This window comes from Balaenoptera ricei, chromosome 2 (assembly GCF_028023285.1).
Source record: "Balaenoptera ricei isolate mBalRic1 chromosome 2, mBalRic1.hap2, whole genome shotgun sequence".
Classification (NCBI taxonomy): domain Eukaryota; kingdom Metazoa; phylum Chordata; class Mammalia; order Artiodactyla; family Balaenopteridae; genus Balaenoptera; species Balaenoptera ricei.
This window is the reverse complement of record NC_082640.1, coordinates 162,885,631-163,145,501: the sequence shown is the minus strand read 5'-3', so window position 1 is coordinate 163,145,501 and position 259,871 is coordinate 162,885,631. Positions and strand designations below refer to the sequence as shown.

Sequence of the window (259,871 nt, the reverse complement as noted above, 5' to 3'; positions counted from 1 at the left end):
AATAGGCGTGCAAAGAAGTAACAGGATAGTTGCATGATGTAATAAACTCTGTGAAGGAAGGAAGCAGGGGGGTGTGGTAAAGAGTAACTGGACAGAGGCCATTGATTGCGTCTTTGGAGAGAGTAGTCACACAAGGCCTCTTTGAGGAAGCTGCACCCAAATGGATGAGCACATCAGCCATGGGGAAGGTGAGGAAGCATGTTCCAAGCAGGAGGAACAGCAAGCCCAGGGGTAGGAAAGAGCTTGGTATGTTTGAGGAACAGGAAGGAACCCAGTGTGACTGAGCAGAGAGAATGGTGTGGGAGGAAGGAGGAGAAGCAGGCAGGGGCCTTTGGAGGTCTCATCAGTTTGGATTTTAGTCCAAGTGCACTAGGAGGCCATTGAAGGGATTTAAATTGAGAGGGGACATGACCAGCAAAGCTAAATAGAAAATGCACTGAACAACCAAAGCCATTAAGGAAAGCAACTAACTCATTCCAGTTACATTTCTGGGACAGCAAGGCCTGGGTTTGCTACATTGAGTGTTTAGAATGCTGTCCAAGAGAGGTTTTCATTCAGGGTGCTGTGTGGCTTATCCCAGAGGTGGACCATCTGGGAGAAAGCATCACACAGCCAACCAGAGGAAAAGCAAGAGAAACCAAAGTACAAAGTTCTTCCTTAAGGCAACAAGGAAAAAGCACAGCAGAGGAAGTAATAAGGGAACTGTGTTCTAGGCAGGGGGAGAAGGCTTAGGGCCTGTGGTAAAGGAAGCAGGAAAGCTGCACTGGCTCCCAGCAGCATCCCAAAGGGGAGCAATGCCCCACAGGAGTCCATCCGCAGAAGCAGCAGCAGAAGGAAGCATGGGCTAGAGGCCCGAAGCTGGTGTTAGCACCTGCCCAGGACAGAATGTTCCAGCAGCACAAAGGAAGTCAACTCAGACCCAGGGCCAGAAGGTCAGGATCCAGCTACCCCAGAGGGCAGTTTAGCATTTGCCAGAGGATCGGCAGCCCAATCCATATGCCAATCCAGGTACATCTGTGTAGTAGAGTGGAAGGGCAGAAACCTGCTTGGCCTGCCCCATGAGGTGGTCAGACGGGCCTGGACTTGATGGAAGCCTAAAGGGATTTTTTTTTAGTATCTGGGAGGAAGTAAATCAAGATGAGTAATCTGGAATTAATTTCCAACCTGGGGGCTGGAGAGATATGGAGAACAGGGATTTCTTATCTGCCTCTGACTGACTGAGAAATCCCACAAAAGGCACCTCACCCTGGCCCTTCAGTCTTCTTTTGTTTTCCAAATTTATTGAAATCTAATTGACATACCCTTCAATTTTCTTATCTGTCATAAGGGAAAAGAAAAATTCCTTGTGAAAAATAGCTGCTATATCTCAGTAAGGGTAAAAAAACCATATAAATTCTTAACCAGAATTGCAAATCTATTTATTGGAGTATATATATATATATATATTTTATATATATTTATTTATATTTATATATTCTAATAAATATTATATATACATATATATGCTATCATTTATCAAGCACTCATTGCCAGATGCTAGTCTAAGTGCTTTAAGTATGTACGTTTTCTCATATAATCCTCATGATATATGAGATACATATCACTATTATCCCCATTTTATAATTGAACAAACTGAGGCACAGAGAGTTAAGCAACTTGTCCAAGGTCATGCCGAAGGGCAGAGCTGGGCTTCCAACCCATGAGTCTAACTCCAGAGCCCACACTCTGGAATGGGCAGCCCACTATGATCACAGATGTATTTAGAGAGGGAATCATTTGAGGCAAATGTCTGGGACCAAAGTAAAACACACCCTGAGGTCTTTGAGCAGTTTTAACAGGAAATAGGCAAGCTGGCTCAGCAGTAATCCTTTATTACCAACGATTAATTGACCACAGTTCTCAAATTAAGAGGCATGATGGACTGGGAGCTGGGGAGCTGGGTTCCAGTCCTGCCTATGCTACTAATTAGCAGCTGACCTTGGACCTGTCATTTTACATCCCTGGGATTCAGGATCCTCTATTGTAAAGTAAAGGAATTCTATGGGCAGAACTCTAAGGACTCTTCCATCGTTCACATCCCAGGATTCTTTTTTTTTTTTTTTAAGTTTAATTTATTTATTTGTTTATTTATTTATTTATGGCTGTGTTGGGTCTTGGTTTCTGTGCGAGGGCTTTCTCTAGTTGGGGCCAGTGGGGGCCACTCTTCATCGCGGTGTGCAGGCCTCTCACTATCGCGGCCTCTCTTGTTGGCGGAGCACAGGCTCCAGACGCGCAGGCTCAGTAATTGTGGCTCATGGGCCTAGTCGCTCCACGGCATGTGGGATCTTCCCAGACCAGGGCTCGAACCCGTGTCCCCTGCATTGACAGTCAGATTCTCAACCACTGCACCACCAGGGAAGCCCCTCCACGATTCTTTGAGTCTGTAAGCACTGTCCTACCCCTAGAGACTGACACGGAGGGCAGGCTTGAGCAAGCCCCTGTGCTGAATATGCTCTGTATCCTCCCCGAGGTCCTCTCTCCACCCTTCTCTGCCCTGCTCCATGCCCAGGAGGCTGACCAGTACAGGCTGCATCCCTGAGACTCCCCTGCCCTCTGTCTTCTAGTTGAGCTTGGCCAGTGGTAAGTGTGAGTAGGAGGCAGGGAGGCCAAAGAAGAGAGAGACCCCGATGTCTGCACACACACACACACACACACACACACACACACACCCCTTCCACATGTGCTCCCAGCCTTCCTGTCTGTGTCCTGGCAGTGGCTGGGTTCCTCTCCTGCCACAGCTCCTGTTGGAGACCTCTGCCCTAGCCCCAGCTCCCACTGGGCTACAGGAGCACCACTCCCACACCACACCCCTTTAGACTTAGGGATGACAATGACTTCCTGCTCTGCTGGTGCCCAGCTGCTTCCCGTTAACTTCCCACACCTCCTCTAAGCAGGCCATCCGTTCAGTTCTCTGGATTTAAACCCTTGAATGTGCCATCTGTTTCCCATAGGACCCTGACTGCTGCAGCCCCTGGGAGTGGGGTGGCTTTCTTCCTTGTCATTGCCACCATCTCCCCATGTGTCATAAATCAACGTAGGAATCCCAGACCTCCTTTCAGAGTCCTACAGGTATCCCCACCAAGTCAGAGGGCCTAGAAATTGGCACTTTCAGGGTGAGGGGGCAGGATTCCCCAATTCTCCTATGGTGGTGGGAGCATCAGTACCAATGTTCTATTAGCCAAAGTCTATAAAAAACTCTTGGGCTCTTTTGAGAGAGGTGACATGGAGTCAGACAGACCTGCGTTGGAATCCGGGCTCAGACTCACTGGGTTTGAACCCTGGCTCAGCTACTAACAGGCTGTGAGACCTTCCTGTGCCTTAGAATCCTCATCTGTAAATTGAGGAAAATAACATTTGCCTCTCAGCCTTGCTGCAAGGATTGAATATGATAATCTGTGCAAAGGTTTTGTACAATGCCTGGCACATTCTAAATAGATGCTCAGTAAATGTTAATTCCCTTTCTCTATTAGGCAACTAGGAGGAAGAGAGGCGAAGCCATGAAAACAATTAGATGGGTTAAAGTGGCTTCTCGAGAAATACCATACCAACTCCTTCAGTTCTCCAGTCGGGTAGCCAGGGGCTGATATGGCAATGGACCAAGGCAGGGGAAGGAAAAAAAAAAAGAACAACTCCTCGGAAACCAGGCTTTTGTCAAAAAAAAAAAAAACCCAACTGCAGCAAGCAATTAGGGAACAATAGCTAAATACTTTCTATAATTAGAGAAAGCATCGGCAAGTGATCAGAGTGCCTTTGTCTGCACTGACCCTCTTCACCCAAAGAATATCTTGGCTCACATGATATGGAGACTGGGGATCTTTGTGGTTTTTTTAGTTTACTTGAGAAATTTAATCTCACACCACCCTTCTGTTGCCAAAAAAGGAGGACAGCAGAGCCAGCGAGGACCCTCTCATCAGAAAGAAAGGCAATTGGAAATGTGACTCATGTCTAGGACTAATTCAATCCTGAAAGAGGAGACGATATTACAACTTTGCCTGGGAGTTCCTGACACCCTGGCCCTACCCTGCTCATGGGGCAGGTGGGTGGGTTGGAATTTCTGTAGGAAGAGGAGACAGATGGGTTTTGACATCCGCCTAGCCTGCTCCTTTTGCTAAAATCTGGGGGGCAGCAAATCCTTACTTTTTTATTTTTAATATTTATTTATTTATTTATTTGGCTGTGCCGGGTCTTAGTTGTGGCATGCAAGATCTTTTAGTTGTGGCATGCAGGATCTTGTTCCCTGACCAGGGATCGAACCTGGGCCCCCTGCATTGGAAACTTGGAGTCTTAACCACTGGACTACCAGGGAAGTCCCGGAGTGCACAGTTCTTTTTTTTTATTTATTTAATTTATTTATTTATTTTTGGTTATGTTGGGTCTTCGTTGCTGCGCACGGGCTTTCTCTAGTTGCGGCGAGCGGGGGCTACTCTTCGTTGCGGTGTGGGGGCTTCTCATTGCGGTGGCTTCTCTTGCTGCAGAGCACGGGCTCTAGGCATGTGGGCTTCAGTAGCTGTGGCATACAGGCTCAGTAGTTGTGGCGCACGGGCTTAGTTGCTCCGCAGCATGTGGGATCTTTCCAGACCAGGGCTCAAACCCGTGTCCCCAGCATTGGCAGGTGGATTCTTAACCGCCGCGCTACCAGGGAAGTCCAAATCCTTACTTTTTTAACAATGGATATTCCAGACAAAAGCAAGGGAGAGGATATTTCCACAAACATTCGTGCTAGAGAACTGATCTCTTGGTCTTGACAGAAGGACCAAGCTGGCTTCCTCACCCAGAATCTCTGTGCCTTCCCAGGCACTGCTATTCTCCCAAGCCCCCAGGTTCTAACCCAAGTCATCCTTTTTCCTTCATTCTTCTCAACCCCTCATCACGAACTCAGCCTCTTGACACTTCCTTCTATAACCCTTCCCATCTTTCTCTTCCTCCCCATTCCTATCACCACAAGCATTGTCAAGCTCCCCACACATCCCATGACTAGACTTCCACAGACTTCCGTCCAGTACCCCTTCCTCCAGACTCCTCCCCCTCAAAGACTTTCCAAGAAACACCACCTAAGGCACTGCATTCACAATGCCATTCTGTATAACCAGACTTTCTAAACTATGGTACAAGTGGCCCTGGTGGTAGATAATTTTAGGTGGTGTGGTACACACAGTTAGTGTTCTGCCCAGGTCCCCTTGAGCAGGCCAGTATGCCCATCACTCAGCTGCTGTGAATGTTGGCTACTAACAGCTCACAGCTGCCTCAATCTCCAGAAAATTGATGGGCTGAAGGGAGCTGCCTCACCGTGAAATGTCTGGAAGGTTACATCCTCATACATTCCTACATCATGTTTTCAAGAAAATATCCTGTTTCTTGAATGATGGGGTGCGACAAACCGTTTCTTTGGCAGAAAACCAGGTCAGTCTAGGAAAATCTAGGACACCTGCAATTCCAGTCTGTGAGAGGCCATGGAGACCTAGTTGTCTCCCACTCCCTGCCTCGAAGGAACAGTTATTGGGGGGTCTACCATGACCCAGGTACCGAGCCACTATTAAACACCACACCTTGTTTTGAGAATACTGATGTAAATAAGATGATGTCCCTGCCCCACTGAGAAGTCCATAGTTCAGTAGTAGACACAGATTTTTTTTAAATTTTACAGTCAGTTTTAAAAGTGCCAGGGGGAGGGGCGAGCTCCTCTGCTCCAGCTACAATGGAGCACAGTGAAGTTCAGGATTCAGCAGCTGAGTTCCAGGGTGGACTCTTTCGCTTACTTGCTGAGAGACCCCAGGCAAGTCACTGATGGTATCTGCTGGCAAAAAAGAGCAATTAAAATGCCCTTTAGAAGCCCAGAAGGATATACACCAACTTCATGGAAATTGGATTATAGAATTGCAGGTGGTTTTTATTTTCTTCTATTTGCTTTTCTACATTTAAAATTTTCCACAGAGAATAAAATCTTTCTGAAATCAGAAAAAGAGAAACACTAAATTTTTTTTAATGTGGTTCTCAGAAATAAGCTCCAGGGTGCAATCTTTTGAGGTATATACCCTCCTCCCCATACTTTATCTGCCTGTCTATCTATCTGGAAGTATTCCTCAAAGGGTAGTTTTTATGACTCATTCCAGATCGGGGGATGGAAATGTGTAAGATGATCCTGGAATATTTTGTCATACCAGAAGGCATAGAAGTTATCAGACTACTGGGGTTGGGTCAAAAGGATTCAGAAGTCAACATGAAGAGCCTCCCACTTGCTAAAGGTGGGACAATTTGATTATCAATTGGCTAAAATCATCAATGGATTGAAGCACATCAAATATGTTTAACTCCATAAAGTTTACAACGATACCCCCCCACCAAAAAGTCACCTCTGAAGAATACTAGGAAACCACTTAATTATTTTAAAAGCTGGTCAATAAAGAGAAAGAACTGAGCATCCATTCTCTCTTCCCTTTGTGATCTGTTCCAAAGGGTAGTCAAATAGTTGATGAAGGGAAAATTCTCTTTTACAGAATATTTCAACTAATAAATGGAAAAGGAATGATTGAACATCACCAATTTGCAATTACTAATGACTTATGGTGTAGCAATGATCATAAATGGCTGCTAACATCACAGGAAACACAAGCAGACTTTGGATCTTCCTAATAGAAGTAAACACTACTGGGGCTTCCCTGGTGGCGCAGTGGTTGAGAATCTGCCTGCCAATGCAGGGGACATGGGTTCGAGCCCTGGTCTGGGAAGATCCCACATGCCGCGGAGCGACTAGGCCCGTGAGCCACAGTTACTGAGCCTGCGTGTCTGGAGCCTGTGCTCCGCAACAAGAGAGGCTGCGATAGTGAGAGGCCCGCGCACCGCGATGAAGAGTGGCCCCAGCTTGCCACAACTAGAGAAAGCCCTCGCACAGAAACGAAGACCCAACACAGCCATAAATAAATAAATAAACAAATACTTTAAAAAAAAAAAAAAGAAGTAAACACTACTATCTGTGAAGTTGCTTTATCTCTCCCCCCACCGAACCGCAAAAATAAAGCAAAACAAAACCCTGAATCCAACCAGGCCTTTATATCTAATTAAAAATTTACAGGAAACAGAGGAGGAACAACATCACAAAGATAGAAAGTAGCGGTTATAGGAAACTCTACAAGGCAAATGACCTAGTTTCTTCAACAAAATATTGCATAAAAAATAAATAAATAAAAGAGATGGAGGGGGAACCTATAAGTAAAAGAGAAATGATGTTACTGAACTCAGGTTCAGCTGCTCACCACTAGAAAATCAGTACTGGAGAGTGCTGGTAGAAACGGAAAACGTTGCTTTTAGTCAGAAAGCTGGCAATCTGGGGAGAAGGCAGACTCGTGTCCCAAAACTAACTCTGAAGATTCTGCTTGCCCATGAAAGTTTTTAAAGGGAAAAGGGGAAGTAATCTCAGTTAATCATTGAGTTAGGGGATCAGACGTAGCCATCTCCCACTGTGTGCAGGCTTGTCGACTCCTTGCGACCTTTCTTTAGATGCTACCTCGTTCACACAGTTTATTCGCGAGATTACTGACGGGGAAGCTGGGGAAGAGATCTGGTCATCTGTTAATTACTTATTCTTCATTTCTACTTCTTTGATCTATGGAAAGGACTAACAGGTTAGGGAAGGTATTTTGTGATCAAAAGATTGGAAAGGTGTGCTTGGGCCGGAGATGAGTAGAGCCTGATGGTGCCTGGTTTAAGGTTCGTTACAATATAGCTTTGCTAAAGTGACAAAACAAAAGGGGCCTCCTGCAAAGAGCTCTTTCCTGCCAAAAGCTGCTTGTAAATCCCCACTTGTCAGAACATCATTCCATTTCTATGGGATTATGGGTGAAGGTCTGTCTTCTTTTACTTCTTCATGCTAACATAGGGCGCCCTATTCTCAGAGTGGAAGATGTTGACATGGGTCTGTAGCCTCTCTTGGCTGACAATTTTAGTTGCCTGCTTACATATATGGGCAGAACAAGCTATAATTATTCTGATGCCCACAAAGATATAGATTATTATGAGCAACAGTGTTAATCCCATTCTCTTAAGGCCAGTTCTTGGAATTGTGCTAGCCATAGATTCAGTACTGCTCAAGATGGAGCAGCTTAAGTCATGGCTGCAGTCTTCATCCCTCTGGTGGCAGTTATAGTATCTATAAAACAACTCAGATGCTGAAAGATTCTGTGACTCTGTTGTCCCGATCATTAACTGCTTGAGCCTGCTCTTTTGTGACACAGGGAGGCCTGGGAGACTTCAGTTTTTCTACAAACAAGAGGCAGGGGACATGGAGGGGCCTTTGTACTTGGAGGGGCCCTGCAGGATTCTGCTCAGTTCCATGAGATATATCAACCAATCACAAGGGATAAAACTTACTTGGATCTCAATTCAGGTAAGCAAAACTGTGTGTGTGTGTGTGTGTGTGTGTGTGTGTGTGTAAAGCAAAACCAAGAACACATTAAAAAAACATGTAAAGCCTAATTTTAAGGCAATCAGGGAAATGCAAACGCTGGATATTAGATGATATCAAGGAATTATTTTTTTTAATTTAGGCATGACAATGGTACTGTGGTTGTGGTTTTTAAACAGGAGTCTATCTTTTAGAGAAACATAATGAAAGTTTTACAAATGAAATATAATGTTTGAGATCTGCATCAAAATAATCCGGGAGAGGGAATAGGAGAGGGTATGATAGGCAAGATAGGCCCTGTGTTGAAAATTGTTAAAGTCGGTGGTGTATTCATCAGTTTCATTTTTCTGTGCTCTCTATTTTTGAATATCTTTGAAATTTTCATCAATAATATATTCTGGAAGTTCACAGCTGAAACTTGAAACTTTCAGAAAAGTAAAAGAAGAAAACTTATATTAACCATAATCTCACCCTGCAGAGATAATCACTACTATCATTTTACAGTATATTCTTCTTGACTTTTAAATAATATATAAAATAGAAATCCTGCTGTGAATATTGTTTTGTAATCTGCTTCTTTCACTTAAGATAACATTTTTTCTTTCCATTAAAAACTCTAAAACATTATTCTTAATAGCTGCAATAGTGTTTTAGTTCCTAACATTTATTTAATGAAAGCTCTATTTTTATTGCTAAAAATTATTCTGCTATAAACATCCTTGAAAATCTTTCTTTGGGGGCACCGCTTATTTTTAAAAAGTAGAATTAGTGTTTAAAAGACAACAAACATTTTCAGGTATTTAATACATACTACCAAACTACTCTCTAGGAAGGTTATCCACTTAATGTCCTACCAATAGTGAGGTAGAATTCCCCTTTGCCCCAAATCTTACTCTTCTGGAAGAATTTAATTTTCCCTATTTAATAAAAAACTCTAAGTCAAAAGAGCAATTGATAAGTGTTTTGGAGCCAGACCTTTGAATCCTATTAACTGTGTGACATTGGGAGAGTTACTTAACATCTGTGGTCCTGGGAAAAGAACAGCACTGGGAGGTCATAACCATTGAATAATGTCATAAATGTAATGGTATATTATCTGTAAATTTCCTAGCCACCATGCCTGGCTTGGCAGAAGTTAGCTATAACTATCATCATTATCATTATTATTGTTATTACATACTACCTTCCTATAGAATAAAATTCATATTTTTGTAACAGCTGTTTTCCTTTTCATGAAGAGGCCTTTTTACTTGTTCCTGCATTCAAGTCTGTATTTAAGATAGCTTATTGGTAAGTTAGGATGCCTTTGGTTGCATCCAAAAAAAAGCCCAAGTTAAGCCAATAGAGCTGCAGCACCCAGAGGTACGAAGGATTCAGAAAACGTGGTCTGACTGTCCTCAATGATTCCCTTGGTTCTGCCCATCTCTGACTGTTGTTTTCAACCCCGTACTGATGTCGCTAGAATAAGGCAGCTGTCAAATAAAAGAGACACAACTATATCTACATGCTTCTTTGTTCCCTTCCAGCTGGAAAAAGAAAAAACCCCTGCCCCCTACACTCCAGTTAGATCTTGAGATGTATACTGATTGAGAAAACTGTTTTTGTTTTATTTAGTTTTCAGTTTGTGTGTGTGTGTGTGTGTGGAACTTGATAAGCAGATTCTCAAGGTAAAGGGCCAAGATGTAACGCACTATTGAATAAGGAGAACAAGCTGAGAGGACTTGCTGAAACAGGAACAGAATAAGGAGCCCCCAAGCAGACCTACACATATGGTTACTTGCTACCTGACAGAGGTGGCCTGCAGAGCAGTGAGAAAAGAACAGATTTTTTAATAAATGGTGCTGATAAAATTGAGTATCCATGTAGAAAAAAATTGAAATTGCACTTGTATCTCACCTCATACACAATAGTCAATTCCAGGTGGAATTGACCTAAGTGTAAAAGGGAAAACTATAAAGCTTTTTTTACAAGATAGTACAGGAAAGCATATTGAAGACCTTGAGACAGGGAAGAATTTCTTAAACAAGACACGAAAAGCACTACCATTATAGAAAAGATTCATAAATTTGCTTACTTAAGAATTAAAATTTTCTATTCATCAAAAGATACCATTGTTAGAGCAAAAAGACAAGCAGAGTAATAGAAAATACTTGCAATACTACAAAACAGACTTACAGACATAGAGCACAGACTTATTGTTGCCAAGGAGGTGGCGGGGGTGAGGGGATTGAGAGTTTGGGGTCAGCAGGTGCAAACTATTATATAGAGAATGGACAAACAGCAAGGTCCTACTGTATACCACTGGGAACTAGATTCAGTATCCTGTTATAAACCATAATGGAACAGAATATGAAAAAGAATGTAAATATATGTATAACTGAATCACTTTGCTGTACAGCAAAAATTAACACAACATTGTAAATCAACTATACTTCAATAAAATAAATTTTTAAAAAATACTTGCAATAGACAAAGCACTAGTTTCCAAACCACGTGACGAATTCTCACAAATCGACGAGAAAAAAACTTATCAACCAGTAAGAAATGGACAAGAAACTTGAACAGGATCTTCATAAAAGAGTAAATCAAAGACACTCCCCTCATCAGTAAGCATGGAAATGCAAATTAAAATCAATGCCATCGTTACATACCAGATGTAAAATTTTACATGATGAGTATATCAAGTGTTGGAGGTGGGAATGTAAACTGAATCACAAACTTTGGAAAAGAGTTTGGCATTATCTGGAAATAGGAAGATCCACATACCCTGTGACTCAGCAATCTACTCCTAAGTGTGTACCCTAGAGAAACTGATGGGCAAATACCCAAAGTTGCACTATTCATTAATTACACCAAATTGGAAACAGCTCAAATGTTCATCAACAGGAGAGCAAAGTCTTGGACAAGCTTGCCATTACCCTCTCTAATAAAAATTAATTAATTAATAATAGCTAATCTTTTTATGAGGTATGGTTGAATAATAGCTAATCTTATTGGGCACTTACCATGTGCTAAATACTGTTCTAGGGTTTTAATATATAAACAATCATGAAAAATACTAATACAGAATTTACTATGTGCCAGGTACTGTTCTAAATAGGCTTCATATATTTAATTATTTTATCTTCACACTTAACCTATGAAGGAGTCCCTGTAAGCAGCTTTTGGCAGGAAAAAGCTCTTTGCAGGAAAGAGCTCTCTGCAGGAGGCACCCTTTTGTCTTGTCACTAACCTTAAGTCAGGCACCCCCATGCTCCACTCATCTCTGGCGCTAGCACACCTTTCAAATCTTCTAATCATGCAATACCTTGCCTAACTTGTCAGTTCTTTCCGTAGATCGAGGAAGTAGAAATGAAGAATAAGTAATTAACAGATGACCAGATCTCTTCCCCAGCTTCCCCGCGAATACACTGTGTGAACGAGGTAGCATCTAAAGAAAGATTGCCGGGAGTCGACAAGTCTGCACACAAGCCTGCACACAGTGGGAGATGGCTATGAGTCCAATCCCCTATCTCAGTGATTAACTGAGATTACGTCCCCTTTTCCCTTTAAAAACTTTCATAGCCAAGCAGAATCTTCAGAGGTGTTTTTGTTGGACACTGAGTCCACCATTTCTGCAGATTGCTGGCATTCTGATTAAAAGCACCTTTCCTTTCTACCAACATTTGTCTCTCTCTCTCGAGTATTAATTCTTCCAGCGGCGAGCAGCTGGACCTGATTCAGTAACAATGCAATTATTATCCTCATTTTTCAAATGAGGAAATTGAGGCCAGGAAGTTAACTAACTTGCTCAAGATCACACAACCGTTAGTGGTAAAGTTGGAAGTCTGCCTTCATGGAGCATAAGTAGAAAAGGGTCTAAAGCAGAACCTTAAGAAAAGCCAGCAGATAAGGAGTTAATGCGTAAAGAGAGGCTAAGGAATCTTTTTACAAGATAAGGGGAGAGAAACAAAAGTCCCTTGTGGCTTCTATTTATCTCAGAGGGAGTGTGAGGAAACTTGGAGCAGAGATTTTTTTTTAGTATCAGCTTTACTGAGATATAATTCCACATACCATAAAATTCACCTTCTCAAAGTGTACAATTCAGGGACTTCCCTGGGGGTCCAGTGGTAAAGAATCTGCCTTCCAATGCAGGGGACGCAGGTTCAATCCCTGGTCAGGCAACTAAGATCCCACATGGCATGGGGCAACTAAGCCCGCGTGCCACAAACTACAGAGCCGAGGCACTCTGGACCCCACGTGCCACAACAACAGAGAAGCCCTCGCCACAACGAAGAACCCACGTGCCGCAACAATAAAACAACATCCCGCATGCCACAACTAAGACCTGATGCAGCCAAAAAATAAAAATAAAAGAAATCTGCTAGCAAAATAAAGTAAGACTAATATAGGATTTAAAAAGAAGTGTACAATTCAGTGGGCTTTAACAGAGTTGTACAACCATCACCACTATCTAATGTTAGGACTTTTTTAAGACTCCAAAAAGAAACCTGTACCCAGTAGCAGTCACTTCTCCTTCCCAGTCTCCCCTTCCTGTCCTCCCACCCTGGCCCTAAGCCCCTGGCAACCGCTAATCTACATTCTATATGGATAGGCCTATTCTGGACATTTCATATACGTAGAATCATATAATATCTAGTCTTTTGTGGCTGGCTTCTTTCATTTAGCATAATGTTTTCAAGATTCATGTATGATGTATCACCTAGGTGTACTTCATTCCTTCTTATTGCCGAAGAATATTCTATTGTATGAATATATGTAACACATTTTGTTTACCCACTCATCAGTTGATGGACATTTGGGTTGTTTCCACATTTTAGCTATTATGAATAATGCTGCTATGAACACTGTGTACAAGTTTCAATGTGAACATGTATTTTCATTTCTCTTGGGTATACACCTAGGAGTGGAATTTCTGGGTCATATGGTAACTCTATGTTTAACATTTTGAGGAACTGCCGGACTGTATTCCAAAGCGACTGCATCACTTTACATTCCCACCAACAACGTATGAGAGTTTCAGTTTCTCTACATCCTCTCTGGTACTTGTTGTCTGCCTTTTTTGATTATAGCCATCCTCGTGGGTGTGGAGTGGTATCTTACTGTGGTTTGGAGCAAATTTATCTTTTTTTTTTTTTGACCACACTGCACGGCTCACAGGGTCTCAGTTCTCAGTTCACTGACCAGGGACTGAACCCAGGCCAAGGTGGTGAAAGCCCCGAATCCTAACCACTAGGCCACCAGGGAACTCCCTGGAGCAAATTTCTTGACTCTAGGTTGAACTTCACCTTGAATATTCTCTTCCATCCTCAGCTTTCACCCAGCCTTTGCCAAGTCTCTCAGACCCCTCGTAAGAAAGGGCTCCCGATGCCCTCAAAAAATAAAAATAAAAAAATTCTCAGTCTACCCACTATGAAGAACATTATTTTTCCTATGGGCTGAGCCTGAGCCTGACCCTGACCCTGTCCATTCAGACAGGTTTCCATTCTCATGTTGAAAGGAGCTAGATTCCTTCTCTCTCCGCTTTTCTAGATTCTCCCAGAAATACTCTCACCTCACCTCTGGAGGCTTCTCTTTACTGCCCTGGGAGGAGTTTAACTTGCTTTTGTCAGGAACAGCATTTAGGGTGGTTATTTTGTAAGGGAATATAAATTCTACCTGCCACACAAACTCTGACTTCTATTATTTAAACACTAAAATATTCTCAGCCCCTCATCTGAAGAAATAGCCCTATATTATTGTTGGTGTATAACTGGGTGATGGGTATAAAGACTTCTTCTATTAGGAGCCTCTGTTGATGGGATTTTGACAGGTGGTCCCCAAGGGTATATGTGTGTCTGGTGAGTCAAGGAGAACCTCGGGATATGCATGCAGCTAGTATATGGAGCCAGGAAGTCTCAGCCATCAGCTGGGTTCAGTCATCTTTTCTCTCCCAGTGATGAGAGAGCCAGAGACTCCACTTGCCCCTGGGATGGGGTCTGGGTAGAAAGTTAAAGGCAGGTGAATAGATCAAAGAACAGACAGGCTGTTGCTGCTACCTCTGAGCCCTTTCCCATGCTGTTCCGTCTGCTCAAACAGCTCCCCGACTCCACCCCCCACCCAAACCTCTGACACTGTCCTTCTGGGTCTCACCTACTAATGGCACGTGATCTTGGAAGCATCCTCTGAAGCCCCAGGCTCTGCCAAGTGCCTTTCTTTTGTACTTCCAAAGCATCTGGGGCTTACCTCCAGACCACACTGTGATGAGGTTACCTCTTTATACCAGGGGTTGCAAACTCAAATGCCTACAGAGGCCAGAAAGATGAGAAAAATAAGTGAAGCAGGTCAGACATGTTAATAATCCTGGCTTTTAAACGAAAACAAAAATTTCATCTGTTTTTCTTAAATCACACAGTTCCCTTGATCTACCTTTTGTTTTCTGTCAAGAGCATCATAGGTACATGAAGCATGTCACTTCCTTTACTAAAGAAAACAGTGCAGGGACTTCCCTGGTGGTCCAGTGGTTAAGACTCCATGCTCCAACTGCAGGGGGAACGGGTTCAATCACTGGTCGGGGAACTAAGATCCTGCATGCACATGGCGCGGCCAAAAAAAAAGAAAACAGTGCACAACTGCAACTGTGAATGGCCACTGACCCCCTCAGATACAATAGGGAGTGGTGGGGACTGTGGCCCACATTCCCACATTGGCAAACTGTCTCCTAGATGATTGCTGCCATGTGAGAATATAGGCCCAGTATTGCCATCTCTACCAGCTTTCCAAAGCTGGAAATACAGATTTTTATTAAAATCTCCCAATTTTTAAATGTCTGCAACTAATTCAGAAGTTTTGAAGCATGTGTGGACCGACAGAACACTTCTGAAGGCCAGATTCAGCCCACAAGCCCCAGATCTATGAACCCCCTGGTCTTTAGGACTCAGACTGTGCAGTATTTAACTCCAAGTCCCCCCAGATTAGCACAGGGTCTGGTACAGAGAAAGCACTTGATACGTTTTTGAAGGAAAACACCTGATATTCATTTAGTACTCACTGGACCAAGCACTTATGCACTTTATTATCTCATAGCATCCTCAAAGCTTTATGAGGTAGGTAGACTTGCTAAAGGTTATAGAACTAGGAAGCAAGGGAGGCAGGACTCAAACTCAGGTCTGTCTGACTCCAAATTTTTAGATAGGTACCCTCTTCCACTTGGGAGCCAGTATGGAATAGTGGTTAAGACCATATTTGGGGGGTATAAGTCACTTTGCAGATTTGTCACTTTCCATTTGTCATCTTGGGCAACTTACATAACATCTCTAAGCCTCCATTTCCCAATTTGTAAAATGGGGATAAATAAGAGTTAACTACTCATAGGGCTGTTGTAAGAGTTAAATGAAATAAATAGATGCAGAGGAGCTCATCAACACACAATAACTATTCTTATTGCTCCCGTATTTTCCCCCTTAGGGTTACTAAATCATAGCCATCCACGCCCATATCAGCTCCTTAGTACACAAACAGGCAAATTTTAGTGGGATATCTTGTTACAAGACAAGAGAAAAGACAAGGAAGTGATGTAGGGAGTCACTTCAGGTATCAGATGGCTGCCTTCTGAGCCAGCAGCACACTTGATAGGAATGAAAACGATCAAAATAAATGACAGTGCTCAGGGCAAGGGGCAAATTGTTCTCCTGCCAGGCTGTTCAATAGCAAAAGGAATAGTTATCTTGGGTCTAAAGCTTCATCCCCACTGGAGCCTTGTGTTTCAAATCCCCTTGAGGTTAGAGCCAACTTTCAAAAAGAATAATTAAATCTGGAAAGAAATGGGGTCAGCAGGTCTCGCAGTGCTTTCAATCAGGAAGTCTCAGAGCTGGAGGAGGGAAGTAGCTGCCAGCAAAGCTGCTTTCCTCCATATCAACCCAAAGAACTGCTCATTCCCAGGAAGAAGACATAGGAGCCCATCTCACCACATACAAGTTGACCTTAACTTTGTCATCTACAGTCAAAAAATTGATTCTATTCATAAATTGATGCATCTCAGAACACTTTTGACTCGCTTAATAAAAAAATTACAGTTACATTTAGTAATCATATAAAAACAGAGACTGTATTCATGATAACAAAGAAATGAAATACCTAAGAATCGATATCCTGAGAGATGTGTACAATCTATGTAAAGAAAACTTCAGTATGTTACTGGAAGAGATGAAAGATGATGTTAATACATCAAAGTCTAAACAGTGTTCCTGAGATATAAAATTGTAAGGATATCAGCTCTCAAAGTTAATTTATGGTCAACTCAATGACAATCAATATTCCTACAGACTTTTTAAAAAGAACTCAACAAAATAATTCTAAATTTCATTTGGAAAAAAAATGAATGGAGGGATAGCATACTTTTATTCACTTATTTATTCATTTTATTAATTTTGCATTTTGACTTTGCTTTTACAGCTTTATTGAGATATATTTCACATTTCATAAAATTCACCTTTTCAAAGTGTACAATCAGTGGTTTTTAGTATATTCATAGAGTTGTGTCAACATCAGCACTCTATAATTTTTCCTTTTTTTTTCTTTTTTTTTTTTGGCCTGGGCCCTTGGCAGTGAAAGCACAGAGTCCTAACCACTAGACCACCAGGGAATTCCCTATAATTTTTCAATATTCCAAAAAAAAAAAACCCCACTTTATGACACTGACATTTTGAAGACACCAGGCCAGTTGTCCTGTAAAATGTCTCATATTCTGGATTTTTCTGATTGCTTCCTCATGCTATTTAACCAATACCTCTATCTCCTGAATTTCTTGTGAGGTCAAAGTTAGGTCTAGCTTGATCAGGTAATTTAGGAACATCCTGTCAGAAGCACCTAATATCAAATTGTCCCTCGATCCAGATTTCTCCACTATAAAGGTACATTTTTTCTTTTGCAGTTAATAAGTAATCTGTGAGTCTAGCCTTTTAAACTGTGCTTCAGTACAAATCAGTACTTTGATTTAAAAAAATTTTTTTAAGATTGTGAAGGCATATGAAAGGCTTCTAAAAAGGTAGGACAGTGCTACTTTTCACCAGGGAATGAATATAAATAAATAAAGCAGCAATAACTAAAGCATAATGGCATCAGAGCATAAAATGCTGGCATTGCAATAAATAAAAACATGCATCATACAGGAGAATAGAATGTTAGTTGGAAGGTACCCTAGAAATAAAATTGAGTTTAACTGCCTCACTTTACAAATGCAAAACCTGAAGCTCAAGAAGCTTAAAAAACGTTAAGACCAATTAAATTAAGTCCAGAAAATAATAATAATTTTTTGAGTACTTACTCTATCCTGGATATTATTCCAGTACTTTATGTGATTAAATTAATTAATGAGTTCATTTAATTATCCCAACAGCTTTATGAGATTAGATTATAATTACTTTCCCCATTTTTTTGGCCAGCAAGAAATTTAGACAGAAGTTAAGTGACTTGCCCTAATTCCCTAGTAAATTAGGGAGCTGGGATGGGAACCCAGGAAAGCTGACTCCAGAATCTGTGTGTTTAAGAGCTCCACGCTTCTACCTCACAAGTTATGTCACTGTGGCTATGGGGCCACAGCTAGTTAGGAATCAGATTAGGCCCTCTGAGGATGAATTCCTCCCTCTATCTGGAATCCCAAGAGTGGAGTCAGTTGACTGTTCCTCGTAATCTGGAGCATCGCCAATTCTAGCCTACACTGGGCAGTCTATTATGAGCAGGCAGCTGCTACTTACCTGTGATAATAAGGGAAGAATGCTACAAGCACGATCCAGCACAGCTGAACACAAGCCCCCTCCCCACAAAACTGAATAAAGTACTTGGCCTTGGGGTATAATATCATGTTACTTTTTCAGTAGATTTGCCTTCTTAATTATGTTTTGCTAAGATTGCTATTAAGGTCAGTTGCTATTCTCTATACACCCCACGGACGGCAAGGGACCACAAATGGTAGAAATGCTTCGCATGGATATACCTCTGTGAAAAATGAGACTGGATTGTAAAAGCTCCTCTCCACCCCTTTCTTTCAATCCTACATCCCAGATCTTGATCTATATCTTACTGATTTCCCATGTTAATTATTTTAACCTTTTCCTCAGCGGGCTCCTTTGTCTCTCATCGCCATAGAAAACCATTCTGCCTTAAGAATTGTCTTCCTTGCCAGTTTCTTTGACCCAGGCCCTCTGTTTATGTCCTCCTTCAGCTCCAAGTCACCTGCTGAATTAAATCTAAGCTTCTTGATCTTGGCTTTGGGACCTTCTCTAATTTGCCCCTCTTTTATTCTCTTTTTAGAAATAATACATTCCTGGAGCAGAGGTTAAAGCAGATCACTGTCAGCCAAAATATTAACAGAAATAACTAATATATTTACACAGTACTTTAGATTTGAGTAAAACATATTCACCTACATTACCTCAATTAAGTCTCACAATCACTCTATGATATATACGTAAAGCAGGTAACAAGATCAGCATTTTAAGTTTGATAAAATTGGGGGCCAAAGAAGTTAAGTGTCTTGACCATGATAACACAGCTTACCAGTGAAGCTATAGCTTGAATTTATATCTTCAGACTCACAGATCATGCTTGGTACATTATACAGTACAATCAATAATCCTGCATTTACCAAAATATTTTTTTGTCTTTTGGCTTATATCCTGTGGCAGGCAGAATTCTAAGATCTCTCCCATGATCCTCTCCCCACAACCAGCTCTGTGTACATGCCCTGGGGCTGTGAATATGATGAGATATCAGTCCCCTGATTGTGTTATGTTTATATGGCAAAGTTGATTTTAAAATAAGGAGATTATCTGGGGGAGCCTAACCTAATCTATGGGTCCTATAAAAGCAAAAAGACTTTTCTCTGGCTGATAGCAGAGGAGAAAGTCAGAGAGATGTGCTCCAGCCGGCCTGGAAGAAAGCAAACAGCCATGATGTGAACTAACCACAGGGGTCATGTGGGAAGGACCTGAGAGTGGCGTGTAGGAGGTGAGGGTGATCCTTACCAATAGCACACAACAAAACAGGGACCTCAGTCCTACAACTGCAACAACTAGAATGAGCTTGGAAATGGATTTTTCACCAGAGCCTCAGCCTGAAGATAATTCAGTCCAGTCAACATCTGATTTCAGCTTTATGATACCCTCAGCAGAGAACCCATTCATGCTGTGCCAGCCTTCTGACCTACAGAAATGTGAGTTCATCAGTGGGTGTTGTTTCAAGCCACTAAGTTTGTGATAATTTGTTATACAGCAATAGAAAACAAATACATCTAATATTCCCTTACTCTTCTTAAAAAAAAAAACAAAAAAACACGTTTTCTGAAACCACTTGTATGGGCCTAGGAACCCAAGATGTGCTCTGAATCACAGCAAGTGTAGAGTAAACGTTTCTGATGCAGAATGAGGCGAAGTAGGCCCTTCTAACAGTATGGTAGTAAGAACTGGACCAGGCATTTTTTAAATTTTATTTTTTTAATTGTCATACAGTAAAACTGACTTTTTGGGTGTACAGTTCTATAAATTTTAGCACATGTATAGCTGCATGTAACCACCATCACAGTTAGGAAACAGAACAATTCCATCACCGCCCAAAATTGCCCTGTAGAGGGTCACATCTTTCCCCTACCCCTCATCCCTGGCAACCACTGATCCATTCTCTGTCACTATAGTTTTATCTTTTTAAGAATGTCATAAATAAAATCACATAACATGTAATCTTTTGAGACTGGCTTATTTCACTCATCATGATGCCTTTGAGATTCATTTAAGTTGTTGTATGTATCAGTAGTCCCTGAAATGGCATATTTTTAAACCTCTTTATGTCGAAGTTTAAAAACTAGAGAAAAGTGCCAACAATCAAAGGATGTTGACACTAGAAGGGATGTTTGATATTACCTGGGCCTATGCTGTTCTTTTACAAATGAGGAATCTGAAATAGAGTGAGGGTTGAGGACTTGCCCAAAATTGTATGGGCACAAGTGAATGGTGAGAGAGGTTCAATCTCCCTTGCAGTCCCATAACCCATCAAAATCTATAAAGTGTGGTAAATGTTAAGACTGGGGGAAGTTCGACAGAGAAATTAAAACCTTTACAGACATGCAAAAGCTAAGAGAATTCAGCACCACCAAACCACCTTTACAACAAATGCTAAAGGAACTTCCCTAGGCAGGAAACACAAGAGAAGGAAAAGAACTACAATAACAACCCCAAAACAATTAAGAAAATGGTAACAGGAACATACATATCGATAACTACCTTAAATGTAAATGGATTAAATGCTCCAACTAAAAGACATAGACTGGCAGAATGAACACAAAGACAAGACCCACATATATGCTGTCTACAAGAGACCCACTTCAGACCTAGGGACACATACAGACTGAAAGTGAGGGGATGGAAAAAGATATTCCATGCAAATGGAAATCAAAAGAAAGCTGGAGTAGCAATTCTCATATCAGACAAAATAGACTTTAAAATAAAGACTATTACAAGAGACAAAGAAGGGCACTACATAATGATCAACGGATCAATCCAAGAAGAAGATATAACAATTGTAAATATTTATGCACCCAACATAAGAGCACCTCAACACATAAAGCAAATGCTAACAGCCATAAAAGGGAAAATTGACAGTAACACAATTATAGTAGGGGACTTTAACACCCAACTTTCACCTATGGACAGATCATCCAAAATGAAAATAAATAAGGAAACACAAGCTTTACATGATACATTAAACAAGATGGACTTAATTGATATTTATAGGACATTCCATCCAAAAACAACAGAATACACTTTCTTCTCAAGTGCTCATGGAACATTCTCCAGGATAGATCATATCTTGGGTCACAAATCAAGCCTTGGTAAATTTAAGAAAATTGAAATCTTATCAAGTATCTTTTCCGACCACAACGCTATGAAAATAGATATCAATTACAGGAAAAAATCTGTAAAAACTACAAACACATGGAGGCTAAACAACACACTACTTAATAACCAAGAGATCACTGAAGAAATCAAAGAGGAAATCAAAAACTACTTAGAAACAAATGACAGTGAAAACACGATGACCCAAAACCTATGGGATGCAGCAAAAGCAGTTCTAAGAGGGAAGTTTATAGCAATACAATCCTACCTCAAGAAACAAGAAACTTCTCAAATAAACAACCTAACCTTACACCTAAAGGAATTAGAGAAAGAAGAACAAAAAAAACCCCAAAGTTAGCAGAAAGAAAGAAATCATAAAGATCAGATCAGAAATAAATGAAAAAGAAATGAGGGAAACAATAGCAAAGATCAATAAAACTAAAAGCTGGTTCTCTGAGAAGATAAACAAAATTGATAAACCATTAGCCAGACTCATCAAGAAAAAAAGGGAGAAGACCCAAATCAACAGAATTAGAAATGAAAAAGGAGAAGTAACAACTGACCCTGCAGAAATACAAAGGATCATGAGAGATTACTACAAGCAACTCTATGCCAATAAAATGGACAACCTGCAAGAAATGGACAACTTCTTAGAAAAGCACAACCTTCCGAGACTGAACCAGGAAGAAATAGAAAATATAAGCAGACCAATCACAAGCACTGAAATTGAGACTGTGATTAAAAATCTTCCAATAAACAAAAGCCCACGACCAGATGGCTTCACAGGCAAATTCTATCAAACATTTAGAGAAGAGCTAACACCTATCCTTCTCAAACTTTTCCAAAATATAGCAGAGGGAGGAATGCTCCCAAACTCATTCTACGAGGCCACCATCACCCTGATACCAAAACCAGACAAAGATGTCACAAGAAAAGAAAACTACAGGCCAATATCATTGATGACCATAGATGCAGAAGTCCTCAAACAAAATACTAGCAAACAGAATCCCACAGCACATTAAAAGGATCATACACCATGATCAAGTGGGATTTATCCCAGGAATGCAAGGATTCTTCAATATACGCAAATCAATCAATGTGACAAACCATATTAACAGATTGAAGGAGAAAAACCATATGATCATCTCAACAGATGCAGAAAAAGCTTTCAACAAAATTCAACACCGATTTATGATAAAAACCCTCCAGAAAGTAGGCATAGAGGGAACTTACCTTAACATAATAAAGGCTATATATGACAAACCCACAGCCAACATCGTTCTCAATGGTGAAAAACTGAAACCATTTCCATTAAGATCAGAACAAGACAAGGTTGTCCATTCTCACCACTATTATTCAACATAGTTTTGGAAGTTTTAGCCACAGCAATCACAGAAGAAAAAGAAGTAAAAGGAATCCAAATCAGAAAAGAAGAAATAAAGCTGTCACTCTTTGCAGATGACATGATACTATACATAGAGAATCCTAAAGGTGCTACCAGAAAACTACTAGAGCTAATCAACGAATTTGGTAAAGTAGCAGGATACAAAATTAATGCACAGAAATCTCTTTCATTCCCATACACTAATGATGAAAAATCTGAAAGAGAAATTAAGGAAACACTCCCATTTACCACTGCAACAAAAAGAATAAAATACCTAGGAATAAACCTACCTGAGGAGACAAAAGACCTATATGCAGAAAACTATAAGACACTGATGAAAGAAATTAAAGACGATACAAACAGATGGAGAGATATACCATGTTCTTGGATTGGAAGAATCAACATTGTGAAAACGACTATACTACCCAAAGCAATCTACAGATTCAATGCAATCCCTATCAAACTACCAATGGCATTTTCCACAGAACTATAACAAAATATTTCACAATTTGTATGGAAACACAAAAGACCCCGAATAGCCAAAGCAATCTTGAGAATGAAAAATGGAGCTGTAGGAATCAGGCTCCCTGACTTCAGACTATACTACAAAGCTACAGTAATCAAGACAGTACGGTACTGGCACAAAAACAGAAATATAGATCAATGGAACAGGATAGAAAGCCCAGAGGTAAACCCACGCACATATGGTCACCTTATTTTTGATAAAGGAGGCAAGAATATACAATGGAGAAAAGACAGCCTCTTCAATAAGTGGTGCCGGGAAAACTGGACAGCTACATGTAAAAGAATGAAATTAGAACACTCCCTAACACCATACACAAAAATAAACTCAAAATGGATTAAAGACCTAAATGTAAGGCCAGACACTATAAAACTCTTAGAGGAAAACATAGGCAGAACACTCTATGACATAAATCACAGCAAGATCCTTTTTGACCCACCTCCTAGAGAATTGGAAATAAAAACAAAAATAAACAAATGGGACCTAATGAAACTTAAAAGCTTTTGCACAGCAAAGAAAACCATAAACAAGACAAAAAGACAACCCTCAGAATGGGAGAAAGTATTTGCAAATGAAGCAACTGACAAAGGATTAATCTCCTAAATATACAAGCATCTCATGCAGCTCCATATCAAAAAAACAAACAATGCAATCGAAAAATGGGCAGAAGACCTAAATTGACATTTCTCCAAAGAAGATATACAGATTGCCAACAAACACATGAAAGAATGCTCAACATCACTAATCATTAGAGAAATGCAAATCAAAACTACAATGAGGTATCACCTCACACCAGTCAGAATGACCATCATCAAAAAATCTACAAACAATAAATGCTAGAGAGGGTGTGGAGAAAAGAGAACCCTCTTGCACTGTTGGTGAGTATGTAAATTGATACAGCCACTATGGAAAACAGCATGGAGGTTCCTTAAAAAACTAAAAATAGAACTACCATATGACCCAGCAATCCCACTACTGGGCATATACCCCGAGAAAACCATAATTCAAAACAAGTCATGTACCACAGTGTTCATTGCAGCTCTATTTACAATAGCCAGGACATGGAAGCAACCTAAGTGCCCATCGAGAGATGAGTGGATAAAGAAGATGTGGCATCAAAAAATCTAGAAACAATAAATGCTGGAGAGGGTGTGGAGGAAAGGGAACTCTCTTGCACTGTTGGTGGGAATGTAAATTGATACAGCCACTATGGAGAACAGTATGGAGGTTCCTTAAAAAACTACAAATAGAACTACCATACGATCCAGCAATCCCACTACTGGGCATATACCCTGAGAAAACCATAGTTCAAAAAGAGTCATGTACCAAAATGTTCATTGCAGCTCTATTTACAATAGCCAGGACATGGAAGCAACCTAAATGTCCATCGACAGATGAATGGATAAAGAAGATGTGGCACATATATACAATGGAATATTACTCAGCCATAAAAAGAAATGAAATGGAGGTATTTGTAATGAGGTGGATGGAGTTAGAGTCTGTCATACAGAGTGAAGTAAGTCAGAAAGAGAAAAACAAATACAGTATGCTAACACATATATACGGAATCTAAGGGGAAAAAAAAGCCATGAAGAACCTAGTGGCAAGACGGGAATAAAGACACAGACCTACTAGAGAATGGACTTGAGGATATGGGGAGGGGGTGGGGTGAGATGTGACAGGGTGAGAGAGTGTCATGGACATATATACACTACCAAATGTAAAATAGATAGCTAGTGGGAAGCAGCCGCATAGCACAGGGAGATCAGCTCGGTGCTTTGTGACCACCTAGAGGGGTGGGATGGGGAGCGTGGGAGGGAGGGAGATGCAAGAGGGAAGAGATATGGGAACATATTGTATATGTATAACTGATTAACTTTGTTATAAAGCAGAAGCTAACACACCATTGTAAGGCAATTATACTTCAATAAAGATGTTAAAAAAAAAAAAAAGAATCATCAAATGAGATACTGTAAAAACAGCAAAACACTTTTTAAATTGTAAAATATATAAATAAAATCATTATTACATTTGTTATTTTCAAAAAAAAAAAGAAGATGTGGCACATATATACAATGGAATATTACTCAGCCATAGAAAGAAACGAAACTGAGTTATTTGTAGTGAGGTGGATGGACCTAGAGTCTGTCATACAGAGTGAAGTAAGTCAGAAAGAGAAAAACAAATACCGTATGCTAACACATATGTATGGAATCGAAAAAAAAAAATGGTTCCGAAGAACCTAGGGGCAGGACAGGAATAAAGACGCAGATGTAGAGAATGGACTTGAGGACACGGGGAGGGGGAAGGGTTAGCTGGGACGAAGTGAGAGAGTGGCATGGACTTATAAATACCACCAAATGTAAAATAGATAGCTAGTGGGAAGCAGCCGCATAGCACAGGGAGATCAGCTCGGTGCTTTGTGACCACCTCGAGGGGTGGGATAGAGAGGGTGGGAGGGAGATGCAAGAGGGAGGAGATAGGGGTATATATGTATATGTATAGCTGATTCACTTTGTTATAAAGCAGAAACTAAAACACACTATTATAAAGCAATTATACTCCAATAAAGATGTTTAAAAAAAAAAAAGACTGGGGGAAGAACAAGTATTATGGGAGCACAGAAAATAACCTTTTTGTTGTAAATGACAACAAACTCAAACTAGTTTAAAGCAACAAAATAATTTATTGGCTCACTTGGTTAAAAAAATTGAAGGTGATGTGGTCTTTAGGCACTGCTGGATCCAGGAACTCCCATGATGTTGTTCAGAGGTCTCAACCTCTATCAATCTCTTACTCTCCTCTTTACTCTCTGGTCTCTCCTTTTTGCATGGTGGCTTCATTCTTCCCTGTCACAGGCTCTTGCTTTATGCCAGGAAAGATAGATACTGGTAAATCACACCTACAACCTTATAGCTTCTGATCCAAAAGAAAGACATATGCTTTCTCTCCTAATTCCATTGATCAAACCTCTAGCAATTCTCTCTCAGTCTCCTTACTGGTTCCTCCCATCTCCCCAACTTCTAAACTCCAGAAGTCTGTCCTTGGACTACTTCTCTTCTGTACCCGCACTCCCTCCATTGGTAATCTCATCTGGTATCATGAATGTAAGTACTATCTGTCTCCAAAGGTCTCCAACCTAGATCATTTCCCCCATACTTCAAGCTTGTATACAAACTCCCTGCTTGACACATTTACTTGGCTGTCTAACAAGGCATTTCAAATGTAACATGTTCAAAACCAAATTCCTGATCTTCCTCCCCCCCCAAAACATGACCCTCTTGCAGTTTTCCCATCTCAGTAAATGGCAACTCTATCCTGGTTGGAGTCATCCTTGATTACTCTCTTTCATACCTCACATCAATTCCATCATCAAAATTTGTTGCTTATACCTTCAAAATAGATCCAGATTCCAACTTCTTACCATATCCACTACTGACTCCCTGCCTAAGCCATCAGCATCTCTCCCCAAAGTATCTCAAAAGCTATGCATTGGTCTCCCCATTTCCTTCCTTGCTTCTTGGAATCCATTTTTAACATAGTAGTCATAATGATCGTCTTAAAAACATACGTCAGATCAAGTTTTTTCTCTGCTCAGAATCTCCGATGTAATCTCTATATACTGCAAAGGAGTGATCTCCCAGATATATTAACAAGCGGAAAAAAGCAAAGTGAAGAAAAGTGTGTATAGTATCTGCTACTTGTCTAAGAAAGAAAAAGAAGTATAAAAAATATATATGGGGACTTCCCTGGTGGTGCAGTGGTTAAGAATCCGCCTGCCAGTTCATGGGACATGGGTTCAAGCCCTGGTCTGGGAAGATCCCACATGCGTGGAGCAACTAAGCCCATGCCCAACTACTGAGCCTGCGCTCTAAAGCCCGCGAGCCACAACTATGGAGCCCGCGTGCCACAACTACTGAAGACTGTGGACCGGGAGCCTGTGCTCTGCAACAAAAGAAGCCACTGCAATGAGAAGCGCTCACCACAACGAAGAGTGGCCAACTTTCGCCGCAACTAGAGAAACCTGCACGCAGCAACAAAGACCCAACGCAGCCAAAAAATAAATTAATTAATTAAATAAATAAATTTATAAAAAAAATATATATACTTATTTGTGTATACTTTTAAATGGAAGGATAAACTATAAAAAATATTTTTAAACGTTATCTACAGGGTGAGGAAAGGAAAAAGAAGGAAGAGACTGGGAAATAATCTAGACTTCTCTAAATGTACTACCTGCTTGGTAAATTTTGGATTTGAAACCATATAACTGTTTCACAAAAGTATTTTTCTTTTATAAAGCAGCTCCCAAAAATCCAAAGCAAAATGAAATATTCAGACCTAACTGGGTATCAAGTTAGTGGCATAATCACACACAGAGGAATTATTCCAAGTCACTTTAAAGCAATGCAACTTGACTGTACGTGCCTAGAGAGATATATTCTGAGGACAAAAAAGACTTGAAAAAAAAATTCAGAAACTATTATCATTAGGCATATGTTTAGTAATCATATTAGAAATGTTATTCTGAAACCATTATATATATAGGAGGATAAAGCAAATGAGTAATTATGTTAACACCATTAGGTACTGAGATTTTCAGGAGATACACATATAAAATCAAAGTAAAATCTGTATAATCCTAAACTTGGATTGGAATATTAGTATAAATGCATGATGCATTTTCTCAAAAAATATGAGTATATGTGAATTTTTTAGCTCTGTCCACTGAAAAGGCTTACAAACAATAATTGCCCAGTAACGATGAGCATTTGTAGCATCCAGATTGTTTTCTTTAAATATCACTTTCCAATTAAAGAAAACCTTTTTGGAAAAAGGACTGATTCAAGGTCTGGGGCAGAAAAAGTACTAAATTAGCCTTGAACATCTTGTCACACCAGAAATCAAGTGATCTTGGATGCGGGGTGCTTCTGCTGCTGTTCAAACTAGTGTGTGTGGTTTGGAAAAATTCAAAGAACTGTACACTGAGTGCATGCACCTTTCTGTATGTGTGCTATACTGCTATTAAAAGTTCGTTTCTACATCATGGAAGATTTCAAACGTATACAAGAGTAGAGAGAATAATATAATAAATATCCATTTCCCCATTATCTAGCCTCAACAGTGATCAAAACTCATAGCTATTCTTGTTTCATCTATGGTATATTCCCCCCACCTCCCTCTCCCCAATATCTTGAAGCAGATTTCATTTATCCTATCACTTCATCAAAGACTATGTTTAATCCATAATCTATGTAAAAGACAATCTATCTAAAACACCTACGCGTATAAAAACATACATACATAATACACATAAGGAGTGTTCTAAAGGTAACCTACTAAGGATCACACAATACCTCCCCCCCCGGAGAGTGTTTTGGAGGTGGAATGTGGAGAAAGAAGACAGCGTGTAAAAATTTTTGAGTGTGAATGTTTTCACAGCGTCCAATAATTCTCCATTCGCCAGTCTCACGATTTCCCACTCTTTTATTTAACGTTGCCGCCCCCGGAAGGCTTTCGTATTTGGGACCCCACAAGGAAAATGAGATTAAGTGTAGAATAAAATAAAGAGACTTAAAAGGCATCTCAACTTCGTTAGTATTTTGCCTAGAGAACGCTCTATCGTGTCACAGTGGAAGAGTGATGCATTTGCTTTTTCTTAACTGAAGCGCGTATCCCATGATAACTCCGGTTAGAAGAGAACCGAATTGTAGTATTGTTCAACGAACTACAAATCCCAGAAGGCCATTCGGCTGGGGGCGCTTGCGCACCGCTTGCTCCTTCCTTTCCCCAACTCTCTGCCGGGAAAGACCCGCCCCGCGGTGCTGTCGCTCGCGCTGGAAGAAGCGGAAGAAGATGGCGCTCACCAGGTGGGTTGTTGATTTGGGTGCTCGATACGGAAGGGTCTGGGAGTACCCACCTTTTTCATTTCTCTTCCCACACTCTCCGGGCAGTAACCCGGCCCGGGCCACAGAGCGACACAGGCCGAGGCCACGGCTAGGCCCTCTCGCCGGCCGCCGGGGCGACTAGGCCTCGCCGAAGCTGGGGTCTTTCCTGAGCGGCTTCCCGGGTTGAGTTCGCCTCCTCACTAGGACCGAAAGCCGCGGCGTGGCGAATAGTTCTCTGCCTTAAGATGCCGAGGAGTCGCATGTGTTTTCGCTTAAGCATCTTGGGGGTGTGGAGAGAGCTCCCTCGGGTCCGCGGCTCGGGTGGGCGCGATGGGGGTGTGGAGGGCAGTGGCTTATTTGTCTTGGCAGAGTGAAGTGGGTGGGAGGCGATCGCTTGGCTTACGGCCGTTCGCCTGCCGAAGTCTCTCTCCTGTCTCTGTCCCGAAACAAGGATTTCTGGGGAAAAAAAAAGGGGGGGGGGCGCGGCACTGAACGGAGATTTAAAATCAGCCATAGTAGTGGTCGCTGTCTACTAATTCGCGCCGCTGCTCTGCACTTTAACTTTGGGCCTTAGGATTTCTTCCTGTAGATGGAACCACTTCGGATTTTTGCTGTCCCGGTTGCCTTGGCAACCGCAAGTAAAGTGGTCCCCGCCTTTAAGAGAAAGATGCTTAAGGGGGAGATTCCAAGGAGTTACGTAACTCCTATTAGTTGTCGACCTTGCTGCCCCATCTAAATAGAAGAACTTTCCATGCGAACAAACGCAACAGGAAAAGTTGAGTGTCACAGAGGGTAAAGAAAGTAATCATGTTAGTACATACGCTTGAGTTCCCTAAATACCCTTCATTCTCCTCACATACGTTTTTCCTGGCTGATGACAGTTACGAATCCTAAACATATTTGAATCAGAAAATTCTTTTGGGAATTACTTTTGGATGCCTTGCTCTATCCTAGGGCTTGTGTGTATACAGAAGGAAATCTGACAGTCTTTGGCTGCAGTGAAGATGGGGTACAAGGCATACAGATATGAAACAAAGAACAACACAGAATGCTTACTGTGTAGTACTAACCTTAAGTGCAAAAAGAATTAGGTGGAATGAGCTAAATGAAATGGAGCGTTTTCTTTAGGAAATGTTGCAGGCAGCAAACATTTGATTGAGTGCTCTCCAGATGGGAGAAGTGTGACAAAGACTAGTCGAGTTATGAGGAAAGGCTTTGTGGAAAAGATGGAATTTGAAAAGGACACAAAGGAAAAATATCAGAGATATTGTGGGTATTGTGTGCTTAAAACTGCAGTGGCAGGGACTTCCCTGGTGGTCCACTGGTTAACACACAGCACTTCCAGTGCAGGGGACGCGGGTTCAATCCCTGGTTGGGGGAACTGCGTGGCGTGGCCAAAAAATTATTATTATTTTTCCTTAAAATTGCAGGGGCAGAGTGCAGTCTTTAAATAGCTTGACTTACATAGCTTTCTGATTTTGTTGCGTTTTAGCTGATTTGGTTTCTGGAGATGGTCTCAAGTTTCCAGGTGAACTGTTCTCTCTGAAATCTACCAGGGATTCTTAACAGCAGGGACTGGACATGCTGATGTGTTACAGTCCTGGTGTTACTAACTAAAGATTTCAAGTCATACTGATTTAACTTTCTAAACTCGTGTATTTAAGGTTCTGTATCTAATAATATCACTTGCATTTAATACACTTTCTTTAGTAAAGGGGAAAGGATAGACTAAGATGTCTCCACAGTGGCACTATTGACTTTTTGGACTGGATAATTCATTCTTGTATGGGACTGTCCTGCGCATATTAACATGTTTAGCAGCATCTTTGGCCTCTACCCACTAGATGCCAGTGGAACCTCCAAACCCCTTTCTCCCCCCTACCTCCCAAGTTCTAACAATCAAGATGTCTCCAGACATTGTCAGATGTCTATGTTGTAGATATTTTGCTCCCAGTTGAGAAACACTGAGGTAGACTTTTTGCTGGCTTCTGCAGCCCACCCCCACCATTCCTCATGGGAATATCATCCTTTACAGGGAGCAACAAAATTAAGACCCCTTGGAAGGCTAGGGTGTGTTCTCATCATAATCCAGGCCAGATTTCCTGTTTACTGGTTTGTCCAAACTCTGCCTTTTGATCATTTTACTGACTGGTTCTTCCAACAGAAGGTAAAGACAAGAGAAATGAAACATAAGTAAATATTTTGGCTTCTTTGTTACTGTCTTTGTATCCCTCCTGTGTATTGGGTATACATGGTTTACTGAAAACAACTGTGGTATAAGCCCAAAACGTTTGACTCCATTCATCCAGTTAGTAAATCGCATGTGTTGAAAGTCTACCATGTGTCAGGCTAGGGTTGGTTTTACAGTATTGAATCAGTCAGGCAAACTTCTTATCCTCACAGAACTTACATTCTAGGGAAGACAGACTGCAGGAGTAAACAAATCAGTAATGCAAGTTCAGGTAGTAAGTACTAAGAATAAAATACAAATAAAGGGATAGAGAGTGACTCAAAGTGTGGGGTGGAATGCTGTTTTGGACAAGGTCGTCATGTAACAGCTGTTGGGAGATGTAATTGAGCAGGGACATGAATACTAAGAAGCAAGCACTAAAAAATCTGGGGAAGAGTTTTCTTAATAAGTAAATAAGAATACTTTATGGCAGTGGGAAAGCAAATGTAAAGATCCTGAGATGGCTTGTTTAAAGGAACAAGTGACATAAAAATGAGTGCAAAGGGAAGAGTGAATATATTTCTCTTGCCAACATTGAAGTAGGCCCTGCTGTGAGCTAGCTAGACAATGCGTGGAGAGTTAGGAATAAAAGAAACAGAAGGCGTGATTCCTGCCCTCAAGTTGCCTACAGTCTAATGAGAGAAAGAAAGGTAAATAAATACATGATAGCAATAAATAAGGTAGATGTTGTAATAATGATACATAGAGGGTCTTGTGAGAGCATGGGTGGTTAGTTTGGGCAACTAACCCAAACTGGGGGAATTGGAGAACAGCTCCAAATAATCAAATATTTATGGAACACATATTGAATGGTATTTAGACACTGTGCCAAGTGGTTCATGGGTACTGTCATTTAATACTTACTACAGCTCTGTGAGATAGGTAATCTTTTGGTCTGTCATTACAAATGAGAAAACTGAGGTTCAGAGAGGTAAACAACTAATCCAGGTTAGTGAGTGGCATGGGTAGGATTTGAACTCAGTTCTTAGCCATCACATTACCTGACCCGCCAGACTGGATTAGAGCCCTCTGACATACGCTGTCATAACACTCTGTACTTTTTCTTACCACTTAGTAAGTGGATTCCTATGGATTTGTGTGATTTTGATTGTCTCTCTCCCCTGCAAGACTCAGCTGTCTTTTTCTGTTCATCATCTCATTGCCTACCTAACACAGTGCCTGCACCCCAGCAACCACTAAATATTTTTGAATAAATAAGCTCTACTGCTTATTCACATATTCTTACTAGTCAAGAATCACAAAGGAACCTTAACTTTTCCATTAAATATATTATTCATATACTGGAATCCTTTTGTGGTACTTTGGGATATCTGTATAATAACATTTATCATACTTAAAAGTTAAGAATGGTTTAGTAGAAAGGCTGCTTTGATTAAAGAGTACCAAATTACATCTTTAGAATTTCTGCTTTGAATCTTTGAACTCTTAAATTTTAAATTGCATTCTAAACTATATACCTTGGGAAAACACACTTAAATATGCAACTCGTGTTTTCTTATTTTATCCACCTCTTTGTTACATTCAGTGCTAATATTTATTTTTTTGTATTGATGCTAAAATAGTTAAAAGTAGGAAGCATAAGAGTAAAATAGTTGAAAATAAGGAGTAAAGGAATAGTAAAGACACTAAGAAAACCATATACTAGAGAGTTGACCCCTTGGTAATTGAGAAAATTTACTTGCTTATTATAAGAAAAGAAAGGTGGAAGCATAAAAACTCAATGGTGTATTATGTGAAATATCTGTTAATTTTTTATTCTGGGCACCAGTTGCCTGCATCCTGGTCAGGTGTTTTTACTGTATGTCTCTTAGTACTTATTGCTTTCCAGGCATAATAAAATGACTGATAATCCTGCCATAAATCATTGGAAAGTTTGCTCTTTTGCTCAAAGGAAAAAGTATTACAGGAAAATAGTGTCTGATGGCCAAATTGCAATAATCAAATATAAGAGTTTTTAAAATTCTGACTTTTATTATCTTTGCTTATAGCTTTTTACCTGCACCTACTCAGCTATCTCAGGACCAGCTTGAGGCTGAAGAAAAAGCAAGATCGCAGAGATCACGACAGACCTCACTGGTCTCCTCCCGAAGAGAACCTCCCCCATACGGGTACCGGAAAGGCTGGATACCTCGGTTATTAGAGGTAAATAATTGTGCTGAAAATTATTATAGCACCTTTGTAAAATAAATTTAAACCCTAGAACTTCTGCATATGAATGTCAGTATGATAGAAATTCTGGTTGTGAGCTCTCAAGACATGTACTTCCCTCAGAAGATTGAGCTTTTTCTTCTTGCTTATTCTCACTGCTTTATGATCACTGGAGAAATGTACAATTTATGTCTATTCTTATGTCAAACTGTTACTCATGTACAGAAGAAACTAACAAACCCTTTATGTTTGGGGGGGATTATAGTATATGGAAAATAATGGGAAAGTAAGAGGAAAAAGATGAAAGAATGGTTTCATGTTCAGGTGCCTTTCCCTCCCTCTCCCCTTCATGCACAATGCCACATCACCCTGAAGAAACAACTTTCCTCCAGGGAAAACTCCAGCAGCATTTCCTTTTCTGATTTCTTTCCTGTTGGTATAGTGGATAGAACACTGACAAGGAGTTTTTTTTAATTAATTGTTTTGCATTATAGCTGTGTTCCTTACTCTTTGTGTGACCCTGGACAGATCCTAAGCTCTCTTCATCTGTTTTCTTATCTTCAACTTGAGAATGTTAATATATTCTAACATACAGATTAGATGAATTTGCGGGAAGGTATAAGAGACAGAATTTGTTGGTTGATTCGGAGGCAGTGAGGGAGAAGGAGGAATCTGAAATGATCTTTTTATATATCTAGCTTGTTCCCAAAGAACAAACTTTTTTGGCAGCACCTATTCTCCTAATTACTCAGGATCTTGTGCATCAGTTCAATGCATATTCCTTTCCCTAATTCCAGGGCATACTGCCCATGCTTGATCACCTTTTTTTTAATCTAGGGAGAAACGCAAACATTTGAGACTTTCCTCCTTTTCAAAGCCGCTTCCTGTTCTCCATCTCCCTGTATTCATTCTGACTCCTGCAAATTTTCCTCCTCCAATTCCCAAGGGATATACCTGCCCTAATAAAAACCTCTGTGCCTATTCATGTTTGTACCCAGTTATTTTCATTTTATCACTTTGTCATGTTCTGTCTTTATATGGTTATAATTTTACTTTACAAATGGGAAGGGCCCAGTGTCCTTAGCTTTTTTTCATATGCCTCCAAGTGGTGATCATAGTGAACTAAGTATTCAGTGGATTGAAATATGTTGCTTAGCACCTATAAAAAGGCAACTGTATTCTCAGCCTCTCTCATGTTTGTCATTACCCCTGCCCTACCAAACTCTTCGTACAGCCTAGAAGAGGAACACTCAACTAAAGAGATCATGTCTTCTCCTAACATATTCCCTGGTGATTTTTTTGTTTCTTTGGTTGATTTTTGTTCAGCTGTCCTCTGGTCCTTATTAATTCTAGTGTGTGAAAGCCAGTCTTACCACACTTATGATGGGATTTTTGTTGTTGTTGCTTTTGTTTTCACTGATAATGTAATTTGTGAGAAGCAGAGCAAAATAAAAGATATTAAGGAAGCTGTGATGCCGTCTTATCTGTGGCAAAAAGACAGAACTTGTCATTATCTAACAGAAGGCTTGAGTTGTTTCTTTTTAGGGATTACAGATGCTCTACTTTTGGCCTCTCGATAGATTAGGGTGGGATGGCAGGCATCATTTTACCTACAGTAGAAATCTCATCTTTACTTGCATTTCAGCATCAGGACATTCAGGTACTGTTAGCTTTTAAAATCTTACTTGACTATCAAAAGTGTCATATATCCTGGTGGAGCAGAACAGTTTATTTGAAAATCAAACCAAAATGGCCAGCTAATAGAAATACTGTGAATGCTTCTTGAGGAGAGTGAAAGTTCTGTGGAAGAAAGCATTTTGTCCTAGTTTTTAAAGTAAAAGCTATGATTTTTCTGGCAAGCTTTATGACCATGTAATGCCACATCTACAGTCCTGAAGTGCTTATTATAGTTGAAGAACTCTAGTAAATCTGAGCCCATGTCAGATTGATGGCCTGGGTACAGGTAGGACCTTTCTTGGGAATACCTTAACTATTTTCTGCCTAATTTACAAGAAAATGTCTCCTTTAGCTTTATTGTTTGTTTTAAAAAATGTCAAACCTTTCTTTAGCAAGTAAGCATGTTGTACCTAGAAAATCATATATCCAGGATCTAATGGAATATTTCTTGAAGGAGGAGATCATATAAAAGTGGCTATTTTCATAATTTTTTTTCCATCAAACCCCCTCTAAATGATTAATATTAATATATTTTTTCTCTCATTTCTTAGTGAAATGATTTGCCTTTTTTTGAGCCAGGGTATTTTAGTTTAGTAAAAAATTTAAAGACTTTTGGAGTCAAAAGATCTGGGTTCAGGTCCTCGTAGCTATATCCATGAGACCTTGGAAAAATCACTTTTAACTTTTCTAAACTTGAATTTTTTCCATATGAAAATATGAGGTGTTGAAGAACTATAAGAATTAAATGAGAATATATGTGTGGATTATATTTTGTAAATTATAATAAGGTACTAAGCAAGTATTATTAAATTTAACAAAACTATTTAAATTATATTTAATATTCATATGTTAATTTGATGATATACATTTTTGTAATATTAAACTTCATTGACAGACTTAGCTTGTTCTACTTTAGAGGTCTTAATTCTCTCTTCTAAGTAATTGTATAATCTTCGTTAGAAATGTGGTAAACTCATTTCTGGGTCCTTCCTACTTATTTGCTTCTCATGGAACACTGAATAAATAGTATGTTGTTAAAATCTGAAGAAGAAATATAATTCTTTACTTTTTTTTTTTTGGCTGTACCGCTCAGCTTGCGGGATCTCAGTTCCCCGACCAGGGATTGAACCTGGGCCACAGTGGTGAAAGCCCGGAATCCTAACCACTAGGCCACCAGGGAACTCCCTAATACTTTACATTTTTGCTCTAACTATAGCATGACCTGTCCTTCACTAAGAAAATTATGTATGAAAAATCTTTTCCTTATGCTAAACATTTTGTTTAATTTCTTCCTGTCATGTACATAAAATCCACATCCTTGCCATGGTCTAGAAACCCTTTCGTGATCTGGTGTTTGTCCACCCTTGCAGACTTATCACCTATATGTCTGCTCCTCTGCCCTCAATAAGCTACAGCCCCAATGGACACTTGCTGTATAATCTGCCTAGAAAATGCTTCCTTCAGATCTTCCCATGACTGATTTCTCATCATTCAGGCTTTAGCTCATGTTACCTCTTCACAAAGGTTATCCCAACCACACTATCAAAAATAGCCCCTCTTGGGACTTCCCTGGTGGCGCAGTGGTTAAGAATCCGCCTGCCAATGCAGGGGACACGGGTTCGAGCCCTGGTCCAGGAAGATCCCACACGCCGCAGAGCAACTAAGCCTGTGCGCCACAACTACTGAGCCTGCATTCTAGAGCCCGCGAGCCACAACTACTGAAGCCCGCGCACCTAGAGCCTGTGCTCAGCAGCAAGAGAAGCCACCACAATGAGAAGCCCGCGCACCGCAAGGAAGAGTAGCCCCTGTTCACTGCAACTAGAGAAAGCCCGCGCGCAGCAACAAAGACCCAGTGCAGCCAAAAACAAATTAATAAATAAATTCATTTAAAAAATAATAATAATAAAGAAAATAGCCCCTCTTTCCAGTCCCTTTATTGCTTTCAAGGCATTTATCACAAGCCAAAAATTACGCTTTTTATATCTTTGCCCACTAAAATGTACACTCCACAAGGTCAGAGACCTCTGTTTTGTTTACTGCCATTTCTGTAACATCTAGCATAATAAGGGTTCAATGGTTATTTGTTGAATGAGTGAATATATCTTAAATCTCAAACTACTATTAAATATTCTTTTTATTTCTTTTTAATATATAGGATTTTGGAGATGGAGGTGCTTTTCCAGAGATCCACGTGGCCCAGTATCCCCTGGATATGGGACGAAAGAAAAAAATGTCAAATGCACTGGCCATTCAGGTGGATGCTGAAGGAAAAATTAAGTATGATGCAATTGCTCGACAGGGACAGTCAAAAGACAAGGTAACCCTCTCATTGATTTTTTTTCCCCATTGATAAATATTTTGTGAGGAGTTTTTTTAATTGTATGAAAAATGATAAATCTGGCCATTTAGTTTATGTTAAAAGTAACAGTGAAGTATACTTAGGCTAACTGAAGATGACTTCATAACAATATGAACAATATAATATGACTTCATAACAGCAGTGACTTTTTCCTTTAAAATTCCCCAAATTGATGATAGGTTATGTATACTTAAGGGTTTTTATGTATTTGTTTTACATTTTAAAAACAGTTCTTTTTTTTCCCTTCTAGTTTTATTGAGATATAATTGACATACAGCACTGTATATTAAAAACAATTCTTTTATAGTACTAACTTTTTTAAAGGCTAGCAAATTTTTAAAAATCTACAATCCTAGCACCCTAAAAAAATTAGATTTAGTTTTGTCTATAGTCTTCTATTTCTCTTCCATGTACTTAAAGAGTACATAGATACTTAATTATTTTAATGGTTCATTTGAATAGAATTAATCACATAGACTTCTTTCTCCCTTGATTAAGTACAAAACTGGCACTTGCTACTTTTAGGATGGCCCTGCTTACAAAGTAATCCAAAGACAAAAAATGAAGTTTACTTAAAATAATCTCATCACAGAGCAGCCACACTCAGAGCCAAGGAACTGTTTTTAAGACCTAGTTGTTTTTTTTTTAATAAATAAATACTCCAAGTAGAGGTAAAAGGGCTCTTTAGAATTGAAGATATTGGGGAAAGTACTTGAGAACCTTCACTACCTGTCCTTTGCTTCTCTTTCTCCCAAACATTTTCATTTTACCCTGTAAGACAGCACTAATGATAAACCATCCTTTGATCCTCCATCATGGCTGCTAGTTTTGGGGGGAAAAACAATTATGCAGTCATGCAAATTTGTATCTCAGGTTTCAGCAGAGCTGTCTTGATGTTCCTCCAAGCTTAACTCCTACTCCTCTCCATCCCCTCTCAGTTTAACAGGTGATTCCCCATCTGTTTGCAGATAAGACTACTGGAAGAAAATTGTTGGCTTTCTTTATCCTGCACGTGTCTTTTTGTCTTGACTATTCCTTTTGTCTCTATAACAAATCTCTTCTCCTATCTAAACCTAATCTTGTCAAGTGTATTCTAGTGTATCCTGGATCTCGTCCCTTCCCCTTTTCTTTGTAACCTCACCTTTACATGTATTCCCACTTTACATATATACACACACACATATACACTCAAACATACACATCTTTTTTTTACATGAATGAGATTTTAATTCTCATAACTCCTGTAGACGCTTTTTTTTTTACTTAAGATGTTTTGAAGATTTTCATTAAGAAAAATCTATATAGATATTCTAAGCATTAGTGGTTTCCAATATTTTAGTTTTGCACACAGTGCTGTATTCAAGATCCATATATAAACATCTTTTTGCACATGAGTATTTGTGTAAAATAAATTCTTAGTAGTCTATACATTGGGTCAAAGGATATTCACATTTGAAATGTGGCACATAATGCCAGTATGTTCTCTAAAAAGCCTTTGCTTAACAATCATTCCATTCTTTTGTGTTTCCCTCAGACCCTCCATCTGTTAGTCACCATGATTTATCTTATTTCCTTAACATTTCTCTGGTATAGTCCCTTCTCTGCTACTTAGTTCAGACCCTTATTTTTTCTTGCTTAATTTACTGCAGTAGAGTCTGAACCCATCTCCTTGGCATTTGTCTTGCCTGCCTGAAAAAACAGTCATTCACGTTTTTCTGTTTCTCTCCCTCTCTCCCCCACATAAACACACACAAGCATGCACACTTAAAATCTTTCCATAGCCTTCAGGATAAGTACCAGCCAAGCACCTTATGGCACAATGACCCCTTGCCTACCTTTCTAGCCTAGCATCAACTTTCATGACCAGAATACTGAAATCCAAAAATAAAGAGTCCAGTTTTAGCCATTCTATTTATTTTCAATACAAAATAATCACCATAACAGGTGGTGGTTAAAGAAGAAGAAACTTTCAGGCATTCCCTATGAATGTCTACTATGAGGAACTTCTTGCAGCTCCCCTATTATGGCATGTTCTTTCTTACCTTGGGAGCTTCCTCTGGGTACCCTCCTATGCTGGGGAAAGCCATCTCCCTATTCTTTTTTCTGGCTAAATTCTATTGCTTTCAAGTCACAACTCGCTCTTCACTATTCCAGGATACTCTCCCTGATCCTCCCTAACTAGATTGGGTGTCCTTCCTCCCTATTCCCTGTGTTTACTGTAAAGTAGCGGTTGTAATTATCCATTTTGTTGTAGTTATCCTTTTGTTGTGTTATCCATTCACTAATAATGTTCTATGTCATTTGACTAAAAGCTCCTTGAGTACAGAGATTATATCTTTTCATTTTCCTCTTTGGCACCTAACTTAGTGCCTGACAGCTTGACACACAGGCATTCAGAAGTGTTTGTTGGAGGTATTATAGCAATATTTATTGAATAACAGAAAACCACTTTTCCTGAAGCCACTAAGGAAGCATGGTCCACTCCTGCAAAAGGAAAAATAAGTCCCTGTACATGCAGGGCATATACTGGAAATTTACCCTGGGCCATGAAGGCCTTCATTCACCTTTGTCTTGGTGCACCTCTCCTTCTCTGGAATAATAACTATGCTTTATTGGTATGTGCTACCTCTCCTCTCATTTATTAGGAAAAAGCAGCATTTTAGGACAATAATTTGACATTGACAGGATGTGTAATTTTGAATGAAATACAGTTTTAGCCCATTTTACATGTATATTGGTGATTCTTTTGTATTGAAAGTAGAGTAGAAATGTTAAAACTGAACTGTTTATTTTTAGATTTCAGTATTCTGGCCAAATAAGATCTCCAAAGTATTGTTTGTTACACAGTAAAAGCCTTACATGTTTGCCTAGAAATCAGCCACTGGAAATGAACCCTAGACTAGTAGTTTATAGGGGTACCACTCTCAGGTTCATACTAACCCTGACTGTAATGGGGAAGCTGTACATGTGTGGGGTGGGGGTGTATAGGAAATCTCTCTACATCCTGTTAATTTTGCTGTGAACCAAAAACTGCTCTGAAAACTGCTCCTAAGACTGCTTAAAAAAAAATCATAATAAGTAACCACAATGAAGATTAAAAAAAAAAAAAAAAGAATAGGGCACGCAATGAGTTGAGAAGAAAGATACTGAATAGAGTGACTACCTGGAGGATTCTAACATTGTTTATGATGGATGTATTTCCTTGCTGGACTTTATACCCTGGAATATACATTTGAATTCCTTACACAAATTTAATTAATATGTTATTTTAAAAAGTGGATGTATTAATGCATGAAGTTTTAGACTGCATGTAATAATTCAACATTATGCATTGGCATTTGGAGGAGGGGAACACTTCTTGATTGTTTGGGACTGTCTTGAGCATTGCATTATGTTTAACATAACTGGCGCTACCTATTAAATGCCAGTAGTGCCCCCTCCTGCACCCCCGCCATTGTCGTAAACAGAAACATCTCACGTGTTTTCAAAGGCCCTGGGAGGGGAGTTGGAGGCGTTAGCATTGCCCTGTGTTAAAACCACTGATTTTCCTGTTTCAGAAGTAGGAATTGGCTACTAAATGCACAAAATGAGATTTTTAAAAAATTCATTGTCATTCAGAATGCTGATATTCAGGGTCCTTGACATAGGATGAAAATGGCTTATTGGATTATTGAATTTGCGCTACACTGCAGTGGTTTCTGATTTGTATCAGAGGGATCTGGCACTCTTCAGAAACCAGGGACTTCTCACTGAAATATTAATAATGAAAGAGCAAGAATGGAAAATGCTAGCTGTAGGTATAAGAGGTGAACAAGGCAAGGTTCCAAGGGATAATATTCTAGGGCAAGTCTAAGGCCATTGATCTCTCTAAATGTAAAGTAAATACTGTGTACAAGACTTAATAGTAATACAAAACTGGGAAGGAGAAAAAAAAATTTAAGTAAATCTCAATAGAACTAAATCCTTTTTTATTTTTTATTTTTTTACAAATTGTGACTTCAGTCATAAATCTTGAAATAAAAAGCCTGGTGTTTACATTTTTCCTTCTGAAATCGTTAAATAGGAAATGTTACATACATGATATTGCCTAAAAGAATGCCTTCAACCCCTCAACCCCCCCCAAAAAAAACTCCAAACAACCTTAACCCCAAGATAAATTGTATGTTATTACCTTGGTCATATGATTTCACAAACTATGTCTATAAAGACAGTGTTTTCTTTCTACCTCTGAAATGGTAGCTATGCTGACAAGCTTATCCTTTTAGTCAATCCAATCCTTTGCCAGTTTTCAGTAACAAAAAACTTCTGTTTCATAGATGAGTTATTACTTTATCTTGTTCACAAAACTCATTTGTGCTCCTGATACCTTCGAAAGTATATTGTAATTTTTCGGATAATCCTCCCCAGCCCCTTTGCCCCCTGAGATATACTGAGTTTCTTCAGCACATTTGGTTCTCAGGCAATAAAAATTTGGGGTTTTATAGTTAATACCATGGAGGAATCTTGCTCTTCAGACGTCCTTCACTCAGCTTTGTGAAATGCTAGAATCTTATTGATGCTCATTTAAAGGGTTATTAACTTTGGAATACCCAAATAAGAAGCAGCAAATGGCTCTTGTATGCTAAATTAGTATTGAGACTTTATGTTGAGCATATACGACTACCAGGGAGTAGAATCCCTTCCTGTAGCAATTACTGTGTAAAAGTAATTAACTCTTCATAGTCTTGGTATTATTTTCTAGAGATTGTTATATAACTTGTAATTCTTATGATATAGATTTTTTCCATCCTGAAAAGAAGTAAGACTTTTTTTTTTTAATTTATTTTTATTGTTGGTCGTGTTGGGTCTTTGTTGCTGCGCGCGGGCTTTCTCTAGTTGCGGCGAGTAGGGGCTGCCCTTCGTTGCGGTGTGCGGGCTTCTCATTGCCGTGGCTACTCTTGTTGCGGAGCACGGGCTCTAGGCACGCGGACTTCAGTAGTTGCGGCACGTGGGCTCAGTAGTTGTGGCTTGCAGGCTCTAGAGCACAGGCTCAGTAGTTGTGGCGCACGGGCTTAGTTGCTCCACGGCATGTGGGATCTTCCCTGACCAGAGCTCGAACCCATGTCCTCTGCATTGGCAGGCGGATTCTTAACCACTGCGCCACCAGAGAAGCCCAAGAAGTAAGACTTTGGAGGTCAGCTACGAGCTGTGTGATCTTAATGCACTGAGCCTTGCTTTTCTCACTGGAGTGCGCTTTAGGGTCCCTTCCAAAATGAACACTCTGAGAGGATGGTGACACTAGTAGCTCCCATATCAATAGACATGTTTTGTGGTAAATTATCTACATTTCTTACCTGATCCCTTTTCTTATTCCTGAGAAAAACAAGCTGGAGATTTCAGTCTATAGTCATGATACAGTTTTTCCGGGAAATCAACAGCTTATATAGAACATTCTGCAGGCCCAAAATATATGTACCTTTAGCATAGAATAGAGCGTCTCTGAAAGTCATACATTCAATCATTTGTACAAAAACTATTGACTGAATGCCTCCTGTGGACCAGGCATTGTTATAAGCACTGGAGACACTTAAATGAATAAGAGATTCCTCATCAATAATATAGGTATAATCATTGTGCACACCTCATAGGGTTGATGCGAAAGTTAGGTTAGTTTATATATATAAAGCAAAAGAACAGTGGCACAAAATAAGTGCTTAATAAATGTTACCTATTATAATTGTTATTACTTTAATGGGGAAGACAGGTAAAGATTTAAAATAGATAATAATTTCATACTGTGAGCAGTGCTTTGAAGAGAGTATACAGAGTTCTGTGACACTGAATGATTGGGTAGGGAGGGGTTGCCCCTTTAGTGAGGGTAGTCATAGGAGGCCTCACCCTTGCATACCTGACCTTTGAACCAAGACTCAGGTTGAGAACCCAATTGAAGAACCAGGAGCAATACTCTGTAAAGGCTCAGAATTGGGGGAAAGCAGGTTGTGTTGAAAAAACAGAAGAGTCCATGTGACTGAAGCATAATGAATGAGGGAGCAAGAGGTACAGGGGAAGACTGAAGCTGTAGGCAAAGCCAGGTCAGGTCGTATAGGCCATTAAGTTTATTTTGCTCTGTTGTTTGGAGTGAGAAATTAGCAATAGCATGCATTTCCTTTAAGCTATTTTAAGGAATGTCATGGTAGAATGCAATTATTGATATAAGACTTTGACTTACAGTAGTAAACATTTTCTTCTGCAGAAAATTTCTGAAGATCTCAAGTGCCCAGGAATTTTGTTTTCTTTCATATTTATAAGTTGTCCTTTATCTGTATGTGTGTCAAAGAATTCCCAACTCAAGCAGCAAAATCTAGAATGCTGCTTATTTGTTAAATTTCCAGTACTTCTGTTTTTCTATAAAATCTGCCATGTAAGTTATTATGGAAGTATTCGAAAGGATAGATGGACATGAAAGTCAGTAATATTCTATTTGGCAGAGGCCTACCCATCAGATAACAGTCCTAAATTTGGATAATGAGTGTAAAATAAGGTGTGTGTATAGAATTTTTTTTTTTCAGGGAAGAAAGTGTTCTGGGTTTTTTTGACCATGGCAAATGTTCATTTTCTTAGTCTATGAATAGAGTTGATGCCATAAAAGACAAACATTATAAGTAGGGCGAGGTCAATGAAATTTTTTAGGCCTCCTGAATTTGGAAATTATTCAGTAACCTGACTTACATTCCAATGAGCTTGTAATCCAAGATAATGGTGCTATAGGCGGTTTATATCATCATTAATTTCAAATCCTAGTGAGCCTTAAAAATAGGGATCACTGATGCATAAGATTTTGTTGGCACAATTTATTTGGATACTGACTTGATTAGAAGATCTCAAATAATTTAAATGCTTGAGGTCAGAGGAAAATTATTAACTTTTATAGCCAGGGCAGCAATTTGTGTATATATATATTTAAACTTCCTTGGTTTTAAAATCTAAAAGACAAAATCTGTGTCCTAAATTTATAAATGTGCTGAGAGGACATTTTGACTTCTGAAATGACTTAATGAGGTTGCTTCTCTTCATTCCTTGCTTTTCTTAAGCCTGCTTGTGTTTGAACATTTTAGGTCATTTATAGCAAGTACACTGACCTGGTTCCCAAAGAAGTCATGAATGCAGATGACCCAGACCTGCAAAGACCTGATGAAGACGCCATTAAAGAGGTAACTGGGAATCGATATGTATAATTATTTTACATGACTTTTTACATCTTTATTAACTTTCGAACCACTCAATGTGTTGTTTCTTATCTCAGATAACAGAAAAGACAAGGGTAGCCTTAGAAAAATCCGTATCGCAGAAGGTTGCTGCGGCCATGCCAGTCCGAGCAGCTGATAAACTGGCTCCTGCTCAGTATATCCGGTATGAATCATGCCTGGAGGTTTTAGTTTCATGTTGGAAGTGATTGGATTTGGGGGTCCTGGTATTCTTTCACTATCTTTAGTCACAATTGTAAATGCAGTTTTTTGAATAATGACTTGAAGCCTATTGACTCTTTGTGCATTCAGTTGAAAGCAGAATTTTTTAAGCTATCCACTTTTAAGATATTAGCTATTATGCTATTTTAAAAACATATTTTTTGTTTTTAGAAATTAACAATTACATAGAGTATATGATGCAAACCACAGTGATTATAGTTTTCAATTTTTATATAATATATATGTATATAATATATAACATTAGTATATAGGAAATATTATATAGTATAATACTATTATAATTATTTAATATAATAATAGTATACTATAAATATTAATAATATATTAATATCATTTATATAATAATAGCCATCCTTATAATACTTCCAAATTTTGAGGGATTTCACTCAACTAAATCTTTATGTGGAAAGATGATTCATATATAGATGTTAACGGAAAATTTAGAGCTGGTAGGACCGCTGCCATTATTCTTTCTGTTTTACAGCCTATGCTTAGTCAAAAACTACTAACTATAAGTTGCTTGCTGAGGATATTTTGAGGCATTTTTTCCTCAAATGCAGACTTACGAAATAGGTGCTATTTTCTAGACCTCTTATCTGTGAAATTGAACACTGTGGCTTCCATGGTTCAAAATGGACTGTGATGGATTATTTGCAAATTAATACAACTGTAGTTTACATTGTGCTTATAACTCAGAATTGCTGTTAGTTCTCTTATCTCCGTTGCTATCTGCTCTGCCTAAATATTGTTGCAATTTTCGATTAATACTTTGTGAGAGAAGTTGACAATGTAGTCCAGTTTAGGATTGTAATAGAAGAAAAATACCTATTGAAAACTTGAACTGGATATACCTTTAGTTTCATCTACATTCTTTAGATACACACCATCTCAACAAGGAGTGGCTTTCAACTCTGGAGCTAAACAGAGAGTTATTCGAATGGTGGAAATGCAGAAAGATCCAATGGAGCCTCCAAGGTTCAAGTAAGTAGGTGGTTTCATGAGAAGGAACCACTATTCTTAAAAAAAAGATATCAAAGGAGGAAAATGTCTATCAACATGTGAATGGATAAACAGATTGTGAGACATCTATACGTGGAATACTGTTGAGCAATAAAAAGGAATAAACTTTAATACGTGCAGTAAAGTGACATGGGTGAATCTCAAAATAATTATGCTGAGTGAAAGAAGTGAGACAAAAACAAGTACATACTGTATGATTCTTTTTATATAAAACTCTAGAAAACGCAAACTAGTCTACGATGACAGGAAGTAGATCAGTGGTTGCCTGCCGGGAAGGAGGGAGTATGGATAGGCGATGAGAGGAAAAAGAGGGATAGGCAAAGGGGCATGCAGAAACTTTTGGAGGTGATGGGTATCTTCACTATTTTGATTGTGATGATGGTTTCATAGGTATTTACTTGTGTCAGAAGTTAATCAGATTGTACACTTCATGTATTGTTAATTGTAAATTAGTTGTACCTCAATAAAGCTGTTTCTTAAGAAGGCAAAAATATATTGCTCGATGAAATGATGTTAATAGTGTGGAGGTGAAGTGGGTAATGATGATGAGAGAGTTGGCTGTGTTTTAATAATTGTTGAAGCTGAGTGGTTGTGGTGAGAAAAACAACTTTTGAGGAAAACAACTTTTTTTTTCCTGAGTTGCTGCCTAGGCATTTTACAGTATGATAACCCTGCTCACACCTAGAGACTGGACATTTAGATTAGGACTTGTGTTTAGGATGCCGGTCATAAGTTCCCCCTTTGCCTTTCCCAGGGAACCTTTTAAAATATAGTTGGCCCTTTGTATCTGCAGGTTCTGCACCCGTGATTCCAACCAACCACAGATCAAAAATATTCGGGAGGGTTTTCCCTGGTGGTCAAGTGGTTAGGACTCCGTGCTTCCACTGCAGGGGGCATGGGTTCAGTCCCTGGTCGGGGAGCTAAGATCCCACATGCCGCGTGGCATGGCCAAAAGAATAATTTTTTTAAAAAAATTCAGGAAAAAAAATTCCAGAAAGTTCTCAAAAGCAAAACTTAATTTGCCACACCTACCAGAACTATTTATATAACATTTACATTGTATTAGGTATTATAGGTAATCTAGAAATGATTTAAAGTCTATGGGAGGATGTGTATAGGTTATATGCAAATACTATGCCACTTTAATAAAGGACTTGAGCATTCACGGCTTTTGGTATCCTCAGGCGTCCAGGAACCAGTCCTCCTCAGATACCAAAGGGTGACTATAACCACTTAGAGTTAAGCCCCAGGAAAAGTTAGTATCCTCTGTCCCAACTACCTTGTAAGTAATAGGTATTGCTACCCTGCTCTCTATCTCCTGCTCACATGTGGCCTAGGACAGAAGATTATCCTTCCTCCAGTTCTTTCCCCGCTCCTCACGCCTCACTTCTGGGATCTGAAAGTAATAATAAATCTTGTGACTCTACTTCCTCAGGTGGGTGTATTAAAACTGCACCTTTAATTGAAACAACCCAATGAGTTTCACTTCCCCAAAGTGGGAGCTTGGATGCTGAGAGAGCTATCTGCGGACCCTGGGTGGGTGTCTTGTGCCCCTCATTCAGCAGGTCATAATCTGCACATTCTTAATTGAATACACCAGCTCTAGCTTCTCAACACATTGCTATATAATAGGTGGACGTTTGTTATACACTCTGTTTTTGTATCTGTTTGAAGCTTTACATAATAAAAAATGAGGAGGGGAGACGACTATTAACTAAAAAGGAAAAATCTGTATCACTCTGTGATTGTGCTTTGGTTTATCCTTCAGGATTAATAAGAAAATTCCCCGGGGACCACCTTCTCCTCCTGCACCTGTCATGCATTCTCCTAGCCGAAAGGTAATCTTTGCTCTAGTTTAAAATCTCTTTTTGTACTCATGATTACTAATTTTATAAATAACCTCACATAGAATAAAGTCTAGATGCCTATGTAGTTACATTTCACCACACTTACTGTTTCTTTAATTTGTTTTCCAAGATCAAATAGGGACCCACTCAAGATTATAACATGCAGTTCCAGAGTGCCTATGAGAATGTATGTAAAATGTTAGCTATTAGTTTTATTATTATTAACCTAACCCCTGCATTTAACGGAATGAAAAGGGTCTGGTATTTGACAAGAAGAATGTTATCATAGTTATAGGAAGTAAGTACCTGGGATCATTAGGTCTGTGCTTGATAGTCCAAGTGGCTTTTTTTAGATATATTTTATTACCCAACTAAAAGAACAAGTTCTCATCTGAAAGAAGTCACATCAGTTTAAATATGTAAAAATACTAACCAGCATATATAACTGTCAAAAATAATTTATAGATTATTTTCCATTTTTTATATTAAAGTTATTACTAGAACCCATGATATGGGAACATAGTATATAGTGCCACCAAACAAATGGAATTAGGACCTTTGACTAAATCCATCCATATGTAGTGTATACTGAGCTGTCTTTGAAGAGAAAGATTGCACTTAGGTTTTTAGCTAGACTATAAATCTAAAAATGTCTCTTCTTCCTCTCTTTTCTCGATTCAGATGACCGTGAAGGAACAACAAGAGTGGAAGATTCCTCCCTGTATTTCAAACTGGAAAAATGCAAAGGTAATTAACTTGTCATAAAATCAGTCTCTTAGTTTTAGAACCTCCTGGAAAACACCCAGGAAGGACCTTCAGCCTGGGTACCTTTAGTTGAAACCTCAGCATCTCATTTAGCTCAAGATTTTCAAGAAGGAACACTCAACTTATGTGACTTTTCTCTTTTTATTTTAATGTAATAGAAATGTTAGTATGCCAGGCACATGAATACCATGTGGATTCTCCTAGTAAGTTGTAGTTACCGGAAGCATATAGACAAGGAATGGGTAGAATAAAGTAACATATCAATGAAAGATGGTATTCTTTAGAAAACTCAACTTTATATCTAAAATTCTTCCTGAAAGGATTTAAACCAATTTAAATAATCACATGACAAAACAGAGTAAATGTTTGGATATATTCAGTGCTTTAATTTTTAAATTATTTGTTTCTGTTTATAACAATGCAAGTATAAACTATTTAAATCCTAGATATCTCTACTAATCACCAAAGCTTCCAGGAGTCATGAAGAATCTGTAAAATAATGCGGAATAAATTTCCTAATCACTGTTTCCTCTCTTCTCCCAAATAATATTTCATGATTCTGATGTTAATGGGTGAAGAAGGCCACTTTAACCCATGGTTTAAATATAAATTATTCCTTAAAGGAAGTTAGGGAATTCCCTGGTGGTCCAGTGGATAAGACTCTGTGCTTTCACTGCCAAGGGCCCGCGTTCAATCCCTGGTTGGGGAAGTAAGATCCCACAAGCTGTGCAGCGTGTCCGAAAAAAAAAAAGAAGAAGTTATACACTCATCCTGAAACAAAAAGATTGTTGGGTGGTCTGGTTTGGATTCATTAATATGTATGTAACTATGAGGTATCTTGAGCTGACTCTGTAACACTTCCTTATATTAGGAATAAAGACCATGGACTAGAGGTCAGTATTTGGGAGTCTAGTCAGAAATCTGGAAGAATAAAGCTAAGCCTGAAAGTTACATGAATGTTCAAACGTATTCCTTGAGTTGTTGAAATAGGATGCAAAATTTCAAAACACAGAATCTTAGTTGTCTAGCAAATTTTATCTTTTTTCCATTTACTAAAACTTGCAGGGTTCCGAGAATCTGACAAGTCATGAGAACAGTACAGCAGATTAAGCTACCTATAGACACTGTGATTTTAGTGATTTGTTCTACCTTTGTATGACTGTTACATTTACTTGATGAACAACTATTAACTATTTGATAGTGATTTCCTTTTATTATAACCCACAATCTTAACATGAGAATCTGTTTTCCCAGAGCTTGCACTCTGAAATCATACTGCCCAAGTTTAAATCCTAGTTTGTCTGTTTATTAACTGTATGACCTTGGTGACATTACCTCAGTATCCTTAATTTGTGAAATGGAAATAATAATGTTACCAGTCTTACAGAATTGTTGTGAAGGTTAAATGAGGCCATGGATATAAAGCGCTTAAACAATCCTCCACAGAAAGCACTCATTGTTAGCTGCTGCTGTTGTTGCTTAATTGTGAAGAAAGATGTAAGGAAAAAACTTTAAATGGTTGTCAGAACGGACATATATAAACCTAGTTTTAAAGACTCTGTAGTAGCTCTTTTGTGACCAGTGTTTTCTATCTGCCTTCACGCTAGGGTTATACAATTCCATTAGATAAACGTCTGGCAGCTGATGGAAGAGGACTGCAGACAGTTCACATCAATGAAAATTTTGCAAAACTGGCCGAAGCCCTCTACATTGCTGATCGGAAGGTTGGTCTGTTATAATTAAGTTGTTTAATGCTCTTGATAATTTGTAAATCCGTTCTCAGTTACCTAAGATACTGTTATTTTAGCTACATTGCTGAGTACCTGAAGAGGCTGTCACCTGTGGATGTGTTCCAGAGATGACAGGTGCTGGTTGCAGCTCTGTACCTGGTCTCAGCGTTCGTAGACTCGTACACCTTCCTCACCACTGGTGATTCAGCTTCCTCACAAAATTCCAGAATAATGGTTCACTAGGCTGATCTCATTTTGGGAAGATTGCCAGCTGCTCTTTTTAGGTTTCATCATTTTTCTCTCTTTTAAATGTAGGTGTCTCTCAAAAGGTCAGTATCAGGGAAGGGCAAATAAACATTCCAATGTGTTGAATGCTATAGAAAATGACATTCATAATATTGGCCGTCTATTAATATCATGGTATTAATATGTGTCTTTGAACTTTACATACATCATGACATGTGTATAGAACATAGAAGAGTATACCTTCTGTATCACAGTGAGCACCCTTATGGAAATTATCTCTTGCACATCTACACTAAAGCTTTATCTTTTTTTTTTGAATTTTATTTTATTTATCTTTTTATACAGCAGGTTCTTATTAGTCATCCATTTTATCCACATCAGTGTATACATGTCAATCGCAATCTCCTAATTTATCACACCTTACCCCCCCGCCACTTTCCCCCCTTGGTGTCCATACATTTGTTCTCTGCATCTGTGTCTCAACTTCTGCCCTGCAAACCGGTTCATCTGTACCATTTTTCTAGGTTCCACATATATGCGTTAATATACGATATTTGGTTTTCTCTTTCTGACTTAACTTCACTCTGTATGACAGTCTCTACATCCATCCATATCTCTACAAATGACCCAATTTCATTACTTTTTATAGCTGAGTAATATTCCATTGTATATATGTACCACATCTTCTTTATCCATTCGTCTGTCGATGGGCATTTAGGTTGCTTCCATGACCTGGCTATTGTAAATAGTGCTGCAGTGAACACTGAGGTGCACGTGTCGTTTTGAATGATGGTTTTCTCTGGGTATATGCCCAGTAGTGGGATTGCTGGATCATATGGTAATTCTATTTTTAGTTTTTTAAGGAACCTCCATGCTGTTCTCCATAGTGGCTGTATCAATTTACATTCCCACCAACAGTCCACACCCTCTCCAGCATTTGTTGTTTGTAGATTTTCTGATGCCCATTCTAACTGGTGTGAGGTGATACCTCATTGTAGTTTTGATTTGCATTTCTCTAATAATTAGTGATGTTGAGAAGCTTTTCATGTGCTTCTCGGCCATCTGTATGTCTTCTTTGGAGAAATGTCTATTTAGGTCTTCTGCCCATTTTTGGATTGGGTTTTTTTTTTTTAATATTGAGCTGCGTGAGCTGTTTATATATTTTAGAGATTAATCCTTTGTCCGTTGATTCGTTTGCAAATATTTTCTCCTATTCTGAGGGTTGTCTTTTCATCTTGTTCATGGTTTCCTTTGCTGTGCAAAAGCGCTGAAGTTTCATTAGGTCCCATTTGTTTATTTTTGTTTTTATTTCCATAACTCTAGGAGGTGGATCAAAAAAGATCTTGCTGTGATTTATGTCAAAGTGTGTTCTTCCTATGTTTTCCTCTAAGAGTTTTATAGTGTCCGGTCTTACATTTAGGTCTCTAATCCATTTTGAGTTTATTTTTGTGTATGGTGTTAGGGAGTGTTCTAATTTCATTCTTTTACATGTAGCTGTCCAGTTTTCCCAGCACCACTTATTGAAGAGACTGTCTTTTCTCCATTGTGTATCCTTGCCTCCTTTGTCAAAACTTTCTGTCTTGTTCCATTGATCTATGTTTCTGTTTTTGTGCCAGTACCATATTGTCTTGATTACTGTAGCTTCGTAGTATAGCCTGAAGTCAGGGAGTCTGATTCCTCCAGCTCCGTTTTTTTCCCTCAAGACTGCTTTGGCTATTCGGGGTCTTTTGTGTCTCCATACAAATTTTATGATTTTTTGTTCTAGTTCTGTAAAAAATGCCATTGGTAATTTGATAGGGATTGCATTGAATCTGTAGATTGCTTTGGGTAGTATAGTCATTTTCACAGTATTGATTCTTCCAATCCAAGAACATGGTATATCTCCATCTGTTGGTATCATCTTTAATTTCTTTCATCAGTGTCTTATAGTGTTCTGCATACAGGTCTTTTGTCTCCCTAGGTAGGTTTATTCCTAGGTATTTTATTCTTTTTGTTGCAGTGGTAAATGGGAGTGTTTCCTTAATTTCTCTTTCAGATTTTTCATCATTAGTGTATAGGAATGCAAGAGAGTTCTGTGCATTGATTTTGTATCCTGCAACTTTACCAAGTTCATTGATTAGCTCTAGTAGTTTTCTGGTGGCATCTTTAGGATTCTCTATGTATAGTATCATGTCATCTGCAAACAGTGACAGTTTTACTTTACTTCTTCTTTTCCAATTTGTATTCCTTTTATTTCTTTTTCTTCTCTGATTGCCGTGGCTAGGACTTCCAAAACTAGGTTGAATAATTGTGAGAGTGGACATTCTTGTCTTCTTCCTGATCTTAGAGGAAATGCTTTCAGTTTTTCACCATTGAGAATGATGTTTGCTGTGGGTTTGTCCTATATGGCCTTTATTATGTTGAGGCAGGTTCCCTCTATGCCCACTTTCTGGAGAGTTTTTATCATAAATGGGTGCTGAATTTTGTCAAAAGCTTTTTCTGCATCTATTGAGATGATCATATGGTTTTTATTCTTCAGTTTGTTAATATAGTGTATCACATTGATTGATTTGCGTATGTTGAAGAATCTTTGCATCCCTGTGATAAATCCCACTTGATCATGGTGTATGATCCTTTTAATGTGTTGTTGGATTCTGTTTGCTAGTATTTTGTTGAGGAGTTTTGCATCTATATTCATCAGTGATTTGGTCTCTAATTTTCTTGTTTTGTAGTATCTTTGTCTGGTTTTGGTATCAGGGTAATAGTGACCTCATAGAATGAGTTTGGGAGTGTTCCTTCCTCCGCCATTTTTTGGAAGAGTTTCAGAAAGATGGGTGTTAGCTCTTCTCTAAATGTTTGATAGAATTCACCTGTGAAGCCATCTGATCGTGGACTTTTGTTTGTTGGAAGATTTTTAATCACAATCTCAATTTCAGTGCTTGTGATTGGTCTGTTCATATTTTCTGTTTCTTCCTGGTTCAGTCTTGGAAGGTTATACCTTTCTAAGAATTTGTCCATTTCTTCCAGGTTGTCCATTTTATTGGCATAGAGTTGCTTGTAGTAGTCTCTTAGGATGCTTTGTATTTCTGCGGTGTCTGTTGTAACTTCTTCTTTTTCATTTCTAATTTTATTGATTTGAGTCCTCTCCCTCTTTTTCTTGATGAGTCTGGCTAATGGTTTATCTATTTTGTTTATCTTCTCAAAGAACCAGCTTTTAGTTTTATTGATCTTTGCTGTTGTTTTCTTTGTTTCTATTTCATTTATGTGCGCTCTGATCGTTATGATTTCTTTCCTTCTGCTAACTTTGGGTTTTGTTTGTTCTTCTTTCTCTAGGTCCTTTAGGTGTAAGGTTAGATTGTTTATTTGAGATCTTTCTTGTTTCTTGAGGTAGGCTTGTATAGCTATAAACTTCCCTCTTAGAACTGCTTTTGCCGCATCCCATAGGTTTTGGATCGTCTTGTGTTCATTGTCATTTGTTTCTAGGTATTTTTTGATTTCCTCTTTGATTTCTTCAGTGATCCCTTGGTTATTTAGTAACATATTGTTTAACCTCCATGTGTTTGTGTTTTTTAGGTTTTTTTCCATGTAATTCATTTCTAATCTCATAGTGTTGTGGTCAGAAAAGATGCTTGATATGATTTCAATTTTCTTAAATTTACTGAGGCTGGATTTGTGACCCAAGATGTGATCTATCATGGAGAATGTTCCGTGCGCACTTGAGAAGAAAGTGTAATCTGCTGTTTTTGGATGGAATGTCCTATAAATATCAATTAAATCTGTCTGGTCTATTGTGTCATTTAAAGCTTGTGTTTCCTTATTCATTTTCTGTCTGGATGATCTGTCCACTGGTGTGAGGTGTTAAAATCCCTCACTGTTACTGTGTTACCGTCGATTTCCTCTTTTATAGCTGTTAGCATTTGCCTTATGTATTGAGGGGCTCCTATGTTGGGTGCATATATATTTATAATTGTTATATCTTCTTCTTGGATTGATCCCTTGATCATTATGTAGTGTCCTTCCTTGTCTCTTGTAACATTCTTTATTTTAAAGTCTATTTTATCAGATATGAGTATTGCTACTCCAGCTTTCTTTTGATTTCCATTTGCATGGAATATCTTTTTCCATCCCCTCACTTTCAGTCTGTATGTGTCCCTAGGTGTGAAGTGGGTCTCTTGTAGACAGCATATATATGGGTCTTGTTTCTGTATCCATTCAGCAAGCCTCTGTCTTTTGGTTGGAGTGTTTAATCCATTCCTGTTTAAGGTAATTATCGATATGTATGTTCCTATGACCATTTTCTTAATTGTTTGGGTTTGTTTTTGTAGGTCCTTTTCTCCTCTTGTTTTTCCCACTTAGAGAAGTTCCTTTAGCATTTGTTGTAGAGCTGGTTTGGTGGTGCTTAATTCTCTTAGATTTTGCTTGTCTGTAAAGCTTTTGGTTTCTCTGTTGAATCTGAATGAGATCCTTGCTGGGTAGAGTAATCTTGGTTGTAGGTTCTTCCCTTTCATCACTTTAAGTATGATCATGCCACTCCCTTCTGGCTTGTGGAGTTTCTGCTGAGAAATCAGCTGTTAACCTTATGGGAGTTCCCTTGTATGTTATTTGTTGTTTTTCCCTTGCTGCTTTCAATAATTTTTCTTTGTGTTTATTTATTTTTTATTTATGGCTGTGTTGGGTCTTCGTTTCTGTGTGAGGGCTTTCTCCAGTTGCGGCAAGTGGGGGCCACTCTTCATCGCGGTGCACGGGCCTCTCACCATCGCGGCCTCTCCTGTTGCGGAGCACAGGCTCCAGACGTGCAGGCTCAGGAACTGTGGCTCACGGGCCCAGTCGCTCCGCGGCATGTGGGATCTTCCCAGACCAGGGCTCGAACCCATGTCCCCTGCATTGGCAGGCAGATTCTCAACCACTGCGCCACCAGGGAAGCCCCTGTCTTTAATTTTTGCCAATTTGATTAATATGTGTCTCGGCGTGTTTCTCCTTGGGTTTATCCTTTATGGGACTCTCTGCGCTTCCTGGACTTGGGTGGCTATTTCCTTTCCCATGTTAGGGAAGTTTTTGACTATAATCTCTTCACATATTTTCTAGGGTCCTTTCTCTCTCTCTTCTCATTCTGGAACCCCTATAATACGAATGTTGTTGCGTTTAACGTTTTCCCAGAGGTCTCTTAGGCCGTCTTCATTTCTTTTCATTCTTTTTTCTTTATGCTGTTCCGCAGCAGTGAATTCCACCATTCTGTCTTCCAGGTCACTTATCCGTTCTTCTGCCTCAGTTATTCTGCTATTGATTCCTTCTAGTGTAGTTTTCATTTCAGTTATTGTATTGTTCATCTCTGTTTGTTTGTTCTTTAATTCTTCTAGGTCTTTGTTAAACATTTCTTGCATCTTCTCGATCTTTGCCTCCATTCTTTTTCCGAGGTCCTGGATCATCTTCACTATCATTATTCTGAATTCTTTTTCTGGAAGGTTGCCTATCTCCACTTCCTTTAGTTGTTTCTCTAGGGTTTTATCTTGTTCCTTCATCTGGTACATAGCCCTCTGTCTTTTCATCTTGTCTGTCTTTCTGTGAATGTGGTTTTTGTTCCACAGGCTGCAGAATTGTAATTCTTCTTGCTTCTGCTTTCTGCTCTCTAAGGCTTTATCTTGATTTGGTCTGATTGATTTTGAGAATATAACCAGTTCCTGTTATTGATATTGAAAATTGCTTTACTGGAATCTTGTTTAATTTTATTTTTTAGATTGTTTCTGAGAAAACACTAGTGAAATACTGACTTACAAGATTGATTGGGGTCACTATAGTTTCAACCACTAAAACATTTCTCTGAGTGAAAAAGCTAAATTTGCAATGTCGTCTAGGCAAGTTATCTTTTTATAGACAAGAATCTTTGTTTTAATCAGCAATAACAAATTTGAATTCTTTATAACTGTTCTTTCAAGCCAGAGTTTAGTCAGAGAGTTACATGACAGCTGTAATTCTTTATCCCCGTTAGTGTCTTATTTAACATCTGACTTTACTAACAGGCTCGTGAAGCTGTGGAAATGCGTGCTCAAGTAGAGAGAAAGATGGCTCAAAAAGAAAAGGAGAAACATGAAGAGAAACTTAGAGAAATGGCCCAGAAAGCCAGGGAGAGAAGAGCTGGGATCAAAACCCATGTGGAAAAAGGTATGACATACTCATTACTAAACTGAATTTGCATTGTGAGTAATATCTATCTCATTTTAGAAAATCTCTATTGTTTTTTATTGCATACAGAAGCAGTACATACATATAAAGAAAATATAGATATTTCAGAAATAATGTAGAAGTGAAACAGTAATTTCTGCCTTATTAAGCTGAAGCAGTAGAAAATAAAGAATGTGTATTTAAATGTGGGCCTCTAATATGCAAGAGCACCAGAAGTTTTTAAAGTTCTGAGCAGTATACTTTTAAAAATCACATATTACTCAAATGATAGGCTTAATTTTCTCTTATTTTAGTTTTCTTGAAACTTAGAAAGAGAAATCTGATCTCCAACTGAATAATTCATCTCTCCCACATGGTAAACTAATCCAGAGTTTTTCTATCTTGTCGGCCTTTGATCATTAAATCTGCCAGTATTTTCTCTCTGGCTTTTTCTAGTGGTCTACATTGGTATATTAATGCAGTTAGAATGAGAAGACTAATTCTAATTCAAGAAAATTATGAGCGTGGTTTTTCTTTCATTAATAAATCCTAGTGTAATTATTCATTCAGTTCATATTGAGCACCTACTGTGTGCAAGGCTCTCTTCTAGACACAGAGTTTTCTACTAGACAGGTAGGGGTATAGCAGTGAGCATTTTAGTGAATGTAGACAGACCCAAAAAAGTTAGTCATGTAGTATATTAGAAGGTGATAGTAGCTATGGAGAAAAATAAAACAGAGAAGGAGTATAAAAGTGCCAGAAGGAGGGAGCGGTCGGAGTAGGCCTCACTTCTGAGATAGTAACATTAGCATAAACACTTGAAGGAAGTAAGGAAGTGAGCCATGTGGATATCTGAGGGAAGAGCATCCCAGATAGAAGGAACAGCAAGTGCAAAAGCCCTGAGTTGGGAGTATAACTGGTGTGTTCAAGGAAAAGCAGGAGGCCAGTATGGGTGGATTAGACTGAGAAAGCTAAGCAGTAGGAGATGAGGTGTCAGAGTAGTTAGGGCAAAGTGGCCAGATCATGTATGCCTTTTAGTCGTTGTAAGAACATAGCTTTTACTTCAAGTAACAAGGGAAGCAATTTGAAGAGTTTTGAGCAGAGTGACATGATCTTGCATATGTTACAAGGCTGTGGAATGGTCATTTGGAGAAGCAGGGAAACCGTTTGGAAAGCTATTGCAATAATCCAGATGAGAGATAATAATGAGAGGTAGTGAAAACATGGTCAGATACTGGAGGTATTTTGGAAGTAGAGCTGACAAAATTTGCTTATGGATTTGGTAGACGAATGACAGAAAAGGAGTCAAGGATGACTCTAGAACTTTTGATCTAAATATTTGAGAAGGATTGAGTTGCCATTTACTAATATTGAGAAGACTGCAGGGGGAAGAGATTTGGGAGGGAAAGATTAAGAGTTTAGTTGTGGACATGTTAAGTTTAAAATGGAGGTGTCAAGCAGGCAATTGGTTATAGGACTCTAGAGTTCAACTATAGGGAAGTGACTAAGGTTATAAGTAGTAATCCACTTCCTTGAATCATACATAAATGTCTTAATGAGGCAAGATATAAAAACCTACCTGTTGTAACCTAGCCACTGAAGGTAATTCAGAGTAAAAACTTCCCTGTATCTAAGTTCTCTAAACTGATTAAAAAAAAAAAAAAAAAAAAAGAATGGTTCTTGAGAAATTAGTTAAAAATTTTAAAAATATCTTGCCAAATATTAATAAAAGCTAACGCTTATTGAGTGTTTATCATGGCAGGCACAGCTCTGAGCACTTTACGTGTATTACCTTATGTAATCCCTACAGCAACCCTATGCAGTGGTTCTATTATTATCACTGTTTTACAGAGGAGGAGACGAAGGCTCAGAGGGGTTAAGTCATCGGCACAATTTCCCATTGCTAATCTGTTGTAGAAACAGGATTTGAATCCAGTCTGGCTCCAAAGCTCATGCTGTACACTGTATTCCTTCTATATCTACACTATATCCCTTCAGCCTGGAGAGGGCAGAGAAAATGAAGATAGACATAAACACAATAGATACAGATCAGGGTGCAGCCAGCCCCAGTGTACCATGAGCAAAAGGTTCTTTATTCGAAGTCAGTCTTTGAAAATATAAGGATAAACTTTGCATAATTCTTTTTCCTGACATTTTATTATGAAAATTTTAAAACACATAGAAAAGTTGAAAGAATTGTACAATGAACACCCATATCTCCACCACCTAGATTCTACAGTTAACATTTATTTAAAAACAATTAGCATTGCTAAATTTGCTTTATCACATACCTACCCAGCTCTCTCTCCATCTGTCAATCCACCATACTACTTTGATGTGTTTCATAAAGATATCAGTACACTTTATGCCTAAACACTTTAGCTGCATTCATGATTCTGGAATTCACATTCAAAAATTAAACCAATACCGTTGGATTTAAATTAATTGCAAGTAAGGTTAGAAGGGCTGAATGTGAGTACAAAGAAATTCATGGATTTTTCTGTCTAAGGTTAAAGAATATTCTCTTGTTCAAAATATTAATGGGTAATATAGTGATAAAGTAATTTTCAACTGTGTCCACACAGAGGATGGGGAGGCACGTGAGAGGGATGAAATCCGGCATGACAGGCGAAAAGAGAGACAGCACGACCGGAATCTTTCCAGGGCCGCTCCAGATAAGAGGTAGGTACTATTTGAGATAAATACGAATTATGAAGAGTGGCCTCTGTGAACCTTTTAGAGAGGAGGTTTAGTGCACTAAGACCAGTTTGCTTCTCTTTCCTCTTCAGGTTGATAACTTAATAAATCAGCACTTATTTTCTTGTACTTAACTGCTTACTCTGTCTTAGCAGAAGAACTAACTATCCATGGAAGTTATCTTTTCTTCCATTACCATGTAGAGTCAGCTAGAATTGAGAATGATAGGGATATAGAAAAGGGAATTGAGATCATGTTTGTGAATAGAAAGTCGTGGATATGCCTGTTCTGGTCTGTTCCTTTCCTGTTTCAAATGGTGAGACAAATTTATCATGTGCCTATTCCTCTAGACAGGAAATAAGCTTCTGTACCTTTATTGAGATCCTTTCACGTGCAGAGTACTGTACCAAGTACAGTGGGGAAGAAGAGCAGGTTTTGTAAGAAGTGAAAGTCAGCCTCTTTTCATGAGCAGTTTCACTTAAAATTCAGAAAGACAGAGCTGTCATTTGAAATTACTTAGGAAAATTGACAGAGCGCTCTTAATAAGTACAGACTTGTAAAGAACAAAGGAAATACATGTATGGAGACTGGGAATAAAGTAGGGATTAGTGAAGTTTGTGGTTCACCAAAGGCCGAGGACAAATTGCTGAAAAGTTGAAGAAATGCTGTAATACAGAGGTGGAATTCTGAGTAAGGGTTAAATGCAAATGTAAAACATTTTCTTTCCAAATAAGCAGTTTTCCATGCTCTCATCCTCCTCTTAGCTGATACAATCTATTTTTTCAAGTCATATCTTAAACAGATTCCTGCTGGTGGTGTTCTTTGTTGTTTAATGACATATTTCATCTCCCTGAATAAGTGAAGTCATGGAGAAGCAGAAAATCTGAATTTAGAGTTGTGTTTAAATGTACAGTGTAGGAGAGAGGAACAGAGTATCAAAGTGCACAGTTTATAACACTCTTAGTCTGAAATTCCTAAGCTGTAAAAATCAAGATGGCTCTGGATAAATTGAGCCCTTAAAACCAGTAAAGTGACTATGAGAATTGATAACATAGAAAAGCTTTAAACTTGTGATTGTATGAAAATTAGATTGTCTATAGAAATCATTTTAAGACCTGAGCCTCTAGTAAAATAAGTGATGAGGTTACCATGGTATCACTGCGATGTAGACTGCATATATACTGAAACAGCAAGGGAATTAAGTTAATCTGAATGTCAAAAATCATACTGAGTAATCCAGTCATTGACATGTTTACCTCAGAATTCTAATAGGATAAACTTACTAAATGTGGTTAGGTAAAAGAACTGATTCAAGCTTATTGAAAATGATTCGTGTGATACATCTAATTTGCATCTACTCCCCCTAACCCTTTATAATAATAGCAGATATAGACCATAACAGTTTCATATCTTAGCATGCATTACAAGGTGATTGCTTATATTAAAGACTTCCATATCAAGAATGATTCTTTTGAGAAAGGACAGTCTTCAGTAAATGGTATTGGAAAAACTGGACAGCTACAGGCAAAAGAATGAAACTAGACCACTGTCTTACACCATGCACAAAAATTAACTCAAAATGAATTAAGGATTTGAATGTAAGACCTTAAACCATAAAATTCCTAGAAGAACACACTGGTAGTAATAAGCTCTTTGACATTGGTCTTAGCAATGTTTTTTGTGAATCTGACTCCAAAGGCAAAGGAAACAAAAGGAAAAATAAATAAATGGGACTATATTAAACTAAAAACTTCTGCAAGGTGAAGGAAACCATCATCAAAACGAAAAGGCAACCTACTGAATGGGAGAAGATACTTGCAAATCATATATCCAACAAAGGATTAATATCTAGAATATATAAAGAACTCATACAACTCAACAACAAAAAAACAAACCCAATTAAATTGGCAGAGGAGGGCTTCCCTGGTGGCGCAGTGGTTGAGAGTCTGCCTGCCAATGCAGGGGGACACGGGTTCAAGCCCTGTACCGGGAAGATCCCACATGCCGCGGAGCAACTGGGCCCGTGAGCCACACCTACTGAGCCTGTGCGTCTGGAGCCTGTGCTCCGCAACGGGAGAGGCCGCGACAGTGAGAGGCCTGCGCACCGCGATGAAGAGTGGCCCCCGCTTGCCACAACTAGAGAAAGCCCTCGCACAGAAACGAAGACCCAACACAGCCAAAAATAAATAAATAAAATAAATTAAAAAAAAAAAAACTTTAAAAAAAATAAAAATAAAAAAATAAATTGGCAGAGGATCTGGATAGACATTTTTGCAAAGAAGACATGCAGATGGTCAACAGGCACATGAAAAGATAACATCACTAATTATTAGGGAAATGCAAATTAAAACCACACACCTGTTAGAATGGCTCTTAGCATAAAGACAAGAAATAGCAAGCATTGGAGAGGATGTGGAGAAAAGAGAACCGTCATGCACTGTTTGTGGGAATATAAATTGGTGCAGTCAGTATGGAAAACACTATGGAGATTCCTCAAAAAATTAAGAATAGAACTACCATATGATCCAGCTATTCCACTTCTGGGCATTTATCTGAAGAATACAAAAACACGAATTCAAAACAGAATATGCATCCCTGTGTTCACTGCAGCATTATTTACAATAGCCAAGATATGGAAGCAACCTAAGTGCCCAGCAACAGATGAATGGATAAAGATGATCTGGGGCATGTGTGTGTACACTAGAATACAACTCAGGCATAAAAATGAAATCCTGCCATTTGTGACAACATGGATGAACCTTGGTATTATGCCAAGTGAGACAAGTCAGAGAAAGAAAAATACTGTGTGATTTCACTCATGTGAAGTCTACAAAAACAGAACAAAATGACCAAACAAAACAAAATCAAACTCATAGATACAGAAAACAGATTAAGATTGGTGGTTACCAGAGGGGAAGGGGATTGAGGGATTGGTGAAGTGGCTGAAGGTCAGGTGTGTGGTGATGGACAGTATCTAGACTTCTGGTGATGGTCACTCTGTGTAGGCGTCCAGATGCCGAATTATGTCGTAGTCCTGAAACTTATAAAATGTTATACACCAATTTTATCTCAAAGAAAAAAAAAGAGTCTCTTAGCAGTTCTTTTCTGCTATCAGGAATGCTTAACTGTAAAACCCTATCTCTTATAATCATGTATCTGAAATGCTTTAAGAGCTGCCATCCTCGTTATGCATTATCAAGGAATATATATATTCACAAGGTGTGAATGTACATATTTACTCTGCTTCTGATATCGGTTGTATTTAAGTGGAAATTCAACTTGTTTGTGAAGAATTTTCAGTTTGTGGCATGGTATTTCAAAACAGGTCGAAACTGCAGAGAAATGAAAATCGAGATATCAGTGAAGTCATTGCTCTTGGTGTGCCCAATCCTCGGACTTCCAATGACGTTCAGTATGACCAAAGGCTCTTCAACCAATCCAAGGTACAAAGAGTCTAGAAATAGCATATATTAAGTGTTGATATGAATACCAATCCTCAGGGAAAAGGAAATTAACATACTAGTATCCTCCAATTTTAAAGACCACTACGCCAAAGCAGTCAGTTGTTAATGAATACCATATTTAATCTGAGAACCCAAAGGTGGTATGAACAAAAGTTAATGGACTTTGTGACCATTCTTTAATGACCTTTTTATTTGCAGTTCAGATTGTTGAAAATGTGAGCTATAAATGAGCAAGGGTTTTTACTCTTCACAAGAATGTAATCAGATTCAACTTTTAATAAATAATAACATGTACATTTTTAACATCCTCTATTTTTCCACAGGGTATGGACAGTGGTTTTGCAGGTGGAGAAGATGAAATTTACAATGTTTACGATCAAGCCTGGAGAGGTGGTAAAGATATGGCCCAGAATATTTACAGGCCCAGTAAAAATCTGGACAAGGACATGTATGGTGATGACCTAGAAGCCAGAATAAAGACTAACAGGTACCAAGGCAGACAGTTTAGTTTATGTCTGCACCAGTGAAAACAAAGTAGTTCATGGTTGTTTCTCTTTTTCCCTAGATTTGTTCCCGATAAGGAGTTTTCTGGTTCAGACCGTAGACAAAGAGGCCGAGAAGGACCAGTTCAGTTTGAGGAGGATCCTTTTGGTTTGGACAAATTTTTGGAAGAAGCCAAACAGCACGGTGGCTCTAAAAGACCCTCAGATAGCAGCCGCCCCAAGGAACATGAGCATGAAGGCAAGAAGAGGAGAAAGGAGTAGATACTTTCTGCAGAGTGAATGAACTGTTATTCATAACCCTAATGATGCAAGTCATATGGGGGAACACTTTGTAAATGGCCAGGATAAAAACTAAATCTGGGTGTCAGAGCCAGATTTTTATAGGAGAAAGGGGGGGGGGATGGAAAAATTCTACTTTGAATTATTTAGTTTTTTTAGAATGGGTTGTGTTTGTGCTTCTCCCACCTTTTGGCATTTATAGAACATACTACCCCACACATGAAATTAAGGCCACTTCCTTTCGAGTGACATTAGTACTTTGGGGTTAATATTTTGTCTAAGAATGACTGCTTATAAAGTTACCCCAACCACAGTGCGTAGAAAGAAGGATGTTCACATATTGGAACTGTCCTGCCAAATGATGTTTGCCCCTGTTGTGCTCTATTTTAATTTGGAGTGGGGAAAGTAAGCTCTTGCTTGGTGCAGCTATCTGTTTCCAATAAAAACATTTAGACAAAATTTCCAGTTTTGTTTATTTAATAGGCAGTGATGGTCTCAAAAATCTTACTCTTCATCAGATGTTTGGTCCCCTTGCAAAGCTTTGGGTTTTTGAGCTTGAACATGGAGCTGGGGGAAAAAAAAAAGAAAATCACATAAGCACTGTAAGGAAAGGCAATGTCTGCAAAAACATTAAAACTGAAAACTGTTGTTTTATTAGGGAGTCAGCACCAGGAAGTCAAAGTATGTTATTTGTTCCTTGTACTTAAGACTCTCTGAACTTCAATTAAAAATTGTAAATCAGTCTGGCCCAAGGTCACATAGTAAGTAGAAAAGCCAGGATTTCAACCAGGGTCTCCCTGCTGTTTCCACTGTTCTGTGTTGCATATACCTTGCTAACCATTAAAGTGTCTTCTTGTACTTCCCTTTCCAGACCTTTTAGAACTGGGCACTCTCCCACCACCACCATTCTTTAATAAACATTAAGTTACAAATCTTCCAAAGTCCCTGTCATTTCACACTTCTGACCTATTTAACTGATATACAGAAAGCTCATGACATGATATAGAAAAAGATTTACCTTTACTCCATCAATAACATGATTTTCCTGTTGTAGTGCATTGTGAAGTTCTTCTTCTGAAGAAAAGTGAATCCAACCCATACCTCTGTGAAAGCCAGTCTCTTTGTCCTAAAAATTCAAAATTTAGGAAGAGATTAATAATCATGAACTTGAGAAAGTTTCCAGGAGTTCCAAATCAAACTACCAACTTTTTCATCTGCCAAAATGGAGTAAAAGACATTCTAATATCAAAAACCCTGCTTTAATACAAATACTCTCCTATTTACCCAAAGCTTAATCTCTGTTAATCATAACACTCTCTGCTTTTCTACTGCCACTGGAGAAATAAAATATGAGTAAAGAGCTTTCTGTGTCATTCTAGATATAAACCATTAACAGCAATAGTCAAGCAAAATTTTGATCACATAAAGAAGTACTCTTCCTGTTTCTAACTTCTTCACTTCTAGAAACTAGAAAATTAACCCTTAAAACCTAGGTGCATTTCTAGTAATTTCTGAGACTAACCACCCTCATCACAACTACCACCATTAATCATCACATGCTCCTAATGAAAAAGGAAAAAAAAGTTACCTTTATTTACCTAGTTCTAGACTTCTGGATAATTTAAGCAGTTCTGCTACTTCCCTTGTGCAAAAGACAGAGTGCTTATCATTCAACCTATACATCAGATTCTATATGTCTTATACATCAGAGATTCTAGTGTGCTTAGATGTACCCTGCCCAGCCCTCCAGCCCTTCTATGTAAAAAATGCCAAGATGTCTATTCACTCAATGTACATCATCAGTCTTGTTACAAAGTTATGTTGTGCTCTGCCCCCAAAAACACATTCTTGGAAATTGCCCCCATATACCTGGAAGGTAAGTTTATAAGTATTAACCTAGAACACAGGAAAAGTTTCTGCTAATGTCCCAGTGATTCACTCCTTACCTCATGACGATTTCTAAAGCACTCTACTCCACTGGGCCATTTCCATTTGTAAAGGCATTAACATTTTTGTGCTAAAATTTAGATACTATGTATCTAAAATTGGAACCTGGATTTCTAACTTGAGTACAATGAACTTGTTACTAGAAACGAATTTTCTTCCTGTTACACATTACTTAATTTTCCCAAGAATCAAAACCTTCTCATGTTTAAATCTAAAATCTGTTAACTCCAGGTCCTAAATTCTTTTAACAGGGAAATGGCAACCAAGAAAAATGTTACCTTTTGGAGAAACTTTTTATTTTTTAATATTTTTATTTATTTATTTATTTTTTGGCCAGTGGCATGAGGGATCTTGGTTCCCCCACTAGGGATCGAACCCTTGCCCCCTGCAGTAGAAGCACAGAGTCCTAACCACTGGACCGCCAGGGAATTCCCAAGAAACTTTTTTTTAAATGCTTTTCAAAAAATACAAATTTCATACACTTTTAAAACTATTTTTTATGCTTATAGATTTTCATGTCTGTAATACACATGCCTCATTTTTTTAATCAACTATAAATCCCATTGTATCAATGAATTAGTATCTATTTAACCAACCCCACTGACGAACACTTAGGTTCTTTCCAATTACGATATTATTAAACAATGCTGTTTTGAACATTCTTGACCTCACATTTCTGTAAAATAAACTCCTAGAAATGGAACTGCTAGATCAAAGCAAAGGCAAATTCTTATTGTTAATAGATTTTGCCAAATTACCCTTCAGTGAAGGTATCAGTTAACTTCTCAACAATTGCAGTACCAGTTTCCCTACACCTTTACTAGCACTGGATATGCATAATCTGTTAGATCTTTGGAAGCCAAGTAACATTAAACCAAGCGTTAAGAATTTAAGTTGCTTTAAGTTGATACTTTACCACAGCCTTTTCAGTGCCATGAGGAAAAAAGCAGTTTTAGTGAAGCATGTGTAAACTCTCTGTGTACTCACGTCACACACCCCAAAAAACAGTAATCTAGAAAGTCCACAGAAAAATATAGCCCAGGATAAAGTACAACAACAAATCTGTAGATTGATTTCTTTTTTTTTAAGACTTTTTTTTGGAATTAAAGGACTCCATTACATTTTTTTTTAACTTACTTATTTATGCCACACCCCAAAGGCTTGTGGGATCTTAGTTCCCCCACCAGGGATTGAACCCACGCCCTCCACAGTGAGAGCACAGAGTCCTTACCACTGGACCACCAGGGAATTCCCTATAGATTGATTTCTAAACCCTCATGAGGAGGCAATGAAAATGTAACGAATATAAGCACACACAAAAAGCACTCAACTCAATGAGGATGAAGGTTAAAATATTCTCCACCAGTTAGTTTTATGATAAAATTATCCTCTACTCTCTGAAGTCCTTATTACAACACTGTAATAGACAAAAATTCCAAAACAGCCCCAAGATCTCCATGTGTCCCACCATGTTGACCCTGTATAATCTCTCCCCTTGAATGTGGGCAAGGCCTACGACACGCTTCTAACCATAAGAATATAGCAAAAGTGATGGGCTATTGCTCCCTTGATCAGGTTATATAGTAAGGATGATGGGGTGTCACTCCAAAGACTACATTATAAAACTGTCTTACCAGACCAGAGAAACTCCCTTGCTGACTTTGAAGCAAGCTGCCATGTTGGGACTAGACCAGAGAAACTCCCTTGCTGACTTTGAAGCAAGCTGCCACATAGGAGAGAAGCTGGGTAACAAGGAACTGCAGGCAATTCCGAGGAGCTAAGAGCAGCCTCCAGCTGAAAGCCAGCAAGATAGCAGACACCCCAGTCCTACAGCTGAAAGACTAATTCTACCAACAACCTAAGGGAGCTTGGAAATCAATCTTTCCCACTTGAGCCTCTGATGAGACTGCAGCTCCAGCTGACACCTGGATTGCAGCTACGTGAAACTCTGAACAGAGGACCCAGCAAAGCTATGCCTGGACTCCTGATCTGTACAAACTGTGAGATAATGTATGTGTGTTGTTTTGAGCCATTAACTTTGTGATAATTTTATGCAACAATAAAAAACTAACACAAATACCTCAAATACCTAGGATAAGATTTATTTTTTTAAACCACTATCACCCATAATTTAATCAACAAAGACTGAACAGCTTCACTTCATTACAAATTCTATAAATTGATAATGCTTTCACAAAAAAATCAAGAATTACAGGATAACATTATTACTTTTTTTAAAAATACTCACAAAAGGAACAGTGCACTTTCGTACATGGCCAAACTGTGAAAAGTGTTCTCTCAGTTCACCTGTATAAGAAGAGAAAACTATTAAGAGTTGTTAATTTTGTATCCTCCATCCTAGATTGATACAGAAACCAAAAGGGCTCCTAGAGCTCCCAAACTTCTTGTGAACAGGAGTTACTTTGTATTCCCTTGAAGCCTTAAGATCTAGGAAACAGCTATAGTATTGATTATAAAATTGTAATGTACTAGATTTGGGGAGGTGATGGGGTGGGAACATGGACAGATAAATTGCTGAGTTGACTGTAATCTTCATCCCCAGCAAATACTGTCTTCACCACACCAGGTACTGTGCTAATAAACGCATGGATTATAATCCCTGAGAAGATTACACAGAAGACAGAAAAACAATTACAGTACAGCATGTTGTTAGCTATATTAGAGATTTCCAAATAAAATCTCAATTTACTTGCCTTTCATAATTTACAGTTTACATTAGGTTAAATCGTTGTTACTCTTAATAAAATTTGTTGAGTCGACCCTACCTATCCTTCCTGCCTTACTTCCCATTGCATGCCCATAGTTACTTTCTAGTACAACAAATGAAAATCTGTGTATCTGTCCCGTGGATTCCTGTCTTTGCCTGCTGTTCTTTCCCTTTAACATGTCAGTAATCCAATCTCCTTTTGCCTAAATTGTATCTATCCTTCAAGATCCAGGCCAAAAACATTCACAGATTTTATTGGGCTCCTACTGCAAAACAAGACAACATACTAGCCCTGTGAGGCCTCAAAGATGAATAGTAGATTATTTTAAAGATCAAAAACTACATGATCAGCGTGCCCGCCTCCAGGAAGTGCAGGGTGACGACGTAAACTCTGGGGTGAGAGACTAACGTGTGGAAACTCTGCACCCCACACCTGCTGCAGAAGCTGTGCAGGGCCAGGTGGGTGCGGGATCGGTATGTCATGATGCTCTCGGCGCCCAGGAAGAGCGTGAAGCGCAAGACTGGGACGAGGAAGTGTGGGTGCTACTTTTTCCTGCACAGCCTGCAGCTGCAAACCAGAACTCACAGGTTCACAGGAGCCCAGGCTCAAATTTAACCGCGCAGCAGTGGTTCACCCCCAGTGTAGTTCACCAGGCCTGGAGACTCGAAGGTGTCCAACAAACTTGGCCGTATGCATGCAGCTGAGGCCTCACAGCTTCCCCAATGTCTCCAGCGCTCTGGCTGTGCGCCCAGGTGTATCTCGTTGAGGGGGACACGGAGGGCGCCGGCAGCTTCAGGGCTTCCTGCACACCTTTGGAGCCCACCTCCCCCAGAGCTTCTGCTGAATCCTTACCGGATCCCACCTGGCCGCCGCTGGCCTCCTCCCCGCCGCGTGGCTCCCCACCCGGACTTGGGTAAGTGGGTACCGCGTGTCCCTGACCGGATGGCTGCGCAGATTGCAGCAGGGTTCCCGGTTTCCTTTTGGCCCCAAAGCTGAACGTTCCTCACTCTGCCCAAACTGCCTGCAGCCTTCAGGTGTGTGCCCACTGCCCCTGGTTTCCCAGGAGGTTACTGAGCAGCCTCACTGCATCAGCCCGACTTGTGCTGTGAAGAGACCCTTCCCTTGCCCCTGTGAAACAGCCTTTACTGGCCTGCAACTCTGGCTGCTCCTTCTCCTAACTACTGTTTTCTGTTGTCGATGCAAATCAGCAGCCTAACCTTAAAATACTGAAACACTGAAAATACTGAAGACCTTTTAGCTAGCAGGCAGCAGCAGGCAGAATAGTTCAAAATAAGCATTGTTCACCTAGTAGAGTCAAACTGAGGCATACACAGACCTTCAGGGATGTGAGTGTGTAGTGTGTGAGTAGTTGTGCTAAAGTTGGGAGTAGTAAAGGTGATGACCCACAATACTACGTTACAACACACCAGTGGATCCATAGAGAAACTAGATGTTAACCTCAATATAGGACAAAAAGTCACTTATTTAAATTCGTTCTCTAAGAACAGGAAGTAAAAGAAGAAACAATACATTAATTTGTCCATCTCTACCAAGAACAAATTAACAGCTCTGGGAAGCATAGATAGGAAGCTGAACCGTCCTCTGGAGATTGATGTGATCATTGGGCATGGCCAGAGGAGAGACCCCACAAAATGAACATAGATCCTCTTCCCTGAGGTGTAGCAGTTAAACAGTGAGGAGTCTTCAAAAAATTGCTTCCTGAATTAGGTAGTGACATCTACACATACTGGCTGCAAGCAGAGATGCACAAATCCACCCGCAATCTAAATTCAGTCATTCTTAACACTCTGTCATATACACATATCTATATGCATGCATATATATGTAGTTTTTCAAAAACACTTTTAAGTAAGATACACACATCAGTCCCATTACGTCTCTCAATACTTCAGCACTCCTGTCCTAGGAATAAAGACATAATTTATAGCCACAATATCATTATCACACTTACAAGTCAATGATAATTTCCTAATTTCATCTAACTCCCAGTGTAATAGAGAAGAACTTTTGTATTCTATTACAAGTTAATCACTAAAGGGATGTTGCCTATAAAGCTTAAATTATACATAATGGCCCATCTCTGGGAACCCTGCCTCCCTGGTAATGAGTGTTAAGATAAAATACCTTTGTTTAGCTTATAGGAAATGTCCTGACCAGGCCCACCTGTGAATGGCTGTACCAAAGAAGAAATTAACACATCCCCTCCGGAGTCTGGCTGGAACCAGGTCTTTACCCGCTTCCCTTTCAGTATAAAAGAAGCCTGAATTTTAACTCAGGGAAGGTGTTTCTTTGGAACACTAGTCCACCATCTTCTTGGTCTGTTGGCTTTCCGAATAAAGCTGCTATTCTTTGCCCCACCCAACAACTCATCTCTCAATTTACTGGCCTGTCGTGCAGTGAGGAGCACAAGCTTGGACTTGGTAACACCAGTATATATTTTAAATTTCCAAATTGTTTCCTAAATGTGTTTTTAAAATTTACCCCCTCAACACAGGATCTATTAAAAATCACACATTAAATTTGAAAAAAAAAAAACAAAACTACAGGATCGCTTTCTCTTCTGTACTACAGTGCTTGTACTTTCACTGATTTACATTTCATGTTACCTGTTTCACCACCCTAGTTCATCTAAACCTCACTGGTTCAAAAACTGCCTATATTTGTTGTTTGTAAGTCTCCTCACCCCCACCACTATACCATAAGCTTGCCAAGTGTTGAGTCCACTATGTCCACAGTGATTGATAAACAACAGGGCAATATTTGCTGAATGAATAAATAAATGTCCAGTAATCCTTCAACCAGCCACAGGGGCTAAACTTCTGAAGTGCTCTAATAGTTGATCAAACCAGTTGGCAAGATCAGGCTCTCACACAGAACATATTACTGGAGGATAAACAAAATAGTTTTAAACCAGGTATTAAAAGTTCTAGAAAACATTCACTTCCAAAACAAACAAGCTCTAGAAAGTAACCCTTTTCCCAAATTACCTACAACTGTTATGGAAAAACAGCTGCAAGCACCGAGAACAATGCCTACCACATAACAGATACTCCTTAAACATTTGCTGAATGAATGAACTGAGAGAGACTGTAGTCAAAGTCGTATTTTATACACTCTTTGAGGATCTTGAGCAAGTCCATTATGGTCTGGAAACGCATCTGCAAGATGCTTGCAGAAACCCCTCGGCCTTTCCAGTTTCACAGGGCCTAAGCAAGACATTCTGCTGGGTGTGGTCTGAGAAGGTGGGGCACAAACTGATCTATTTCCCATTCTACTACCTACACTCATTCCATTCCTTGTTTAAGGGAGCTGACCTGATACATGAATATCTGCAAAAGTGACCATGGATTTTTAAATTTTTGTAAGCATATGTAAAAACCTTAACTCAAAACTGCAGCTGACAAAAATCAATGTTGGTGAGAGATTTCAGTACTGATTACTCCCAGCCCTGTATCTCCAGCCTAGGCCTCTCCCATGAGCTTCAATTTTTGTAATCATGAAAACAACTATCATTTATGGAGTACTTACTCTGTATTGAGCACAAGTCTAAGCAGTTTACATATAAATTCATTTAATCCAATCAACAATCCTAGGAGGAAGTTATTACTGACTCCATTTTATAGATGATGAAACTGAGGCACGGTAGTGAGCCCTTTTCCCCAGTTACTTCTGTTAGTCAGGTTACACAACTACCAAATGGCCAAGCTGGAATTCTAACCCGAGGAGTACGGTTTCAGAGTGCATTTCTCCATCGATACACACCGTCCTCTGTCCAACTAACGGAGACCTCACAGGTTTTTCAAACTAAACACATTTAAACTTTACTCCTCATCTTCTTTCGATCCGCTTCTCCTACATTCTAATCACGAAATTCACCAACGCTAAAAACCTGAGTCATTCCACCCTTTCCCCCATCCGTACTCTTCCCCCATTCAAGCCATCTGTCGATTTTGTTTGGTTAACATAAGTGAATCTGACTCTTCCTTCTACCACTACCCTAAAATCCTCACCTTTGAGCTAAATCACTGAAACTACTTCTTGCCACTTTGAATCCATCCTCCACCCTGCAGTCAAAATAACTCCTTCTAAATCCTTCGTCTGAAATTTCCAAGTAATTAAACCTTTAAACTCCGAAAGGCCAGAGACCGTGAATACGTGCCCCCAAAGCTCAAGGGGCATCCCTAAACGGCTAATTGCAAACAAAATTTCTTTCTACTCACTGGCTTGCTCAGGAGCATACCCAGCCGCCTTAATCCAACCACCACGCTGATTTAAGTGCTCCGCAGAAAGCAAGGTTTTTCAGGATTGCTTGGACCTAAAACTTCCGCCCCTACTACATCTCCAACTCACTCGAGGCCGCGGTCCACGGAATTTTTCTGACAAACGCAACGGGCCGGCGGATATTCGTACGCAGTGCCATTGCGGCCCTCGCTGCCGAAGCCGTCATCTTCAGAATGAGGGACCTCCAGTGACCTGAGGGCACGACCCCGGAAGAGCCTGCCTGATCCGGAGCACGGAAATCAGCTTCCGGGTCAAAGGAGGCCGGGCGGCGAGATGGGGGAGATGGGGAAGATGGCGGCGGCCGTGGGGCCTGTGGCGACGCTGGCGGCGGAGCCTGGGGAGGACGCCTTTCGGAAGCTTTTCCGCTTCTACCGGCAGAGCCGCCCCGGGACCGTAGACCTGAGAGGGGTCATCGACTTCTCGGTAGCCCACGCAGCCCGCGGCACGGGGCCTGGTGCCCACAAGGTACGGAGAGGGGGGCGGCGCGCGCCTCTCCGTCGCCACGCCTCGCTTTTTGGAGAGGTTTCAGTGTTCTCCTAACCTCTTTTCGCTTCCAGGCTGATGGTTATTGAGCGACCCCCGCCTTCCATGGGTGCACAGTTGAACTGCCCACAAAGTGTCACACTTTGGCGATGGAGGGCTCTGTTGACCGTTTCTCCACGCAGCTATTCCTGGCTGCGGCCTCGGTCAAAAAATGCCTGGGAATTGGTGTTTATTCCTTCCATTAACTATCCATTTGAATTTGCACCTAGATTTGTGTGAAAACCCGTAAACCGTGTTCGCAGACGTTAGGGTAGCGCTCTACAATTTGAAGAAACCAATTACCCGAGTGTTCCCAGAAGCCGTTGTCTATAAAAGGCCCCGTCTTCTCTGGGACTTTTAGAAAGAGGGCATTGAAAGATTCTGAGATAATCCCTCCAGGTTGAAAGTAAAGGGCAACTGAATCCAAGCACTATACATTATTTCTACCTTATTTCTGCATTATTCCTCGTGGAAATTGAAGAAAACACGGGGGGAGGGGGAGGGGACGCAGGGAGAATCACAACTATAACGTATGTTTTCTTTTCAGTCGCTTTAACACTGAAGATAGATCCCTAATTTGCCATTGGTGTTGTCCACAGGTGGCTGGATGAGGCATTCTTTTCAAGCTTAGTGATAGAGCTCAATAAAATTGGAATGCTATAGTGACATCATATTTGTCTAGAACTCAGCTTCTTAGAAACTTCATTTGTTAGCAGAGATGGTCTTAGAGTTGTCAAAATAACATACAGAAAGTCCAGGAATAGTGTACTTGGCTCATGGGAGAACCCCTCAGACTTTCGTTCAACTCCTTTTTCCCATATTTTACTGTAATACTTACATAATTTTAAAATGGAAGCCACCTGAGAAGGGGACATTGTATCTGGCATAGTACCTAAAACAGTAAGTACACAGTAAATGCACTATCTGTTGAGTACATAAAAACATGGGTAGTATTTAATTTCCAGCTCAGAACAGATTGAAAGTAGCAAATTAGAGAAGAAGAAAGTTGCCATTAATAAGACATCAGATGAGAGCGGAGGAGAAAGTGATGGCTAACGGTCTGACAAGGGAGGAAGCAGAAAAACTTTAAAAGGCTGAGAGGTTTGATTCAGCTTAGAATATGATAGATTAGGTCCACAAACTTCTTTCCAGTTTGAGGGTGTTGCTGAATTACAGTGCAGTATTAAGTATGATCGATTTAAGAAATCATTATGAAATGTTTGAAATGAAAACATTCTGTTCTCTGGGTACTTGAAAGAGTTAGGTGGTCAGGACTCTCAGAGTTTCAGATAGTCATTTCATTATAGAGACTGGGTATACAGCAGCCACTTGTTGGTAGTTTGTCTGGAAATCTGCACTCTTGGCAAAGTTAATAGATTAAGAGATCATCATATCTTTTGGGGAGAGAACATTGGAGGTATTCTAAGGCAAGCCAGACCCTGAGTTTATTATTAATACAAGAATAGTTTGTTTTTTTTAAAATATCCTTAGTTACTTTAGTGACTGAATATTGGATTTCTCAACTAGTTTAATGAGCCATCCATAAGATACTCTTAAATGCAAAGAAACCTTCATAGGCCCCTTAAAAGCTTAATTTTTAAGTAATTAACAAGGACAAAAAATTACAAGTTTCATTTTGAAGTTCCATCTAAGAGAGCAAATATTGTACTTTTAGCAAACAGCATTCCCAGTGTTTTATTGAACCATTTTTTCTGAGTGGTTTGAGCACTCACCCTCCCCAGCCTGGTGTTCTTCATAGCTCTGTTTAAATACCATCTGTGTACAAGTTCCTCAGGAGCATTTTTGTTAGCCCTAACTGAAGTAAATAGCATTGTGACTTAAGGTATTCCATATACCAAACACCTTCATAATTCAGAGTCCTATAAGAAATCACAAAGGTGTGGTATCATAGGAAAAGATAGTCTTAAAGGCCAAAGTCAGTCTGCTTCTCATCATTACTTCAGTTTTGTATAGCTCTGTTGTGTTTATTAGTACGTAGCTGAGGAAACTGAGGTTCTAAGAAGTTAAGTGACTTATCTAAGTCTTGCATTAAGTAAGTGATAGAGCTAAGTTTAGGACCCCAAACTTATGACTCCTAACTGCCCCATATCAGAAATGCCTTTAGAGGTTTGAGATTCTCACAGTTAATCTGTAAAATAGCTTTAGCCCACTGACTTCTGTTTCCTTCCTGCCAGGTGGTCAAATCTCACCTAAATGTGTCCTCAGTCAGTGACCATGATGCATACAGAGCTGGACTTCAGCCGGTAAGCAAGTGGAGAGCCTACGGACTCCAAGGTTATCCTGGTGAGTGCACTTGAGCTCAGAAGGCAAAATGAATCATTTGTCTAATTTTGGAGGAGGAGTTAAAATCAAGTAAATAGACAAAGAAGAAAACTAAACACACAAATATTCCACTCCCACACCCCTCCTGAATTCTGCCGTGTCTAAGATTTCCATTTATTTGGCATTCCCAAAGGATAGAACAGGAGTCAGTAATGCCTGCCTTATAGTGCAGAAAGTGACAAACCAGGTACAAATCAAAAATTAGGACACTGACTCTGGGCTCCCTGCTGCAGCTCTGAACATCTACTCTGGCAAAAGAAGCACTTTGAATTGATAGAGTAACTCATAATGTTCACTCAAGTCACAAAATCCCTACATTCGCAAATGGCATAACAACTTAAAAATTGTTGCTTTCATCAAGGCTGAATTTTTGAAAAGAATTAAAGTTAATGAGATCAAAAGTCCTAAAAGACTAAATAATCTAGAATTTTGAATTTTAGTGATATCAGGTAGTTCATTTTACAGATAGAGAAATTAAGACAATGATGAAGGGTGGGTAATGTTATTAACCTTTTTTCTAGGCTCATGGGACCATTGTGTTGATAGATTAATTATCATGAACGATTTAGAAAATTTGCAAATGCCTTATTTGGCCAAACGATTTTATATTTGCATCCTGTTTCTAGAAGACATAAAGTTAACATTGCACTTGTGATTTCAAATATGGATCAAAAGCAAGAAAAATTCCTTTAAAAAAAATTAATTTTCATTGTTCCAAGGGCCAGGTCTGTGTTACAGTTATTAGTACATTATCAGCACTGAAGTATATGTTGATAACATTGGAAGGGGTAACAGCTTTAAAACTTTTATAAAAGGCCTTGTGCACTTTAGTTCTATATTAAAGAACTAAAGACCAGTTTTGTGTCTGAAGTCACAAAGGAAACAGTTGAATGGTGGCTTTTATATATGAAAGCATTGCTCTTCCTGAGTTTGAGTAAATGAGGAGCATACATCACCAGTAGTGTTTTGTGCACCTTTTGTTCTTGAATGCTGCGCTTTACCTTTCAGGCCTTGCTCCTGTTTTCATGGCCATGTTTCTGTTGCTGTGCCTTCTTCCCTTAACAGATTGTTCAGACTACAAAGTTATCAACCCCACTTCGGTTTTCTATAGTCCAGATTGGAGTATACCTCATTTTATTGTGCTTCACAGATACTGTTTTTTGTTTGTTTGTTTTTCTTTTTTACAAACTGAAGGTTTTTGGCAACGCTGCATTAAGCAAGTCTGTCGGTGCCATTTTCCCAACAGCATTTGCTCACTTTGTGTCTCTGTCACATTTTGATAATTCTCGTAATATTTCAAACCCTCCACCGGCAAAAAAGTTACAACTCAGTAAAGGCTCACATGATGGTTAGCATTTTTTAGCATTATTTTATATAATTTAAATAAATAAATTAAATTTTTTAATTAAAGTGTGTTCATTGTTTTTTTAGACATAATGCTATTGCACAGTCAATAGAGTACAGTAGAGCGTAAGTATAAGTTTTATATGCACTGGGAAACAAAAAATTGGTGTGACTTGCAATATTTGCTTTATTGCCGTGGTCTAGAACCAAAGTTGCAGTATCTCTGAGGTATGACTGTACTTGCTATTTGAGGTTTCCTAGGACTTCACACTTAAGCCACATCATTTGAGTTGGTACCTCATTATGTTATGTTTCCTGCCATTGTAAGCTGCATTTAATTTAAGGACAATGTCCAGAACATGTGAAAGGAGTCTCCTCTTACTCTGACTTGATCAGAAGGATTATGTTTACTTCCGGATCCTGCTTATTCTGAAGGAACCTGAGTATACCACAAGCTGTCCTTACAAGAGTGAGCAGGAGGGTGATGGGTCTGAAGACCAGAAGCTGAGCCTGGGGAAGAGTAGACCTGAGTGGGAACATGACAGCATCAAACATTTGAAATTTTGTCGTACACAAAAAGGGGTGGGAAGCAATGCATACTAGTGATTAAGGTCTGACACCAGATTACATGGCTTCATGTCCTGGCTCTATCACTTCCTACTGTATGATCTTGGGCAGGTTTCTTAATCTCTCTTGGCCTCAGTTTCCTCATATGTAAAATGTGTCTAAAGATAGTACCCACTTCATAAGGTTAGGATTAAATGTGGTGTACAGGTAAAGTACTTAGGTCAGTGCCTTGCACATAGTAAATGCTCAGTAAATGTTAGCTACAGAGTTAGAGGCATTTATCAAGAAGAATTGACAACTGATTTGGGGTTGCTGTATATGTCAGGACCTGAGACCAATGCATGAAAAATTAAAAAGAGGCAAATTTTAACTCCATAAAAGGAAGACAGCAGTTGTCTGGAATGGACTGCCTATAAAAGTACTCAGTTTCCTGTCACTGTTCAAACTTGAATTAGATCAGAAGTATTCTTCCTTTGATGTGATATCTTTGTGGGTATTATAATATTCTTATTTTGTGAAATAGTGGTGATAGCAGACAGTAGGTTATTGGAAATTTTTTTCATGTCTTTTTTTTTTTCTTTAAAAATATTGACAGTCTTGTTACTCCTAAATTATTTGGAGAATTTGACTAATACATGACATGCAGAAGTAGCCTCCAACTTATAAGTGAATGTCCATTCCTGTCCTCCAATTTTAGAGGAAAAGAGATTGCTTCTGTTCAAAACCACTCCCTTCACCCTTTAATCCCACCTTCTTTTACCCCTTCCAGCTCTCAAGACCTTGCTGTGTTCCTTTCTTCTCTTCTGTTTTCAACCAGTTCCTTTCTGCTGGCTCTTTGCTCATGTAAGCATGCTTAGGTCTTTCCAAACCCTAAAAACGATAAACTCCCCCCTTATTCTTCTGTGACTACTCCTCAGCCTTTGTTTCCTTTCACAGCCAGACTTCTAAAGGCATTATCTGTATAACCGTCTCTACTGTTCTATCTCCAGGAACTTAGGAGAAAGTTTTTCATCTCTTTATCTCTAATTCTTAAGAAAGTACATATAGTGTACATTCATTGAATGTTTGATGAATGAATCTTTAACCATGCGTAGCATTCCAGTTAAGTATTGTTATTCGTCTTTTACAGAGGAGAAATGGTTAGGTATTTGCATACTGAGCAGATGTCTATACCACCTTTCTTCCCTGTTATAGCAGTCAAAGTTCAAAGGAAGCAGAAATCACACCAATTATTTTAACAGATGATGTAATATAAAAAAATCATTAGCCAGATATTAGAAAACAAGGCAACACTGAGATATCACAAAAGTAGTAACTTCAGGAAGCAGTTTCCACCTCTCTAAATGATACCTGGTGAAATTTGAGGGGTGACTTGTCAGTTTCAGTTCTGAAGTTTGCTTTGGAATAACACAATTGACAATTGTGTAATATTTGTTTCTCTTGAGGGTAACCCAAAAAACTAGAGATAATTGCATAGTGGTAGATGTCTAACATTCATCATCAAAACAGCTTTTTATTAACTTGAAGGAACTCCTCTTCCTCTAAAATTAGAGAAGAGAAGTGAGAATATACGCTTATGTGTGGAAGCCACTGGAAGCATTAGCAAAAGAAGACACGGAATAAATAATAATGTAATGGGTATAAGGATGTCAACAAAAATACACGATCTGATTAACTGATGGAGGATTTCCTCCTCTTCTTTTTTTCTCATCCATCTTTTGTATAGGATTTATTTTTATCCCAAACCCCTTCCTCCCAGGTTACCAGTGGCACTGGGTGAAGCAGTGCCTTAAGTTATATTCTCAGAAACCTAATGTATGTAACCTGGACAAACATATGACTAAAGAAGAGACCCAAGATTTGTGGGAACAGAGCAAAGAGTTTCTAAGGTAAGTCTTACCAGTTACAATAAAGCATTAGTATTCAGCTCACATCACCACAGATCTTTGAAGGAACTACTCTATAATAGTTCAGTGAAAGTAACTAACATATTTATTTTTCCTCATTTCCACTCAAATACAGCACAGTTATATTCTTTCCCCCAGGAACATTTGGACAGACACTTTGACAGTTATATTAAATTGAGGTCCACTTTAAAGATTTGCTTATCATATCTTAGATATCGACTTCATCCTCATTAATCATCAGATGATCCATTTTCATTCGGCTTCAGCCCTTTTTTCTACCTAAAGTGAGTTCCTTTGGAGACTTACGGTATCCTGAAGAAAGTAACACTGAAAGCACTACTCTCCTAGATGAAGTCAGTGTTACTGCCTGTTTTACGGTAGGTCAACTGTTGTTCATGGAAACTAGTCCTTGTACCTTAATGTTGTTTCAGCATTTCATTCATTCTACAGATGTATTTTTAAAATTTATTTATTTTTATTTATTTTACTATTGTTTGTATTTATTTAGTTATTTTTGGTCTTCGTTGGGTGTTCGTTGCTGCGCGTGGGCTTTCTTTAGTTGTCACGAGCAGGGGCTTCTTTTCATTGCGGCGCGTGGGCTTCTCATTGCAGTGGCTTCTTTTGTCGCGGAGCATGGGCTCCAGGCACACAGGCTTCAGTAGTTGTGGCACATGGGCTCAGTGGTTGTGGCTTGTGGGCTCTAGAGCACAGGCTCAGTAGTTGTGGTGCACGGGCTTAGTTGCTCTGTGGCATGTGGGATCTTATCGGACCAGGGCTTGAACCTGTGTCCCTTGCATTGGCAGGCAGATTCTTAACCACCGTGCCACCAGGGAAGCCCCTACAAATATTTTTTGAGGGTCAGTTATGTACCAGGTGTGATGCTAAGCACTGGAGATAAAAAGATAAACAGGACACTGTCCCTGCACTCAGGAGTGCATAGCCTACAGTAGGAACTCAGTATCAAAAGGAATAAAATAATAGAGCTCAGAAACTGCTACGATAGGTGTTTAGGAAAATGCAGTGGGGGCCAGAGGAAGAAATTCTTCCAGGCAAGAAGGAGGTGTCAGGGAAAAATGATTTTTTAATTGGGCCCATTATCCTCTTTTTTTCTCTGTCCATTTGAAATGAGTCTTCAAAAATGATAAGGAGTTTGCCAGTCAGAAAAGCAAGAAGGCTGTTGTCGGTAGAGAAAGCAGCCTGAGCAAAGACAGAGTAACTTGTTCTGTGAGATAGGAGCACAGAATATGTACATTCATGTGTTCATTCAACAGATATCTGTTGAGTTTCTGCTATGTCAGATACAGAAACATATCTTGTGTTATGTGCTTGTGTGTTAGAGATTCAAGACCAAAAAGACACAGTTCCTGCCTTCAAGCAGTTTGTAGGTTAGTCGAGGACAGAGACATGTAAACATAATTAAATACAATTTGGCAGGTACAGGAATAGAGTTTATAAGATGATGAGTATGGTCACTGAAGTGGCTAGATTGAAGATAGATGATGGGAGATGCTTTCTGGAAGTCATGAATAGAATTGGCAAGAGATGACACCGGAAAGGTAGGTTAGGGCCAGATTGTAAAGAGTTCAGTGATGTAAAGTACTAGTTCTAGAGTCAGATTGCCTGGGTTCAAATCCCAGCTCTGCCACTTACTAGCTTTGTTAACTTAAGCAGTTTCTTAACCTTTCTGTACTTCAGAGTAGTCTTTTCCTCATTTAATAGTGTGAGGATTAAACAAGATAATATGTGAGAAATCCTTAGAACAGCCTGTTAAAACCATTATACCAGCTTTGTGTGGTCTGTTTGAACTTAAGTGGCTCTAATGGTATAGTTTTCAGAAACTATGTCATGTTAATTCTAGCGGGGAAATAGACGATTTTCCTAAGTTGAAAGGAAAATGAAAATTAAGTGCACTGGTTTTCCTTTAAAACACTCTTGGTCTGTAGGTTATGTTATAGGCAAGAGCAGTAAGGAAAATCCTATTCTCAAGTATGTCTTCTGTAGAATTGAGAGCAAAGTAAAGGAAGATCATGGCTGAGTGAAATTAGTCAGAGAGCTTAGAGTTTGTTACTAAGCCAGCCTGTGTTTTCAAGTAATTGATTTTTTTGTTTCTGACAAATGACTCTGTAGAAATCCCAGTTGTCATCTTCTAAAATAGCTCAGATGAATCTCTTTAATAAATCATCCTGTAAACAATGGTGAGATACCTTTTTTTGGGTCTAATAAATTAGCAAAAATGAAAAATGCTATGGTCATACCTTCTGTTGTCAAGGGTTGGAAGAAATTGATATGCTCAGACATTGCTGGCAGCACTGAAAATCGATGAGGGACTAGTTCTCCTTCTGTCACTGTATAGAATGTGTGTTTCAATTTCCTTATCTGGGAAACAAAGGGATTGGGCTGGATAAGCCATTCAAAGTGGCTGAATCACGGTCAGAGTCACCTAGACAGTACATGCCAGTTCTCCCACTTTCCCAGAGCATATCAGAAAGGGAGAGGGTCTGTGGTTCAAAAAGATTTCCCTAGAGATTCTGATTATCTACCATAACATTCACATTGAGAACCACTGAACTAGAGGACCTCTAAGAATACTTTCGATTTTAACTTTCTAGGTTTCTGTGGTCAGGGAAGAAGAAACTTCTAAGTAGGAAATGAAGGAATATTTGGAACATATTAGCAAAAATGGTTTGTTCACAATATTAGGACACCTCAATTCTATGTTTTGTTCAAAGTTTATTGTCAGTGAATAGTGTAGCTAGAGATTCTCGCGCAAGAGTACAATAGTTAGGTGTAAGCATCTTTATTGCAGCATTGTTTGTAATGGGGGGAAAATGTGAAACAAGTGTCTGTCAGCAGGAGATCAGATAAATCAAGCATGACAGACCCCAGCAGTAGAATGCAGCCACTACACAGCCATTAAAAAATCCTAACTCCAACCCTCCAGCAAATATAGTAGGGTCTACAGTTGTAATAAACAAAATCATTCCTCAGCATCTCCCATCACAACCACTGTAGTCTAAGCCACCATCATTTACTGCAGTAGCCTCCTAACCAGTCTCCCTGTGTCTGCTCTTGTGCCTCTTCAGTCTGTTTTCTACAGAGTATAGAAATCGTGTCATTTCTTTTATAGTTTCTAATCTGCAATACTGCAGTTCAATTCTAATGCAAACCATCCAGAGTCAGCACAGACATCACAAGTTAAGGGCGTGGTCCTTAACCAAATTACCCTCACTTCAGACACCACCTACAAGTTTGGGAGGGCCCCAGGCTGTACACACTTCTTACCAACTGGTTACAAATTCAGGGGAATTCCCATGACCTCCTCAGGTTCATTAACTCACTAGAACAACTCCTAAAACTCAATATACTTATGATTATAATTTTACTATAAAGGATACAAATCAGGGCCATCCAATGAAGAGATCTGTAGGGTGATGTCTGGGAGGGTCCTGAATACAGAGCTTCCATGTCCTCTTCCCATGGAATCAGGGCATGTAGCCCTCCCAGGAAGCTCTCCCAAGGCCTAGTGTTCACAGTTTTTATTGGGATTTCACTACTTGAACATGACTGATTGACTCATTGGCCGCATGCTTGAACTCAGTCTCTAGCCCTCCACCTATCGAGTAGGTCATGTTAATATCACTTCAAGCCTAAACCCTCTAAGTTGACACTGGTCTTTCTAGCTTAACAAACCCACATCCTGAGTCATCTTTTTAGCATAAACTCAGGTGTGGTCTTAGGGTCCACAATGAATAACAGATACTCCTATCCCTCCCAGAAATTCCAAGGGTTTAAAACCTTGCTGTAAAGAACCAAGGACAAAGGCCAGTCAGATTCTTTGTTTACAGCCCCATCACACTTGGAATAAAATCAGACGTTAAGGCCATGAGGCCTAGATGATCTGGCTCTCCCGCCTCATCTCCTTTTCCTTTTCATTTATTCTCCAGCAGTACTGGCTTCCATTCTATTCCTTAAACGCATCAGGCATGCTCAGATTCTTTTTGTACAAGCTGTTTGTTCTCATGTCATTTTATGAGATGATTCCTTTATTTAGTTAAAAATAGCCCCTGTGGCTTCCCTGGTGGCGCAGTGGTTGAGAATCTGCCTGCCAATGCAGGGGGCACGGGTTCGAGCCCTGGTCTGGGAAGATCCCACATGCCGCGGAGCAACTAGGCCCGTGAGCCACAACTACTGAGCCTGCGCGTCTGAAGCTTGTGCTCCGCAACAAGAGAGGTCGTGATAGTGAGAGGCCCGCGCACCGCAATGAAGAGTGGCCCCCACTTGCCACAACTAGAGAAAGCCCTCGCACAGAAACAAAGACCCAACACAGCGCTAAATAAATAAATAAATAAATAATTTAAAAAAAAATACCCCTGTTTCCCGTCCTCTTTATCCCTTTGCCCTGTGTTTTTATTCTTCAGTGCATGGTAGTTACTAAATAAATATTTGTAGAATTACTTAGTTAATGGATACTTTCTTATGCCTTTTGAATTTTGTGAATGTATTTATTCAAAAATAACTTTTTAAAGAATAAGGCAAGGGATGATATACATTTAAATAAAGCAGCTTAGCTTTATTTATTCCGTAAGTTAGCTTAAGAAGTGCTTTGTATCCATTTTTGTATGTGTGCTTTTTTCCATTGATATTCTCATTGTGGAAGCAGAACTGATTCCTTCCCCTTTTTGTTTCTTTAAGACTTTGTTTATGATGCTGTTATAGCATTTATTGTAGTGAATCCTGTCATCTGCCCCCTTCTCCTTCCTACTACCTGCCCTGCCCCTATCCCTGCGCCCAGACCTTGAAATTCTTGTAGCCTTGGCGCCAACCACAGTTCTTAGTATATATTAGAAGGTGTTTAGTAAATACTAATTTTAAGTAAATTGATATCTTCTCTATTAGCCCAATAAAAGCATAATGCTGAACTTGAGAATCATCAATTAAAAACTGTATAGTACAATACCTTTCCATCTTACTTTCATTAATTTATTAAATAGTGTACATTTGTGCTTTAGGAAATATTTGGTGCTAGCATAGATATAAAACTCATTCCATGTCTTTGAAGAAGGGACTATTAAAGGAGGAATTCAGGTGCTTTCATAAGGTATTTACAGCACTAAAGCTGTATTCTTTAATAGAGGAAGTTTTAAGGTGCGGTATGGGCACAGTAGACGGAGAGACTGAGTCGAGGATAAAGATTTCCCTTAAGTGTTTAAACTGTGTGTGGGAAAGCAAGTTAGAAAAATCTGCTACGCAGAGAGTAGAGTAGGAGAGGAGAGAGCATTTCAGTAGAAAATTGTATGGTCAAAAACACAGCCATGAAAGAAGGAGGGTAGGATACCTTGTAGGACATGCTTAGAGATGAAACTAGAAAGGTTCATGCCAGATTATAAGGGGGTTTGCATGCCATATAGTATAGGCAAAGAATTAATCGATCAAAGAAAGAAATGGAAACATTTTATTCGAGCCAAATTGAGGATTATTACCTGGGAACAGCATGTTAGAAAGCTCCAAGAACTGTTCAGCCATCAGAAGTCGAGGCACAGTTATATAAGTTTTTTGACACAGAGAGTTGTATATTAAGTGATGGATTATTGACAGTTTACACATCCAGATCTAAGCATCGCCTTACAAGATCAAGAAGGAACGTTAATCTTTTAAGGAGTTGTCTTGTTGCTAAGAGAATGTTGCTCTTTATGTGAGCAGGTATTTCTGCCGATGGGGGGAGGTTTGCTCGATGCATAATGCAGATACACAATGCACAGTAAGGGGAAGAGAGGGAGCCAAAGGGCAGAGAAGATTTTTTTATGTTTAAATTTTTCTTGTCTTGGGAGTTCCCTGGCTGTCCGATGGTTGAGACTCCACACTCTCACTGCCAAGAGCCCAGGTTCAGTCCCTGGTCAAGGAACTAAGATCTCACAAGAAGTGCGGCACAGCAAATAAATAAATGAATGAATGAATTTATCTCGTCTTGCCAAAAAACATAAATTTTATTTCACAGTAGGAAAATGTGGACTTTGTCCTTATAAACAGGAGGAATTCTTCAAGATTAGTAATAGATTTTTCACTTTAGAGAGATAATTCTTGTGGCAGTGAGGAAAGTGGATTGAAAATTTAGTCATTGCAAAAAGCACAATTAAGAATTTAGCTTAAGGGACTTCCCTGGCCGTCCAGTGGTTAAGACTGCGCGCTTCCACTGCAGGGGGCGTGGGTTCAGTCCCTGGTTGGGGAACTAAGATCCTGCATGCTGCGCGGTGCAGCCAAAAAAAAAGAATTTAGCTTAATAACCTACGCAAAAGATGATAAAGGCCTGGAAAAGACATTTTGTATAGAGCTTGGGAACCAAGAGATTATGAAAAGTGACATAGAAGTAGTTAAGGATTATGCACAGATTTCTAAGTGACAGGCAGGTTTACACTTAAGTTGTGGGGGTTCCCCCAGGTTTATTGAGATAATTGACATATAACGGTGTGTTAGTCCAGGGTGTACGGCATGATGATTTCATACGTGTGTATATTCCAGATGGTTATCACAATAAATTTCGTTCACGTCAGTCACCTTGCATCATTACAAATTATTTTTCTTGTGATAAGAACTTTTAAGATCTACTCTCTTAGCAACTTTCTCGTATATAATACAGGGTTAACTATAGTCACCATGCTGTACTTTACATCACCAAAACTTACTTCTCCTACAGCGACAAGTTTTTATCTTTTGACCACCTTTACCCATTTCTCACTCACTCACACACACACACCACCCCAGCCTCTGGCAACCACCAGTCTGTTCTATTTCAGATTTTTTAGAGTCCACATAAAAGTATGATCATTTGTCTTTATCTCATTTATTCCATTTAGCATAATGCCATCAAGTTTCATCCAAGTTGTCACAAATGGCAGGATTTCCCTTTTTTATGTGTGAATAATATTCTACTGTGTGTGTCACATTTTCTTTATCCATTCATCTGTCATTGGACACTTAGGTTGTTTCCATGTCTTGGCTGTTGTAAATAATGCTGTAATTATTTATTTATGCAAAACAGTATAGAAGTTTCTCAGAAAATTAAAAATAGAACTACCATATGATCCAGCAATTCCACTTCTCAGTCTATATCCAAAGGAAACATAATCATTATCTCAAAAACATACCTGCACCTCCGTGTTCCTCAGTGGAACATTATATACTAAGATTTAATGGAAATAAGGTTTGGAGGAAGAGGAGAATGAGCAGAGATGATCCTTAGTGTAGTTTGGGGCTTATTGTTTTTGAAATGCCTGTGGAGTATCCACATGGAGATGTTTAGTATGCCTTTGGAAATATGGAACTGAGCTTAGGAGCATAATGAGAGAGAGGGAGAGAAACAGAGATAGATAGATGTGGGAGTTACACATGAAGGCCATAGTGAAGCGAACAGTGGGAATAATGTGTTTTTTTGTTTGTTTATGGAAAACATACAGAGAAAAGAAGGCGATTGGCCCTAGGAAGCATCAGCTCTGGGTGGGAAAAATAGTACTATTACAAGCCAAGGCAGGAAAGTGTTTCCAAAATAAGAGAAGGACCAACCATGTCTGTAGGCCTGGGATTTGACAATTAAGTGGTATAATTGAAACTAAACTAGTTTTGGGGAGTGGTGTAAGCAAAAGTCAGATCTCAGAGGGGGTGGGCAGCAAATATTGAGTCCTTTAGGAACATTTAATTGTGAAGAGAAGAAGCGATGTGGAGCAGAGGGAGGCAGGACATATGGGGTACCCGAGGAAGAGGTCAAGTTGAAAAGATGTTTTCTCAGGTATGTGGAAATGTTGAACATTTTTGCAGATCAAGAGGAAGAAACAAGTACACAGGAAGAGTTGAAAATATGAGAAGAAAGATGATAATGGAGAAGGGCCTCAGAGGCTACATCAGGGAAATGGGAAATAGTATAGGTGGAGAATTGGCCTTAATGAAAAGAAGTAAGACCACTGCTGAAACCAGGAAGGAAGGACAGAGTAAGGATTTCAAAAAGTTTACAGGTGTAGGCGAGGAAAGTTGAAATCATTAACTGGATCACTTGATCAGGCCTCGTATTCTCCTTGTCCTGGAAGGGAGTAAGAGCAGGACTGAGGACTTGGGATAAATGGTGAAAGTTTAGAACAGAAGGTAGAAGATTAGATAAGACTAACATTTGCAAGATAGCAAAAGGGTGTTAAGGTAGAGTCGGATGTCCATTTGCGCTGACTGAGAGATTCAGGTTGAGAAGGGAAACAAAACTGGAAGCACTCAAATACTGAAAAAATGGAGTTCTAGGGACAGGAGATGGAACTTTAGGTTTAATGGAAATGAGAGACTAGGAAAGGAAGAAGGACAGAAAGCTGTAGTCGTGGAGGGAAATATTCAGAGTTATGAAAGACACAATCCCTAAATCTTCAAAAATGATGGAAAAAGCAATACCTGCAATAGGATTTTGAAGGTTTTCTGTCATAAACAACCTTCAGACTTCTGTCCTGAGTGAGTAGTTTTGCTTTCACAATGGTTCACTAATGTCCCTTGAGGCAAGAAAGAAAAGAAAATACCAATGCTTACCCACTGCACAGAGAGTGGACAAGCAGGACAGGAGTTCATTTCCACCCAGTTAGGGTTCAGTTGAAAGCAGTGCTATAGGATGAGATTGCTGAAAGAAATGCCAGCGCTTACATCAAGCTTTTACCCCTGACAGAAAGTGAGCAAAGTGCTGGGTGGGCACATTCACCAGGGGAGAAGGTGCCAGCCCACCCATCCATCATCCTCCAGCTAGTGCCTGGAGGGGCAGCATGTTTCTGTTTGCAGTGAGAACCAATAATTAGGGTCACACCTGCTTGAAAACATTCTTTTGGATAATTGGGTGAAGATTTAAAGTTAGGTTAGGTGCCAACATATTCCCTGCATTCCTTAGGGTGGATAAGTGGCTCCACTGGCACTGAGCCTTCTTGGCTTCTTTTTTGGACAAATCAGGTACAAAAAAAGAACAGCCCACCCATCCTTTCATTAATCCCTCAGTATTTTCTGTTTGAAAAAGATGTGGGAGCATGTGAAACTTGGTTTGGGCCTTACACTATTCACAATGTTCAAGTGAATTTTTTGAAATCTTTGTTACCCAAGAGGCCTGTGGGCACCAGAAAGGTCCCTAAGTGGTACTAAGACAAGAAATGTCTAGCACTGGCCAGTCCTGCTCTCACATCTTGAAGGCAAGTGTTACAACAATTGTTGCTACTTTCCTTCCAGAAATTCTATACAAAGGCAAGAATGGAAGTCAAGTTCTCAGAAGAGGATATGAAATAAGGGATAGAATCTCATACCTATCTGGGTCTAACACATTACGTACATACACACACACACACACACACACACACACATTTTCACCTCAAAATGGCACACTCGGTGATCACAACTGTTCTTTCACTAAGCGTCTTTAAGCTTTTTTTTTCCTTTTTGTTATGAGGACTGGGCTTAATGCTTGTGAAAGTATGGCTCTTCTCTGGCTTCTTTTGCATCCTGGACCTATCCCCCTCTATAATATAAGGCAATACCCAAAGCCTTTTTTATAGTGATACAGTTAAGGTAGAAAAGACATGTTCTTTTGGTTTCCTAAAAAAGAAACTAAATTTTATAGGGTATGTTATAGGCTATATCTTCATGTTTGGTTGTTACTATAATTTTGATAATTTTATTAACACCATAAACCTATGTTAATTATAATAATGTATACTCTGTTCTTAAAGAACATTAGACCCAATCTTTTGATGAAAAGCAGCTTATTGGTGCCATATCAAATGTCTAAAATGCCGTCAAGTTTTCAGAGCTGCCTTGTTATCTTTATTTGTACAGATCAATCTGATTTTGGGTTCTTTGTCAAGAATAAAATGATCTCTTATTGAGCTAGAAAGAGACAGAGTTTTCTTTTTTAATTTTGGCTAGAATAGTGTTTCTCAAAGTGTGGTTCCTGGACCAGCAGCATCAGCATGATCTAAAGAAGCTCAGTGCCCAGATTGTTACTAGGGGATGGCACTTAGGCAGTCTCTGCCTGACAGGTACCAAAATCTAGACTCCCAGAGGGGAGGCAGGTGTTCAGCATAAACTGTATTGTTTATAGAGACAGTGTAGGCACAGTGAGTCCTGGCAGTGGTGTGAACCTCCCCAGAATCCAAGTTCCAGATGCTTGCCAAGGGCCAACCTAATATGCAGTGCTTTCAAAGGATAGCAGTCGGACCTGCTACGCCTCTTTTCTTCACAGCTGTCCTAAATATATCAGTGTTTGATCCATTTTTTTATTTACTTACTGGTCTTGATGTATGTCTGTGTGGCAATTTCCTTAGAATGTAAACTCTTTGAGGACAGATAGCATCTATTCTGTAAACTTTGTCAGACCTCAAGATGAGTGCTACGTACAGTGTGAGCCTGTAATAAATCCTTTGCTTCTGTTCATGCTTTGTGCCTATATTGCCTATTGCATCACTCCTTGTTTAAATGCTGGCCATTCTTCAATGCCATACTCAACTCCCCAACTCTGCCATGAAGCCTTAACTGATTAGACAGTTGACTTTGAGCTCTCCTTTTTCTTAATTCTAGTGGCCTTCCAAGTCTTGTGCTATTCAGTTTAGTGCTAGATTTCATACTACCTTAAATTTTCCCCTCATTTCTTATACTTATCCGTCGTCTCCTGTCAAAATATAAACTCCTTAAAGCAGCCTAATCTTTTCTTTTTTAAAGAGCAGTGGTTCTTAGACCCCAAAAAATGTTTTTTGATTAATGATGTAAATTACATAGAAAAAACAAACTAAATAAAATGATTAGACCTAGCATTCTTGTATTTTTAGATATTTAGAGGTAAACAAACAAGCTTCCTCTTTAGAAGGAGAGTAGTTAGGGAATTCCCTGATGGTCCAGTGGTTAGGACTCTGTGCTTTCACTGACGAGTGCCCTGGGTTCAATCCCTGGTCGGGGAAGTAAGGTCCCGCAAGCCACGCAGCATGGCCAAAAAAAAAAAAAAAAGAAAAAGAGTAGTTAATCCCATAGATTTGATTAGACAAGATATAATTACAGAAAGGATACCTCCATTTTACAGAAACCTCCTGTGGTTTGAATAAGGGAATGTCAGAAACCAAATCAATTACAGTGGCCCTTAATTGTTAGCTGAGCCTCAGTTATCTTAAGTTGTTAATATGGGGTTAAAGAAGTCATGTTAAACCAGTAATTTTTGATTGTATACTGTATTTTGCCAAATGTTTTTTCCCCCAAACTACAATTCTGGGAAGCCACATTATTCTAGACATAGTGATAGCTATAATTAATCACATCCTGCTTCTGGCAAACCAAACTGAACATGTTCTGTTAGCCAAATTTTCAGTTATCTGTAGGGCTCTTTGTCCCATTTCCCATGGACAGGTAAAGGCATTTCTGTTGTCATTTTGTTTTATCATTATTGAGATGCTGGAGATTTGACATTTAAAATTGATCCCATTCAGCAGAGGATTTAGAACCAACGATTAGAAATTAGAAATGCTAACGTGTGTTTTAGTAGTATTGTATTCTTGGTCAACTCATTTCTGTTCTAATTTCCGCTGTGGAGATCTTGGCTAACAGCTTATATAGAATACCAAATTTAAGATTCCAGGATCCATACAACAGGCTATTGCTGCCATTTGAAATGAATAAATCATCTTTTGTCTCCAATCTTTGCAGGTATAAAGAAGTGAATAAACGGAGACCCCGAAGTTTACTAGAGAAACTACGCTGGGTGACCCTAGGCTACCATTATAACTGGGACAATAAGGTATTCAAATTTTCTTGCTAATTCCATTGTTTTTCCATGTTTATGCTTTTTGGGCCACATAGTTTGACTTCTTCCTGGCCAAGCTTAAAGTATCAGATTATACCTTTGCGGAAGGATTTCTTTTATTTATTCCCTCCTAAAATCCTCTTGTTATGGTATCTCAAGAGGAATGAATAATTTATCAAGAGAAAATTACTTTTTCATATGTTCTCAGGTTATATTATTTTCTCAGAAGTCATTGGTGCTTCTTCTGGGGAGGTTTCAGGGATACAGATTTTTCTTTACTGTATTCAAGAGCAGTTCTCAATTACAATCTTTATTTCCATTATTATTTAGTGTTTGTTGATCATTTATTTTCTACATACTATGTGCCTGGAGTAAAAGAAGCTCCATGTACTTCTGGTATTCTCTTCCATCAACTCACAAAAGAACTTTCAAGATCTAGACGCCTTTGACTGCTATATAAGGTCTGATCAGGAGAGAGATGGGAAAGAATGTCCTACAGTTAACAAAGTTCCATGTTTTCTTGAGGTACAATTTCTTCTTTCCTGACCCCTACAATTCAGAAAATGCCTCCTTTATCGCTGGCATCTCAGTGCCTCTTTTCTCAGTGAGATGTTTGCCACCAAGTGGAAGGACTAATTCTGAGAGTAAACTGGATAAACCAAATTGGTATAGACCATCTTCCTACTAATCAGTTACTTTTTAAGAGCTCCATAGTTTCAGTCAACCCAGCTCATTAATAAATATGTTAACTACTCAAAATAATGGTAAATGTTGCTCAGAGCTATTCATGATAAAATTCTTATTTTCAGTGATTAGATTTAATGGAAAACTAGACATCTGTATTTGGGGAAATGGCCATGTGGTTTTCTTTGGGTTAGACAGCCTGGATTTGAATCTTGGCTTCAGTATGGATAGTGCCTCCCTCATAAGGTGGTTGTGAGGATTAAATGATTAACGCCTTTGTAGTAATAACAACAGTGCCTGGCTATTCTAAGCAGTTAAATGTATTAACACCATAAATGTTAGCTTATTGTTCTTTATGATATTAATTTTACTGTAGATATTGTTATTCCCCAAGGAATAAGTTGACCTCATTTACTAAGAAAAACATGGAGTGAAAATTATCAAACACACTGAAAGGGTAATCAGAAAAAGAGAAAGAGAATTAAGAAAGAAGAGTAGTACATAGACAGTTTGGATAGGGATGAAAGCCCAAAAAGGTAATTCTTTCATTATAGCAGAGGCAATCTAGTGCTAGAACAGGAGCTGTAAGTGGCTGGTCTTCTGAAGGACTAAAACAAAACGGTAGAGAAAACCTTCAAGTTCTCTAACTACGCCCTTAGTTTTGAGAAATTAAATAGGAGCTCTTATTTGCAGTTCAGGAAAAGAAGAAAAAAGTAAAACAGATTCCAACTGAAGAGGCTTGGCCATCCATCAAAGACTTTTCAGAAAAGTCTTTCTTAATGTGAAATTAAAGCTCACTTCTCAGCCCTGAACCAAGATGGCAGAGTAGAAGGAGGTGCTCTCACTCCCTCTTGTGAGAACACCAGAATCACAACTAGCTGCTGGACAATCATCAACTGGAAGACACTGGAACTCACCAAAAAAAGATACCCCACATCTGAAGACAAAGGAGAAGCCACAATGAGACGGTAGGAGGGGTGCACTCACAGTAAAATCAAATCCCATAACTACTGGGTGAGTGACTCACAGACTGGAGAACACTTATACCACAGAAGTCCACCCACTGGAGTGAAGGTTCTGAGCCCCACATCAGGCTTCCCAACCTGGGGGTCCAGCAACGGAAGGAGGAATTCCTAGAGAATCAGGCTTTGAAGGCTAGTGGGATTTGATTGCAGGACTTCGACAGGACTCGGGGAAACAGAGACTCCACTCTTGGAGGGCATACACAAAGTAGTGTGTGCATCGGGACCCAGGGGAAGGAGCAGTGACCTCAGGGGAGACTGAACCAGACCTACCTGCTACTGTTGGAGGGTCTCCTGCAGAGGCAGGGGGTGGCTGTGGCTCACTGTGGGGACAAGGACACTGGCCAACCAACAGGGAGGGAACCCAGCTCCACCCATCAGCAGTCAAGCGGATTAAAGTTTTACTGAGCTCTGCCCACCAGAGCAACAGTCAGCTCTACCCACCACCAGTCCCTCCCATCAGGAAACTTGCACAAGCCTCTTAGGTAGCCTCATCCACCAGAGAGCAGACAGCAGAAGCAAGAAGAACTACAGTCCTGTAGCCTGTGGAACAAAAACCACATTCACAGAAAGATAGACAAGATGAAAAGACAGAGGGCTATGTACCAGATGAAGGAACAAGATAAAACCCCAGAAAAACAACTAAATGAAGTGAAGATAGGCAACCTTCCAGAAAAAGAATTCAGAATAATGATAGTGAAGATGATCCAGGACCTCGGAAAAAGAATGGAGGCAAAGATCGAGAAGATGCAAGAAATGTTTAACAAAGACCTAGAAGAATTAAAGAACAAACAAACAGAGATGAACAATACAATAACCGAAATGAAAATTACACTAGAAGGAATCAATAGCAGAATAACTGAGGCAGAAGAATGGATAAGTGACCTGGAAGACAGAATGGTAGAATTCACTGCTGTGGAACAGAATAAAGAAAAAAAAATGAAAAGAAATGAAGACAGCCTAGGAGACCTCTGGGACAACATTAAACACAGCAACATTCGCATTATAGGAGTCCCAGAAGGCGAAGAGAGAGAGAAGGGACCCGAGAAAATATTTCAAGAGATTATAGTCGAAAACTTCCCTAACATGGGTAAGGAAATAGCCACCCAAGTCCAGGAAGCGCAGAGTCCCAGGCAGGATAAACCCAAGGAGAAACATGCCGAGACACATAGTAATCAAATTGACAAAAATTAAAGACAAAGAAAAATGATTGAAAGCAGCAAGGGAAAAATGACAAATAACATACAAGAACTCCCGTAAGGTTAACAGCTGATTTCTCAGCAGAAACTCCACAAGCCAGAAGGGAGTGGCATGATATACTTAAAGTGATGAAAGGGAAGAACCTACGACCAAGATTACTCTACCCGGCAAGGATCTCATTCAGATTTGATGGAGAAATCAAAAGCTTTACAGAGAAGCAAAAGCTAAGAGAATTCAGCACCACCAGACCAGCTCTACAACAAATGCTAAAGGAACTTCTCGAAGTGGGAAACAGAAGAGAAGAAAAGGATCTACGAAAACAAACCCATAACAATTAAGAAAATGGTCATAGGAACATACATGTCGATAATTACCTTAAACGTGAACGGATTAAATGCTCCTACCAAAAGACACAGGCTCGCTGAATGGATACCAAAACAAGACCCATATATATGCTGTCTGCAAGAGACCCACTTCACACCTAGGGACACATACAGACTGAAAGTGAGGGGATGGAAAAAGATATTCCATGCAAATGGAAATCAAAAGAAAGCTGGAGTAGCAATACTCATATCAGATGAAATAGACTTTAAAATAAAGAATGTTACAAGAGACAAGGAAGGACACTACATAATGATCAAGGGATCAATCCAAGAAGATATAACAATTATAAATATATATGCACCCAACATGGGAGCACCTCAAAACATAAGGCAACTGCTAACAGCTATAAAAGAGGAAATCGACAGTAACACAATAATAGTGGGGGACTTTAACACCTCACTTACACCAATGGACAGATCATCCAAAATGAAAATAAATAAGGAAACACAAGCTTTAAATGACACAATAGACCAGATAGATTTAATTGATATTTATAGGACATTCCATCCAAAAACAGCAGATTACACTTTCTTCTCAAGTGCGCACGGAACGTTCTCCAGGATAGATCACATCTTGGGTCACAAATCCAGCCTCAGTAAATTTAAGGAAATTGAAATCATATCAAGCATCTTTTCTGACCACAACACTATGAGATTAGAAATGAATTACAGGGAAAAAAACATAAAAAACACAAACACGTGGAGGCTAAACAATATGTTACTAAATAACCAAGAGATCACTGAAGAAATCAAAGAGGAAATCCAAAAATACCTAGAGACTAATGACAGTGAAAACACGATGATCCAAAACCTGTGGGATGCAGCAAAAGCAGTTCCAAGAGGGAAGTTTATAGCTATACAAGCCTACCTCAAGAAACAAGAAAGATCTCAAATAAACAATCTAACCTTACACCTAAAGGAACTAGAGAAAGAAGAACAAACAAAACCCAAAGTTAGCAGAAGGAAAGAAATCATAAAGATCAGAACAGAAATACAAACAAAGAAAACAACAACAAAGATCAATAAAACTAAAAGCTGGTTCTTTGAGAAGATAAACAAAATTGATAAACCATTAGCCAGACTCATCAAGAAAAAGAGGGAGAGGACTCAATAAAATTAGAAATGAAAAAGGAGAAGTTACAACAGACATGGCAGAAATACAAAGCGTCCTAAGAGACTACTACAAGCAACTCTATGCCAATAAAATGGACAACATGGAAGAAATGGACAAATTTTTAGAAAGGTATAACCTTCCAAGACTGAACCAGGAAGAAACGGAAAATATGAACAGACCAGTCACAAGTAATGAAATTGAAACTGTGATTAAAAATCTTCCAACAAACAAAAGTCCAGGACCAAATGGCTTCACGGGTGAATTCTATCAAACATTTAGAGAAGAGCTAACACCCATCCTTCTCAAACTCTTCCAAAAAATGGCAGAGGAAGGAACACTCCCAAACTCATTCTATGGGGCCACCATCACCCTGATACCAAAACCAGACAAAGATACTACAAAAAAAGAAAATTACAGACCAATATCACTGATGAATATAGATGCAAAACTCCTCAACAAAATACTAGCAAACAGAATCCAACAACACATTAAAAGGATCATACACCATGATCAAGTGGGATTTATCCCAGGGATGCAAGGATCCTTCAACATACGCAAATCAATCAATGTGATGCACCATATTAACAAGTTGAATAATAAAAACCATATGATCATCTCAATAGATGCAGAAAAAGCTTTTGACAAAATTCAACACCCATTTATGATAAAAAACTCTCCAGAAAGTGGGCATAGAGGGAACCTACCTCAACATAATAAAGGCCATATATGACATACCCACAGCAAACATTCTCAATGGTGAAAAACTGAAAGCACTTCCTCTAAGATCAGGAACAAGACAAGGATGTCCACTCTCACCACTACTATTCAACATAGTTTTGGAAGTCCTAGCCACGGCAATCAGAGAAGAAAAAGAAATAAAAGGAATACAAATTGGAAAAGAAGTAAAACTGCAGATGACATCATACTATACATGGAGAATCCTAAAGATGCCACCAGCAAACTACTACAGCTAATCAATGAATTTGGTAAAGTTGCAGGATACAAAATTAATGCACAGAAATCTCTTGCATTCCTATACACTAATGATGAAAAATCTGAAAGAGAAATTAAGGAAACACTCCCATTTACCATTGCAACAAAAAGAATAAAATACCTAGGAATAAACCTACCTAGGGAGACAAAAGAGCTGTATGCAGAAAACTGTAAGACACTGATGAAAGAAATTAAAGATGATACCAACAGATGGAGAGATATACCATGTTCTTGGATTGGAAGAATCAATATTGTGAAAATGACTGTACTACCCAAAACAATCTACAGATTCAATGCAATCCCTATCAAATTACCAATGGCATTTTTTACAGAACTAGAACAAAAAATCTTAAAAGTTGCATGGGGACACAAAAGACCCCGAATAGCTAAAGCAGTCTTGAGGGAAAAAAGCGGAGCTAGAGGAATCAGACTCCCTGACTTCAGACTATACTACAAAGCTACAGTAATCAAGACAATATGGTACTGGCACAAAAACAGAAATATAGATCAATGGAACAAGATAGAAAGCCCAGAGATAAACCCATGCACCTATGGTCAGCTAATCTATGACAAAGGAGGGAAGGATATACAATGGAGAAAAGACAGTCTCTTCAATAAGTGGTGCTGGGAAAACTGGACAGCTACATGTAAAAAGAATGAAATTAGAACACTCCCTAACACCATACACAAAAATAAACTCAAAATGGATTAGAGACCTAAATGTAAGACCAGACACTATAAAACTCTTAGAGGAAAACATAGGAAGAACACTCTGACATAAATCACAGCAAGATCTTTTTGATCCACCTCCTAGAGTAATGGAAATAAAAACAAAAATAAACAAATGGGACCTAATGAAACTTAAAAGCTTTTGCACAGCAAAGGAAACCATAAACAAGACGAAAAGACAACCCTCAGAATGGGAGAAAATATTTGCAAACGAATCAACAGACAAAGGGTTAATCTCCAAAATATATAAACAGCTCATGCAGCTCAATATTAAAAAAAGACAACCCAATCCAAAAATGGGCAGAAGACCTAAATAGACATTCTCCAAAGAAGACATAACATATGGCCAAGAAGCACATGAAAAGCTGCTCAACATCACTAATTATTAGAGAAATGCAAATCAAAACTACAATGAGGTGTCACCTCACACGAGTTAGAATGGGCATCATCAGAAAATCTACAAACAACAAATGCTGGAGAGGGTGTGGAGAAAAGGGAACCCTCTTGCACTGTTGGTGGGAATGTAAATTGATACAGCCACTATGGAGAACAGTATGGAGGTTCCTTAAAAAGCTAAAAATAGAATTACCATATGACCCAGCAATCCCACTACTGGGCATATACCCAGAGAAAACCATAATTCAAAAAGACACATGCACCCCAATGTTCATTGCAGCACTATTTACAACAGCCAGGTTATAGAAGCAACCTAAATGCCCATCGACAGACGAATGGATAAAGAAAATGTGGTACATACATACAGTGAGATATTACTCAGCCATAAAAAGGAACGAAGTTGGGTCATTTGTTGAGACGTGGATGGATCTAGAGACTGTCATACAGAGTGAAGTAAGTGAGAAAGAGAAAAACCAATATCGTATACTAACGCATACATGTGGAACCTAGGAAAATGGTACAGATGAACCGGTTTGCGGGGCAGAAGTTGAGACACAGATGCAGAGAACAAACGTATGGACACCAAGGGGGAAAAGTGGCGGGGGTGGAGGTGGGGGTGTGATGAATTGGGCGATTGGGATTGACATGTGTACACTGATGTGTATAAAATGGATGACTAATAAGGAAAAAAAGAAAAAAAATGAGGAAGAGGAAGAGAAACAAGAAATAAGTATATTAATATACTGAAATAACAAAAATATATTGAAGGCCGTTTTTTTAAATGTGGATGAAAGATTAGTGTGTGTATGTTAGGTTTCTAGTTGTTGTTACTGTTCGCATTCCCGTTAATGGATTGTTTCTGCTGTATTGAATCCTCTGTGCTTTGGAGCAGGTGTGTACCAAATTGTCTTTTGTCCCAGTAATAATCACTTACTGAAGACAAAAAAAAGGAAGCTCACTTCTCTCCAGAGCTGTGACTATTGGACACTAGTGGGGATGTGAGACAAAAGTGGATTTTCTAACCAGATCTGAGGTTGATTGAGTAACGGGAGGAATGAGAGAGGAGCATCAAACCAAGGAAGAGTATCAGGATGCTGCTGGCTTACATAGCCAGACTAGCCCTCAGACTCATCTGCGTAGGAGGCTGCTGCCTTGTCATTCTCAGAAATTGTATATGTTTTGTAGAGAGAGTGTTCTGGCCTTTGTTTTTTGTTTTTTAAGAGAAAAAGGATATTTATGATCCTTAGGTACAAAAAATAGAGGCAGTTCAGGGGGTAAGTGCTGAAAATTACTTCCATTTTAAGGTCCTGCCTTGACCACAGTGTAAGTCGGTTTAAATTCAGATGTTTTGAGCATGTCATCCCATCAGATTGACCAGTGAAATCACATGAAACTACGTTGCAGGCTGAGGGGTCCAAAATCAAACTGGCTATAGTATTTGAGTTTCCTTTTTTTTTTTTTTAAATAAACTTTGTATTTTAGTATAGTTTTAGGTTTGCAGAAAAGTTGAAAAGGCAGTACAGAGTTCCCAAATACCCCACACTCAGTTTTCCCTTTTATTAACGTCATATTAGTATGGTACCTTTTTCTCAATTAGTGAACCAATAGTAAAACATTATTATTTTTTTTTTAATATTGATATTTATTTATTTATTTGGCTGCGCTGGGTCTTAGTTGCGGCACGTGGGATCTTCGTTGCTGCATGCGGGATCTTTTAGTTGTGACATGCAGGCTGTTAGTTGCAGCATGTGGGATTTAGTTCCCTGACCAGGGATCAAACTCAGGCCCCCTGCAGTGGGAGTGCAGAGTCTAAACCGCTGGACTACCAGGGAAGTCCCAGTAATACATTATCATAATAGTGAAATCCATACTTCATCTGTATTTCCTTAATTTTTAACTGATGGACTTTCTGTTCCAGGATCCCGTCCAGGTTACATAACATTTAGTCAGCGTGTTTCCTTAGGCACCCCTTGGTAGTGATAGTTCTGAGTTGCCTTTTACCCTAAGAGAACTATCCTGTTTGGGAGTGGAGTATACCAGAGAGAGGTGTAATTGCTTCATATGTTGACTCTGTACAGCGTGACTTTGCCTGATTTATCACTGCATAGCACAGTGCCTACCATATAATAGGTGCTCAGTATTTTGAATTGACCCATTATTAGATTACTGGTTGCCTCAAAAATGGATGGCTATTAAGAAGTACAAACTACTATGTATAAAATAAATAAGCTACAAGGATATATTGTACGGCACAGGAAATATAGCCAGTACTTTATAATAACTGTAAATACAGTATAATCTGTAAAAATTTTAGGGGCTTCCCTGGTGGCGCAGTGGTTGAGAATCTGCCTGCTAATGCAGGGGACACGGGTTCGAGCCCTGGTCTGGAAAGATCCCACATGCCGCAGAGCAACTAGGCCCGTGAGCCACCACTACTGAGCCTGCGCATCTGGAGCCTGTGCTCCCCAACAAGAGAGGCCGCGACAGTGAGAGGCCCGCGCACCGCGATGAAGAGTGGCCCCCGCTTGCCGCAACTAGAGAAAGCCCTAGCACAGAAACGAAGACCCAACATAGCAATCAATCAATAAATCTTTAAAAAAAAAAAAAAAATTTTGAATCACTATGTAGTATACCTGAAACTAATCTAATGTTGTAAATCAGCTATACCTCAATAAAAAACATTTTAAGGGGTGGGTAAATCATGCTATATTAATATTACATGTAATAGAGAACAGACTTGTGGTTGCCATGCGGGAGGGAGGGATTGGAAGTTTAGGGTCAGCAAATACAGACTATTATATAGAGAATGGATAAACAACAAGGTCCTACTGTATAGCACAGGGCACTGTATTCAGTATCCTGTGATAAACCATAGTGGAAAAGAATATTTAAAAGAATGTATACATAGGTATAACTGAATCACTTTGCTGTACAGCAGAAACTGACACAACATTGTAAATCAATCAATCAATATATTACATGTAAATTAGATGATTTTAAAGTGGTAATTAATCTTATGCCACAGTTTCCTATTTTCCTGAGATCATTGTTTATTTTTCTTATTCTCCCTACTTTTATCAAAGAAATACTCAGCAGATCATTATACACCTTTCCCTTCTGACCTGGCTTTCCTCTCAGAGCAAGTAGCCGCTGCCTGTGGATTTCAGGGTTTCCGAGCCGAAGCAGGTATCCTGAATTACTACCGATTAGACTCCACACTAGGAATCCACGTAGACAAATCTGAACTAGATCACTCCAAACCCCTGCTTTCGTTCAGGTAAGTTGGGTCTAGGGATTTTGAATTACTTTTTATCACTTCATTCCTTTTTCTAAAGAACTTTTAAGCTTAAATAAATAAATAAGACATTAAATTTTTTAAATGGTTGGACTCTATAATCTTTCATTTCTGGGCATCTTAGCCATGTATCATAAGTAAAATTAGCCTAGTCCTTTTAGAGTAATGACCAAATTACAATGAATATTTCTGTTTAAGATGCATGGAGTCTGTCTTTTGTAATGAGAGGTATTGTCAGTGTCTGTGGAATAGATAAGTGGTAAAGGCCATAAGGCAAAGTGAGCAACCTTTTCGGAATAGAGAAGAGCAAAGCACAGAAGCCCGAATAGTTTACTCTCCTTGTCTCCTTAAATGTAAGTTTATATTTTTGCAAAGTACTGCACCTGTATCTCATGAGGAAAGTGCATGAACAGAATCTTTTATTAATTGCCTTATCTTTAAAGTGAACAGGAATGATAAATATATAGTAAAGGACCCAAATAAATTTTAATTTGCTTATTTAATTGCTTCAGATTTTATTTTGCAACAGTTTTGTGGGCTATAATAAGTTTAAGTAGCAGATCACGGGCTGGTCGCTCATAGACACAAGCCAGAAAAGAAGGATCTTAGCATGGTTTAAAAAGGAGGATTGGGACTTCCCTGGTGGTCCAGTGGTTAGGACTTGATGCTTTCACTGCCGTGGGCCCAGGTTCAGTCCCTGGTCAGGGAACTAAGATCCCGCAAGCTGCACAGTGCAACCAAAAAATAAAAAAAGCAGTGGGCAGTAACTTTCCCAATCATGGCTAGTGACAGAAACTTACTATGTGTATTGTTTTACTTTTTTTTTTTTATAGCTTCGGACAGTCTGCCATCTTTCTCCTGGGTGGCCTCAAAAGAGATGAAGCCCCCACCCCCATGTTTATGCACAGTGGTGACATCATGGTAATGTCAGGTTTCAGCCGCCTGCTGAACCATGCAGTCCCGAGGGTCCTTCCTAGTCCGGAAGGGGAGAGCCTGCCTTGCTGCCTAGAGACGCCTCTCCCAGCTGACCTCCCCAGAGACGCAGTGGTGGAGCCCTGTTCTGTGGAGGACTGGCAGGTGTGCGCCAGCTACTTGAAAACTGCTCGTGTTAACATGACTGTCCGGCAGGTGCTGGCCATAGGTCATGACTTCCCTTTGGAACCCATGGAGGAGAATAAAAGAGACATCACCACAGAGGGTTCCTGCCATCTGGATGATGAGAATAGCCAAGTAAAACGAGCTAGGTTAAACCCTGACTGCTGAGACTTGGAGAGCCCCATTCTTTTACTCAGGCAGGTCTTAACAGTAAATGACCATGCTGTTTTGTATTGCCACAGACTTCAGCACAAAGACAGGCCAAAAGCAGAGACGGGGAAAAACTCATCATTGATCACACTGTTGCCTTGGAACCCATCCTGAAGAGAAAACTGATTAACCACTTTGGTCAGAGAAGTGCTTGACACGGTCCAGTCCCGGTTAGGTTTTGGCACTAACGTATGTGAGAAGTCCAAGGAGGTATGAGCTCCCACAACAGCCTTCTCAGCCTCGCCGTTATCTCTGAGCGAGGTAGACGTGAGTTTCCATGTGTGTGGAATCTTTAAATACCTCAGGTTTTATTGATGGAAAACATAATTCCCCTTCCACCACCCCATCTAGTGATTTGTGGTAAAATTGTGGTTCCAGGAACCAACCATTAGTCTTACCTTCTTAATTCTTCCAGTCAACACCAAATTCTTTGATCTTCTCTGGCCTTCACAGAAAAATCCTGTACACTTAAGACAATGGAACTGGAAATCACATCTCCTAGAAAAGACATTAATCACAGCTATCTCTTTTGCCTAAACGGTAAATATATATAAACCCAAGGAAAGAGGGACAGTAGTTTCTCCAGATGTCTTTCAGGTCTGTAAACTCTTCCCTTTGGCTTTTAAATGCAATTTTAATTGTTGGACTAAAAAAGTCCTAAGGGTGTTCTGTAACTGTTTTCCCCATGAATAAACTTACTCAGTTTTAAATTAAAGATCTGTATCTATGTTTGAGGGTAAGTGTATCTGGGATTCGTTTTTTCCTGTTTTCACTTGCTGTATTGTTCATGCTATTGAAGCCCTCTAGCTATTTCTGCCCTAAGTATTCTTTGTGGCTGTCTCACAGGAGAGAATATTCCTTGATACTCCAGGCACTGTGGTTTTTTGTGTTGTAGACAGCATGGAAAATGCACGAAACACTGAGTTTAATCTGTGTACCCCCACCAGCTCAGCTCGGTATACCCTGAGCCTTTAAGTTACCTTGTGTCTCGGTGGGCCTCAGTTTTCTCACTCATAAAATGAAAATATTTATTACCATCTTCCTAGATGGATATTGCTATTTCAAACAATAATGGAAATTTAGTGCTCCTTTCTAGATACATAATATTGCCAATATTTTTTTACTATCTGGACTCGTAGAAACATCCCAGCTTATTTGTTTGTGTGGACAACTGACCAGAAGCTGCTTTGATACCTGCTGCTTGCGACACGACTTGCCAAATTTGCATTTCTCCTCTGTCCTGCCTTTTTTTTCTTATGAGTGTTGAATGTTGAGTTTATATTGTAATCCTTGTTAGGTTTTTTTTGTTTGAAGGAATAAAAATTAACAGTTTCATCCTTTATGTGTACATACATAGGTTCTAAAATTTATTCGTGATAGGATAATTTTATATAGTTAAAATTACCGCTGGAAAAATCCCTTAAATTTTTCATAATGTACATTATATGAACACTGTACATTATATGTGACCCACTGAACACCAACACATGTCATTTAGTAAATCCAGCAGTCAGCTTATCTTTCAGCATTAGAAGATTGCTCTTTAGTCAGTTGATTATCAGATGAAGGTATTAGCTTGTGTTCAGGGTCAATATTTTACAAAAAATACATGTTCAAACTGTAAACTCACACTCCATCAAGCAAGATGTATATGCTGTGACAAGCATGTGGAAACTGAGGCCAGACAAGAGGATGGAAGACTCCTCTCTGCCAGCCCACGCTTCCTCTAGGGATGTGCTCCTGGACTCATTTGGGGGGTGGAGAGGGCTGAGCAGAATTGTTTGCACAGTTCACTTCTCTCTCGTTTTTATGTATATTTCTGTGAGGCACATATAGTTGAAGATGTATATAATGCAACTATACTTTGACAGCAGAAATTACACAGCTCAAGGAAAAAGGAAAAATTGGTGATTTTTCTACATTTAAATGAGGATTATCCCCCCCCCCACCAAGTTTGTTTTAGTTGTCTACCAGATGTTTTCTAAGTCAGGTGTCAGCAAACTATGAGCTACCCTCTGTTTTTGTACTGCCCATGGACTAAGAATAGTTTGTACATTCTTAAATGGTGGGGGGGAAAGCTCAGAAGAATAATATTAGTGACACATGAAAATTATATGAAATTCAAATTTCTGTGTCCATAAATAAAGTTTTATTGGAACACAGCCACACTAATTCATTTCTGGATTATCTGTGGTTGCTTTCATGCTAAAATGACAGAGTTGAATAATTGCAACAAAGTCTAAAAGATATGATCCAGGCTCTACAGCAAACGTTTGCCAACACCTACAAAGGAAACCAGACCCCTAGAAAGGAACCTGAAACCAAGAGAAAACATCAAGGGGAAGATATTTTATTTTCTTTATTATTTTATATCAAAAATGCCAGGGTAGATACTCTGTTCTAGGATGTATGTGGTATCAAGAGTGGAGTCACAAAATGTTAGGTCTGGGGAAACTGGCACTCTGATGCTCTGCAAGTGGCAGTGTAACTTGCTATAACCTCTAAGGCTCAGTTTGGCATCATGTAACCTGTAATTCTTTTGTACATCCCAGTTGGGCCAGGGTAGTCCTGAATGATGTTCCCTTTTCCTCTCAGAAGGATTCTGGTTTGATGATAAATTATATGGTCATCCTAATTATGTTCTAAAATGTGTACCATTTGACCCAATAAATTTCACTCCTAGTTGAGTCTAAGGAAGTAATTAGAGCTGTCTGCAAGATTTTTGTATAAGAATATAATAGTTTGAAATAAGCTCAATATCCAGCAACAAGGAGTTGCTTGATTAAATTCATGTATGTGTTCAATAAATGGTTATTGAGCACTGTTCTTTGATTTGCACAAAGTACCTGCTTTTGTGGTGCTTATATCCTAGTGGAAATGACATAACCATACAGAGGAAAACTATAGCCATTAAAATTCATGTTTTGGAAGAACAAGTAAAGATAGGAGGAAATACTTGTGTTTAATGAGGAAATCCAGTTATGAAACCATGCATAGTAACCTAATTCTGTATAGATTGTTTATATATTTTTTAAAAACTGGAAGGATATGTACACCAAAGTGTGAATGATAGTGGGATTATAGTTGATGTTTCTTCTATTTGTGCTTTTCTGTATTTCTATTTTTTTTTACATTGAAAATTTTTTTGTCTTTTTTTTTTTAAATAAATTTATTTATTTATTTCTGGCTGCGTTGGCTTCGTTGCTGCGCGCGGGCTTTCTCTGGTTGCGGCGAGCGGGGGCTACTCTTTGTTGCGGTGCGCAGGCTTCTCATTGCGGTGGCTTCTCTTGTTGCAGAGCACGGGCTCTAGGCATGCGGGCTTCAGTAGTTGTGGCACGCGGGGTTCAGTAGCTGTGGCACGCGGGGTTCAGTAGCTGTGGCATGCGGACTCTAGAGAGCAGGCTCAGTAGTTGTGGCGCATGGGCTTAGTTGCTCTGCGGCATGTGGGATCTTCCCGAACCAGGGATCGAACCCGTGTCCCCTGCATTGGCAGGCGGATTCTTAACCACTGCACCATGAGGGAAGTCCCTAAGTCATTTTTTAAATAAAGAATACATGCTTGAATTTTTTTCCAATTAAAAAAGATAGTCCTTTACCCTATAATTCTGTCTCTACTTGAAATATATTAGAATGCAAATCTAGGAACATCAACATTGTCTAACAAGAGGAGCTTGTTGGAGGAAAGTATTTTATGTAATAAGATACTATATAACAACTATCAGTCACGTTTTAGAGACATATTCAGTAATCAGAAGAAATGCTCAATATGTTAACTGAGAAAAACAGCTTAACAACAGAATGCACAAGCATTTTACCAGTGCTTTTTGTATGCACAATTTGTATGCACAGAAAAGGCTGGAGGGTTATAATCTTACATCTCCCAAATTTTCTATCGCCAGCGTAAATTGCTCTTTTGAAGAAGGCCTTTGTGATGAATTTTTGGAAGGGGCAGGTAAGGCATACACTGCACTCAGCAGCAGCAGCTTTGTAGAGTGTCCACTCACCTTTTTAACTGCCCTCATCAGCTCCATTCCAGTCTGAGGCCCTTTCATCTGGCTAAGATGGATCTTCTCACTACTGCTTGCTTATTATTTCAGTAGAGCCTCTTGCCTGTTTCCAGCACCCTACATCAGATTTTTCCTAAAGCATCCCAGGCCCGCAGTGAGACAAAGATGTGCTGAACAGGACAAACTCATTAAGACTTGGCTTGCCATGTTCTAATTTTCCCAATTCCTTTTTTACTGAGATAAGTTGGTCTTATCCCTTTTCTGTTTTCCCTTCATCTAAAAGGTTGGTTTACTAGAGTAGGGAAAAAAAATAAAACCCTAATACCCTAGGTAGATTCTACTAAGGCAAATTAGAATGGTAATGAGGCGGAAAGGAGCCCGAGGAATGATTATTGATCTCGGTGTGAATGAGGGGCTGGCAGAGCTAGGCAGAAAAGACACCTCACCTGTTTTCTGCTTTGAAGATTACAGTGGAAAAAGCAACGCAAATCTAGTTTCTTAGCCTGCGTAGTAAGTTTTTATTGACAATCCTTTTGATCAACTATCCTATCCAAATTTGAGCCCTCATGGAAATGAGTTTGCTGGTTCTCAATTAGTTTTATTGGAAAAACAGATTTCTAAGATAAGATGGTATAGACGATGGAAAGTGAAATAGAGTGGTTATCAGGAAAGGTAGATTTTAATAAAGCTCCAACACTTAGCTGTGTGACCTTGAATAAGTCACTCCACTGAGCCTCAGTTAACCTTTTTGAGCAACCCAGTTTTCTCACCTTTAAGGAGGTTTGACCAAGTAATCCTGTGTTACCTACCAGGTCTGCAATGCTGTTCTTCTAAAATGAGAAATTAATCTCAGAGTTTGGCTAAACAGCAAGGCTACCCAGTAAGCAAGATTGTTGGTAAGGAAATCAAGTGTTAACCGAGGGAAAGAGGAGGGTAAGGAGGGGTTAGAGAAATGCAAATTAAAGCAATGAGATGTAAGTAAGTAAGATGTTTGTACCCATCTATTTGGAAAATCTAAGGAGATTTTAACCTCTTGACTGTTCTTTTTACTTCCACCCTATTTCTTAATGGTAAATATGGCTCTGTTTTAAAAGTATCCAGAATCTAATCCCTTCTTTTTGCCTGTAGCACCCTGACCCAAGCCACTATCATCCGTCAACTGGATTATTATTGCAATAGCCTTCTGACTTCTTCCATGCTTGTTCCTACCTTCTACTCCTATAGTTTATTCATAGTTTATTCTTAACTATGGCCAGAGAGAGGCTGTTAACACGTAAGGCAGCTCATGTCACTCTGGTGCTCAAAACTTTCTAATGTCACTTGTTGCGCTGAGTAAAAGCCGAATCCCTTTTAGTTGACTACCAGTCCCGCCCCATCTGGCCCCCCATGTCCTCTTGGTCCTCTCGCCCACTCTGTTCAAGCCACACTGGCCTCCTTGCTGCCCCTCTGAACAGACCAAGCACATCCCTGACCTCTGAGCTGGACTTGCCTTTGCCTAGAACACTCTGTTCTCTGAGATTTGCACTCGCTTCCTTCAAGGAAGGCTCAGAATCACCGGGGTGAGGCCTGCCTTCACTATCCTATTCAAAACCTCAACCCCACTGCCATTCCTCATTTTCTTTACCACGCTCTATTTTCCATAGCATTTATGACATAAAACTTCATTATAGGAAGTAAGGAAATAATAATTTCTTTTTAATAGTAATTTCTTTTTTCCTTATTTTTAAGAAATAAGGAAATAATATTGTTTCCCCCCACTAGACTCTAAGTGCCCTGAGGCAGAGATGTGCCCTAGTTTTCTAGAACAGTGCCTGGCACGTAGTAGTTTCTCACTGTATATTTGTTGAATGAATGGATGCCCAGTGTTGGTGGGATGTGTGAAAATGAAATTTACATTGATAAAGCTATTATAATCAGTGTTTAGCTAAATTTTGATGCAGCAATTCTACTTCTAGGTATCTTCCTTATAGAAATGCCTATCAGGGACACAATGATATGTGTAAAAAGATGTTCATTACAGTGTTCAAAATAGTGGAAAACTAGAAACAACCCAAATGTTAATCAGTAGGGAAAGAGTTATTTGAATTATGGTTCATACACACTATGGAATATTAATACTATGGAGCCCTTCACAATAATGTACTGACATGAAAAGTGCTCCAAGGGACTTACCTGGCGGTCCAGTGGTTAAGACTCCGCGCTTCCACTGCACGGGGCTCTGGTCCAGGAACTAAGATCCCGCATGCCACGCAGTGTGGCCAAAAAAAAAAAGTGCTCCAAGACACATTGGTTATTGAAAAACATGAAATAGCAAAATTCTGTGTACAGTGTATGAATTAAAATGTAAAAACTAAACAAGACTATTACCTGTATATGCACATACATGTGTGTAAAGATGGGGGAAAAGATACATCCAAACGTAACAGTGGGAAGGAGTGGGATTGGGAGGTGGTAGAAGGGACTTTTTACTCTATATGCTTTTGTGTGGTCTGATTTCTTTTATAAGAACATATTTATGTATTACTCATATAATTTTTTTAAATTATGCATAGCAAACCCTGTAAAGAATTATATGCAGTAATGAAAAATGGAGGAAATAAATCTCCAAACTCTCTGGAAGTTTCCTATTATAAATAAGATCGGGTACTGTGTTAAGTGATGCAGAAAGCAACCAGTTTCAGCTGCTCCCACAAAGGCTTCAGTTCTGGTTTCTGGGTTGGGATTCTCCATGGGCTGACTAGGGAATGTATGATCCTATCCATCCAGGCAAGAGAACCAACCTCCATCATGTTTGTGTCTGTCCTAAGCTCGGGTAGCTTGCCGCGCCTGGAAACCTTGTTCTACCTCCGCCATGGAAACACCAGCGTGGGCTTTGGTTGCTAGGGCAGTAAACAGTCAGCCTTAAGGTTGAACCAGTTGGCGAGGGCCACAGTCCTCCCCTGAAAAAGATTACTGTATTCTAGGGACATGGCTGGGCAGATAGCATTGAAGTCCACAGGGCCCTAAGATTTATTATTTACTATTTGTTAGGTGAGGGAAAGAGGGAGGAGAGGTAAAATCTGCTGTTGGGGGCACACTGGTGGGTGTTCATGTGCGTGTACCTTTCCTGGGTTCAGTGTGTGTTCCCTTTTGTTAGATGTGAACTGTCCTGTCTACAAAGTGAGATCAGGCCTGAAAATGTGCCCAACTGATGGCCGGCTGCTCCCATTTGCTCCCATCAACAGGAATCAAGCACTTCCTGAGAGCCACCAGATAGAGGCCCTAAATGCTTTGCCTTCGTTTTTAAGAGGTGCTCAACACAAAGGCTCCGATCTCAACAGCTGTAAAAGAGTCAACAAACCACCTTGCCTGGGTTCTGGCCATGGAAGATTCTTCTCCTATCTCTGAAGACAACCATGCCATGTCTGTGTCATTATCCAACTACTCCTGCCTTTGGAGGGGTCGCATGGTAGAAGAATTGCCTACAGGAGTTGGAGAAACATCAGTGTTGCTGCTGTCTGTCAGGCAGCAGCCCTTGTTATTTACTAATCCAGCAACTATTTATTAAGCATCTGTGCAGTGTGAGTCACTGTGTTATGCGAATGTGATGGGCATTGTTTCTGCCCTCAGGTCCTACAGTAAGTGGGGAAAATACCTCCGTAAACAGGCAATAAAATACGCTGTGATGAGCCAAGCGCAAGGTGCAACAGGAGGGGCATATAACAGAGAGCTGGGAGGGAAAGGCTTCCTACAGGAAGGAACATAAAAGCTGGCAAAGAATGAGCTGGACGTAGTTTCACTACCCTCCTGTGTGGCTAAAGGCCATTTATTATCTCTATTGTTTCTTTGGTCTTGTGGGAATAAAAGCATCTGGAAACTTCTGAGGACTTTTTCAAACCTTAATAGTTTATGATTCTTTATGATTCATTCGTTTTGTTCATAGCCCTTAGCAATGTCGCCTATCATGTCCTTTGTTCACTCTATTATCTGTGTCCTCCAAAGAACAAGCTCCCTAAGGGCAGGCTCTCTTCTGTCTCGTTCACTGATATTTCCCTAACATCTAGAATACTGCTTGGTACATAGCTGCTCAATAAAATACTGTTGGACAATTGAAAATTTTCCAGGCAACCTTTTTTGAGGAGTTTACTGCTTATCCTAAGTGGGAATGTGGTGAGAAAAGGCACTTCCAGCATCATCAACCAAACCCTATGCAAGTGCTCCTCATGCCTTAATCAGGGACCATTCCACTGCAAGACACAAACTTACCAAATTACAAAAAGCATCTGAGGGCAGGAAATGCACAGACCCTCCCTGAGAACCAGAAGCAGGAAAGACCCCTGGACCACAGCAACTGCCACATTTCCCTCCCTCCGCCACCCTCTCTGGTCTTTGCTTCCCTCTGCCGGTGTCCACTTCCTGGGACTGCAGACCCTTTTTGCTGATTTTACTTACACAAAGTTGCCCCCAAGTTGCACCTTAAACCTTCCAGGCTGTTTGCAAATAGATAATTAACCCCCATCCAGACTGCTGGAGGAGAATCCGCTTGGTATTCTTCATGTTCCCACTGTCCGGTCAGCTGTGGCCAGGGACACAGGGATACTTTGCTCATCAAAACCAAAGGAAGGATAATGGGTGGAAGGAAAGGAAATGATTAGCGGAAGAAATGATTGGCATCTCTACTGACGTTCATTGTACAAATTTCCTTCTAGAATGAAGTGCTGGAGAATGTTAACCCCAGATCACTGGACCCAGAGATAATAGAAGGGGGCCCTATCCATGGCTGTCCCCAAGCCCCTTCACCAGAGGCTACTCCCAGGGCCTCCCCCAGACAAGATTCATCAGTGCCCCCATGACACCTCCCCTGCTTATCACCTCTTGGGCTTTGTGAAAAGGTTGGAGATGAGGGTGAGGCATCTGCTGCCCCCGCACCCCCATTGCTTGGGAGACCAGAGGTGATTGAGGCGCTTTCAGCCAGAAAAATATAATTTAAGGGCTTGGCATCTGGCTGGGAACAGAGAGCTGTGTTGCCATGGCAATGCCTCGCTTCATTTAACAGCAGCATATCCCTGAGTTTAGTCACATCCACACTCAGGGCACATGTAGCTCCCTGTCAGCAGCCCCCGCGATGCACACACACACACACCTCTGGCAGAAGTCCCTCTGCAGAAGCAAAGCCCATTCCTGCGCCTGCCTCCCCATCACAGACACCCAAGCTCATACACTTTCCTGCAACCCCTCGGCCAATCATGTGGACTCCAAAAGCACCCCCAGACAGCACAGAGCCCTCCAGGGAATTTAAAGGGCTACATGAGTGCAGAGCCCCCGTACAGGTCCACGTGGAAGCCTGCCAGGGTCCATATGCTTTCCTGCGTTCCTAACACACAGCCGTATCTCCATCTTCCTTTATAAATCTTTGTGCGTCATCTCCAACCCTTTCATGATGCCCAAGAAGATAAGAAAGAGAGAGAGGAACAGTGATGGCCCGGTGCACAAATGCTTCTTTGTTTTCTAGAGAGGAAAGGGGTTAGGCCAAAACCTTGCAGGTATATTTACCCAGAGGCCCCTAAGCACCTACTGAGGTTCTGTTCCTGCCCCTCCCTTAACTCAGGCTGCAGGGGACAGGACGGATCAGGGCAGGGAGACCTGAAAGTACAAGGATGTTCGTAGCAATGATACTTGTGGCGGTGAACCATCAGAAATAACCTAAATGTCCATTAGTAAGGCATAGGTAAATAAATTTAGAGAAAGAGCAAAGAAAGTATAGCTATTTCACTAGATTCCCAATGATAAGAAATAAATGTAATCAGAGTTTGAAATAGCTGTATATGTGAAATAGACGTGCATATTATTACTGAGCTATCAAAATGGATGACAGGATTTTCTGTTCTCTTCTGGATCTCTGCCACTGCTTGCTGATCATTAAGTAATTTTCAGAACCACATTTTCACCCATAAAATGTAATGATTCTCCTTGATGAGGTCTTTGTAAAAAAAAAAAGAAGATTGATGATTTCACACTTATACAATATTCCTGCAAAGATGGTTTGGTTCATCAGCACTGATGATTTAATAAAACAGTGCCCCCAAGGCTAGGAACAAGAGGGCAAGCTAAAGAGAAAATAGAAAACCTCAGTCTCAAAATGGCAATTTGAAGCTTCGTGATTCCCAGTATGTCCTGAGTGAGGGCCTGTTATATGCAGAGCGCTGTGCAAAGCATCAAGTTCCCAGGACACAATAGGCATAAGAATAACACTATTAGAAAGATGCCAGGGGTGCCAACCCTAGAGGGAAGAAAGAGGTCACAGGTCACGTGCATGGGATAGGACCACAGACAGAAAGGAAGGATATGAGGGAGGGAACTTCTTCCTCACTCCTGACATTTCCTCCTGGTGAAGGAAGCTTAATTAGTGGAACTTCTGGAACTCTCTCTGCCCCACTGCTCCTCCTGCCCTGGTGAGTAGAGTGGTGAAGAGTGAGTAGTGACTTACTGTTAATTTTGGAAAGAAAACTTGGGCATCCTTGACTCGGCCCACATCTTGTCTCTCTTGGGTGTGAGCCCACCTGTTGAGTAAACCTTCTTCCCACCTTCTTGCTTTTACTTTTATAGGGCAGAACCCCTCTGCGAGGGGAAGGACTGTCTCCACTCAGTGTTGGGATTAGGTGGGTACGTCTGCTTAAATTCTGGGTCTCAGTATTAGCAGACTCAGTTGGCTAAAGACTGGTCTCTTACTACCAATAAAGGTGATATTTCATCTTGCACATTTCGTTTATGTCTTAACTTATGCAAAACCCAGGCAGGAAATAAGAATGCTAACTTTTGGGAACCCCTTGAAGCCTGTAGTAGTTATCCGTTGCTGCATAACAAACTACCACCAAACTTAGTGACTTAAAATGACAAACGTGTATTATCTCACACCGTGTCCCAGGGGCACCTTAGCTGAATGGTAATGAGGCTGCAGGTCAGGACTGCCTTCGTCTGAAGCTTGTTCAGAGCTAGAGCATCAGCTTCCAGCATGGCTGTTGGCAGGAGGCCTCAGCTCCACCCTACGCAGCCTCTCCACAGGACTGCCTGAGGGCCCCCTTGACACAGCTGAGGGCTTCACCAGAGCAGTGATCTAACTGACACAGAGGAGGAAGTCACAGTGCCTTTATAACCTAGTTTCCAAAGTCGAACACCATCACTTTCTCTGTATTCTTCAGAAGAGAGTCCAGCCCAGAAGGGGAATTGAGCTCCATCTCTCCAGAAGAGTGTCAAAGAACTCGGGATCTTTCTTAAAACCACAGAGTCCTCGACAAAGGAAAAGTGACTCTGCTCTCTCACACAAGAAGCCAGTCAAGAGCTGGAGAAGGAGAAGCCATTTGTTCAAACAGCTTTTACTGCCCACTAGCTTCTGGGCTTCAAGCTGGATATCACGTGGAAAGACAGAAATAACACAAAATCCTTCGCTCAGGATCTGGGTGAAACAGGACACATCCTTTGCTCCCTGCTTTAGCCACAATCCTCTCCTCAAGGCCCAACAGAGGTGCCTACCCAGAGCTCTTAACCTCTTTCTAGACTGTGCTCTGAGCACCCAGAATCCCAAAATCTTCCCAAATGGCCCAAGCCTGCTCCCTGGGCCTTTGCAGGCCTCATCCTCAGGTTCATTTTCCCACCAGTGTATGCACCCCTGGGCCCGCAGGCTACTTGCTGGAGTGTGGACAAAGCTTGGCCATGCAGGCTGGGGTGTCCTCACACATGGTGTGGAGGCGAGGCAGGAAGAGAAGGAAGATGGGCTGGGAGGGAGATGAGAGGTCGGTTGTAAGATGGAGGTCAAGGGGCCCACAGCATACCGGGGGTGTTCCTTTTCTTCCTAACTTGCCAGTGCGCTTGTCCATAATCTAGCAAGCCTGCCTCAGCCGAAGGGCTGATGTGAGTCAGGATTTGACTGCCTCTGTAGCATCCCTTTTAGGCCAGGGACCAGCAGACTGGCAACAACAGGCAGTGAGGCGCCACTTCTGAGTCCAGGCCTCCCTCTAGTGACCAGTCCAGGGACAACAGCTAGAGGCTCTCGGCCACTCTCCTGAATGGACACCTCTTCCAGAACCTACTTTCCAAAACCCGTATCTGACCCTATTGTTCTTTGCTTAGAAACCTCGAATACAAGCAAAATTTCTCAAGCTCCCCACACACCCCTCCGTGGGCTTCAAGTTAAAAATAAAGCCCAAACCTCGGGCTTCCCTGGTGGCGCAGCGGTTAAGAATCCGCCTGCTAATGCAGGGGACACGGGTTCGAGCCCTGGTCCAGGAAGATCCCACATGCTGTGGAGCAACTAAGCCTGTGAGCCACAACTACTGAGCCCACGTGCTGCGTCTACTGAAGCCCGCGTGCCACAACTACTGAGTCCACGTGCTGCATCTACTGAAGCCCACGTGCCACAACTACTGAGCCCACGTGCTGCATCTACTGAAGCCTGTGCGCCTAAAGCCCATGCTCTGTAACAAGAGAAGCCACGACAATGAGAAGCCCGCGCACCGCAACAAAGAGTAGCCCCCGCTTGCCGCAACTAGAGAAAGCCCGCGTGCAGCAACGAAGACCCAACACAGCCAAAAATACATAAATAAATAAATAAATTTATTTAAAAAAAAAAAAAAGCCCAAGTCTCTTAGCCTGGTTGACAAGGTCCTTCTCAATGTTAAGCGAGCCTACGTTTCCAGGACCCGCCTCTGCCCCACCACCACACACACACACACACACACACACACACATGCACGCACGCGCGCACACACCTGCACCCCCACAACCTCTGCCTCCCACATGGCATACACACCTGTGCTTAGTTCAAGCCAGAGGGCTTGCTCTTTTCACACCTCTATTCTTTTGCTGGCAATAAACTGCCCATCAAACAAACTCTTACTCCTCCGTAGAGACCCACTTCACTCTTCTTTGTGGCTCCCTAGGGGAGAGTTCACGACCCTTCAGAGGGTCCCTCTGAGCACTTTTCTGTAGAACAATAGCTAATGCTGACTGAGCAGTAATGCCAGTACCAGCGCTGAGGGCTCTAGAGACATTATGTCCTTTAATCCTCACTATAACCCCAAAGCCAGGCGCTATGATCATGCCCATTTTACAGACCAGGAAACTGACAGGAGAGGGGTTAAGTCATATTCCCGTGGACACATGGACAGCAAGTGAGAGCGGGGCAGCCACAACGCTCTCTTGAGCTCCAAGCCACCTCCTCGACTGCGGCTCTTGGACACATGTCCTTGTTTCCTGCTGAAGAGCCTGAGAGAAGCCTGTTCTCCTGTCTCTGGATCTTGAGCCTGGGACATGACCACCCCTGTGACTGGTGCCTGGAAAGCCCTCAGTCTAGTTCCTGAACTAATGGCAGACAGGAAGGGTTGGCTTTGCCTGCCACACTTTTTCTCAGGTCTTTTCGTTCTGAATCTTTTTAAAATTTATTTATTTATTTTATTTATTTATTTTTGGCTGCCTTGGGTCTTTGTTGCTGTGTGCGGGCTTTCTTTAGTTGCGGCGAGCGGGGCTACTCTTTGTTGCAGTGCTCGGGCTTCTCATTGCAGTGGCTTCTCTTGTTGTGGAGCACGGGCTCTAGGTGCGTGGGCTTCAGTAGTTGTGGCACATGGGCTCAGTAGTTGTGGCTCACGGGCTCTAGAGCGCAGGCTCAGTAGTTGTGGCTCACAGGCTAAGTTGCTCCGCGGCATGTGGGGTCTTCCCGGACCAGGGCTTGAACCCGTGTTCCCTGCATTGGCAGGCGGATTCTTAACCACTGTGCCACCAGGGAAGTTCCTGGTTCTGAATCTTGATTCTAAATCTCCCATCTTGTTCCAGACTCAGAGCCGGTCACACATTCCTAATAAGGAAGGGCAGACCTGTGGGCATAGTTTGCAGTGTAAAGATTAACTAAGAATAAGAAACAGGGTATAACTTTGAGCTGGTTGCCAAAACAACTGATCCCTGATTCCCCAACTCTAAATGAATAAACCCAAATTGGCTAACTGTCAGGGTTTGTGCTGCCACAGCCAGCTGCTCCCACAGGACTCTCCGTGCCCCGGGGGGCTGCCCACAGTCCCTGCCGTCCCCCTTCCCCTAGCGGGACCAGCGTATGTCATCCCTGCTCCCTCCTTCCTTTCTCCCGACTGCCTGCCTTCTCTGCTCTCTGTCCTCTAATTTAGGCAACAAGCATTAAATTAACACTTTTTTGTCCACCCAAAATACTCAAGTGACTAGTCTGCTATCATTTCTTCCTTTTTTTCTTCAAAATGGAAATACAGGATCATTTTTCTTTTCTTCCTGATTATGAAAGTAATACAGTCTCGTGAAAAATGCAAGCATACAAATGTTTAAAGTAGAAAGTGAAAGTTGCCAGCCATCCCACCTGAACAAGATAATCACTGTCTTCAGTTTGGTTTATAGCATTCCAGATGTGTGTGTGTGTGTGCTTCCATATTAGTCTGAATTGTAAATGAAGACCTATCTCATGGTAATTTTATTCCAGCGGTCCTGGGTTGAAACAATAATGCTGCTACAAGATCCAGGTCAAAAACCATCCAGATTCACCTGAACAGAATTCTCAAACTTCCATGGGGGAGGACTAAAAACAGGGATAGGGAATATTGGAACCTTTGGTTCCAGAAGATTCCTGAGGTCCTTATACCAATTGGTCATAAGAGGTCTATGTATAAAGTGGCCTTTACTAAAGCCATAGGAACGCCATCTTATACTATTTGCTCAGAGCAAAGTTCCTACCTACTCATATTACCAAAACTAAGGGAGCCAGGTGACATGGTGTTTCCCTCCATAGTAATGAAACACTGCTCTCTTGGGTAATTTGCTCTCTTCCCTTTACAACTGAGCAGACCATGGCACAGTGCTGAGGGAGAGAGGGAGACGAAGCCACTTCAGCAGACAGCAGGCTTTCATCCCTTCCACAAGCGCAGACTGTGAAGCTGATACCTGGTTCCCGCCCAGAGAAGCTCACAGACTGTGGGAATAATCCCTCCAGAGTGGGAGGCACCAAGGGTAAATTTCTCAGCAAAAGGAAAAACGCCAGACTGTGTAAAGCAGGACTCATGCCCCAATGGCTGATTCACACCACCAAACCCCAAGAGACCGATGCATAAAACCAGGAGAGCAGTTTAATCATTTTCTAATAAGAAGTAAAACTTGTAAACGGATTGATAGGCTACTTGTGTTTGCTGACCAGCAAGTTATCTCCCTATGGGCTTATGACTACAAAGGAAAATAATAATATATAAATAGTAACGATAACAATTACAGTTACTCTGTTGAGTGCATACTGTGTGCTAGGTACTGTGCTGAGCATTTTATCTTCATAAATAAGTCTCTCTACAACACTATACAGTGGGTACTATTTTTATCCCCACCTTTGCATTGGGGTTCAGAAATGTTTAGAGGAAATAAGTGGTGGACCCACTATTCAAACCCAGTTCTTCCTGCCTCTGAGACCCAAGCTCTGAATTTCCCACCTCCCCGGCCTCTCCTCCCATCTGGGAAACTGGATTGCAATGTGGACTCAGAACAAGGGGCATAATGTGGAGACTCAAACACAACTCAAATGTAACTGGGCCTCTTTGCAGCCAGTCTTAACACAGTGATGTACAGGGTCTGCATCCCACATACGAAGCGCCCACTGTACTAGCCATCTTACATAGGAGAATTGAGCATCCTCGGATTTAGGTATCCGCAGGGGTCCTGGAACCGAGGGACCACTATACAAAGAAAGCACAAATCTGACTCCCAAAGCGCCAGTGCTAAGAGTCTTATTTTCCTGAAGGTTTTATGAAAAGAAGAGTGAAGAGTTTACACATCATGAAACTTTCTAAATATTCTGTCTCAACATCTCTGTCTTTTTTTCCAGGTCCCTCTCCCTCTAGGAACTGTCCACACCCCTTTCCTCCTCCTGCTCTGCTCCATTCCACGTTCCCTCCTTTGGGAGTCCTCCTCTACTTCTCTCCAGATTTCTCCTCCCTCCTCTAAATCTCTATCCTGGTTTACCTACCTCAGAGATGGCAGATTGATAGCTCTAAGCTTAGCCTACAACAGTGTTTAGATTGGCTCACACAGTTATTCAAAAATTTGAATTAGTGACAAAAATTTTTTTTTAGCAGTTTGGTTTTTTTTTTAATTTTATTTATTTTATTTTTGGCTGTGTTGGGTCTTCGTTTCTGTGTGAGGGCTTTCTCTAGTTGCGGCAAGCGGGGCCCACTCTTCATCGCGGTGCGCGGGCCTTTCACTATCGCGGCCTCTCTCGTTGCAGAGCACAGGCTCCAGAGGCGCAGGCTCAATAGTTGTGGCTCACAGGCCCCAGGCGCAGGCTCAGTAATTGTGACACACGGGCCCAGTTGCTCCTCGGCATGTGGGATCCTCCCAGACCAGGGCTCAAACCCGTGTCCCCTGCACTGGCAGGCAGATTCTCAACCACTGCGCCACCAGGGAAGCCCAGTGACAAGATTTAAAATCAGCAGGTTTCACACAAATTTAATTTGCAACTTAAGAAAAAAAAAGGTGTGGTTTTTTTTTTTTCCTACTTAGCAACCACTGGTTGGAACTGAGTAGCACCTGCTTTTTCTAGAAGCTCAGATTCTTCCCTTTGTCAGTCTCCTCCCTTCCCCCTAGCCTGCTGACAATGAGTTTGAAGGTCAAGTGCTCTTTGTCATCCTTTTTATCACTAAAGTTATCGCCTGACCTTTTCAGGTATTTGAATTTCCAAGCCCTATTTCTTTATTTGGATACCACAGCATGGTAACTAGTGCAGCTAGACTTTGGAGCAGTCCTTGGGATGGGTTTTCCTGGCACGTCTATGAATATACTTGAACACCTTGTAAATGGGACACTGACGGAGAAGACTATAGTTCTGTACTGGTTTTTATTGAAAATACTAGGCCTGGGCATGTATATTCATGAGAAATTATCCAAGTGGGTGCACCACAGGAGCACGTGCCCTGTGCACTCAATTGGATACCGAGCAAAGGTCAGGTTTATCTCCTAGAGACTTGCTCTTATCACAGGGTAAGAATCAGTTGGGCAATAAAACATGAATACTTAACACATCACATGGTGATAGTAACATAATATAGAGAGTTTAATGTTTGTTCTAAGATGGGTGCTTCTTATCTGACTTTATATTTATGATAAGAATAAGCTTAGTGCCTAGTGATTCATCTTTGAAATAAACTTCCTCATTTTTACTTCAAGCTTGGGGATTCATTTAATTAGAATCCTTGAGATTGTCAGGTGAGCTTTTAGCATTTCTAATGAATCCAGTTTCTGTAGTATCTTGCTGTGGTAGACTGTACTGTTGTTTAAGAGTATTCACTGCTTCTCCCTTGGATGAGATTAAATGTCCTTGCCTTGTTGACATCAGGCTTGACCACGTGATTTGTTTGGGACAATAAAATGCGAGTGGAAGTGATATGTGTCACTTCAGAGCCAGAGCTCTAAGAGCTAACAGATGTTCATCATTGTTCTCTCTTCTCTGGACCACAACGAGGAGAGCCAGGATCTGGGGTGAAGGCAACATGGAGCAGAGTCTGCTCCCTGCTGGATATAGAGCCTGAATGAGAAATAAACCTTTGTTACATGCCACTGAGATGTTGGGATAGTTTGTTACAGCAGCATAATCTAACTCATCCTGACCAAGACATGGGCAAACAAAGCAAAAATACTAACTCTGATGCCTCTGATAACACAGCAGATTGCAAAAATTTCAATTTTTTTCTGTGTATCAGAATGATTTATACTTTCTCATTATTGAGAAGTAAATGCCATAAATCTATTTATTTATTTATTTTTGGCTGCATTGGGTCTTCATTGCTGCATGTGGGCTTTCTCTAGTTGCAGCGATCAGGGGCTACTCTTTGTTGCGGTGCTCAGGCTTCTCACTGAGGTGGCTTCTCTTGTTGTGGATCACGGGCTCTAGGTACGTGGGCTTCAGTAGTTGTGGCATGTGGGCTCTAGAGCGCAGGCTCAGTAGTTGTGGTGCATGGGCTTAGTTGCTCCATGGCATGTGGGATCTTCCCAGACCAGGGCTTGAACCTGTGTCCCCTGCATTGGCAGGCGGATTCTTAACCACTGTGCCACCAGGGAAGTCCCGTAAATGCCATAAATTTAAACTCATAAAATAATTATATACTCATAAAATGCTCTCTTTATATGATACATAAAATTACAGATATATAGATACACATATCAGATACACATGTATCACCCTCCCAGGACAAAGCTTAGCTGGGGCACTGTCAATGTTTGCTTTTTTGCATCTCCTTTTTTAAACACCCATTGCTGAACAAACCCCTTTCCAACAGACATATTCTTTCTTGAGATAGGCCAATGGCTTCAATCAAGCTACCGTGTCAAGTTCTGCTAACCTGGAAGGCATTCTGCCTCTTTAAGGTGGCTGTGTATGTCTCAGCTCAAATCCATTATGAGTGAAATATTTTAAAATTATTGCCGTAATGCATGCACCTAGAAAAAAATGCCAGAGTATAAAATGATAAGCAAATTCTCCCTCCCTGCCCCAATTCCCAGTACCACTCTACAGAAGTAATCCCGTTAGGAGTTTCTTATCAGGGCCAGCTTCATGGGTGTACTACCTCTGCAGTCACCCAGACCCCCATGCTCAGCACTCTGCACTTGGTTTAATGTTCTGCCATTACCATCTGAAATTCTTAATCACTTTCGAACAAGGACCTAGCATTTTCATTTTGCACTGGGCCCCCAAATTATGCAGCTGGTCCTGCTTATGTATATCCTTCCAGAAACGTTTTTATGCACACACAAGCGTATGTTTGCTTATTTTTTTTAAAACACAGTGGCTCATCAAGCCCTTTTCTTCTTCCTGGGCCTACAGAAAGACTACATTTCTCAGCCTCTTTTGCAATTAAGTTGGAACTCCGTGACAGCTCGGGCCAGTGGAAGGCAGGCAGAAGTGATATATACTACTTCCAGAAGGATCCCCTAAAGGGACCTGCCCACTTTTCTGCACAGTCCTTCTGCTGTATGTATGGCTCTCTATGTTTGCATGGAAATGAAGGACTCTTAAGGGGGGCACGGTTACATGATAGGAGGATCCCATCATGAGTCATCACTGGAAGGGGAGCCACGTGGAAGAACCTCTAACCCACATTAGACTGCTATTCTGTAAAGCTATGGAGACTTTGGGGTTGTTTACTACAACAGCTATAGTGTTAATTACTGTAAGACATACACAAACGGGATCACGGTATATATTTATACATAAATATATGTGTGTGTGTGTATGTCTTTTGGCACCTTTAAAAAAAACCCACATATTTTAGAAGTGTTTTCATCACATGTATGTTGAATTTATACTTAAATTCATCATGAGTTCTTGGTAGGCAACTCATCACGGCTCTTGAGTAATGACAACCTAAGCTATGTTTGTCAAGCATAGAGCAGGAGAATTCCTATGAAGCTCTTCGGGCCAGTCCAAGCCCCAGATCTATTTACCTACTCCCCCTGCTCTGTGTCAAAGCAGGACTGGCTCCTGTAGACTGCATTTCCCACGACTTCCTGAGTCAGCTGGCTTCCTGCTGGGCCTAGCCAATGGAAGACAGGAAATTAGGAGGTGGGAGAAAGGGAAAAGCCAGAGTATTTTCCCCTTTTCTCATTGCCTTGAACAGCATCTTTAGCAGCTGATGAATCTTTTTTTTTTAAGATTTATTTATTATTTATTTATTTATTTAATTTATTTTTGGCTGCATTGGGTCTTAGTTGCGGCATGCGGGATCTTCGTTGAGGCACACAGGATCTTTCATTGTGGCACGCGGGTTTTCTCTTCTCTAGTTGTGGCTTGCAGGCTCCAGGGCGCATGGGCTCTGTAGTTGTGGCGTGAGTTCCAGAGTGTGTGGGCTCTGTGGTTTGTGGCACGCAGGCTCTAGTTGAGGCGCGTGAGCTCAGTAGTTGCAGCACGTGGGCTTAGCCGCTCTGCGGCATGTGTCATCTTAGTTGCCTGACCAGGGATCGAACCCGCATCCCCTGCACTGCAAGGCAGGCTCTTTACCACTGGACCACCAGGGACGTCCCAGCAGCTGCTGAATCTTTTCGGTGCCTCTAGCTCCTGCTGGGCAGGCCCTCCACAGTTATGACTTAAACCAATTGACCCCATCCCTGGGCTCCATAACACCACCTCCCTTTTTTCCCTTCCTTACGGACTGAATGGTTGTGTCCCCCCAAATTCAAATATGTTGAAGCCCTAACCCTCAACATGACTGTACTGGAGATAGGTCTTTTACGGAGGTGATTACCATTTAATGAGGTCATCAGGATGGAATACTGATCCTATTAAGAAGAGACACCAGAGAACTCTCTCTCTCTCTCTCCCTCCCTCCCACCCCTTCTCTCCCCCATCACACACAACACAGTGAGTCGGTAGCTGCCTAGAAAAGAGGCCTCAGAATGAATTCTACCTCACTGGCACCTTGATCTTGGACTTCCCAGCCTCTAGAATTGTTAGAAATAAAGTTCTGTTGCGTAAGCCACCCAGTCTGTGGTATTTTGTTATAGCAGCTTGAACAGACCAAGACACCCTTGCAGCTGAGGAGCTCTGGTAGCTGCCTGGCATTGCTAATCTCTGGGCTGTCTCACTGTCTCCTTCGGGCTTCTCAGCTTTTCTATCACCAATTCTCTGCATTAAACTCCCTCTATTCCAAGTGCTCACAGTGGTTTCCCGTTTCCTGATCAGACCCTGAATGATTCACTCTATCATTCTCAAAGACAGTGCATGGACTAAGATATATCCAGCTCCCTTCTCTGACAACACAGTGTGCTGCTTAAGAAAGACACTATCAAATTAGGCTGACCTGAGTTTGAATCCTGACCCCACCCACTTCCTTGTTCAGTCGCCAAAGTGTAACATTAGTCTCACTAAGCTTCAGTTTCTTCATCTGCAAAATGGGGATAAAAAATATTAACGTCTAGCCCACAGAGGAAATAATGCTTGAAAGGTACTTGGCATAGTGCCTGACACAGAGAAAGTGTTCAGTAAGTGTTAGCTAATATAATAGGAGGAGGGACAGGGCCTGGTGAGAAGCTGACATTGTCTCCCATAATTACCAGAGTGTTCTTATAACTTGTGATGTGTAGTCAGTCTCCTAAAAGTGCTGGGAGCCTCTTGCGCAGCATCCTAGAAACTGGTTTATAATCCCCTTGTTTATAATCAGTGTCCGGAACACATTATGGGAGAATCTCAGAAAGTCAGGTTGGCCCTGATTTCCTAATTACCACAGAACACCTTACATTAGGCCTGCCTTTTTTTCTGTACTACCTACAGCTGGCCCTGAACTTGCCCTCGGTTTCCGGGCCTTTAACCAAAGGACCCCAATATCGGAATTCCCTGGTGACGCAGTGGTTAAGAATCTGCCTGCCAATGCAGGGGACACGGGTTTGAGCCCTGGTCCAGGAAGATCCCACATGCCACGGAGCAGCTAAGCCCGTGCGCCACAACTACTGAGCCTGCGCTCTAGAGCCCGCGAGCCACAACTACTGAAGCCCACGCACCTAGAGCCCGTGCTCCACAACAAGAGAAGCCACCTCAGTGAGAAGCCTGAGCACCGCAACAAAGAGGAGCCCTGATCGCCGCAACTAGAGAAAGCCCGCGCACAGCAACCAAGACCCAATGCAGCCAAAAAAAAAAGCACCCCAATATCTGCAGTCCTCTCTCCCCTCACCCCTCACCCTTCACATACCCCAGCCAGTCCCCAGCATCTGAGGCCTTCCAAAGCCATCGAAAACCTAAGGAACTGCTGAGAATTCCCGACCTGGAGTCAGCAAATGTTTTCTGTAAAGGGCCAGATAGTAAATATTTCAAGGTTTGTTTGCAGGCCACTTACAGTTTGCATGCTAACTACTCAGTTCCACCTTTTTAGTGTGAAAGGAGCAGTAAGTGAATGGGCATGGCTGTGTACTAATCAAACTGTATTTATAGACACTGATATTTGACTTTCATATAATTTTTACCCGTCACAAAATATTATTCTTCCTTTGATTTTTAACTACTTAAAATATAAAAAATATTCTTAGCTCTCAGGCTGTACAAAAACAGGTAGCAGGCAGAATATGGCCCAGTTTTCTGATGGCTTTTACTCAAGTTCCTGTGCTTTTTTGGTTGTTGTCCTCTTTCTTTCCTTCTTTGCTGTGTGACACTGGGTAAGTCACTTAGCCTCTCTGGGCTTCAGGGTTTTTTTAAATTAAATTATTCTTCAGTTTTATTGAGATATAATTGACATACAATACTGTATAAGTTTAAGGTGTACAGCATAATGATTTGACATACATATATTGTGAAATGATTACCACAATAATTTTTTTTTTTTTTTCTTTTTGGCCCTGCTGCCCAGCATGCAGGATCTTAGTTCCCCCATCAGGGATCGAACCTGCATTCCCCTGCAGTGGAAGCCCGGAGTCTTAACCACTGGACCGCCAGGGAAGTCCCATACCACAATAATTTTAGTTCACATCCATCTGGGCTTCAGTTCTTTCCCAGTAACCCCGGAGAAGCAGTAAATGAGTGTTTATTAAAACCAGCTCTTCGGTGAGGATGGGGCAGGAGAGCAGCTGTTGGTTTTGCTGTTCCTGTTTTCAATCTTTTTTTAATTGTTTAGGTTTCCAGGTAAAAATGTCATTTCAACAAAAGTTCCCCACGAACGAATTAATTTGGGAAATTACTAATTGATCCAGGGGTTCCAAATCTTTTCCCTGCCCTCTCATTCTTTACCAGCACAAAACAAATCCAACATTTCAAAGAGTAGAGACGAAATGGCGTAAAAGTTTACTTTCCTCCCTGAGTACTCCCATATCAGAGGATCAGTATGTTTGTTTATGTCTTGTTTATATATTTGTTCTACGCACAAAGTTCCATTCACTCATTAAAGAAACATTTGCGGAGCATCTCCTATGTGCAGTGCACACCCTGGAGGTTCTGGAGTGAACAAAACAGACTTGATTTCTCCCGGAGGAGCCGAGTGATGAAAGAAGGGGCGGGGGCGGGGGTGGGGTGGGGGGAATGGCTAGTGCTGTGCGGATGGACCACGTACGAATGCAGGGAAAGAGGGAGGGACAGAGGGAGGGAGGGACAGTTGGATGGAAATCGACCCCAGCTTCTGTGTTCCCAGAATTGTCCAACTGTCACTCCGAACCCCTGCTATCTTACCTCCCCGACTTCCTTCCGGTGCTTTCGCCAAACACAGGCTTCAGTTTCCCGGGCTAGCGCCTGCGCCAGCACACCCTTTCCGCCCCTGCCGTTCCCAGCGCACAGGAGGGGAGAGAGCTTGGGAGTCACAGCCTTCTGCCCCGCACGCCCCCAGCCCCCCTCCCTCGCCCTTCTCGGAACTGCTCACTGCCCCGGTCACAGCCGCCGCCCCATTACCGCACTTACCAGTTCGGGCCACGTGAAAACCTGGTGACCCGCGGGGCAGCGTTCTGGCCTCCACGCAGTGTTCTCATCTCTGTAGGGAAACAGTATTAAGGCTGACCCCAATCTGTTTCAGTGACCTTTTCTATAGAGAAACGTTGCTGCCAACTATTGCTAGGGAATGCACACAAACACACGTTCTCTGTGGGACTTCGGCCTGAAATAGCCTCAAGTCCTGGCTTTCACTCTTCTGGGGTGGGGCTGGGCTGAGAAGTTAGAGGGACGCCTAATCCTACCCTCTATTTTTCTCAGTGACAACACTTTCTCTTCTCTAGGGCCAGTCCTTTCTTTCCTTCTTATTTCTTTACCCACCTCTTTTCCTCACTCCTCATTCAAGAAAAGTCCTTACAAGATCGAATTTTGACTTCTTTTCTGAGGAATTTTCAGCAATGCCCAGAGAGAGCTTTTACCTCTCAGCTTTTCACCTGCTGTTGGAATCTGTTTCTCTCAGGCTGATTGGCGCCTTCTCACCCACTCCCTAAACTGCTTAACATGATTTTTATCTCCCTTCCTTTCTTCCTCACCCAATATGGTAGACACTTAGGGGTATCTTTTAGCCCCTGTCTCTCCCTTCTTTGAGAATTTCACACACACCACACTTCTGGGTGAGCCCTGAAGTGTTTGAGCCATGACAAACACTTGGGGAAGGAGGGGCAGGAGGTAAGTCAGAGGAATGGGAAGGATCTGGCAGCCATGTTTGAGTTTGAGCACATGACCTTGCCTCCATGGTATTAACTGGGCCAGGAAAGTACGAGACTCACAACTGGGTCAAGCCTATTCTCTCTTCCAGATTTCGGAATTGAGCTGGAGACTCCAATGGCAACCTGAGCTGGTCTCTTAGGTGCAGGAAATGCAGACAGGGAAGGCTTTGCCATGTGAATGTTGAATCAGTGAAAACTGGTCTGTAGAGAAGAAAGAAGGACACATTCTCAGAAGCAGAGATGAGGCTAGAAGAGTAACTCCCTAAGGATGTGACAGCTTTCTTGTTCCTGTTTCCTGACCTTTGAGAGCAGCTGCCCTTGGTTTCCTTGAGATTCGCAATGAATGTGATATATAAGCCTGTGTGAGATAGGATGTACTTTACTGCAAGTAAGAGATAACCTAAATCAGGGGTCCCCAACCGGGCTGCACAGCAGGAGGTGAGTGGCAGGTGAGCCAGCGACGCTTCATCTGCTGCTCCCCAATCGCTCCCCATCGCTTCCATTACCGCCTGAAGCACCACCCCACCCGCTGCTGTCTGTGGAAGAATTGTCTTCCACGAAACGGTCCCTGGTGCCAAAAAGGTTGGGGACCTCCGACCTAAATGACAGTTGCTTGAACCATTAGGACATTTTTTTCCTTTAAAAAGTCTGGAGGCAGGCATAGTTGGGGTGTGTTTAGTTCAGCTATGTCATTAAGGACCCAGGTTCTTTCCACCTTTTGGCTATGCTACTCAGCATGATGAATTTCCATTCTTGTGCTTGTTGCTCCCTCATGGTCTCAATATCGCTGCCATGGCTCTAGACATCATGTTTTCACATCATTGCATCAAGTAAGAAAGAAGAGAGGAGACAGGAAGGGGCTCAATTTTTGTTAATAAAGAGAAATACCTCTTTCTCAGAGGCTCCGCAGAAGACTTCCTCTTATACTGGCTAGAACAGTGTTGAATATCTACTCTACTGCAAGGGAGGCTGGAAAAGTGAGTGGCAAAGGGGAATTAGATTTCCATGATTAGCTTAGACCAGTTATGATTTGTGGGGTTGGCAGGACATCTGCTGTGAAATCAAGGAATTTCCTTCCTGTACCTGAAAAAATCAGCAAGGAAGAAGGTAAGAGGGGGAAGGGGAGTTGGTGTTGCATATAAAACAAACAGTGTCTGCCACACCTTCCTCAAACTTCCTGTTCCATTTAGGCTAATTTAACTCTATCTGTTACTTGTAACTAAAAGAATCTTGGCTAAGACTCCTCTAAAAAGAGAATGCCTCTTTCCCCATTTCTCTGACTTACCTCCTGCCCCTCCTTCCCCAGGGAGGTGGAATGGGGTACCTGGTTGGTGTGGGGTATGTTCTCCCCTGGGTGGGGATGCTCTATTGACGGTCCTGGCTAGGAGGATCTGGTTTCTTTCTTTCTCTCTCCACCAGGACCATTGGGAGACAGAAACATGCAAATGTGTTGCAGATGCAAACTTTCCCTTAGGTGGGCTGCCCAAGGTCTAGATTGGAGGTGAGAAGTTGTCACTCACACACAAGCCACAGATCCCTTATAACAGTAATAAAGGTGACATTTTGTCAGGTGACATTTTTGTAAGCTAGGTAATTTGGGGGACCCAGTACAAAATGAAAGTTACTGAAAATTTCAAGATGGTGACGGCAGAACATTAAACCAAGTACAGGGCCCTGTGCAATTCACATAGGCCCCAAGCCCATGAATTTAACCCAACACTTTAATTCTGCATCTGCTGACCCTTTTTTCTTACTTCTCAGTTGGTTCAGAACTTTGGTGAAGTTAAGGGTATTATTTACTGGGCCCCTTTGAACCCCAATGACACTTAACATGGATTTTCAGCAGTTATCCCTTTCCTTCCCTTCCCAGCGCCCCCAATCAATGCCCTGATGCACATGCATCTACAGTTCTCTTACTCATATCAAGATAGCTGAGATTCACCCCTATATTTTGAAATCTGTCCTTAAGCCTCACCACCAGAATTATAGAAATTAATATACAGGCTATTGGCTTTGGTGTATACAGCCTTGGGTTCTTATTTTCCCTCTGCCGTTCACTACTAGTATAGGGATTTGAGCCTGTTACTGATCCTCTAGGACAGCGGTCCCCAACCTTTTTGGCACCAGGGACCAGTTTCATGGAAGACAATTTTTCCATGGATGGGGGTGGGGCGAGGGGGGTGGGGTGGTGGTTCAGGCGGTAATGCAATCGATGGGGAGCAATGGGGAGTGATGGGGAGCGGCAGATGAAGCTTCGCTCACTCGCCCCGCCGCTAACCTCCTGCTGTGCGGCCCGGTTCCTAACAGGCCGAGGAGTTCGGGACCCCAGTTGTAGGAGACTCAGTTTCCTCATATGCAAGTTGGGGCCAATGATAATGTATGTCAGCTCTCGGCACACTATAGAAAGTGAATAGTTTTTGAAGGAATATCACAGTCATATCCATCCATTCCTTCCTCCCCTCCCCTCCCTCCCCCCTTCTCCCCTCCTTCCCTCCCTTCCTTCCTTCCTTTTACTCAATTATTATCAAGTACTCCATGGGCCAGGTACTGAGGTAGGTGCTGCTGAAATTACAGAGTTTATAAAACACAGACCCTTTCCTATCAATAAAGAGGACAGTATCCTGGTGAGAGTTGGTTGGTTTTTTGTTTTGTTTTGTTTAGTAAAGTATCTTAGGTTTTGTTTTTAACAGCTTTATCATGATGTAATTTGTATATATTAAACTTCAATACCTATAGTATACAATGCAGTGAGTGGTTTTTAGTATATTTATAGAGTTGCACCGCCATCACCATAATCTAATTTTAGACTATTTTCATGGTCCCACCCCCAAAACCTGTACCCATTAGCAGTCATTCCCAATCCCTCTGCCCTCTCCTTATTCTACCCCCATATATACCCCACTGCACCCCAGCCCAAGACAATCACTAATTTATTTTCTGTCTCTGGTTTGCCTGTTCTGGACCAATATATAGTTTTTTTGGTCTGGCTTCTTTCACTTATCATAATGTTTTCAAGTTTCATGTATGTTGTAGCATGTATCAGTACTTCACTCCTTTTTTATTGCTAAATAATATTCCATTGTATGGATATACAACCTTTTGTTTATCTATTCAACAGCTGATGTACATTTGAGTTGTTTCTACATTTTAGATATTATGAATGATGCTGCTATGAAGATTTGTATACAAGTTTTTGTGTTGACATATGTTTTCATTTTTCCTGTGTAGGTATCTAGGAGTGGAATTGCAGGGTCATATGCTAACCCTATGTTTAACATTTTGAGGACCTGCCAAACTGTTTTACAAAGCTGCTAAACCATTTTACATTCCCACCAGCAATGTATGAGGGTTCCAATTCCTCCACATCCTCATTAACATTTGCTATTGTCTGGCTTTTAGTTTTAGTTATCCTAATGGTTATGAAGTTGTGGTTTTGATTTACATTTCCCAAATGACTAATGATGTTGAGCATGTTTTCATTTGCTTATTAGACATTTGCATTTCCTCTTTGGAGAAATGTTTATTCAAATCCTTTGCCCATTTAAAAATCAAGTTATTTGTCTTTTTATTATTAAACTATAAGAGTTCTCTATATGCTCTGGATACAAGTCTCTTATCAGATGCATGATTTGCAAATATTTGTTCCCATTCTTTTTTTTTTTTAAATAAATTTATTTATTTATTTATTTATTTTTGACTGCATTGGGTCTTCGTTGCTGCACACCGGCTTTCTCTAGTTGCGGTGAGCAGGAGATACTCTTCTTTGCAGTGCACAGGCTTCTCATTGCAATGGCTTCTCTTGTGGAGCATGGACTCTAGGCACACAGGCCTCAGTAGCTGTGGCACGCGGGCTCAGTAGTTGTGGCTTGCAGGCTCTAGAGCACAGGCTCAGTAGTTGTGGTGCACGGGCTCAGTTGCTCCATAACATGTGGGATCTTCCTGGACCAGGGCTCAAACCCATGTCCCCTGCATTGGCAGGCGGATTCTTAACCACTTGCCACCAGGGAAGTCCCTATTTGTTCCCATTCTGTAGGTTGTCTTTTCACTTTCTTAATGGTGTCCTTTGAATACTAAAAATTCTTAATTTTGTTGAAATCCAATCTTTCTATTTTTTCTTTGGTTGCTTATGCTTTTGGTGTCATATGTAAAAACATTGCTAAATCCATGGTCATGAAGATTTATACCATTATTTTCTTCTAAGGATTTTATAGTTTTTAGCTCTTACCTTTAGTTCTTTGATCCATTTTGACTTTGCTTACTTCCTGATGTTGCGTCACTCTTACTTGGGCTTTCCTTGTGGTAGCCAAATGGCTACAGCAGCTGTAGGCTTCACATTCATATAGCATACCTTCTGGAAGAACAGGTGGATTTCCTCCCTCCAAGCATTGAACCCAAATCTCCAGTCTTACCATGACTGAATCAACTAAGTTCCTGTGTCTGTCCCTGAACCATTCACTGTGGCAAGGCTCCAGACAATAGTTAACTCTAAATATATGACTATTGACCAGTGAAGGAAGAATGGAATAGATGATGGAGACGCAACCAGTTGAAATGTGAGATGTAGATTGGCAGATTAGCATGGGATGGTCAGCATGGGGAAAGGCAGGTTTGGATTGAAATAGAAGGTGACTCTATAGTTGTCATTTATGTCTTAAAAGGTGTTATTGATATAAAACAGAAATATACTATATTTTGAAATGTTAGAGTATCAGTGTCTTAAAGTAGGTACAAGAAAGTTCCTTTTCCCTGTCAACTGCTTGAGCACCCCTGTTGCATCCCCAGAACTTGTTCTAATTCCTGTGCTTTTCAGGACATCTACTGCGAGAACTTGTTGTGTGAATTTGGAGATACCCCAAGAGCATAAACAACAGAATAGCCCTCTTCTAGATAGAAGTTGAAATGGCTCTCCCAGACAGCAGGTACCAGAATTGGTTTGGGGGGTAGTAAAAGATAGGAAAAAAAGTGAGGAAAAGTTAGGAAATATTGAGGATGGGGGAAGAACCCCAAAAGGCCATTTTAAAGGAAGTTATTTTGTACAAGAATTATGTAGCATTGTCAAGTGAATATAAAGAGAGTGACGGGGAAGACAGCAAAATCTTTGAAGAGTTCTATGACGAAGTGGAAAAGAAATGGCTGCCTCACCGTAAACAAATTCTGCTTAAATATGTAAACTTCATCACTCCATAGAATACACATGCCACCTTGCCTCAGGACGAATGGCCCTTCTTATTTATGTCATTTTTCTTTTAACTATTTTTTTATTGAGGTATACTTTACATATAGTACAATTTAATTTACATCATTTAGAATTGACAATACATAACATTCAGAGCTGGTATGGTTGTCTATGAGTCCTTTGTCACAGTTAATGCTCTCTTAAGGAGTAAATTCTGTCTGTAGAGATGATATTTCTATTTTTCTTTTTTTTTTATTAATTAATTATTTATTTTATTATTTTTTTTGGCTGTGTTGGGTCTTCGTTTCTGCGTGAGGGCTTTCTCTAGTTGCGGGGAGCGGGGGCCACTCTTCATCGCGGTGCATGGGCCTCTCACTATCGCGGCCTCTCTTGTTGCGGAACACAAGCTCCAGACGCACAGGCTCAGTAGTTGTGGCTCACGGGCCCAGTTGCTCCGCGGCATGTGGAATCTTCCCAGACCAGGGCTCGAACCCGTGTCCCCTGCATTGGCAGGCAGATTCTCAACCACTGCGCCACCAGGGAAGCCCCTATTTTTCTTATACAACTACATACACAGAGGATGTTTATTAATTGCTTTGAGATGACAGTTTGATGAAGATGATAAGATATTAATCACTTTAATCAGTTTAACTAAACGTAAATTTGGGGTAAATTTCAGAGGTTAGATTTGGGAAGAGGGAGCATCTAGAACCAGTATTTCTTAAAACATCTTCTAAAAGTGTTGAGAATCTCCTAGGCATTCCTTTCCCCTGCCTCTTGTCATCATCATATTCAACATGAGCAGTATAATGGACATCTGTTGTTTATGCCTGCCCAACACCCCTTTTTCTGGTAACAGCACCCATCTCGTCCATTTGGGAAACCACTGATCTCCCATTCTCAGAGCCTGTGGCTCAGAATTGGAGGAGTGGGTGGGCACAAGATTCAGGCCTGGCCAATCAATTCAGCATCCACCTGAGACATGTGACCTGAGCTGGGCCAATGGGAGCTTAGCTAGGACTCTCACTGGGACCCCAGAAAAGAGGCATTCTCTCTCAGCTGAGATTTTAAAGCTGGTGGAAGGCAAGCTTGCCAGCCATGAGCCATCTTTAACATCACTTGGTGAATCTATCTGGGAATGAAGCCAACTCAGAGGGACGCTAAACCAAGGAATCTGTTTCTGATTCCTGATCACCTGGACCCAGTCAGATCTACCTCTAGTCTTTTTGGTTATGTGAGCTGAACCTCCTCTATGCTTAATCCAGTTTGAACTCAGTTTCAAAACTTGCAAAGCAGAGTCTTGACTAATACCACCGCCATCATCATAATCGTTATCTGCAACGCCACCCCCTTCTCCTCCTTCCTGGAGCTAGAAGCAAAAGTCCACTTCCTGAAGCAGAGCCTCAGATGATTACAATAATCAGTGGAGTGAGTGCCCACAGGAAGTCCAGGGTGGCAGTACGAGTGTGGTGGTTGAGTAGGGCAGAGGAAACACCAGGCAGAGCTCTATCACTGAGAGACAGGCTCCAGCTGCCTATTCTTAGAGTGTTCATCTGTCTCATCTCCGAGCTCTGATTGCAGATGCCTTGTTAGACACAGATTAAAATCACTCTACTGGATGCTCAGCAAGTCACCCCAAACCAATCAGGAAACATCATTCTTCTTAAAGCTTTGCTTTTGCAATCATTCCTTTAAACAGCTGAGGCCTCACAACAATGCAATTCTAAACTCTCGTCTCAGGGCCTACTAAGTTTTGTGAATGCAAACATTGTCACTGAAAATGATCCAAAAACGTTATTCAAGATATTCCAGCAAAAATAGGGCCAGAAACTCTAGGAGAGAAGAAGTAACTCTAAATTCATTGTGTTAGCTTAAGAGTAATAAAAAGGGAACTAGCAGACCCATTTCTTGTAAATCAAGACTGTAAATTCGGGGACTTCCCTGGTGGTCCAGTGGTAAAGAATCCATCTTCCAATGCAGGGGACGTGGGTTCGATCCCTGGTCAGGGGACTAAGATTCCCACAGGCTGCAGGGCAAGTAAGCCTGCGTGACACAACTACTGAGCTTGCGTGCCTCAACAAGAGAGCCCACGTGCCACAAACTACAGAGCCCATGTGCCCTGGAGCCTGCACACCACAACTAGAGAAGAGAAAACCCACACGCCACAACTAGAGAGAAGCCCGCGCACCACAACGAAGAGCCCGCACGACATAACGAAAGATCCCACGTGCTGCAACTAAGACCCAACGCAACCAAAAATAAATAAAATAAATAAATAATAAATAAATCTTAAAAAAAAAAAAAGACTGTAAGCTCCACAAGAGCAGAGACCATATTTCTATCTGCTTATCATTGTATTTGCAATACCTAGACTGAGGCCCAGAAAAAAATATTTGTTGCATGATTGGCCAAAGAGATAACTGATTTTTTAAAATTAATTAGTTAATTAATTAATTTTTGGCTGAATTGTGTCTTCGTTGCTGCGTGCGGGCTTTCTCCAGTTGTGGTGAGCAGGGGCTACTCTTTGTTGCGGTGCCTGGGTTTCTCATTGCGGTGGCTTCTCTTGTTGTGGAGCACGGGCTCTAGGCACGCAGGCTTCAGTATTTGTGGCTTGCGGGCTCAGTAGTTGTGGCTCGCGGGCTCTAGAGCACAGGCTCAGTAGTTGTGGCGCATGGGCTTAGTTGCTCTGCGGCATGTGGGATGTTCCTGGACCAGGGCTCGAACCCGTGTCCTCTGCATTGGCAGGCAGATTCTTAACCACTGTGCCACCAGGGAAGTCCAAAAGAGATAACTGATTGAATGAAGCATGAAAGGTTTGGAAAGGGAAGACCAAGTGATGCTCTCAGATTCAGGATCAGATCGACTCAGCTCTGAGTTGTCCAGCCCTGGGTTTTGTACCAAAGCAGATTTCTTCTGGAGGGCTCTTTCTACCTTATGATTCTATTGTCATTTTAACTACTATTGGACATTGGTCATTTTCGCCTGCCCGGTGTTTGTTCCCTTTTTCTATGAGGTCCTCAGTTTCCTTTTGGGAAAGTCCTCTGCTCATTTTGTGTCCTCTTTTGGAGAGGTGAATCCTGTTAGGCACCTTCCACCATGAAAGATGAAGGTATCACGCCCTTTTTTTTTGTTTGCCACCCACCCCCATGGACCAATGTGACCTAAAGTCAGCCAATCAGATACTCTCTCCCATGACTGACTCTTGGGCAAGTGACTCAAGGATGGAAGGGCTGGTTAGAGCTCATTTATTTTGGTGGTGGTGTGCTCACCAGTTTCTGCCACAAACCCTTGCTAAGGTCCTTGCTGCCTAGCCCTCTGGATCTCCCCTCACTCCTGAGTTTTTCTAAGCCTGGCCCCCCAGCCTTCAGCCAGGTCTCTGAGCTGCTAATAACCTACCAATGAATTCCCATCTGTGCAAGTCAGGCAGCATTAACTTGTGCTGCACGCAACCAAGACCCCTATTTGACAGTGCAGGCCAGCTGCTCCTCCAGCTGTATAGTTTCTCTCACTTTATTTCTCTTCCTAGGCTGCAGTCCTGCATGGCCCTTTAAAAAAATACTATACTGGAAGCCTCCTCCTTTAATACTGATTCCAAGCAATTGTTATTTGTCCTTTCCATTCCCATTCCTTGTAGTGGAAAATGATAGGGTTGTTCCTTCCTTCTCCACAGTGAATCCTCCTTCTCTGTAACTGATTCCTCACCTCCAGCAGCTTGACCTTGGGCTTTGACCATCATTGATTGGTCAAGCATTAGATATCTCACCTTAAACTGGGCCAATCAGATTTCTGTTTCCTGGGAGTTTATAAGCTTTACCTAGGGAATGTGAAAGTTATAGGTGGCTGACAGCTAAGCCTCAGAAGTGAGTTGGTTCTAGGGGGAAGGTCTATAATTTTCTGTTGCTGAGGTTTGGAATTCTTTTCTGGGTCCCAACACTTACCTATCTTGAGGAGAGTGCCAATAAATATATATAACTCTCTTTTTTTTTTAACATCTTTATTGGAATATAATTGCTTTACAATGGTGTGTTAGTTTCTGCTTTATAACAAAGTGAATCAGCTATACATATACATATATCCCCATATCTCCTCCCTCTTGCATCTCCCTCTGACTCTCCCTATCCCATGCCTCTAGGTGGTCACAAAGCGCTGAGCTGATCTCCCTGTGCTATGCCGCTGCTTCCCACTAGCTATCTATTTTACATTTGGTAGTGTATAAAATATAACTTTCTTGATTAAGTTTTCTAATATTGGCTTATCTGCAATCAAAACAACCTTAATTCAATTCACAGTCTCCATGTGATAGGAGGCTCCTTGGAGGCAGGGCCGGATTTTCATTCATTCATCCATTTATTCACTGATCAAACATTTATTGGGTACTTACTATGTTTCAGGCACTATGGTAGGTGCTGAGAACACTAAGAGCAATTAGACAATCCCCTGAATTCACGGAGCCTGCTCTCTGTCTAGTTGGGGTATTAATGTCTTCAATCATTCATTCATTTAACAAATAGTTCATTTATTCTAATGAACTAATCATCACCAGCACTTATTGAATATTATGTGACAGGCCCTGGTACTAAATGTTTTTCTTATTTAATTCTCATAATTCTATGAGATATGTCCCAATTTACAGACGAAGGAACTGAGTCACCGAGAGGTTAGGCAGCTTTGCCAAAGTCACAAAGCTTCTAAGTGCTGGAGATGGGGCTCCAATCCTGTCTGACTACAGAGCTCTTGCTTCTAATCATTGTGTAACCTCGCTCTCAAAATAAAGAATCCCAAAGCAATGTGACAGACGCCTACACAGGTGTGTATAAAGTTCACAGAGAAGAAAGTGACTGATTTTGCCAAGAGGCTGGAGTTCAAGAAAGGTTTCACAGCTGAAGAGGTTTGAGCAATCTTGGAGGAAGAGAAGAATTGTAAGCCTGGTGCCTTGCACAGTACTTTGCACATGAACTCAGTAAAATGATGATAAGGCAGCTTATGCCTCTGGAAGGAGTTGTTTTCCTGTGTACATGGAGTCTGGGGTGTTTTCTACTGCCTTCTGAGGCATCCCTTTTGTGATTTAGCAACGGTGTGCAAGATGATCAGATCATTTGTGTATTATATCATTCATGTTCACAAAAACTTTGTGAGGTAAGTAGTACAGGTATTAACTTCGTCAGATCGGTGAGGAAGCCAAGGTTGATGTTGCATGACTTGTACAAGACCACACATGGTGAGTAAGTGGCAGAACAAGACAAGGCCCTGGTGTCCTACCCTCTGGAGGGAGGGACCGCCTAGCAGGATTCCTTAATCTAGCCAGGCTCCTTAACTCTTACTCTCCAGTAAGGCATTGCTGTTTCCAGCCTCTATACCTAAGCTTCCAAAGGTTCCCTCTCCCAGGATCACCCGCCCCTTCCTGCTCATTTCCAGCTCTCCAAATACTGCTCATCCTTCAAGATCAAGCTCATTCCACATCTTCCTCCCAGGCCTTCTCTAGCTTCATTCAGCCCACTGTCTAAGCCCCAGTTAAATCCGTTACCCCTACTTCCAACCAGATTCCTGCCCTGAAAACTTCCTGTATAGAAAGTCTAGACTGGTCACTGTCAACCAGTCTTCCTCATCAGAACTCCTGTTGCCTAATCACTCCAGCCTTTGGTCAGCCTTTTATTGTTGTTTACTTTATTTATATTTATTTATTTATTTATTTTAACATTTTTATTGGAGCATAATTGCTTTACAATGGTGTGTTAGTTTCTGCTTTATAACAAAGTGAAACAGCTATACATATACATACATCCCGGTATCTCCTCCCTCTTGGGTCTCCCTCCCACCCTCCCTATCCCACCCCTCTAGGTGTTCACAAAGAACCGAGCTGATCTCGCTTATTGTTTACTTTATGTGTGTACATCTTTTCTCGCATAGAATGTGAGAGGCAAACCATATGCTTCTTTTTTAGCGTCATATATCTATTGCAAAACTGCGCTCTTTGGGATCATAGTGTTTGTTGACTCCAAGAGTATATCTGTGCTGCCTACCTGCTGTTAGATTATTCAGCTTCTAAATCATGAAAAATGGATATCCTGTCAACCCCCTTTCTAAAGCTCCTAGGGGGTGGGGGAAGAATGCAGGGGCATGGACGCATTCAGCAATTAATAATAACCAACACTTAGTAATGTATACTAATTGCCAGGTCCTGTACAAAATACACTACATGTAATAACTCATTAAATCCTCAGGACCTTTATTATTATTCCCCCTGAACAGCTGAAGACATATAGAGGTCACTCAGGTAGTAAGTGGCACAGCCAGTATTCAAACCCAGACTGACTGCAGAGTCCATACTCTTAAACATGACACTAAATTCTTTATGGGTAACCAAAAGTTTCTTGCTACAATGTAGATCCATTTCCTCTCTTTCTAATAACTATGGGAATATAGAGCTAAAGCGATGAAAAATAATATGTATACATTATGCTTCTAATATGAGCCAGGTATTGTGATAGGTGCAAAGTGGCTTATTAATGTAATTCTTGCAATGAGTCTATGAAGCAGGAAGTATTAACTCCATTTTAAAGAATTTGGCTCCCAAAGTGGTTAAACACTCAAGGTTTAGCTTCTGGTTACTGGCAGAGCTGGAACAAGACCAGGTTTCTTGACTTTCAAGGAAGTGTTCTTAAAAGGAAGTTGTACAGAAAACCCTGATAGGGACAGATGTGAAGGGCAAAGAGACACCCGAATCATTACTTAAAATGTGTTAATGTATGATGCATATTGAAGAATGGTGAGGGAATGTCGAAAAAGGCGTACTATAAAAACCCACAGAAGAATTAGCTAATTAAATTAAGGGCTGGGATTCAAACCCGAGAACTTCCCGGGAGGCAAGGGCAGAGAGGGTGCCACCTGTCCAAAAAAGGAAACCCGCTCTAGAGTCCTGCTCCCAGGTCTAAAGGTCGCTTCAGAAAACTCCCTTGACACCCGCGAGCCGCTTTATTCCACCCCGTGATTGGCCAGGTAGGAGCTTGGGGTCCGCCTCCTCCTCCTTCAGATTGGTCAGCGGTCCTCAGGCTCACGATACTCCTGCGCGCCCCGCCTGGTCTCCAGCTCCCGGGCCCAGCCTACGCCGAGCCGCTGCTTCGGCGGGGGAGCGGGTCCCGCCCCCATGTGACGGCCCGGCAGGGAATTGGCGGCGGCGTGCAGCCATTTCCGGTTTCGGGGAGGTTGGAGGGGTGCGGAGCGGGACTTGGAGCCGCTGCCGCCTCGGCCGCCGCTTACGGATACTGTCTTGCGCCTAGTGCTGCCGGGACGATGCGGACGGAGCCCGGAGGCTGCTGCTGCCGTCGCCCGGTGCGGGCGAACGACTGCGTGGCGAACGGGGAGGTGCGCAACGGGTACGTGAGGAGCAGCGCCGCTACTGCCGCAGCCGCTGCCAGCCAGGTACTGTGGGACCAGGCGGCCGGGCCGGGCTGGGGGCGGTGGGTCGGGCCCCGCGGGCTGGCGCCCTTGTGGAGGGGCGGCGAGGCCGGGCGGGGTCGCGGTGACTGTCCGCGGGCCCGGGCGCGGCTCAGGTGTGCTGGCGGCAGTGTCCGGGCGCTGACTGGGCCTGCCCCGGGCCGGAAGGCTCAAGGGCGGCGCTGGGGCTCCCTCCGTCTCTCCGCGCCTGAGGTCTTCCTCTCCTCCCACCCGGAGGTTGGGCTCTACTTCCTCTACCCGATCCCGCCAGAAGTGGGGGCTGCCCCCCAGGAGAGGCAGGGAGTGCCCCCTCGGACCCCAGGAGGATCCCCCCGAGGCTCCCTCCTGTGGCTTTCGGGTGGTTGCTTCCTCCTAGAGCTCTGAAGCCCTCCAGGAAAAACCACATTTAGGATCCTCAGGAGGCAAGGCAAGTTAGGAGGTGGGACCAGGCGGAAACACACCCCGTCTTTTCCTACCACGTACCTACCCCCGTCTACAAGTAAGGCCTTGGACCACAAGTCTGGCAGTGAACCCGGTCCAGAGCCTAAAAAGCGTTATGTTCTTGGCCCGAGGTGAGACCCCATCTCGGGCTCCAGGTTGAGCCCAGGGTCCTGCTGACCCCTTGAGCAAGAGTGCTATCCCACGAGGGGATGGTTTAGCCTGGTGGTGACTTGTGGTGAGTCTGTACTAATTCACCAAGGCTGAATCACCAACCCAGTCCAGGCGGTTCTGAAATATTTTGAAAAGTTCTGAATTCAAGGCAGTAATTAATATCAAGCTTCACGTTCTCTGGACTGACAGCTATTCTGCTGAAATGTGTTTTTAACGATGAGCTGGTTAAAAAGATTCAAGGTCAGTGTTGGTGGAAGAGAGTGTTGAGATGTCTGCAGTTGACTTTGATGCTTATAAATCTCTTTAAGAAATTAAGGAAATCATTTTTTTTTCACAAATAGTCTCTTCCCCACGGCAGGAAATGTGACTGTTGTAATTTGGCATTACCGTAAATATCTGGCAGCCTTCTCCCCCAGTCAGTAGACAGGAGAGATTAGGCCTGTTACTGTTTGGTGTGAAACAGAAAATAAAGCATTTCTCCGGGTCAGGTTGAGATATTAAGACCACAAGAGTTGGGGGGAAATACATAAAAGAGACTTGACCTCCCCTGAAGTTGTAAGGCGTAAGGCAACATAATACACAGATTCAAAAAATTTGTTTTCATTTTTGAAGAAATAATTGTGTGAGACAGGAAGTGATAAGAATCAGCTCATTGTAAGCCATGGAAGAAGTTGTTTTCCCAGCAGTGTAAATGGCTAATAAGACAAAATTGTTGTGGTATAAATTGTAAAAGGGAAACCTAATGGTGGGAGTTAGAAAATACACTGCAGGCCAGTGAGTGCGTTACGATTTTTAAGAGGGAGAAGGAAATCAAGAGCAAGGTGTCCACACGATAGAGGTGCTTTGTGTTTAAGTGCTCTTTTCACTTAACACTTACGTTCTGAGTTAGTAGTAAATCAGATTTCTCCCTCCCATAATCCTGAACAGTTTAGCATTGGTGGGCATGACATTTCTTCAGAGATTGCTGACTGATAAGATGAAGAAATACCAAGTTGCTAACATGAAATTTAAAAATCTGTATAACTGGAAAATCTGCCTGACTTTTCTAATATATTTTAGTGAAAAATTTCACTCAAGGCACAATGGTGGCATTTGGAAGAATGGTCTGGTGGAATGCCCTACAGAATGTTTAGGGCTGCAGTATCCCTTCTAGAAAACAATTTCTCAGGAGTCTTTTTAAAACAAAGACTTTAGGTATGTAGCTTTTACACGAATAGGAGGACTATTGTCTGTGGGGTGTTTTTTTCCCCCCTTTCTTTTTCCTTAAGCAAAAGAAACTTCATGAGAGCAAGAGTATCTTTAAAATATTTTTTAAAGTTGTTTTTGTTTCGATTAAAGTGATATGCTAGTGCTCCAAGCCCTGTGTATTTTTCCCCAGTTTCTGGAGGAAATATTGCCAATTATGCCGTAAAAATACACATAAGATGTCAAGCGCACAGGCGTGTGTCTTGCCTTTACTAAAATAGAGTGTAACAGGGTTTTGTTTTGTTTTTTTTTTATAAACTTATTTATTTTTGGCTGCGTTGGGTCTTGGTTGCTGCACACACGATTTCTCTAGTTGCTGCACACAAGATTTCTCTAGTTGCTGCACACAAGATTTCTCTAGTTGTGGCGAGCAGGGGCTACTCTTTGTTGCCGTGTGCGGGCTTCTCATTGCGGTGGCTTCTCTTGTTGTGGACCACCGGCTCTAGGCACGCGGGCTTCAGTAGTTGTGGCTTGTGGGCTCTAGAGCACAGTCTCAGTAGTTGTGGCGCATGGGCTTAGTTGCTCCGTGGCATGTGGGATCTTCCCGGACCCATGTCCCCTGCACTGGCAGGCAGATTCTTAACCACTGTGCCACCAGGGAAGCCCTGTAACAGGGTTTTTAAACCCAGGATATAAGTTCATTTCCTCACATATTCCACCATTTGTCTTTTAATGAACAGAAGTTAGAAACTTCTAAGATCCCTCTACCCTCTCAGGAGTCTGTATATGCTTGCCTCTTTGTTTGATTTGGGTTTAGAGTTTGAGTAAATAGCTCCTGTGGTAGAAAGGACGTTATGAAACAATCAGACGTTACTGTTTGGTTTTGTTTTCTGGGGTTTTTTTTTCCAATTTTTTTTTTTATTGTGGTAAAATACACATAACATAAAATTTACCATCTTAACCATTTTTAAGTGTACGATTCAGTGGAATTAAATACATTCATAATGTTGTGCAGCCATCAACACCATCCATCTCCATAACTCTTTTCATCATGTAAAACTGAAACTCTATACCCATTAAACAGTATCTCTGCAATCTCCCCTCCTCCCAGTCCCTGGCAACCACCATTCTTTCTGTCTGTAGGAATTTGACTACCGTAAGTACCTCATATAAGTAAAAGTACTTGTCTTTTTGTGACTGACTTTATTTCATTTAGCATAACATCCTCATGGTTCATGCATGTTGTAGCATGTATCAGAATTTACTTCCTTTTTAAGGCTGATTAATATTCCATTGTATCTGTATACCACATTTTGCTTAGCCATTCATGTGTCAGTGTACACTCAGGTTGCTTCCATGTTTCAGTTGTGAATAATGTCACTATCAACATGGATGTGCAACCATGATTCTTTTGGGTATATACCTAGAAGTGGAACTGCTGGATCATGTGGTAATTGTATTTTTAATTTTTTGAGGTAACAGCCTACTGTTTACACAGTGGCTGTATCATTTTACATTCCCATCAATAGTGCACAAGGGTTCCAATTTCTCCACAGTCTCACCAACAATTGTTATTTCCTTTCTTTTTCTTTGATAGTAGCTGTGAGATTATAGGGACAAAAAAATATATGTACATAACTTCCTCTGCTGCTGGCATAGAACTCCTAAAACCTGTGTAGTTTCCTAAGCGATAAGAGCACTAGGAGCATCTTTTGTCCTAATGTTTAGTCTTTGACCTCCAGTTTCTGACACAGAGCTCCTAAATCCCTTGACATTTCCTAGACAATAGAAACATCTTTAATTCTAATGAGCTGACTCTTGGTGGGCTCCTGGAGGGAGTCACTAGAAAGACCAAGCCATGAATAGACACTTGGAATTCTCAGCCCCACCCCCCAGTTCTCCAGAGAGGGGAGGGAGGCTGGAAATGGAGTTAATGATCAATCATGCCTACATGATGAAGCCTCCATAAAAGTCCCCAAAGTACTGGGTTTAGAGAGCTTCTGGGCTGCTGACTGCGTGGAGATGCTGGGAGAGTGGCACACCTGGAAGCTCCGTGACCCTCCCCACATTCCTTGCCCTACATAGCTCTTCCATCTGGGTGTTCATCTGGATCCTTTATAATATCCTTTTATAATAAACTGGTAAACAGTGAGTAAACAATTTTCCTGAGTTCTGTGAGCTGCTCTACGAAGGGAGAGTCCCAGGAACCTCTGGTTGGTCAGAAGCACAGGTGACAACCTGGACTTGAGATTGGCATCTGAAGTTGGGGTGGAGGCAGTCTTGTGGGACTGAGCCCTTACCTGTGGGATATGACGCTATCTCCAGGTAGATAGTGATAGAAGTAAGTTAAATTGTAGGACACCTACACTTGAAACTAACACAACGTTGTAAATTAACTATATACTTCACTTTTTAAAAAAAGGAAAAAACAATGTAGGACACCCAGCTGATGTCACAGTATTGCTTAGTGGTGTGTATCCCCTGCCCCCCAAACATCTGGTCAAAAGTGTTAGTGGCAAGGTAGTGTGAGAGTAAAGGAGAGACATCACAGGAGAATTAGGATTTTTCTTTACGGTAGCCATCCTTATGGGTGTAGACATTACTGTTTTTTAATGATGACGGTAGATAGAGTTTTCACAAGGAAGAGAAACGGTAATTTTTCCTCCCTGCCATTCAGAGGAGTGAGAGAAGAGGGTCAGCCTTTTTTGAGGTAACAGGTGGCAATTAGTATTAAGGAAACTTAGAAAGAGAATTGGAAGCTTTGGCAGAATTAGAGCTGGAAGGAACCTTTAGGGGTTTATGTAATTCATTCCCTTTTCTATTTGTAGGACTTTATTAAAACTAATCTTGATAGATGATTCCATCCTATTTTTAAAGACCTCTAGAGGCTTTGCAGGAAATTTTCTCAGCAGCAATTTGGAGTATTCAGTGATCTTAATTACCAAGAGTTTATTACTGTGGATTTAACATTTGATTAAATAAATGCCATATTTTGGTTGCACCTGAAATATAATACAGTTGGTTTCTACTTTTAAAGCCCCTTGTTAACATTACTTTCTTTTGGTCTTCCATTTCTTTAAAGAACTTTTGAGATTTGTTCACACATTTAACCTTCCTTAATTAGTTAACAAATATGGAAGAAAAAAATTATCTGCCTTTGAGAGAGTTTGGACCTAAGATTCTTCCCTTTAGGAATAGTTTTAATGAGATATTAGAAGGATGATAGCCTTCTAGCTGCCAGAATAAATAAGATTCTTAAAGAGGAATTGGGGCACAAGTTATGTTCTTATTTAAATGATAAGGTAAGAAAAGTAGAAAGAACAAAGTAGTGGTTTTGCTTCTTATACTTAGAAGAAGGCAAATGAATAACTAATGAAAGGTGGTTTACTAAGTAGCTACTAGGCTTTTGTTTCCACTGAGAGGAAACATTACCTGGGAAAAGGAGAAGTTATGACACAGGAACTGGAGGAGTAGCTAGAATGGCCAGTATACCTGTTCAAGTTTTGCAGGGCCTGATGACACATCCAAAGACCTCAAAGTTTTGCAAAAATAATGTTGTTGACTGTTTACAACTTATGAGACTAGATTTCTGTTTCAAATGCTTTTTGTTCCAAGGGGAAGAACATTTCAAGTCTTACTAGTTGGATGTGAAAGATTCCAGAGTCATTTGAGGTACTCAGGAATTCTCTTTAATAAAAATTCTTGGGAAATGAGACCCGTGTTTAATACATAAACCACTGTATTCTTTATATAGTATTTTAGAACTTGGATATTCAGGGAATGCAGACTTGCCCACGTTTTAAGGTTGGACTAGGTGCCCCAGAAACTTCATCGTGTTCTGAATGAGTAGTTAATTGGTTGAGATTCAATCAGATGCCATTTTTGAAAGAAAGAAGCAGTGTTTATTGGCAGAATAGGCAATTGAGAGGATGGGTAGAGGCTGTGTTTGCATTCTGAGTGGGTGTGCCTTATTTGATTAAATACATGGTTTGTGGCCTCAAAAGCCAGTTGCCTTCTGAATAGCTTCTAAGAAGGCTTCTATAATATAATTTGTAATTTGTGACCCATTAAACCCATTAAGCAAGTAAGCCTTTTGCTCTTGACTGATTTAAGCTCAGAAAATTTATCTTAACATTTGTTGTCTTTGAGACTACCTTCAAGACCCATTATGAAGGTTAAGGTGGCAATTTTTCCTTTTGTTTTAAAATAATTTTTGCTTCTGATTGTAGAAATAATGCATGTATACTGTAAGACCCTAAAGGATTGAGATAACCCCTGTGTTGGTGGCTCATTTTTATTTATTTTTATTATTTTTTTTTTTTAAAAATATTTATTTATTTATTTATTTGGCTACACCAGGTCTTAGTTGCAGCACGCGGGATCTTTCATTGCTGCACGAGGGCTCTTCGTTGCAGTGCAGGGACTTCTCTCTAGTTGTGGCACACAGGCTCAGTAGTTGCGGTGTGCGGGTTTAGTTGCCCCACTGTGTGTGGGATCTCTGTTCCCCGACCAGGGATCGAACCCGCCTCCCCTGCATTGGAAGGCAGATTGGTAACCAATGGACCACCAGGGAACTCCCAGCTTTCTGATAATTTCTAAGTACAGTGAAATATGCAGTTATACTGAGACTATGGGTGTGATCCAGCCTTACTCCAAATAACACATATTGAGGTCGGGGAAAATATTCAACAATTTTTATGACTTGGAAAGCTTTAGAAACTACTGTACAGATAAAGTACTGACCTGACAAATGTGGTGGTTTTGAATTATTCTAAATAAGCCTCTTGCTGCCAATAAGTAGGCCCCTTCAGCAAACATCTGAGGTTATACTCTTTGAATTGTGCCTGGTATGTAATAGCAACTCTGGAAATCTTAGTTGAAGGAATGAATGGATGGTAGTTAAAGCCATGGGAATTGGCAAAGTAGATAGAAGAGGGCATTAAGCAAGAAGAGGAGGCACCAAGGATGTAATATTGGGGAATCAATGTTCTTGCGAGAAGGCAAGCATAAACACACACCACTGCTGCAGAAGGTTGATTGAGAAAGAACAGAAGTGTTGGCAAGTGGTGTGTGAAAGCCCAAGGAAATGGAGGGGTTTTTTTTTTTTAAGAGAATTTATGTATTTAATTATTTATTTATTATTTATCTTTGGCTGTGTTGGGTCTTCACTGCTGTGCACAGTAGTTGTGGCACACAGGCTCAGTAGTTGTGGCTCGTGGGCTCTAGAGCGCAGGCTCAGTAGTTGTGGCGCACGGGCTTAGTTGCTCTGCGGTATGTGGGGTCTTCCCGGACCAGGGCTCGAACCCGTATCCCTTGCATTGGCAGGCAGATTCTTAACCGCTACGCCACCAGGGAAGCCCGAGGGTGTTTCTTTAAGCAGTGGTAAGCAACATCTTGGTGGTCAGAAACCAAGAATAATAATAGTAATAGGTATCATTTACTGTGCCCAGGGCCTCTCCCAGCCTTTTAACCTATCTGATCTTCACAGGGCCCTTGGTAGGTGAATATTATCTCCATTTTACAAATAAGACTGAATTCCAAATCATTTAAATAACTGGCCCAGTTAGGAAGTTAATAGAGCCTGGGTTGTATTTTTTGTCTTACTCTATCATGTCACTGGACTTGGCAATTCAGAACTTACTGGTAATTTTTGAGGAGTTTAAATTAGATATTAGGGATGACAATAGATTTCATCTCTTGAGAGTTGGTTGTAGAGACTGATCTTTTCTTGGAATTTTACTGAAATGTACTAGCCTCTCACTACTGCCTGCTACCCATACTAGAGAAAATAGTTTGGAGCTTTACGCCCATCACACAAGCTGTGCCACACTCTGAACATATATTTCCAGAAGTGTCCTCTTTTTCTTGGCAGGCAAATTTTGAAAAGTAGGCAGTCCACATTTTTTCTTGCAATCAGGGTAAGTTCCCGAATTTTTGTGGGTAAGTATCTCATATGGAATGGACTAAGAAGTGCTTCCAAAGCCAGCTGTGAAACAAACCTAGATTTTGACATTACCATATTCCTGTTGAAAACTCAACAATGCGGCCCTCCAAGTCTATACGCACTGCAGGATTTCAGTCAGCGTCATCCTGTGCACTCTGGGCAGTGATGTTCTGCACAGGAGTTGTTATTTTCACTTGCCACTCACATCTCTGTAGCCCTTTCCTATCTCTGGATAAGCATCAAGGTGTGACAGACAGATGTAATAGGAGTTCTGCGTACCAGTGCAGCTCTGCCACAAATTCCGCATCTTCTTCTGAGCTCTATTCCACCTCTAACATGTTCTAGGCCTGTAACACCGTGCCCTCCACTCTGGCTTTGTAGTGGACACGAACTGGAAAGGCAACCCAGTTCGCATCAGTCTCCCTTCTCTGGGAATACTCCCTTATACCAGGGGTGGGTCCCTGGTGGTCACATCTGTGCAATATGACCGATTTCCTGGGTCGTAACTGACTGGCACAGCGGTAGGCACCTATGCCAAAATGAACCCAACAACCCTCTCTCGTGGGGATTTAAAATTTCAGTGGGGAGAGTTTGCCCTTAAGTAGAATAGCACCTGTGTTACACTCTTTACAAGAGTTTATATACTTGAAAGTTCTAAATTTTTTAGTTTTAAAAACAAGTATTTCTTGAAAATTTGCATATTTTCAATAAGATTTAAAATGAACAGATGTAGTGTTTCTCTTGTAAAGTCAACATACTTTACATACTATTTTATATGAAAATATATGAGTTGGAAAAACACCATACTTGCAGAACATTAAACCAGCACATTAAAATATGAAGAAGATAAATTCAGTTGACCCTTGAACAACTCAGGTCTGAACTGCACCAGTTCACTTATATGCAGATATTATTCAATAGTAAATACTACAGTACTGCACAGTCTGTGGTTGGTTGAATCCGTGGATGTGGAGGAACCTTGGATACGGAGGGCCAACTATAAATTATACTGAGATTAACCGCAGCATTGTTCAAGGGTCAGCTTTATCTCCTGAAATTCTATAACCTGAAGATAAATACTATAACATTTTGACATATATCCTGCCATATATTTATAGATGTGTGTATATGTATATATATACATATAAATGTGTATATGTGTGTGTGTGTGTGTGTGTGTATATATATATATAAATGTGAGATGGAGTGGGTTACAATTTTACATAAAACAGATCGTACTACATCTATTTTACAGTTTTTTTCCTCTTAGTATCATGAATATAATCTCTCATCAGTCAGTAGAGACAAACATCATTTTTTTACAATGTATTTTAAAAAATATTTACCTATTTATTTATTTGGCTATGTTGGGTCTTCGTTGTGGCACGTGGGATCTTCGTTGTGGCACAGGCTTCTCTCTAGTTGTGGTGCACGGGCTCCAGAGTGCGTGGGCTCTCTAGTTGCGGCATGCAAGCTCAGTAGTTGTGGCATGGGCTTAGTTGCCCCGCGGCATGTGGGATCTTAGTTCCCCGACCAGGAGTCGAACCCGCGTCCCCTGCACTTGAAGGTGGATTCTTAACCACTGGACCACCAGGGAAGTCCCTACAATGTATTTTTTTTTTTTTAGTTGAATGAAAGATTCTGTAAATTCTATAGTGCTTTACAATTTTCAAAAGTTTCACACAGTGGAATTCCCTGGCAGTCCAATGGCTAAGACTCCGTGCTTTCACTGCCGAGGGCGCGGGTTCAATTCTTGGTCCAGGAACTAAGATCCTGCAAACTGTGCGGCATGGCCAAAAAAAGAAAAAAACTTCCGCGCACATGATTTCATGTAATCCCATAATAACCCTTTTTCCCCTTACCCTTGTATAGCCCCTCCCCCACAAACATCATTCTTTTAAAGGGTGCGTAAATTCCATAGTACAGATACATAGTGTAATTTATTTAACCAATCCTCATGCATAATGTTTAGACTTTTCTCAGTATTTCTGATATATGAGCCCTTTGTACTTCTCTTAACACTTTTGATTTTTTTTGTTAGGATAAATGCCTAGAAATGAGATTGCTCACTCAGAAGATGTGTGTGTTTGTGTGTGTGTGTGCGCACGTGTGTATAAAATCAGAATGTCATTTTGTAAAATAAATTAAAGGAGGTTAAAGATTAAAATTTTTTTTTCTGATTTCTAAAATGCAGTGGACCACCATTTAAGTGATCCAAACCATATCTTTAAATGAATAAAACCACTATCTCAAAATATAATGTTACACAGAGTCAGCTTGGGTTCCTAAAATTCACAGGTGAAAATGTGTTACAAGTGTCAGTTTCCTCAAATTGATCTTTAAGACAATGCAGTTCCAGTTAAAATCCTACCCTCCAAGTGTTTTTTTTTCTTCTCTTTTTCTCCCTCCCTCTCTCTCATTCTTTCTTGACAAATTGATTCTAAAATGCATGTGCAAAAGCAAAGGGCCAAGAAGAGCCAAGGCAGTTTTGAAGAAAAATTAGGTGGGAGTAGTCATCTTTATTAGATAATAAGACTTGCCATAAAACTACAGTTATTTAGGCAGTAGATTTTGATCAAATAGTATATAAATGGAGCAGAATAGAAAACCCAGAAAGAGTACACTATGAATATGGAATTTGATAGATAAGGGTGGTGGCATTTCAAATCAGTGGGGAATGGATTGCCTTTTTATTAAGTGGTGCTGAGACAAGTGGTATGGAAAAAAATATATAGATCCCAACTTCACACCACTCTGTAAAATCAATCCTAGGTTGTTAGATATTCATATGTGAACATCAAAAAATATAAAACTCTAGCATATAAAAGAAAATGTTTATGACCTTAGAGTATAGAGCAATTACCCTAAAGTCATCAAAGCACAACTTTTGCACACAATAGCATCAAAAAGAATTAAATGATTAGGAAAAAATGCAACAGAAAAAGTGCAAGACTTGTACATTGAAAACTACAAAACATTTTGAAAGAAATCAAAAAAGATCTAAATAAATGCAGAGACATCCAGTGTTCAGGGATTGAAAAACTTAATATTAAGATTAATCTACAAATTCAGTGTAACTCATTGAAATCCCAGCTGGTTTTTTTGGTGATATTTACAAGCTGATCCTAAAATTCACATGAAAATGTAAGGGACCCAGAATAGACCAAGTCTTGAAAAAGAACAACAAAGTTGGAGATCAGTGGAATATAATTGAGAGTCCAGAAATAAACCCTTACATTTATGCTCAGTTGATTTTTTTTGCAAGAGTAGATAATTCAAGGGGGGAAAAGAATGACCTTTTTAAAAAAATGGTGTGGGGGGCAACTGGACGTCCACATGTAAAAGGACTAGCTTGGATCCCTGCCTTATACCACGTACAGAAAAATTACTCAAAATGGATCAAAGACCTAAATGTAAGAGTTACAGCTATAAAATTCTTAGGAAAAAACATAGGTATAAACCTTTGTAGACTTTGATCAGGCAGTGGTTTTTTGGCTATGACTCCAAAAGTATAAGCAACCAAAGAAAAAGTAGATAAATTGTACTAGATCAAAATTACAAGCTTGTATTTCAGAGGACACCATGAAGAAAGTGAAATGACAATCCACAGAATGAGAGAAAATATTTGAAAATCATATAGCAGATAAGAGACTTGTTATCTAGAATGTATAAAGCACTCTTATAACTCAACAATAAAAAGGCAACCCAAGGAAGTTCTCTGGCGATCCAGTGGTTAGGACTTGGCGCTTTCACTTTCGTGGCCTCAGTTCATTGCCTGGTTGGGGAACTAAGGTCCCACAAGCCGCCATGCAGCACGGCCAAAACAAAAAATGACAACCCAGTGTTAAAATGGACAGAAGACTGTGATAGAAGTATCTGTTGGAGACCTCTGCTGTACATGCTAAAGGATAATATCTTTATTGCCTCCCGTACAATTGTGGCTTTGTATGTAGGCAAAGGAAGCAGGTTATTTCCAGGGCAGCTAAGTTAATTAGTGTTAGTTCTCATTTCCTAAAAACAGACATTTTTTTAGCAGGGGAAACGAAACCCATATAACCATTGATCTCAATCCACGTATAGCTGATAATATGAATAGCAAAAATAGCTAATTATATGAAATAGCAAAAATGAGCACGCAGGTTGAGTTTAAAGTGAAATTCTAATTTTAAGCCACTGATAATTTTAAAACAATCAGATTAAGTTGTATTATCTCTGAAATAATTAAAAGAAAATTTGAGTCATAGAAAATCTCAGGAATATGACTAAGAAATGGTAACAAATGGAAAATGTAGAGACTTGGATTCTCGTCCTGACTTTGAATCTAACTTTCTTGTGACTGGACAAATAGCTTAAATTTTCCTTGGGGTTGTCATTAGTAATGTGAAGAAGAAAAGTGAGACAACTTGAGAATTACTTGTAATAGAAATGCTTCTCACTTTGTGTGCATTTTTCGTCCTCTACATTTATATATAAATCCCTTTAGACAGTATCCCTTAAAATAGTTTCTTTATTCTTTTATCTCAAAAATCATGTTGATCTTGGCATGCTTTTTCTCTTAAAAAATGCAGAATTCTTGAAGACTTGAAAAAGGACTATCTCTTATTTGTATGGTCAAATACCTTGTACAGATCTTGACACACAGATAGAAATGAAATATTTGTTGAATGAGTGAAAAGAATGTTGATCTTTGCATGCTTTTTCTCTTAAAAAATGCAGAATTCTTGAAGACTTGAAAAAGGACTATCTCTTATTTGTATGGTCAGATACCTTGTACAGATCTTGACACACAGATAGAAATGAAATATTTGTTGAATGAGTGAAAAGAATGTTGATCTTTGCATGCTTTTTCTCTTAAAAAATGCAGAATTCTTGAAGACTTGAAAAAGGACTATCTCTTATTTGTATGGTCAGATACCTTGTACAGATCTTGACATATAGATAGAAATGAAATATTTGTTGAATGAGTGAAAAGAATGAGATGATTATGATGATGTTGAGCTCTTTGGTAGAAAGGGGGCTCTGGGTTCCTAGGGGAGTCTTTGATGTCTGAAAATTATTTTTGTAGTTTTAGAAATGTTAAAAAACTTAAACAGGGATCTACACTTCTGGGGACATGAAATTAAAGGGAGGAATCAAGGGGTGAGAGATTTCCCAAGACTAGCAGTACTGAAATATAAGGTGACTGTAGACTACTGTATACCGTGCCTTCTCTTTTTCAGTCATACTCCTATTTTCTCTCCCAGCCTCCTGGGAAAGCAGGAGTTTTTGATTGATTGCTAGACACTGTGAATAAAAGACCTGCAGAGACTAAAGTCAATGTTGTTTTTGCCTTTTGCTGTCTTAGATATGGCAAGGGCCTGAGCACCTCCATCTAACCAGGGATTGAGCTGGGTGGGCTGGGCTGAGTTTTTTTTTTTTTTAATAAATTTATTTTTTATTTTTGGCTGCGTTGGGTCTTCGTTGCTGTGCGTGGGCTTTTTCTAGTTGCGGCGAGTGGGGGCTACTCTTCATTGTGGTGCGTGGGCTTCTCATTGAGGTGGCTTCTCTTGTTGCAGAGCACGGGCTCTAGGCGCGCGGGCTTCAGTCGTTGTGGCACATGGGCTCAGTAGTTGTGGCTTGCGGGCTCTAGAGCGCAGGCTCAGTAGTTGTGGCACACGGGCTTAATTGCTCCGCAGCATGTGTGATCTTCCCGGACCAGGGATCGAACCCGTGTCCCCTGCATTGGCAGGCGGATTCCTAACCACTGCATCACCAGGGAAGTCCTGGGCTGAGTTTTTAGGTAGATTCAGTTCACTCTAGTGAGTACAGCGTCTCAAGGATGAGATCCATTGTGTGTTTGTTGCAGGCCCCTCCCTCTGTTATGACTTCACCTCTTAAGCATTGTAAGACTGTGGTTGATTTCAAGTCACCTTTCTAGTCCATCTCCCCAGCTTCTCCAGCACTTAGTAAACGTCCTATGCAGAAAACTGGTCACGTATCTGGGACTCTTCATACTAACCTATATAGCTGTTATAGACTCTGCTGGTTTTTCTTTCTCTTGGTAGAGTTTCTCTGCCTCTGGCAAGTCCAGTTATGATCAGTTCCTGTTCAAACTCTGCAAATACCAGGAGGAGAGAAAATGACTAGCAATTGCAGCTCACTAAGGAAAGGCTTTTCCCTCTTTGGAATTTTAGGTCATCTTGTCCTCTTTGCATGGAAAACAATTCTTCATTGTCTTTAAAACTACTTCCTGTTTTGAGTAATCTGTTTAGTTTTATGTAGTTTTTCTGTGAAAGTGATGGCTTGCCTCTACATATTACCTCCCACTTAGAAGCGAAAGTCTCAATATTGTTTTCTGATGTTTTTGTTTCTGTTGCTATAAATGTGACATTTAAATAAACAAGATAGAAATGATTTCTCTTTGTGAAGTCTGGAGATAGACAGGTAGTCCTGGGCAGGTAGGTGATGAGGTATCTTCTTTGTTGTCTTGCAGTCTTTGAGGATGTTGTCTTCAGTGAGCATCTTCAACCACATCTATGTTCTAGGCCACAGGCAGAAGGAAAGAGAAGTGAGAGAAAGCAATTGCTGTTTTAAAGGATGTAATCCAGCCCTGGTACTCATCATTTCTATTCACTGCCTATTGGCCCAAATTCCTCACACGGTTACCTTTTGCTGCAAGAGAGACTGGGAATGTGGACTGTGGCTGGGTGGCCTTGCACCCAGCTAAAACTGAGAGAACCTGTTACTAACGGGAACTTACAGAGAATATATATAAGGGGCGAGTTAGCTCTCTCTTCCACAGTATGATACGAGGAAAAGCTCTAACTAGGGTTTGTTTTTTTTTTCCTAAACAGTCAATTTTCTTAAAATTTTTTTTTTTACATTTTATTTTATTTTTTTGGCTGCTTTGTATGGCTTTCAGGATCTTAGTTCCCCCACCAGGGATTGAACCCGGGCCCACGGCAGTGAAAGCGTGGAGTCCCAACCACTGGACCGCCAGGGAATTCCCTACATCTTAGTTTTATTTCTTTGCAAATTAAAGGTGCATTGAAAAATAAACTAATGAAGAGAAATGAGAGGTCCAGAGCAGGGGTATCCCAGGCTGGGAGCAGGCAAGCCTGGCCACCATCGAGCCTAGCCCTTGTCCTGCCGCAGCCAGGTCAGGTTGGGAGATAACTGTCAGCCACTCTGTCAGTACGAAAGCCTGAGTGGTGGCCTGGCAGGAGAGACTAGCCACCTCTGCCTCTCTCCCCAGCAACCCCCAGCTTGGAGAGCAATGTTTCCAGCAGGAGCTCAGAGTGGGATGTGGGCTGGCTCTGTGAGGTACTGCAAGTTGATGACCAGGCTCCTTACAGAACCATCCAGTGTTGGGGCCTCTCCAGCTGGAAAGGAGGCTGATACCTCTCCCAGGTCTTAATACACTTTACAACTCTGTTCCCAAGCTCATTCATCTCTGATAATGTTCCTCTGTCCACCAAGTGATCACCAATCATTGCAGGAGAGAGAGAACAGTGGAAGCAGAGCGAGAAAGCTAGTCAGCCACCCTTAGTGACTTTTGAGTTGGCTATTGACTTCCAGCCCCTAGAAGACTGACCCCTTTTCTCTCTACTGTGTGCAGTCTATACCCGACTCTTGTGCACCTGTATGTATGTTTATCCCTAATAGAGGAAGTTGTTGATTACACTGAGATGAATTAGCAGCCCCTCCCCCTGGGATCCCTGCTCCTTCCCGCCTGCCCTTCTCTTCTTGGAGGCTGGTCCAAAGGGACACAATATTGCGAGGGTCTGGGTGGCTCCAAATCCTCCAACACCAAATCATATACAGTGAACTGAGAAACTACATTCATTACGACAGGATTAGTAGGAAAAGGAGAGTAAAGTGAGGGGATAGGGGCACCTTCCAACAGCAGGACGTGACAGAGTGGTAGGATACTTGAGCCCAGAAAAAAGGTGTCTCCTTATACCTCCCCCTTGCCCCAAAGAGACTGAGGTCAGCTTACATAACTTATAAGATATGGAACTGTCCCAATTTCTCTGCTGTCCTAGGGTACTTTCTGGAAGCTGGCCTGGACCCTATGCTGTTTACCGACTTGCTGTAGCTTGGTAACTGCCAAATCTCCTTGTGCATATGACAGACAGGGTCCACATTGGATGCTTCCCCGCTCAGGCTCTTGTCTTCCCCCGGGAAGTGTTTGAACAGCATCTCCAGCTTGTCCTCTTATTTCACCAAGATAAGCTTCAGGTACCGTCATCTCTGTGCCCTCAAACTATCAGTGAGGCCTCACACCTTCTTGGACAGCAGATTATCCAGAACTGGCAGAACACTCCAGCCAGTGGTGATCTGACTGAAGGAGGAGACGCCGAAGAGGCTCTGGACGACACCCTGCTGGACACTTGTTCCCACACAGAGGAAGAGGTTGAGCCCATTCTCCAGCAAATATTGGGTTGGCCAGAAAGTTTGTTCAGGTTTTTCCATAAGATGTTATGAAAAACAAACGAACTTTTTGGCCAACCCAATATATATCCCCTTTGTTTAGATGCTCTTCAGATGCCCGAACTGCCTGTGGTTCAGTGGTATTCTCAATGGGGAGACTTGGTTAATGGTAGGAGCTGAGGATAGAAGAAGGCGTTGGTCTCAGCCATGTCCGTGGAGGTAACTAGCTGTCGGACATAGGCGCGGTCATCAGTAGTGACTTCAGCTCCAGGCTGCAGGACGTCACTCTTCAACAAAGAGTTCAGGTAAACTGGGTGTAGCTTCAGGCACTCAAGAAGGATCAACTATCCCACAGAGCAGGGGCTGGCACAGTTCTTTCTGTAACAGGCCAAGATCTGGGCACACTGAGTGACGAGAGTGTCACGAATAATTTTCACAGGGCTGTTCAGGAGCCCCTGGTATGCAAACTTGGCCATGTAGTTGATGAGCACGTCAGTCTCACAGTTTCAGTACAGATCAGCCAGCTGGATGCAGCAGGTGAGGGCCAGGTTGTGGATGCGGAGCCATCACTGCCCTGCGCAGCTGGTGTAGAGCAGGGCACACTGCAGGAGGGCTCCACTGTCTTCATTGAGCCGATCGTCATGCTTAACTCCACAGTCACCGTCTTGTCCCCATCCAGCCCAACCAGCTCCACATCTTTTGTGTTGCTCAGGTAGAAAGCCCCAAAGAAATCTACAGCACGGATACCAGTGCTTGTCAGGACCCTCTTTACAGCATCAAAGCCAATGACCTGTACATTCTGACCCAGGTCACTAAGGAACCATTCCTGGTCATTCTCCACCTGAAAGCAAGCATATTTATAGACAGAGCCACCACTTAACTGGGGTATGACAGAGAGCATGGCCACTTCCACATACTGGTTGGGGAAGAGGAAGAGGTCTACACAGCAGCCTTGGGCCACACACTCTTTGGCCAGTGTCTGATAGGCACCTGTCTGAGGCTGTAATAGAGCCTCCTCCTTGTCTGTGTTGATCAACTTCCTGTCGTCTCTGTTCTTCAGTTTCCCTGGGACCTCTGCGATGGGCAGGGAGGTGTGGAACAGAAATAGCTTCCCTGCACACTCAGCAGGCTTCAGAGCCTCCACGCCAGCCTGGATAACAGGAGCAAATTAAATACTGTCTCCGTCTCCCTTGTGTCTGCAAATGTTTCTGGAATCTGATCCAGTAAGCTGGTGATGACTGCCCCAGACTCATTGACGTTGACCAGGAAGCCATCCAGCAGTGGCACAGACATGTCACCCACATCAGATACAACCATCATCTGTGGCTGGGCCAATGAGCTCTTCACATTGTAGAAGCAGAGCACCTTACTATAGGTGACAAAGCCAACGTGGATTGCTGACTTTTCTGCCCTGCCCTCCCTAGGCAGAAGTCTAACAGTGACTTGAGCTCCTCACAGAGGAGCCTAACAAGACCACTCCTGACGCCACTGTAGGAGACATCAGTCATGAAGATAAGGCAGGAGGGCTGGGGAACTTACTGTTCTTGCAGTAATCTACAGTGGCCAAGAATTCATAAGAGCCCAGGGATAGCTCAGGACGGTCATAAGCGTCCACACATTTGCCAGTATGATCCGGATGTTGAAAATACTGGGGGGGAACATCATTGATACAGCTGCAAAAGCAGCACTGGAAACACCTCCCTCCCTCAATGAACTGCATGAAGGGGCACATGTATGCTTTGCAGCGATTGCAGCGCAAAGGGCCAGGTTCCCTGTGGTCAACGATATATGGTGAAGTCTCCTCTGGGGGCAGGCTTGCCAGCAGCTTGATGACAGCTGCCAGGGGCTCCTGAGCCTGCTAGACATGTCACATGTGCAAGGGATATTATAGGATGTGCATCAGATATATTGGGGACTTGCATTCCCTTGGTCTTTCACCAGGAAGTTGGTGTTGACTAAGGGTGGCACCTGGCCCCATACACCAGTAACCAGTGGCTCTGAACCCTGGTTGTTCCTGTCATCCTCAATAACCCGAATAAGGTTTGGGATGGCATCAGGGTATAGGCGCTTAGGAGGCAATAGTTGAGGTGTCCCAGGCTGGCTGCCCAAAGTGTCTGCTCCTGGGTAGGGACGTCCATAATTGGGCTGAGGGCCCTGGGCTGGTCCAAAGGAAACATTTGTTGCAGCTGGTAGCCTGGCTGCTGGGAGGAGTGTGTAGGTGGTGGTGGTCCTGGGAGCCCAGTCATTTGGGTGCCAGGGGGCAGAGCTTGAGGAGGTGAGGACACATGGTTGGGCTCGCTCCCTGGGGGCCCCCCAAAACTCTGTCCAGGCAGGAGTGGACCAGTCATCGAAGGCATTCAAGGACCCCCTGAAGCTGTGGGTGTGAAGCTGGAGGCCTGTGGTGGGACAGATTGCTGGGAAGGCTGGGCCCCAGGATGACCCTGGGCCTGGCTAAGGGGAGGAGCCTGGCCCTGAGGGTAGGAGCCATACAGACTGGTGTTAGGGAAACTTCCTGAGGCTGAGGCAAGTGATGTTGGTGGACCATAGCCTAGACCCGGAGCGGGAGGCCCTGGGGCCACAGCACCACTGATCTGCATTCTGGCCAGCTGAGCAGTCACCTGTGTACTTGTTAGGGGAGGGCTGTAGGGCTGAAGCACAGCTGGCTGGCTGACCACGGGAGCCAATGGGACTAACCCAAATGGCTGAGACCCAGGGAGCCTCTGCACCTGAACAGTGGAGCTTGGCCCATTCTGTAGGTCTCCTTGGCCAAACTGGCCATATGCTGTCTGGCCACAAGGGCCCTGTGCTGTTGAGGTTGGAGGTGCCCCTGAAGAAGGTGGGACTCCTGAAACACCTGGGGGAGGGGTTTGCCCATGGCCTGGTACTGGGCCATTGGAGGCTCCACAGGGGGTGGGGCTGTGGGTTCTGGTTGCCCACCACAGCCAGATTGATGACACCCTGGGTGGACAGGCTGAGGCTCCCCAAATGGCAGCACAGGTGGGGCTGACTGACTTCGTTTCGCCCGGCTCCAGATCCAGGTTCGACTTCATTCCTAATGTCAAGACTCCCATGCTCCACTTCCAGTTCCCTTAAAATCTTGTATTAAATAATCTATTACTTGCCCTTTAGTTTGTGATTTTTCTACTGTGAAAAGTTAGTTTTGTTTAACGGTTATGAGCATGTTCTCTGTAGTTAGATGAACTTAGCAGACAGATACTGTCTGAATTTTGATTTGTGGCCTTTTATTGCCCTTTTTAAAAAAGTACTAGTTCTGACTTTTTTTCTCTTTTGGCTCTATCTTCATGTGTATTGTTGAGAACCTGGGAAGAGGTTAGTTATAGCGGGCAATTAGAATCTGATGTCCCTTAATATAGGGAAGTAAGTACTTACGATTTTGAACCAGGTATCCCTTATCCAAGATAAGATAGTCAGCAATATTCCAAATGCACAAAATTGACAAAATGGGAAGCCATTTTTTAAAATTTGCTAAAGACGTGAAAGTTTGCAGGCTATGCCAACATATAAAAACCTGTTGAGTAAGTGCAGAAAAGAAGTTCTAAGAATTTTAACATAGAGTATGTATCTGTTAAATTTCTTTCAGTTGATAGCAACTGACTCTAGCTAAACAAAAAGGTGATTTGTTGCAAGGATGATAGGTATACAACGAAAGAAAAGGAAAAAGTAGGGAGGAATTGATGAACAACTCAGAAAAGGTAAAATGGCAGGAAATAACACAGCGCTTGACACCTTGGCAACAGGAGTTTATGGACCTTTTCTCCAGGACGTTGGCAGTCCAGTGTCCTTCAGACTCCTTCCCCACTGAAATTTTAAATCCCCACGAGAGAGCGTTGTTGGGTTCATTTTGGCATAGGTGCCTACCGCTGTGCCAGTCAGTTATGACCCAGGAAATCGGTCATATTGCACAGATGTGACCACCAGGGACCCACCCCTGGTATAAGGGAGTATTCCCAGAGAAGGGAGACTGATGCGAACTGGGTTGCCTTTCCAGTTCGTGTCCACTACAAAGCCAGAGTGGAGGGCACGGTGTTACAGGCCTAGAACATGTTAGAGGTGGAACAGAGCTCAGAAGAAGATGCGGAATTCGTGGCAGAGCTGCACTGGTACGCAGAACTCCTATTACATCTGTCTGTCATACCTTGATGCTTATCTAGAGATAGGAAAGTGCTACAGAGATGTGAGTGGCAAGTGAAAATAACAACTCCTGTGCAGAACATCACTGCCCAGAGTGCACAGGATGACGCTGACTGAAATCCTGCAGTGCGTATAGACTTGGAGGGCCGCATTGTTGAGTTTTCAACAGGAATATGGTAATGTCAAAATCTAGGTTTGTTTCACAGCTGGCTTTGGAAGCACTTCTTAGTCCATTCCATATGAGATACTTACCCACAAAAATTCGGGAACTTACCCTGATTGCAAGAAAAAATGTGGACTGCCTACTTTTCAAAATTTGCCTGCCAAGAAAAAGAGGACACTTCTGGAAATATATGTTCAGAGTGTGGCATAGCTTGTGTGATGGGCGTAAAGCTCCTAACTATTTTCTCTAGTATGTGTGGTAGGCAGTAGTGAGAGGCTAGTATATTTTCAGTAAAATTTCAATAAAGAACCATTTCAGCAGAACTTATTTTAAGGAACAACACAGCGTATCACTGGAAATGAATAGGGTTCATTTAAAGGAAAAGATATAACAATCCTTTGATTGCTGATGCATAACGGGTGGTTCATATTGGACATTAATTTTTTAAATTATGTCCCAAGCTATCTACCAGGTGGGCAGGTTCTGTTGTGATAGGCAGGTTCTGTCATCCTGCTGTCACATTAAGCAGAAATGTGTTTATTTGCTTTAAAAAATCATGCTTATGTGATTTTGTATTTATGTCAGAAATGTAAGCTTCTGTTTTCCAATAATTACTTCCCCAGAATTGCATAGTTACTTTGTGTCCGTTCATAGGATTCTCGAAACCTCTGCTCAGGATTATTCCTTCTAAGTCATTTTACAGTGTAATGAAAACCCCCTTTTTTTTCTTTTCTGAAACTAAAGAGAGAATACAATACATTATCCAGGACTTTCTTTTGCTACAAAGGACACTCTTAGGATGATTAGCGGAATCTAAATAAAGATTTAGATTCGTATTAGTATTCTAGCCATTTCCTGATTTTGATAATTGTTCTATAGTTATATAAAAGAATGTCTTTGTTTTTAGAAATATGCACTGAAGTATTAAAAGATAAAGGTACAGTATAACTGCAGCTGGCTCACAAATCGTTCATGAAGAAATTCTCCATCATTCTCTCTCTCTCCACACACACACACACACACACTTATTTTTTCCTGAACCAATTGAGAGTAGGTTATGTGCATTATGTCTCTTTACCTCTTAGTTCAGGCTGCTATTAACAAAATATCATAGATGGGGTGGCTTAAACAACAGATATTTATTTCTCACGATTCTGGAGGCTGGTAAGTCCAAGATCAGAGGTGCTGGCAGGTTCAGTTCTTTGTGAGGACCCTCTTCCTGGCTTGTAGACAGCCACTTTCTCATAGTATGCTCACATGGCCTTTCCTCAGTGGAGATCTCTGCCTTCTCTTCTTCTAAGAGCACTAATCACATCGAGAGGGTCCCACCCTCATGACCTAAACATAAGTATCTCCCAAAGGCCCAACCTTCAAATACCTTCACACTGGGGGTTTAGGGCTTTAACATATGAATAGGGGCAGAGACACAAACACTCAGCCTCTAACATTCTGCCCATGGCCCTCCTAAAAGTCATGTTTTATGGTGTGTGCTTAGTCTTTGCCTTTTTTTTTTCCTTCTTCATTTTCTGGAAAAAATATTACTGTTCAGGCAAATGTGTCTTGGTATTCATTGGCGTTCTTAAACTTCCCTTGAATAATAATACAGAGTGTCACACTCTTGTCTGCTTAATGTGAAATTTTTTGACCTGGAGGGAGTGATATGCTAATATTTTTCTTGATTGCCTTGTCGACAGTGTAATTCTCAAGTTAGAGTGACTGAGAGGCCTCTTAAGAGCCCTCTTGCATGGTGAATCCGGAATATGAAATATTCTGTAAGGGTTTGTAGACTGTGTTTGTTTAGAGTGATCTTGATCTCCAGTCCAGTTGAGACTAGAAGGTGTCAGATATGGCTTCTAGAAATGTTCTAATATTAATTGTGTAATCATCATAAGTTAACCCCTTCTATGACAGAGCAAAGAGCATAATGTATATTTTCATTTACAAGTACTTGTTGAGCTCCTACAAGGTGCCACTTTCTGTAATACTAATAGTAATAAAAGGAAACATTATTCTTTTTCCTTTGTTTTTTTTTTTTTGGCCACTCCACACGGCTTGCAGGATCTTAGTTCCCCAACCAGGGATCAAACTCACGCCATTGGCAGTGAAAGCTCGGAGTCTAACCACTGGACTGCCAGGGAATTCCCAAAAGGAAACATTATTGAGTACTTATTATTTGTTAGCACTTAATAAATACTATCCTGAGTGCTAGTTGTGCAGTGAACAAAATAAGCCTGGTGCTTTCCCTTACAGAATATTATACACGTATAAGATGGTAATACCATTATTTTTATTTGAATCATGTCAGAGATAGCATTCAGCATCTGCACTTAAAGATCAAGTAATTTTGTTTTCTCTGAGTTCTAAGACTTTTTCACCTATGAGAAGTTTGCATGTCAGTTGGTCTGTCCATTCTGACTCTGTGAATGATCATAGTGAAGTGTGCTTTGAGGCCACATTGTAAAAGTTACTTCATAGTTGAATCTCACTTCCTTAAAATGCATTTAATTTTATTAAATGAGGCTATGATAGAATCACACAATATTTAAAAGCAAACTAATGATTTAACTTTCTCCTTCCTAGTCAGTCCAACCAACTGTATAAATTTACTTGGTCTTGCTGGTTTGGGTGTGTCTGAAATAAAGGTGGATCTCTTTTTAAAGAGATCCACCCACAGCATTCCTGGCATATAAATCTGCTACACATTTGTTAGAGACTTAGGAGCTCTGAAAATTGCCTTACTTTTTACTAGTATGTTCAGTTGAGAGAAAATAGTGTAAACAATTTCAGAGTTACAGTGAGTTGGGTACTGGTGTGTTCTTATGGCAAGATATTTTTAGATATAGTTTTTTAAAAAGATAATCAGGGGCTTCCCTGGAGGTGCAGTGGTTAAGAATCCGCCTGCCAATGCAGGGGACACGGGTTCGAGCCCTGGTCCGGGCAGATCCCACATGCCACAGAGCAGCTAAGCCCACGCAGCACAACTACTGAGCCTGCACTCCAGAGCCCGTGAGCCACAACTACTGAGCCCATGTGCCACAGCTACTGAAGCCCGCATGCTTAGAGCCCGCGCTCGGCAACAAGTGAAGCCCACACACCTCAGCGAAGACCCAATGCAGCCAAAAATAAATAAATAAAATAAATAAATTTATTAAAAAACAAGATAATCAGAATGTTATTTTCCTTGTGTTTTAAGTGCTCTTGATTTTGCTTTTTCCAGCTTAATAGCTTGCTTACATGTTATTACTAATTTTTAAACAATTTTCTATCTTCAGATATTGGTTCATTTTTAGCTATTCTGTTCTAAACACATTACAACTTTGTTCCTGCATGAAAGTTTAAGCAGTAAATGTTAACACAAAATTCCACCACTGGGGAAGAGATTGATGAAGACCTAAGCCAGTTTTACAAATAGTTTTCAGAGGTTCTTTAGGCCACCAAATTGAATCATTACCAACAGATTTCATGTATCATGCCTATCCACATGTCTTTCCTTTGTCAAATACAGTAATTTGTTTCCAAACTGTTCTAACTTGTAGCATTCTAGTAGCTTTCCCAAACTAATATTCCCAGGCTACGGTATTCTAAAATATATTTAGCCCTTGGATCAGGTTGCCTGAGAGGCCAAGAAAGAATCTTTTATTCCTTTGGAATTCTTCTTAACTCTAGTACAGTGCTCAATAGAAAATATGTTCCTGGTAAATTGTGATTGACCATCCTCACAGCAATCAGTTGTTTCAGAGTTAAGATTAAAGTTGACACACAAACTACTTTAGTGGAATTTTTCTGTAAAACAACATTTCCATTAAAATTGACCAAAGAGTAAACAGCTTTCAGCTATGAGATCAAAGTACAGTACCTTGGTGTTTGTATGTTAAAATTTGGATATCCCTAAAGAGGAAACTAGGGATAATCTTATAATGTTTGGAAAAGGTCACTAGGTCAAGATGAAGGAGGACAGAATGATTTCAGGACTGTTAGTGATCACTCTAACAGTTTTTCCCCTTGTGTTGGATTTCACTTTCTTCCTGCGTTATACAATGCTGGATCACTCTTAATGTAAGCATTTTATTTTTGTGAATAATTTATTTGTGTTACCACTGACAACAAAGGCTAGTATAAACTATGTGTTTCCATAGAGGCCTAGTGCTAATAATTATTTGAAATGCTATGGCTCGGTGGCTTTAAGAATATTTAGCAGTAAAACATTTACAAATATTTTATTTTATTCTAAAACTGAATTTACTTTTGATTATTTGTAAGCTAATATACTATTTTCAGGCTAGGCTTTCTCTTTGTTGATTTATATTTTTTATTTTCTTCATTAGGACAAAGAAAATTATGCATTCTCTAACCATATCACTTTAGGATCTCTTTCATAAGATCAAGTGATAGAAATCAGTGTTAAGCATTGTTCTTACACAGTCCATCTCCCCTTGTTTTTCTTTGCTGTTCATCTGAAGTATGTATAACTTAAAACTTATTTCCACAGAAAAAAATTATGCCCCGTTTAGAACTTAGCAGATGTTTGGTTGGGGGTGGGGGTGGGGTTTGACAATTGCTTAGAGAATTCTGAATGTATGCAAATCTGTAAGGACTCAGATTTTAAGTAGCACTCTTTTTCTTACCATGACTGAAAGAAACATTTTTAACCTCCCTTGTAGATACATCATGTTACACAAAATGGAGGACTATATAAAAGACCATTTAATGAAGGTTTTGAAGAGACACCAATGCTGGTCGCTGTGCTTACTTACGTGGGGTATGGTGTCCTCACTCTCTTTGGATATCTTCGAGATTTCTTAAGGCATTGGAGAATTGAAAAGTGTCACCATGCAACAGAAAGAGAAGAACAAAAGGTAATTGTTAGTCTTTGATTCTGTAAATGGAAGCCTCTGATCTTGCTGTTTTCACTCATTTTTTTCTTTAGATATTTGGGTATACATTAAAATAAAAAATATTCTAGATGCAGTTAAATGAAAACATTCCACAAGGGAAGCTAAAAACAAGGGTAAAGGCATGGAGAAATCAAAGCATTTAACATGTTTTAATTTAATCATCACAAGAATCTATTCTTATTTTATGGACAAGAAAGCTAAAGTTCACAGGTTAAGTAACATTTCCCAAGATGCCTAATGTCAGAGCTGGTATGTGGACACAGGTATGTGAAGAGCCAGAAGCCATGTCCTTTCTGTTCACAATACAATACTGTGTATCCCAAGTTGTGTCTACAGTCTTCTGGAAAGATTGTGTTCTTTAGAACTCATGTTGTGTTTTCTCATAGGCACATTACACATACATGTCTAGTTCACAGATCACCTCTTCTCCCCAGAAATCAAGCCCTGAAGCAGAATTTGGCTGAGCTACTCTCTTTTCTGTGGAAAACCATCTTGTTTTAGTAATGGTAAACAGATGATAATGATTGTCTCTGGGGAGGAGGATGGCATTCACCTCACTTCACTCTTCTCTGCATACTCCTTTGTGCCTCTAGAGTTTTGTACAGTATACATGTATTGTCTACTCTTAAAAAAAATAGTTGAAAGTCAACTGTACTCCAATAAAATTAAAGAAAATAAAACAACCTAATTTGTCTTGAACTGAGGAACACTATGTTCTTTCCCAAACCAAAATATTTCTTTATGGGCATTTTTGTTAATGTTTTAAATTTTATTATTTAAAATGATAAAAGATTTTCTTTATCCCATAATAAAGTTTTTTTTTCATTAAGAAAATAAATAGAATTAGAGTGAAAAATGCCTGATTTTATGAAAAACAAACTTGTTTGTTCTTGGCATGTGACGTATGGAGAAGGTTGTCCTCTAGCCCAGGGAATGCACTAGATTAGAGAAGGGATTCAGAAGTTAGAAATTTTTTGTCTATCATACATCTCACTTTCATGGGACATTAGAGGAGAGAGGCAGATGTGGTGGCATTAACATCAACACTGAGAGGGGAGCCAGTAAACACTGGGAATGGATGACGGAGACATGGGAAGGGGGAGAAAGCACCAAGAAACATGGGAAAGGAAAGGACCTCATCAGCTACTAGGAAGCCAAAACCAATCAGCATAGGGACTGAGGATCCTGAAACTGGGAGAACTGAGGATCCAGGCATTCTTCTCTCATCTCAACCATTCTGCACCCTTCCCAGCCCTGGTACCACAAGTTGGCCCTCTTTCTCGTCGCCCTGAAATGCCTACAAGTTCATTTCAATTAAGAAGGTATTTTTTGGATAACTAATAAGAACCTGCTGTATTAAAAAAAAAAAAGGTATTTTTTGGATATCTAATGCAAGCAAAGCCCTGCATTCAGAACTCGGTCCAGTAGGCGAAACTAATTTTCATCATTGAAAACAAATTAAATTTCTTTGATTCACTTTTTTCTACCCCTGTACATCCCAAATAGATTTTCTGGTAGGGTGCATCCACAATATGTTGATTTTTTACATCCCTTAGGTATGGCCTACTTACTATAGGTTATTAGCTTACTATGTACTTATTGTGTTGTACAGTATTACAATGACTTGTGTACAAACCAGTATCTTCCTGCTAGACTGAGGTGATGGTGGTTGTGACTGATGGGGGCTAAAGTTTTATTCACATATTCAAACTAGAAAGCCTTTATGTACAGGGACCTCTCATAGTGTCTAAACACTGTAGAGACCTAATAATTGACATGTAGAGATGGGGGTGGGGGGAGTGCTGACTGTGGTGTAGACAGCGTTCCTGCTGAGGGGATAGAAGTGTACGCAAAGGCATGAGGAATGTTTGGGAGAACCTGGAAAGTGAATGTATGAGAAATGTGTTTTGAATGTTTGGTAGGCAATGAGGAGTCCTGGGCATTTTTGAGCAGGGGAGTGACTGGAGAGTTTGCACAGCTGGTGCTGTCTCAAAGTGTGATGAACAAATGAGTGAACCGGTGGGGATGCACCTGAATTATTTTGTGAATGAGGACATTATCTTTGGAACTTTTTCATGTCTCCAGAGGGTAAATTGACTGTTCAAGTATTGGGGCTGCCTGTGTATACTTAACTTTGTGTAAAAGAATTGGAGGGGTCTTCCCTGGTGGCACAGTGGTTAAGAATCCACCTGCCAGATGAATGGGTAAAGATGTGGCACATATATACAATGGAATATTACTCAGCCATAAAAAGAAACGAAATTGAGTTATTTGTAGTGAGGTGGATAGACCAAGAGTCTGTCATACAGAGTGAAGTAAGTCAGAAAGAGAAAAACAAATACTGTATGCTAACACATACATATGGAATATATATAAAAATAAATGTACTGATGAACCTAGTTGCAGGGCAGGAATAAAGACGTAGACATAGAAAATGGACTTGAGGACATGGGGTGGGAGGGCGAAGCTGGGGTGCAGTGAGAGTAGCATCGACTTATACACACTACCGAATGTAAAATAGTTGGCTGGTGGAAAGCAGAAGCATAGCACAAGGAGATCGGCGTGGTGCCTTGCGATGACCTAGAGGTGTGGGATAGGGGGAATGGAAGGGAGGCTCAAGAGGGAGGGGATGTGTGTATGCACGTGGCTGATTCGCTTTGTTGTGCAACAAAGGCTAGCACAGTGTTGTGAAACAATTATACTCCAATAAAGATCTATTTTTAAAAAAAAAAGAAGAAGAAGAATCCGCCTGCCAATGCAGGGAACACGGGTTTAATCCCTGGTCTGGGAAGATCCTACATGCTGTGGAGCAACTAAGCCCGTGCGCCACAACTACTGAGCCTGCGCTCTAGAGCCCGCGGGCCACAACTGCTGAGCCTATGTGCCACAACTACTGAAGCCCACGTGCCTAGAGCCCATGCTCTGCAACGAAGAGTAGCCCCGCTCACCGCAACTAGAGAAAAGACAGCACGCAGTAACGAAGACCCAACACAGCCAAAAATAAATTACTTAAATAAAATAAATTTAAAAAAAAAAGAATTGGAACACATGGATTTTCTTCTTAAGTAGTTTCTAATTTTGTTGAGGGAACATAAACACTTCAAAATTATGGGCCTTTGCAAAGCACTATGCAGGTAAATAGTACTTGAATTGTATGCAGATGTAGAACAAAAAAGTAAACTGAGTAGCATAGAGTTAATCAGGAAATAATTCTTTTTAAAAAAAATAAATTAGTTTTAATTTTTGGCTGTGTTGGGTCTTTGTTGCTGCGTGCGGGCTTTCTCTAGTTGCGGCGAGTGGGAGCTACTCTCCTTTGCGGTGAGCGGGCTTCTCATTGCAGTGGCTTCTCTTGTTGTGCAGCACGGGCTCCAGGCTCACGGGCTTCAGTAGTTGTGGCACACGGGTTCAGTAGTTGTGGCTCTCGGGCTCTAGAGCACAGGCTCAGTAGTTGTGGTACACAGGCTTAGTTGCTCCGTGGCATGTGGGATCTTCCCGGACTAGGGCTCGAACCCTTGTCCCCTGCATTGGCAGGTAGATTCTTAACCACTGTGCCACCAGGGAAGTCCCCAGGAAATAATTCTTGAAAGAAGTAATAGGAGGAAATATGTAGGATGGAGGGGGACATTTGCCTCTAGAGTTTGTTTAGGGGAGGACTGTACTAGTTTATTCAAATTCATTTTAGTAGGATTTTCACAGTAGATAATATTAGCAGTTAAAACAGCTGAATTCTGCCATTTTCTTATAAAAATTCAGCTATTAGAAGGGAAAGAAGGCTCATTTAGCCTTATGGCAGATCGTGTTTGTTTTCTGATGCTGGTTTAGATGTAGTGAGAGGGATAGGCCAGTTTTAAAGTGTCACACTGGGAAGAGGTGAGGGGAAGTGCTTGCTTAGGATCATAAAATGCAAATATAATGTTGCTACTTTCTCATTTCTCTGAGTGAGTAGTGTTCATAACCACATCCTTATTTTCTCCCTCATTCCATTACAAAAGAGAGCCTGTTTAAACTATTTATGCAAGTTCTTCATATGTTGCTTTGGGTAGAAATGAACCACACAGTCATGCTAATAAAGATGAGTTAGCATAAATGTGTTCTATTTTATATAAATTGCTAAAATTATTGGAATTCTTTACTGCTTGATCTTCTGTTATTGGTGGTGTTTTGGATAAAAATGTTTTCTCTCAGTCTGGTTTCTTTTTTATGTGAGGTGAGGCTAGTAGTTCAGAAACGTGTATGTGATAGGTATAGTAAAAGCTTGAATTAATAAAAATGTTCTAATATCTAGATAGGAAATACCTAGAAATCTAAGGAGTAAATTGTGGTAGGTATTTACCACACACTTACTAAACTTTAACTGCCTCTACAGTTCATGATCATATATTCAGAAATGGGAGGGATAGGATACTGGGAAGGGATATTATATGTCTATATCCTGATGTATTTTAATTTTCAAGATACAAAAGAATTAAAATAGATTAATTCGAATTCCTGGAAGGATTTATTCTTGACCTCCTTCAAAAAGTACCTTACTGGGAGGGAGGGAGACGCAAGAGGGAAGAGATATGGGAACATATGTATATGTATAACTGATTCACTTTGTTATAAAGCAGAAACTAACACACCATTGTAAAGCAATTATACTCCAATAAAGATGTTTAAAAAAAAAAAAGTAGCTTACTAAGAATATTCTGTTAATTGTCACTTTAGCAGTATCTTTGGAAACAATGAGTATAGTTGCTTGATATATTAAGCTGTGGGATTATCAATTGATTTGTTTTTTTTAGTTCTGTGGGTTTAAAAAGAGCTCTGCTTTCCATAGTTTTGTGGGAAGTGTGGAGCCCAGGACAGCAGTCAAGCAGTCACCTATTTTTGGGCCGCACCGTGCCACTTGCAGGATCTTAGTTCCCCGACCAGGGGTCTAATCCATGCCCCTTGCAGTGGAAGCACAGAGTCCTATCCTAACCCCTGGACTGCCAGGGAATTCCCTACTTAATTTTTTTTAAATAGCTTTATTGAGATATAATTTATGTACCATAAAGTTCACCTGTTTAAAATGTAAAGTTGAATGGTTTTTATTACTGTTTACAGAAAGTGTACAGCCAACACTATAAGCTAATTTTATAACATTTTCATTATCTGAAGAAGAAACCCCATACCCATTAACAATCACCCCTTCCTCCCGCACCTCACGCTAGGCAACCACTAGCCTACTTTCTGTCTCTAGACATTTCATATAAATGGGATCATACAATGTGTGATCTTTTGTGTCTGGCTTCTGTCACTTGGAATGTTTCTGAGGTTCATCCATGTTGTGGTATGTTTCGATAATTCATTTTTTTATTGCTGAATCATATTCCATTGTATAGAGCAGTCATCTATTTCCTCTTGGGATTTCTCACTGAAAAGCTATATCCAAAATAAACCTTTTTAAAGAGTTTTATTGTACATTATTACTGTGTGTGTGAATGTGTGTGTGTGTTTCTGTGTGCTTCTGTGTGTGCTTGCACATACACACATGCTGGCTGTAGGCCGACCATAGGAAAGGGGTGGGAAGGCCAATAGTCCAGTGGTCTTAACGTGCTTTGAAGGCTGTAGAGAGTTATTTCAGATTGACTTAGTAGCAGCACAGAATGGGAGGCATTGTGGCTAGGGTTAGGAGCATAGACTGTGGAATTAAAAGACCTGGATCAGTTCCTGGCACTGCTTCTGGCCAGTTCTCTAGGTGGGAAAGCCATTTTGCCTTTCTGAAAATGGGAGTAATAGCTTCTGTAAGAGAGTTCAGGGATACTTAAGAGAAAATATATGTGAAGCACTTGGCAACACATATCATAAGTACTCAGTAATTGGGAACTCTTGTTTCTATTGATGTGATTATTCATCATCTTTATCCTCATCATAAAAGTATCTGGGCATGCATCTATGTTGGCCTGAATTGTCTTAACGAACATGGCCAATTTTTATAAAGTCAGCTTCGGAAAGTGGTAGCACCCAACCTTTTTCCCCTGTGATTTTTTTTTTTTTTGAAATTAGCTTTCAGAACTCATTTATGTGCAGAGGTTAATGTGGTGCCTAAATATGTAAATACCAGAATAATACTTGTGTTACTGAACCAGGTCTGTTTGCCCAAGATGCCGCAAGCCAAACACTGAGACTCGGGTTGGTTTACAGCCAAGAGTTTATTCACAAGGCAGCCAAGCGAGGAGGAGATGGAAGAACAAGTCTCAGGTCCACCTCTCTGAAGGCAAGGAGGTCAGGGTATTTATGGGGTAAGCAGGCGTGGTCTTAGGCATAGAGAAAGGTGATTAAAGGCAGAGAAAAGGTGAGGTAATCCTTGTTCTGCACAGGCACATGTGGGTTACATGCTTCTTCATATTCAAACTAGAGTCGCTTAACTTGATCTGAGGGTGGAGTCTTCTGGCCCTCTGATGTTAAAAGGCCATTTACTGAACATCTGTGCAGCCCCAGTTTTAGGGTCAGTGGTCCCAAGCAGCCCCCAGCCAGGTTACACTGGGCAGGAGCTGACTCCAAGTTCCTTTAAAACAACTGGGGCTGTGTGAATGCTGGGAAGGCCTGCAGTTATAAAAGAGGCAAAAAGAGAGAAAGAAAAAAACTAAGGCGAACTTAATCAATGAAAGCAGTTTACGAGCAAAGGGTTTTTAACAAGCTGTTCCCTTATCTGTTGTTCTGTAAGACAAGTTCAAGACTTTCTCTTAGTTATCAACTTCTGTTAACTCTTTGGGGCACAATTTCACTTGTCAGGATCATCCTATATTTTTCCAGAAGGTTCACAGTCCCATATCTACAATCAAAACTCTAAAATATCTGAAAACCAAAAGTTTTTTTTAACACATTTGATGGCAAAACCTGACCTGAACAGATGTGATGCTGTTTACAGCTCTTTTTTATCCCACTTGGTATGAACAATCATAACTTTCCTGCAGGTATATTAAAGTGTTGGGGTTTTGGGGTGCTGCAGATCCCACTGGTTATATATTAATAGATTACCCTGTGATCTTAAGGCCTGTATAGACACTAGAATAGGTGCCTATTTATTTTAAACAATATATAGGATGTTTTCTACAAGACTTACCTCAAATAGGCTTAAATAATAAAGGATATTTATTGGGTAATTAAGATGACCCCAGACTACTTTTGGTAAGGTCTTCACTGATCCCTAATTAACAAATCCATGAATTTCAATTTTACCTTTCAGGCCAGTAGTAGAAGTCACTTAACTTGTGAGTACCTCAAGCCCAACAATCCAAGGTGGTCTCAGCTAGGTTTTATTTCTGCTTATCATGGATATGTGCTGGTGTATGGGGTTTGTAAAGATCTTCAGGAGGTGTCCATGAGGAAGGTATCTGTAAGGCTGTTTGAACTTGACTCTGTCATTGCCACTCACCTACCAGTTAGGCTGTCTCTGGGCAAGCCTCCCTCTACAGTAGTTGTTATATTGTGTTGTAACTTTATCTGTGTGCCTCTCCACTACATTAAGAGATCCTTCAGTGTGTAGAAGTTGTGTCTTACTCATTTTTATCCCCAGTGCCTTGCTTAGTGCCTGGAAAGTACTGCTCAGTAAATGTTGGTTCAGTGCCTGAACAAATGAGTATTAGGTTGGCCCTGACTGAAGTCATTTCACAGTGACTAAACTGAGGAGGAAGAAGAGGGGGAGGGGGATGTGGAGCAGGACGGGGTGTGGGGTGTCATTGTTTGCAGAGAGAACTGTCCTGTTCCTTAATGTATCCCAAGTCTAGCAATGAATCAAACATATATTGAGTGTCCAATAAAAGATTTGGAAGAATGAATGAAAAGATAAGTCCTCTAGTTTACCCCTAGTCCTAAAATATTTAAAGTGTAAAGTGTATATGTTTTTAGAAACAGACGTTCTTATTGCCTAGAACTAGAACCTCAAATCGTGGTCCCCTTCCATCCCCTTTCTTGCTTCATCGCAAGGCTTCAGCGAGTTTGGTTAACATCGCTTCAGATCTCTACCGAACCTTCTAACTGCAGTCAAAGCTGCTACCCTGGCCACAAGTCCCTGTCTTCTACCATCTGTCTCACCTGCTTTTGGTCTCTAACATCCCTCACTGTGACAACTTCCTCACTGTGCAAGCCTGTTCCCTTCTCAGGGAATTAGTCGTTCTCTCCGTGTAAGGAGAGGCAGAGCTCCCTGATCTTGGCTGTCTCTCTATTCAGATCAGAGCCCATCCCTGCCCTCCTAACCTCAGACAGCTCTGTCACAGGTTACCCAAAGCTCACCTCATTCCGGTCTGCAGCCCTTTTCTCTTTGGGGTTTAGTAACCCTTCTGGTAGATAGGACCAGACTCTAAGTTTTTTCTGATATTTATATACTAAAAGCAAAAAATACTGCTTTTTGTTGCTAATAAAAATTTGTCCGTGATGGCGTATTTCTCTCAAGTATTTGAGTTAATACCTTTAATATTGATGTGCAGTTTTAGGAAGTTGTAAAGAAATGAGATCAAGAAGAGTTAGTACTGTTTACCCATTGAAAAGGACTGGAGACTGGTTTTTTGTTTTTTCCTTTGTGAAATAAATGCATGGTGAATAATAGTTAAAGGAAGGTCCTTAATTAGAATTTGGCTGTCTCTGTTCCAGTTTTAATTCATCCAGTATGTTGAAAGAAAAGACTATCAAACGGGGCATAGTATTTAAGTAATAAATTTCCAATTTTGACAGACACATTATTTATGGATATTTTCTCTTAAGGAAATGTAAATGTTAGAACCAATTGCAGGAGAGCTGGTATCAGCTACCACAAATTCCTGAGTACTTTGTGACTCTGCTTAGCTTTATTTAAGGAGATTTTTATCTACTGTGAGGCTTATTTAGTAGGCACTTTTAGAGTCCAATGTCATAGAAGGTTGTTAATTTTTAAGTTTTATGTAGAGCCTTCTTTAGCAATGAAAATCTTTTACAGAATAAGGACTAAACTTTTAATGTTTTTGACTAGCTTATTTAAAAGATGAATTTAGATTGGCACCAAGCCAGATCTGAGGACTAGAAGCTCAGTGATTTGCTGGCTAAAATAAAGCTGTAGTACAGTTTTCTTTTTGTTTGGTTTACTCTTTACCTTCAAGTAGACCTCATGTGGTCTGGTCACTGTGTTCTGAGCAGAACATTATGCATTAATTAAAGCTCCACTGTGACTTAATTTTTACAGACTTAAATTTTAGCATAACTTAATTTCAGAGAGGAAAGGAGAGCTTTAAATCCCTGATCATGAAAATTCATTTTGAGATTTTTTTTTTTTAATTATTTTTTGGCTGCACTGGGTCTTCGTTGCTGCGCACGGTCTTTCTCTAGTTGAGGCAAGTGGGGGCTACTCTTCCTTGCGGTGCGCGGGCTTCTCATTGTGGTGGCTTCTCTTGTTGCGGAGCATGGGCTCCAGGTGTGCGAGCTTCAGTAGTTGTGGTTCATGGGCTCTAGAGCGCAGGCTCAGTAGTTGTGGCGCACGGGCTTAGTTGCTCCGCGGTATGTGGGATCATCCCGGACCAGGGATCGAACCCGTGTCCCCTGCATTGGCAGGCGGATTCTTAACCACTGCACCACCAGGGAAGTCCCATTTTGAGATTTTTTAAAAACGCCCATCCAAGGAAAGAAACCTCAAGTAGGTGTCTTTCTATAACCTACCTTTTAGTGTTTCTTGTTTATAATTTTTCTTTGGATTTCAGTTTGATCCTTGAAAATATGCAGAGGATGAAATCTTAATTTTGGAATTATTTTTCTTGGTTGAAACTGGAATTACAGGGGTTTTTATGGCATTTCCCCTAATATATTACTGGTGGGGGCGGGGCAGAAGAGCCATGTTTTTAAGGTTTTTAGGAAGGAGAACCATTTAATGACAGAATTGTACAAACCAGGTTTTATTTTTATGAGGCCTGCTTTACTAAGTTAAATTCTTTGGCTCTACTTTCGAGCAGTCAGATAGTTACTTGCAACCATTTCTTATAGCTGAATGGTCAAAGCTAAGTGACTTTTACCTGATTGAGTTGTTTTAAAATAACATAAGGAATTGATGCCTTTCCAAATGTTTTCCATATCAGTTAATTCTGTATAATTGACGTCTTAGTCTAAAGTGCTCTTGCATTACGAAAAGGGAGGTTGTAAAACTTTTCAAAGGAACTCAGTTTAATTTATAGTATTTTCACCATTTTTTGGCAGGACTTTGTGTCATTGTATCAGGATTTCGAAAACTTCTATACAAGGAACCTCTACATGAGGATTAGAGACAACTGGAATCGGCCCATCTGCAGTGTGCCTGGGGCCAGGGTGGACATCATGGAGAGACAGTCTCATGATTACAACTGGTCGTTCAAGTGAGTCTCGGTTGGGAAATTGTTTCTTGACAACAAAAAAAGAATTTCTTCACTTCAGAAGATATTGTATTGCAATTTGAATATTCTGTCGAAATAGGAGTGGAAGCTGAGAGTACAATACAGTATGATTAGTTTCCTTGCATATTGTTCATTGTTACTGAGATTTTTTTTTTAAAATAAATTTATGTATTTATTTAATTTTGGCTGCGTTGGGTCTTCGTTGTTGCACGCGGGCTTTCTCTGGTTGCGGTGAGCGGGGGCTACTCTTCGTTGCAGTGCGCAGGCTTCTCACTGTGGTGGCTTCTCTTGTTGCTGAGCATGGGTTCTAGGTGGCTTCAGTAGTTGTGGCGCGAGGGCTCAGTAATTGTGGCTCACGGGCTCTAGAGTGCAGGCTCAGTAGTTGTGGTGCACGGGCTTAGTTGCTCCGCGTCATGTGGGATCTTCCCGGACCAGGGCTTGAACCCGTGTCCCCTGCATTGGCAGGCGGATTCTTAACCACTGTGCCACCAGGGAGGCCCTGAGATTTTTTAAATGCATTTTGCTACTACATTTGTCACTGTGTTGGATTATAGTTGAAAACAAAATTTGACTTATTAAAAAAACTCACACAAAGAAAAACCATCCTTTCTGTTATGCCATTTACCAGAGTCAGTTATCTGAATTTATTTATGGATATTTTGATTTCTCAAATGATTCAAGGAGTGTTTTTACTTAAATGGATTGAATTGTTTAGAAAACTTTTTCTATTCGTAAGATTTTATTTTGTTTATATTGTACAGGCATTACATGGTTGTATGGTCATTATTTTTAAAAAAAGACAAATAATACAAATAAACTGAAGGTCCCCTATGACAGCTAACCACTATCCTTTTGCAAGTCCACTTCCCCACAAATCCTCACTTCCCAGAGGTGACCATTGTTATCAGTTTATTGTATATTATTCCTCCATATGTTTTCTATGGCATGTATATATATATATATAGTGTATTACTGGGGTTGCACACAGGTAGTTTTTGATTTACAAAAACAGGATCATACTATAGAAATTATTTTATATCTCGCTTTTTTTACTTGCTAACATACTGGTAACAACATCCTTCTTGTGTATGTTCACAGCAAGCTCACTATGTGTAGTGGCTGCTTAGTGTTCTACAGTACAGATACATATAATGTAGAGTAGATGGGGCTACGTCATCCTGTGTTAAAAACCCCCAAAACCTCAGCGTTAAGACAGAAGAGTTTATTTCTTGTCCCTACTTCATGTCCATCTTAGATAGGTGGGGCCTCTGAACCATGTTGTCCTCACTTGGGGTCCCAGGCTGACTGAGCTTCCACCATGTGGAAAGTCACGGGTCTGTGTGCCTGGGAAAGGGACACAGTAGATAAATTGTGTAGTGACTCTTAAAGGATCCTTAAGTGTATATCCTTTTATATGTGTGTAGGAATTGCTGAGTCAAAGATATGTATATCTTTTAATAGAGAAGTACTGTCAAACTGCCCTCCAAAGAAAGGTACTGACTGATGTTCTTATCTACAGCATATGAGAGTGTCCTGGTCAACACTGGATGTAGTCAGTTTTTATTTTTATTTATTTATTTTAAAAAATTAAAAAAAAATTTTTTTTGGCTTTGCCTCATGGCTTGCAGGATCTTAGTTCCCTGACCAGGGATTGAACCAGGGCCACAGAAGTGAAAGCGCCGAGTTCTAACCATTGGACTGCCAGGGAATTCCCATGATATGGTCAGTTTTTAAGCATCCCTATTGATAAGTAAAAACTGGTGGTTTGTTTTAACTTCCGTCTTCCTAATTGGTAGTGAGTTTGAGTTGCTTTTCATCTAGACCATATTCTCTCTACTTCCTATAGATGGTGCTTCCTTTTGTATTATCAATAAGTTTATCATCACATATATTTGATTTGCTTTTGAGTTTCATGAACTTTTTTGCTATTGAAATACAGGTACACAGGGAATGTAATTAAAGATGTTATAAACATGGGTTCCTACAACTATCTTGGGTTTGCACGGAATACTGGACCATGTCAAGAGGCAGCTGCCAAAGTCCTGGAGGAATATGGAGTTGGAGTGTGCAGCACTCGGCAGGAAATTGGTAAGTGTAGGCTCTGTTTGGCCAGCTGATGTTCTTATTCTTAACTTTTTTACTCAGGAGGGAATAATACTGAGATAGAGCTAGAATACTGTATAGAGCATCCAAATACATACTTTGCCGTGTAATTTAGATCAGGTCAAGAATGCTTTATTTTTCTGAAGTGATGGATGATTTTAATGCTCTCAGTGTGTTTTGAGATATATTTTATCTTTTCTTTTTTTTAAACATCTTTATTGAAGTATAATTGCCTTACAATGGTGTGTTAGCTTCTACTTTATAACAAAGTGAATCAGTTATACATATACAATATGTTCCCATATCTCTTCCCTCTTGCATCTCCCTCCCTCCCTATCTTTTCCATTATGTTATACTTACAGAATATCTGTAGAAAAGTTCCATTAAGTATTTGTTTCATTTATAACTTTAATGTTGACTTTATTGGCTTTTGCAAATGATAGTGGTTGAGAGTACTACTTACTAGTACTGAGCTCTTGGGCATATGAGCGTTAATCTGCTTCCATCCTGGTAAACTGGGGCTAATAATAATTCCTACACTATAGAGGTGTTTCAAGAATTAAATAAGCTAATTCCTGTAAAGTGCTTGTAACATGGTAAACCCTCAATAAACATTAACTCTTTTATTATTATTACAAGTCTATAAAATATAAAAGTGAACAGATTTCTACAAAGAGATTTAATTTATTTAAGTTCAAAGGAGGATTCCTAATTTTTCCATTTTGTTCAAGAGAACTGATAACCATAAAAGTTATAAGGCAACTTTCTGGATATTTACTACTGTGAATCACCCCAAAACTTAGTAGATTAAAACAGCAATTCATTATTATTTCACATGGGTCTATCCCCAGTGATGTGGTTAAGGGAGCATTGTGCAGTGACGACATAGAGTAATCATACCTTACATCTTTTTTTAAAGGATATTTTTTGAAATTTATTTATTTATTTATTTATTTATTTATGGCCACGTTGGGTCCTCGTTGCTATGTGCGAGCTTGCTTTAGTTGTGGTGAGCGGGGGCTACTCTTCGCTGCGGTGTGTGGGCTTCTCACTGCAGTGGCTTCTCATGGCGGAGCACAGGCTCTAGGTGCATGGGCTTCAGTAGTTGTGGCGCATGGGCTCAGTAGTTGTGGCTCACAGGCTCTAGAGCGCAGGCTCAGTAGTTGTGGCGCACGGGCTTAGTTGCTCCGCAGCATGTGGGATCTTCCCGGGCCAGGGCTTGAACCCGTGTCCCCTGCATTGGCAGGCGGGTTCTTAACCACTGCGCCACCAGGGAAGCCCACCTTACGTCTTTACGGCGCTTTATATTGTATAAATTTCTTGAACATCTTATCCCTTCTGATCTTTACAACAATGTCATGGGGTAGATATAGCAAATATTATTATTGGTATTTAACAGATAAGAAACAGGCCCAGAGAGGATAAATGACTTGCTTAAGCTATAAGGACACGTAGTATCCAAGTTCAGCAGTCTTTCTCTGCTGTCTTTTCTCTCTGCGTGTAGCCATTATCATTAATCAGTGTTGTTCGGTCCTTAGGGATTTGAGCACTTGATGTAAAATCTGAGCATTTGATGTAAAATCATAATAAAAAGTGAGGGAAGGTGTTTTTTAACTTGGCTTTTGCTACATAACAGATCATTCCAAAACTTAGTGGCTTAAAACAGAAACATGTATTCATTTGCTTGTGATTCTGTAATTTGGAAAGGACTTGACATTTTATCTTGGCTCCATGTGGAGTTGGGTGGAGCATTATGACTGACGAGATAGAGTATCCAAGATAGTGTCACTTACATGTCTGGCACCTCAGCTGAGTGGTGAGCCCTGCCCCTTCCTTCCATAGTCCCTCATACTCCAGAGCCCCTCCCTGTCCACATGATCTGTCTTTACAACAGGCTAGTTAGACTATTTTACATGGCAGCTGACTTCAAATGTATAAAAGCAGATGCTGCCAGGCCCCTTAAGGCATAGACTTGGAACCAGCATGTGTGAACAGGAATGGGAGAAATTGTTGGCAACCCTTTTTATAGAAATGCCACCACAGGTGCTGCATCTGATTTTATTCAACTATTGTATTCTTTATGAGCCTTTACTCTTCATAATACTGACTCCTTCATAGACCTTAGTCTGAAAAGGTTATAACACATAGACTATGATTTCTTTTTATAAAGTAATGAGTAATTCTTAAATTTGGGGTTTGGTGGTATTGACTTCATTAACTTCACACAGGAAACCTGGACAAGCATGAAGAACTAGAGAAGCTTGTGGCAAGTTTCTTGGGAGTGGAAGCTGCTATGACATATGGCATGGGATTTGCAACAAACTCAATGAACATTCCTGCTCTTGTTAGCAAAGTAAGATTTAGTCTGTCATTTATGAAAACTCCCTCGTATATATCTTCTTTTGTTTTGTAAGGCATTCAGGCAAGCCAGAAGCTATTGTAAACTTTAAACATAGTTTACCCAAAGATACTGCTATCATAAAATTTTATATAATTTGTGTATAAGTGTATCCCATGGAGACTGTTATCAGTTGAAGCTTTTTCTCTGAAACCCATGATCTTTTCTCCTTCCATTAGATGACTCTTGCCTTCTTCGTTTCATACAGTTTTAAAGGGATTCTCATAAATAAATTCTCATAAAAGATTAAAATTATGGAAGAAAGGATGTTTAGTTTGGAAATTATTTATCAGGTGGTTTTCTGTAATAGAAAAATATGAAAATATATAGGTCCCTAATACTTGTTCTTACTGTAATGCATGTTGTTCAGAGATATATGGGCCAATTATGTGTATATATGTATATAATATATATATGTATAATATAGGTAATAATATAGGTTAAAAGTAATAATATAGGTAAATAATAAGTTAAAAGTAATATATATATATGTATTTTATTTTCTGTGGGTAGAGTTTGTGAGGGGACAGTAGAAGAGATAAAAGATAAGAGACCTTGTAAATCACATTTTAACAGATTGGCACTATCAACTTGAAAGGGCCCTCAAGGGCTGGCCCTACACATCTCATTTTAACATTGATATCTAGGCATGGTATATTGAAAAATCAGTGTATTAATGAGCAGAAGACCTGAGATTTTTTTGGTTGGTTATATGGTCAGATTTAGCTGTGTGACCATGAGCATGTCACAACCTTTCTGAGCCTCAAATTTTCCTTTGTGAAATGAGGTACTTGGACTAGGTTAACATACATATATGGTTCCTCAAGGAATAGATGGGACAAATAGAAAACAAAAAGCAAGAGAAGAGATTTAAACACAACTATATTGATATCATATTAAATATGAATGGTTTATATATTCCAATTAGAAGACAGAGATTGTCAGACTAGATAAAATTAAATAGGCTTCCACCAGAGACCTACTTTAAAGACACAGGGAATTCCCTGGTCCGGTGATTAGGACTCAGTGCTTTCACTGCTGTGAGCCCAGGTTCAGTCCCTATTTGGGTAACTAAGATCCTGCAAGCTACACGGCATGGCCAAAATTAAAAAAAAAAAAAAAAGACACAGGTTAAAAGTAAAAGGATGGAAAAAGTTATAGCATGTAAACAGTAATAATGATTTATATAATATTTTATTATAATATAAACTAATATTATAGATAATATCAATACCATATATAATATTAATATAATAATATAAACAAAGATTTCAGAGCAAATTGATAACTTTGCCATTGTGCAGGCTTTCCTTAATAAGATATAATTATTAATGATTTTAGCATTTTGTAGTTTGTCTAACTAAATCTTTGCCCCCAGCTTCTTACCTTCCTTTGCTTGTGGTTTTGCAGGGTTGCCTGATTCTGAGTGATGAACTGAACCATGCATCACTGGTTCTAGGAGCCAGACTCTCAGGAGCAACCATTCGAGTCTTCAAACACAACAGTGAGTTTGTTACGGAATTTACTGCTGGCTTTAGTGTTTAATATTCTTTGGGTTAGTGGCAGTGGTAACATTAGTTACATTAATAGGAAATATAAGTGAAGCTGAAGTAGCAACATTTAAAATGTCTTTCTGGTCCAGTCTTTTAAAAGTTATTATCTTTCTCATTGGAATAAAAATAAAGGTTGAAGGAAGCCTTTTGGTACAAAGTAAAAACATTGTTCTTTTTTTTGACTCTGAACTTTTTCATCTTCCTTGTTTACAAGTCAGTTATTTAGTATGCATTTGCTAGATGCCTGTGGTATGTCTTGCCATAACATTAGGGGTATTAAGGTGAATAAAGCAAGCTCCCTGATCTCAAGGTTATCTCTGACTGGTTGCTAAAGAGACTATAGACAAACCAGTAGTTAGAATACAACAGATGAATACTGAAATGCAGATATGAACAGGTGATGTAAAAGCACGGAGAAGAGTGGCACTAAGCCAGACCTTTCTCCCTAAATGGAAATATCTTTGTGCATTATTAAAATAATCACAATAAAAATGCATAACTTTCCAAGTTAAAACCCTCATGTAGAGAGGAAAGTTTACCAAACTGTTCAATATCATCATTTACCAAACTGTGTACATGTATAGATAAAAGTCTAAAAGAATATACACCCAAATGTTAGGTCTGTGCCTCTGGTTGGAAGGTTTATGGATGGTAATAACTTTCTTCCTTTTGTCTTTGTTTTGTCTAAAATGTTTTACAGTGAGAATGATATATACAGTATTTTGTTTTATGTAAATGGGATTTATTAAACACTGTTGTGTGACTTGCTGTTTTCTTGCAACACATCGGAAACTGGCAGTACGTGTGACTGTCCTCCTCCCGTAATGCCAGGGTGGCAGGCAGTGCCCTTATTCAGTCCATCCCTCAGTTTGAACATCCAGGTTGTTTCTGAATTTTTCTGCTAGAAACAGTACTACTTAATGTTCACATTTTTGCTCACTGGTCTGATTAGTACCTTAGGATAAATTCCCAGCAGTCTTTAGAATGCATGGTTAAAATGGTATAAATTTGCTATGCTTTTCCAGATTGCCTCCAAATATGGTACAAATTTTTACACAACAACTCAACTCAAAAATAGTGACTGTTTCTACTCACAGGCCAACATAGACCATTATGCATCATTTAAAATCTTTTCTAATCTAATAAGTCCAATAACATATTAATTTCTATTGCTTTAATTATTAAGTGTTGAGCAACTTTTTATACAGAGTTTTTGTCTTTGTATTTCTTTGTAAATTGGCCATTTTCAAACTGTTTCTCTCTTTACTGATTATAAGAGGCCTTTATGTTGCAATATTTTTTATTTTTAGCTTTGTTTTTAGTGTCTTGCTGTGCAGACTTATTAAAATGTTTATGTTGTCACATTTATTGTCTTAAGACTTTTGTTTGGATTTTGTGTAATGGCCTTCCCCATTTTTATCTAAATGTTTAATTTACATGGGATTTGGAGAGTATACTATGAGAGAGGTATTGAATTTTTTTTTCCTGAGTAGATAATATGGTCAAGCATTCCATAGATATTTCCTTTCATCTAAAATTTTGAATCAGTGTTTATTTTTCCCTTCCCTTCTGTATATAAACAGAGGAAACTGAAACAATGAGTCCATTTTTACTTGTCTCCTGCTGTTTGCCACACGCCCTCTGCAGCAAGACTAGTGGCTTCAGATGAGACTTTTTACTTTGTGGGAGCATCTCCTATCTCTAGATTAGATAGCAGATAGATTGTTTTGTTATGAATAACCAAAGGTGTAAACACAGTCACAGCTTTTGGCCATTTTGTGTTTGTAGTATGTGTTTTTATTATCTTATTTCTCTTTTCTACCAATTTGCTCTCTTCTTTTATGAAGAGAGCAAATTCTTGTAAGTTTGTAACCCCTTCCTTCAGTGATGAGCAGTAAAGAATATAAAATCAGATTTATGATGGGATGCCTCCCACCCCTGATAAACACACCCTAGACTTAATGTTGCATAGATTTTTGGGCGGGGGGTTCATAGGGGCATTGTTTCAGGGCAGATATTTTAAGTATGAAGTCTGTAGTGGTGGTAACAGTGGTCTTCAAAGCATTTATCTTTTTTTTTTTTTTTTTTATTTATGGCTGTGTTGGGTCTTCGTTTCTGTGCAAGGGCTTTCTCTAGTTGCGGCAAGTGGGGGCCACTCTTCATCGCAGCGCGCGGGCCTCTCACTATCGCGGCCTCTCCCGTTGCGGAGCACAGGCTCCAGACGCGCAGGCTCAGCAATTGTGGCTCACGGGCCTAGTTGCTCCGCGGCATGTGGGATCCTCCCAGACCAGGGCTCGAACCCGTGTCCCCTGCACTGGCAGGTGGATTCTCAACCACTGCACCACCAGGGAAGCCCTAACGCATTTATCTTTAACAGGAAAATTATGCTCCTCATTAATAGTGGTACTAACCAAATGTTTCCTGGGCCTGTTAACCACCTTAATGACCAACAGAGCCAGAAGAACTTGGTTGGGGACAGGCAGCTGGTCAAGTCAGACATGGAACAATCTCAACTGATGGCCAGGCTTGCTAACACATAGATTCATGCATGCCCAGACTGGTGTATTTTCAACCCACTACCAAGATAAAGATATTTAGCAGGCTTTTATTGAATATATCCTAGGTGAAAGGAAATGGGGTGTACACTTTGAAGTTTTTCTCTCATATTTTGCTTCTTAGGAGGTGTATGTATTTGTAGTAGTTCATTCACACTTTCTTACTCAGCCTTCTTTATGCATTTATTTCTGAATGACTCACTAGGATTAAAGATACAGTTGATTCTATAAATACAAACAAAGCTAACTGAATGGCAAGGTATTTCACATGAAACACTGGTCATTTCATAAGCATGCTAACCAACTGAATCAACTGTGCCACACTCATTTAGTCGAGTTTCTGTGGTTTTGAACACTTGTTACATTCTAGATGAGATTTTAATTCAAGCCAGCAGTAGCTTACCCATTTGGCCCTGTCTTTTTCTGCCCAGTTCTAATTATGTTAATGTCCTTTGCTATCTGAGACACACTTCCTGAATAAGAAATGTATATTTGCATTTTAGGGATGAAGTTAGCAAAGAGGAAGATACTTTGTGCTGAAATTATTTTTTGTGTGCCATAGATATGCAAAGCCTAGAGAAGTTGTTGAAAGATGCCATTGTTTATGGTCAACCTCGGACACGAAGGCCCTGGAAGAAAATTCTAATCCTTGTGGAGGGAATATATAGGTAATCCTGCTTTATTATTCTTATGTCTGATTTTCCCTATGGAGTCATAGAAGTTTTAAGCTGAAGGGGACACTAATCTAGACCCCTCTGGAAACTAAGGAGACAGGGTTTCTGACTTGTTAAAATACCTGGCTCTTCTTTATTCTTTCCATCATGCTGTATGATCTCCAGATCTCCTTTCTATTTGGCTCCTTTATTTTTCCACTGTTTGTAGAGGGGGTTTATACATAGGGGCAAGAATTGGAATATGTTTTCTAATATGTCAGAACAAATTACATGCCATTTAATTTTAAGAAATATTTTATTTTGCTTACCTATTTGCAGCCCTTGCATTTATTCTCTCATCTCCTAATGTTTTTTATTCTTTCATGTAATTTTAATTACACATGCAGTGTGATGCAAAGTCTAATGTTGCCTATAATTACAAACTTCAGAAGAATCTACTGTGACCTCTATCCCTCTGTGGTGAATTAAGATCACTTGTATTCTGGTGTTTGTTTTAAAAGATCCAGTCTCCTTTCCTTTAGACATCTGCCTAGCCATGGCATCGTCTATCTTTGCCAGTTTAAAACCACAGGCATGCTTCTTTTAAAGCTGGATAATTTCCTTCACCATGTGCTGCTTTGTAGTTTAGCCTTCGGCGGGTAATCTTATTTTTTCTTGTTCCCAAATCTTGTTGTAGCTCTGAATATGGAAAACTAGTGTAATGAACTCGACACCTTGTTGATGTTCAATAAATATTAATCCTTTCTTTTTCCTTTGGGGGATGAGAAACCATTGCAGTCTATTAATGAACAAAGATTTAATAAGTGCTGGAAGAGAGTAGTGAGTTAATAACAGAACTGCCTTATAAAATATACTGGAAAAGTAAGTTAAGAACTGTTACATGTTTTATGTAGAAGACTAATAATGTAGATTGCAACTTGGTTCCAATGGTATTGTTGAGACTGAATGAGAAGATTATGGACCACAGTTGTAATATATCTCAGGAAAATGTTTTTATTCTAAAGTTGTCTGGAAGTTAACCTGAGTTGGTATGAACCCAAGGAAATAAAGAATTGTTAAAGCTGCTAAAAAAAAAACAAAACAAAAAAAACCCCACAGGCAGAGTTGTCAGACCATTTAAAAAGGCAGTAAACTTAAAAAATTAATAGTAATAAAGTGTCCAACTCCTAATTTTTGAGAGTTAAGAAGTCTCAGTGTGTGTGTTTTTTACCCTGTTTCGCCAGCATGGAGGGATCTATTGTTCGCCTTCCTGAAGTGATTGCCCTTAAGAAGAAGTACAAGGCATACTTGTATCTAGATGAAGCTCACAGCATTGGGGCTCTGGGCCCTACAGGGCGAGGTGTGGTGGATTACTTTGGCCTGGATCCTGAGGATGTGGACATTATGATGGGAACATTCACAAAGAGCTTTGGTGCTTCTGGAGGATACATCGGAGGCAAGAAGGTAAATGGACCTTGAGAATCAAGCAGTTAAGGTTCATAAAGGTACTGGCTACTAGATTTCGATTTGGTTACTCACATTTAGCAGATAGAGTCCCAAACTTGGATGTGGAGGTCCTAAATTTGTTTGGGATTTAGGCGTATAATGCCAGCACACTTCACACTTCAGCTGCCTGGTGAGGGACTCTGATAAACTAAAAGCTGGTTCTGTTCATTGTTTGTTGTTGTCTTATTCGTTCTAAACTACATCCTGGTCTGAGTACAGAATACCCTCTTGTATGAAAGAACACACAGTGGTGCTGCCTGTTTGCCATAGTCTTGTACTGGGTTTGAGTTGTGCTCACTATTTCAAACGTAGTGGGGATGTCATGGGAACCGGTGGGGGACAGAAGACCAGTTTCTTCCCCTGCCCTTGGATTCAGATGCATCCTGGGTGAGCATCAAGACAGGAAGAAAAAAGATTACTTTGCTAGCTCTGGTGTACTAACAAGGCATTGTATTTTCCAATTCAAAAATTACATAATGAACTCTGGGGTATTTGAGAATCAGTGTAGCATGGTGGAAATGGTTCAACCATGGAGACAGAGCCCTAGGTTTGAGTATTTCCCAAACTTCATGAGACCTTGGGCAAAGTATTTAACCTTTCCATTTCCTTATCAGGAAAACAGAGATAAATGTGCCTGGCTTATAAGATTGTAGTTAGGGTTTAAAAAATAATATACGTCCATGCTATAACGTAGAAATAACCTTGAAAGCCTTATGTTAAATTAAAGAAGTCAGTCACAAAAGGCTAAAGTATTTTTTTTATATGATATACCCAGAATAGGCAAATCATAGAGACAGAAATAGGTTAGTGGTTGCCAGGGCCTCAGGAGATGGGGGAAGTGCAAAGTGACTGCTAATGGGTATGAGGTTTCTTTTTGAGGTAATGAAAGTGTTCTAAAATTAGATAGTGATGAAAGTTGCACAGCTCTGTGAATATACTGAAAGCCACTGAATTATACACTTTGATAAAGTGAATACTATGGTATGTGAATTGTATATCAATAAAACTGTTATTTTAAAAAACTCTCCAGTATTAGGAAAAAAACAATGTATGTGAAGTATTTGTACATAGTACATGGTAGGTGCTTAAATGTCCTTAAATAAATGTCCTTAAATTCCTGTTTAAAATTTGACGCTGGGAGTCTTAAAGCATGGACTTCCTCTGAATATTCATTGTCTTTTAGAGAAACCCCGTTATCAGTGGTTTTAGTCAAGTTCAATAGATATTTACTTCAATTTTTAAAAGGACCAGGCTCACTTTGGAGAATTGATTGCTTTTTGGTAAGATTTGTTGCTAAACAAAAGGATAGAAAAATAATACTCTGGGAGATCACTGAGGTACAGTGTATTTATGGTTTTTTTGGTTTTGTACAATTTTTAGCATCTACACTGTTTTCTGGCTGCATTTTGTGTCTCCTGTTTTGGTTCTGGAACATAAGCTTCTTTGTGTGCACATTTTATATAAAGACTTAGTGAAGTTAAAAGGTATCAGAGAATAGAGATATACAACTGATTGTTTTGAAATTTTTGTGACTGACAGACAAGTTTTTTTTTTTATTCAGTGAGATGGCTTTAGTGTCCTTATGAAAGACCCAATGAATTTCTGTTTAACTTTTGCCAGATTTATATCATTTTATAAATCTCTGTGTATCTGGAGAGGACATTTAGTGTCTTTAAAATTGATATTAGAGAACTGTCTCTTATTCGGGAATGTAAGGCTAGGCTTTGCAGGCATGGGATAAGATGCAAATGATATTTTCTGTAATACTTAGAAGTAAGTTGTATCTAAACAGCAATTCAAACGCTTTCTTGTTTAGCATTGCAGAGCTGTTTATAACATTAAATGATATGTTCTCTAAGTTTAGAGGTCTTCTTTAAAGCTAGTTTTTCTTCCTTTCATGTTGTGGCATGTTTTAAAAGCGAAAGCGAATTCCCTGGTGGTCCAGTGGTCAGGACTCCTCGCTTTCACTGCTGAGGGCGTGGGTTCAATCCCTGGTCTGGGAACTAAGATCCCACAAGCTGCGCAGCACAGCCAAAAACACAAAACAAAACAAAACCTAAGGATGTTGCCGTGTGTCTGACCCAGTTGTTGCTGACAGTGTGCTTTGACCATACTGGTTGATCTCGTGTCTCAGATTGATGTCCCTATTCCAGTGCTGTTGAAGGGAGGAGGCTTCTGTCACCTGGGAGGTAGGCAGTGACATTGCCAGTGAATTCACGCACTGCCTCTAATGACTTGCTTCTGTGAACTCCCCAGGAGCTGATCGACTATCTGCGGACACATTCTCATAGTGCAGTGTACGCCACATCACTGTCACCACCTGTTGTGGAGCAGATCATCACTTCTATGAAGTGCATCATGGGGCAGGATGGCACCACCCTTGGTAAGTCTTTCTTTTCTTGGAAAATTTCCTGGGCTCAGTAAATACTTAGCAGCCAAAAGTGCTCTTTTTCTTGAGCTTTTAAAGGAGGAGTCAGGTATACTAATGGGCAGAGCTGGCAGGTATGTGAGGTCTTGGTTTCTATGGACACTTTTCAGTGTGTTTACACACACCATGAGAACTAGCCTGGCTCATTTCCTGTTGAATTTTCTTGTATACAGATGGTGAGGCTTTAATCTCACTATCCTACGTATTCTCATATCTTAAGTGATAAGTCTTCAGGGTCTTTCTTGAACTCCATAATTTTATGTGAAGATGTAATTCACTGTGTAGCGATGTTTTGTTCCCATAGTATTTAAAAGCTGCTGTTTCCATGAATTAGTGTCCTTGATTTAATGCCTTTTAAAAGAGTTTCTAATTTAGCATTACAGTATATAATAAAGGTCATCCTGAATCTATTTATTCTGTCTTTGGTGGGATTTGTAGTCCAAACTAGATGCTCTGACTAAAACATACTCAAGTGAACCAACAGCGATGTTCGCTTTCTGATATTTGACTTTTATATCACTAGAGGGCAGTGTTGACTACAGAAAAGTTATAATAAAGGGGGAGCAATTGGGTTTTTTTGTTTTGTTTTTTCACTTTGAGAAGAATCTCCATTGTGAGTGTGAGACATACATTTGCTTTTTGCTTTTTTAATGCTTCTGAAATCACTTTTGCTCTAGTGAAATATTTCATGTTATCAGCCTTGAGCGCTCGACTCTTCAGCTGTATAATATTTTATGGTAAGGTTGATCTGATGTGCATTGAAAATCAAGAAAAAAGTAGTATGTTTCATTTTCATTGATTTAAGCCTGTTTTCTTAAATCAGAATTTTCCCTTAATATTTTTTCTGATCTGTGGTACATGCATCCTTGTTATCTCTTGGAAGTGTTGATCATTTTCAGTTTCATAAATTGATTCCTTGGGGAAGAATATAATTCATTAATGTCGTGAATACCGCATGGAGCCTTGTGAGAAGCTCCCTGCTAACAAAGCTACAACGTTATCTTCTCTCTCTCATATAAGGTATTACTAGAAATAGTATGCTTTGACCTGAGTGTACATATATGCTCATATATGTAAATGTATGTGTATCTATGCTCAGATATGTATATATATGTACAAGCTAGCACTTAGCTAGTTATTTGACATAGGTGCATCAGCCTTGTTGATTCAGCACACAGTTTTAGGTGACTGAAAAACGAATGGTAACAGCTCTCAAAATTACCTTGGATAATTTCTTTGCCCTATCCTAGAGCATGGATCCATGTGATGCGTGACCTCTGGATAAATGACTTATCTGTGCTAAATAATGAAATCTAGGCTCTACTGGTAGACAGAAAATGAAATATGGTAATTAGATATAGACTTTGGGTTAGCACTCATTTTCCAGTTTATCTGTTGCCTCTCTAACCACCCCCTAAGCTTAGTGGTGTGAAACAACAGCCATCTTATTATGCTCACAGATTTCTGCGGGTCAGGAATTCGGTCAGGGCACAGCAGGGATAGCTTGTCTTTGCTCCACAATGTCTGGGGCTTGAACTTGGAAGACCCAGGCGGCTGGGGAAGACTCTGATGGCTGGGGGCTGGGATCATCCGGAGGCTTCTTCACTTACACATCACCTGGGCTGGAGTGACTTGAAGGTTAGGCTCAGCGGAGGCTGTTGACCAGAGCACCTTCACGTGTCCTTTCCATGTGGCGTGGGCTCCTCACAGCGTGGTGACCAGGTATCCAGATAGGACCCTGCAGAGAGCAAGCATTCCCAAAGAACCTGCTGAAACCCCATGGCCTTCTGTGATCTGTTGTTAACAAGCAAGTCACCAAGGCCAGCCCAGATTGCAGGGCATAGGGAATCAGACTCCACCGCAAATGGGAGTCAGGTCAAAGAATTTGTGGCCATTTTTAAAACTTGCCACTACCAGCCTTTAGATAATATATTTTAAAATTAGTCCCGGGCTTCCCTGGTGGCGCAGTGGTTGGGAATCTGCCTGCCAATGCAGGGGACACGGGTTCGAGCCCTGCTCTGGGAAGATCCCACATGCCACGGAGCAACTGGGCCCGTGAGCCACAATTACTGAGCCTGCGCGTCTGGAGCCTGTGCTCCGCAACAAGAGAGGCCGCGATGGTGAGAGGCCCGCGCACCGCGATGAAGAGTGGCCCCCGCTTGCCGCAACTAGAGAAAGCCCTCACACAGAAACGAAGACTCAACACAGTCATAAATAAATAAACAAAAGAACGTGAATTTCTAAAAAAAAAAAAAAAAAAAAAAAAAAAAAAAAAAAAAAAAAAAAAAAAAAAAAAAAATTAGTCCCTAAAACTTTTAATTAGTGTGACAGACTTCTACTGGTTACGTTGTTTCTCTCCCAGAATAGAGGATAATAAAAATCTAACCACTTCTCATAAAGCCTGCTACCTGATCCTATTTAAATTTGGCCTGATTTCTTTTAGATTTGAGTGGGTTAAGGCAATGCTTATTTTTATGACATCATTTAATGCATCTTTTCATTGTCCTTGAAGAAAAAAAGGTGGAACCAGTCAGTAGCCTTTTGACTATGCCTTAAGGTGACCTTTAAAATAGAGGTATCTGCAATTAATTATCTGAGTGTGATTTTATAATAGAAGTCACCTACCTTAAGAGAAACTTAATCTCATATGTTCAGAAGATTGAATTTCATTAATTCCACAAACATTGAGTATCTTGCTACATGATAGACTCTGTGAATCAGAATCCATAGGCAGTGGGCATCCAAGCACATCATTTGAATGAGGTGTGTACTTGGGGGTTACTGGGGCTGTAGAGGGTAGTGGGCTGTTGTATTAATCCCAGAGATTACTGTACCATAGAAAAATTGAAGTTTTATTAATCATTCACCAAATATTTGAGTGCCTGCAGTGTGTGGTAGGTGCTGATTCATCAAAGAATAAAATACCCCCAAATTCCTGCCTTGCGGGGTTTCTAATAAGGGAAATAAATTATACAGTTGCTAGAAAGTGGTAAGTACTCTGGGAAAAAGCAGAAAGGTAGGTGTTGAGGAGTTCTGGAGACGCAGTTTGTAATTCTAAATAGGGTGGTCATTGAGACGGTAAGATTTTATGGAGCACTTGAGAGACATGGGAATTTAACCCTGAAAATCCAGGGCTAGAAGGCCCTGAGATGTAGGTGACTCCATGTTCAGCAATAGTAAGAAGGCCACTGTGGCAGGAGCATAATAGTATAGATAGAGTGCCTGAGGGTGAGTGAGTGAGGTGAGGACAGCGGGGAGAGTCTTGTCCCGCAGGGGTGTTAGGTTGGTATGAAAACACAGACACACTGGTTCTCTTGCCTTGTCTAGTATCAAACTCAAATTCTTGAATAGTTTCTGTGGGCTTTTTAATATTGGCAGGCTTGTGGGCTGTTTCAGATAGGTTAAGAATTTTACTGGCCCTTCAGATTTCATGAAAAGTACAGAATATAATATACCCATGATTATATTTTGAAGAAATTTGCTAGAAAGAGTCAGATTTGCCTAAGACCTATACCAGTGTTTTTCTTTCAGTGAATTTCAGTAGCGCTGTGAGTTGGGAATGGGGGAAGGAAAGTGTAACCCATATATGAACAGAAGAGACTGTTACATGATAATGCTGATATTGCAAATGGAAGAACTCTTTCTTTACTTTGTGGCAAATATCTCACATATGATTTCTATTTAGGAATGAGAGGGGAAAAGATCATGTAATGTTAGGGCTTGGTCCTAGATTTAATGTTGGTTTAAGGGAATATTAGAAGTAAGAAGCTGGTTTTCTTGTCATGTCCTTACTATTATTCTCTGACTTTTGTTACCAGGCATACAAATATTAAGCACTATTTGAAAAAGCTCATTTTTGACGTAATATTTTCTCCTTTTTGTAAGACATAATAGTTTTATATATTGCATGTTTTTAATTTCTCTGTTGTGTAAACTTATTTCGCCATAAACAGTCCTTCCTGTGGGGCCACTCCATAAGCTTTTCTCACCAAACAGGATGCCGACGCAATGGAATTCCCTTGCAGATGGCTAAAGACAGCGAAGAGTCACCGGGAACTTGATTTCCTTTTTTTACTTATTTTTTCCTCCTGTTTCAGTTTCAAATAATTCAAAGAATTATAGGACTAGAGGCTTTAAATAAGCTACAATTAGCACAGCATTTATTTATTTATTTATTTTTATACAACTGGTTCTTTTTCGTTATCTCTTTTATACATATTAGTATATATATGTCAATCCCAAACTCCCAATTCATCCACCCACCCCATCACCCCCCCACACACACTTCCCCCCTTGGTGTCCATACGTTTGTTCTCTACATCTGTGTCTCTATTTCTGCCTTGCAAACCGGTTCATCTGTACCATTTTTCTAGATTCCACATATATGTGTTAATATACGATATTTGTTTTTTCTCTTTCTAACTTACTTCACTCTGTATGACAGTCTCTAAGTCCATCCATGTCCCTACAAATGACCCAATTTTGTTCCTTTTTATGGCTGAGTAATATTCCATTGTATATATGTACCACATCTTCTTTATCCATTCTTCTGTCGATGGGCATTTAAGTTGCTTCCATGACCTGGCTATGGTAAATAGTGCTGCAGTGAACAGTGGGGTGCGTGTGTCTTTTTGAATTATGGTTTTCTCTGGGTATATGCCCAGTAGTGGGATTGCTGGATCATATGGTAATTCTATTTTTCGTTTTTTAAGGAACCTCCATACTGTTCTCCATAGTGGCTGTATCAATTTACATTCCAACCAGTAGTGCAAGGGGGTTCCCTTTTCTCCACATCCTCCCCAGCATTTGTTGTTTGTAGATTTTCTGATGATGCCCATGCTAACTGGTGTGAGGTGATACCTCATTGTAGTTTTGATTTGCATTTCTCTAATAATTAGTGACGTTGAGCGGCTTTTCATGTGCTTCTTGGCCATCTGTATGTCTTCTTTGGAGAAATGTCTATTTAGGTCTTCTGCCCATTTTTGGATTGGTTTTTTTGTTTTTTTAATATTGAGCTGCATGAGCTGTTTATATATTTTGGAGATGAATCCTTTGTTGATTCGTTTGCAAATATTTTCTCCCATTCTGAGGGTTGTCTTTTTGTCTTGTTTGTAGTTTCCTTTGCTTTGCAAAAGCTTTTAAGTCTCATTAGGTCCCATTTGTTTATTTTTGTTTTTATTTCCATTACTCCAGGAGGTGGATCAAAAAAGATCTTGCTGTGATTTATGTCAAAGAGTGTTCTTCCTATGTTTTCCTCTAAGAGTTTTATAGTGTCCGGTCTTACATTTAGGTCTCGAATCCATTTTGAGTTTATTTTTGTGTATGGTGTTAGGGAGTGTTCTAATTTCATTCTTTTACATGTAGCTGTCCAGTTTTCCCAGCACCACTTATTGAAGAGACTGTCTTTTCTCCATTGTATATCCTTGCCTCCTTTGTCGTAGATTAGTTGACCATAGGTGCATGGGTTTATCTCTGGGCTTTCTATCCTGTTCCATTGATCTATATTTCTGTTTTTGTGTTAGTACCATACTGTCTTGATTACTGTAGCTTTGTAGTATAACCTGAAGTCAGGGAATCTGATTCCTCCAGCTCCGTTTTTTTCCCTCAAGACTGCTTTGGCTATTTGGGGTCTTTTGTGTCCATACAGATTTTAAGATTTTTTGTTCTAGATCTGTAAAAAATGCCATTGGTAATTTGATAGGGATTGCACTGAATCTGTAGATTGCTTTGGGTAGTATAGTCATTTTCACAATATTGATTCTTCCAATCCAAGAACATGGTATATCTCTCCATCTGTTTGTGTCGTCTTTGATTTCCTTCATCAGTGTCTTATAGTTTTCTGAGTACAGGTCTTTTACCTCCTTAGGTAGGTTTATTCCTAGGTATTTTATTCTTTTTGTTGCAATGGTGAATGGGATTGTTTCCTTAATTTCTCTTTATGATCTTTCGTTGTTAGTGTATAGGAATACAAGGGATTTCTGTGCATTAATTTTGTATCCTGCAACTTTACCAGATTCATTGATTAGCTCTAGTAGTTTACTGGTGGCATCTTTAGGATTCTCTGTGTATAGAGAATGTATATTGAGCTCTGTACAGTGACAGTTTTACTTCTTTTCCAATTTGTATTCCTTTTATTTCTTGTTCTTCTCTGATTGCCATGACTAGGACTTCCAAAACTATGTCGAATAATAGTGGCGAGAGTGGGCATCCTTGTCTTGTTCCTGATCTTAGAGGAAATGCTTTCAGTTTTTCACCATCGAGAATGATGTTTGCTCTTGGTTTGTCATATATGGCCTTTATTATGTTGAGGTAGGTTCCCTCTATGCCCACTTTCTGGAGAGTTTTTATCATAAATCGTGTTGAATTTTGTCAAAAGCTTTATCTGCATCTATAGAGATGATCTTATGGTTTTTCTCCTTCAATTTGTTAATATGGTTTATCACACTGTTTGACTTGCGTATACTGAAGAATCCTTGCATTCCTGAGATAAACCCCACTTGATCATGGTGTATGATCATTTTAATGTGCTGTTGGATTCTGTTTGCTAGTATTTTGTTGAGGACTTTTGCATCTATATTCATCAGTGGTATTTTCCTGTAATTTCTTTTTTTTGTAGTATCTCTGTCTGATTTTGGAATCAGGGTGATGGTGGCCCCATAGAATGAGTTTTGGAGCGTTCCTTCCTCCACAATTTTTTGGAAGAGTTTGAGAAGGATGGGTGTTAGCTCTTCTCTAAATGTTTGATAGAATTCACCTGTGAAGCCATCTGGTCCTGGACTTTTGTTTGTTGGAAGATTTTTAATCACAGTTTTAATTTCATTACTTGTGATTGGTCTGTTCATATTTTCTGTTTCTTCCTGGTTCAGTCTTGGAAGGTTATACCTTTCTAAGAATTTGTCCATTTCTTCCAGGTTGTCCATTTGATTGGCTTACAGTTGCTTGTAGTAGTCTCTTAGGATGCTTTGTATTTCTGTGCTGTCTGTTGTAACTTCTCCTTTTTCATTTCTAATTTTATTGATTTGAGTCCTCTCCCTCTTTTTCTTGATGAGTCTGGCTAAAGGTTTATCTCTTTTGTTTATCTTCTCAGCCAGCTTTTAGATTTATTGATCTTTGTTTCTATTTCATTTATTTCTGCTCTGATCTTTATGATTTCTTTCCCTCTACTAACTGGGTTTTGTTTGTTCTTCTTTCTCTAGTTCCTTCAGGTGTAAGGTTAGATTGTTTGTCTGAGATTTTTCTTGTTTCTTGAGGTAGGATTGTATTGCTATAAACTTCCCTCTTAGAACTGCTTTTGCTGCATCCCTTAGGTTTTGGATCATTGTGTTTTCATTGTCATTTGTCTCTAGGTATTTTTTGATTTCCTCTTTGATTTCTTCAGTGATCTCTTGGTTATTTAATAATGTATTGTTTAGCCTCCATGTGTTTGTATTTTTTACATTTTTTTCCCTGTAATTAATTTCTAACCTCATAGCATTGTCAGAAAAGATGCTTGATATGATTTCAATTTTCTTAAATTTACCAAGGCTTGATTTGTGACCCAGGATGTGATCTATCCTGGAGAATGTTCCGTGTGCACTTGAGAAGAAAGAGTAATCTGCTGTTTTTGGATGGAATGTCCTATTAATGTCAATTAAATCTATCTGCTCTATTGTGTTATTTAAAGCTTGTGTTTCCTTATTAACTTTCTGCCTGGATGACCTGTCCATTGGTGTAAGTGAGGTGTTAAAGTCCTCCACTGTTATTGTGTTACTGTCGATTTCCTCTTATAGCTGTTAGCATTTGCCTTATGTATTGAGGTGCTTCTGTGTTGGGTGCATACATATTTATAATTGTAATATCTTCTTCTTGGATTGATCCCTTGATCATTATATAGTGTCCTTCCTTGTCTTTTGTACCAGTCTTTATTTTAAAGTCTATTTTATCTGATACGAGTATTGCTACTCCAGCTTCTTTTGATTTCCATTTGCATCCCCTCACTTTCAGTCTGTATGTGTCCCTAGGTCTGAAGTGGGTCTCTTGTAGACAGCATACATATGGGTCTTGTTTTTGTATCCATTCAGCAAGCCCGTGTCTTTTGGTTGGAGCATTTAATCCATTCACGTTTAAGGTAATTATCGACATGTGTGTTCCTATTACCATTTTCTTAATTGTTATGGGTTTGTTTTTGTAGGTCCTTTTCTTCTCTTGTGTTTTCCACTTAGAGAAATTCCTTTAGCATTTGTTGTAGAGCTCGTTTGGTGGTGCTGAATTCTCTTAGCTTTTGCTTGTCTATAAAGCTTTTGATTTCTCTGTTGAATCTGAATGAGATACTTGCCGGGTAGAGTAATCTTGGTTGTAGGTTCTTCCCTTTCATCACTTTAAGTATGATCATGTCACTCCCTTCTGGCTTCTAGATTTTCTGCTGAGAAATCAGCTGTTAACATTATGGGAGTTTCCATGTATGTTATTTGTCGTTTTATCCTTGTTGCTTTCAGTAATTTTTCTTTGTCTTTAATTTTTGTCAAGTTGATTACTGTGTGTCTCAGTGTGTTTCTCCTTGGGTTTATCCTGCCTGGGACTCTCTGTACTTCCTGGACTTGGGTGGCTATTTCCTTTCCCATGTTAGGGAAGTTTTCGACTATAATCTCTTCAAATATTTTCTTGGGTCCTTTCTCTCTCTCTTCTCCTCCTGGAACCCTATAATGCGAATGCTGTTGCATTTAATGTTGTCCCAGAGGTCTCTTAGGCTGTCTTCATTTCCTTTCATTCTTTTTTCTTTATGCTGTTCCGCAGCAGTGAATTCCACCATTCTGTCTTCGAGGTCACTTATCCGTTCTTCTGCCTCAGTTATTCTGCTGTTGATTCCTTCTAGTGTAGTTTTCATTTCAGTTATTGTATTGTCCATCTCTGTTTGTTTGTTCTTTAATTCTTCTAGGTTTTGTTAAACATTTCTTGCATCTTCTCAGTCTTTGCCTCCATTCTTATTCTGAGGTCCTGGATCATCTTCACTATCATTATTCTGAATTCTTTTTCTGGAAGGTTGCCTATCTCCACTTCATTTAGTTGTTTTTCTGGGGTTTTATCTTGTTCCTTCATCTGGTGCATAGTCCTCTGCCTTTTCATTTTGTCTGTCTTTCTGTGAATGTGGTTTTCATTCCATGGGCTGCAGAATTGTAGTTCTTGCTTCTACTGTCTGCCCTCTGGTGGATGAGGCTATCTAAGAGGCTTGTGCAAGCTTCCTCATGGGAGGGACTGGTGGTGGGTAGAGCTGGGTGTTGCTCTGGTGGGCCGAGCTCAGTAAAACTTTAATCTGCTTGTCTGTTGACAGGTGGGGTTGCGTTCCCTCCCTGTTGGTTGTTTGGCCTGAGGCGACCCAGCACTGGAGCCTACCTGAGCTCAGTAAAACTTTAATCTGCTTGTCTGTTGATGGGTGGGGCTGCGTTCCCTCCCTGTTGGTTGTTTGGCCTGAGGCAACCCAGCACTGGAGCCTACCCGGCTCTTTGGTGGGACTGATGGCGGACTCTAGGAGGGCTCACGCCAAGGAGTACTTCCCAGAACTTCTGATGCCAGTGTCCTTGTCCCCGTGGTGAGCCACAGCCACCCCCTGCCTCTGCAGGAGACCCTCCAACAGTAGCAGGTAGGTCTGGTTCAGTCTCCTATGGGGTCACTGCTCCTTCCCCTGGGTCCTGATGCACACACTACTTTCTGTGTGCCCTCCAAGAGTGTAGTCTGACGTGCTGCAGTCAGATCCCTCTAGTCTTCAAAATCTGATTCTCTAGGAATTCCTCCTCCTGTTGCCGGACCCCCAGGTTGGGAAGCCTGACGTGGGGCTCAGAACCTTCACTCCAGTGGGTGGACTTCTGTGGTGTAAGTGTTCTCCAGTTTGTGAGTCACCAACCCAGTGGTTATAGGATTTGATTTTATTGTGATTGCACCCCTCCTTCCCTCTCATTGTGGCTTCTCCTTTGTCTTTGGATGTGGGGTATCTTTTTTGGTGAGTTCTAGTGTCTTCCTGTCAACGATTGTTTAGCAGTTAGTTGTGATTCCTGTGCTCTCGCAAGAGGGAGTGAGCACACGTCCTTCTACTCCGCCATCTTGAACAGCACAGCATTTTTTGGTTTGTTTTTTCCCTGGGCCACTTGCACTACCATCTATGGGTTCTAATCGCCTTACCACACCCTTACCCCTTTGAGACTCAGATTCACTTTTCTGAACATACTGTGTTTGAAAGGTGTGTGTGTGTGTGTCTGTGTCTGTGTGTGTGTGTGTGTGTGGATGTATGTTTTAAGATCATGAATTTATATATCTTCTCTAAGCTACTCTGTTATTGGAGCTGTTAGCATTTTATATATGATCATAAATTTGAGGCAGAATTTCATTTTTGAGACTGATTTAGGATCTTAAGGAGCTCATATATTACCTCTACAAAAGTATTTATTTTCTTCTTTCTTGGCCCAATATGAACCCTTGTTGATATGTAGTGCATGTCTCTTGTTGCTGTATAATGATCATCTTTCCTATGTCTTTTATTTTTAAATGTATATATTATTTCATTTTTTGAAACTTCCTGCAACTTCTGGAAACAAATGGACATTGTAGGGAAAAACAGGAGCATTCTAATCTTCCTTGGTGTTCTTCCTTTTCCTTATTGGCTTTAAGGAACTGGAGGCTGGGGAAGAGAACTAAAAATTATGAAAAACAGGTCACAGTAATTTAAAATGTTTGTCCCTAAATTCTGTGAAGTAGACCTGTAGTCATATGGCAGAGTTGATGTTTCTCATCATAATTTTTTTTTAACATTTATTTTATTTACTTATTTATTTATATTTTTGGCTGTGTCCGGTCTTAGTTGTGGCATGCGGGATCTTTCATTGCGGCACATGGGCTCTTCATTGCGGCACAAGGGCTTCTCTCTAGTTGTGGCACGTGGGCTCCAGAGTGCATGGGCTGTGTAGTTTGTGCCGTGCACGCTCCCTAGTTGTGGCATGTGGGCTTAGTTGCCCTGAGGCATGCGGGATCTTAGTTCCCCAACCAGGGATCGAACCCACATCCCCAGCTTTGGAAGGCGGATTCTTTACCACTGGACCACCAGGGAAGTCCCCTCATCATAATGTTTTTAAATCTTTTTCTTATTTGTAAAACAATCACAAAGTTACATAAAAGTTGGAAGTACAGCACAAAAAAAACTTTTTTCCTGAACCAATTGAGTTAGTTGCTGATCTGAAGCCCCATCATCCCAAATGCTTTAGTGTGTGCTTCCTACAAAGGCATTTTCTTACATAACCATAATACAACCGACCACAGCAAGAAATTTACACTAATATGTTATTTAATTAACTAATATGAACATGTTATTAATTATTTCAGTAACTAATAATGATACATTATTACTGTCTGTTCCTCAGACCAGCATCCTGTGGCTGTGGATGTGGTTTAGAGTCACCTTTTGTACTTAGTTGTCATGTCTCTTTACTCTTCTTCAGTCACAGTTCCTCAGTCTTTCTTTGACTTCCATGACGTTGACACTTTTAACAATTATAGGCCAGTTATTATACAGAATATCCCTCAATTTGTGTTCCTCTAGTGTTTCCTCATGATTAAGATTCAGCCTACGTATCTTTAACAGGAACAGCACAGAAGTTATGCTGCTTTTTCTCATTGTATCCTCTCTTCATCTTCTCAACTAAATATGTAATTGTCTTCAGGTTATGTAGGCCTGAAATCGTAGCCATGTTTCCCCATGTCTAAGTCAAAATCTGTTGATTCTGCCTGTCACTTCTGCTTATTCCCACTGCCATGTGACTATTTCAGACCCTGACTCCCTGTTCCTTAAACAATTGCACCACCCATAACTGCCTTCTCCTTGCTTCAGTCTTTCCTGTACCACTTATTAATCTTCCTAACATACAGCTTCTGTTGTTGTCTGCCTAAAGATGCCGAAATAGAGAATAACAGTCTTTAGTAACTCCTAGTTACCTGCAGAATAAAGTTCAATTCTTTATATGATGTTTGAGATCCTCTATAGTTTGATTTTAGCTTAACCATCTTTTCCTGTACCCTCATTTAAACCAATTTGGTGCCTCTTGACAGAATGCTCATCCTCCTGTCACTGAAATTCTGTTCATTCTTCACAACAAACTGAAATGCTGTCTTTTATGACACCTTTGTGCTGATTCATTTTTTCCTTCCAAAAGCCATGTTTCACAACTTTATATCTCACATTTATAATTTTGTCTCACAGAGCCAGTGCTTAATGTTTGAACACAATGTTTTCTTCAAAGTGTGTAAGTCAATCAATAGACTTATATGATAGATGTTACAATTGTTGTCCCAGTCATAAAATACTAAACATATAATGAAATCTCTAAGCCTTTCCATTGCAATTTTTAAATGTAAATAAGATTTTTTTTAATTTAAAAAATTTTTAATTTTTTAAACAATTTTTAAAGGTTACTTTCCATTTACAGTTATTACTAAATGTTGGCTATATTCCCTGTGTTGTACACTACATTCTTGAGCCTATCTTACACCCAGTAGTTTGTGCCTCCCACCCCTCACCCCTCTATTGCCCCCCCTTCATTATAATTTTGACTGTATATCTCAAGTATTTTATGTTACTGAATTTTGATTTTTTTCTCTTTAACATGTAGCTAATTGGCTAATAATAGCATAATTCCAATGAGTATATGAAGTTTATTATTGCCACATTCAGCATGTCTAATAATTTTTGGTTTTGTCCTGAATGAATTAAGTTTCTGAGTCCTGTGTATCTTATTAGTATTCATACTTTATTTTTTCTCTTCAGAGTCAGTAGATACCGTCTTAAGTTTATAAACAACACATTATGAAATACGAAATAGTCTTTAGGGAACTCCTTGGCAGTCCAGTGGTTAGGACTCGGTGCTTTCACTTCTGTGGGTTCGGTCCCTGGTTGGGGAACTAAGGTTCTGCAAGCCACGCAGCGCAGCCAAAAATAAGAAAAAAGAAAGAAATAGTCTTTAAATTTATAAAGATAACTAGCCACTAGAAGAATTTTAAAATAGTAATATTACAAAAAGTGGTGGTGATTAGTGGAGGAAACATGGAAAGTAGGAGTACAGATGCCTTATCTAAGCACCATCCAAGGTTGACGAAAGAGGCAACAGAGGTGTAAGTTTATTATTCAGCATTTTGGTACTAGCCACGAAGAGAGCCAGAAACAGAGCCTGGAGCTTCTTGCTGGGAGTGGGAATGGAGGTGGCTGGGTGGAGGAGGGAAACTTCTATTTTTTTTTTTTTTAATAATTTTCTGTACTATTAGAATTTTATTTTACCAGATTGAATATGTTACTTTTATATTTAAAACTTTTTGTTTTAGACTCCAGAGTACATTAATAACTTACATGAAAGTAAATCCTGCCTAAGATAAGTTTGAAAGTAAGGCTTAAACATACACACGAATAGTCTGTGGTTGATTATTGATAAATGTTTTCATCTTTTTTGTGGGAAGACGTGTTATTCTTTGGTGATAAGAGTGTAGAGCCTTCAGAAAAGCTGCAACATGCAGGGGAAGTTGAGATCCTTTCCCTACCCTACTTTGTAAGCACTCCTTTCTTCTTTCTCCCAATCTTTTCCACATTTCCCCTCCAATTCCTATCCTTTTCTCAAAGAAGAGAGGGCCATGTGACTAGAGTGATGGGTAGATAATGAGAGCTGTCTTACCTAGAAACCACCTAAGAGCTGTCTTACCTAAGATAACAATGGTTAGGAATTGTGTTTGTACCTTGAGTAGATATACTGAGTTAGAACAGGCTGGTGAGTAGAAAAAAATGAGACCTAGGAAATTCTGACAAATTACACGAGACATTTGAAATTCTAGATTTTACTTCACATGTCACTAATCCACGTATAGTAATAGAAATTTAGCTGTAAGATCTATTTATGAATCAAGGCAAAATGTCTGACCAAAGGAACTAAAATTGCGCTTTTCCATTTTCCAGAGTTGTGCTTTGATGTATTTTATTTCTGTCCAAAGGTGTAGTTAATAACAAGCACAGCACCTAGCTTAGTGTCTGAAATCTAGTAGCCTTTTGATAAATTTGGTGAATGAATGAACACACACATGATCGAGAAATATTAGAAAATGGATGGGTTCTTAAAGTACGTTGCTTGTATACTTGAATGTTAAGCCAGAATGGCCAAATTGTGGAACAAAATAAACTAGATAGGTACATTTTACTAGATAAATTTTAATATGATGACAGAAATAACTTTCTTTGTAGAAAACTGCACTTTTTGTACTTCTTAGTATTGAAGGGAACTGAGAGCTCATTCAGGTGGCTGTTGGCATAGGAGGAAGAAAAAGAATACCTTGGGCAGATCGAGGTTTAATTAAAATTCGGTTTGGCTCATTTGAATTAATTCCTATAATAGACTTGTTAATGAGGTGTTAAATGATCACCTTGAGAATCCCAGGAACTGTCAAAAGCTAATTAGAACTGAGAAGCTTTTTTTTTTTTTTTTTAATTTCTATTCAAATTCTCTGCCCATCCTTTTTTTTGAAGCTTTTTTTTTTTTTTTTTTAAGTATTCCAGGATCCCCATGCTGAGGGGGCAGAACTGTTAAAGAAAACAGTCTTGAGAGAGGGTTGCGGTGGGAGTGGTCATAAAGAGAATTTCCTGCTTCTGGAGAGGGGGTGCTGACATCCACTTGTTACCTTTGGCAGGCGGGCTTTTCATTTGGTTGAACCTGGGTACCCTTCTTTCCAATCCCTATGCTTTCTGAGCCTAGGAATATTTGGGTTCCACTTTTTTCTTTATTATTATGTATCTGCTTTTATGCAATTTGTTTATTTCACTATTAGAGATTCATCTAAGTAAAAATCAAGTTTTCTAGTGAACACAGTTTAATTCTTAGCCACAGTACAGTTTAACAGTATATCTAATGCTGGAAAGTAGATTAGATCCCTCCTTTCTTGTAACTTACTGCCTAGAACACTGTTGAGAAATATTTAATTCTTCATTTATCAAACATTTCTCAAGCACTTGCTCTGTATCTTGTGGTGGGTATGCTGTTGAGGGGTACAGAGTTGAACAGTACATGATCCTTGCCTTTGAAAATGCTTATAGTCTAGTGGTAGGGGTAAGATTCCAGAAAGGACTGGTTTCAGAGCCACAAATAAATTCTTCTTTTGTTCAGCTTCCCCTTTTCTTGGTTTTCCTCCTTCCTTCTCCTCCTCCCTCACCCCCACCCCCAAAAACCCCCTTAAACTTCCTTAAATCCAGCTAATTATTTGAAGCAAATTCAGATCTTATTGATTTTATGTTTCTTACTAATTTTTCTATCTAAATGGATTTTTCCTATGGAATATATATCACTTTAGTAAATTACCAGCAATCAAAGAAAAAGATTTTCTTTCTGTAAAGTAGCCTCTTTATTATCTAGCAAAAAGGGCTTCTTAACGAGTGGCTTAAGCCTTCTGCAATCAGCAAGCAGTATAACCACTTTACAGGTAGAGAAAATTGAGCTCACACACAAGATAAGTTTTCTCAATATTTTGTCTTCAAGTAGAATGTAGCTTTCCTGAACTGCATCCACTTCATAATCTATTTTTAATTTTCTGATTTCTTGTCTGCGAATTATCAGAAAAACAGCTAAGTTTAGTTGTGAGTAATCGCCCGTACAAATGAAAGCCTACCTCTTTCCTCTCCATGGATCAGTAACCCCTTTAACCTCCCTCTCCGCTTGAGAAATCTATCCTGAATACTCAAGAGCTTTTGTAGCACGGTCTGTCTATTTCTTCTTCCAAGTCCAAGTGCTAATAAAAATTTCTTGCCACAAGAGTGGTCTCTCCTTTTGCGTCTTGTTTCAGAGTTTGTTTTAAGCTGGCTGTTAAGATGCCCACAGGCAGCAGGCTGGAAGCTAACCTTTGAACAAATGTAGACTTGTTCATTTAGTAGAATGTTGTTATTAATGCATAACATAAATAAGGAGTTTGAGGATGTTCCCCTTGGACAGGAAAGGAGCCCCGAAGTCGATGTCCCTCATGTTGCAGAAGATGTGGTAAGATGATATAAGGGAACTAAACTCTTAATTAAACTACTGTGAATCGTATTATTGTTATTTTTTTAAGATTGAAGTGGGTGAACTACCTTAGTTTTATTTCATAATAAAATTAATTTTAAAGATTTTTTTCCATGATTTGATTTGTTCAGTTACTGTTTGGCTGAGATGAATGGCCATTTCTTCTCATCACTTATAATTTGTCAGCTTTATAGCCCAGTCTCTGTTTTGTTTGTTGAAGAGGAATAACTTTCTCAATCTTTTTTTTTAATATTTATTTTATTTATTTATTTGGTTGTGCCGGGTCTTAGTTGCAGCAGGCGGGCTCCTTAGTTGCGGCTCATGGGCTCCTTAGTTGTGGCATGTGAACTGTTAGTTGTGGCATGCATGTGGGATCTAGTTCCCTGACCAGGGATCGAACCCGGGCTCCAGGCATTGGGAGCACAGAGTCTTAACCACTGTGCCACCAGGGAAGTCCCTTTCTCAATATTAACACAGTTGGAATTGCTTTTTTCCCCCCAAATTATTTTTTTATTTTTTCTTTTATTTAATTTTGGCTTCACTGTGCAGCATGTGGGGTCTTAGTTCCCCGACCAGGGATCGAACCTGTGACCCCTGCGGTGGAAGCACAGGGTCTTGACCTCTAGACTGTCAGGGAAGTCCCTCCCCCAGAATTATTTTTGAGGGCTTTATCTAGGAGACTTGATCCTAGATTTTCATCAACTTTATTGCAGTTTATTGCCACAGGGATACTTAATATGTATAAATAAGTGACAAGATAGATGGACTCTTCTCAGTTAAGAACCAGATATCCTCCTTAAGGCTCTCCTTAAGATTTGAGAGCTTTTTGAAGAGCAATTGATTTTTTTTTTTAATTGTCACCTGTGGTTTAGAAAAAATAAATTATCTAAATACTTGTATCTGCCTGCTATCTACGTTGACAGTGGAATGAGTTTCAGAAGGATCTCATTAAGGTGTACTCTTTTAAGCCCTTGTTCTCAAACTTTGTCCATGGACCACCTGCGTCAAAGTTACTTTTAGTATGGTGGTTCCCAACCTTGCTCACACACAGGAAAGCTTAAAAATTAGTAATAATGCCAATGTCACGCCCCTTTGCAGACCCATGACTATCTGGGGGTGAGGCTCCTGCAGGATGTTATTTAAAAGCACCCCAGATGATTCTAATGTGCAGCCAGGGTTGAGCACCACAGTTCAGAGCTTGTTAAAAATGAGGATTCGAGTCTGTTCCACCAGACCATGAGTCTTGGTGGACAAGGCCTTAGACTCTGCATTTTAAAGAAAATCTCAATTAATAATGCAAACTAACTTTTAAGAGATTTGAGGATTCTCTCTGTCTCTTTTTTTTCTTGAGCTCGTTTACATCATTGAGAACCAAAAGCAACTCTACTGATTGGTGGTAATTGGGGAAAAGAAAGGAAATTGGAAGACAAGATATTTGATCTGTTTCTTTTACAAGAAAAATAAGGGAAATATTGGCTTGTGGAACAGGAGTTTGGTGGTGATGTTAAGTTGTCAATTTTCATTGTTTTTGGAAATTAAATGCATTGATGCTTCCTTCTAAAGAGCTGATGATCCTTGCTGAATGAATCAGTGGCATAGGTGAAGTTAGAACAAATTAGGGGAGGGAAAAGAGACAACTAAGGATTCAGAGACCTATGTTCAGGCCTCTTAAGGCTGGTTGGAATTATTTTGTTTTACTTTTTTTTAATGCTACTTGTATTTTTTATAGCCTATTAATTCAGATTCTCAAATTTTGTACGTAACCTACAAAAGGCCTTGCTCACTATATACTCTTTTTTCTAAATGTTCAATAATACTAATCAGTTTTGTGAAATTCTTGCTTAGTGCCTTGCCTCCTGCCTCTGAAACTAGTTTAATTCCAAGCCTCGCCTTCACCAGTGATTGCTGTATTTGCTAACCCTCTTCATCTGTCCATGGGTGCTTGACCACAGTACGCATATTTCGTCATCCCTTCATTTCTGTCTGAAAGTAGCTTGTGATATGTTCCAGTACCAAAGGAGGACAGTAGGACAGTCTTTGGACAAATTAAGCCTTTCTGTCCTAATTGTGAGCTGGCACCCTTTAAAACTCAGTTCCTTAATATTTCAGAGGCGCTTGGCCTCTTCCTCTTGTTTAGGGCCCTGTTTCTGGCTGTGCGTTAGCAACCATTTTTTAAAATTCTTGATTATATTGAATCAGCAACTTAAAGCCTTGGCCCCTGCTGCTTGTTGCACATCCTGTGGCAGTCCTCAGGAAATCCTAGTTTTGGGCATTAAAACAAATTAAAGGATTAAACTACTACTAGGGAGAGGGTGATAAACAAGTGCTTGTGAAAGGAATTCACTGCAGTGCTTGGTGTTAACAAGTTGCTCTAGTTGCTGAGGAGAGAAATAGCAGTAGTAATAATGGGAGAGTAGATTCAAATACTTGTATGCATTCTTGTAGGGAGATAAAGAACCAAAGGGCTGCTTTAGAACAGTATCCCTAGGGTAGGGAGGGGCAGGCTGTCTGCTTTGATGTTCATTAACTTGACAATCGCCCAAGCTGAGCACTTTGATATTTGTCGACAGTCTAGCAAAACAGGGGCTGGTCTAGAAGATGGTAAACCTAATTCCCACTCATTTTGCTTCAGTGTTCCAAAGTTACTGAACTCTTGCTTCCTGAAAGTCCCTTATAAATATCCCTTTTACAAGACTGTACACTGGAGCAGAAAGGTACATTTATTTTCCCATTCCCTGGAACTCCTAAGAGCCTAACGGGAAGATTTTCTAGTGCCATTTAATTGGGACTTAAGTGTTATTAAAGTCAGTCTGCCCTGCCTTTTAGCTAATATTTCTTTTACTTTTGTTTTAGGTAACATTTTAATTTTTATTTTATTTATTTAATAAATTTATTTATCTATTTATTTTTATTTTTGGCTGCATTGGGTCTTCGTTGCTGCGCGTGGGCTTTCTCTAGTTGTGGCGAGCGGGGGCTAGTCTTTGTTGCAGTGCGCGGACTTCTCATTGCGGTGGCCTCTCTTGTTGCGGAGCATGGGCTCTAGGTATTATGCGGGCTTCAGTAGTTGTGGCACGTGGGCTCAGTAGTTGTGGCTTGCAGGCTCTAGAGCGCAGGCTCGGTAGTTGTGGCACACGGGCTTAGTTGCTCCGTGGTATGTGGGATCTTCCCGGACCAGGGCTCAAACCTGTGTCCCTTGCATTGGCAGGTGGATTCTTAACCCCTGCGCCACCAGGGAAGTCCCAAGGTAACACTTTTAAATATGATACTTTATCCTTCTTTGTCTGAGATCATGTGAAAAACATGAACAGATAAATTCAAGTTCCAGCATAGTGTGGTTTTAAAAATAGCTTCACTGATGTTTTTCTTTACATTCTAAGCTCTATTGTCTCTTCCACCACTACTTCCTTCTCCAGTCCCTTTTGGTATTTTAAGATATTTTTAGATATAATGATGTTAATTTTCATCTACATCTCTGGAGGTGTTCATGTAGAAGTTAAAGAACTAAGGATGACCATAAAGGTCAGTTGATTTGTGTGTTTGCTGGCATTCTTTTGTCCCTCTTGCTCCTTTCTAGGAGGCTATGAGTTGCTGCTCTTCATGATGCATCCTGACTGGATACTTGTGACAAGTACATAATTTATTGATCTAGAAAGTGCTGTGATGAGAGTTGAGAGCGTTGTCTGCTGCTTTGCCCCCTCACTTTAGAGCTGTTCAAAGAGAGTGACCATTGATGATTTAGAAGGACAAATGAAGAAGAGACTGATTCTTTAACGAAGAAAACTTTAGGACCTAGTTAAGGATTAATCCCTCTTCTGCCCAGCTCACACACTACAGTATCATCTAAATGTGAAAAATATATATATCATGAAGTAGAAGTTCCTTCATGGTTTAACCTTGTTAATTATCAATATATTTCTGTTGGCATGAAAATCAACTTCAGTATCTATACATTTGTAAGATTCATAAAATAAGCAAAATTTATCAAAATTTTAACAAGTACCAAATATTTGCTACTACTTGTAGAAAAGGTTTTTTTCCCCCCATTGTTACCTTTACTTATTCAGTTTTTTTTTAACAAATATTTTGTTTATTTTAATGAAGCTGGTACAGACAGTGTCCATTTAAAACCCATATCCCAGGCCAAAAAGTACCAAAAAGAGCAGTGTTCTGTTGTATACACTTCTGCATGAATAACTTTAACTGCTAATGAAAAGTAGAACGTTTCTGAGATCTTCAAACAAGGTTTTTCTTTTGTCTTAAAATGCTTTCTCTGCAGTGACGCCATCTTTGGAGTTAGTCATTATTCTCACCACCTCTGTCATCTTGACTCCAACCTGATATTCCTGTTCTTCTGGTCCAGACCCTCAGACTTTAAAAGTAGCTTTAAGCTAAGGAAAGGGCATTTTTCCACAGTTCAGTTCTCTGAAAAACTTCCATCTCCCACTGAAAGTCACGGTCCAGGAGTGAAGTGACCACATGCTAGAACTTCAGGGCCAATTGCAAAGTCATTATGAACACTCGCATTAGTCACTGTTATTTATCACAAGCGTGCAAATGCACAGTCCTGGAAAAGGTGGCCTCTCTGTGCACACATGTAATTTTTTAAAAGGAGAGGGCAATATGAAGGGGGCTGAGGTTTGATCACCAAAAATCAGCACAGTGAAAACAAACAATAACGAATAATGGGCACTAGAATTCAAATTACCAGATGTTTTAAAGAGATGGGGTGCCAGTTTTCAATTCTGTTTTGAACACTACATTACAAAAGAACTATTTTTAAAAATAAAAAAGGATTAAGGGAGAAGAATAAAAAATAAAAATATCTAAACCATTGAATGCCCCCGTTTGTTCCTGATAAACTTCATTCACATCTTCTTCCTCCATTCCCAGTTCTTTTGGAGTGTGATTATCAGCAATTCTCTGACCTTCAAAGAGAAACCTGAGTGAATTCATGGGAACTCCCTGTCTTTGACAGTATGATTCTTTGAGTTTCTTGTGATGTGTCATCATTTTCACTTTGAAGTGAATCTCACTGCTATCCTGTCTGATGACTTTGAGTTTAGTGCTCTCTCCTTCCTTCTTATCCCCCAAGTCCTCAGTTGAAGGTTTTGCCTCCTGGTCAGACATGGTGACAGTGGCTTCCCCCAGGGTCTCCACCCAGCAGTGGCCTCGGGTAGGCAGAACCTTGCTCCAGGATTTACAGATCCGTGTCTTCCCCACAACACAACATTGTGGCTGGAGGGACTTCCGCTATGCCTCCTACTTGTTCAGTTTTTAATAATTTAGGAAGCCTTCCTGCTCTTGTGGGGATGTATAGAGAGCATGGCTACAAGATTTTTTATTCTAAGATATTTGCTGCTCTATGTGATTTTGAGTAACGTCTCCCATTCAGTTTTTCCTGAACAACACCCCGTCAGTGACAGGGTGCTCTGTTCCCGGGGTCCTAGAGAGCTGTTTGTTTTTGCAGTTGATAAAGGATAAAAGAAGTACTTGGTCATTTTTATATTTGATGCAGGGAGTGGTCCTTATCTCTTCTTTATAACCAAAACCATTTAAGTGAAGTACAGTAATTATATGGGTTAGTATTCTTTCCAATTCTATGCTTATACTTCAAATGGTAGTACTGGGGATTGTGGCCATTTGCAGAGAGAAGTAGAAAAGAGAATAGAAGATAAGTGGCTCTAACAGCAGTTGGAAATTGTTCTTAACTTCTAAGTAAAAGTATGGCCATTATTCAAGAAAATTTTCTGTTAAGTATCATCTAAGTCCCATTGGACCTGGAATAACTTGGTCAAATGAATAGATTGCTGTCTCTTGGAGAGGATTCCACGCTTTCTAAGGCATCAGTGCTAAAATCATCATCATAAAGCATTTGCTGGACTTTCCTTGTGCAGTATTTTTACAGGGAGGTAGAGGGAAAGAGGGAGAGAAAGATGTTATAAGGCATCAGCTCATGGAATTATAAAGACTGACAAGATTCAAGATCTACAGCAGGCAAACTGGAGACCCAAATGATCTAGTCCAGATACCATCAGTCTCAAGATCCAGGAGGAGCTGACGCTTCAGTTCAAGTATGAAGGCAGAAGAAAAAAAAAAAAAATGTCCCACCTTAACAGTCAGGCAGGAGGAATTCCTTCTTACCTGGGAGGGGCTTTGGTTCTCTTACGGCTTTCAGCTGATTGGAAGTGGCTCACTCACATAGGGCAGTCAGCCAATTTAAATGTTACTCATTCAAAACACCCCCACAGACACATACAGAGTAATGTTTGACTGAATATCTGAGGCCCATGAAGCCTAGTCAAGGTGTTACATAAAATCAGCCATCATGGGGTCTTCCCTGGTGGCACAGTGGTTAAGACTCCACACTCCCAATGCAGGGGGCCCAGGTTCAATCCCTGGTCAGGGAACTAGATCCCACATGCATGCTGCAGCTAAGAGTTCACATGCCACAACTAAGGAGCTGGCAAGCCGTAACTAAGGAGCCCATGAGCCGCAACTAAGGAGCCCGCTGGCTGCAACTAAGACCTGGTGCAACCAAATAAATAAATAAATAAAAATATTTTTTTAAAAAAAAGCCATCACCGTATCCTCAGTTGATTAGCCCACTTTTTTTGGATACTGAAATTTGCCTCTGATGTTTTTCAGCTTCAGGAGAAGTAAATGAGTGAATAAACTCTGTCTAAGCCTATCAACTTTTTTCCCTCCATATTGGGCTTGGCAGTGAAGACCCAACTTTGGGTTCTAAACTCTGGTTCCCTTGGAATGTTGACAGTTTTACAATATTAAGTTCAGTTAACTTTATATTTTAGTTTCTATTCATTAATTGATTTTTAGTTGGTCCCATACATGATGTTTATACCCTTGGCAATTTGCTAGAAAGTAGATCATCAGTAACAGCCAAGAAGAACAAATGAATTAATTTGGGAACTTTGTTATATGATTCTGATTAATGAAAGTAAGAAACCAACAAGTAAAACTGATGGATATAGAGTTTATGTTTATCTGTACAAATATGAAGATGTGTTTTTATGTTCTGATTTAAGTTCTGATTTTGGAATTCTTTTTATATGTAGTTTTATTTTGTTTGAGTCCTCTTGCTGTATGAATATATGCAATTCGGGGATCAGGCTGTTAAGGATCCAAATACAGAATTTTAATACTCCTTTTTTTTTTTTTTGGCTGCACCGCACGGCTTGCAGGATCTTAGTTCCCCAACCAGGGATTGAACCCAGGCCCACGACAGTGATAGTGCTGAGTCCTAACCCTTTAATACTACGTTTAAATGTATTTACCTATTCATTCATTCTTATTTTGTCTATAGAAGCAATACATGCTCATTTTCAAAAACCCAAATATATGTCACAGAAAATAAACAGGAATAACCAGTGTCAGTTATTTGGCATATAGTCTACAGATTTCTTTTGCATGCACATATGTACACATATATACAAATAATATACATATATACAAATAATAATTTTATTCGTGTTATTTTTAGCAGTGGCACATAAACACCACAGGATTAGAAGAGTTTTGGCTAGTAATTTATGGGAGGGAAGAAAATGAGGATATTAATTGCCTATTTAGCAGTTTTGGAGGACAGTTTCATTCTAGGGTTGTTAGAATTTACTCCATAATTTTGTCAAGAACAAAAAACAAATGAGTTCTGCTAGCATACTTCCCCTCCCACACAGTGTTTAATAGTGCCTACGAATAACAAAAGATAAGGAAGTCACACTGTGAGAGGTCTGTCAGTTTGTGAATCCAACATAAATGGGGACTCTGACAAAGCATAAAAGAACTGACAATATTTAAAACAAAAAGTCATAAAAATTATAATTATCCTCATCAGTTCATTTAGTCCCATGGAATTAATTCATGGTTTTGATCTTTTGTTAACAGTTTTATGAAGTCATCAATTTCTAAGTTAGAATTCTAAAAATTCTTACCCAGTTCAATGATATGATCTGAAAGTTTATGAAAACTTTAGAAACTCGTATCTAAGAGTAAGTGTCAGTCCTTTCCAAGAATCTCTCTGACTATGAAGCTTATTTGTAAAAGCATCAGAATAAAGCAAAAGCTCTCTGAAAATGACAAAAGACTTAAACCTGGCATGGTTAGAGATCTGATTACAGTGCAGTTGACAAGGAAATTAGGTTATTTCTGTGACATACAACATTTTAAGATAACTAGAATTATGACTGATAACGTTATTCCAGGACATATCAGATTTCTAGGAATTTCACATAGTTTCTGAAATACTTATAACATATATCTATACAGACATAACAATAAAGAAGGTTTAGTATTACTTATTTGGAAATGCTTCCCATGTAATTTAATATATGAAATAAGCCTAGTTAGCTTAACATATCCCTTTTTATAAGGAGAGAACCAATCTTTGAGATATTTCAGGGGCCTTGAAATAATATTTCAAAGTTCTAAGTCAAAAAAGACTTTATTTAAAATTTTATTTTGGAAATTTGTCAAAAATATCAAAAGTTTTAAAAATACTTCGTCAAATAGGATCATAGGTCACTGTGGAACAATGCTTAGTTACCCATTTAATCAAAGTGACAAAGATTTCACAGGCAGTTATTGAAGGTTATATATTTAGTACTGTGTAAAACTTAGCTCTTTTAATATTGAGAGGACTAGGTTTACTTAAATAATCAAAGATCTGATAAAGACAACAGAGAATGTGAGTGATTATTTTGACAAAACATAAGATCTGTCTTTTATAATCTTACTATCAAGAGCAGACGAATAGGGGGAAAAAAGTTTGTCCTTTTAACATAAGGAGGAACCAAATTTTAATTTTGCACCAGCTTACTCTTCATTGCGGTGCGCAGGCTTCTCATTGCAGTGACTTCTCTTGTTGCGGAGCATGGGCTCCAGGCACATGGGCTCAGTAGTTGTGGCTCGTAGGCTCTAGAGTGCAGGCTCAGTAGTTGTGGCACACGGGCTTAGTTGCTTCGCGGCATGTGGGACCTTCCTGGACCAGGGCTCGAACCTGTGTCCCCTGCATTGGCAAGCAGATTCTTAACCACTTAACCACTGCACCACCAGGGAAGTCCCACTGCACCACCAGGGAAGTCCCTAGTTGTTTTAATAACATATATTAATTAGAATTTTTAACCCTTTGAAACCATAATTTCTAGTAAAAACTAAAAAGTAAACAATTATGAACTGCCTTTTACATTAGCATTCTGTAGATTGGCAAACTTATAAATACTTTTTATAATTTCTAGAAACATATGCTGCTTCATAGTACAGTCTTTCAGTAAGGCACAAGATACATGTATTTACTAATAGACCCAAACATATTTAGTCTCTGTAATAAGAGGTCAAATGTAGGTAAACTTAGACTTGTTTAGCAATTCATGTTTCAGTATTTTATCTTACTTGGAAATGATGTAGACATTCAGTGATTAACTTGAAACTTTAAAGTTTCAACTTACCAAGAAGATTTGCAGAAACTACAAGGGGGGAAATATATAATAGTGGACGTGTATTATGTTTACTACATACTGAGCACTATTCTGAGTGCTTTTCATTAAATTCTCAGAACAAGTATTACACATAATTCTCCTTCTTTTATAAAATGAGGCAACTGAGAGGTAAGTTGCTTATCTAAGGACACAGGGTTACTAGGTGGTGAAGCCAGGATTTGAACCAAGTGTTTAGTGCCAGAATGCTTTCTGTGTACTAGACATTTAATTTAATTTTTTGTTTGTTTGTTTTTGGCCATGCCGCATGGCTTGCAGGATCTTAGTTCCCCGACCAGGGATTGAACCTGTGCCCCTGGCAGTGAAAACACAAAGTCCTAACCGCTGGACTGCCAGGGAATTCCCAGATATTTAATTATCATTTGCCTTAATGTAATTGAATATAGGTAGTTCTGCTGAGGAATTCAGATTAGTTTGAACACATCTCAGAAAATTCATCCTGAATGTCTGCTGTGTATTCTTGGGGGAGGTACTAGGGGAAAAAAAACATAGTATTTACCCTCAGACTTTGCAGTTTGTTCTGGGGACACAAGACCACACATGAAAGGTGTAAGAACAGAAACAGGAACTTATAAACAAGAGCAAATTAATGAGGTACAAAGTAGAGGCGTCTTAAAACGTGCCAGGAATTTTCTCATAATTTAATTTTTAAATTTCTGCCCTTCATCTTTCATAGTACTCTTGGTTCTTTTGGAGTTTTTAAAGATTAGAGTTACATAAACACTGGTAGAAAATAACAAAAACAAACTGAAAATGAAAAACAAATTGCTTGTATTTACTGATTTGCATGATTTTCATCTAAACTGCAGAAAAATTGTCTATAAGAATTTTCATTAGCAGAGTTATATGTAAGTTGTATGTAACTACTGCTTAAATATGACATATAGACTGGAATGATTTAGGTGAAGTGGGGAATAACTGACTGCTAATGGGTGCTGGTTTCTTTTGGGGGTGATGAAAATATTCTAAAATTAATTATTGTAATGGTTGCACAACTCTCCAAGTACACTAAAAAACGTTGAATTGTATACTTCAAATGGGTGAATTGTATCAAAAAACGGACTTTAGAGCAGAAACAAGAAGAACTACAGTCCTGCAGCCTGTGGAACAAAAACCACATTCACAGAAAGATAGACAAGATGAAAAGGCAAAAGGCTATGTACCAGATGAAGGAACAAGATAAAACCCCAGAAAAACAACTAAATGAAGTGGAGATAGGCAACCTTCCAGAAAAAGAATTCAGAATAATGATTGTGAAGATGATCCAGGACCTCGGAAAAAGAATGGAGGCAAAGATCGAGAAGATGCAAGAAATGTTTAACAAAGACCTAGAAGAATTAAAGAACAAACAAACAGAGATGAACAATACAATAACCGAAATGAAAATTACACTAGAAGGAATCAATAGCAGAATAACTGAGGCAGAAGAATGGATAAGTGACCTGGAAGACAGAATGGTAGAATTCACTGCTGTGGAACAGAATAAAGAAAAAAAAATGAAAAGAAATGAAGACAGCCTAGGAGACCTCTGGGACAACATTAAACACAGCAACATTCGCATTATAGGAGTCCCAGAAGGCGAAGAGAGAGAAGGGACCCGAGAAAATATTTCAAGAGATTATAGTCGAAAACTTCCCTAACATGGGAAAGGAAATAGCCACCCAAGTCCAGGAAGTGCAGCGAGTCCCAGGCAGGATAAACCCAAGGAGAAACATGCGAGACACACAGTAATCAAAGTGGCAAAAATTAAAGACAAAGAAAAATGATTGAAAGCAGCAAGGGAAAAATGACAAATAACATACAAGAACTCCCGTAATGTTAACAACTGATTTCTCAGCAGAAACTCCACAAGCCAGAAGGGAGTGGCATGATATACTTAAAGTGATGAAAGGGAAGAACCTACAACCAAGATTACTCTACCCGGCAAGGATCTCATTCAGATTCGAAGGAGAAATCAAAAGCTTTACAGAGAAGCAAAAGCTAAGAGAATTCAGCACCACCAAGCCAGCTCTACAACAAATGCTAAAGGAACTTCTCTAAGTAGGAAACACAAAAGAGAAGAAAAGGACCTACAGAAACAAACCCAAAACAATTAAGAAAGTGGTCATAGGAACATACATATCGATAATTACCTTAAATGTGAATAGATTAAATGCTCCAACCAAAAGACACAGGCTTGCTGAATGGATACAAAAACAAGACCCATCTATATGCGGTCTACAAGAGACCCACTTCAGACCTAGGGACACATACAGACTGAAAGTGAGGGGATGGAAAAAGATATTCCATGCAAATGGAAATCAAAAGAAAGCTGGAGTAGCAATACTCATATCAGATAAAATAGACTTTAAAATAAAGAATGTTACAAAAGACAAGGAAGGACACTACATAATGATCAAGGGATCAATCCAAGAAGAAGATATAACAATTATAAATATATATGCACCCAACATAGGAGCCCCTCAATACATAAGGAAACTGCTAACAGCTATAAAAGAGGAAATCGACAGTAACACAGTAGTAGTGGGGGACTTTAACACCTCACTTACACCAATGGACAGATCATCCGAAATGAAAATAAATAAGGAAACAGAAGCTTTAAATAACACAATAGATCAGATAGATTTAATTGATATTTATAGGACATTCCATCCAGAAACAGAAGATTACACTTTCTTCTCAAGTGCACACGGAACATTCTCCAGTATAGATCACATCTTGGGTCACAAATCAAGCCACAGTAAATTTAAGAAAATTGAAATCATATCAAGCATCTTTTCTGACCACAACGCTGAGATTAGAAATGAATTACAGGGAAAAAAAATGTAAAAAACACAAACACATGGAGGCTAAACAATACGTTACTAAATAACCAAGAGATCACTGAAGAAATCAAAGAAGAAATCAAAAAATACCTAGAAAAAAAAAAAATACCTAGAGACAAATGACAATGAAAACACGACGCTCCAAAACCTATGGGATGCGGCAAAAGCAGTTCTAAGAGGGAAGTTTATAGCTATACAAGCCTACCTCAAGAAACAAGAAAAATCTCAAATAAACAATCTAACCTTACACCTAAAGAAACTAGAGAAAGAAGAACAAACAAAACCCAAAGTTAGCGGAAGGAAAGAAATCATAAAGATCAGAGCAGAAATAAATGAAATAGAAACAAAGAAAACAACAGCAAAGATCAATAAAACTAAAAGCTGGTTCTTTGAGAAGATAAACAAAATTGATAAACCATTAGCCAGACTCATCAAGAAAAAGAGGGAGAGGACTCAAATCAATAAAATTAGAAATGAAAAAGGAGAAGTTACAACAGACAGCACAGAAATACAAAGCATCCTAAGAGACTACTACAAGCAACTGTAAGCCAATCAAATGGACAACCTGGAAGAAATGGACAAATTCTTAGAAAGGTATAACCTTCCAAGACTGAACCAGGAAGAAATAGAAAATATGAACAGACCAATCACAAGTAATGAAATTGAAACTGTGATTAAAAATCTTCCAACAAACAAAAGTCCAGGACCAGATGGCTTCACAGGTGAATTCTATCAAACATTTAGAGAAGAACTAACACCCCTCCTTCTCAAACTCTTCCCAAATATTGCAGAGGAAGGAACACTCCCAAACTTATTCTGTGAGGCCACCATCACCCTGATACCAAAGCCAGACAAAGATACTACAAAAGAAGAAAATTACAGACCAGTATCACTGATGAATATAGATGCAAAAATCCTCAACAGAATACTAGCAAACAGAATCCAACAACACATTAAAAGGATCATACACCATGATTAAGTGGGATTTATCCCAGGGATGCAAGGATTCTTCAACATACGCAAATCAATCAATGTGATACACCATATTAACAAATTAAAGAATAAAAACCATATGATCATCTCAATAGATGCAGAAAAAACTTTTGACAAAATTCAACACCCATTTATGATAAAAACTCTCCAGAAAGTGGGCATAGAGGGAACCTACCTCAACATAATAAAGGTCACATACAACAAACCCACAGCAAACATCATTCTCAATGGTGAAAAACTGTGAAAGCATTTCCTCTAAGATCAGGAACAAGACAAGGATGTCCACCCTCACCACTATTATTCAACATGGTCTTGGAAGTCCTAGCCACGGCAATCAGAGAAGAAAAAGAAAAGGAATACAAATTGGAAAAGAAGAAGTAAAACTGTCACTGTTTGCAGATGACATGATACTATACATAGAGAATCCTAAAGACGCCACCAGTAAACTACTAGAGCTAATCAGTGAATTTGGTAAAGTTACAGGATTCAAAATTAATGCACAGAAATCTCTTGCATTCCTATACATTAATGATGAAAAATCTGAAAGAGAAATTAAGGAAACACTCCCATTTACCATTGCAACAAAAAGAATATAATACCTAGGAATTAACCTACCTAGGGAGAAAAAGACCTGTATGCAGAAAACTATAAGACACTGATGAAAGAAATTAAAAGATGATACCAACAGATAGAGAGATATACCATGTTCTTGGATTAGAAGAATCAATATTGTGAAAATGACTATACTACCCAAAGCAATCTATAGATTCAATGCAATCCCTATCAAATTACCAATGGCATTTTTTACGGAACTAGAACAAAAAATCTTAAAATTTGTATAGAGACACAAAAGACCCTGAATAGCCAAAGCAGTCTTGAGGGAAAAAAACGGAGCTGGAGGAATCAGACTCTCTGACTTCAGGCTATGCTACAAAGCTACAGTAATCAAGACGATATGGTATTGGCACAAAAACAGAAACATAGATCAATGGAACAAGATAGAAAGCCCAGAGATAAACCCACGCACCTATGGTCAACTAATCTATGACATAGGAGGCAAGGATATACATGGAGAAAAGACAGTCTCTTCAATAAGTGGTGCTGGGAAAACTGTACAGCTACATGTAAAAGAATGAAATTAGAACACTTCCTAACACCATACACAAAAATAAACTCAAAATGGATTAGAGACCTAAATGTAAGACCAGACACTATAAAACTCTTAGAGGAAAACATAGGAAGAACACTCTTTGACATAAATCACAGCAAGATCTTTTTTGATCCACCTCCTAGAGTAATGGAAATAAATACAAAAGTAAACAAATGGGACTTAATGAAACTTCAAAGTTTTTGCATAGCAAAGGAAACCATGAACAAGACGAAAAGACAACCCTCAGAATGGGAGAAAATATTTGCAAATGAATCAATGGACAAAAGATTAATCTCCAAAATATATAAACAGCTCATGCAGCTCAATATTAAAAAAAAAAACAACCCAATCCAAAAATGGGCAGAAGACCTAAATAGACATCTCTCCAAAGAAGACATACAGATGGCCAAGAAGCACATGAAAAGCTGCTCAACATCACTAATTATTAGAGAAATGCAAATCAAAACTACAATGAGGTGTCACCTCACACGAGTTAGAATGGGCATCATCAGAAAATCTACAAACAACAAATGCTGGAGAGGGTGTGGAGAAAAGGGAACCCTCTTGCACTGTTGGTGGGAATGTAAATTGATACAGCCACTATGGAGAACAGTATGGAGGTTCCTTAAAAAAACTAAAAATAGAATTACCATATGATCCAGTAATCCCACTACTGGGCATATACCCAGAGAAAACCATAATTCAAAAAGACACATGCACCCCAATGTTCATTGCAGCACTATTTACAATAGCCAAGTCATGGAAGCAACGTAAATGCCCATCAACAGACGAATGGATAAAAAAGATGTGGTACATATATGCAATGAAATATTACTCAGCCATAAAAAGGAACGAAATTGGGTCATTTGTAGAGACGTGAATGGATCTAGAGACTGTCATACAGAGTGAAGTAAGTCAGAAAGAGAAAAACAAATATCGTATATTAACACATATATGTGGAACGTAGAAAAATGGTACAGATGAAGCAGTTTGCAGGGCAGAAATAGAGACACGGATGTAGAGAACAAACATACGGACACCATGGGGGAAAAGCGGTGGGGTGTGGGCGTGGTGGTGTGATGAATTGGGCGATTGGGATTGACATGTATACACTGATGTGTATAAAATTGATGACTAATAAAGACCTGCTGTATAAAAAAATAAAATTCAAAAATTAAAAAAAAATGGACTTTACCTCTAGTGAGTGATGTGGTAAAATATACATAACATTCTAACCAATTTTAGGTGTTTATTTTATTTTTGGCTCTGTTGGGTCTTAGTTGTGGCACGCAGAATCTTTGTTGCAGCGTGTGGGCTCTTCGTTGTGGCGCTCAGGCTTCTCTCTAGTTGTGGCATGCTGGTTTTTCCCTCTCTAGTTGTGGCGTGTGGACTCCAGAGTGCATGAGCTCTGTAGTTGCAGCATGCAGTCTCCCTAGCTGTGGCTTGCGTGCTTAGTAGTTGAGGCGCTTGGGCTTAGTTGCCCCACGGCATGTGGGATCTTAGTTCCCCGACCAGGGATCGAACTGACATCCCCTGCATTGGATAGCGGATTCTTAACCACTGGAACACCAGGGAAGTCCCTGGAAGCAGTAGTCTTGATCTACTTCATTGTAAACCTTTAGACTCCAAAAATACTTGTTCCCCAAAATTGTTTTGTTTCTCTAAAGTTTTTAGCCTTTTCCGTTTGTTTCCCCTCAAACCTGCTTTTTCTTTTGTGTTCCCTATTTCAGATAATGGCATCTTTATTCATGAAGTTGTCCGAAGAAGAAATCCGTTATTATATTTTCTCTCCTTCTTTATGCCATATATTTAATCACCAGAGCCTGTGGATTATGCCTCCTTAATATCTTTGAACCTCTCTACTTCACTGTAATCCCCACTGTTATTTATTTGACTTAGACTCCTGTCTACTTTCACCTGAATTTAATAGCCAGTTATAGTAGAGGGATCAGTCAAGCGAAAAATGGTTTAGAAGGATTCAGATAAATAATGCTGAAAATTAGGAATAGGAGCTATCCATGCAGAGTACCAGTAAAATTTTATGACTGATACCTTTCTTGAGTACTCTAGTTCACATTGGTTTCTCCCACCTTTCAAGATTCATTCTTTCATTAAATGTTTATTTAGCATTTTCTATGTGCTTTAAGCATTGGTAACACTTTAGTCTACCTTCAAAAGATATCCTCCCTCCACTTTTTATACCTATTGCTGTCACCCTAGTCCAAACCACAGTCATCTCTCCAGTGCTCTCTCTGCTTCTGTCTTTGACTCTCTTCTAAATATATCACTCAGGGTGATCCTGTTGAAACATAGGAGGTCATGTCAGTCTTGTTTAAGAACTCTCCCAGAGGGCTTCCCTGGTGGCGCAGTGGTTAAGAATCTGCCTGCCAATGCAGGGGACACGGGTTCGAGCCCTGGTCTGGGAAGATCCCACATGCCGCGGAGCAGCTAAGCCCGTGAGCCACAACTACTGAGTCTATGCGTCTGGAGCCTGTGCTCCACAACGGGAGAGGCCGCAACAGTGAGAGGCCCGCGCACCGCAATGAAGAGTGGCCCCCGCTCGCCACAGCTGGAGAAAGCCCTCGCACAGAAACGAAGACCCAAAACAGCCAAAAATAAATAAATTAATTAATTAAAAAAAAAAAAAGAACTCTCCCAGAGGGCCTCTCCTGCTTCTTAAAGTCAGAGTCTTAACATGAAGACCTATGAGGCCCTTCTGATTTGGCCCTCTGGACTTCCCTGGTGGCGCAGTGGTTAAGAATCCGCCTACCAACGCAGGGGACACGGGTTCGAGCCCTGGTCCAGAAAGATCCCACATGCCGCGGAGCAACTAAGCCCGTGTGCCACAACTACTAAGCCTGTGCCCTGGAGCCCGTGACCCACAAGTACTGAGCCCACATGCCACAGCTGCTGGAGCCCACACGCCTAGAGCACATGCTCTGCAATAAGAGAAGCCACCAGAATGAGAAGCCAGCGCACCGCAAGGACGAGTAGCCCTCGCTCGCCACAACTAGAGGAAGACCGTGCAGCTACGAAGACCCAGCGCAGCCAAAAATAAATAAGTAAAATAAATAAATTTATGATTTGGCCCTCTGTCGACCTCCTCTGGTCCCACTCTTCCCCGCTTGGCTCGCTCAGCTCCAACCAGACTGGCTTACTTGGTCCTTGGAAATGCAGGTGTGCTTTGCTTTTGGGTCTTGACGCTTTATGGAGGCAGTGCTTGAGCAGAATGAGCGCTTGAGTGAGGCGTTCATCTTTTTTGTTGTCTGTCCCCCATACTGGAATGTAAGCTCGTAGCAGGCAGGGGTTTTTGTGTCTTTTATTGGATACAGTCTACCTAGGGCCTAGAGCAGGGTCTGGCACATAATGGGTGGGTGCTCAGGATAGATTTGTTTAATGTGTGCTTACCCAGCATGTAATATATTCTCCCCTTTCTGTGTAGTCTTCCTGGTGAGATTTTTGCCTTTGGTGTAATGGCTATCATACCACTTTTGTATCTCCTGTATCTCTAGCAAACGTATACCGAAATAAATGAAATCTTTATTATTTAATTATTTTTATGTACAGGATTTCTGGTTTTTTAAAAAATAGTTTTATGTCTTAAAGTTAGGCTGCCCTGAGGCTTAAAAAATGCTAGTAGCCCCCAAATTCAGCTTCTTTAATGTTTAAGTTTCTCTAAGAAATCCTGAAGCATATACACAACTGCTGTACATGCAGTTTTTCTTTTTAAACTCTTACTTGATAGAGTTACCAATATAAATTGGTCATCTTTCTCAAATATGAGCACTTTTGTTTTAATTGACAATATTGAATGTGATGAAAGAGTTCATCGTTTATATGGAGTAAGTAATAAGATGCGGAACAAATTTACATGTTCTGTTGAGTTTTATAGATGTGCATTTTTTTTTTTTTTAATTGGTAGCCGTTATAATAGGGATTCAAAATTCAGTTGGTTTCCACTGGGCTTCCCAAAATTTCAGAGATTACAGAATAATTCTTATTACTGTTGGTGTCAAATCTAAGTGTTCACTTGCCAACCCACTTCCCCTTTCTTGGAAGAAGTAAAAGTTATTTTTGGAACTCTGATTTCCTGACTAATTGGAGTCAGGAATCCCAGCAATTCCCCCTATTAAAGGATATGCAGATGTCCCATTGGTCTACTAAAAGGCAGTCTTACAGTAGGCAGTCTGAACCAGATGTGTTAGTAATACTTGGTGCCACCCTTTTATCAGCCTCTCTCTCTTGACAAAGTATGTATAAGAAAAACTAATACTAAAACATCCTAGGAAAAAATAACTTTATGGGAATGAAAGTAGATGCACAGATGAAAGATAAATATTTTTTGACCAGTATTGTCTGATTTGTGCATTCATTCATATGATTTTTTAAAAAATTTATTTATGTAATTATTTTTGGCTGCATTGAGTCTTTGTTGCTGCACGTGGGCTTTCTCTAGTTGCGGTGAATGGGGGCTACTCTTTGTTGCGGTGCGCAGGCTTCTCACTGTGGTGGCTTCTCTTGTGGAGCACGGGCTCTAGGCACCTGGGCTTCAGTAGTTGCGGCACACGGGCTCAGTAATTGTGGCCCATGGGCTCTAGAGTGCAGGCTCAGTAGTTGTGGTGCACAGGCTTAGGTGCTCCATGGCATGTGGGATCTCCCCGGACCAGGGATCGAACCCGTGTCCCCTGCATTGGCAGGCAGATTCTTAACCACTGCGCCACCAGGGAAGTCCCCATATGATTTTTTTTTAAAAGGAAAGAAGGGAAAGGCCAATCCCTTTATGCTTTCATTTCCTGCCTCAGGGCAAGGGCTTTAACTCCAAAGTGCTGTTTTCACAACACTTCCCCTGTCTTACAAATTCCTGGAACACCCAGCACTAAAAAGTTTGGGGTTTTTTTTAGATTTGTCTTAAACAACAAAGGCTAAGAGGAAAATGCTTGAGCCCACCCCTGTAATGTCTAGATGGTTCTGTTTTGGTTTTGTTTTTTAAGTAAAACGGTGATTATTAAATAGTATTTAGATATACTTAAGATTATAAAATGAGAGATCAGACATTTAACCTCATTCCAGTTTTTTTTTCCAGTTTATTTTCCTAGTAATTAAAATTTATTTTTATTTTTTTGAAGTATTGACATGGATACAGTAAAGTGCAGAAATCTTAGACATACAGTTCAGTGAATAATGCACACTTGTCTAATCACCACCCAGATCATGTTGTAGAACATTTTCAGCATCCCAGAAGGTTATCTTGTACCTCTTCCCAATTCATTCCTCCTTGCCAAAGATAACCATTATTTTGACTTCTATCACTATATATTAGTTTTGCCTATTCTTGAACTTCATGTAAATGGAATCTTACCTACAATACAGTACATACAATCACTCTTCTGAATTTAGTGTATTTTATTCATCATACGTCTTTGAGATTCATTCACATATTTTGGTGAAACAATAATTCATTTTCATTGCTATCCAGTATCCCGTTGTTTGCATATATCACAGTTTTTTCATTCTGCTGACGGAAATTGGGTTATTTCCTGATTTGGGCTGTTATTAAGAGTGACATTCTTACCCATGCCATTTGGTACATAACTCTGTTGGGTATATGTACTTAGGAATGAAATTGCTGGGTCATAGAGTAGGCATATCTTTAGGTTCAGCATATATTGCCATTTTTAACAAAGTACCAGTTTACAGTCTCACTGGCAATGTATTGTTCCATATTTCTGCCAACACTTGTAACCTTTCAACTAATTTAAAAACACATTCCATTCCCATTAGGGGAAACTAGAAATGGAAGTAGAAAAAAAGAGAAACATTATTTATTCTTACTCCAAATTAGGAACATACCATTTTATATTTAATGTGTTTATTCATTTCCTCCTTTTGCCCTATCTTCCCAACTGAACTCAGTATTTTGAGAATATTTATGTAATTCCACCCAAGACAAAAAATGTACAAAAATGAACAGGAAGAAGAGCTAAATAAATGGCAGGATATCTGTGCTCATGGGTTGGAAGACTTACTATTGTTAAGGTAGTGATACTCCTCAAGTATGTAGATTCAACAACATACCTATCAAAATCCCAGCTGCCTGTTTTTAGAAATAGGCAAGCTAATCCTAAAAATCATATGGAAAAGCAAGAGACCCAGAATACCCAAATAGTCTTGGGAAAAAAACAAAATTGAAGGACTCACATGTCCCAAAGCTGTAGTGACAAGACATTGTCATCCTGGCATAAGTATAGATATATAAACCGTGAAATATAACTGAGAATCCAGAAGTAAACTTTTCTATTTATGGTTAGTTGGTATTCAGGACAATTCATTGGGGAAAGAATAGTCTTTTTAAAAAAATGATTCTCGGACAACTGGATATCCACATGCAAAGGAATGATGTTGGACCCGTACCTCACACCATATACAAAAATAACTCAAAATGGATCAAAGGCCTAAATGTAAGAGCTAAATTTATAAAACTCTTATTTTTTTTTTTTGTCCATGCTGCGCGGCATGCGGGATTTTAGTTCCCCGACCAGGGATCAAACCCGTGCCCCCTGAACTGGAAGCACAGAGTCTTAACCACTGGACTGCCAGGGAAGTCCCTAGATTTATAAAACTCTTAGAAGAAAACATAGATGTAAAATTTTCATGACTGTGGATTAGGCAGTGGTTTCTTAGTTATGACACCCAAGAGAACAAGCAACCAAAGAAAAAAATAGATAAATTGGACTGAATCAAAATTAAAAGCTTTTGTTCTTTAAGGGACACTTCAGCAAGATAGTGAAAAGACAACCCTCAGAGTGGGAGGAAACTTTGCAAACCATATATCTAATAAGGGTCTAGTGTCCAGAGTGTATAAAGAACTTTTACAACTCAAATTAAACAACTCAATTTAAAAATGGGTGGTACTTCCCTGCTGGCGCAGTGGTTAAGAATCCGCCCGCCAATGCAGGGAACATGGGTTCGAGCCCTGGGCCAGGAAGATCCCACATGCCATGGAGCAGCTAAGCCCGTGTGCCACAACTACTGAGCTTGTGCTCTAGAGCCCGTGAGCCACATCTGCTGAAGCCAACCTGCCTAGAGCCCATGCTTTGCAACAAGAGAAGCCACCACAATGAGAAGCCCATGCACCGCAACGAAGAGTAGCCCCCACTCACTGCAGCTAGAGAAAGCCCGTGTGCAGCAACGAAGACCCAACACGGCCAAAAATAAATAAATAAATAAGTAAATAAATAAATAAAAGCAATCGTTTAAAAAAATAATAAAATAAAATAAAAATGGGCAAAGAATTCGAATAGACACTTCTCCAAAGAAGATACACAAATGGCCAAAAAGCACAGAAGAGAAGATGGTCAACCTATTAGTCATTAAGAAAATGCACATGAAAACCACAAAATCCCACTTTACACCCACTAGGATGGCTAAAATAAAAAAGATAAACAATAACATTGTTGGTGAGGATCTAATAAAATGGAATACTCCCATATTACTGACAGGAATGTAAAATAACCCAGCCACTTTGGAAAACAGTTTCCAGTTCCTCAAAAAGTTAAATACATAGTTACCATATGACCCAGAAATTCTGTTGTTAGGTATATACCCAACAGAATTGAAAACGTATGTCCACATGACAACTTGCACAGGAATGTTTATAGCAGCATTATCCATGATAGCCAAAAATCAGAAACAACCCAAATGTGCATCAGCTCATGAATAGATAAACAAAATGTGGTATATTTGTACAATATTATTCGGCCATAAAAAGGAATGAAGTACTGATACATGCTATAATATGAATGAAACTTGAAAACGTTATGTTAGGTGAAAGAGGCCAGTACAAAAGGTCACATATTATATGATTCCATGTATATGAAATGTCCAGAATAGATAAAAACTACTGAATTGTACATTTTAGAAGGATGAATTTTAAAGGATGTGAATTATATCTCAATTAATAATAATAATTGAGGTGAAAAACTCCAAAGAGTAGAGGAACTGGGGAGTAAATTTTATTATATATAAGTTATATATGTAGTTTATAAATACAAGTAATTATATATATCTTATATATAAATATATAAATTATACATGCAATTATATATTTATGTAAGCTATAATAATTTGTAACAGTCCAGTTAATGAAATAGAAGTAAAATTCCAGAAAGGAATCCAAACATATATAAAGAAAGGGCCTACCGAATAGAGACCCTGCTTAACCATAAGTATGTGTTACTTTTAATACACTGTTAATCAGTTAGCTTGTATTTTTATATTGGGTTTTCCTATGTGTGGTTTTGCACTCTAAATATATCAAATTGCCCCACGTTTATATCTTCCTCTAGAGTAAATGTGGTAATTGAATCTAAGGGACGTAAAAACATGCCCAAGATCATATAGCTAATGCATCTCCAACTCAGGTTTAAGGATACAAGAGAAAAGAAATCCATGGTTCCTATAAAGAAATAACAGGACCAATAGGAGTTCTCAACCAACCAGCAACAGTGCTGCCTTCCTAAGTCACATTTGGAAAAGTCTAGGGGCATTTTTGATTGTCACAGACTGGGCTATGGAGAGATGCTATTGGCATTTATTGCCAAGAGGCCAGTGATTCTAAATGTTCTGCAGGGCACTGGACAGCCTTAACAACCAAGAATTGTTATGCCCCAAATGCCAATAGCAGTCTTATTGAGAAACATTGGCAATGGTTGACCAAAATTTTGTAGTATGCCCCCTTTTGGAAGATGGGGGATGACAGAAATCTTACAGTGGAAGTTGGGAAGAAGAATGCAGGATGAAAGGAAGTCTCTGGGCACCATGTCTTTTCCTGAGAGCAGAGCCAGAGAATTAATTTATTTTTAATTTTTATTTTATATTGGAGTATAGCTGATTTACAATGTTGTGTTAGTTTCAGGTGTACAGCAAAGTGATTCAGTTATACATAGTGTTTCAAGTGTACAAGCTTTTAAGTTTATTTAGGTCCCATTTGTTTATTTTTGTTTTTATTTTCATTAGTCTAAGTGGTGGATCCAAAAAGATATTGCTGTGATTTATGTCCAAGAATGTTTTGCCTATGTTTTACTCTAAGAGTTTTATAGTATCTGATTTTACATTTATTTTAGGTGTTTAATCCATTTTAGTTTATTTTTGTGTATGGTATTAGAGAATGTTCTAGTTTCATTCTTTTACATGTAGCTGTCCAGTTTTCCCAGCACCACTTATTGAAGAGCTTGTCTTTTCTCCTTTGTTATAGATTAATTGACCATAGGTGCATGGGTTTATTTCTGGGCTTTCTATCCTGTTTCATTGATCTGTAAGTCTGTCTTTGTGCCATTACCATACTGTTTTGATTACTGTAGCTTATATAGTATAGTCTGAAGTCAGAGAGCCTGATTCCTCCAGGTCCGCTTTCCTTTCTCATGATTGCTTTGGCTATTCAGGGTCTTTTGTGTCTCCATACAAATTTTAAGATTTTTTTGTTCTAGATCTGCAAAAAGTGCCCTTGGTAGTTTGATAGTGGTTTCATTGAATCTGTAGATTGCCTTGGGTAGTATAGTCATTTTGACAGTATTCATTTTTCCAATCCAAGAACATGGTGTATCTTTCCATCTGTCCGTGTCATCTTCAATTTCTTTCATCAGTGTCTTACAGTTTTTGGAGTACAGGTCTTCTGCCTCCTTAGGTAGGTTTATTCCTAGGCGTTTTATTCCTAATATTTCCTTTTAGTCAGTTCTACTTAATATAGAAGCCAAAGTGGATCAATGAGTAGTGGTTAAGACAACAGTCTGAAACCAGAAGAATCAGAGAGTTCAAATCCTGGTTCTTCCACTTGGAGTTACATAACCTCTTCGGGTGTTAGTTTCCTCAGCTGCAAAATAATTGTTAAAGTTGCCTCTGTTTCCAAAAGGGAGTGGTGAGAAAGTCTGCTAATAGTCTGTTCTTCTCAGAAGTTACTGATGTGCTGTATGAAAGATGCTGTGATTTTAAGTGTTGAGCGTGAAAGGAATTTGAATTATTCTTCTTAGCCCAGGTTTACTTGTCTCTTTTGAAAGTGTCATTGTGATTGCATCTGAGATTTTCTGCCATGCCAACTATTTACAGTTCTTGGAGCTGCTGTAACGGCAGTAATTAAGGCACACCTAACTCCTCCTTTGCATAAGCCCAGAGTATTTCCAGCTGAGAAGGAGATGGAGCTGTTGTCCTAATATTGGATTTAGATATAGCACCACTAGTGCAAGAGAATGCCAAGTTCATTTAAATTAATATAAATCGGGCTTCCCTGGTGGTGCAGTGGTTGAGAATCTGCCTGCCAATGCAGGGGACACGGGTTCGAGCCCTGGTCTGGGAAGATCCCACATGCCGCAGAGCGACTGGGACCGTGAGCCACAATTACTGAGCCTGCGCGTCTGGAGCCTGTGCCCCGCAACAAGAGAGGCCGCAACAGTGAGAGGCCCGCGCACCGCGATGAAGAGTGGCCTCCACTTGCCGCAGCTGGAGAAGGCCCTCGCACAGAAACGAAGACCCAACGCAGCCAAAATAAATAAATAAATTTATAAAAAAAAAAAATTAATTAATATAAATCAACACGTTCATCCATTCACTTATGGAAGACTATAAAGTAGTATCTTATCAGGAAGTAAGGCTGGTTAGTAGTTGACTTGGTAATATTTAGAGATATAATAACTGAAGCTAAATATAATTTTCCCCTGATTAGAAATTGCTTTACCGGCAAAAGGAAAATGAAGAAGCATTTATTGAGCCTGGCACTGTGCTTACTATGTTACATAGTTTCTTTGCTTTAAAGGGAGTCAGTACTAGAAGCTTCCAGAATTACTTTGGAAATAGCCTTTGAAAACATAGTTTGCATGTGATTTGAGTTACCTGATACTATAAAGACTTGTATAAGAAGTCTTCAAGATATAAGCTCCAGTTTTAGATATCAGTGGAGACACATGTTTAACATAGGCAGAGTAAACACTGAGGATGTCTGAGTTTATTCTATTTTTTAAAGAAGATGCTTTTCAAGAGAAAAAACCACAGGAGTGAAACATGTTCCTTTTCACTCTGCAGTATAGTCCAACCAAAGTAAAATATTAGAAAAAGTAACCTTCCAAATAGTAAAAATAAGACTTTGGACAGATGAGTAAACTGAAAGATTGATAGTTAAGTTCAATTCTTAGACATAAAGTATTAAAGAGATATTATGTGAAATATCCAAAATGTAATGTCTTTGATAGTATAAATTAGAAGAAGGTGATGGGTAGTATTTTTCCATATTTTATCCTGCCTTATGTCCCATAACTCCTAATTAATGCTGAAAGCTAACTGAAACCATTCTTGGGGCTATCTATTCTGTTTTGGGGACCCTAAACTGAGAAAACCCGTATGTGCTTTGATATTATGACCTTTAAGAAGAAGCGGGGAGGGGGAAGAAGCTCTTCAGTTTCAAATTCTTCTAGCCCATTATGATTAATTGGAAAGTATAAGTCTGAGGAATAGCAGTAATTTTATTTTTCCCAGGAATGCAGATTATATCAGCATATCCAGGAAATCTAAGAAGATTAGGAGCTGTGTAATGGAGTCTAATGTGAGTTAGGGGATCAACTCTGACTGAACATCATTCATATTTGTGTCCTTTATTTTGAAAGATTTCGGTTAACACTGGAAATGTTTTTTTTGAAGTTGCAGACTCAAACTCATTTTGCTGATTATAAGTTATATAAAAGCTCATCAGCTAAATTGAAAGTTATATTGCTGTGTAAACAGATGAGTACTTGCTATATTTTTTGAAGCCTGAGTTTTGAGTAGTTAGCACTAATGCCGTTTAAGACAAAATGTCTGCTGCCTTTTGTATTTCTTGCTTTGTGCATAGATCTTATCTTTTTTTTCTTTTTAACTGGCCCTGAGACTTCAGAAAATTTTTATCTCATAGAACACCATCTGTTCTGATTAATAACTGTCTTGGAGGGCTTACAGAATTTTGAGTAATAACGGAGTAGTTCCTTCAAACCCTAAGATTACAAGCCTGAGAACCCTGAGAAATCTGGATTAAGACTTGGTAAAAATATTTCTTTTGAAAATGTCTGGAATGCAGTTAGTACAACTGCAAAATCTGTTTAGCAGTGGTTAATAAGTATAACTCTCTATGGAATTCTGTATTGTAAAAGTGATTTAAAGTTATCAATATATAATGGTTATCAATACATAGATAATTGTGCTGTTCCTTCTACCTCCATCTTCCACCCTTTTTAGGCTTTCTATTTTCTTAAAAGAAATAATGATGCCATCATTATTTCTTAAAACTAATGATGCCATCACAACCTATTGATCCATCATATTCATTACTTCCCTCCTTAGCATAAAATTTATTACAAGAAGTTGAGGACTAAAAAATGACCAGTTAAAGTTACCTGCTACATTTTCTGGGACATTAACTACACATACGTGTTTACTTTTCTCTCTTTCATGCCAGGCTGTAGGTTCTAATTGAAGAGATTCTAAAAATGGCTTCATTCTAACAAATTGTATTAAGGAATTCCAAAAGGACAGCCAACACAGTAAGGTTCATTTGTGAACTTCAAGAGAATCAGTACAGAGGTTTTCTCTAAATTGCTTTTACGCTTTTTATCACCCTTAAAAGTAAAGATTTATGTTTGAAAAGTAGAGAAGAATGCTGACCTCTTATATTACCATCTGCGTTCTCTCTGAGGCAAGGATAAAGACCTTTTAAGAGTTAGTATCTTTTTTTTTTTTTAATAAATTTATTTATTTATTTATTTTTGGCTGAACTGGGTCTTCGTTGCTGTGCGCGGGCTTTCTCTAGTTGTGGCGAGTGGGAGCTCCTCTTCGTTTTGGCGTGCGGGCTTCTCATTGTGGTGGCTTCTCTTGTTGCGGAGCACGGGCTCTAGGCACTCAGGCTTCAGTAGTTGTGGCACGTGGGCTCAGTAGTTGTGGCTCGCGGGCTCTAGAGCGCAGGCTCAGTAGTTGTGGTGCACGGGCTTAGTTGCTCCGCGGCATGTGGGATCTTCCCGGGCCAGGGCTCGAACCTGTGTCCCCTGCATTGGCAGGCAGATTCTTAACCACTGTGCCACCAGGGAAGCCCAGTATCTTTTTTTTTAACAAGAAACAAGTTTCTTTGTTTTTAAATTCGTGTTAGACCAGATACTTGCTGCAGCTCTGCAGTAAGAAAACTCTTTAGAACTGAGGTAGCAGATTGGACTTAAGTACCATGCTTCTTGTATTAATATTAACTGGTATTTTATATGATATTTAATTCAAAATTGGTAACAGTGTTGTCTTTAAAATTCAGTGTCACCTCAGGAATAAGGGACAACCCCTTTCCCAATATGTATAACTGCAAAAGCTTACTGATTTGTAAGTAACTTAACTTGGCTGCTTTTCCTATTATTATCTTTGAAATTATTAGGTTGAATCAGAAGAAATCGCCTTTTTAAGGTCAAAAATAGTCAAATATTGGCAGTTTCATGGTTCAGCCTAGTAGTTTTGTTGGATAAACAGACCACTTAATTTCTGGGATTCACTATGACCACTATTTCTAATTTAGTTTGCTTCTTTCTCCAGCACTGGTCTTGATTCTTCCCCTCAGTCTTTATTCCCTACTCACCAGTGATGATTGCAGTTTGCTTTTCCAGATAAGTTTATTGGAAGAACTACTTTCCACTTGTCTCATACTTGCCCTGTGTCTTAGGCTCCTTCACCCATTCATCCCTATCCTATTCATTTGCTAGTAAGTGCCGTTTAAAAAGTAAAATACAGATATTATTACCCAATAAAGGGTTAAACACTTTAAAGTTTGAAAAGTACATAATTTCTTGCTGTGCTGTAGAAGAAAAAGCACTAAACGGGAGTCAGAACCTTGATCTTCCTCCTACTGAATGAAAGGCCTTAGAGAAAGTAGTTTAACATTTATGGGCCTGTTTCTTTGTGTATAAAGTATAAATACAGTTTACCTGTGAACAACAGAGGTTTAAACTGCCCGGGTCCACTTACATGTAGATATTTTTCAACAGTAAATGCTGCAGTACTACGTGGTCCCTGGTTGGTTGAATCTGCAGATTCAGAGAGACCTCAGCTATGGAGGACCGACTATAAATTATATGTGGATTAAGGGTCAACTGTAGTACATTCTTTTACCATATCCACCTAAAGCAGTTAGAATCAAATGAAACTGAGCTGTTAGTTGCTAATTATAGTAATTCTTCCCTTATTTGGGCATGACTAGGATGCTTAAATAAATATTTAGGAGAGAATTTTATTTTATTGAAGTATAGTTGATTTACAATATTGTGTTAGTTTCAGGAGTATAGCACAGTGATTCATTATTTTTGCAGATTATATTCCATTATAGGTTATTATAAGATAATGGGTATAAGTCCCTGTGCTATACAGTAAATTCTTTTGCTTATCTATTTTATGTATAGTAGTTTATATCTGTTAATCCCATACTTTTAATTTGTCCCTCCCCCCTTCCCTTTCTCCTTTGGTAACCATAAGTTTGTTTTCTAAGTCTGTAAGTCTATTTCTGTTTTGTAGATAAGTTCATTTGTATCAATTTTTTAGATTCCACATATAAGTGATATCATATGATATTTGTCTTTCTCTGTCTGAACTTAGTATGATAATCTCTAGGTCCATCCATGGTGCTGAAAATGGCATTAGTTCTTTTTTCTAATGGCTGAGTAGTATTCCACTGTGTGTGTGTGTGTGTGTGTACACTGTGTGTGTGTATATACACACACACACACACACACACCCGTGCACACACACATCTTTGTCCATTCATCTGTCGATGGACATTTAGGTTGCTTCCATGTCTTGGCTGTTGTAAATAATGCTGTGAATACTGGGGTGCATGTATCTTTTAGAATTAGAGTTTTCGTCTTTTCCAGATATATGCCCATATAAGTGATACCATATAGTATTTGTCTTTCTCTGCCTGACTTATTTAACTAAGCATAATATTCTCTAGGTCCATCCCTGTTGCTGCAAATGGCATTATTTCATTCTTTCTTATGGCTGAGTAATATTCCATATCTTCTTAATCCAGTCATCTGTTGATGGACACTTGGGTTGCTTTCATGTCTTGGCTACTGTAAATAGTGCTGCTGTGAACATTGGGGTGCATATATCTTTTAGAATTAGTGTTTTCTTTTTTTCCAAATATATACACAGAGGTGGAATTAATTGCTGGATTATATGGTAGTTCTATTTTTATCAATAGTTTTTTAAGGAACCTCCATACTATTTTCCATAGTGTCTGCACCAATTTACATTCCCACCAGCAGTGTATAAGGGTTCCTTTTATCCACATCCTCTATTTAGGAGAGAATTCTTTTTTTTTTTTTTTTTTTTTTTTAATTTTTTGGCTGCACCACGTGACATGTGGGATCTTAGTTCTCTGACCAGGGATCAAACCTGTGCCCCCTGCATTGACGGCACAGAGTCTTAACCACTGGACTGCCAGGGAAGTCCCTCAGAGAGAATTCTTTTAAATCTGAACTTTATAACTGCCAAAATGAAAGTTGGTAATCTCAACTCTAATGTCCATTAACACATAAATGGGTAAACAAATTGTGGTATATCTTTGGTAAGGAATACTATTCAGCAATAATAAGGATATGTAAGTTGGGAATTTTAAATGCCTATTCTCAGTATCTTCCAATTTTGCCTATGAATGTTATTTTAGATGTATTTTCTTTTGGGACTCTTCTTGTCAAGGAACAGATGACAATGAATGGTGAGACTGAGATTTCCACTTCCTTTTGTTACAGAGAACTTGCTTAGAATGATATAGCCATAGGTGGAAAAGGTAAGGTCTAAATCTCTTAGCATTTCTTCTTTTCCTTGATAATTTTTCTTGATAATCTTGAAATAAGAAAAAAATATTTTAACAAAAGGTAGTTGGTTTTTGATAAGAAAAAGGTAGCAAGTTGTAAAATAGTAAGTGGTACAGGAAAAATTAATGTACACTAAATTAGCAAATGTGTCACTCAGTTTCTAAAAATCTTTAATATCATTTATATGCAATAAAATTCACCAATTTTAAGTGTGTAATTCCATGAGTTTTGACAAATGTATACAGTCATGTAACCATACCATAACTGAAGTATAGAATGTTTTTGTCACCCCTGAAAAGTCCCCTTCATACCGCTCTGCTGTCAGTCCTCTCTCCATTCCCTGGCAACCACTAATCTGTTTTCTATCATTGTAATTATATCTTTTTAAGAATGTCCTATAAATGAATTCACAAGAGTATAGTCTTTAGTGTCTGACTTACTTCATTTAACATAATCCTTTGGAGATTCATCATTTTTGCATGTATCAGTTGTTCCCTTTTCATGTATTTTCTTTCTCTCTTCATCATGTTTCTTCTACTTTTCTGAATGTATGGAGTATATTTATAATAGCATTTTTACATCCTTGTCTGCTAATATTCTGTCATTTCTGGTCTGTTTCTGTTGATAGACCTTTCTCCTAGTTGGTGGGTCATATTTTCCTGTTTCTTTGAATGCCTAGAATTTTTTATTATACATCACACATTGTGAATTTTATATTACTAGGGGCTGCATTTTGTATTCATTTAGGTAATAATGTTGGACTTTGTTCTTGGAATCAATTGGATCCTTTTAAGACTTGCTTTTAAGGGGTGTTAGGGTGGGCCAGAGCAACTTTTAGTCTAGGGCTAATTTAGCTCCACTACTAATGTGATTCTGAGGTCTTTCCATTTTGGTTGGTGAAAATAGAAGCTATTCCCAACTGTATGAGTGCTGGGAATTGTTCAGTCTGCTGCTTTCTGTTGGAGCTTTCTCCAGCCCCTCATAGCTTCTTCTCATACATGTTCAGATCAGCACTTTGCCAAATGCTCTTCTGTAGACCCCCAAAGGTCTCTCTGTGCACCTTCCTCCGCTCCTGTTTTGTGCCCAGTAAATTCTAGCCACCTTAGCCTCCCCAGCTCCAAAATCTGATGTCTTCGACTGACAAGACTAGGTCCCCACTCCTGGAGCAGCCCGGGACCTGTCTCCAGGTGGTATGGGGACAATCCAGAGACTCGCTTCTGTTTTCCCTTCTCTCCAGCAGCACAGTCCTCCACTGCCTGGGGCCCAATGTCTGAAAACCATTTTGTAATATACTCTGTCCAGCTTTCTGTTGTTTACAAGCAGGAAAGAAAATCCGGTTCCTGGTACTCTTTCAGGGCTGGAAATGGAAGTCTCTCATTCTAAATGTAGAGTAAGCATGTGTTGGTATTTCTAGGGGAAAATTAGAGTACGTGACTCGTCAACTGTCAACATAAACTTAACATACTTTAATGTCTGCTTTAATATGTGTAAGATGTATGTCATAACTTAAGTGATGTTCTTCAGTGTTCACACTAAACTAATCTAAGCTTGTATGTGCTTCTCTGGTCAACTTGAAATTATTTACATAACGAGGATTAATTTGGGGTTATTTGTAGCAAACTTATCTAGAGTAGTTTCCCATCAATGACGGATATGTTAGTGTTTTGATTCTAAGGACATTTGTTAGTCACCTGTATTTGCAATTGATTAACTTACCTTTGAGCTGTATGGTTGTATTTTTTAAAATATGAATTTGCTGGCTTTCTAATATATGTGAAAATGACTGCAGCCTCTTCTTATTTGTGAGTATTTGTGATTTAGAAAACCATAAAACAGTTCTTAGCCCTTTGCAAGCTGATCTTTTGAATTTATATCTTGCTCTCTGTAACAGAATGATTGTTTTTGGACATCTGTTCATAGACTGACCTACCATAAAGTCAAAACCAGGCCATATATTTAGTCAATCAGCAGTTAGAGAAATATGTGTCTTAAGCCATTTGTGTTTTAGGGAAGATGAACAAAGTAGGATTAAAAATATGATTTTTACATTATTATATGTGTATGCTATTGTTGTCTGGTAGAAGTTTTAGGGAAATGGTAACATAAACTCAAACTCTTAAGAGGAAAATGTGGGGCTCTGAATGGTTCTGTCTCTGGTCTTCTAGTCAACTGTGCCACTCATTATTGTGTAACTGTAGTCCAGTCACAACCTTTGTGAGTCTCCTAATATATAAAATGAAAATGATAATAATTATCCAACCTACTGTAAAGGGGTGGTAGAGTGTTAAATGAGGTAGTATCAATGAAAATGTTTGAAGATGCTAATGTGCCATGGAAATACTGGTCATTAAACTTTATTTTGTACATTACTATAAAATCTGCTATCAACACCTACTATGACAGAATACAAACGCAAGATATATTTGTTTCTACTTATATTCCATACAGTTTACTGTGCAAAAATATTTTATATGGGAAAGGAAGAAACAAAACATAGAATTGATTGATAGAATAGAGATGGAGGAGATTGCTGTCTTTTTCCACTTCTTCATTCTTCGTATTATTTTGTTTCCCTCCCCATGATTTTCCAGGCAAAGAGTGTATACAGCAGTTAGCTGAAAACGTCAGGTATTTCAGGAGACGTCTGAAAAATATGGGCTTCATCATCTATGGAAATGAAGATTCTCCAGTGGTGCCTCTGATGCTCTACATGCCAGCCAAAATTGGGTACCTTTTTGCAGATTACAGATTGCCCTCTTATTAGACTTAAGGTTTACCATGATGTGAGACCAGGCTTATATATTTTGTTAGGTAAAATTGTCTTGGCCTCATTATGTTAACCTTCGTTTGCTAGATCTGCCGTAGATTAAACAAGTGGATTCCAATTTGTAAAATATGTTAACTTGTTAGTCTTTCCTTAAACAAACATTTGAGTTTAATGCACTCTTCTGGGGGGATTGAGATAGATCAGTGAACAAAACACAGAAAAATCCATGTCCTTGTGGAGTTTATGCTCTACTGGGGCAAGAGTCAGACAAACGTAATAAATAAGGAAATTATGTAATATGCCAGAAGGTGTTAAGGGCTATAGGAAAAAATAGAGCAGGATATGGGGTTTGAGAGTGCACTGTGGGTGGGCAGATTACAGTATTAAATGGGGTGGTCACCCTGGAGAGCCTCATTGGTAAGGGAAGATGACATCTGAGCTTGAACTAGCTGAGCAAGTTAGCCACTTGAAGCAAGAAGCTCCTGTGCAAAGGCCACAATGCAGGAACATACTTAGCTGATGGAAGACTAGCAGGAGGTGAGTGGAGCTGAAGTGCAGTGCCCAAGGGGGAACAGTGAGCCATGAGGTCAGCCGTGTTATTGCACAGTTACCAGATGTGCACTTTACACCAGCCTCTCTGGCTTGTGCAAGGCGTATATAATGGAAATCTTTGCCCTGGAATAGCTTTCAGTGTATTTGAGAAGTACAGATGTATAACGAAACCAAAATATATTTGAAAAGCAGATATGAAGTAGACAAATCTAATTATTTGCAAAATAATTATGTGCAAAATTGCACCAGAGATATAAAATAAAGGAGTCAGACTTCCCTGGTGGTGCAGTGGTTAAGAATCCGCCTGCCAATGCAGGGGACACGGGTTCGAGCCCTGGTCCAGGAATATCCCACATGCCGTGGAGCAACTAAGCCCGTGTGCCACAACTACTGAGCCTGAGCTCTAGAGCCCGCGAGCCACAACTGCTGAGCCCACGTGCCACAACTACTGAAGCCCACGCACCTAGAGCCTGTGCTCCGCAACAAGAGAAGCCACCCCAGTGAGAAGCCCGCGCACCGCAACGAAGAGTAGCCCCCGCTTGCCGCAACTAGAGAAAGCCCGTGCGCAGCAACAAAGACCCAACACAGCCATAAATAAATAAATAAATAAATAAATAAATAAATAAATAAATTTAAAAAATAAAATAAAGGAGTCATCTGCTTAGTATAGGTTCAGTAAAAAAGGCACATCTTTTCAGATTTGTGAGTTTTGGCTGGATTGTAAATATAAAATTGAGTAAGGATCATTTCTCAGGTTTAATGGAACTCATTAAAGGAGCAAATATTTTTATTCATCTTTGAATCCCCAGTGCCCACCACAGCCCCTCGCACTCAGTAAATGTTGATTAAAGTGAATATAGGAGGGAAAATTAAATCAGGGAACCTGGAAGTATGGTGATTCCAAAGTTAGTGAAGGGGGGATATTGGGAAAGGGTGCTCATTGAGGGAAAAAGAGGAGTTTAGTTTCCAGTAGGAAGTCATATGGGCAATTGGCATTATGGCCTTCAGAGGAGATGGAGGAAATGATGGAATCCTACACCAAAGCAGAGGTGTAGGATTTCCCTCATTCTTCTTTAAATGGAATTATCATCATAAATAAACTCAAAAAGTTACCTGTTCTGGAGGATTGACTTAGTCTAGAACCCTTTCTTTAGAGAGGATTGTGTCTAATTTATTCTATACAGGTGAAACTGACTTTGTACATTATAATTAAGATTTAGAGAGAGTAAGGCAGAATTGTAATAAAGCACTAGACAGTTCGGGAGCATGTGCTAAAGATGCAGGACTTGGCCTGACACAAAGGAAATACATTGAAGAGGATGTACTGTTACTAGGAGTGGGGAAAGCTGGTGCTATTACTAAAGTGAGTGGAATTTTTTTATTCTCAAACAAATGCTTTAAACAGCTAAGGGAAAAGTCAAAAAGGAATAAGGTAGGTCAACAAGAGAAAAGGACAAAGAATAACGTAATTTAGTGAATAACAAAATTTACATGAAAGTTAGAATTGTGTTAATTAGGCAAGATACAGATGTAGAGTAAGGTCACATGCCACGAGTTTGGCTTGGGATGGGGGGTTAAACAAGAACTGTGTGGTCTTGGGTGGTCATCTGAAGGCTGGGGATGAGCTGGCCTCACAAACACCAAAGGAAACCCTGAATTACAAAGGCAGCTCAACACTTAAGTCGATCCAAAAAATGCCTGGTCTGGAAGGCTAGTGCTTGGCCTTTCTGCCAGCAGAAAGATGTCCAGATCCTTTGCATCCTTAATCTTAAGAATTTTTTAAACTGCCAAGCCTAACATTTCAAGGACCAGGTTTTAAACTCAAGTTCATTTTGAAACCTCTGAACCACTGTTACATGTCAGTGACACCTTAAGGCTACAGTTGCAAATTACTTTAGGCAAGCCCTATTAAAAATTGGTCTGTGCCAACAATATTCTTTCACCTTTCTGAAGGAAACCATTTGGGAGAAGACCACTTTACGATTGAATAAAAGAAGTCTTTGTAAACTGTCAATTTTAATTTTCATAGAAGTTAGAAGAAATTCCTAATAGAACTGTCTAGTGCCTGTATCACCCAAGAGTTTACATCATTCAGGCCTTTGTACTGTGTGCTTTATTATTCTTCCTGGTTTCTTTTCTTGTTTTCCCTCTGCAGCGCCTTTGGACGGGAGATGCTAAAGCGGAATATCGGTGTAGTTGTGGTAGGATTTCCTGCTACCCCAATCATTGAGTCCAGAGCCAGGTTTTGCCTGTCGGCAGCTCATACCAAAGAAATGCTTGATACTGTAAGTAGACACTTTCACTTTGATATAAATATACCTTATACTAAGAAGGCCTGTATATCAGATGAAATTAATCATCTGTTGGTCCTGATGTTCTTTGAGCACCTGAGATATTTACTGGTAAAGTAGAGGAGGGAGTGCACAATGCTGCTTAATACATTGCTATTTACAAAAAATTGCAAAACTGTTAGCATCACGCACCAGACCCTGCATGATCAGGGCTCTAGGGAATTTTCTGGCTTCATCTTGTTCCACTCTCTCTCTCATTATGATCTCTACAGCTCTACATTCTCTTTCTACTCTAGCCATTTCTCCTCTGAGCTTTCTTGTGTGTTGTTCTGTCTGTGGCAGTTTCTCTCTTGACCTTTCTCTCCCCTTTGCCTGGCTGACTGCTACTCATTCTTAACATAAAAGAAAACTTAAAAGAAACTTGCTCAAGGGTTTTCCCAAACCCTCTTGGCTAGATATTTCTGGAAATCCTAAGACTCTCCCCTAGGAAATTCTTTACACCTGTTATTATTTCATGGCAATCTTTACCATTAGATAAATCTTTAGGAGGGACTAAGTCTATCTTTAGGAGGGACTAAGTCTATTTTTCTCATTCTGTATCCCCAGGACCTACCACAGTGCCAGGCACATAGTAGGAGCTCATAATTATTACTGAATGTAATTATTTATGGTCTCTTAATATGTTCTCATCTCTTGATATTCTCTTAATATGCTGTTATTTCACACCTGAGACTTCAGACTTTTTTTAGCATTTTTTATTTAATTTTTTTTTTTTAGAATTTCTAGTATATTTTTCCCTTTTGAATTTTTTCTTATCCTTCTGTTGGTTTATTTTGCTATTATTTTCTAACTTTTTGATTTGGATATGGATTTTCCAATGAACACCATGTCAGTGGAATTCCACATATTTTAGTAAAGCACACCTTCATATCAATATCAGTATTTCTAATGTTTTTCTTATTTCTCTCTGAATTAGGATTGGCTTATTAATTTTTTAAAAATATTTATTTTATTTTTGGCCACATTGGGTCTTAGTTGCGGCAAGCGGGATCTTCGTTATGGCATGTGGGATCCTCCACTGCGGTGCACAGGCTTCTCTCTAGTTGTGGCATCTGGGCTTAGTTGCCCCGCAGCATGTGGGATCTTAGTGCCCCGACCAGGGATCGAAGCTGCATCCATTATACTTTTAAATTCTAGTCCCTCTAATATGTATATTGGATAACATGATGACTTCAGATTTTATTTCCCTAATCACAAATGTTGTTGAACCTTTTTTTTTTTAATGTGCTCAGTTGCCATCTGTGTATCTTCTGTGATAAAGTATCTGTACAAGTTTATGTCCAAGTTTCATTGTTTATCTTTTATTTTCATATTATCAAGTTTTTAGAGGTCTTTTAGACTATTATTCATATTCAGCATCATTTTTTGAAAAAAGGCTATCATTCCTCCATGTGTTTTCCTTAACAACTTTGTCAAAAATCAGTTGAATATATTGTGTAAATTCATTTCTGAAAAGTCTGTTCTGTTTCATTGATTTAGGTGTCTGTCTTCTCACCAGTATCTTGATTTTTTTTTTTTAATTTTTATTTTATATTGGAGTATAGTTGATTTACAATGTTGTGTTAGTTTCAAGTGTACAACAGTGATTCAGTTTATACATATACATATATCTATTCTTTTTCAGATTCTTTTCCCATATAGGTTATTACAGAGGAGTGAGTAGAGTTCCCTGAGCTATACAGTAGGTCCTTGTTATCTATTTTATATATAGTCGTGTGTGTATGTCAATCCCAAACTCCTAATTTATCCCCCACCCCAACCTTTCCCCTTTGGTAACCATAAGTTCGTTCTCTAAGTCTGTGAGTCTATTTCTGTTTTGTAAATAAGTTCATTTGTATCATTTCTTTAGATTCCACTTATAAATGTTATCATATGATATTTCTCTTTATCTGTCTGACTTCACTTAGTATGATAATCACTAGGTCCATCCATGTTGCTGCAAATGGCATTATTTCATTCTTTTTTATGGCTGAGTGATATTCCATTGTATACATTACCACATCTTCTTTATCCATTCCTCTGTTGATGGACATTTAGGTTGTTTCCATGTCTTGGCTATTGTAAATAGTGCTGCTGGGAACATAGGGGTGCATGCATCTTTTTTAATTTTAGTTTTGTCTGGATATGTATCCAGGAGTGGGACTGCTGGATCATATGGTAGTTCTAGTTTTAGTTTTCTGAGGAACCTCCATACCGTTTTCCACAGTGGCTGCACCAACTTATATTCCCACCAAGAGTGTAGGAGGGTTCCTTTTTCTCCACACCCTCTCTAGCATTTATTGTTTGTAGACTTTGTAGACTTTTTATTTTTTGAAGTGTGTGCAGTGGTGAAGAGTACCATGATGTCTAGTCAAGTCTGGTCCACTGTCTTTTTTTTTTTTTTTTTTTTTTTTGGCTGCATTGGGTCTTCATTGATGCACCCGGGCTTTCTCTAGTTGCAGTGAGCAGGGGCTACTCTTCGTTGCAGTGCGTGGGCTTCTCGTTGCGGTGGCTTCTCTCATTGTGGAGCACGGGCTCTAAGTGCGTGGGCTTCAGTAGTTGTGGCACGCAGGCTCCGTAGTTGTGGCTCGCAGGCTCTAGAGCAGAGGCTCAGTAGTTGTGGCGCATGGGCTTAGTTGCTCTGTGGCATGTGGGATCTTCCCAGACCAGGGCTCGAACCTGTGTCCTTTGCATTGGCAGGCGGATTCTTAACCACTGCACCACCAAGGAAGCCCTGTTAGTAGACTTTTTGATGATGGCCATTCTGACCGGTGTGAGGTGATACCTCATTGTAGTTTTGATTTGCTTTTCTCTAATAATTAGTGATGTTAAGCATCTTTTCATGTGCTTTGTGGTGCTCTCTGTGTCTTCTTTGGGGAATTGTCTGTTTAGATCTTTGCCCATTTTTTGATTGCGTTGTTTGTTTTTGTGATATTGAGCTGCACGAGCCATTCGTGTATTTTGGAAATTAATCCCTTGTCGGTCGCACCACTTGCAAATATTTTCTCCCATTCTGTGGGCTGCCTCTTTGTTTGTTTATTTATTTATTTATTTGGCTGCGTTGGGTCTTCATTGCTGCATGCAGCCTTTCTCTAGTTGGCGGCGAGTGGGGTCTACTCTTCATTGCGGCGCATGGGCTTCTCATTGTGGTGGCTTCTCTTGTTGCAGTGCATGGGCTCTAGGCATGCGGGCTTCATTAGTTGTAGCGCGTGGACTCAGTAGTTGCAGCACGTGGGCTCTAGGTCACACGGGCTTCAGTAGTTGTGGCACATGGGCTCAGTAGTTGTGGCTTGCAGGCTCTAGAGCACAGGCTCAGTAGTTGTGGTGCATGGGCTTAGTTGCTCCACGGCATGTGGGATCTTCCCAGACCAGGGACCAAACCCGTGTCCCCTGCATTCGCAGGCGGATTCTTAACCACTGTGCCACCAGGGAAGTCCTGTCTCTTTGTTTGATTATGGTTTCCTTTGCTGTGCAGAAGCTTTTAAGTTTAATTAGATCCCATTTGTTTATTTTTGTTTTTATTTTCATTACTCTAGGAGGTGGATCCAAAAAGATATTGCTGCGATTTATGTCAAAGACTGTTCTGCCTATGTTTTCCTCTAAGAATTTTATAGTATCTGGTCTTACATTTAGGTCTTTAATCCATTTTGAGGGTTTTTTGTATATGATGTTAGAGAATGTTCTGATTTCATTCTTTTACATGTAACTGTCCAGTTTTCCCAGTACCACTTATTGAAGAGATTGTCTTTTCTCCATTGTATATTATTGCCTCCTTTGTTGTAGATTAATTGACCATAGGTGTGTGGGTTTATTTCTGGGCTTTCTGTCCTGTTCTGTTGATCTATAAGTCTGTCTTTGTGCCCATACCATGCTGTTTTGATTACTGTAGCTTTTATTGTATAGTCTGAAGTCAGTATAGCCTGATTCCTCCAGGTCCATTTTTCTTTCTCAAGATTGCTTTGGCTATTCAGAGTCTTTTATGTCTCCATACAAATTTTAAGATTTTTTGTTCTAGTTCTGCCAAAAATGCCCTTGGTGATTTGATAGGGATTGCATTGAATCTGTAGATTGCCTTGGGTAGTATAGTCATTTTGACAATATTGATTCTTCCAATCCAAGAACATGGTTTATCTTTCCATCTGTCTGTGTCATCTTTGATTTCTTTCATCAGTGTCACATAGTTTTCAGAGTACAGGTCTTCTGCCTCCTTAGGTAGGTTTATTCCTAGGTATTTTATTCTTTTTGATGTGACAGCAAATGGGATTGTTTCCTTAATTTCTCTTTCTGATCTTTTGGTGTTAGTGTATAGGAATGCAAGAGATTTCTGTGTATTAATTTTGTATCCTGCAACTTTACCAGATACATTGATGAGCTCTAGTAGTTTTCTGGTAACACCTTTAGGATTTTCTATGTATAGTATCATGCCATCTGCAAACAGTGACAGTTTTACTTCTTTTCCAATTTGGATTCCTTTTATTTCGTTTTTTTCTCTGATTGCTGTGTCTAGGACTTCCAAACCTATGTTGAATAAAAGTGGCAAGAGTGGACATCATTGTCTTGTTACTGATCTTAGAGGAGATGCTTTCAGCTTTTCACCATTGAGTATGACGTTAGCTGTGGGTTTGTCATATATGGGCTTTACTATGTTGAGGTAGGTTCCCTCTTCTTTTGGCTGCACTACGCGGCTTGTGGGATCTCAGTTCCCCAACCAGGGATCAAGCCCAGGCCACTACCAGTGACAGCACTGAATCCTAACCACTAGGCCACCAGGCAACTCCCAGAAGTAGGCTCCCTCTATGCTCACTTTCTGGAAAGTTTTTATCATAAATGGCTGTTGAATTTTGTCAAAAGCTTTTTCTGCATCTACTGAGATGATCATATAGTTTTTATTCTTCAATTTGTTAATGTGGTGTATCACACTGATTGATTTGCGGACATTGAAAAATTCTTGTATCCCTGGGATAAATCTCACTTGGTCATGGTGTATGATCCTTTTAATGTATCGTTGGATTCAGTTTGCCTAGTATTTTGTTGAGGATTTTTGCGACCATGTTCATCAGTGTTACTGGCCTGTAATTTTCTTCCATTGTGGTATCGTTGTGTGGTTTTTGGTATCAGGGTGATAGTGGCCTTATAGAATGAGTTAGGGAGTGTTCCTTACTCTGCAATTTTGGGGAATAGTTTCAGAAGGATAGGTGTTAACTCTTCTCTAAATGTTTGATAGAATTCACCTGCAAAGCCATCTGGTCCTGGACTTCTGTTTGTTGGGAGTTTTTATACACACACAGACACACACACACACACACACACACATAAAGTATTTTTATTTTTATTTATTTATGTTTTGGCCATGCTGCACGGTATGTGGGATCCTAGTTCCTTGACCAGGGATCGAACCCACACCCCCTGCATTGGAAGTGCGGAGGCTCAACACTGGACCACCAGAGAAGTCCCTGTTGGGAGTTTTTTAACCACAGTTTCAATTTCAGTACTTGTGATTGGTTGGTTCATATTTTCTGTTTCTTCCTGAATCAGTCTTGGGAGATTGTACCTTTCTAAGAGTTTGTCCATTTCTTTTAGGTTGTCATTTTATTGGCATATAGTTGCTTGTAGTAGTCTCTTATGGTCCTTTGTATTTCTGTGGTGTCAGTTGTAACTTCTCCCTTTTCATTTCTAATTTTATTGATTTGAGCCCTCTCCCTTTCTTCTTGATGAGTCTGTCTAAAGGTTTATCAATTTTGTTTATCTTTTCAAAGAACCAGCTTTTAGTTTCATTGATCTTTTCTATATTTTTTTTTAGTCTGTATTTCATTTATTTCTGCTCTGATCTTTATGATTTCTTTTCTTCTACTAACTTGGGGTTTTGTTTGTTCTTTCTCTAGTTGCTCTAGGTGTTAGGTTAGGTTGTTTCTCTGAGGTTTTTCTTATTTCCTGAGGTAAGCTTGTATTGCTGTAAAGTTCTCTCTTAGAACTGCTTTTGCTATGTCCCATAGGTTTTGGATCATCGTGTTTTCATTTGTCTCTAGGTATTTTTTGATTTCCTCTTTGATTTCTTCAGTGATCCATTGCTTGTTTAGTAGCATATAGTTTAGCCTCCACTTGTTTGTGTTTTTTACAGTTTTTTTTTTTTTTTTTTTTTTTTGTAATTGACTTCTAATCTCATAGCACTGTGGTCGGAAAAGATCCTTTGATTTCAGTTTTCTTAAATTTACTGAGGCTTGCTTTGTGGTCCAGCATGTGATCTATCCTGGAGAAATGTTCCATATGCACCTGAAAAGAATGTCTATTCTGCTGCTTTCAGATGGAATGCTCTATAAATATCAATTAAGGCCATCAAATACAATGTGTCATTTAAGCCCTGTGTTTCCTTATTGATTTTCCGTCTGGATGATCTGTTCATTGATGTAAGTGGGGTGTTAAAGTTCCCCCACTATTATCATGTTATTGTTGACTTCCCCTTTTATGGCTGTTAGCATTTGCCTTATATATTGGGGTGCTCCTATGTTGGGTGCATAGATATTTCTAATTGTTATATCTTCTTCTTTGATTGATCCCTTGATTATTATGTAGTGTCCTTCCTTGTCTCTTGTAACATTCTTTATTTTAAAGTCTATTTTGGGGCTTCCCTGGTGGCGCAGTGGTTGAGAGTCTGCCTGCCAATGCAGGGGACACGGGTTCGAGCCCTGGTCTGGGAAGATCCCACATGCCGCGGAGCGGCTGGGCCCGTGAGCCACAACTGCTGAGCCTGCGCGTCTGGAGCCTGTGCCCCGCAGCGGGAGGGGCCGCGATGAAGAGTGGCCCCCGCTCGCCGCAACTAGAGAAAGCCCTCGCACAGAAACGAAGACCCAACACAGCCAAATAAATAAATTAATAAAAAAAAAAAAAAAAAAAAAAAAAGTCTATTTTGTCTGATATGAGTATTGCTACTCCAGCTTTCTTTTGAATTCCATTTGTATGGAATACCTTTTTCCATCCCCTCACTTTCACTCTGTATACATTCCTAGATCTGAAGTGGGTCTCTTGTAGACAACATGTATACGAGTATTGTTTTTGTATCCATTCAGCCAGTCTGTATCTTTTGGTTGGAACATTTAATCCATTTACATTTAAGGTAATTATCCATATGTATGTTTTTATTACCATTATGTTAATTGTTTTGGATTTGTTTTCATAGGTCTTTTTTCTTCCCTTCCTCTTCTGTTCTCTTGTTATTTGATGACTATCTTTAGTGTTGTGTTTGGATTCCTTTCTTTTTTGTTTGTGTGTACCTGTTGTAGGTTTTTGGTTTGCAGTTACCATGAGGTTTTGATATAGCAGCCTATCTATATACAAGATTGTTTTAAGTTGCTGGTCTCTTAATTTCAAATGCATTTCCAATATCCTGCATTTGTACTCTCCTCACGATTGTTGGTTTTGATAATCATATTTGTGTGTGGATGATTTCCTACCTTTACTGTATGTTTGCCTTTACCAGTGAGCTTTCCCATTTGTAATTTTCTTGTTTCTAATTGTGGCCTTTTCTTTTCAACCTAGAGAAGTTCCTTAAGCAATGTTGTAAACCTGGTTTGGTGGTGCTGAATTCTGTCAGCTTTTGCTTGTCTGTAAAGCTTTTGATTGCTCCGTCAAATCTGAATGAGAGCCTAGCTGTGTAGAGTATTCTTGGTTGTAGGTTTTTCCCTTTCATCACTTTAAATACATTGTGCCACTTCCTTCTAGCCTGCAGAGTTTCTGGTGAAAAAATCAGCTGATAACCTTATGGAGATTCCCTTGTATGTTATTTGTTGCTTTTCCCTTGTTGCTTTTAATATTTTCTCTCTGCCTTTAATTTTTGTCAGTTTGATTAATATGTGTCTCAGCATGTTCCTCCTTGTTTTTATGCTGTATGGGACTCTGCACTTCCTGGAGTTGGGTGACTGTTTTTTTTCCCCATGTTAGGGAAGTTTTTAGCTATTATCTCTTCACATATTTTCTTAGGCCCTATCTCTCTCTCTTCTCCTTCTGGGATCCCTGTAATGCGAATGTTGGTGTGTTTAATGTTGTTCCAGAGGTCTCTGAAACTGTCCTCATTTCTTTTCATTCTTTTTTCTTTATTCTGTTCTGCTGCAGTGTTTTCCACCATTCTGTCTTCCAGCTCACTTATCCGTTCTTCTGCCTCATTTATTCTGTTATAGATTCCTCCTAGTGTATTTTGCATTTCAGTTACTGTACTGTTCAACTATGTTTGTTTGTTCTTTATATCGTCCAGCTCTTTGTAATACATTTCTTGTACCTTCTCAGTCTGTGCCTCCATTCTTTTTCAGGTAGATTGCCTGTCTCCACTTGACTTAGTTGTTCTTCTGGGGTTTTATCTTTTTCCTTCTGTGGAACATATTCCTCTGCTGTCTCATTTTGTCTAACTTTATGTGTTTGCAGTCTCCATTCCACAGGCTGCAGGGTTGTAGTTCCTCTTCCTTCTGGTGTCTGCCCCCTAGTGGGTGAGGCTGGTCTAGAGGCTTGTGCAGGCCTCCTGGTGGGAGGGACTGGTGCCTGCCCACTGGTGGGTAGAGAGCTGGGTCTTGTCCCTCTGGTGGACAGGGCCATGTCAAGGGGTGTGATTAGAGGCAGCTGTGGGCTCAGGAAGACTTAAGGCAGCCTGTCTGCTGATGGTTGGGGCTGTGTTCTCACTGTATTGGTCGTTTGGTCTGAGGCGTCCCAGCACTGGAGCCTACAGGCTGTTGGGTAGGGCCAGGTCTTGGTGTCAAAATGGCAGACTCCCAGAGAGCTCATGCCAATGAGTACTCCCCAGTACTTCCACCACCAGTGTCCTTGTCCCCACAGTGCGCCACAGCCGCCCCCCCACCTCCCCAAGCGACCCTCCGAGACCAGCATGTAGGTCTGGCCCTGGCTTCTATGTAGTCACTGCTTTTTCCCCTAGGTCTTGGTGCTCATGAGACCTTGTGTGTGCCTTCCAAGAGTGGAGTTTCCGTTTCCCTCAGTCCTGTGGCGTTCCCATGATCAAGTCCCACTGGCCTTCAAAGCCAAGTGCTCTGGGGGCTCCTCCTTCCGATGCCAGACCCTCAGGCCGGGATGCCTGATGTGGGGCTCAGAACTCTCATTCCTGTGGGAGAACCTCTACCATGTAATTATTTTCCAGTTTGTGGGTCACCCACCCGGTGGGTATGGGATTTGATTATATTGTGAATGCACCCCTCCTACCATCTCATTGTGGCCTTTTCTTTGTCTTTGGATGTAGAATATCTTTTTTAGCAGGTTCCAGTGTTTTTTGTTGATGGTTGTTCAGCAGTTACTTGTGATTTTGGTGTTTTCGTGAGAGGGGGTGAACTCAAGTCCTTCTATTCCACCATCTTGTCTCCAACATCTTCAAGATTTCAGACTTTACATAAGTATTACTTTCTGAGAGTTTATAGAGCTCTAGAACATATTTGCATAAAATTAGTTGATAGAAATATCAGAATATTAATTCATTGGAGAGCTACTAATCTTAAAGAATATTATGAATGCATGTTTTTAAAAGTTTAATTGACATTTTAATTTTCTTAACTGCTAAAGATTTTGATTTTTCTTCCCTATTTCTTCATAGCGAAACTTCTACCAGTATGAGTATATTCTTAATCTTCTTCTGACACTGAAATTGAATTCAGTTTATTGATACTGTATCTTTGTTTTTCTTCTTTTTTATTTTGATTGTACCTTTCGGATTTTTTCCAATAGACTTTCTTTCCCTTTACTCAAAAATCTTACTGGTGAATTTCTTCATTGATTATTTTTTAACCCAGTAATATCAACTTTTCTTCCACTCTACTTTATTTGGGTGTTTAGGAGTTTCAGCACACCTTTTAAAAAATATCTGTATCATTAAATGCAATGGCTATAGTAATTAACTGTGTTTTCTAACAGGTTTTACTCCTGATAACTGTACATATTCAAGAAATCATTTAGGGACTTCCCTGGTGGTCCAGCGGTTAAGACTCCACACTCCCAATGCAGGGGGCCTGGGTTCAATCCCTGGTTAGGGAACTAGATCCAGCATGCCACAACTAAGAGCCCACATGCTGCAACGAAGATCCTGTGTGCCACAACTAAAGACCTGGCCCAGCCAAATAAATAAATAATTTTTTTAAAAAAGAGAGAAATAATTTAGATGTAACCAGTATATCTTGGTAGATTTCTGTTGCCAACAAACGTGTTTACCAGTTGAGAGTGCTAATATTTTTCTCATAACATCCACTTGCAGGATTATTTGACTTTGCCTTCCATTTAGGTTTTTTTTAAGCATAAAGTGCATTTTTTGAAACCACAGGTTTGTTGAAGTTATTTTGTCTTATGATTTTTTTCTGGAAGTAAACATGAACATTATGAGATAAAAACGAACTTTCATTTATTAATGGGCCCCGTGACATGATTCTGTATATAGAAAATGCTATACAATTCACACACAAAAAACTAATCTTGCTAGAGCTAATAAATATATTCAGCAAAATTGCAGAGTAAAAGACACAAAAATTAGTGTATTTCTATACACCGGCAATGAACACATGAAAAGGAGATTAATATTTCATTTACGAGAGCATTCAAAAGAATATACTACCTAGGAATAAATTTAACCAGGGGAGGTGAAAGACTTGCATATTGCTATGAAACATTGCTGAAAGAAATGAAAGAAGATTTAAATAAATGGAAAGATACCCTATGTTCATGGGCTGGAAGATTTAATATTGTTAATATGGAGTACAGCAAGATCTGTAGATCCATTGCAATCCCTATCAAAATTACAATGGCTTTTTTTTTTTTTGCAGAAATCGTCAAATTCATATGGAATTGTAGGGGGCCCCAGATAGCCAAAACAATGTTGAAAAAGAAAATAGAAGTTGGGGGACTCAAATTTCCTGATCTTAAAACTTACTTCAAAGCTACAGTAATTGAAACAGTGGAGTACTAGCATAAAGATAGACTTACAGACCAATGGAATAGAATTAAGAGTCAAGAAATAAACCCAAACATCTCTGGCTAATTGATTTTCAACAAGGGGCTAAGACTAGTTAATGGGGAAAGTATAGTCTCTTCAACCAGTGGTTCTGGACAGCTGGATAACCACATGTAAACGAATGAATTTGTACCCTTACAACATGGATGAGCCTTGAAAACACTATGCTAAGTGAAAGAAGACACAGAAGACCACATTTATATGAAATATCTGAAATAGGCAAATTCATTGGGTCAGAAAATAGTTTGCTGATTGTCAGGGCCTGGGAAAGGATGAATGAGGATATGAGTATGGGGTTTATTTTTTGAGGTGATAATGCTTTAAAATTAGATAGTGATGAAAGTTGTACAACTCTGTGAATTTACTCAGAAGCACTGAATTGTAAACTTTTAAAAAGATGAATTTTTTGGCATGTGAATTGTATCTCAATAAAGCTATTATTTTTTAAAAGAAGAAGAGCAAGCTTATTAGCTCAGGGGTGCACAACTATCCTAGAATATTCTCTTATTCAAGGGCCATACTCAACCCTAAATTAACATGTTTTTTCCCTAAGAACTCATCTTACCCTGTGATCCGGAGGTTCAGTGTAAGTGTAGACTATTTGTTAACAATTGGTACTTGTAATGCTTCATTATTCCTAATCTAACCAGGTAACCCCCACATCATGACCGGCAGTTTCTAGTTACAATTTTATCTCTTTTTTTCTTTTTAATATTTATTTATTTATTTATTTGGCTCTACCGGGTCTTTAGTTGCGGCACACAGCATCTTCGTTGCAGCATGCGGGATGTTTAGTTGCGGCATGTGGGCTCTTTTAGTTGTGGCCTGTGGGATCTAGTTCCCCGTCCAGGGATTGAACTCGGGCACCCTGCATTGGAAGCACAGAGTCTTAACCACTGGACTACCAGGGAAGTCGCATAATTTTACCTTTTATATAAATAAAACCCATTCATCTGAGATATTTGGTATGGTATCAGTCATAATCTTGTTATCTAGATCCCTTTGGGCTACTGTGGCTTTTTTTCTGTCTCTATTCATTTTCTTTTTTAATTGATGAAAAATATCATGTTCTTCTGAATATCCTTTACTTTGTGATCTTAGTAAGTCATGTATTGTTTTAAATTCATAAATCCTGTATCAGAGGTCAAGGGAATAAACAGTTAATGGGTTCGCTCAGCTGAAATTCAATCTTAAATTGTTTCCATATGGAGCTTTTAATTAAACCTCTTCTCAAAGGTACCACTGTTCTGATAGCATATTGAAGTCCAGCTCTTATTTGCTTTTTATATTTTTCACATTTGGAGTGAAGAGTATTTTTTTCTTATGCTTGAATAAATAAGGAATACTATTTGTTGATGTTTCTTTTTCCTCTCTACAAACACTGATTTTTTAAAAGTTAAATTTAGGAACAGGTATATGTGTCTATTTACTGATAATCAACTGATTCCCTTTTCTGAACTAGAAGATGTACATTTTCTTATGGAATTACAACCATGAGAGTGGACAGAAGATTTATATGATGTGATGGAAATTTGGAGAGTCACACTTAGGCAATAGGGCTTCTACTGCCCACATTACCCTTTCTTAGTCTAATGAGATGGTGTCCTAGATAGAGCCATTGTCTCCAGAGCTGAGGCCTATTAGACCCACTAGGCAACATCCACACGTGCTTGGGGAGTGAATAACAGGGCTGGAGAGCTGCCATGAGCTGAAAATGCATTCTGTGACCTGTGCCAGGTGCTTTTATTAGAAAGCCTTAGAATCTAGGATTCCAAAATTTTTGCTGTCTTCCATGGATTTCTCTGAGAGGTATCTGGGGCTTGGAATTCCCTTGTCCTTCCATTAAATATTTTCTAAGAAATTCTGAACACATATCCCTTTCTTATATTGTCATTCTCTATTCTGACTCTCTGTGTGCTGGTTTTTGGAAAGTTAACTCTGTCAACTATGATTTGTGTACTGTGCTGTATGTATGTATACTTCAACCAGGAGTTGGGTTTTGTTTGTTTGTTTTTAAGTACATATAAGAAACCATACACAGATTACCAGGTAGGGCTAGTATTGCAATCAGGAAGAGACTTTTCATTTCATCACTTGTCTTAGTGTTTTAATTTTTATAAGAAACATATTTTCTTTGAAAAATAAAAGAGCAAGTTTTATAGAAAAGAAAGTTATACTGAGATAGAGTTTTGATGGAAAGACAAGATAATCTCTCAATGGTAGGATTTGGGGGTTTAAAATCAAACCTGAGTTTAAATGCTGGCTCTGTTTCTTTCCTTGCTGGCTTCTACTTTTTCTTACTAAGTCTGCACAGCAGCCCACTTTGGGGACTCTCTTCATCTTGCATCTAGGAAGCATCTCAATGCAGACTTCTCATCACTTTTTTGGTAGTGTGATAACAGAAAGAGCAAGTACTGGAGAGTAAAAGGAGAAATGACAAATTATAGCCAGCCTGGCAAATTCAGGGTACATATTCCTTCTTCTTCCAAGCGTGTCATATTTTTTTTTTAAATATAGAAATGCTCTTTCTCTTTTTAAAAAATATTTATTTGTTTGTTTGTTTGTTTGTTTATGGCTGCGTTGGGTCTTCGTTGCTGCCCGCGATCTTTCTCTAGTTGCGGCAGGCGGGGGCTACTCTTTGTTGCGGTGCGTGGGCTTCTCATTGTGGTGGCTTCTCTTGTTGTGAAGCACCAGCTCTAGGCGTGTGGGCTTCAGTAGTTGTGGCGCACGAGCTCAGTAGTTGTGGCTCTCAGGCTCTAGAGCACAGGCTCAGTAGTTGTGGCACACGGGCTTAGTTGCTCTGCGGCATGTGGGATATTCCCGGACCAGGGCTCGAACCTGTGTCCCCTGCTTTGGCAGGTGGATTCTTAACCACTGTACCACCGGGGAAGTCCAAACATGTCCTATTTTGATGAATTATACCCTTTATTCTGCATCCCTGCTCTTCACAACCTGTTCTTCATGGTCAGCCTGATGTCCTTGCTCAAAAAGCAGCTCTTTCCATTGCTAGACTCTAGTCTGCTCAGAGTAAATGCATTGGACACGGTCCCACCACAGGATAATCTTGCCATGATTGTTTTTAGAAAAATGAAGCACCAAGTGTGTCTTCCTCCTCCTGGCTCTAACCTCTGCTCTGTCTTGTATATTTTAGGCTTTAAAGGAGATAGATGAAGTCGGGGACCTATTGCACCTGAAGTATTCCCGTCATCGGTCAGTACCTCTATTGGACAGGCCCTTTGATGAGACTACATATGAAGAAACAGAAGACTGAGCCTTTTGGTGCTCCCCTAAAGGAACTCTCCCTCACCCAGGAGAGTGTGTGGCCTTTCCAGTCCAGTTGCAGGAACCACACTTCTTGTGCAAGAGATTTCCTCAACTACTGACGGCGGCCACCTCCACTCTAAATGATATTTTGTAAATAGTGAAAAACTGCTTCACATCCTTCCTTTGCTACATCACCTTTAAAAAAAGAGGTGACTCACTTTGCGTTTTTGTCCATTAAAAAAATGTTTTATTTTATAACTATTCTACTTGTGAAATCACACTGACCCTACCCTGTCTCTGGCTAACCACGCAGGCCATTTTCCTCTCACAGACGTGGGCCCATCCAAAGCTCCTGCTGGCCCTGGCACTACAGCCTCGAGACTCACCTGGCCCTCCTTCCTGGGGAGCAAGTGCCTTCCACTTACTTCCGGTCCAGGTCTCAGAGGTGGCCAGCCTTGGAATCCTTGTTTAACCAGTCACGTAATCACCCAAAGCGTTTTAATGTGTCTTAAGTTTAGCCATTTAAGAAAAGTAGTAAACACTAACATTGCTGAAACTCCCCCTCATTGTATATCCCTCCCTGGCCAGGAGCCTCCAAGGCTTGGTCTTATTCCATTTTGTTCTGGTCACCAGATGATATCTTCCTTCACCATCAAATGTTTCTTCGTAATGGTCACCATCTGAGGGTATGTCCAGTTTCTGGGTTCTTCCCAAGCTGGAATCTAACACTCCCACCCCCTGTTTAAAACACTTAAATGGTTTTAAAAGCACCCACATCCCATCCCCTGTTTAAAACACTTAAATGGTTTTAAAAGCACCCACATCCTACCCTGGTCAGACCTCGGTGCTGAAGCCGACTCACACCTCACTCTTCTGTGTACAAAGCTGCTCCACAGAGTGATAGGCCCTCCTGCTCGGGTGAGAGGGCAGGGGTGGTGGGGAAAGGGTTGACTGCTCCTTGTAGAATGTCTGTGGTTTCCTTCTTACTGCTTTCTACTTTTCAAAATTATGACAGCCAAAAAAAAAAAAAAAATTATGACAGCGTCTGCCTGGGTTTGGGTCCATATTAGGATTTCAACTGATAAAAGAGAATGTTGGTAAATCCTCCACTCAGAAATCTTTTGTCATGTTCCTAATGTAAGGATTAAAGTTTATTAACTTACCCTTTTTAGAAGATGACCCATTTAAATATCACTCTGAGTGCTATTTCTCTTTTATTCTTGATGTCCTAATGCATTTCTAACCTGGCATGTGGGGCTTTTAGGGGCTCCATCTCCTTCCATTACCCCTTATTTTTTCCCTGAGAAATTCTGAACACTTATTTTGACTCTGTTTGCATACCAAGTAAGGGGATTTCTTTCAGCGAGCTTTATACTGCTTGACCAAAGAGCAAATCTGAAAATCACCATGTTAAAGTTCTTACTTTCTTCTGTTGACCAAAGCTTAAGTGAAGAGAACTTTTGACTTTTTTTATACCCAAGATCAGCTTGTCTTTTAGTAGCCATCAAGTATTATAGGGGAAGGATTGGGAACAGAATGGAAAAACATTGTGTGAAAGTAGTTTTGTACATCTCTATTTTTGAAATCACTCCTTTTATTTGTAAAAATTTTCAGTCCAAATTCTCCTGGGCATCTTGTCATCAGCTGTGGTATTTTTGTGCAGATACATGTAGTGGAGGATGTAAGCAATGCTATTGTTTGTGAAGTTTTGTTTTCATGTCTTAAGTTATCTTTGGTCACTCTCAGCATCTGAGAGCCTTAAGCCCTTGAAGTATTCCAAGGTTTTATTTTAATTTTTTAAAGAATAGAAAAAAGTGAACAGAACCAAGTAGAGATGCAGGGACTGCAGTTAGCATGTACAAGTTGAAGTAAAAAAGATTGTGGTAACTAAGTAATTAGTCCTGTAAAATAAAATACATTACTAACCTTTCCTGCACATCTAGGTCCTCACCATAGAACCCCATTAGAACCAGGGAGCTTTTGCACTGCAGTTACTATTTAGTGATGTAGGGTTTGCAGAAGTCACAAACTTAAAGCAATGAACTTAATGGCCAGTCTTTTATTTTGGCTTGCATGAAGTCACTGCAACTTAAAATGTCAGTTAATATGGGCATTTAAATATATATATATATATATATCACTTTGCTATGCAGTTATTTCAGGATAAGTGCAGTTAAGTTACAGATTTATTTTGAAGAGAGAAAACTCCTGTGATCTCTCTAGGACCTCTACTTTCTAGAGGACAAAACATTACACACACTGGTTGTCTCTTCTTGAAACTGTAATATAAATCTAGGGTCCAGTCATATCACAAATATCATTACTTAACCAAGCCCTTGGGGAAACACAAGTGTATATAAATACTGTCATTGGGAATGAGTAGAAATCTGGGACAAATAAGTATTGTTTAGTACATGGTTTAACACAGCCTACTTCAAGAATCTGATGGGGTTCAAGCAGGCATCAGCTAACCATTACTACCAAGGCTGATCATCAGAGTTAGTTGATAGAGGTGTGACTAATCCTTATTACTTTTTCTCATCCCTCTTTTTATTTAGCTTTGTCTTCATCCATTTCAGGTTTATATGACCCTTTTCTGCAGATCACATCAGAAACCAGGAAGTTTATAACTAGGGCACATCAAAATCACACCCAGAGAATGGATCAAGTGGCAGTGGCTGAGGCAGATTCTCCTCCCATCTTTATTTTAAAAGCCTTACTGTAGAATATGGCGTACGTTCTAGAGCATTGAAAGAAAATGTTCAGGGGCAGGGTCTTTGAAGCACTAAACTTTTCGCTTTGCTTTGGAAAATTTTTTCCCTTTAAAAAAACATTCTGGTCTCCAGAGCCCAGAGTACTGTTTGCTTGTTTGAAGAACTTCTCGTCACTATCTTAAACTTTCGTGATAGGGTGAGGATTTCAAATAGACACCGCTCTTCCTCATGTAGTCATGGAAGGTGAACAGAAATAACCCGACACAACTACTAAGGGCTGCATGTTTGCCTGATGCCCTTTCAGAGGCCAAGGCCCTATTTCTTCCCCCATGTGCCTCGTTCCAAATTGACGAGGATCTCTGGCCCCTTGTCATACTGGATTGGGCAGCAGCACTTCTACATGTCATAGGCAGTGAAGAAAGAGAATTTGGGTTCTTGTTTTGTATGAATTTGTGGCAAAACCACCTAGAAAAGGTTAAATACAATTGACTATCTCCTGGTTCTCTCTCTCTCTCTCTCTCTCTCTTTTTTTTTTTTTTGGCTGTGCCACGGGTCATGCAGGATCCTAGTTCCCTGACCAGGGATCAAACCCGCGCCCCCTGCAGTGGAAGCGCGGCGTCTTAACCACTGAACCATCAGGGAGGTCCCTCCTGGTTCTCTTGTATAAAGAATTGCTGTGCCCTAATTCCCAGGGTGTCTTTCCTGGTGTTCTAGGTAAGCCAGAATAGGTTTTAATCTGTCCTTGCTATAACCCATGTGGTTAGAAAAAATGGGAAAGTTGTGGTTTTCCTTCTGTCCACTTTCATGAAGGTCAAGAACTGTTGAGCACTTCACACAGGTAAAATCATCTTAGCCCAAAGGAGTTATGAAGGGGGAGTTACGAAAATCAAAGGATTCTTCTTGGCTGTTGAGCAGCTGTTTGCTTAATCCGTTAAGCCAGTTAATTAAAACACCTTCCACGTAAAGAAAAGCTTGTCCATTCTCTCTTCAGCTTTATCCACATGAAATGCAGTGTTCAGGCTCCTAGCCATTTGCCATGTGCCCAGATAGCTGGGTTAGAAGGCTGGCTTCCTCCCTTATCATACAGAGGAAATGCCAGGACTAGCCAGTGATCCCTTTGCTTTTAATGTGTAGAAAATGCTGTTGCCCCTTTTGTCATTTCTAGTGACTTCTGTTTTCTAAGCACCTTTTGCTATAGATTGAGCCTTTTCTAGGGAGGAAACCGAAGGGGCTAGCTCGAGCCCTTATCGGAAATGTTTATTCTAATGTCTCTGCTGAGTCTGAGGTATCACATTCCCAGTCATCCTTGGGACTGACTTGGGGAAGCTGTGGGCAAGGTCTTATTTACTGTGTAGTACACATGATAAATGGCCTTATAAACTGATTTTTTTGTGGTATGATGAGTTTATTAAACTGACCATAAAGAATTCAGTGGCTCTTAAACTGCCTTTACTGTGTTTTTAATGAAGCACACCCAAACCTCTGTTCTTTTGGAGCAGTTATGGGGAGGTTGAATGAAAGGTAAAAATTAGAGCAGTGCCCTGATGTGCCAAGTGTCCTGCCTTGTTGCTGTCTGCATGGATAGTGGATCCTTCCATACACAAGGAGCCTTGAGCCCACTCAGTGTCTGCTTTTTCCAACACAGTTCCTGAGTTTCTTGTGCAAAGCTTTGTCATTTGGCCCAGGCCTTCCAAGGAAGTGTGGGACATATCACTGACTAGGATGGAGTGGTGACTGGTCTTCACCCTTGATGTTAGGTCTTGTTACCTCAGTGGTGTTCATGGTTGGAACGATAAAAAGCATCCTTGATGGTTCTTCACAGGATACTAGTGAGATCACCATGTCAGCCAGCATGCCCACAGTCTTGATGATCCCTCTTTGGATAAAGGTAGCTAACATTAGGAGAAGGGGGAAAGAGATAAAATAAGAATAGAGAAATAGCTTATGGAGAGCCGAGATCTTATTTTGTTGGCCCATATTTTTTCATTCCTGTAAACTGGAATTTGCAAGAGGTACTGTGATAACCCTTCCCCAGTCCTGTAATGCTCGTATAACCTGAGAAAGAGAAGGGGAAATATAAATAAAACTTTTTAAAATTTAGTATTGTGTTAAAATGTCACTGTCTCCCTTACCCACACCCGCCCCCCGTCTCCCTTTTTTGCCAGATGATTTTTCGTTGCTGTTGTTGTTGGATGACTGTCAAGCTATAAATGATGGGTTGAGGGAGGTGTATCCATTTTAAGAGTGCCTGTTAAGAGCTGAAGGGGAACTACTTGAGATGACTTAAGAATCATCCCATGAAATTTATTGTTTTGCTCCAATAAAATACTCTGAAAGCTGTATCTGCCTTTATTCATTAAACCAATAAATACTGAGTGCTGTTTCCATGCCAGGCACTGTACTGAGCATTACCAATAACAGCAGCAAACAGAAAGTTATGGTTCCTACTTTTGTAAACAAATAGGCACATGAACCATATATATCGTGTTAGAAACTCCTAAGTGCCATGAAGGAAAGGTAAAGAGCCTGATAAGATTGGAACCAGTGTCTGGTTTAGACAGAGGTGATAGAGGAAACTTAGATTCTAAGGATTGGAGGATCTGAAAGAAAGAGTGTGGTTGATACTCACAAGAACAGTGAAGTGGGGCTCACCAGGAGGCGGTAGAGGCTGCCGCACCGGGTGACTTTATCTTACACACCGGGGAAAACCAGTGAAAAGTTGTAAGCATTGAAAAAAAAATACCCATTTGGGACTTTGCTGGTGGCGCAGTGGTTAAGAATCCACCTGCCAATGCAGGGGACACGGGTTTGAGCCCTGGTCCGGGAGGATCCCACATGCCGCGGAGCAACTAAGCCTGTGCGCCACAACTACTGAGCCTGCGCTCTAGAGCCCACGAGCCACAACTACTGAGCCCGCGTGCCTAGAGCCCATGCTCCACAACAAGAGGAGCCACCACAATGAGAAGCCTGTGC

At 40.0% G+C, this 259,871-nt stretch overlaps 5 protein-coding genes, 1 long non-coding RNA gene, 1 other non-coding gene and 1 pseudogene across 11 annotated transcripts; 3 read left to right on the top strand and 5 right to left on the bottom strand.

Annotated features, from left to right (window-relative positions):
• Positions 1–4,272: 4,272 nt before the first annotated feature.
• Positions 4,273–4,345, bottom strand: TRNAW-CCA (transfer RNA tryptophan (anticodon CCA)). Its single transcript has one exon. It is a non-coding gene; the product is annotated as a tRNA-Trp (tRNA).
• A 24,655-nt stretch (positions 4,346–29,000) lies between these two features.
• On the top strand, positions 29,001–64,147 carry SNW1 (SNW domain containing 1). The gene is made up of 14 exons (XM_059914756.1): positions 29,001–29,080; positions 33,338–33,491; positions 37,330–37,491; positions 44,628–44,723; positions 44,816–44,922; positions 45,876–45,980; positions 47,788–47,857; positions 48,548–48,613; positions 50,239–50,355; positions 56,604–56,745; positions 59,331–59,427; positions 62,768–62,885; positions 63,230–63,393; positions 63,472–64,147. Exons 1-14 carry the CDS (start codon positions 29,067–29,069, stop codon positions 63,668–63,670), a joined length of 1,611 nt encoding a protein of 536 aa, XP_059770739.1. The 5' UTR covers positions 29,001–29,066; the 3' UTR covers positions 63,671–64,147.
• SLIRP (SRA stem-loop interacting RNA binding protein) lies at positions 64,145–72,885 on the bottom strand. Of its 2 annotated transcripts, none has more exons than XM_059914760.1 (4): positions 72,736–72,885; positions 67,884–67,960; positions 64,707–64,814; positions 64,145–64,255 (listed from the first exon to the last, which is right to left on the bottom strand). In XM_059914760.1, exons 1-4 carry the CDS (start codon positions 72,830–72,832, stop codon positions 64,193–64,195), a joined length of 345 nt encoding a protein of 114 aa, XP_059770743.1. In that variant the 5' UTR covers positions 72,833–72,885; the 3' UTR covers positions 64,145–64,192. The 2 variants fall into 2 exon arrangements, with proteins under 2 accessions (XP_059770743.1, XP_059770744.1); XM_059914761.1 differs by having other exon boundaries at positions 67,884–67,942; positions 72,736–72,883.
• Positions 72,886–72,933: 48 nt separating this feature from the next.
• Positions 72,934–110,324, top strand: ALKBH1 (alkB homolog 1, histone H2A dioxygenase). 3 transcript variants are annotated; one of them, XM_059914758.1, is made up of 6 exons: positions 72,934–73,131; positions 75,384–75,492; positions 79,169–79,331; positions 91,038–91,128; positions 100,739–100,932; positions 109,487–110,324. In XM_059914758.1, the coding sequence occupies exons 1-6, from the start codon at positions 72,940–72,942 to the stop codon at positions 109,647–109,649; spliced, it is 912 nt and encodes a 303-aa protein (XP_059770741.1). In that variant the 5' UTR covers positions 72,934–72,939; the 3' UTR covers positions 109,650–110,324. The 3 variants fall into 3 exon arrangements, with proteins under 3 accessions (XP_059770741.1, XP_059770742.1, XP_059770740.1); XM_059914759.1 differs by lacking the exon at positions 109,487–110,324 and adding an exon at positions 109,399–109,466; XM_059914757.1 differs by lacking the exon at positions 109,487–110,324 and adding an exon at positions 101,784–102,970.
• Positions 110,325–118,409: 8,085 nt separating this feature from the next.
• On the bottom strand, positions 118,410–125,807 carry LOC132359906 (uncharacterized). 2 transcript variants are annotated; one of them, XR_009500971.1, is made up of 3 exons: positions 125,653–125,807; positions 121,728–121,816; positions 118,410–119,811 (listed from the first exon to the last, which is right to left on the bottom strand). It is a non-coding gene; the product is annotated as an uncharacterized LOC132359906 (long non-coding RNA). The 2 variants fall into 2 exon arrangements; XR_009500970.1 differs by lacking the exon at positions 125,653–125,807 and adding an exon at positions 125,428–125,539.
• Positions 125,808–138,731: 12,924 nt separating this feature from the next.
• On the top strand, positions 138,732–259,238 carry SPTLC2 (serine palmitoyltransferase long chain base subunit 2). Its single transcript, XM_059914753.1, has 12 exons — positions 138,732–138,984; positions 164,129–164,323; positions 174,545–174,699; positions 176,657–176,805; positions 179,049–179,173; positions 180,629–180,722; positions 183,889–183,994; positions 185,224–185,443; positions 187,742–187,868; positions 236,879–237,014; positions 239,762–239,891; positions 254,072–259,238. The coding sequence occupies exons 1-12, from the start codon at positions 138,856–138,858 to the stop codon at positions 254,189–254,191; spliced, it is 1,686 nt and encodes a 561-aa protein (XP_059770736.1). The 5' UTR covers positions 138,732–138,855; the 3' UTR covers positions 254,192–259,238.
• LOC132360846 (protein transport protein Sec24C-like) lies at positions 154,710–160,456 on the bottom strand (annotated as a pseudogene).
• Positions 205,145–209,080, bottom strand: LOC132360845 (small ubiquitin-related modifier 1-like). The gene is made up of 2 exons (XM_059915913.1): positions 208,783–209,080; positions 205,145–205,218 (listed from the first exon to the last, which is right to left on the bottom strand). Exons 1-2 carry the CDS (start codon positions 209,078–209,080, stop codon positions 205,145–205,147), a joined length of 372 nt encoding a protein of 123 aa, XP_059771896.1.
• Positions 259,239–259,871: the final 633 nt, after the last annotated feature.

Bases quoted from the DNA above. Each gene is read 5' to 3' on its own strand.
- SPTLC2 (XM_059914753.1), top strand. From the start codon at position 138,856: ATGCGGACGGAGCCCGGAGGCTGCTGCTGCCGTCGCCCGGTGCGGGCG. The intron at 174,700-176,656 runs GTGAGTCTCGGT...ATTGAAATACAG, and splicing joins GATTACAACTGGTCGTTCAA to GTACACAGGGAATGTAATTA. The intron at 187,869-236,878 runs GTAAGTCTTTCT...ATGATTTTCCAG, and splicing joins GCAGGATGGCACCACCCTTG to GCAAAGAGTGTATACAGCAG.
- LOC132360845 (XM_059915913.1), bottom strand. From the start codon at position 209,080: ATGTCTGACCAGGAGGCAAAACCTTCAACTGAGGACTTGGGGGATAAG. The intron at 205,219-208,782 runs GTTTAGATATTT...TTTAAAATGCAG, and splicing joins ACAAACGGGGGCATTCAATG to AGTCTAAGGCCTTGTCCACC.
- ALKBH1 (XM_059914757.1), top strand. From the start codon at position 72,940: ATGGGGGAGATGGGGAAGATGGCGGCGGCCGTGGGGCCTGTGGCGACG. The intron at 73,132-75,383 runs GTACGGAGAGGG...CCTTCCTGCCAG, and splicing joins CGGGGCCTGGTGCCCACAAG to GTGGTCAAATCTCACCTAAA. The intron at 100,933-101,783 runs GTAAGTTGGGTC...TTTTTTTTATAG, and splicing joins AAACCCCTGCTTTCGTTCAG to CTTCGGACAGTCTGCCATCT.
- SNW1 (XM_059914756.1), top strand. The intron at 44,923-45,875 runs GTATGAATCATG...TACATTCTTTAG, and splicing joins GCTCCTGCTCAGTATATCCG to ATACACACCATCTCAACAAG. The intron at 56,746-59,330 runs GTATGACATACT...GTGTCCACACAG, and splicing joins CAAAACCCATGTGGAAAAAG to AGGATGGGGAGGCACGTGAG.
- SLIRP (XM_059914760.1), bottom strand. From the start codon at position 72,832: ATGACGGCTTCGGCAGCGAGGGCCGCAATGGCACTGCGTACGAATATC. The intron at 67,961-72,735 runs GTGAGTTGGAGA...AACTCTTAATAG, and splicing joins TCCGTGGACCGCGGCCTCGA to TTTTCTCTTCTTATACAGGT. The intron at 64,256-64,706 runs GTAAATCTTTTT...TTTTTCCCCCAG, and splicing joins ATGTTATTGATGGAGTAAAG to CTCCATGTTCAAGCTCAAAA.